The 235,880-nt window shown below is 41.8% G+C and overlaps 9 protein-coding genes and 1 long non-coding RNA gene across 15 annotated transcripts; 4 read left to right on the plus strand and 6 right to left on the minus strand.

Moving 5' to 3' along the window:
* Nucleotides 1-7,753: 7,753 nt before the first annotated feature.
* On the minus strand, nt 7,754-46,905 carry enpp2 (ectonucleotide pyrophosphatase/phosphodiesterase 2). 4 transcript variants are annotated; one of them, XM_039807282.1, is made up of 26 exons: nt 46,714-46,905; nt 45,752-45,824; nt 44,014-44,119; nt 37,044-37,199; nt 33,081-33,206; nt 31,409-31,469; nt 30,933-31,030; nt 30,660-30,739; nt 30,100-30,219; nt 29,419-29,474; nt 26,969-27,034; nt 24,721-24,793; nt 24,471-24,579; nt 24,219-24,344; nt 23,222-23,253; nt 22,894-23,021; nt 20,514-20,589; nt 19,453-19,540; nt 19,163-19,332; nt 15,435-15,570; nt 14,254-14,393; nt 12,892-13,027; nt 12,065-12,142; nt 11,742-11,874; nt 10,669-10,822; nt 7,755-9,707 (listed from the first exon to the last, which is right to left on the minus strand). In XM_039807282.1, the coding sequence occupies exons 2-26, from the start codon at nt 45,767-45,769 to the stop codon at nt 9,537-9,539; spliced, it is 2,637 nt and encodes an 878-aa protein (XP_039663216.1). In that variant the 5' UTR covers nt 45,770-45,824; nt 46,714-46,905; the 3' UTR covers nt 7,755-9,536. The 4 variants fall into 4 exon arrangements, 3 of the variants coding, with proteins under 3 accessions (XP_039663218.1, XP_039663216.1, XP_039663217.1); XM_039807284.1 differs by lacking the exon at nt 46,714-46,905 and having other exon boundaries at nt 7,754-9,707; nt 45,752-45,964; XM_039807283.1 differs by lacking the exon at nt 46,714-46,905 and having other exon boundaries at nt 9,537-9,707; nt 15,435-15,480; nt 45,752-46,247.
* A 2,944-nt stretch (nt 46,906-49,849) lies between these two features.
* On the minus strand, nt 49,850-92,353 carry taf2 (TAF2 RNA polymerase II, TATA box binding protein (TBP)-associated factor). The gene is made up of 27 exons (XM_039806243.1): nt 91,951-92,353; nt 91,697-91,751; nt 90,115-90,275; nt 89,245-89,363; nt 88,783-88,924; nt 87,905-88,136; nt 85,541-85,725; nt 83,811-83,924; nt 78,682-78,781; nt 76,061-76,146; nt 75,612-75,747; nt 75,318-75,472; nt 74,670-74,784; nt 73,811-73,920; nt 72,299-72,364; nt 69,825-69,951; nt 68,131-68,256; nt 65,545-65,685; nt 64,442-64,552; nt 63,982-64,175; nt 62,991-63,130; nt 61,922-61,991; nt 60,865-60,974; nt 52,146-52,375; nt 51,265-51,429; nt 51,048-51,150; nt 49,850-50,759 (listed from the first exon to the last, which is right to left on the minus strand). The coding sequence occupies exons 1-27, from the start codon at nt 91,998-92,000 to the stop codon at nt 50,461-50,463; spliced, it is 3,642 nt and encodes a 1,213-aa protein (XP_039662177.1). The 5' UTR covers nt 92,001-92,353; the 3' UTR covers nt 49,850-50,460.
* Nucleotides 92,354-92,553: 200 nt separating this feature from the next.
* On the plus strand, nt 92,554-96,476 carry LOC120561796. Its single transcript, XR_005639658.1, has 2 exons — nt 92,554-92,629; nt 96,295-96,476. It is a non-coding gene; the product is annotated as an uncharacterized LOC120561796 (long non-coding RNA).
* Nucleotides 96,477-101,628: 5,152 nt separating this feature from the next.
* On the plus strand, nt 101,629-143,982 carry LOC120561797 (IgGFc-binding protein-like). Its single transcript, XM_039805052.1, has 36 exons — nt 101,629-101,640; nt 104,809-104,859; nt 104,965-105,095; nt 105,660-106,318; nt 110,160-110,593; nt 111,041-111,207; nt 111,993-112,169; nt 113,639-113,864; nt 114,784-115,032; nt 115,214-115,315; nt 117,488-117,635; nt 117,877-117,997; nt 118,101-118,433; nt 119,575-119,746; nt 121,072-121,169; nt 121,662-121,792; nt 122,621-122,790; nt 123,532-123,746; nt 123,874-124,068; nt 125,918-126,106; nt 126,656-127,068; nt 127,423-127,541; nt 127,957-128,153; nt 132,810-132,948; nt 133,420-133,602; nt 134,000-134,142; nt 134,492-134,838; nt 135,151-135,374; nt 136,131-136,272; nt 137,504-137,840; nt 138,697-138,813; nt 138,935-139,042; nt 139,165-139,360; nt 139,608-139,871; nt 141,195-141,337; nt 143,417-143,982. The coding sequence occupies exons 2-36, from the start codon at nt 104,811-104,813 to the stop codon at nt 143,618-143,620; spliced, it is 7,242 nt and encodes a 2,413-aa protein (XP_039660986.1). The 5' UTR covers nt 101,629-101,640; nt 104,809-104,810; the 3' UTR covers nt 143,621-143,982.
* Nucleotides 143,983-146,818: 2,836 nt separating this feature from the next.
* On the minus strand, nt 146,819-154,315 carry LOC120561798 (dysbindin-A-like). The gene is made up of 10 exons (XM_039805053.1): nt 154,113-154,315; nt 152,036-152,089; nt 151,806-151,856; nt 151,594-151,654; nt 151,207-151,339; nt 150,465-150,597; nt 149,556-149,578; nt 148,512-148,658; nt 147,743-147,871; nt 146,819-147,363 (listed from the first exon to the last, which is right to left on the minus strand). Exons 1-10 carry the CDS (start codon nt 154,166-154,168, stop codon nt 147,104-147,106), a joined length of 1,047 nt encoding a protein of 348 aa, XP_039660987.1. The 5' UTR covers nt 154,169-154,315; the 3' UTR covers nt 146,819-147,103.
* A 1,927-nt stretch (nt 154,316-156,242) lies between these two features.
* LOC120561801 lies at nt 156,243-167,227 on the minus strand. Of its 2 annotated transcripts, none has more exons than XM_039805056.1 (8): nt 166,699-167,227; nt 165,041-165,181; nt 164,246-164,924; nt 163,925-164,063; nt 163,267-163,433; nt 161,804-161,953; nt 161,464-161,630; nt 156,243-159,742 (listed from the first exon to the last, which is right to left on the minus strand). In XM_039805056.1, exons 2-8 carry the CDS (start codon nt 165,083-165,085, stop codon nt 158,477-158,479), a joined length of 2,613 nt encoding a protein of 870 aa, XP_039660990.1. In that variant the 5' UTR covers nt 165,086-165,181; nt 166,699-167,227; the 3' UTR covers nt 156,243-158,476. The 2 variants fall into 2 exon arrangements, with proteins under 2 accessions (XP_039660990.1, XP_039660989.1); XM_039805055.1 differs by having other exon boundaries at nt 161,446-161,630; nt 166,699-167,226.
* A 989-nt stretch (nt 167,228-168,216) lies between these two features.
* Nucleotides 168,217-177,425, plus strand: LOC120561799. The gene is made up of 8 exons (XM_039805054.1): nt 168,217-168,806; nt 170,044-170,156; nt 171,610-171,713; nt 172,087-172,261; nt 172,360-172,468; nt 174,207-174,292; nt 174,535-174,605; nt 175,254-177,425. The coding sequence occupies exons 1-8, from the start codon at nt 168,336-168,338 to the stop codon at nt 176,801-176,803; spliced, it is 2,679 nt and encodes an 892-aa protein (XP_039660988.1). The 5' UTR covers nt 168,217-168,335; the 3' UTR covers nt 176,804-177,425.
* Nucleotides 177,426-179,021: 1,596 nt separating this feature from the next.
* Nucleotides 179,022-204,162, minus strand: LOC120561802 (aldehyde dehydrogenase, mitochondrial-like). The gene is made up of 13 exons (XM_039805057.1): nt 203,978-204,162; nt 201,773-201,877; nt 198,863-199,003; nt 194,840-194,919; nt 192,946-193,057; nt 190,426-190,554; nt 189,117-189,230; nt 184,066-184,168; nt 183,136-183,320; nt 182,405-182,569; nt 180,195-180,352; nt 179,877-179,991; nt 179,022-179,250 (listed from the first exon to the last, which is right to left on the minus strand). The coding sequence occupies exons 1-13, from the start codon at nt 204,092-204,094 to the stop codon at nt 179,218-179,220; spliced, it is 1,557 nt and encodes a 518-aa protein (XP_039660991.1). The 5' UTR covers nt 204,095-204,162; the 3' UTR covers nt 179,022-179,217.
* Nucleotides 204,150-219,873, plus strand: rbm42 (RNA binding motif protein 42). 2 transcript variants are annotated; one of them, XM_039805059.1, is made up of 12 exons: nt 204,150-204,217; nt 206,808-206,864; nt 207,176-207,311; nt 207,755-207,824; nt 208,833-208,895; nt 209,500-209,654; nt 210,881-211,051; nt 211,182-211,316; nt 214,495-214,612; nt 215,037-215,134; nt 217,235-217,331; nt 219,639-219,873. In XM_039805059.1, the coding sequence occupies exons 2-12, from the start codon at nt 206,809-206,811 to the stop codon at nt 219,749-219,751; spliced, it is 1,212 nt and encodes a 403-aa protein (XP_039660993.1). In that variant the 5' UTR covers nt 204,150-204,217; nt 206,808; the 3' UTR covers nt 219,752-219,873. The 2 variants fall into 2 exon arrangements, with proteins under 2 accessions (XP_039660993.1, XP_039660992.1); XM_039805058.1 differs by lacking the exon at nt 204,150-204,217 and adding an exon at nt 206,181-206,539.
* A 400-nt stretch (nt 219,874-220,273) lies between these two features.
* On the minus strand, nt 220,274-232,953 carry ppox (protoporphyrinogen oxidase). Its single transcript, XM_039805060.1, has 13 exons — nt 232,824-232,953; nt 231,863-231,949; nt 231,323-231,457; nt 228,817-228,932; nt 228,422-228,554; nt 227,685-227,829; nt 225,631-225,824; nt 223,976-224,036; nt 223,748-223,866; nt 223,236-223,353; nt 221,975-222,120; nt 221,802-221,844; nt 220,274-221,653 (listed from the first exon to the last, which is right to left on the minus strand). Exons 2-13 carry the CDS (start codon nt 231,944-231,946, stop codon nt 221,493-221,495), a joined length of 1,455 nt encoding a protein of 484 aa, XP_039660994.1. The 5' UTR covers nt 231,947-231,949; nt 232,824-232,953; the 3' UTR covers nt 220,274-221,492.
* Between the last annotated feature and the right edge of the window lie 2,927 nt (nt 232,954-235,880).

Consider the following 235,880-nt stretch of genomic DNA (forward strand, 5'->3'; position numbering starts at 1 on the left):
ATAGCGCGTCCACCATTCATTAACTTTCAGTCCGAGAATGTAAGCCAGAGGGGGGTACGTTTTGATTTTGTAAAGACCGTCGCCTTTGAAGTCAATCCGGCTTGGTCACGTTGTTGAAAGAGGCGCAGGAGGCATACATTTTTTAACCGCCGGACCAGGTATTCCAGGAGATCTTTAGGACGATTATAGCACCGCACCTTGTTAAATTTTACACTCACCAAGGGCTGAGGCTCATCGCTTCACTTCGGTTCAGTTCAAAATAGGATGAATCTGCCGGTAAATTATACCACGCATGCGAGGATATATGATTTCGCATAGGCCCACCAACCATTCGCCAGCAAGTTCAATCGGTTTTGCCAAATCGATTGTGTAACAACTGCTAGTATTACTTTTAAATATCTCCTTACTGGCGTGGAAGGCAGAGTCACATAAAAGCCCTCAGAGGCGGTGTGTTCCATGATTCTCTATTGAGTGCGCAGTGATGGACCGGTCTTTGTACACAGAGGTTTTATATACCGACCACATCAGCCAATTTAACCCAGCTGTTAAATTTTTTCGGCAAGTTTTTCCATTGCACAAAAGCCTGTTTTTCCCCTTGACAGTGCAGCGGTTTAGGATTTTTTCCACTTGAAACATTTTGTTGGCGGCCATTTTTACTTTTGGCATCTCTGCTTCATAAAATAAAATCGACAGGCTCCCCGTCCCGAGTCTACTAATTTATACGGGAGGTGGTGTACGCTCGTCACTCGTAAAGACTTCGTCCTGCAAAACTCTGCTCGTATTTTTTATCGAAAACGCCTCTCACCTTTCGACAGATCGCCACAGACTCCTTTCTTAAAAGCCATCTTTATTTTATTCCTGTGGCGAGGCGCAAAGGTGCCGTACAGATTGTGGAACACTTGATCGGTGTTCTCCGCTGTGACCTCCATAGGAGTCATTTTAATAGAGGTGTGATAACTGTTATTATAACTCTGTACCAGGTCTGGTAAGACGCTTTGTGTATCGTCTGGTGTTGTGAGCAGTAAAATATTTATACATGCGAGTTTTCAGAGTGCGGTTATAACGCTCAACAACCGACGCTTTTAAGTCACCTGCGCCTAAAATGTTTGATGTTGTGTTTCTTCATCAGAGTCTCAAATTTCTTGTTGAAAAACTCTTTTTCCAGCCCGTTTGTAGCTTTAGAGGTATTAAACTTTCTTGAAACACCGATTGAAATGCTTTTACCACTCCGAGGCAGTCTTCCTCTTCAACGCACGCACATATGCTTTTTTCGAAAATACATCTATGACGGTCAGTAAATAATTAAATCCGTCATTATGTTCTGCCAAGCGCTTGCATGTCACAGAGATCGGCTTGGAATTGATTTAAAGGCTTAGTAACAAACACTCGGGTTCTCTCTTGAAATGTACTCTGGCAGGCTTATGCAATGTATAAGCATCTTGCTCTGCTAAAAATCTCTAACTTCCTGAACACTGACATTTTCGCCAGTCTCATCCTTTTACACCCTGACGGAGTCGTTTTACACCTCCATAGCTGGCTGGATTTAGAGGATCGTAAAAAACACTTTTTCCATCACACGTTTCTGCCATCCTTTCCTCTGAGACCTCAACAGTTCTCTAAGACATCCGTATGCAAGAATGAGTCTTTATTCATTTTCTTTTCTTTTCTTTTTTTTTTTTACTTATAAAAGATTGTAGATACAACATGTCATTCAAGTTTTGTTGAAAAGAAATATTCAAGGATACACACTGGATTACATATGTTAAAAACACTGTGATATTTTTGTTGAAAAGAAAAATACAATTCTTAAAACAGATATAAAGATAAAAAAGAAATATTCAAAGATACATGCAGGTTACATATGTTTAAAAGTAAATGTCACACATTTAAAAACTTTTTGGTTTTGTTTTCCGTTCTAAATATGGTAAAATAGAACTCTTATGAGTCCTCATACCACGCAACCAAACGCAGTTGGAAGATTTTCACAGCAACCTGACCAATCAAATTGTCGTACATCTCGGTGATGGGATCAAAGATCTTCTTTGCTAGTTTCAGTTCATGTAGTAGCGTCTCTGCTACCATGCGCACTCTGAAATCTTCTGTTTCGATGGTGCGTGCACGTAACAGACGTTGAATAGCTGGAATGAAACGAGGTGTTATGAGTCTTTTCATCAAACGATAGAAGTTGTCCCCGTAAAAGTTGTCAGCCAATGCTTCCAGGCAGTCATGCTGCCTCTGGCTCGGATGGTCAATCGTGCATCCATGACACAGAGCCCGTCTGTCTTTGTGTATAATCAAGTTGAGAAGGTGAAAAACGGCTGATTTGACGGTGTCGATGAGGACAGAAGATACCCACCCATCGGTCTCATCTTCCTGGCAGTCCTCCTGTTTGTCCGGATTAGGGCTTTCAGGGCTCTCCTGAGCATCTGGAGGGCTCTCCTCCTCCTCCATCTCATCCTCCTCCTCCTCCTCCACTGAGGAAGGAGGACCTTCCTCATCTTCCGACTCCTCCTCCTCCTCCGACTCCTTCTCCGACTCTGAATCGTCCTCCAACGACTCCTCCGCCTCCACAGCCTCCTCACAGACCACTTTAGCAGGGTTTCCCTCCTCAGATTGACTGTCCGGAGGCATGTCAAATGTCTCAGACTCCCGTATAGCAGCGTAGCCAGCGTTCAGCTCCATAATCGCATAATCCAGCCTGTCTGTCTCGGGGGAGGGCGGCGGGCCTTGGAGGTCATGCCCGTCTGTCTCTGAGGAGGCGAAGAGGACCCGCGGTGTAAGTGTTTTTGTCCGGGGTGTAAGGGGTCTCTTTGTTGCTGAGTCGAACATTGTTGTAATCTTTCTTTGTTCCCCGTTGAACATCTTACCATGTTCTGTCACTGTCTGCTTCAGTCTTTATACTATTGTAAGGGGGGGTGTGGTTACGAAAATTCTGGAACGGGGGCGTAGTTTGGAAACTTCTGGAAAAGAGGTGTGGTATGGGCGTGGTTAAAAAAAAATAAAAATAAATAAATACAAAAATAAAAAATCTAAAGTTTAGAGTTTTTTTCACAACCAGTGTATTTTTCCACCCGCGGCTGCTATGGAAGAGATTGGTCAATCTATCCCTCACCTCCATCATCCTGTCAGCCCATTCCAATGCTGGTAAGGCAAGCATGGTTCTGAATAAGCTGCACTCTGTATTAAATCTTTGCGAAACAAAGAGGTCACAGGACCTCGTTGTTTCCGAATCTCTGGAGAGCAGAAGGGCCTGGAACCACCAGCGCCCCACGGCTGTGGTAACAGATGGCCATGTTGATCCACAGACGATGTTCATCTTAGACAGGTCGCTATCGCTGGGATAATTATCCATTCTAGGACGCTCCCCCTCGGGATTGTCTTCAGCGCTGCTACCGATGTTCACCGACACTTCCTCCTCCTTACATTCTATCAAAACAGTCTGAGTCTCTTTATCTTGAGAAGCGGTAGTCGGGTTCTCGGAGTTGCTCTGATCAGTGCCAAATTGTAGGATCGTCTTCATCACCCCCCAGTCGTCAAAGCTCATTTTCACCATGACTGTAGAAGGAGTCAGCATCTCCCCTTCCTTCAACTGATAAAAGCAAAGTTCACCTTCTTCATACTTGAAGACATACCCCCAGGCCCCACACATACCACTAGCTTGTAGAGGCCATTCTTCATGCAGAGATTCTGACGGGGGCATCTGGCTACGGCACAGATACACTACGCATTTCTTTGGAGCTCCGGGTGTCGTAACAGAATCTTGGAACATTGTTATTGGAGTCTCACAGATCAGCGAAGAAGCCCACCGGCTGGAGGTGCCTCCCTTGGTAATGGACTCAAATGGAGCGGTTGCTTCTTCATCAGACATCTCTCTCGCCGCGCACTCAAACTTACATTCATGCTGTGTGTAGAATGAAAAACCTATCTTTCTCTGTTTCAACCGGAAGAAACCCCTTTTTATGCTCAAAATTAGCGCGTTACACCCCTCTTCTCTCACTGGATCATTTCAAAAACATCCGGATATTTCATCTCTAACGCTCATTGGATCATTTAAATGAAACATTTTTCTACTTCCTGTGACGCCCTCATTGCATCACTTAACACATGTCATTTCCGGGACACGCCTTCCTTCTAGAAGCTTCCAGAACAGTCCAGTCACACACACCTGGAAGGCATCAATCACTTTCTGACAGGTCGTGACCTCTTGACCCCCCAGGTCAAAAGGTCATCCATCAAAATCCCACATACCAAAGTGACAGTAACCTCCTCCCTATATCTCTCAGGTCAAAGCAATCAAGAAAAACTGTAAATGTGAATATGTTCTAGTTTCTTGTTTCCTCTGTGAGAGGAAACTGAATATCTTTGAGTTGTGGACAAAACACATTTGAGGGCGTCATCTTGGGCTTTGGGAAACACTGATCCACATTTTTCACCTTTTAATGACATTTTAGACACCAAACGACTGAACCATTCACCCAGACAATAATCCACACGTTACTAACGACTATGCAGTCCAAATGTATTTATTCACAGGATGTTAACATCAATCTCGTGCAGCCATATTTTAGAGTGCAAGCGAGGGCCCAAGAAAATAAATGAACTGAAGAGGAAAAAATATATATTTACCAATAGAAAAATATTAAATAACTAAATGCAAAATTGTGAAAAAGAACAAAATAAGCCCCTACACAGCCTATGCTATACCCCTTTTAACTATGTGAGCTATATCTGTACACACTGACTCACAGAAACTTGTTTTGGTGCTTTTGAGTGGTTACAAAACAGCCAAATCGTAGAAGAACAGGAATAAAGAAATAAGCCCAATATATAACTTCATTTTTTTTTTTTTATTAAGGTGTGTGAGTGTGAGGACTTTCTTGCTGGAAGGCCACACATTGCTGGGGATTCATTCCCGGCGTCACATCTACAGAGCAGCAACACATGGCCATCATGAGGAAGAATCCCCTGTTCCTCTGCAGCATCGTCCTCCGAGTTCGGACCGTGGCGAAGCATGTGGTGCATTCATCGCTGCCACAGGCCTCATTAGGACGAGCAGGGACGGGGCCAGCGTTATTACCAGTGGTGGTTCCGTCAGCTGAGGCTGCTGGTCCGTAGTCAACGTCAGCCGAGGCCTGTGAGCTGGAGCTGGCTGCTCCGTGGTGTGAACCTTCACAGCTGTGGATTTCAACTGGGGAGTCCCGTGGTGGCAACACTGTCATGTTCACGCGGGATGACATCACATAAAGGTCTGGGTCAGTGTCTCTGGGAAAGTGCGTCATCGTGATGAAGCGGTGCCTCAGAGCTTTAGCGGGGCTGATCCTGGAGGCTGAGTCCACACGCAGCATCCGTTTGAGGAGGCTCAAAAAAGCCTGCGTGTCCTCATGCTCAGTGACTGTTTTCGGCTTCTCGTGGTCCTTTGTCATGTCACCCATACAGGTGTACTTGTTGAAACTGGTCCTGCTTTGTCGGGTCTTCTCGCCTGTTGCAAGCACGTATTCGCTTCCCGTACTCAGCCTCCATACCTGCTTTGTGGAGTCTTTGATCTTGCTAAAAAAAATCTTGGTATGGATGCCAGCATTGAGCAGGCGATCGCCGGGCTGACCCTGCATCTGCACGATGACTCTCATGACGTCATATTCACACCTGATTGGATACAGGTGCTTGCTCAGGTACAGGAAGGCCAAAACGCAGCCCAGAGACCACATGTCTACAGCCTCGTCCAACGGGAGGCCCAGGATGACCTCGAGGGCCCTGTAGCGGAGGGTCTGAGTGGTGGTGCCACACTTAACTCTGGACACTGGAGTGGAAAAACCAAAGTCAATCAGTTTGACCCTGAAGGGCTGCAGCTCGTGGTTAACCAGCATCACATTGTCCGGCTTGATGTCTGCGTGCACCAGGCCGATGCTGAAGACGTTAACGGCAGCCTAACAGTTGTTAGATTTTAGCAGGTTGGTTTCTATGGTGACAAAAAAAAGGTGAGAAATGCACTAAACTGCACAGTTAAATACATATTTGAATATTAAGTCGTCCTGCTAACGCTTCAGTCCTATTTGGGGTAATTTTAACTTCAAACCAGGGAAAAGTGATCCAGGATTTTTGGGGATTTCGATATGTGCTGAAAAGGGGTTAAGGTAAATGCAAGATCTAGAGAAGATGAGAAGTTATTCCAAGTAATGTTTTTTTTCCCCCAAATATTTTCAATTTACAAGGTTTATCTCCTCATCTCAAAACCATTCATTAACTGCAATTTCCTCATCAAGGCCCTGACACACCAACCTGATTATCGGCTGTCGGACAGTCTGGCCAGGTCGGTGACCCGAGTCTGTTCAGTGCGTTCCGTGCCGTCGTCAGTCGGAGGAGCTGTCGGCGTTCATTTGGGCCTATTTGAATCGGCCAATGGGCAGTCGGACTCGATGACCAATCTGATTGGTGGAGCGCTAACCAGGAAATGACGAGCGGGATGAGCGTGATGAACGCCTCTCAAAATCTGACGAAAATCTTTCAAACTGACCTTTGTCGATCTGAAATGAAGACAACTGCGTGGCCTATTTCTTGCTTAAAATGTTTTCAGAAACACGTTTCCGTGAACTATTTTCGTCAAATACGAAATAGTATTCCCAACGAGCCGCCATTGTGGTCTGCTTTGAAATTCGGGAGAAGCCAGACCCACGTGACGCATTCATCCAATCAGCTGCCGGTTTTCATTTGTCGGGCGACAATACAGATTAGCGCCGCCTGCTGTTATGGAGACGTATTACATCACGCGCACGCGCAGAACGCACGCTCAAGTCGGCGTCGCTTCGGTGTGTTCCGAGGCACTTTTTGGACCAACTCGGGGAGACCGATCAGTCCGTCGGGTTGGTGTGTCAGAGCCTTTAGAGGTAGCAGTCATAGCACATTATTGTCATGATTATGGTTTAGTTTCATCTTTGTGTGACTTGTTTGTCTGGGTCTGATGCATCCTCAGAATCCAATCTGAGATTATGGAAGGAAGACACAGATGACGAAATATCTTTAGAAGACTGGAGTAATAAGGCATGTATGTATAGCTGTCCACTGCTCCTAATACTTAGGATCGGTTAAATGCAGTCATTCAATTTTACGCCATTGTACTGTGTGTATGTGATGAAATAAGAATACAGTTGCGTAAGAAGTCTCAGAGACAGTTAACAGTAGCCTGAGACAGATACAGTATAAATGACTGATGTGTGTATACACAACTCCTGTTAAATTGCACAAGTTGGATGATAACATTCCTGATACTATCATATACTATAGTATCAAGTGCAATAAGCCAAGATTGAAACTGTACCACTGTATATGAATGCTTAAAAATGAAATCCTTTTGGTAGGATATTAATAATGTTTTGTGTGTGTGTGTGTGTGTGTGTTGATTGAGAGGCACCCCTTTTGTCTTTCTTTTCCAAAATGTAGGCATATTTGTAAATTATAGAGTGTACAGATATAGTGTATAGATTATAGACCTACTCTATCTGTAAAGTGTCTTGAGATAACTCGTTATGATTTGATACTATAAATAAAAAAATAAATTAAAAAAATTAAAATTAAATATTGGAAATCAAAGAAAACACACAAATACAACCGACCAGCTAAAACATTAGCACTAGCAACCTGCATGAAATATATCTACATAGACACAATAAGCATGATTTACGTTTGTTGAGTTCAACTACAAAGCTGGCAATGCTATCACAAAAAAAATCTCTTTTCTCAAAATGTCATGTCATTTAAAGCAAATAGAAATAAAAAAGGAAGTGCTAAATGAAGGGAACAGTCCAAATGTATTTTTCCTCTCATAAGGTGGAAAATCATGAATGAGATGACACAGGCTGCAGTGTGAAAACGTATACTCCATCTTATTACTCTCTGCCATTGCGAAACATAAAAATTCAAATAAAGGAAAAAAAGGTGCAAAAGTTTCTTTGTGTTCAATGTTCTACAATGAATTCACATTCAGGCTGTAGCTCCAGGGTTTGAACCTTGCTAACTGTGGTTTCCATGTGCACAATGGTCCATGGGCACAGGATAAGCAGTGGCTGTATTTACACACAGACGTATCAGATAAACACATTCACTTTAAATGAGGAGCAGCACTGCAGACAGCTAGGAACACTACTGAAGAGGATTAGGGCCAGTGTTAAAAATGAAACTCATACAGTTTTCACATTGGCCAAAAACCTCTTCCATAAAACACAGAGTAGACTATCTTCTAAGATTATTCTACTCACGTTGTACTATCTTATTATTTACCCAAACTCTTATTGATTTCACCTTCCCTCTCACCATTGCTGTGTGACGGCTTAGCGCTGAGTCACTGCTGTTTTCAGGAGTCACACAGTTGTCTCCAGAAAACATTTTTATTGTTTTATTCAGTGAAAATGGCACTTCCACCAGTGTCCATCAGGTGGCAGTACTGGATAGAGGGACCGATCTTTTTTGTGTAGTACTGCTGGCTGGCTCATGTAGACGAATATGAAGCTGCTTTGTATTGTAGCTCAGATGCTTCACTGCTGCTGAGTACCCATGGCTCCACAGTGTGCAGCCCACAGCTGGAAGATGGACTAAAAAAAACAAACAGCTGGACTAACTTAATATGCACCACACTTCATTTTAGTAAAAAACACTGATTTATTGTGATGACATAAGCATGTCATCATAAGCATAAAGCATAAATAGGTATCACAGGTGGAAAATGTTTTAGGGAATACATTAATAATTAATTATCATTGACATTATTGTTTTTGTGCACGGAACAAAAAGTCAACACCACAACACAGAAACACACACACACACACACTAAGAAAATATCTTGAATTCAACATATACACACTGTACACACACAACAACATTTCATTCAAAAAATAAAGACAATTTCTTGTTAATCACTGAACATAATGAAAACAAAGTGTAATAATGAGTCAGCTTTATGTCCCACAGACCTGTGGAACCATCCTTAATACTGAGGTGATGCAGCTTTCTGCTACATTGTGACATGAACCCAAGGAAACTTCAGAGGTCTTAGAGGGCAGATGACCATATTTACACGATGATATTTACACGTTATGACACAAAATAACTGGTATAGATTCAATTCAGCCCTTTATCTATACAGTATATATACTGTATATACCCCTTGCTTATAAAAACTGCATACTAAAGTTAGACAAACTAAGCACTGTGTCTGCCAGAATAATATTGTATGTAGGTCATGTTGTTCCTGATGTTGATGTAATTTTATTGGATTTGAGTGCCGGTCATGTCTTTATATTTTCCTACTGCTCAACAGAATACAGTGGACAGTACCACAGCTAGTAGCTCAGTGGTGTTAAAGCTGGATCTTCATGGATGAAATGAATGAGATTAAACCAAATGCTCAGTGATCATGCAGCTGCGTCCAGCAGCCGTAGCATCCAGCGAGAGTGTAACGGAGATGATCACATCTCCTCCTTGTACCACATACATCCACCACGGTTGATAAAGATCAGCAACATTACTGTGAATGGAGCCAGCGGACGTCAGATCTCGCTCTCGTACGTGTGCATGTAGGTCTTGAGCGAGAGGATTTCGGCGTAGCTCCGGCTCGTTCTGCGGTACAGGTCCAAGCCCGTCAGGATCTCCACGTCTCGGACTCGAGCTGTGTGCATCTTCATCAGGTCCTCCACCCAGCGAGACTCGTCCTCCGAGCTCTGCGGGAGCACACAAACGTTAGCGCTCGTAACCCTCGAGAGATTTGGCTTTGAAGGAACATAAGTTCACACTGTCATGAGAGTGAGGTGAGAAAATCAATACCACTCTCATGTTTGTGTGTAAAGTACAGAGCTGGAGTCAGGATGTGGTGAGCCTAGCTTAGTAAAAAGATGGAAATCATGGGGAATCAGCTAGCCTAGCTCTGTCCAAAAGGGGAAAAAACACACGGACCAAACGCTCACTCAGGAACATGTTGTGTCTGGTTTGTTTGATCTGCACACCAACAGAAATGTAAAACAACAGTTTGTAGTTTCATTAGGCATTACATGCTGGAACTACGTCTTAGCGAACAACAGTGACTACGTGTTACATTGAGTTATCGCAGTGAGGTTGCCAGGTTTGCTGTGCCTGCACAGACACATGTGCTCACTGACTGTATCTGGCAACCCAGAGCTGGAGACACTGCACAGAAGTGCAAACTGTTGTTTGTCAAGAAATAGTTCCAACACATAACTTCCCCCAAAAAACTTTTCTTTTGTGTAAAGGTTAAAAATCAAAGATGGAAATCATGTTGGTTATTTTTTTACTTTGGACAGAGCCAGGCTAGCTGTTTCCCCACTACGCTAAGCTAGGCTAACTGCATTCTGACACAGACATGGGATTGATATCAATCTTCTCATCCTATTCTAATAAGCTTTTCTCTTAGTTTTCAGTTCCATTATCATTTTTCTCCATTATCATTTACAGCTTGTATCCTGTTTACATTTAAATATGTTCAAATTAAATATTCAAATATGTGATTTTGATTTTACTATGAAATCTTTTCTGGACATTTAATCAGTTTATTTAGATTCTGTTCTGTATTCAGGTGAAAGGATAATGCAAAATTTCAATTTTTTATTTCTGAGTGGAGTATCCATAGCTGGTCTCTATGGGAGTGTTATTAAAGTTATTCCTTACGTTGCAGGTCTCGTCGTTGCTGGCTCTGTGTGGCAGGATGAAGGCAGCACTGCTCAGCGGCCCGCTACACGAGTCTGCGGCCTGAGTGAAGTCTAAGCAGCTGGTCAGGACCACGAAGTAGTGCGTGGGGACGGGTAATGTCCCACTCACATACCTGCAATAAAGGTCCAACAAAAGACTTGAGCTCTCACTTTACATATAAAGCATTATCTTTGTATGCAATGCTCAATATCTGATCATAAGAACAAAGAGAATCAATTTAAACTTGATCAGGAGGAATCATGATATGTTAATTGTTTTCTAGTCTCGCATTGCCAGAGCTTTTATTGCTCTGGTTTATTGGCATTTCTTTAAACCAATCACAATCGTCTTGGGCGGCGCTAAGCACCGGACTCGATGGTGTTTCTTCAAAATAGCCTCGGGAAGGAACTTGTTTTGGTGGAACGTGTACGTTCAAAAGTAGTTTTAGTCGTGCAACAGAAAACTCCGATTGGACAGATAGTCTAGCTAGCTGTCTGGATTTACCCTGCAGAGATCTGAGAAGCAGTTAACCATAGTCCTCATGAATCCACCGGAGGTTAGAACGGCAACACAAAGAAAGAGGAAGGGGACGGACATCTGGCCGAAATGAGGGACATGCGGCAGACTTTCCGGCAGCACCAGAGCAATCCCCTAAATGAATAGTCGTTTATAAACTAATTATTTACTAATGCTCTGTAGCTGCTTATTCATGGGTTGAGTCCTCCTCATGCATCGATATGAACCATAATGCTCATGTATGGCTGAGATCTATAGGACTGATAATTATTCTAATCTTAACACATCCAGCAACTGACACTGTAATGTGTATTACATTTTTTTTTAAACTAAAGACTGAATCCTACACGAACATTTCAACCTTTAAAAAAGTGCGTGTAGCTCTGTAACTCTTACTCTCTGTGGTAAACGCCACCTGTTTAACCACAGCCTACAACCTCCTTTAGCTTAACAACAGTAATTCTGTAAAGTGTCCTTGGGTTTCTTGAAAGGCGCTATATAAATAAAAGTTATTATTAATATATTATTAGTATTACTCTTTTATCTTCTCAGCCGAGTCGCTGACACCATCATAGTTGTAGTCAAATATGGGTCCAACGAGCACATTCACTCCGTTTCTCTCGGTGGCATATTTCTTCACCAGTGCTCTCTGGAAGTAACTCCATATTCCTGAGGGAGAGAGGTGGAGGAGAGTGGAAACAGAGAGACAGACGGAGAGGCAAAATGAGAGTGAAACAGGGAAGATGGGATGTAATGCAGTGATTGCATTGCATTCCATCAGCACTGATTTGGTAAAAGCACAAGGTTTCAACAGGACTCCAGACATCTTGAAGAAACTTCTAATCACTGGTGGACTTACTTTTGAACGCAGGATACATGGGAACGGTGTTGGTGATGAGGACGGCATCATATTTTTTGTCTATGGCTGAGGATAACTCTGTTAATAAAGAAAAGAATGAAATGTGATTAAAAACAATTCCAGGTACAGTGATGTTGTTGGATCTCAGCGATGAAGCTGCTGAGTAAAATGATATTATACCAGATAGGGATGCTAAGACTAGAAAAAACATGACACACCCAGCAGAAGTTGTGTTAGCAGTGTAGAGCCTTTGTTCAAAGCTATAACAATATAAGCCAACATATCAGCGTAGGGTTAGTTGTCAACCATTAAATTAATCCCCAACTATTCTGATAATCGATTAATCAGTTTGAGTCAAAACGTGTGTGATGTCAGCTTGTTAAATGTGAATATGTTCTAGTTTCTTCTCTCTTCTGTGACAGGAAACTGAATATCTTTTGAGTTGTGGACAAAACAAGACATCTGAGGTCGTCATCTTAGGCTTTGGGAAACACTGATCCACATTTTTCACCATTTTCTGACATTTTAGACACCAAACGACTAATCCATTCATCCAGGAAATTATCCACACATTAATCGACAAAGAAAATAATCGCTAGTTGCAGCCCTATATCAGTAACTAATTATTATTCCTACAATCAATTAACAGATCTTTTATTTTTCTTAATGATCATGTAGTTTGAAAATATAAAAAAATATCATCACATGTATTGGAGCCATACTTCCAAACAATCCACGACCCCAAATTATCAATTTAACATGAAAATGAACATGCAAAATATTGATTGGATTGTGTGACAGTGTGTGTGCTGCGGAGGTGGACTCACGTGGCGGGAACAGGAAGGCGTAGCTGATCTGTCTGTCGGATCTGTAGTTGGTACAGGACTGACTGTAGGCTGGAGGGACTCTGCTGTCAGCTCGCACACAGTTGGACAGGGCTTCAGGCAGAGGGGACACTTCCACCTACACACACACACACACACACACACACACAGAGGACACAGGTCAACTAGCCTATATCTACGACGTTTCATTTCTGGGATTGTTCAGGTGCCACCGGAAGATCTCCCAGATGTCCGTCCCCTTCCTCTGTCTTTGTGTTGGTGTTCTAAACTCCGGTGGATTTGTGAGGACTATGGTTAACTGCTCCTCAGATCTCTGCAGGGTAAATCCAGACAGCTAGCTGGACTATCTGTCCAATCTGAGTTTTCTGTTGCACAACTAAAACTAATTTTGAATGTACAAACACACAACAAATATTTCTGATTTTAAACAAAAACAGTCATGTCCTAGAAAACAGTCACTTTCATCCACTGCTATGTCTGAAAACGTCCCTGATAACCATTTCATCTTCAAACACATTGTAAAAGAAAGCAACATCATCAGATATCAACTTTTAGTAACAATTACATATAATCTAATATGAATAATGTAACAGTTAGGGGTCTAACCACAGATGTGTCCATTAAAACATGAGACCACTTGGCCAATGGCTGTTGGTTGGTCAAGACAGTGGTTTCCAAAGTGGGGTCCCTCAGGGTGTTCCAGGGGGTCCCCAGCAAAAAGAAGAATCATTTATTTTTTTCCACTATAATTTTGACAATAGTTCCATCCATAAGTAACACAATGCAAAAAAGTATGACTGTTTTTGTCATGAGGTGATACACTTAATGTAATGTAGTTAAACATCTAAAAGCAAAAAAAAGATGGGGGGGACCCTTGGAGGAAATATTATCAAAAAAAAGTGGGGTCCGTGGTCAGTTTAGGGGTCCTTCATGTGAAAATGTTTGGGAACCACTGTTTGAATATGTCAGTCACACATATCTTTATCAAATAATAGCAAATATTAAGATCTGAACATATTCCAAAATCACCAAAATATCTGTTTAGAAATCTTTAGTCTAATCTGTGTATTTATAGAAGAGAGTTGTGTGTCCTTCTGTAACTATGTCTGTGGAGCCACGTTTGAAAACCTCAGAGCCGATGTTCGGAAGGTAAAATTAGTTTTTTTATGCTGGTTCTGGATCCTAAGTTCTTCAATATGTTTGTCTTTAAATTAATAATCATACTAATGAATCAATCGGTTTCCTATTGGTGTATGAGACTGCCATGCTGTCGTCTAAATGTTTTTCAGGTTGTTTGCTGACAGTAAATATTCACAATAAGGTCCAGCAGCACATGAGGAGTACCTGTCTGCTGACGGAGTAGGATGTCCAGAGAGGCATGGAGAGAGCCTCGCTGTAGCCGCTGATGAAGTCACTGTGGTGGAGGATGGAGTATTTGGTACGGAAGAGTACAGCAGGCCGACCGTACGGCAGGTTCCTGCTGTCTGAGAGGAAGAGCACAGAGGGACACAGCGCAGGTGTGTAACACCACACGTTTACACCGAAGTGAACCAACTGCAACATGTGGAAGCTAAAATCCATGAGAATGCAAAGGATCATGATGCAGGTTTACTTGGGACATGGTGGATCATTTACTGCATTTACAATTTCTTTTCTCAATTACTGTATTTACTGTATAAGAGCATAGACTGTAAAAATAATGGACGAAGTTTCCAGGTCTGAGAAGTGAAGCCAAAGCTGAAGCTCCTTAAAGCTGCGTTCTCTCTAACTTCCAGCAGGGGGAGACTCCACTGGCTCCAAAACAGAAGTCTGGTTTTATAGAAGTCTATGAGAAAATGAGCCTACTTCTCTCTTGATTTATCTCAGTAAACATTTTCATAATGCGTTTATGGCCACAATCTCTAGTTTCAAGTCTTCTTCAATACAGCATGATGTTCATTTAGTAAATGATGGTTCCATTTATTGTAAAATAGAGGATAAAGGAGGGGATGCTTTAGGACCTGTCAATCAGGACAGATGCTTAGCGATGCTAACACCGGGGACATTAAAATAGACCTCAACTTTTTTTGGCTGTTGTCTGTGTTTTTGTCTCAAACTTTGACATCACTGTGTGTTTTCACTTCAGCAAAGTTAAGTGGAACATTTTGATCACCTAAAAAGGTCTTGTTCACTGTTCTGCCAACCAAACTAGCATTAGTGTTAGCATTAGCTGGTAACTTAAGGTAAAGTTAGCAGATTTTCTGGCGGTAGTCCACTCCACTGGATGACTTGCTTTGAAAATCTGCAACATTCCCCCTTTAGCGTTTAGCTTAGCGCAGCACTATTGCAACACTGGCTTGGCTGCGTCATCCTCCCCCGCTCCACCCTCTTGTGAAAAATCTTAACGTTCGATTTCAAACTAAGATGGCGATGCCTGTATTGCCAAAATCGAGGCTTCAAAACGTCAGGGATGCTACGTCCATTTGTTTTTTTACAGTCTATGTATAAGAGACAGGTCATTCTCAGTAACATCATGACAGACTGACCATCAATAGCTTGCCTCAGTCGCTGGTTTAGCTCCTCCACTTTGTTCTGTAAGAGACAGAGCCAGAGTGACTCCAGGTTATAGCCTCGTACAAGGGTCACTTTCAAACTTCTCTGGCCCCTACTTTTTACACGCAACTGCAAAAAGATCGGAGATTGAAACAATCTCTTGCCAGAGATCTACATGGGAATCACAAACACAGCATAGATAAGGTGAAACGCTGCAGAGAGGGGCTGGCTCCAACTCACTTTCAATCCAAGCCATTCAGGAAGAAGATCTCAGAAATACTTTGAAAATGTCTGGACGGAGAAGTCTAATGGGAAGGATAAGCCTTAATGAAATGAGCGATTGCCTTTTCGTGAGCAAATTAACGACAGATTCTGTTTAAATGACTTGGCTTGATAGTGAGTTGACACCCACTCTGCAGCAGAAAGCAAAGATGCAAAAATGTTATTGAAGTTTTTAAGGAAGCTGAATAGAAGAAACAACAAAGCAATCAGGTATTTAGATACATGTTCACAAGTCAAACATTCACAGGCACATAATAAAGTAACCATGTAGATGATTCTTTTTACAGGTCCTCTGTGTAAAATATTACCTGCACTTAAAAGCTAAACAGACATCATCTGTACTCCAAACCCCTTTCCTTGCTGTTTGGCCCTCCTGCGCGCTACAGCTACAAACATTTCGCCATGAAAAATAAACCCATTCAAATACCTTTAACACTTTATAATAACCATCATTAGTATATGGTAAATTGATAGTTAATTCATCTTGGCAAACAGTCATTTTACTGTTGACAAACAATGCAATTATAATTAATAATTTACTAATTATTAGTAGTGCTGTTAATTAACAGTTTATTGTTACACACATTATATCCCTCATATACTATATTAGGTATCAGGTAATGATTAAAAAATGTTTGTAAACCTTTAAGAAACCATTTTTAAAACATCTATAAACATTACATATATAGATGGACCAGATATTCCTAACACTTTGTCAGTGGTTACTAGTTGGTTTGTAAACTGTCTATAAACAGTGTCTGGATGGTTATTATAAAGTTGCAACAGATTACTATAATACCTTGTTAAGTACCGGTAGTTAATAAATACTTTGTAAACCATCTGTAAACATTATTTAGATAGATAGTTAACACTTTGTCAGTGGTTAGTAGTTGGTTTGTAAACCGTCTATAAACAGTGTCTGGATGGTTATTATAAAGTTGCAACAGATGGCTATAATACCTTGTTAAATAGTTAATAAATAGTAAGTGCTTGGTAAAGCAATGATACATTATTTCCCCTTCATTAAATTATATAAAAAATTATCTATATACATGTTTGTTAACAGTAAAATGACGGTTTGCCGACAGTTAAATGACAATTAACTAAAGATGAATTAACTATCAATTTACCATCTATTAATGATGGTTATTATAAAGTGTTACCGTTTCCAATACCTTCACTATATGAACCTTTGAATTAGTTTCCATGCTCATTTGACCTTTGTTCAGTTTACACCTCACAGTAGTTCAGGAATCAGCTGTAAACTCTTGTATTCAGAATCGTTTGTCCCCTAGTACCAGGGTTCTACACAATTTCCTATTCTTAGACAAACCAAATATAATGACTCTTCAGAGCAGCCAGTAATGGATTTTGAGTTACAGATCGCTTTTAGCAGCCAAAAAAGTCAACAGATCACATGAGCAATAAGATTAACCAACTGATCCTCATGGCTCATCTCAATCCAAAGATGTCTTTGGACGGAATGGAGGGATGGTGGATAGCTCCGTATAGCTCCTTCATATCTGTAATATCAAAGTATTACAAAACACCAGTTTGATAATTCCGGGACTACAGACGACCTTATAACTATATCTGGTACAATAAATGAATTGTGCTTTGTCCCTCACCAGATGTACAGTGCTGGCATGAAGCCAGCCGTTTGACTGTGATCACAGCAGTGGGAGCTGTAACATTAGGTGCTACCCTGGAGGTCATGATATACAGGAGAAGTTTGAGAACATGCTGACTGGCAGTTTTACCAACAGTTATAGTATTTTATCATTTTTAGAGAATCAACCACAACTATATCACAGAAAAACTGCCTTGCTGCATAGACTCAACAAATTCCCTTGCATCATCATTATCATAACAACAAAGTAATACTGGATCCTTTTTGGAAATTGGCTTGTTGATCACCTAAAACATACAAAAGTTACCAAATGCATCCATGTGTCACCATCAGCTGCAGTGCTCCATGCTAACACTTGATACTACACTTTGCATGGGGACGATCATCACACTGCCCTCACTAAGAGGAAACTGGCCTGACCTGCACATTAATATTGACTCAGTGTCGAATGAATCGATCAAACAAAGTGATAAGTACAGAAGTGAGGAAAGAGAGTTACACTGACGTTAATGCTGCTTGTTTTGTTCCTTATCTTAATATCTATATAAAGTAGGACGTAAACTGGAGCAGTATTTTTGTATTATTTATAATGGTCTGTTTGACTTATCTTGTTTGACTGTGATTTAGATGTTGTAAAGACTGGGGGTAGGATCTGTTGGATAAGGGCTTCTACCTATCCCTTTTCGAACGGGTCGAGTATTATGTTTTATTTTTTTTATTAACCTGTTGTCAGTTTGCCAGTTGACCACACTTCAGGGACAAGCAATCTGAAAACTACTATCTGTGTTACCAGTGATTTGCTGCAGATGCTCATGGTCCCACAGATAAGGGCTATTTCTCAGTAACATCAGGCCTGATGTTTCTCCTGGTCTTATCATCTTGTATATAAATCTTCCCAATGTCATATATTATAAATATAAGTTTAAGAATTATAGGATAATTCCAGTTTTTTACAACTTTAATGTTATTTTTGTAATGCTGCTTCCAGTTGTGATAACATTTTACCACCAAAGCATTAGCTGAGATCTACAGTAGGAACGTCTACATGCACACTAGTATTCCACTATTTTTCTGAATATGACAATATTCAAAAAAATATTCATGTAAACAGCATATTCCGTTTGGATATTCCGAATATGGCCTTTTTCTGAATGTAGCATTTTCCAGTTAAGATGCATTTTTTGGATGCAGTGCATTTAAAATCTTCTTTCAACAGTTTGAAGGGCTGTGGTAGAGATGCATGGCCAAAAGAAAAGAAGGAGAAACACAGCAACCTTCAATCATTATGAAAGACCTGGATATCAACAGGTTTTTGGATATGCCCAAACATTGCAGCGCAGCTGGTTGAAGGAATGAAAGAGGGACGCTGTGATCGCTCGGTCCAACAAGTTCGCCACCGCTGGAAAACTGGATAAAAAAAATCCTGTTTTGCACGGCTGCATGTAAACAGAAATATTAGTGAAATATTGACTTTCATTAGCCATGTAACCAGCTTAGTCGGAATATGATCTTTTTCAGAATAAGGGCAAAACCCGGAATAATAGCTAATGACAAAGTATTCCTAGAACTCAGCAGTTACTTTGGTGAATACAATATTACCATAGAATGTTCAAACTAATCAAATAAATAAAATAAACTGAATCATTAATCCGTGGCAGGTGATGAAGACCAGGATGCTTTTGGTTTTACTGCTGTTATCACTCATCTAAGTAGCCTGGTTCGACAAGCCAATCTCCTAAAAAGTAGTATTCCTGTCAGCAGTGAACAGGAAACCGGGCCCACGTCTGCCACTGACTCTTCATGACTGACCTTGTCTTCGCAGCTGCAGCCCAGGTCCTCTTTACCCCCATCAACCAGACCAGAGGCCGCTGGCCTAGAAACCTCCTCCGGCATGGTGGGCCTGTAGGGGGGGCTTCTCAGCAGGTGGTTCAGACTGCCATGGGTTCCGTTATTGGGAGCTGGTTTCAGACCCAGAAGATCTGAGAGTGGGAGAATCAGTGAGGTGGACGCACATAAACCACTAACATATTCATTAAAACACACCGTGGCTGGTCCAAGAGGAGTAGAATCAAACACATGCACACAAAAATATGCCTTACCACACATGACATTATAAAGCTCAATGTTTTCAAAGGCTGGAACTTTAGTCTTGAATTTAAATGTAGGTCCATACCCCAAGAAAATAGTCTGAAAGTAAAAGTTGAGGGCACAAGTTATAAATAGATATGTTACAATAAATAACAACAGTGTCAGATTTAGACCTAATACTTGTGTAAATATTCAGGGTCAATAATGGGAATCAGCATGGTGTTGCGCAAAGAAAAACATTACTTCCGGGTAGACAAATGGGCAGTTGATTTGTGAAACGGGCAAACTTGTTCATTTCTGTTGTCATTTTCAGCCATAACTGTAACGCTGAAAGATATATAGTTAAACACGGTGTTCTGACCTATCAGTGGTCACTGCTCTGACACACACACACACACACACACACACACACACACACACACACACACACACACACACACACACACACACACACACACACACACACACACACACACACACACACACATTGTAGCGTTGTCAGCCAAGGTGGTTTGTTTTCTTTTTCACACTTTCACAGTCCTGATGACTTCATGGTTGACTTTGTGTCCCTGAATCACTGCAGTAAGTTTCGTCACTGCTTTACATCAAACGCCTGTCAGAGTGGGGTTTTCTTTTTACACGGGTGTGGATGGGAACAGCACATCCTAAAACTTTTCAGCACTACATGTGTTAATGATGCGTTGGTAGCAGCCGACGTGGACATAGAATGTGTTGTTAAGTAAAGCATTTTCAGCACATGGTGTTCCAACCTATCAGTGGTCTCTGCTGAGCTTATTTTCTGTCCTGTGTCGTCTTTGGTAAAACAAATCTAGCGTTAGGAACAGCAACATGTCAGCGTCGGTCGAACTGACTGCTAGTGTAAGTGCTGTCAGTTTCTGTAGTCTGTGGTCCAACAGCTAAATTAGTGTTGACATATGAAAGCATTAAACATGCAGTTTCTACCCGGAAGTTATTGTAAACAAATATTGTGATTGGCTCTATAACATCACGTTACAATCTATGTTGCTGCACTGGATAATAAAAGCCTGCCACTATAGATCATCAAGAGTACCTGCATGCTGTTGATCTTATTGTCATATCCATGGTCCCCAGAGAAGCCACAGTGCCTCTTCCCTTCCGGAGCTTTCCTGGAATGAATAGTATGAATCATAGATCAGAATTTGGTTGATGCACATTGACCACATATTGAACATGAAGATTTCGCAAACAAAAGTCCAATCACAAGCTGCGATACAAGCTAAAATATTGCATATCACAGCAACCACTGTTTCTGTCATTTGCTGCAGTTCTAAAAGATGCCCATCATCTGTGTCAAACGGTGGTCAAATCAGTCAAATAGAGATAGAGAACAACTTTAAAAACAATTTGCAATCTAGAACTTCTATCATGAACAAACTTTTCAGGATTAGTGGTACCTAATGTGTTGAATCTCTTTCAGTTCCTAAGTAAAGTACGTTTTTGAATGTTTTTGTGACCAAAAGAGGAAGAAAAAGTACAAACACACTGACATACTTCCATGTGATCTCAGGGTGCATGCCACATTAAGTCACATTGCACTTAAGAAGTCATTAAAACAACAAAACTAATTACTACATTAATCTCAAGGGGTTTGGATATGCAGATGGTTTCGAAAGACCTGATGCAGTGGGTTGTCAGGTCCACAAAGGTTTTAAAGGGTTAAATCGTGGTAACAGTTGAACTGCAATATGTTGTCAGTATTCAGCTACTTTAGCCCTCAGCCCAGGACAAGCACCCCTTCACACAACCCAGGCCTCAAAAAAACAGCCACTTTTTACTAAGTGTCCATTAAAACACTGCTTCCCGTTATACACCTTTATGTGTGTGTGTGTGTGTGAGTGTGTGTGTGTGTGTGTGTGTGTGTGTGTGTGTGTGTGTGTGTGTGTGTGTGTGTGTGTGTGTGTGTGTGTGTGTGTGTGTGAAGCCACAAGCATGTTAAAAATGTAAATGGGACAGGGAAATAACTTAGTGTTTCATTTGGTGTGAATAGTGGTCAGACATTGACTGTGTGTGCTTGTGCGTGTGCGTGTGTGTGTGTGTGTGTGCGTGCGTGCATGCATGCGTGCGTGTGTTTGTGTGTGTGTATAAACGCTCTGACACTCTGCTCAAAGCTCCGGTACCAATGATTAGACCGTCTGTCTATCTGGTGAGCTGCACAGAAACCTCAAAGATCTCTTTCATTTAGCAGCTGTGTGTGTGTATGTTTGCATGTGTGTGCGTATCACACACACACACACACACACACACACACACACACACACACACACACACATACTGTATATATGTAGCGTTGTCAGCCGAGGTGGATTGTTTTCTTTTTCCCTTTCAGTCCTGATGACTTCATGGTTGACTTTGTGTGCCTGAATCACTGCAGTAAGTTTCGTCACTGCTTTACATCAAACGCCTGTCAGAGTTGATTTTAGCAAGTCATTAACGTTTTAGCAGCTGCACTTTAAAAAAAGATTTTTTTACACGAGTGTGGATCGAACAGCACATCCTAAAACTTTTCAGCACTACATGTGTTAATGATGCGTTTGTAGCAGCCCACGTGGACATAGAATGTGTTGTTAAGTAAAGCAAGATGTGCAATAAAAAGCTTCAGTGACGCGTGGGCTGAAAACGCCACATCTACACTGACTGCACAGAACATTTGAGCCCTTCCTGGTACTGTAGATACAGCAACAAATTCAAACTAAATTGGTTAGAATTTCTGGAGAACTTCTTTAAAAATTGAATTATGGGGGTAAAATCTGAAGTTACAAGGAGCACCTTATTGACATTTATTTATCCTCACTGCAGTACTGCAGTTTGTGTGTGTGATGTCTGTGTGTCCTGGTTTGGCTAAGTTATCAACCTGACGTGTGTCAGGTTGGTCGGGATGTAACATACACCGATGTGGATCGATATATTGATACAATGATCAACGATTCAATATCATCAGTGCAAAGTGAAAATATATATTTTTTTAAATATGTTAATATATTTTTTTTAATTGTGCAGATAGACAGGAAAGGGGGAGAGAGAGGGGATGACCTGCAGTAAAGGGTTGCAGGTACATATCATCCTTAAGATGCACCTTAATTTGAAATTCCCACTTTATATTTATTCTTTTTTGTTTTGTTTTTCCTTTTAAATGGCTGAAAGAATCAAATTGTCAAATCATATTTTAGTTGCTTTTTGTGAGTTGATAAATAATAAATGTAACTGAATGTGTTAAATGGGCGTTAATTATATCGTCTCATATCGATTGCAGGCTTCTGAATCGAATTGGATCTAATCGTGGCAGATATCATATACATATCAGCAAATATTGTATTGTTATCCAAAGAAGATTTTCATTCTTCAAACAAAAATCTGCAGATTCTGTTTGGGTCTGGTTATTTGTGCTTCCTGTTGTAGTGGTCCTACTGTACCTGGCAACGTGCCACTTCCTCTCCACCAGCAGGTGAATGTCTTCGATGCGTCGGTTGTTGGCGTAGTGCAGTCTCTTAGGCAGGTGCTGCTTCAAGTACGGCTTGAAGTGCTGGTCTGCCTTTTTACACTGGAACAAAGAAACAATCATTTCGATCCTGTAAGAGCCAATCAAAAATGCGGCAGACGCATCACCACTCAGAATTGCATGTTCCACCTTATTTGTGCAACAATAGTAGAACTCTCTTCTTATCAAAATGTACTAAATTCTCAATCAGTACTTTTTCACTTGTTCACACAGTATATTTTCCATTCAAGTCTGAGACTTACTGTTAGATTTGCAACAACAGCCTTGGGGTTATCTGAAAAAAAAAGAACATGGTCAGAGCAGATACAACTGTTGCAAAGCATTTACCTTCCCAACAAAGCAACATACAGTACTGAACTGTGTATTTTAACAGTTCACTCTCAGAAAAAAAACACCAACTGTGTACTACTGAGAAGGGGGTTGGTAGGACATGTAGACATCAAGAAGATAAAACGTGGCTTTGGTCGGACACAGCACTCTAACAACCATGTTTCCAGTGTGCAGTGACTACGTTTACATGCACATATTATTCCGTTTTTTGCCCTTATTCTGAAGAAGACAATATTCCGACTAAGCTGTTTCCATGGCTAATGAAGTGAAAAGGTTTTCCAGCGGTGGTGGACTTGTTGGACCGAGTGAACACAGCCTCCCTCTTTCATTCCTTCAATCAGCTTCTTGAAAAGGTTGGCACTGCTTTTGGCCATGCATCTCTAACGCAGCCCTGCAAACTGTTGGCTGTTAGCAACGCTCAGAGCTGACGTAAACAGGCAAGTGGCCGTAAACGGTCACAAACTGCAGTAAAACCCCGGATTGAGACGCAGATTCTGAATGCGCTGTATATGTCCAAAGACCCCAAAACACTTGAATAATACCGACATATCCCACGTCTTCATCGGAAAATGCTATATTCAGAAAAGTGTGTTATTCAGAATATCTAAACAGAATATGCTGTTTACATTACCTGTTTCAAATCCGGAATATTGTCATATTTGAAATAATAGTGGAATATTAGTGTGCATTTAAACGTACTCAGTGATAGCCAAGGATTTTTGTTGGTGCCTTTTAATCATAGATATATACACTTTAATGATTATGTCTGTGTCTATGTTTGATGAGGAAGGTCTAACTGACCAAAAGCTCTGAACACAATGAAGTCTACATGAGTCAGAGCACAGAAATCTTAAATAACATTAAGTGATAACATTCTCTATCATAAGCTTTTCTCTTGGCCTCTCTCACATTTCGGGTTGTTGGGGTATCTTGAGCGTATTCTGCCTAGAGACCCCGGGATGAGGATGATGTCATCAACGTTGGTCATGTAGTTACTGAGGAACTCGGTACGATCACAGTGGGCTTCCTCCATACCTGAGAGCACACAGGAGCATGTGTGATTGGCTGGTGAAACCTATAATGAAGTGAATGGAAATGCTTTTGTGCGTGCGTGCGTGCGTGCGTGCATAGGTGTGTGTGTGTGTGTGTGTGTGTGCGTACCATGATCCCCCACCAGGATGATGTTGACACAACGGTGCAGTTTCATCTGTTTAAGTCCGTCCATCAGTTGGCCAACAATTCTGTCAATCATCCTCAGAGGGTTGTTCAACTGAAACACAGAAAAGGAGTCACAACCCACACACACACACACACACACACACACACACACACACACACACACACACACACACACACACACACACACACACACACACACACACACACACACACACACACACACAGTACTCACTTCTATGCTCATGGGTCCCATTTTGTGTCCATATATGTCTGGTTGTTCAGAGTGCATGGCGTAAACGTAGGGCCTGAAACAAGATGCAAGTCACACTGCAGATGTGTTTGTTTGTGGTCCTGATAGTAATAATCAATAATAATCCCTTTTCTTTACAGTGCTTCATTTGATAGCAGCAGCAGTACTGTCACTGACTGAAGCAGTAATGGCAGCAGCAGCCACAGTATGTACAGCTGCAACTACAGTTAGTATAGTGGCAGTAGAAGTAGAAGGCCACAGTACTAGCAGTAATAACAGAGGTAGTAGTTGTAGCAGCAATGGTATCTGTGATAGTAGTAGCAGTTGTAGGATTATTATTATCAATACATTTAGAAACAGAGTGATACATATACAGATACAGAACATTCCTGGTGAATACTTCAGAAGGTTATCCAACAACACTTACAGCTGAAAAAGGACAGGTCCAAGGCACTCACAGTTCAAAAGCCTCTATCTGAAAAGCCTTAGAAGGCTGTTTGTGCCGCTACGCGTGGGTTGTTACCCAGCTCTTTTTAATGTACTAACCATTTCAATATGAAATAGCCATTCAAATAAAGGATTTTTAACTACTGCAAGAAGAGTGCCTTGGACCTGTCTTTTTTTAACTTTTGTGTTCCCTTCCAAAAAAAAACCTTCATGATTTGTCCGAACTTCTGAGCACCTCAGACCTTTTTTCTTCTAAACACTTTTCTTCTAAACGCTGATTGGCAGCTATTTCATGATCATCAACGGCTTTTCTCCACTGAACAAAAATGAGAAAGTTTTATCATCAGCGGTTATAATGGTAACAGAGGAGCATAATAAAGCTACTTTCAGACCAACAACAAAAAAAAATGCTGGTTGTGTGGTGGTGGGAGTGTCACTGAAACAGCCCATTTGTGTGACGTCTTGTTTTGTTATTTAACCCCCTAACGTAGCACAAGTAGACTTTATATTTCACAGTTACTGTTTTCCTTCAGATCGTATTTAGATCTCACATTTCCGACCACATTTGAAGGTAGCTTCATTTCAGAGATAGAGAGAAAAGACACGAGCGAGACAGATCGACTGTGCTTTGTTGTTGTTGTGGAAACATTCAGCTATTACCCAAACTCCCGGGCAGTTCAGTGCTTGTGTTTGGTGTTTTAAACCTTTTGTCGCTGCCCGATGTGAGTCGAGTGTAGATGTGAGTCGAGTGTAGATGTGAGTCGCGCATGCTCAGATTTAAACGGTTTACGGCATAATGTGTGTGAAATTTGTGAAATCCATAAAATAATAAACTTTTCTCTTTATATACAATAACAGAAGATGGAAATCATTTCAAAAACGTTTTAGCTATCTATGATTGTTTGATTGCTAACGTTAGCTCAAAACGCCATTCAAGTGACAGCCTTTGTTGCGTTTGATTGCTAACTTGTAGCCAGCAGTGAACGAACTTCGTTGTAGGTCCATTTTTACTGTATTGACATTAGCATCTTGTAGGCTACTTGTCGCAAAGTGACGCATGCGCAACTCACATCTGCACTCGACTCACATCGGGCAGTGACACCTTTCTTATGGCAGAGATAAAGGTAGTGATGTTTCCTGTTTCGTGTACGGGACTCTCACATCACCTCAAACCACACTGACAAGTCTGATCGTTTACATGACTGGCCACCGCAGTGTGACGTAGGGGTGCGTTTCTCCAAAAGTTGAGTCGGTCTCAACTTTTCCCCCTGCGGCAACCCCCACCGCAGCATAAATGCACTACCCCGATTCGAAATGAATGGGAAGACCTGCGTTTTTGCCGGACCGTCTGACGGCCGACCCGGGCAGCGTGAATGCCCACTAACAGCAGTAGCAGCAGTCAGCCGTCTGATCTCTGTCATTAGAGAGGGGAGTCATGTCATCACATGGCGAGCACAATCACATGTCCTGCAGCAGTGGTTTACAGAGTCAGTGATACGTGCTGATTAATGATTCACATTACAGATGGAAGGAATGGGATTAGCTCTCACATATTAAAACATAAGATTCAGCGGAGGAATATATTGTCATATTCAGACCAACTGAGGATAAATGCACTCATTAGCACTAATATAGTACTGGATTACATCACAGAACTCCAAACAACCAATGGGATAATGGGTGAAACTGTTCTCCCACTCTTGAAAAGCTGAAAAAACAATAGCGCAGAGAAAACAGGAAGATGGAAGACAAATGTGAGCCAGAGAAACAATGAAAGACTCACCTCTCCGCTTCAGGGAGGTGGAGCCACTGCAGCATGGTCAGTATGCGCCTCTCCAATGGGATAGCACTGCAACACACACACACACACACACACACACACACACACACACAATGAAGGGGAGGAAGAAAACCATCAAGGCTAAGACAGAAACCCAGAGTGACAGTAATAGACTCTGATTCTGGAGCCCTGCTGCCTTCATGAACCATTAAACCATTAACTCAAAAAGCCTCATGAAGTTGAGGGTTGTAGAAAAGAACCAATTTCAAGCCCCCTCGCTGTTTTAAGTGTCTGGCAGTCAAAGGCTGCCTGTGCAGTGAAGAGGCCACCAACCAAGCTGCTGGCACACAGCTGCCAACCATCAGGCCCAGGACTGAGGCCCTGAACGTGGCTTGATGTCTGAAGGCGTGGTTACACTGCTTTCCACTTTCTCCGTGTTCGATTCCTTTCTGAACTTTTGTCTATCTTCTCTCTTCTCTTTCAAAAAAAATGTCCCCTCCCTCCAATTATCTGTTTTAATACACTCTCCTTTTTTGTCTTTCTTCTGTCTTCTTTCGGTCTGAACTCAACACAGACCTTCAACCAGTCCGCCAATCATTTAGCTATAATCCCTGGTCCCCATTACCATGCCAACCCCACAATGCACACTAAATGATGTAACGTGTGTTGTAAAATAGCCTCTCTCAGCCACACAGAAATGTCAGCGCAGACCTTCACTGTCGTATGCACTCTCCTGTCTCTTTCTCCCTCACACACCTCTGGCAGTGCCAAGTGCAAGAACAGTACTGTAAACCACACTCTGGTTCTATAGAGTAGCATGTCTGCGACCCCAGCTCACAGAGGAATCCTGCACAGTGTAAACAGGCCCATTTGCACAAATTGCTGTAAAAACAGCCCTCTGCTGAGATGTGCCTCTCGCTCCATCAAAGCCTTCTCTGTGCTGATAAATGTGGGCTCCTTTGTATTCCACAGGCTAAAGGTCTGAGTAAGCAGCAGGAACATGTTCGGATAACTTCCTTTGACAACTTTCACCACCAAATATTTTTTTATTATTTACAGTCCCTAAATTATCAATTATAAGAGGATGCATCCGCAGTGGTCTTTAATGCACATTAACATCAAACTCTGGAGAGTTTATTTGTTTTAGCTTACTTTGTTTGGGCAGATGAGAACAATGTCACCTGGGCTCAGGTGGCCCTACGTCAGGTTTGGACCCGGTCTAAGTAACCTGCAGTGCACTACAATTTCTAGTTAGGGCATTATACAAACCAACAACAGGGAACATCCCATAACATATGCTTTCATAGCTATGAGGAGGACATTAGTCTGGATTAATGGAAGTAAATTTTTTAGGATGTCCCTCACCCTCCGCTCTCTGTGTGTTGCTGTTCTCAAAATCCCTTCGCTTCGGGGAATCAAAAACAAACTTTGAGCTAACGTTACACGAACATTTGGATTGTGGAACAAGGCTTCTTTTGATGATTGTGAAGATTTACAAAGAATATGTTTACAGCATTTCCTCTCTAACTGGGACGTTTTGGGACCGATTGGTGGGATTGCTGTAGACGAAGTACACACGGAGATACACTGGTAAGAGCTAATGAGGTTTAACCATGGATCAGCTAATTCAAATAGCTCACGTTAACTTCATTTAATATTTTATGTGGCGTTTTCTTTTGTGGGGAGCAAATGTTCCACCAAAACAAGTTCCTTCCAGAGAATATATAGCAGAGCCGTTGGGATTGGATTATAGAAATGCAAACAACCCAGTGTTTTTTCCTACTATCCCAGAATACATCTGTGGTGTAGCAAGACCTTACTCCACAGAGCCAATGCGAGACATTGATGTTCCCATCTGATTGGATTGAGATTACTCATGGCTGTCACGCTTCCAATATCAATAAGGTCATTGTTGGCAATGATTTCCATTTGCCTATTTGTTGTAAATCAAGAGACTATTTAAAAAAAAATCTGAAATAGAGGTCCACTGCAGTGGAATTCATTGAAGGGGTCACTAAAACATTACCCTTTATTTTTTTAGATGCATATATTTTGCTTGTGTTATATGTTTCCCTGTTTGTTTGTTTGTTTGTTTGTTTGTTTGTTTGTTTCTTGTATTGCTTGTTTTTTGAGTTATTATATCAATCTTAGTTTTTGTTTTGTTTTTTGCATTTTTGACTTTTAGGCTTCCTTCCTCTCCTGCACTAAAATTGCTTTTTATATATATATATATATATATATATATATATATATATATATATATATATTGTATGTACTTAATTGCTTCTTTTGTGCAAATAAACTAATCTAATTAATGAGGTAAAATAAGCACACATATTAAAAAGAAAAAGAAAGACATTTACATTTATTTTTATGGACATCCAAAATTGTGCACCAACACATTGCTTCAAATGGGCATATTTAGTGACTGAAAGCTGCAGATGTGGACTTACACAGGCCAGAAGAAGGTGGCAGCCTTCACTCCCTGTTTGAGTGCTGTGATCCAGATCTAGGAGAGAAACAGTACAGTTGCATTATTTTATCGGTCTGACTGATATAGTGTAGGAAGATACTATTGGAGCGTTACCCAGGACACAGACCAAGGCCATGGTATACAGTACACTACAGTAAACTAAGAAGGACATCCCACAGTGTGTTGGCGTGTGTGTTTCACAACCAACTTGTGTTACTCCACTTGATACAGAACCGTACAGTAGGTTGGTGTTGGTGGTGAAAGACACTGGTCCGGGTCTTAACCCAACAAATATGGTCCCTTCTGGCTCCGAAAAAAACTAAACAAGATGGTGACAGACAAAATGCAAACTAACACTGGTTTGTTCTTTGAAGTAAGTCCACAATAACAAAGCCCTGATGTCAACGCTTCGGTCTATGTAAGAACTATAAGTGATCCCAATCCAGCTTTCATATTAACATCTGTTTTTAATCATTGGTTTATAAAGCCTATCGGACTTGTTCGTCAGATCTGAGTCCTGCCATTCATACTGTAGTGTGCTTCAAAAGAAAAGTCTTTCCTGCCTATGTTAGCCTCTGATCTGTGGCCTGTCAGATGAATTAGAAAAACACAACGTTCAAAGCCAACACAAGTTATTTATCATCAAGAAGGCAGTACTCACTGGCTGTCCACCCCACCAGCGGTGACTGAGTTTCTCTCGGCCTCTCAGCGTGAAGGTGGCATCAAACAGCGGGTCATGCATGGAGTTGCCGATGATACCATGAGACTCTGGGTAAAGACCCTGAGAACCAATCAAACTGAGGTTATGTTTAGGCTCATTTAATAACCATACTTGGTTATCTTCTTTTTTCAGATTTTTTTCTGAATATTGTACTTTTTACTCTTCTTTTTACATTATTTCGCTCTAGATACTGTAGGCTATATGCGTATGTTACCAATACTAGATATCACAGCTACACTTGGTAAAAAGTACTAGTGAAATGACAACATGACAGCATAATAACTGTAAACATGCTAACTTATTCAGCAGTTAGCCTCAGCTGTACTTTAAGCTTAACCCTAACGTTAGTTAGCAGACCATTTTAAGATACAGCCTCAGTTGTATCTTAAAATGGTCTGTTAACACATGTAAACACTGAAGGCAAACAATGTTTTATGACATGACACAGACAACATCTGACAACCTGAATATTGATGACAACATGCTGTGCTATGCCTTACCGTAGCCAGTGAGTAGAGGTTGGGGAAGGTTTTTGACGGGTAAACAGGCCTCATGTATGGAGCATGGGATCCACATGTTCCTGGAAGGACAACAGAGCAAAGGGACGTCCTAGATTAGAGAACCCTGTGAATAACACCAAATCAGTTACCGGTCGTCTACTGAAGCCCATGGCTCCATAAATCACCCCGTACACAGTCATCCCCTTGCCGAGGAGAGAACACAGAGATCTTACAGCTAAACCAAATCTTTCTCATCGGCCCTCCAACTCTTACTCAGTTTCTCGATGTTGGGTATGACAGCGCTTCCTCTCTTCATATAAGAAGCTCGAAATCCATCCACTGACAGCATGATGAGTGGCGGGCGCAAAAACCTGCACACACCCACACACACACATTTTAACAATTTATTTAAGTCCACTGGAAAAGAATAATTTACAGGGACATAAATATTATAGATGGAGTTAAATACATATACACAATCATGGGCCATTGGCATACAACAGGTCTTTAAAATGTTAAGCATATCCCTCAGCATACCCCTCACACACGCACGCACGCACGCACGCACGCACGCACGCACGCACACACACACACACCAGAGGAAGAAAAAAAAGGCTGAATGAAATCAACCTTGGTCAGCATAGTCCAATCATCAGCAAATCATTCAGATATGTGGCATACAACAAAGGCTTTAATATGAACACTGGTCGATCCCTTTATTCTCCTTTACTGCTCAGATGTGAACGTACCCAGCAGGACATTCAGCTGTCTTGATCTCCTCACACTCATCCTGCAGCCATGAACTGTCCCCTGAAAGAACATGATCACAGGAGGGACTGAGACAACATAGCAAATATTAAAGTCCACATTGTTAACACTGTATTTTGTCTTGTAGAAAGGAAACAAAAGTCTTCAATGATATATCAGAAATGCTCTTTTAGCCTTCAGCTATTTCTTTGTTCTGTTGTCTTTGATTCTGATTTTGCTTTTCCTTGTGTGTTATGTGTTTTTTAGTTATTTGATGAGCATTGTTGGAGGTGCCTGAGGCCTGCCAACGACTACTTCTGTTATTGTCGTCATGTACATGACAAATAAAGAACTTTGAACCTTGCGCCTCCAAACCTCTGAATGTGTTTGACTGGCAGCTGAGCCAGCAGGGCACACAGACACAATCATCTGTGTCCTTACCAGGTGACTTTAAAGCTGCATATATAGGTCAGTGATCACACTTCTTTTACACCTCAACCTTATTTTAACTGGACTAACAGAAGACGCAGCTTCCTGACTTATTGCTGTGTGTGTCCGAGCAGACTGACAGAGAGGACAGCAGCGTCAGAATTCTACAATACAGTGAAATGTTTTGCTGAGATCAGCTGATTTGATCTTTTCCCTGTCTGAAGTCTTTGTTATGCATGCGCGTAATTGTAAAGCAGATTAGAAAGACCTTAAATGCATGTAAACACACTGGTATGAACAAGCATGTTAACTGTAGGACAGGCAGCATTTTGTTCATATCTGCATTTAAAAAAAAAACATTTAGCATCTAAGCTGACTGATGTTGATAACTGGGTGTACGTCTTTAAGACGCAACAGCTTACTAGATAAATAGCATCATCTGAAGTTAGCAGGGCACTTTTGTTTGATTTCAAGCTTGTTCGGCGAGGTGCAAGATAAGACGTGAAAATCTCTGATTTGAATTTGAAGCCTTACCATGCATTTCATAGAGCTCCAAAGATGAATCAATTAGTTGTCAACTATTAATCGGCAATTATTTTGATAATCGGATTGAGTCATTTTTGTTATACTTGTATACTTGTGTGATATCAGCTTGTCAAATGTGAATATGTTCTAGTTTCTTGTCTCCTCTGGGACAGTAAACTGAATATATTTGAGTTGTGGACAAAACAAGACATTTGAGGACGTCATCTTAAAAAAAATATCGATACAGCATAGTATCGCAATATTTTCCGTGGCAAACTGTATCGATACACAGACGCCAAGTATCAATCTTTTATTATATATGTGATGGACACCTTGACACTCCCATTTTGCAGCAATACAATTGAAGTGAGATGAACAAAGTGAGAAATGTATCTTTTTAGATAAAACAGATGTTGACAAAGTTTCCTTTTGGGGACATAATTGAAAAAAGTTGGAAAAAGGTAATAAATTGCAATATATCGCAGAATATTGCAATATGTTTAAAATCGCAATAATATTGTATCGTGACATACTGTAAGTATCGTGATGATATTGTATCGTGAGGCCTCTGGTGATTCCCACCCCTAGTCATCTTGGACTTTTTAAGAGACCAAACAACGGATCCATTCATCCAGAAAATAATCCACACATTAAACATTGATTGCGGCCCTAAAAATCATTGTATGTACAATAACATTTAGGACATTTAAAGTTGCAAACCTTTACACAGAGACTTGTAGTTGGTGCAACAGTCTCCTCTGGCCAGACAGTCATCAGAGCAGTGGCAGGCATGTTGTTCATTCCGAGTCTCCCCACAGCGATCCTTACTGCACTCATAGCCCCCCTCTGTACACAAGAACAGAGAGATGTCAGGGCTCCAGACTAACTTTCTTCACTAGGAGCACAGTGGCCCCCAACTGAAAATTTTAGGGGCGCAACCAGAAAATTTAGGGGCACACACCGTAAGTCAACTGTCAAATGCTAACCAAATATTCACATTTCTACTAATTTCCACTGTATTACTAATAAATACTTTGATAATAGATGCAGAAATTACAATGTGCTGTTTCAAATTCAGTGTCACTTTTGAAGATTCAACATAGAAGGCACCATTGCGGTCATGACAGTAAACAAAATATTTAATTACAATGAATTCAACTTAAAATTAAACATGCATTGTTTAGGCTACTACCCTTAGGATTGGGTACCTTTCGCATCTGAACCAATATCGGTAACGATACCTGAAATTCTGTTCCAGTACCCAACGGTACTTTTTTTCGGTACTTTCCCTTTGTAATTACAAAACAATTGTTTCAGTTGTAAAAATTATTCCAAACCTATTTATCCTATGTACTTAGAACATTATGTTATTTTATTAGAATGTGTTTCACTCTAAAGAAGGTAAACAAAAATAAAAATCCTACAACCTATTAAATTGAATAATTATTAATTTCTTACTCACTGTAACTTTTATTCTTGTATTTGTATATTATTATATTTTAGCCTGTTTTATTTTCATCATGACCGTTTTGAATTGCTCTTTAATGTTTCATGTAAAGCACTTTGAATTGCCTTGTTGCTGAAAGGTGCTGTAGAAATAAAGTTGCCTTGCCTTACAACCTCAGCCTGTCAGTCAGTCACCAGGGCATAGAAACCACTGTGCCTGTTGTTTGTCTCAGAGGAAGTGTAACGTCAATTGCACCGCGACCGCTTTCGGCTCGCCATTAATATCATATCGCAGCAAACACTGTCCTGTCTGCATGAAGTTTTTAAAAACTGTAACCATACTTTCAACCGCTTTCTCAGCATCGCCGTGACTTCAACAAAACTGCAGAGCCGACGTAGGCTTAATTTGCATCGTCTGCAGCTCTGCGTGTGTGGTGTATGCGAGTGTGTGTGTTTGTGTCAGAGCTCTGCTCTCTGTCAACTTTCAGAGAAGACAGATAAGCTTGCGCTTACGTGCTCAGGTACCGACATTTCGACATTAACGTGTAAAAAAAGGGGGCAAATTTACTGGTCGCACATGTGTGACTGGATGTAAAATTCAGTCGCACACTCTCAAATTTTGGTCGCAAAATGCGACCATTTGGTTGCAGTCTGTAGCCCTGGATGTGAATAAAAACAGTAGACTCCAAAACCTTGATATATACAGATTAGTGCTGAGAAATGAGAGCTGACATATTAATGCTCCAGTGGTTGGGCTGCATATTATACAGCTGAGCAGTTTGGGACAATCACTGACATTTGTATTCTGGCCAAAATTCTCAAGATGAGAACACCAGATGAGAGCTGTAGCTTAAAGTCCCTGGGTACAACCAACACAAGTCTATCATCATGTTCCGGCACAGGGAGGATTACAGCGGTAAGCCAAAAACCACCAGGCTGAAGGAGAGGACATAAAATCAGACCACCAACGCTGGAAGCGGCAAGGGGGAAACGACGTCAGACCGAAAGAGCAAAGGCAATACATGAAGAGTAATAAAGTAGTAAGAAAAGGCCCACAGCAAGTCACAACCATCACAACGACTTGTTACAACGGAACAATCAGGCTCAGAAATGATCAGATATCTATCTATCTATCTATCTATCTATTTATATCTATATATTAAAGTCTTGATTTAAAGGAGAAAGTATTTTTGAAAAACTTAACAATGTTTAAGACATGTCTGGAGATTTAAACTGACTAAAACAAAAAGTATCAAAGGAAGTGGGAAAAACTTACACTTCACAGCTTTACAGCCAATATATATATATATATATAACCGGTAGGTTAAGTGCCTGTCACGTAAGACATGTCACGTGAGATATCACGTGAGACACATGGAAATAAATGCCCGTCCGGTACGCTCCGACTTTCCCTTTGTCTGCTGTGGTCGCTGCCTGATGTGCTCCGTGGTTTGCTGGAGGAGATAGCAAGGTACTTTAACTGTTTGTCACTCTTATTGTGTGTTTTTGCCATGCCAGGATAGACATTGACTTCTTGTTTTTTTTCTCTGTCCATGCAGAGTGCAGAGCCGCTGCTGTTTTGCCTAGTTTGAGTTTATTTACTTAGCTTACCTGTTTTATTAATCTTAACTTTTCTGTATCTTTTTACGAGCGGGTTTTATGTTTGTATTGAGGGGAGTTCATTTCGTTTGGCTATTGTATATTAGGTTGAGTGACTTTTACTCTGGCCTGAGATTTTAGAAATTTAGTGGTTGCTCAAGTTATTTGTAGAGGTGGTCACGTATAACTGGTTCATTTTATCAGTAACATTGCATGGTTTTAATGAGATTTAATGTGATTTGGGTTGATTTTTGATATTTTGCATGTTGTGTTTATTTGTAGTTTTTGTTTCTTTGGTTATATGATCCACCCACAATAAGCATTTTGACCACTTAAACAGTTTCACTTTAATAGTCTTTATCTGAATGAAATTCCCCTTTTCTACTGTGTTTTGTATTTTTGGTTGTTTTGTTTGTGTTGTGTTGTTGTTGTTTTTTTTTAAGCTTATTGATTATAGTTATATTTTAAATTAACATTGTTTTTGGGTTTACAATAAATTATTTTAAGTTGCCCAAACCAACCTCGTCTCTGATCATTTATGTGGACTTGCCTGTGTCGTGGGAATCCCCAGATTGGTACTAACTGATATCAAATTAAATTTTAAATTCTTGGGTGAAAGTCCCAAGGTGGCGTTGTCAATTGTAGAATTGCTAAATTTTGGGCTAAGCCCTTTTCTGGGCCTGGTTACATATATATATACACACACACACTGTGAACCTATAGAACTGCAATATATTGTATAGACTCATCATATAGTTGGTATGTAAATATTAGTTTGTAAAGTAACTAGAGCTTTAAAATTTAAGAATGTTCTATCTGGATTGTAGTGGAGCATAAGTATGAGGTAGCATTAGATAAAAAATACTCAAGTAAATTTCAAGTGCCTCAAATTTGTACTAAGTACTAGACTTGAGTAAATGTACATAGTTACTTTCCACCACTAAAAGTAACTTATCAGCAGACCCAAATGGAATCAGCAGATTTTTTAACAGAATGTTTTTCTGCTTGGGTTGGAGATGCGTTAAGAGTCCGTGGAGGCCTGCTTATTAGGAATTAATGATAGAGCATATTTATAAATTAATGTTTTTTTCTTCTGCTTCCTCTTCGTCATTTAGAGAATTATTTAACATACACGTATGTGTCATGTGTAACATAACAAAACTCATTCTGAAATGTGGAATCAAATTGTAAATCAAGAGCATCCTGTCCCTTCTCACACACACACACACACACACACACACGCACACACACACACACACACACACACACACACACATCAAAGTAGCAGCTGTATTCCTGACCACCTGATGGATATCAAACGCCAGATGTCGGAGGATTTCCTCCAGCTTGATGACGATAACAATCTGAGACTATTTCACTTGGCCTCTCTGGCCCGGCCTGAGTATTTTTCCTCTGATAGCAAACACACCAGCAAAAGTCACAGCTCAACTCCTGATCTCTCTACTTTAGGAATATATCGAACTACATTAAACAATGCAAGCACTTTTTCATTACTCGCACTGCTCAAAATAGCAGAACACACAATAGAACCAAGACAAAGTCTACAAAGAACTAAGCCAGAGGGGATAAAAAGCTACGAAGAAAGGAAAAAGTGATGAAAAGAGGAGGATTGAGTACCTGTCCGGAGGCAGAGCTGATCAAAGTCCGAGCAGCAGCCGCTGTACGTCTTACACAGGTTGTCACAGCGGCAGTTGGGCGGCTCCAGCTCCAGCAGCTCAAAGCACCGGTTCCTGCAGGAGCCGGAGGTGGCCACATACTGAGGCGCAGAGCGGGCTGAAAAACAGAACAGTTCAGTTCAGTTTGCCTGTGTTTTGTGTTTTAACTTTCCTTTTCTTTGTGATTAACAATTTTTATTTTTCTAACAACATACAAAACATCCAATTTGCAACATGAACAAATCCCCTCCCCCCCTTTCATCATCACCACCCACCCAGACAAAAATGAAGAAAAGATGACACAGTAACTACAATATTCAAGATCATACAACAAAATAGTAACAAAATAGACAATAAACCATAAACCAAATAAACATATGTATAAATGACAACACTATAAGCCCATCATACACGTCTCTCTTGATTTGATAACTCATCCTAAACTCAGCAGTGGCTATGTTCAGTAGATTGTGGCGTCCGGTGAAGCTCGAGTGAAGATAATGACCTCTTCTGAAGAATCCATCATGTTTTTTTAATCCTCCGTGTCCTCCTTGGCTACTAGCAACTGCGTGGAGGGGGGTGGGGTGTCATGGAACCTTATTTTGGTTTGGCCCACAAATGTCCTGGTCATTGAACTCAACACCTTCCACAGTTCCAAACCATTAACCGAGAACTGGGAGGACATAAAACAACATTGTGTGAATGGCTGCACTGTTCAAATGTCTTTAGAGGAAATGAAACGTATTAACCTGTTCTGACCTGCTGTCATCATTAGAACATACTACTTTGTCAAAAACAACAAACATGGTTGGCAAACTAAACATGAGCAATTCAGTTTAGTTTTGTATTTCATAATAACTTCTTATAAATGTGAAAAAGGTCTGTAAGCCATGTGCCAAACTCAACAGTGACCAAACGTGAAGTGGTAATGTTGTCTCACTATGTGGACAGGTCCCCTAACACTAACACACTAACGCTCTTGTCGATTAAGGTCCCAAAGGACGGTGGCCCAGGAATGGAACCCGACCCACATTGTGAGAACCCCCTGGCTTAACTGAAGACATCCTGGAGATCTGAGAGGGAGACAGACTGAACGTGTTGCTTCATTTCTAACAACATGCTCCTTGTCCACCAACAGCCTTACTCACAGAGAAAACCAGAGGATGCCAACGGGAGTTTGTGTGTTCCTGTGTGGACATACTGTATGTACGTGTATGTGTGTGTGTTTTTTCAAGTACACGTGCATATGTACTCTCTGTGTGAAGCAACTGAGTAATACTTTCAATGCTGCTCAGCTGGCTGGCACAGCGTGTCGACTCAGAGCGCGGAGTATAAGACTCACTCCCGCTCTGTGGACTGCAGGTCAGAGGTGAGAACTGTGGATGTTTCTTTGTCTCAGCCTATTAGAGCAGTGGTTCCCAAACTTTTTAACATCAAGGACCCCTAGAAACAAATTAGACCACAGACCCCCATTTGATAAAATGTTGTCCCATGGAATTTTTGCTTTTAGATGTTTGTTTTATTTATTTTTTTAAAAGTGTATGAAAGGAATGATCAAAATAGTCATACATTCTGTCATTGTGTTACTTGTGGATGTCATTATGATGAAAACACTATACTACTATTCCATTTTGTTGCTGGGTGGGATCCACTGGAACCCCCTCAAGGGCCCCTGGGAACCACTGTACTAGAGCACATACGTGTCCTCTTGGCTCCAGAGTTTAAATTCTAACTTAAGCTCTGCTCGTGAAGCTCTTTTTTCTGAGAAGCACCCAGTGTTGAGGGGAGATTAAGAGTTACTCCAAAACAGGGATTAAAGCATTTTGTGCAAAATTGTGCACTTTAAACCCAAAGAACTAAATTAGATATCATATTTATACAGCTCAGTTGATTACATTTATTCTCAGAAACAGCGTTTTTTTCTCCTATCCCAGAGTGTATGTGTGGTGTAGAGAGACCTTAGGTCTGGCAATGCGAGGCTATGGTTTTTCCCAGCCTTGATCGAGGACCACCATCGACCCAAACTAAGAGATTTCACTCAGTGTCTCACAATTTTTAAAAACCACAGTCACCAGATTGTTGGCAATGGTCTCAGCAACTTTTAGTGTGGAACAAAAAGGCCAGGCAGGTAAAATAACAAAACAGAATTATGAGATTGAAAGCTCTGGGAATGGACCTTGATGTTTTCTTTTTTGGTAAAATGACTGTTCCTACAGTCAATAATGAGCTTTCACATCGGAGCAGACTTGTCAAAGTAGGAAAAGCACAGCTGTTATTAATTACAACATTAACATTGTTGTATGATGATACAACTGAAACTGAAGCAGCTAAATGGAATCCAGCCACCATTCTTCCATTAGTTGTCAACTATTAAATCAATCTCCAACTACTTTGATAATCGATTAATCTGTTTGAGTCGTTTTATAAGAAAATCCAGTCAAACTTGTGTGCTGTCAGCTTGTTAAATGTGAATATGTTCTAGTTTCTTGTCTCCTCTGTGACACTAAACTGAATATCTTTGAGTTGTGGACAAAACAAGACATTTGAGGACGTCATCTTGGGCTTTTTGGGAAACACTGATTCACACTTTTCACCGTTTTCTGACATTTTAGACACCAAACAACTGATCCATTCATCTAGAAAATAATCCCTACATCATTCATTTTGTTATGCACACCTGTGCTTTTTCTACTGAGACCTGTCGAAATACCTTCTGCTCAGCAGCAGGGCACTCAGTGATGCAGCTGTAGGCTGATTGATGGTTTGTATCTACAGAAATGGCAGAGACCTTTCTGGTCAGAGTAAATCCTGACTTTGCGGTCGCCACGATTGACTGAAGCCGATCGCTCAGCCTCCGGTTAGTTTGTACTTTTTACATTCTTCATGTAACAAATTTCCTGAGCTGAGTGACTCAAATGTCCTGACAGATGACGATCAGAACTGTGATATGCAGAATGACGGATTATCCACACATGCTCAGAGATGGAAGAGATTTGAGTATACTGTGTTTGGAAATATTAAGTAGAAAGAGTACAAAATTGGCCATTTTATTTTTTTATATAAAAAAATGGGTTTCAACCTGTTTACCCGATAAATGGCATAGATGAAGTCTCATGCCTAACCGATGGACTGTAATGAAACTGCAAACAGGTGAGAAAAGCCGAGATGTTTCAGTGAATAAAGCCTGGGAATCTGAAGGAGGGCTGCGCGACATCTTTCATTTCACTCTCAGGGTGCTGACAAATGTATTTCTTGTAAATTCTTCTGATGCAAAAATGTAGCAAAACATACAGCAACTAAATTCCAGAGAAGACTGCAGCCGCCGCCTGTTGCTATGACAATCTGTGGCACAGTGAAGCCAACCTCTACCTTCTCACGCCGACAGGAGAATCTGAGGCACAAAATGAGCTCCGAGCTCTCTTAATATTGACTCAAGGTAGAGCAACACAAACACACTCTCTCCTAAAAAAAAAAACACTCGGGCTGCCCAATCACAACCTCGCAGGGTCACAGTGATCCGTTGTAACACCCCCCCACACACACACACCACCACCACCACCATATGCTCTCTGCTCGCTCATTTCACATGCGCTGGCAGACACTTCATATAGAAAATAACCCAGCAAATAAACTGAGCGGGAGACATTCCTCTGGAGCTGCAGTTGCTGGTGTGGAAAATTAGTTCTCATCTAACTGCATGTTGTTCATTAGAGGAGTGATCTTGGAGACAGCCGGGTCAGGACGCGTGTCAGGACACGTGTCACTCCAGTTGACGCTGGGGTGACTGACAACACTTGAAGCTCACATAGGGGTTCAAGATTTACTCTGCTCCAAAAAAAACCCTGAAAGGTTGTGTTCTGCGTGTGTCTTGGAGCGTAGCTTCAGGCATGTCCTACCTACACTTGGCCAAGATACATTAATGCAGGTCCAAAATACACTCAGCCACTTTGGCAACTAAAGTGAAGTGTGTGACTTTTACCCGGGTTTGCATTACTGAACACAGTTTTAAGAAGCTTAATGCACCTTTGCATTGTTCTCATTAATTTGACAGCAGAAAAACACCAAATACGTATACGTGTTGTCATTCTCGAAATCCCTTCACTACGGGAAACGACAAGAAACTTCGAGCTAGCGAGGTACATGCTGAAAATGTCACGTTTTGAATAAAATGTGGACGGTGCAACAAGGAAGGCCTGCTTGGTTCTTTTAGAGAATGATTGTAAAGATTTACAAAGAATATGTTTACGACATTTCCTCTGGGACGTTTTAGGAGCGATTGGTGGGATTGCTGTGGACGAAGTACACACGGAGATACACTGGTAAGAGCCAATGAGGTTTAACCATGGATCAGCTCATTTTAAACTATAGTGCGTCGTTTCTGTCTCCCCATGAGGAATTCTAATTAATGACAACCAATCTGTCGGCGTATCCACATGATACAAGCCTTCCATGACCCAGGGATCTTCAACAGGGGGTCCGTGACCCCTACGTGGTCCTCACAGTCAATGAAGGGGGGCCTCCAAATTATTGTTAATTTTTTTTAAAAATGAAAAAATCTTAACATGAAGCCAACATATTATTAGCAAATATAAATCCCCACTGATGATAGGCTTACTGGCCTATAGGTAAGATTGCCATCCACGTTATACAGTTAATCCTAAAAATTCACTAAAATAAAAAAATTGATTTATAAAATCATGCCAACAATTATAATGCTATTTTAAAAGCTTAGAAAAGGTACTGTATGTATAAAGGCTTGAGGCCGCCCTACACTTTATTGTAGGCCCAGTTTAATATACAACTATGCAGTAGGGGGTCCCTGCTCCGTCTCTCTTTCAGTTAAGGGGTCGTTGGCTTAAATAACATTGAACACCCCTGGTTTGAAGAAATGCAAACAACCTAGAGTGTTTTTCTCCTATCCCAGAATGCATCTGTGGTGTAGCCAGACCTTACTCCCCAACGCTGGCAATGCGAGACTGAGGGGCCATCCACACGGAAACATTTCTTTGTGCAAACGCACATGTTTTGCATCGTTTGGGCCGACCGTCCAGACGAATCCTGCAAATGCACTGCCTGAAAACGCACTTTTTTAAACCTGGTAAGAGGACATTGATGTTGCCATCTGATTGGCAGAGATTACTCACGGCTGTCACACTTCTGGCAATAGGAGACTAGCAGTGTGGTGATGCAGGGCTGCAGCTAACAATTATTTTCATTATGATTAATTAGTTCATTGTTTTTTCAATTCATCTTTTTCATCATGTCAGAAAACGGTGAGAAATGTCCATCACAATTTCTAAGAGACCAATGGGGCATCTTCAAATTGTTTTTAATTTTGTCCAACAAATAGTGAAAACCCCAAATATATTCAATTTAAAAAGCAGCAAAACTTCACATTTGTCTGTGTGATAGTGAACTGAATATATATTTGGGTTTTGGACTGTTGTCATCTTGGACTCTGGGAAGCTGGAATGGACTTTCTTCACTACTATATAGACCAAATGATTAATTGATGAAGAAAACAATCTGCAGATCAATCAATAATGAAAATAATCTTTAGCTGCAGCCCTACTTTCAAGGACCCAAAGGTCCACAAGAGAATTAACAGACTTAGGAAAACATAAATAAAACATCTCTACACAAAGTTTGGCTTATTACGCTCTTATTTTTGCTGTTTTGTGAACAGTTACACCTCAACAGAGCTTGAGAAATGATAACAATGTTACAGTGTGTGAAGGAAAATCACTGTTTAGTTCAACTACCTTGCAGCTCAGACACATGCAACCTGTTACGGGGAGCACACAACTCTTTGTATAGCGTGATTTATGCTTCTGTGTAAAATCTACGGCGTGTCTATGTACGTAGGTATGTGGAGATACCAACCCTACGCCGTAGCTTGACGTGCACCTCTCGAAAAATGTAACTACACGTCGCGGCAACGGTGTGGCTTGGAAGCGGTGCATTTGCCCCGACTCATTTCATGGTTCTCCTTCTCCATAATCAACATGAAATCAAGGAGAGGATTAACTTTTCCTGCTGCAGATTTCCCACCGTGGTCAGAAAGAACAGGGGAGACACTTTTTTTCTCTCACTATGACTCTAGAGTCGCTACTCGCTCCGAAGCTAATTGCCGTCACTCTCTCACACACTGCCCATACACACATATGCCGGCCCTGCTATTCTCTTAAAGAGATCGACGCACACACCAACGCACACGTATAAAGTTCAGGCCACTTACGTAGGCTACGGTGCTCTGCATGGTGCCTCCGCAGAACTAAAAATCAAGCTTATGAAAGGGGCATGAGCGGCACACTGTATGTCACCTAACGTACATTGTTAATGTCTAGAGCAGGGGTCTTCAACGTTTTTTAAGCAAAGGACCCTTTAGCTGAAAGAGAGACGGAGCAGAGGCCCCATTCTACATATATTGTATCAAATTAAGTTTCATAATAAACTGGGCCTACAATAAGGTGTGGGCAGGCTAAAGCCATTATACATACCTTTTTAGTGCATAGAATACTAAGCTATTAAAATATTTGCTAGATAGATTATATTAATCATGTTTCATTGTAAAATATCGATGTGGCACAGTGAATCCTTAGGATGAACTGTATCTGTGGATGGCTACCTTAGTGACTACCTTACCTATAGTAATACTCTTTTTGCCGAAATGACACCAAAGCAATTCCCAGGTTCCCACTCGACTCAGTGAAATCGTACTTCTTTTTGACAGACAATCCAGGAGGTTTACTGCTCACTCTTGTCAATGGGACACTTTACTGATTCCTGTAGAGACTTTTCTCTTGCCTTCTACAGCGCTCAAGGCCAGCTACAGTGTGGGGAGGCGAGGTGTGTGGATGCCTGTCAGCTCAGGGTTAAAGCGGTTCAAAGATGTTCTTCATTTTTCCCAGTAACAAAACCAGCGTACTCACACTCTGTCCTGGTTGGAGTCCCGTCCTCTCCGGAGCGTCGGGGCCGGTCGTAGACAAATCCCCAACACACGTCAGTGGCACACAGGACCGACAGGACCCAAACAAACTGAGACAACAACACGTCGGACATTAGAATATAACTGCAGAATAGACTAAGGTCTGTTCCGAGTCGAGAATACAACAAAAAATCACAGCCACTTATTAGACACATTTAGCACGGTTCCATTATAAGGCTTGATGGTGTTTTAAGACCCCAAAGTCGACTTCAAGGCAGCGCTGCGACTGCTGACTTCAAGCCACCTTACCCTAACCCTAACCATAACCATAGCCTAATCCTAGTGCCTTTCCAGGCAGCACTGCTTGGAAGACGACGCTGTGGGCTTAAAACACCAAAACATCCATTATAAGCCATCAGGTCTGCCTCGATTTTTATAACATAGTAAGTAACAATTTGTGTATCTTGGCTGGTTTTACATTCGGTGTGATGATTGCGAAATGCTTCTAAATGTGTTAACTTTCTATCCTGTGGGGGGAGGGGGGGGGGCTCGGCCTTCACTGGCTGCTCAAAAATTAAATCTCAAATTTATATTTTCAAAAGTTTGCGAAGCATTCAATCCAAACATGGACAGAAAACACAGAGCTCTTCCATTACTGGAATTGGTCTACACAGGTCGTGCTGACTGCATGTTGTCGATGCCCTGTCAAGACTACTGCAGTGCTTAGTTCAAAGTGAATGGAGACCACCAGCATCCGCATAACAATCGCCTTTGATAGTTGGATCTACAATTGGGGCTCGGCCTTCACTGGCTGCTCAAAAATTAAATCTCAACTTTATATTTTCAAAAGTTTGTGAAGCACTCAATCCAAACACGGACAGAAAACACAGAGCTCTTCCATTACTGGAATTGGTCTACACAGGTCGTGCTGACTGCATGTTGTCGATGCCCTGTCAAGACTACTGCAGTGCTTAGTTCAAAGTGAATGGAGACCACCAGCATCCGCATAACAATCGCCTTTGATAGTTGGATCTACAATTGTTCTGCAAATGCTCAGCGGCAGGACGGAAAGAGGGAAGATGGGGGGGTGTTACAGAAAAAAAGCTAAGAGAACCAGCGGTGAAAGAAGTATTCAGATCCTTTACCTAAGTTAAAGTACTAATACCACACTCTAAAATACTCTGTTACTAGTAAAAGTCCTGCATCGAAAATGTTACTTCAGTACAAGTCTGTAAGTATCATCAGGAAAATGTAGTTAAAGTATTACAAGTATTTTTTAGAAAGTGTAAAGGATCCAACCAGTTGTGTGTTTAATGGTCTAATCATTTCAGCTGGACTTGTAGGTCGTTATATTGTTGGCCAGCTTCATTTAGAATAAAACATCAGATTTTATAAACTGCATGTGTTTTGTGTGCAGAAATCTTAATGTGTAAAGTAACTAGTAACTAAAGCTGTCAGATGAATGTAGTGGAGTAAAAAGTACAATATTTCTCTCTGAAATGTAGCGGAGTAGAAGTAGAAAGTGGCATGAAAAGAACAGACTCAAGTACAGTACAAGTACCTCAACATTTGTCCTTAAGTACAGTACTGGAGAAAATCTCTCCATACAGTTAAACATTTCATATGTGCGGAGTTGAACTCCTAAAGCGCTGGCGTAATTACGCACGGTTTTACGCACAGCGCTGTCTGTACTGTGCCGTGACCCTGCAGCTATAAGGTGTAGTCGTGCACTCTTACCGTACCGGTTTGTGAAGGAACATGTTTCTGCGCCGGGCTGAGCGTACTCCTGTGCTGTAGGTCGGACAGTGAGTGATGCTGAGGACCACCGGAGAGGAGGGCCGTTGAACAGAACAGGAGGCAGAAGGAAGGAAGGAAGGAAGGGAGGGGGGAGGTGACGGAGAGGAGCGCACCGGAGTTTTATTGGTGTTGGGTAAGAGGAGGGCTCCTATCTCAGCCGCGACTCAGATGATACAGGGAAAGCGTGGAAGAAACATGAGGAGGGTTTAATGCAGCCAGTTTACCAGCCAATACGACACCGGAGCTGGAGGTGTCCATGTGGTAGGGTAGCCTTTTATCAAAGGACTGCAGGTCAGCCCAGGATAGAGAGCCAAACATGCGAGACCAGGGTTTCCCCGTCTGTTATAGGGGGTTAGGTGCAGCACCAGAGCCGTTTTGGGCAGCAACTAAACCAAATTAATGTAATTAAAAGATTTTTATCTCATACCTAATGACTGTAGTTGGACTTCTTAAAATTGACCCGTTTTAAATTTTTGTTTTATATCAGAAAATATGGGACGTAGAAATAAGCGCTGAAAATGCATAGAAGAAAAATGTAGCAACTTAAAACGTTGGAAAAAGCAAAAACAAACGGCGTCAAATCGTCAAAAAAATAGGTTTTTTTCAAGGTTGACGGGAAGACAACACAAGGGTTTCAACAAGTTTTGTCTTTAAGCTCTTTGAGTGTTAGTTATATATTATCTGCTCTAACTTTTCCAATGTTTTATACACATATATGGTAATAATAACGGTCCACAATAATGTGAAAAAGAGACGCAAAAATGACCAAAAAGAGACACAACACGACTACAAAGAAGAGACGCAAAAAAACACAGAGAGACAAAATCCAACAAATACACAAAACGTATGGGGGAAATTGCTTTTTTATACTGAATATTTTGCTGCCGTCACTGAGACATGTCCTCACCTTTCCTTAGAATCATCATGGAATCATGCCGTTAGTTCTTCATTCATGCGAAGACACTTGTTTGCGGCGGTTAGCTAGCTAGCTAGCTACGTTGTCGTTGGTATTTAGCTTATATAATATATTGTGAATGTCGACCCAAATAATAGGCAAGTTTCTTTGGCTTTTTGCAAATTTTGGAATACTCAAAACAGCACCGCCTGGCGGCGCCATCTTGTTATTCCTGTCTGGCGCGGTCTGGCGCTGTGCTGTGCACGATGACGTCACTCTCTGTCGCGAATGTTCCATTTTCTTTTAATGTGGCGCAAAAATGTAAAAGTGACAATTTCCGACCACATTTTACAAATTTACACATGGCCAGTGTGAGTGTCACTGTTCACAGTGGCATATGCACATAGTTCAGTTTGATGGAAAGGCATAATATCACAGAAACACAGAGGCGTGGCACAAAATGCTGGGCCCAGTGGAAAGGCATTCTCTATGGGTCCCTCCACATCCACAGCTCTTCATTCTTTTCTGGGCCCTCGGAACTGACTTGAGGAAAAAAAAAAAATCTTTTAGAGGTGCGGGACGTGCGGGACGGTGTTCAAAAATGCAATAAGGATCTCAGTACACATAAAATATTAATAAAAGTTCCTCATGCAACACAATGTGAACCTCATCAAAGAGCTTGGGAATGAGAGGCAAAGACAAAATGGCCCAGGAGCAGCTGGGAGGAGTCATGCTGTTACAGGAGAGAGAAATCCGGACTGAAGCGTTAGAGAAGAAGAGTCCACCAATGAACCTGGTGAAATGAAGGTGGACATGGAGGAGCAGCGCCCTGAACAGAAGTTCCTGAAGAACGTTTTGGAAGAAGACTAACCAGCCTGTGTTGAGATGGTTGATCCAGGTCTACAGTAATGACCCAATAACAAAAATGTGGTCTTCAGAAAGAGTGTCGCCTATCTCTAATAAGCATGGGGTGTTGGAGAAGATGTAGAGGCCAAAAGTAAGAAGGCCGGTCAAGAGGAAAATTAGGTAAAAACTAGGGATAGACTGATTATCGGTCCGTTTCTTGGAAGTTTGCATATTATCTGTATCTGCGTTTTAGCTGCCTGGATAAAGTTAATTTTACCACTGAGTCTGACTTAATGTCCCACCCACAACACTATCTGACTCTTTCACTGGGTATTATATTGAACGTTTCTAATCTAATTTTCGCTGTAAATGCATATCTGTTTCAAATATGGGTTATCGGTTTCATTAACTAATAATAATAAATCGGTATCAGTATGGGCCTTGAAAAATCAGTATCGGTCGATCCCTAGTAAAAATGCTCAGTGAAAACTCAGATTGTGCCTTTCATGGTTAGTCCACATATAGGGACCATCGCGAAGAGTCAAGAAATAACCAAACTCTGAGAAAGATGTGAGCGATGACCTCTGTAAGTTGCCAGACGATGAAAGTCTGAATAAGTGCGACAGGAGCAGCGAGGAGGGCAAAAAAAAAATAAAGGAGGGAGATTTTTTTTCAATTTATTTTAAACATAATTAAATCCAGAAATGATAAACAAAATTACAATGTAGGAATTATTAGGCTCAGGTTCCTAAACTAAGCATCCTTAATTTTCCATAAAGCTTGTGAATTCTACTGTACATTTGGTAAATCTAATATTGTCTCAGATTTCAGTAGATTATTGTGTTTAAGTAAACCGGTGGACTGTATTTTAAACACCATTTTAAACCGTTTCTAATCCCAAGAAGGGAATTCACAAGCATCAGGGGGAACTCCATAACACACTGGATAAAAGGGTTCCCAGGAGCATTCACAAGCACTAGCTGGGAATAAATGCTGACAGGGACTATGGCAAGAATCTTTACATGAATGTTATTGTAAATAGACAAGGCAAGATTCATTTAAGAGGCTGTTTAAATGAGAAAACCGTTTTTTTCTTCTTTTTTTTTAACATGTGGAATCACAGTTTTGATAGTCTTCTGGTTCTCTAAATGAAGAATATTGAATTCTGCATGTTCTGTTCATTGTTTAAAACCACCTAATCAAAACTAAGAAACAGTGCCAGAGTAAACCAGCCATAAATGCCTTTGTGAAGCTGGATTCAATCTAGTTAAAACATTCATGAATACAAAAGTATCTTTCATCATCAGTGACAGTTAAAAAACAGAAAAAATATATATTTAAAAAAGAAAAACACACTAGTATTACTTGAGTTTTCAATTGTACAGTAAACATCTAACAGGAAATATCTATTTTTTTCATCTGGAAGCAAACGGGGAAATGTAATTTGCAGGATGTGAAATACAGCGGAGTCTCAGTCCAGACAGAATGGTTTAATCCACACCACCACCGCCATCATCATGTTTCCCCTCCGAAGCCACTCACTGAATGTTGGCATTGAGCTGTGGGGATGAGGCACACCAGAGTGGTGTCTTTGGTGGGGGGGGGGGGAACGTATGAGTTATTGGCCTGTTTGTGGAGAGAGGTGTACGTGGTTGCATGCCTCAGACAGATTGGAAGCAGTGTCAAAAAGTCCACAAAGTGCTGCAGGCTGTGTGGTGTGATGCCTCCGGAGGGTTTACCTTAAGGACACGGCAGCCTCACTTCAAACTTCTGCTTCCTGTGTCAAGCTAACATGGACCTGCTGAGGGATTCAGTGCTGCCAGTTATCTGAGGATTACACTTGGAACAGCATCCTTTCTTCAACACTCGAGTCTTCCTATATGATAATTAGAGCTGCGACTACCATCTGCGGATTATTGTCTGGATGAATATATCAGTCGTTTGGTCTCTTAAATGTCAGAAAACGGTGAAAAATGTGGATCAGTGTTTCCCAAAGCCCAAGATGATGTCCTCAGATGTCTTGTTTTGTCCACAACTCAAAAGATATTCAGTTTCCTGTCCCAGAGGAGAGAAGAAACTAGAACAATATTCACATTTAACAAGCTACATTACAGACATTTTTTTCATTAAAAAAATACTCAAAATGATCAATCAATTATCAAAATATTTGGAGACGGGCGCCCGGATAGCGCAGTTGGTAGAGCAGGCGCCCATATATGGAGGTTTACTCCTCGACGCAGCGGGCCGGGGTTCGACTCCGACCTGCGGCCCTTTGCTGCATGTCATTCCCCCCCCTCTCTCTCCCCTTTCATGTCTTCAGCTGTCCTGTAAAAATAAAAGGCAGAAAACGCCCCAAAAAAATAGTTGGAGACTAATCTAATAGTTGACAACTAATCAAGGAATCTTTGCAGCTCTAAGGATAATACCACTGAGTAATGAATATTTAGGGTTTCCCCCAGGGTATTACAAGCCTGGTGGCCCACCGGGCCTGAATTGCCCCCCACCAGGCCTGAGCCACAGGGGTTTTTGTTTTAAGGTATTTTTGAGACGTTTATTAAACTACAGTTACAGTGGGGCAGCTCGGTGGGAACTATTATGTAGTCATATTTTCAAATCTCCAGTTAGCTTTTAGCACTGACTTAATGTACGGCCCTATGGAATCTGTCTTATAGTGAAGCTTTTTTAAATTCTCAATTTTGCAATTTCGTCAATGATTCTGGTATCACAGAAACATTCATGCTGCCATCAGTCTGTGACTGGCCCCAGCCGGGCTCTCCTCAAAAAAAAGACACTTGCCACCGGGCTAAAACAACTTTTCTGGGGAAAACCTTGATATTTTAGTTAATCCAAACATGTTTTGCTATCCATTTATGTATCCAGTTAACTCTAACTGACCCAATAGCAGTTGGATGTTTAGTCGGACAGAGAGGGCGAGCGCAGGGACCTGCCGCTGGCCGGGCTGTTGCTGTAGGCGTGCGAGTTGTCCCTCTCTCTGTCCTTCTCCTTGTCCTTGCTTTCGTGTTTGTGCTTATGCTTGTGCTTGTGTTTGTGCTTCTTCTTCTTCTTCTTGTGCTCGTGGTGGTGGTGGTGATGGTGGTGGCCGTGTTCCCCGCCATGTTTGGAGGACAAAGAGGACGTCTCTTTGGAGAAGGCCGGCACGGGTGTGGCCGGCATGGAGAGCATGGACTGTTCCACTGACGGCGGCTCTTTACCTAACAAGACAAAGAGGACAGGTGTGTGTGTGTGTTACCAGGTGATGGCTATTTTTATTTATTTTCCAGAATGATGTAAGAAATAGTGTGCGTGCATGGGTGCCTGTGTGTGTGTGTGTGTGTGTGTGTGTGTGTGTGTGTGTGTGTGTGTGTGTGTGTGTGTGTGTGTGCGTGCATGGGTGCCTGTGTGTGCATGCCTGTGTGTGTGTGTGTGTGTGTGTGCGTGCATGGGCGCCTGTGTGTGTGTGAGTGTGCATGGGTGCATGTGTTGTGTGTGTGTGTGTATACCTGGTGTAGAGGGTCTCTCTAACAGATGGAGATGTTGGTGAATGAAAGCCTGACTATCATGAACCGTCTCCATATCAATGTCTTCCTCTTCCATTGTGTTGAACTGTAAAAAACCAGAGCTACATATTAACACCAGATAAAAATCTAACAAAAACAGAAGTTTATAAATGATTAGTCTGAATAAAAGCAGAGAGTGTAGAGGTCTGCAGTCTGTTACCCGGATCTTGAAGTGGCCTCCTCTTGCATCATCGTCCTGTTGTTGCAGCACCTGTCCTGGCTCTGGGGGGGAGCCCAGCGGGGTCTCAGCCTTCCTCTTCAGGCCCTGAGGGGGCTGGCCCACCCCACACACCCCTAATGAAATAGGATCTGGCTCCTCATCCACCTGGCACACACAAACAAACTTCAATATGGGGTAGCATGGCTTACTTAATGTAACTTTAATATGAATGTGACTTTATAAAGACATTCAAATGGTGCATATGAAAACAGAATGGATGACTTAACATGCTTCCATGTTGAGTCATTTCATGAAATCGTACGAATTGAAATGTAATCCCATCAGCTCCTTCAACTTGTGCATGATTCATCATAAAGCTGGATGTGCTGATAAAACTGATTCAATCAGATGCTTTATAACCAGAATTGTGCTCTCGACCGTGAGAACAGTGAGTCTGGGTACAACAGTGATGCAATGGGAACGAGGTACAGCCAAATTCTGTTGGCAGCACTACAGTAGCCATAATTACTGTACATAGATCCAACCTAAGATAACACAGTTTTTATGAAGTCGTTACTATCTGTGTGCCATCTGAAAGGTTTCATAAATCAAAGACATTTAAAACAGGGAAATGAAGACCACCAAGCAGCTCGCTGATGACATCATCATGAGCAAAGAAACCAATGAAAGTCAAGTTGCAGCTTGATGTAGTACGTCTTTAACTAATGTGTGTGTTGGCTGAAACGACACAATTTATGGTCAAAATACAAATACGACCGGTCAAGAAATAAGTTCAAATCCAGTTTGGTCAGTAGTTCATAAAGTGCATTTTCTATTTACACTAAACCAACTGTCCTGACAAACGAGCGCACACCACTTACAGCCGCGTAGCACATGCCCACGCCATGGATGCCGATACTTGCAGGGGTGTCTACAACGGGGCCGACCTCCAGCTCAGGCTTGATGGTGGGGTTCAGGACAGCTTTTTTCTCCTTCAGGTTGAGCACGAGGCCCAGTTCTGGCAGCGGAAGGCAGGAGGGTCGAGTCAAACCGAACAAAGTGTAGTAGAGGTTCACGGCATCACAGCGCAGCCGCCAGTCATGGGAGGTACCTGAGGAAAGAAAGGGCAAGGTGGAAGGGACGCAAAGCCAGTTAGATCAAATGTAGTCTCGCATTGCACAACCTTCCTCCACAGCGCTGTGGACGAGGGTCTGGCTAGTCCACACAGCATTCCAGGATGGGAGTAAAAGTGCTCTGGTTTATTGGCACTTCTTTAAACCAATCACTTTCAAAAGTAGTTTTAGTCGTGCAACAGAAAACTCAGATTGGACAGATAGTCTAGCTAGCTGTCTGGATTTACCCTGCAGAGATCTGAGGAGCAGTTAACCATAGTCCTCACAAATCCACCGGAGGTTAGAACGCCAACACAAAGAAAGAGGAAGGGGACGGACATCCGGCCGAAAATGAGGGACATCGGCGGAATTTCCAAAGCAATCCCGGAAATGAAACGTCGGCTAATTGTGTCACTTCGTAACGGACTAGTTATTACAGAGAAAAGGATGGAGATGAAAAGACAAAGCGTGATGAAAAAAGCCTTACTCGCAGAATAAACCATCCACCAGTACCGTGAGTTGGATGAAGAGGCAGAGAGATGGAGACAGAAAGAGTGGGAGGAGGGAAGAAACAGGAATAGCCATGCTTCCATTCAACTGTCTGGGAAAAAAAGTAACGTGAATCCGGTGCGTTTCCGTCAACTGGTTTGGAGTGAATAAACCGGGCTACAGCGTTTGGTCAGAAGTCGGTGCTTTAGGCTACGCATGGCGGAAACCAGCCAGTAAACAAAGGAGAAGAAGAAGAAGAGGTTGCTAACAGGAAACAAAACAAGAGGCCTTGGCCATCGAACCATCTACGAGAGAAACCTGGAGAGAGGTCTTCAGGAATTAGTTTTAAACTAGCTGGGCAATATGGAGAAAATCAAATACCACAATATTTTTGACCAAATACCTCCATATCGATATTGCGGCAATATTGTATGGTTGACTATTGGGGAATTCTCAAAATACTTACACAATGAGATTTGTGATAAATAATCATCAGTAATGTGGATATAAAGACTAAGTGGGTAAAGGTAAATAATAGAACAGCTAGAACAGTCTGGTAAGTTCAGAAAATCACACCACTTTACTGTAATGCAGCCTTTAAAACCAGGAAAAGACAACACCTATCAAGATATCACGATATCCAAAATAGAAGACAATATCTAGCCTCATATATCATTGTGGATATAATATTGACATATTGCCCAGCACTAGTTTGAACAGTTCTTTCATGTCAGCTAGTGTCGGCCATGTTTCATGCTGTCCAGAGACAAAGAAACGTTATGGGAGGATCATTGTCTGGAACACCCTCTGCCCATAGCTTTCCAACGTCAGACAAATGAGGGCAACTCCATGAGCACTTTCGAGTAAAGACCGTTATCCCCACTCCAACCATTATTGTATCTTGCTCCTGCTTCTCATCCCACAGTGTGTGGCCATTCGGAAAAGCTATCCTTCAGACATGGTTGTGGTACAAATTCAATTTAGTACCAGAGTGCATCCCAGCCATTAATCCTGAGCTGCCTGTTCCTCAACCACACATTTTATCGACTTAAAGTGATGGTTTGGAGTAATTTCACCCTAGGGTCCTTTGCACCACCCCAGAAGCTTTTTTCACCTGGGTCTAACACTGGGAGCGTTAGCGTAAAGTAGCGTTATCAGCTGAATAGCTTAGCGCAGAGGCTAATGGACCCACGTTTGTATCTCGTAAATGACCCCACTAATAATGCCCGAAATGATACCAAACGTCTACACTAGTACATATAGGTTATGTACTCATAAAATGATGGATTGGAAAGTTTGTAAGTACACCAGAAGTTTATGTAAATAACACTTGCCTGCTGGCTTCTGCTCTCTGCTGTTGTTGTTGCTGCTGTAAGACGAGTGCTTAGGGGCCGTCTACAAATTACAACACCGAAAAGAGATGCAACAAAAATATTTTTTTATTTAACTTTTTTTTTTAAGTAAGTGCTGTAGTATAACTAGCAGGAGACAAGTTATAATTGAGTTAAGTTTGGCGACATTACCTGATTTAATCATTAAATTAATAAATATTTTTGTTGTATCTCTTTGCGTATGTAATTTTTAATAGACGGCGCACTCGATCTAACTGCAAGTAGCAGCAGCAGCAGCAACACAGAGGCGAAGAGAGCAGGGAAGTGTTCATAAACTTCTGGTGTAGTTACAAACTTTCCAATCCATCGTTTTATGAGAGCATAACCTATTTGTACTACTGGCGACGCGTTTGGTATCATTCGGTATTAGTGGCGGGTCATTTACGAATACTACGTGTTCCATTAGCCTGCTGGGCGCTACTCAGCTGATAACGCTACTCTACGCTAACTCTCCCAATGTTCGACCCAGGTGAAAAAAGCTTCTGGGGGGGTGTCTGGCTCGAGGTCATGGTGCAAAGGACCCTAGGGTGAAATTACTCCGAACCATCACTTGAGAAACAAGAAATGTTAACTTAAGACAAGATGATCAGCTCTCAGTGACATGAGAGCTAAATACATCTTTATACGAGTCATTTGAGTAGCAGTGTTTTAAGAGTTGGAATGAATTAAACACAAACTATTGCTGAAGCTGACAATCCAAAGGCCAGGCACCTAACATGGGGGGTGGACTGTGGCTTTAGAAGAAGGATGAAATAAATGGCTCGAACTGCAGCAGAAAGTACACAGAGTTGTTCTTACGGCACTGACCTTCAGCCAGTGAAACATCATCCTGTGTGAGTGTGTGTGTTTAACACGTGGGGGGCTGTGGGTTATGGGGGGGGGAATAAAAGCACCAACACATCTCTATAACATAGTATTTAGGGTTACCACTCTGGTCACTGTGTATTTAAACTGGCAGCACAGGCCAGGCTGTCCAGCAGCAGCAGCCACCCACACCGACTGACCGACAAACAAGCTCACTGGAAACAATCAGCATCAACATTTTTGTTCATCCTTCAAGCTTGTGAGTCAACAAATTAAATAAATTGCTGCAATAAGAGCCCAGTGGTCTTCAGAAAAACGGAATAGTGAACATTTAGTTGTAGATAGGATGTGTTTGGATTGGCAGACTGAACCATAATGGCCTGGCTAGCTAGCTGAAAGACACATAGGACCCCCAGGAAGACAGAGAAATAATGAAACCTGAGGACTCAATAGAAGGCAAAACCATGTGCGTATATGGTGGAGGCACGGCCAAAAAGTAGACCTTAAACCTTTTCAGTTCATAGACTGGATAAAACAACAAGATAATAATGAAAGAAAAGCACAGGAAGCAAAAAAGTTCATATGAAATGGAAAACTTCAGGACAGCAGTAGTGTTATAATGGAAGTGGCACTGCAAAGACGACCTGTCAAGTCAATGAAATGGAAACAGTTGATGAAAGATTCAACACAATTCACTATTGATGAAAAATGTATCAAGAGAAAATGCCAGATTATCTCTGACTCCAGCCTCTCAGTGCTTTGACTTGCTTAATTGTAAAAAGAATATCTTTGTGTTTTGGACTCTTGGTCGCACAAAACAAGCTATTTAGCAGTCATCTTGGACATCAAAAACTTGTTTCAGTTTCTTCTTCTATTTCTTCTAATAAATGATTATTAAAACCATAGTTACAATACACGTGGCTATACACTGACTGGAAATTAATGTGCAGCCTTGTACACAGAAGTAAACTAGTGGAACTGGAAGTAAGGCAAGATAGTGCAGCTAGTCCCAAAAATTCCCCTCAGAAAAGAAGAACACAGGTAAGAAGAGTGAAATCTCAGTAAAATATAGAATGAAATGAACAGCTAAGCCTCAAGGTTTTCCACTTGATTAGAACAGAGAGAGCAAAGGTCTGGAAAGCAGCTGATAGAGAAACACGAGTGCTGCATACCAACTCTGTCACTGTGATTCCTTTAAAGTTCATTCAGAACTCCTTGGCAGCTTTCATGGACGATGACGTTCAAACGGTGTCAGCAAGTTGTGCAACAGCAGACAGGCAGTCTGACAGAAGTCTGTCCAGTCACACACATGTGGAAAGGGAAACTAACTGAACTCTCCCTCTGAAGGACAGAAAGCCATCTGTTATCATCTCTTGTTATGAATGGGATGAAAACAGATTAGTAAAATATCTAATTGTGATTATTTTGACTGATATTGTGATTACGATATGATTCACGATATTGAGAGAATGAATGTTTTTGTATCATTATTCTCATTTTCATTGAAAATTATTAACACTGAAAGAAATTAAAATGATTATCGTCAGTGCTCGAAGTGGGCCGGTACTTACCGGTATGCAGTACCGGCACTTCTACATTTTACTCTTAAGCGTACCTGCACTTTTTCTTGCGTACCGCTACTTCTCGCATATAGCCGTTACTCTATCACTGATTGGTAATGACCCTAACGTTACATAAACTACACTATCCAGAGGGCACTACGTGACTTACCTCAGATCTTGACGAATCATGTAAAGGCGAGCAGTCGGCCCACCCTATCAGAAGTTTGCTTCTCCACGGACGCTAGTTCAAAGAAGCTGTCTGATGCCTGTGGCCTGACCGTAACAGATTTTTCACTGCTGAAAACGTAGAAACTAAAAAGAAGTGTGTCGAGTTTATAAGTAGTTATGTTAGCCTGGCTTCAGAAAGGTACTAAAAGAACGTGTGTGCCAGAGCCAGACACGTCAACACAGGTCCAAGTCCAACCAGAAACATCAGGAGGTATGATTCATGAGCTTCAAACTAACGTTCAAGCTAACGTTAGCGTTGATGTGAGCGGAACAGCTAGCTTTAATGAGGAGTCTGCAGCTACCAACCTTAACGTTACCTTAGTCAATGACACCGATGTCAACAATAACGTGAGTAATGAAACACATGGATGGCCAGACTGTTGGTCAAGGGACCAAATGATGTATTTTTGCTCTTTTGTGTTTCCCTCTATCTACGGAACATAGAGAGCAGAAATCATATTAACTGAATAAGCAGATCCCTGAACACTGATACTAGCATGTTCTGTGAACCGCAGGGGTGGTAAACTAGTTTTGTTTTTATGTCCATTAATGAAAAAGAACCCTGCTCGACTCTTGGTCACCTCACTGACCAAAGCCCTTTCTGCCTGCATACTGAGTCAACTGGGGTGCAGGGAACTTTAAATGCTTCAGAAGTTCTTAGGAAATGTGCTTTAAATGAAGTCTATGACACAACAAAAGCCACTCTGGTTTATCTAAACATTCAGACAGCACCAGTAGGTTGTGTGTGTGTGTGTGTGTGTGTGTGTGTGTGTGTGTGTGTGTGTGTGTGTGTGTGTGTGTGTGTGTGTGTGTGTGTGTGTGTGTGTGTGTGTGTGTGTGTGATGTTATTATCATATTCTGTTAGTAGTGTGTACTGTGTTTTTGTTCCTGCATGCTGCCTACTCTTATATCCCCGGCTGTCTCAAGCTCTCTGCAGCGCTGTTGCCTTGAAAATAATGTTATTTTTAGTTTCATAAAACATCCCTGAATTCACCAATGTAGGACATTAGGCTAACGTTACTACAAAACTTCTTCTCTCTTATGTCGTCTCCTTCTGTTATTTATTAGTCTGGCATTACCAGAGCTGCAGCGCTGTCTGGAGTTGACGATGAAATGCGTGGTCATCGCAGTGGCTGTGAAACGGTTTAATTTCCTATAAGCTGTTGGGGCTTCATCAGCAGTAACGTGACGCGACTCCAATAAGTGAACAAGAAACTTAAAATAAAAAAATGATAATATAAACTAAACTTCAAACCACTGAGATTCAGTTAGAAGATTAAAAAAAAAAAATAAAATAACATACTGAGAGCTGAACGCGCAGAAACCTTTAAAAGGTCCCATGACATGGTGCTCTTTGGATGCTTTTATATAGGCCTTAGTGGTCCCCTAATACTGTATCTGAAGTCTCTTTTATATAGGCCTTAGTGGTCCCCTAATACTGTATCTGAAGTCTCTTTTATATAGACCTTAGTGGTCCCCTAATACTGTATCTGAAGTCTCTTTTATATAGGCCTTAGTGGTCCCCTAATACTGTATCTGAAGTCTCTTTTATATAGGCCTTAGTAGTCCCCTAATACTGTATCTGAAGTCTCTTTATATAGACCTTAGTGGTCCCCTAATACTGTATCTGAAGTCTCTTTTATATAGACCTTAGTAGTCCCCTAATACTGTATCTGAAGTCTCTTTATATAGACCTTAGTGGTCCCCTAATACTGTATCTGAAGTCTCTTTATATAGGCCTTAGTGGTCCCCTAATACTGTATCTGAAGTCTCTTTTATATAGGCCTTAGTGGTCCCCTAATACTGTATCTGAAGTCTCTTTTATATAGGTTATTTGTGGTCCCCTAATACTGTATCTGAAGTCTCTTTTATATAGGCCTTAGTGGTCCCCTAATACTGTATCTGAAGTCTCTTTTATATAGGCCTTAGTGGTCCCCTAATACTGTATCTGAAGTCTCTTTTATATAGACCTTAGTGGTCCCCTAATACTGTATCTGAAGTCTCTTTTATATAGGCCTTAGTGGTCCCCTAATACTGCATCTGAAGTCTCTTTTATATAGACCTTAGTGGTCCCCTAATACTGTATCTGAAGTCTCTTTTATATAGGCCTTAGTGGTCCCCTAATACTGTATCTGAAGTCTCTTTTATATAGGCCTTAGTAGTCCCCTAATACTGTATCTGAAGTCTCTTTATATAGACCTTAGTGGTCCCCTAATACTGTATCTGAAGTCTCTTTTATATAGACCTTAGTAGTCCCCTAATACTGTATCTGAAGTCTCTTTATATAGACCTTAGTGGTCCCCTAATACTGTATCTGAAGTCTCTTTATATAGGCCTTAGTGGTCCCCTAATACTGTATCTGAAGTCTCTTTTATATAGGCCTTAGTGGTCCCCTAATACTGTATCTGAAGTCTCTTTTATATAGGTTATTTGTGGTCCCCTAATACTGTATCTGAAGTCTCTTTTATATAGGCCTTAGTGGTCCCCTAATACTGTATCTGAAGTCTCTTTTATATAGGCCTTAGTGGTCCCCTAATACTGTATCTGAAGTCTCTTTTATATAGACCTTAGTGGTCCCCTAATACTGTATCTGAAGTCTCTTTTATATAGGCCTTAGTGGTCCCCTAATACTGCATCTGAAGTCTCTTTTATATAGACCTTAGTGGTCCCCTAATACTGTATCTGAAGTCTCTTTTATATAGGCCTTAGTGGTCCCCTAATACTGTATCTGAAGTCTCTTTTATATAGGTTATTTGTGGTCCCCTAATACTGTATCTGAAGTCTCTTTCCCGAAATTCAGCCTTGGTGCAGAATTACAGCCACTAGAGCCAGTCTCAAAATAAGCTTTCCTTAGGATGTGCCATTTCTGTGTCTGTAGCTATTGGGGGGGGGGGGGGCAAGGTGGAGGGTGTGGCCTTGACCAACTGCCACTTTGCTCTTTTGAAAGCCATAATGTCTCTCTCTCATGAGTGGGCCAAATTCTCTGGGCGGGCAAAGCAGAGAAAGGGGAGGTAACCTTCCTCCTTATGACCTCATAAGGAGAAGATTCCAGATCGGCCCATCTGAGCTTTCATTTTCTCAGAGGCAGAGCAGGATACCCAGGGCTCGGTTTACACCTATCACCATTTCTAGCCACTGGGGGGACCATAGGCAGGCTGGGGGAACGCATATTAACGTTAAAAAACCTCATAAAGTGAAATGTTCATGCCATGGGACATTTAACACTAGAACGGCCATGTCATTTTGACCGTTATGAAATTTAAATTGTAAAATTGTCCGGAGGAAGTTCATGCAGCAACTGGCAGAGGAGCTGAGAGTGGAGTTTATGGAGGGAAAAGGGGCAGCGGCGCACGGTCCGAACAGCGCTGAGCACCGCAGCAGACGCCAAACGGAGGCAGTGCCAGGTTAGGTTATAGCTAAATGTTCAAATAAGATACTTTTAATTGTTATTTGGCTGTTATGAGTTAAGTTGAATGAATTTCCACACCATATTTTTCGGCTGTGGCTAAGTGGTAGAGAGGTCGCCTGCCAATCGGAAGGTTGGTGGTTCGATCCCTGGCCCTGTGGTTCCATGCCGAAGTGTCCTTGGGCAAGACACTGAACCCTGAGTTGCCCCCGATGCTGCGCCATCGGAGTGTAAATGTGTGTGAATGTTTACCTGATGAGCGGCCTTGTACGGCAGCCTCGGCCACAGTGTATGAATGTGTGTGAATGGTTCCTGTACTATGTTAAAGCGCTTTGAGTAGTCGTTAGTAGTAGCGCTATATAAAAACAGCCCATTTACATTTTAAAACACGCAACCAGCCAATATCCAAATGGAAATGATGTGTGTATTTGCATATAGAGTGGGGAAGTGAGATCTGATCACAAGTGGTCACTGAGGACGCATGTGAAGACACATTCTGCTGCCAGGTGGGAACAAATGTACCAAGAGCTCGGATGGGATTTTAATACCAGGTCAGAAGGCCCCGTGTGTGTCGTGTGCGCGCATGTGTGTGTGCGTGCGTGTCTCACCTGAGTTCATTAGTTTCCAGAGCTGGTCGACCAGAGCTTCGTTACACAGAGCTGAGTCTGTTGTCTTGGTGAAAGGTGGATTCTTACTGAGCATACCCAGGATCTTATGTCTAATTGGACAACAAAAAGACAACAAGAAGACGATTAAAATTCATGCTGGCTGTTTCTAAGTTACAGATCATTTAACATAAACTATATCTACATAAAATGAGGTTAGTCAAACAGAGTACCCACACACGATCACTTATCCAGACGGTGATATACACTAAAGGGTAATGGGTATTACTAAACCGTAATCTACAGGTTTGTCTGTGTAACTGTGTCAGAAAAGTGGTTGCATATCATTGTAATGGCAGAGGCAGAAAAGCTCACATATTTTTAAGTCTATCTTAAAAACAATACTAAAATACTCATATATGTACACTGAAAGGCTTATTGGTTGTTATTGTTCATGCCAGAAAGACGTTTAACAATTTCAGACCTGTTCAATGCAAAAGGCATTCCAAAGTTTCAGCCTTTTTTAGTATGAAGTTCCCTCTTTGTGCTTGTTGCTGAGCCGCAGCAGAGTGGTACTTCGACAAAGCAGGAATTTCACTCTCACTTTGGAGGACACCAACTTGATTTGTCTAACTTGGACAGCTAAAGCCTCATATCATCTTTAGCTGAAATTAAGAAGTCACCCAAAAATGAAACAATGTCTCCGGCTTTTGTTACCCTTGGCTCTTTACTTACAGTGAAATCGCTTTAGGAAGGGATTCCTTTGTGCCCAGTATGGACAGCCAAAAACATTTTCAATGTACATTTGGTTATGCAGTTATTGTATTAAGATAGACTTGAAAAAATGAACCTATACTTTAAGGCCTCTGAAGGTGTCAAGGGACCGATTCTAAAAAGCATCCCTGATTAGAAGATAAAAATTGACACATTTTGGAAGACAAGATTTAATTTCATACAAACCATGAAAAAAACGTTGAGGCAAGGACACTGCACTTACAGTGATAATGTACACATGAGCGTGTATGTAATGAATGCATGTGTGTGCGGGCTGTTCGCTGACCTGACATAATGAGCTGGATCATTCTGGACCATGTTGAGCAGCCACTGCAGCTCCACTGAGCTTCTTTCAACTGCGGCACAAACAAAGACATCGTGAACACATCAGAGACCTGAACACATGGAGACACGTCACGGTGAAAAAACATCCTCAAGATCCTGCAGATGCTGTCAAAATAAAACACAACCGTGGCTGCTTTCAACAAACGTTCAAATATTAGGTTTACTGGCATTTGAGGATTTGGCCTTAATTAACCTCCACCTATCAGAAGAATCTGAGTATTTACACATTCTATTAATACACTGACAGATATATATATCCACCCTAACTGGCTTCAACAAACCTATAACAGCTTCGAGGACCTGTGAGCTAGGTCAATGAGCTTCATAAAAATGCTAATAATAATAATAATAATAATAATAATACCAATAACAGCTAGCATACTTGAAATTAGAGCCCGACCGATAAAGGATTTTTAAGGCCGATACCGATACAAATATTTGATGATTTAAAAATCCAACATTCCGATATATATATATATTTTTTTAAATCCAGAAATGCATAACAAAACATAAACAGATTTCCCTAACATTAGTTATTGGTAGTTCTTTATGAGTCTTCACTAAAACAATATGATAATGCAGTTTAAAAATAATATTTTGATTTATTGTCACAACAGAACAGAGGAACATCAAAATATATTAAAGTTCTGAGAAATAAAATGCATAAAAATACAAACTTAAGATATGAAACTTAAAAGTCCTTTGAACAAAAAGACAATAACAACAACAAAAAAATCAAAGAGTTACCAACAGGGAGGTTGTGGAGCGCCCTCTGGTGGACAAACTATACAACGCCAACACTCAGAACGTGGTTGAGGGGGGTTTCGTCCGTTTTTATTTGATTTTTTTTTTATATTCAATTATCAGAATCATTTGTCATTATAAATGATTCTGATGAATGAATATTTAAAAAAAAAATTTTTTGGATAGTTTGGAAAATGCCTAATATTGGCCGATAATATCGGCCCACCGATATATCGGTCGGGCTCTACTTGAGATACATGTCCTACCTCTAGTGTAGTCCACCAGAGCCTCCAGTGCAGCGACGCGCACGTCCACAAAGTGTCCGTACTCGGCGTAGGACTTGAAGAGTGACGCGTCACTGGGAATATGGCCGTTCCTCTGAAGCTGACGGATCGCACTCAGACAACTGGAGAGAGGAGGGGAACAGAGGAATCAGGGATCTTCTAGTTGTGCGTGAAATGAATGCAGAAAGATGTGTAACGGAAGGCAATACGCCACAGTTTTCTCTTCATTTTGGATAAAGTAAATATAAAATAATACATGAATGAAACCTCGTGACTCCCTCTCTTTCTTTCCCACAAACCTTACAGTTACTTTTCTTATTTAATATGCTAAACTGACAGTGGCAGATAAAGTTATGCTGCCTTCAAGTGCCTGAAAACAAATATGAGAATTACAAGCTGAGCTGAGATAATATTAACATGGGACACATACGTATGCCAGAGATCTTTTTTTTTTTTTTTGGAATCCCTAAGTAATGTTTACAGGCGGAGGGCATGGAAACTTTGTTAACTGAAGATAAATGCTATATTTCGCGTTATATTTCCATTGAAAGTTATCAGCATAAATAAATAAAAACATTTTGTGCGGTTAACATACATCTACACTCTTTCAAATATTACATATTATTTGTGGTTTATGGAAGACCAATATTATTTTTATTTTCTGACTTTTTAAGCAAAGGCTAAACAAGTCTAATTGCATACGTATTGTATCCTGTAAAAATGTGTTTCCTTATTTTTTTGTCCAATTATTGTGGCAGAATCCTAGCAAGAACACCTAAGCCTGATTTCCCAAAATAATTAGTGGCTGCTCATGGTTGGAGATAAGAGGATTCTTTACTCGGTTTACAGTAATAGAAAGGAATATAGCAACATTTGAAATTATTTTAACAGCTGAGATGAAGAGTTGCTAGGAGAAACCTAGTTTTAGGGGATCACGTGTGGAACATATAGAGGCAAAGACTACGCTCCTAACCGGACAGTGATGGTGTTTCTGAAGCTCGGCAGCAGTTTCTCCATGTTGAGAAAGCGTGTGATCTCCTCCAAAATGAGACGGACGTCAGCGTTCAAGTTGTCCACTGTGCGCACCTCGTTGCTGATGCTGATGGCGGGGGTCAGAGAGTTGGTCAGTGCTTCAATCAGATCGGCACGGTAGTAGTTATCTGAAAACTGAAGACACAGGGAGGAAGAGGAGAAGTTAAACCCCCGTTTGTGGATGCTGATCACTGGGGCCTCAGTTTTACTGTTATCATCTGTAAAATAACTTTTTAAATATGCCACAGGTTTTTAACCACTAATGTTTAAAATACCACTGAATAACTTGGAAATTAAATGTGTGTGTGTGTGTGTGTGTGTGTGTGTGTGTGTGTGTGTGTGTGTGTGTGTGTGTGTGTGTGTGTGTGTATGTGTGTGTGTGTGTGCGCGCATGTCTTTACTTTATTTTTTCTGTTGTCGTTGTACTTGATGAGGTCAAGGATGAAGTTGAGGACATCTTTTGGACAGAGGTTCTGGACATCTCTAAGTAGCGCCATGGCAACGGGCATCGTCTGACATGGACAACAAAGAGAAGACCGTAATCACTAGGGCTGTGTATTGGCAAGAATCTGGCGATATGATACAAATCACGATACATGGGTCACGATTCAATATATTGCAATATATTGCGATACTGTGTGTAAGGCGATATATTGGGATTTTTTTAAAGTATAATTTTAGAAAAACTAATATTAAAAAAAAAAAAAAGATATGATGTTCATAAAAGTCAAAGAAGTTTACTTTAGGTAAACAATTCAGTACACAGAAAATCAAACTGCCAGTTGGGGATTGTGGTTCCCAGGTTCTTAGTGAGCTAATGTTGATATGCTGAAGTAGGCCAAAGTTCAGCAATAGCTACGTTGTTAGCTTTTAGCAAAAAGTCAGGCACTGTTAGGCACTGTTAGGCACTGTTAGTGGTGTGTATCAGCATAGCCATCTAGCGGTAGGGGGTGTAAACACAACATAAATGTGAACCACATGAATATTTTTGAACGTTTATAAAAATAAAAAATAAAAAAAACGATATTGCCTTTTTGAAAATCGATACAGTATTACAAAATAAAAGATCGCGATACTCAAGTGTATCGATTTTTTCTCACACCCCTAGTAATCATGTTATGATATTGCTGCGAAAAAGACAGAGGAACCCAATTTCATAGCTCATTTTACACTGTGCTTCACTGTGCCACGTGGCCCAACTGCTGCTGGGATTAAACAAGGTCCTTAGATGTGGTTGTTTAGGAATTGTGCCCTAAACATGTTCTGACTGGGACATTTTACTGCTGAAAAATGGTTGACAAAATACTAAAACAAATACAGAAACACTGTTTAAAATATATCTATACGGTAAGGTATTGTTAGCAGCTGACGTATATATCTGTGATAAGCTAAAATCGCCTGGAATAACCGATCATTTTAGTTTTTTTGCAGTCTGTGGAGAGTGTGTTTACGGTCCTGAGAACTAGTGTGTGTTGAACTGTGTGTGCCTGTCCGTTAGACGTACCTTCTGCAGGAAGTAACTCTGGAAACTGATGAAGTTGTTGGTCTTGACGATGTTGGGGCAGCTCTTACAGCAGAACATTCGGGTGAACAGGGACTTCATAGCCGGCGGGCCCTGCCACGTGCTCACCATTGAGTTGGCTATCTGCACGGTTTACAAGCACACACACACACGAGAAGAGAAGAACGCAGCTCTACTTTAGTCAATTACTTCAGTTCACGTCTGTCTAAGCTGCCACACGCGGAGGACAGAATCCATCGGGGGTCCTCCATTTGCTGTGATCACAGTAGAAATAACGGCCAAACTAAACATTCAAGAATTCTGCAAAGCATGTGGAATGTAAAATATACACGCACTCTCAAGAGTTATGGTAGTTACATGAGAAATGCTGAATGGCACACAAATGACAAGTCAAGAATGTTGTAGCTTGTGTAACAATGTCCTTTCTGTCCGTTATAATCTCTGTGGTGAGAACTGAACTACAAGGTAAAAGGCAAATGTACACGAGCAGCACATGAGGTTTCCACAGGCATGAAGACTGGCGGCTCCAGTGGCCTTTGGGTTCTAACAGGATATTGGGGAATTTATGTTAATGTGGTAATACAGGGCTAAGGGTCACTGACACAGGATGTTGTCATTTGGCAGGGTAAATAAAGGGGGGCATGCACACCGGAATGTTTTTGTACGCGTGTATGCCCGCATTCATGAACACATCTGTATTTTTTTGTGTGTCAGAGTTGTTAACATGTGCATGACAGCCCTGGGCTGTTCCTTCTGCCTTCCAGCATTTTCTACCAATAACAAGCATGTCAATGCCATCCCGATCCCAACAAATCATAATGCAGCCAAGTCCATCCGAGGTCAGTCATATTTCACTTTGTGGGCAGTGTGGGTATGGAAGTCTGTGAGTGGGAGTCAGAATGTGTGAGTGGGAGTCAGAATGTGTGTGTGTGTGTGTGTGTGTGTGTGTGTGTGTGTGTGTGTGTGTGTGTGTGTGTGTGTGTGTGTGTGTGTGTGTGTGTGTGTGTGTGTGTGTGTGTGTGTGTGTGTGTGTAGTATATACCAAAGGCCATTACGATGGAGTCTGTTGGGGGTTCTGTGGCCAAACACAACAACTTAATGAAAGCAGTGAAGTGCTGCCATTTCAACCTCCACTCAGTTTATCATGTTGTAAAAATATTGGTTCAGGTGGAACCCGAATGGTGGAAATCCAGTGCGGTTGAAGCTGGAATAGACCAAATCCAGAGAATAGAGAGTTTCCTGGAGCCACAGAATAGGATTATTCAGGTGGGTGGCCTCGCTGGCTCAGACGTTATATGCTGTTCACATACTGTAGCCTGTTTCACAATATTGTTTGAACTGAGGTTTTTGAAAACAATTAAGATTTTCACCAAAATAAATGAGAGATGAGACAGGCAAGGAACTATGGTTAAGACATTGTCACCATCCATTAAAAAACTATCAGAGCTGAGTCAAGCTAGTTTGAGAGTCTATAAACTGAACGTTAAATTACTCCCTATCAGTGGTGGAAGAAGTATTCAGATCCGTTACTTCAGTAAAAGTACTAATACCACACTGTACAAATACTCTGTTACAAGTAAAAGTCCTGCATTGAAAATGTTACTTTAGTAAAAGTGTGTCCGGAAAATCTACTTAAAGTATTAAAAGTAAAGAACTCTCCTCCCATTGTAGAAAGTGTAAAGGATCCAACCAGTTGTGTGTTTAATGGTCTAATCATTTCAGCTGGACCTGTAGGCCGTTATGTTGTCGGCTAGTTTACTTTAGAATAAAACATCAGATTTTATAAACTCCATGTGTTTTGTGTGCAGAAATCTTAATGTGTAAAGTAACTAGTAACTAAAGCTGTAACAGATGAATGTAGTGGAGTAAAAAGTACAATATTTCTCTCTGAAATGTAGCGGAGTAGAAGTAGAAAGTGGCATGAAAAGAAAAGACTCAAGGAAAGTACAAGTACCTTTAACATTTGGACTTAAGTACAGTACTGGAGTAAATGTACTTAGTTACATTTCACCACTGCTCTGAGAAAGAGTGCATTTAAGTCCCTCCCCCACCGCAGGGGGAAGCCAAAGACTCGCTCTCCATTGACTGGAAGGTGCCTCCTCATCAACTCCCTCAGCTAGCAAACAACAACAACAATAACAACATGCCTAAAAGCTGCAGTGTGGTGAAATGCACTAACAACAGAACTATATTTTTATAAGCTGCCGAACCGAAAAACTGAGCTTTTAGACAAAAGTGGATAGAGATGTGAGGCATCAAAAGGAAGAATGGGTAAACTGACACTCAGTGTGCCTAACAGTATGTGTGTGCACTGACTTTTGACCTCACATATGTCAGTTTTAGGCTAACTGTATTCCTGTAAGTTAAGCTAAAGCATTGACAAACAATTGTCTTGTCTTGCTGTTCAGAACTATTATGGTCCAGTGTTGAAATACAACACACACACACACACACACACACACACACACACACACACACACACACACACACACACACACACACACACACACACACACACACACACACACACACACACACACACACACACACACACACACACACACACACCTTGGCCAAACAGAAGCAGGCCTGCATGCGGACTTTGTAGAAACACTGTTCTTGCTCTAGGATGTCGGTCAGAGCCAGTCTGGAGGCAGGAGTTGGGAACTTCTCCAATGCTGAGATGGCCTCCTCCTAGCAGAGAGAGATAAGGTAAATGCTCATCTGGTAAGCATCAAACTGGAAGCTTTAATGGCATTATATCCTGTTCAAATCCAGTACAGAATCCAGTTATCAAATCAAAATCCTTTCAAATCCCTTAAAATAACTATATGTCACTTTTAAATGTTTCTGAAACTGTAATGTTCCATCTGATGATTATAAATGCCCTTTAGCAGCAAATGAGACTAACAGTGAAAAGAACGCTATTTTTTTGTAGTTTTTATTAATGCCTTTGCCCGGGTTTTTTCCGCAAAGTCACAGAATGATTTACGGCAGGTAGACGGCGCTACAGCCACACATTCTGATGGGTCACAGATTTTGGCGTAACAAAAGAAAAGCCTGTGTTATTGTATCCAGGCGGGTAAAAGGTAGCAGGAGATTTCTTTATATAGGACTTTTTATTTTATTTTATTACTGGGGCAGGGCCATCACAGAACAAAAGGAAATTAAACAAAACTAAAAGCTAAAAAGGGAGAGTGACAGATGTTTTTAACAGATGGAGACAATTACGGGATTGTAAATGATTCAAAACAGACCCCGAATTGGCCTTCAGGTATGTAGTATGTCTATTTCATTCATAAAATAACTTTACAATGCGTGATGTGGTTGTCAGTACCCTACATCAAATTATGTCCCCCTTCCATTTAGCGCCCGGTTCTTTTCAGTCCCCTTCCCTTGTCCCCCTGTACTTGCGTAAAGCCTCCTTGGGTTTCATGAAAGGCGCTATATAAATCTAAGCTATTATTATTTTTATTATGTTGGTTGCTACAACAAACTCTTAATGCTTTGGCTCGTGGCACAGGGGCAGGAAATGCAACGATGCATCTGTAATGTATGCTCTTATTGTAAATGAAGGATTTTCTGTCCGAGCAAAATATTCATCGCAACTATATGACCTCCCGGTAGCATTAACTCAGTAATCTACAGTGGGAAATACAGCACCGTAAAGAAAAGACACGTGTGGTAAAAACACTACCGCTTTTGTCTTAAGCGGACGCTAAAATCAACACAAATTGAAAGTTACATATAGCCACACTTTAATACATCTTTACCTTTCAACATTTGCAACTACAGCCTAAATTACCTCCTACACACAGGTGTGTAATCAGCTTTTGTTGGCTGAGAAAGCGGAAACACTCCAGTTTATAATTAATGAGATGAGCAACTGGAAATACGGTATGAAATGTTAATTAAATGTCCCTGACTTTAACCTGTGACAGTGTCAGTCAGACAAAATGAGAAGCAACATGTTTTCAATTGCTCTTGGCTAATAAAAGAGAGTGAGGAGAGATAAAGGGATTGGTAAGCGCTGGAACTTAACAGGTCTGGGTATCCGGATCCAAAATGGAACCAGCTACCGGAACCCATCCCTACTGGAAGCGTGCAGTGATTTTGTCTTAGCTGGAGGTAAAAAAAGCTGAACAAACTGCAGGGTGATATGGCTCATGTGGAAGTATAGGATAACAAGTTATGTCACGGATTTAGAAATGTTAAAAAAAAAAAGGCCAGTGTGGAGGACTGTACTCTTGCCATTAGCCCACCTGTGCAACGACATCCCTCTCATAGCGCAGCTGATACTGCCACATGAAGTCCGCCTGCTCAAACTCCACCTTCCTCAGAATGGACATGTCTGGATCAATCCGGATCCAGAGGAGAGGAGAGTCAGCACTGCACACGTAACAGGAGGCAAACACGTTAACACAAAGTAAAGTACACCCAAATCCTGCACTGCCTCCAAGCTGTTTTCCAGAGATCTTTCTATGGGGGCCGATGGGGGCAAACACACTGCAAGTTAAGAAAACAGCAATGCGCAGCATTTAGCGAACACGCTGCAAATTCACACAACACAACCAGATACATAAACGCGCTGCAAATACAGAAACGGTGCAAAATGGAAAGCACACAAACCCCGAAAACAAATGCAACAGAAAAACGCTGCATCCAGTTTACACAACGGAAGGCGAGGTTATGTCAAAGAGGGTGGATATTTTGTTGTCCTAATCTACATATATGGGCTTACTAGTGTTAGCTAGCAAGCTCTTGTAGAAGGCAGTCCTGTTGTTCTTTTATAATACTGTAAAAGACTAGGGCCAAACGTAAAAATGAATATGCTACTACACTTTTCTTCCGGTTTCCAAAACAAACCTTTCATCTGCGCTCTCTCTGGGCCCTATTTTAATGTTCTAAGCGCACAGCGACGTTGCCTGTAGGGCGTGTAAGAATCCACTTTTGCTAGTTTAACGGCGGAAAAAAAGGGTCCGTGCGCCAGGCGCATGGTTCAAAAGGGTTGTACTTAGTGTCTTCATCAATCATAGGTGTGTTTTGGGCGTAACATGCAATAAACCAATCAGAGAGTCATCTCCCATTTCCTTTAAAAGCGAGGCGCGTTTGGACCTTGGAGCATTGTTATTATGATGGAGGATTTGCTGAGCAAGAAGGAGAGATTTTCAGGAGAAGAAACTGATCTGCTTGTGCATGCCTGTGTTTAGTGATTTCTATAAATTAAATTATTATGAAGTGAAAGGGCGCGAGCAGATCATATCATACTATTTCACATTGTAATATTTTTATTTTCAATCTTCTGCATGTGTGTGTGCTGCTGCACGTCCCTGTGTGTGTGTGTAACAGGCATAGTGTGCACGCGCTGTGCACGAGCCTAGGAGCATTTACTAATGCGCTGTTACAATAACAATGAAATGCTGCGTTATGGACTTTAGACCAGGTTTTTGTTGGTCAATGGCACGATCACTTTCCGCTGAGTCAAGATAGCAATACGCCAAGAATGCACCTGAACACACCTCCCTGTAAGACCAGCACGCCCATGGGCGCACAGATGGGCGCAGGTGCGTTTGCTATTTAAATGAAGCGGGCGCTGGACAGGAAATTGACAACTGCGTCAGTCCTAAACTAGCAAAGACACTTGCTTCAGACTCTGTGCTGCGCTGCGCCGGGTGAAAGATAGGGTCTTAATTCTCTCCGTGGGGTCAAAAATCAAGCTGTTCCACTTAGCACTCCCCCTAGAGGCCTGGACAAGTTCCGTCGTGTAAACTGGATGCAGCGTTTTTCTGTTGCATTTGTTTTCGGGGTTTAGGTACTTTTCTGTATTTGCAGCACGTTTCTGTATTTGGATGTGTATTTGCAGCGCATTTTCTTAATGCTGCGCATGTGTTGTTAAATTATGCTGCGTTCCAGGCAACCGGTAACCCGTGTTTTCACAACCTCCTACCTGTAAAAAGTGCCCTGGAACGTCCGTCAAACCCGTAACTTCCTACGCGTGAACTCGTACCAGATCATTGTACTCCCAGTTACAGTTTTTCGACGTCACACACACATAAACAACAATGTCGACCCCTGTTGATGCTGTACAGATTAACAGTGAGAAATAGAAATAAATAGACATAAATAGGCAACGTAAAGTAATTCCGCACATTGTAATCAAAACAATACACATACGATTGTGTACTACTACAGGTTATGTTTATTAAATGAAGCCCAAAATATGTCGCGGACTAGAAATCACTAGTATCAGCTAGCGCTAGCTAACGTCAACGTTAGGTAGCCGCTAGCTAGAAGGGTTTGTCATGAGTTTGCCTAGAATGCTACCAAGTCGTGAGTCGTGACTGGAAGTCGTAACTTACGGGCTAAAAATTGTGTCAGGAACACAGCATAAGTGAAGATGTTTTCTTAATTTGCTTGTGTTTTGTCTATTTGCATGGGTGTTGTTTTTTTAGTTGCAGTGTGTTTGCCCTGGGCGGCCACCGTATCTTTCATTTTTTCACACAACATTTCATCTTAACAAGGTGTGGCTGATGATGAGTCATGTGGATGTATTGGCTTAGCAGGTAGAGGCACGGTTTGTTTGAGCTAGATTAGTCAAATAACTTATGAAAACTGTATTATATAAATGTAATGCAGCTTTAACAAAAGGAAAAGACAACATTCACATAATATATTAATTCAATTTAAGGACAATAACTGGATCTTATATCAAATAGTGACAGCGAGGATGTCTTACTCCATGGCCGATAAATCCATGTCAACTTCTTCTCCATTCATCAGAGGGATCTTCTTTTTCTTGTTTCTGTGGAAAGGAACAAACAGAACAATCAACAGACAGAACAGACGAGAGGACTGGGGAGTGAAACAGCAAAGACGGAATAGAGGCCAACTAGATTAACGTATCAGGCGGCGCCACAGAGCCACCAGGAAACATCAAACAAAAAGTCTGACATTTACTCAAAGACAACGGGTGGCAGTGATACTGGAGTATGAGGAAGAAAACTACTTTTACGATACAACATTACAGCAACCACATAACTACAGCGTAAAATATACTATCACCATTGAAAAACACTTTTTTTAGGGGGAGAGTGTGACTGGTGGATCAGAGCAGACGGCTGTTGGCGATTGGAGCAGAGAAGAAATGAACAGTAAAGTTCATGCATATGACCATGCAGTTAATACAGATATTTCATAAAAAACAAGCAGGGCTATGACATAACCCTAAGTCTGCTCTGTTACAAATAATTTAGATTTAAAAAATACCCACAACAGCGGCATTACAAGATGGAAATATAGACTAGAAAAAGATATTTAAACTTTCTCTGCCCTTCCGTCCATAACACTGACTCAGTGCTGAGTTCCCAGTTTGGGCGGTCTGCCAAGCTCTTAAAAGGTCCCATGACATGGTGCTCTTTGGATGCTTTTATATAGGCCTTAGTGGTCCCCTAATACTGTATCTGAAGTCTCTTCCCCGAAATTCAGCCTTGGTGCAGAATTACAGCCACTAGAGCCAGTCCCACAATGAGCTTTCCTTAGTATGTGCCATTTGTGTGTCTGTAGCTATTGAGGAGGAGAGAGGGGGGTGGGGGGCAAGGTGGAGGGTGGGGGTGTGGCTTTGACCAACTGCCACTTTGCTCGTTTGACAGCCATGATGTCTCTCTCTCATGGGTGGGCCAAATTCTCTGGGGGGGCAAAGCAGAGAAAGGGGAGGTAACCTTGCTCCTTATGACCTCATAAGGAGAAGATTCCAAATCGGCCCATCTGAGCTTTCATTTTCTCAAAGGCAGAGCAGGATACCCAGGGCTCGGTTTACACCTATCACCATTTCTAGCCACTGGGGGACCATAGGCAGGCTGGGGGAACTCATATTAATGTTAAAAACCTCATAAAGTGAAATTTTACCTTTAATGCCGAATGTGCTCTTTAACGGTTAGATACATGTTGGGCTAATGTAGAAAAAACTACATATTGTATGTTCAAGGATGACAGATTGAGAAGCAGACATGCTGTTTACGACTGGATGTAACTGTTGATACTTTGCAGTAAAAGTGGCTCTCCTATTGACTTTCAGTGTGGCTCTCATGAAAAAAATGTTTCTTTGTTGCCCCAGGCAATATTCTCTGTATGGATTGAAATGTATTTATAGTATATCAATATATAGTGTGCATGTGTAGAGTACCCCCTACTTAAAATATTAAGTATGCAAAATACAATATTGACAGATGTGTTGTGCTGTAGTAGGTACCGTCTGCTCTTGGAATGACAGGGGATGTCATGTTTGAGGCTGTTCTCCTCGATCTGCAGCGTGTGGTTGAAGGATCCATCGAGCTCCTGCACAGTCACTTTGATTGGACCCTGCAGGTACATTTTACATATCATGATATGACAACCAAAGTAATAATAAATAATGTAAACGTAAGGGCCCTTCTAGCCCCATACAGACACGGAATCTGTAACATTAGTGTATTCATTTCTCTGTTTTAGGTCATGGCTTTTTGAAAGATTCAACATGACAGGACTGTTTCAAGAAGAACAGCAATGTTTGTGCCATATTTGGTACCTGGCATAGAAGATTAATGAGAGGAATTACATTTGTTCTTTGTTACTCTTTACTGTAAAAAAAAGAAAAGAAAAGAAAACTACTCCAGTCATTGACTAATAGCGTCAGCAATCTTGGGCATTCAGACTAGGTTTGTGGCCAGCAGTATACCTTGATTTTACATTACATTACAGGATGGCCGAAAGCCTACACAAAGGCCTCAAAGGCTAAAAACACATCTCTTCCGACTACACCTCGTATAAACATAATATATATATTATGTTTATATATACACACACACTTCTTGAAGCTGCACTTTCATATGGCTCTTTGTAGTTCTGCTTATTTAAAGCTAATGTACTTGCACTTACTACTTGTTGTCTGGAGAAGTTTGCACCTTCAGGGTTGAAAGCACTTAATTGGAAGTTGCTTTGGATAAAAGTGTCTGCTAAATGACATGTAATCTTGATTTTATTTATTTAATTCTCATTTGAACCTTCTGTTATGATAAATAAAAAAAAAAAACACAGACAACACATTCCACCCACTGTTTCTGAACGCTCACCACATATTTCTGAGTTCCAGATGAAGTGTAGTCCTGACGGATCTCCAGCTCGAGAACGTTCCTCTTCCTGTTAAAGGCAAAACTGCCAAAGAACTTCACCACAGAACTTTGGTCTCTGGGTACGAACAGTTAAAGTTAACCGAGAAAAAGTTTCGATACAGGTACCGATACCAACACCGTGACTTTGATACCAGTTCCTAAAGGATACTCTTTTCGAATACCAATTTTATAAAACAAAAAGAAATTACAACACTACGGCACAAATCTTTGTATTTACTTTTCAGCTTCTACTACATGACCTCATCTCTGTGTAACAGAGTTTTTCTTCTACGTGTCTAAACTGTAAACATACAGACATTACAGAACCAGCAAATCACAGCATTTTTTTTGGTCCGCCTGCGCATACTGACTTTGGCTCACTGTTGGCTGATGAGATTTACCCCTTTAGGTATTGAAATTGGGTATTGAATGACGAGGCATTTTTCGATACTCGATACGAAGGAGGCAGTTCGGTCGGTGCCTAAAAAGTATTGAATTTAGTACCCAGCCCTACTAAGCATTTAACCTCTATTGCTCCCAACTGTGTTAGGTCATTAATAATCACTACGTTTGTTTGCAATCAGAGATCCATTACAGATAAAAGGATACACCCATTGTTTGATGAGGGGGCCTATGTCTTTGCCCGAGACGTTGGAGATGGATTTGAGAAAGGCGTGAGTAGACAGAAGCATCTGGCTCCACATGTGACTCTGGTACTTCTGGGATGAGGCTGTGCTAGCCAGGCTCAGAAGCTTGTTGAAAACCTAGAGGACAGCAGCAGAAAACAGAGACTTTAAAAGAAGACCAAACCAGTTTTTTTATTTTTTGTTCTGGAGTTCACAAATTCTGATGTTGACGTTGAATCACAGAGGCAGAAGAGAAGAAAACATTGATGTGTCTAACCTGCAACATGAACTCCATGCTGATCCGGTTTTCTATCAGCCTCATCACCAGATGGGCCTTACACTGGAACATCTTGAAGTACTCCCAGGACAAGGTGTGGGGGTGCTTGATGGAGAAGTGAAGGTGGGGAGTTGGACTGAAGAGAGAAATGTTTTGTCAGTGTGTCATGTATATATCTAATTATATACTGTATGATCCAGGAAAACAACCCGTCACAAGGGTCCAAAATTAGCACCATCAACTAGCAAAATGCTGGTAAAATATGCAAGTTTGCTTCAGTCACCAGCCAAAAAACAGTGGTAATCTATTGAGTGGCTGGTACAATTTGAACATTCACTAGCCATTTGGCTGGTGGAAAAAAAAGTTAATTTTGGACCCTGTCTGTCGGTCACTTATACTTCAAATGTTCAAACTAAAGAACTGTAATGGAATAAAATTTAATGTGTTACTTGTCCTTCTCTTTGCCTCCGATGAAGGTTGGGTGCAACAGAACCCCTCCCATCTTTAGTTCATATTCCACAATCTTATCCAACTCCTGGGAAACAACCAGATAACATGTTAACAAACAGCTTCAGTCATTTCATTTCTGTTTTATATATACTTCTTTTTTTTGCATCTCTTGCACGTTATTTGTGGGGCAGCATATAACTATTATTTTTACTATCAATTTATCTGCAGACTACTTTTCGATTCATCATTTAGTCTACAAAATGAAGGGCCGCAACTAGCAACCTTTGTCTTTATTGATTTATCTGTTGATTATTTTCTCAAGTAATCATTTTGTCTATAAAATGTCAGAAAACAGAGAAAGATGTCTGCTAAAATTTCCAAAAGCCCAAGATGATCTATTCAAATTGTTGGTTTTATCTGACCAACAGTCAGAAACACAAAATATTCAGGTTACAATCCGATATGACAAAGAAAAGCAGCAAATCCTTACATGAGTAGCTAGAAAAATAAATAAAATGACTTATTGATTATCAAAAAGCGATTCATTGTATGTTGAACGACTAATCGATTGACTTTTGCTCTGATTGCTCTAACGAAATGCCAATAAATGACCATCAAATAACAAACAACCATCACAACTTCCCAGGCCCAACGATATATGGCAGAGAGAAGCAGGAAATCTTCTCCTTTGAGAAGCTGGAATCACAATTGCGATTTTTCTGCCAGATGTTGCGATTACGATTCGGTTTAGCTAAAGTTCAATATTCCCTGTGTAACAAATTAAACATGTCATGGAGCATCATAACATGAGACACCATCAAAACTGCTTTGTATTCTTATGCAGGGATGAGAACGTAGATATGAACTGCCAGCAATAAATGTTTTTCTTTTAATAAACATGGGACACTGAACAGTCAAACACATTTAGCACAAAGGCTAAAGTTATAATAATAAACTATTCTAATAAAAAATATCAGTACTTTCCTGTAAACTGAAATGTCTGATATGCCTCCGTTCAATAGTAGCATCTAGCACAAATTCAGCACATTTGATAAACCGCGGTCTTAACAATTAGCTAAACGCATTCTTTCAAATCGCGATTTGAAAACAATGAAATCGTTCAGCCCTAGTGCTACATCAAACAGCTGAGGCAACATATTTAGTGAGTGAAGCAATTGTTTAAACAAACATATAGGAACTACATTGACAAGATGAGCTGCATCAGGATAGACTCAGTTTAGCAGGTGATGTATTGATCGATTACACATGACAAGTTGAGAAAGTAAATGTATGTTGCATGATGCATTAAGTAAGGACTAGTCCCGCTTGCCAGACCATCCACACGCTGCGGAGCGGAGGAGGGTCTGGCTAGTCCACACAGCATTCCGGGATGGGAGAAAAACGTGCTCTGGTTTATTGGCATTTCTTTAAACCAATCATCATCATGGGCGGTGCTAAGCTCCACACAGAGCCGCTGTAAAATAGTCTTGCAACAGAAAACTCCGATTGGACAGATAGTCTAAGTAGCTGTCTGGATTTACCCTGCAGAGATCTGAGGAGCAGTCTAGAACGCTGACACAAAGAAAGCGGAAGGAAACCGATATTCACTCCTTCCAGAAAAACGCATTTTTTTGTGATTGTTGCGGGCAAAAATCCTTGATTAGGCGGCACGTTTTCTTAAAAAATGCGATGGAATATGCGGGATATTTATGCAATTTTATGCGATGAAATTGCAAAAATTGCAGGAACTTGCAAAAAATGCGGTTTGATGAAAAAGAGAAGAAAAAGTGATTCCCCCAACACCTTGCTTTTTTTAAACTTAATTTCCAAAAATAGTTTACAGATATTCAGTCATTGCAATAAGTAAACAAATAAGATACAAAAATATATACAAATAATATAAATAAAAGTAATAGTCTAAACAGAGGGAAATAAAAGATAAAAAAGAGACAGACTTTCAAAAATCGTTAATAATATAGACAGCAGGAGCACTTAAACAAAGAAATTTCAGATAATATCAGATATTAAGATAGCTTTCTTATTGGATACCAGCTTAAGAGACTCAAAGTACATGTCAAATTCAACCTGCAACACCTGCTTTTCGATGATGTTCACGTCGCGTAATTACGTCACTTCATAACGTTCCCATGGCAACAGGGGAAAATGGCTGCTCTTGTGTGAAGTAAACGCAACCTTTTTTCAACTTTCTGCTAAGATATATGTGACTTTTTTGCAACAAAAAAGCGGGGATTATGAAATCATGCAAGCACCGCATATTTTGCGCGGAAATTGGCAAATTATGCGGCGAAAGTGCGGCATATTTGAAAAAAATGCGGCCCCTGCATGAATATGCGGACTTTGGCTGATTATACATTGAATTATGCGATCGCATAATCGCGTTTTTCTGGAGGGACTGGATATTGGTGAAAATACACGCATCCAGCGGTATTTCCTGCTGCACCGGAGCAATCGTGGAAGTGGAACGTCGTGGATATAGACTAAGTAAGGACTAATAGTGAGAGAAAAGCCTCACTGCAGAAGTTGGGCTGCTGCCACGGACCAATCTCCTGGAGCATGTAGGAGTTATGACAGGATAAACAGGTGAAACAAAAAGTGTTACCTCTTTGATCCAGTGCCGGTACTCATTGACTCCAAAGGTCTTCTTTAGGTAGAGGCCGTAGATGTAGCCTGAGATTCCCTTCAACACCCACTCATCAGCCCTTCAGAAGATACAACATAACATGTCAAAATACAAATCTGTTAAAAATGTAGGGGTGAGTTAAGTTCCCTTCATGTTTTTTTGGTAAATGTACAACCTTTCAGGAATTATTCCGAATGAATGGTAGCAAATGAAGTGCAGTTCAACTCCATGAATTTGAAGTGAATTAACTTCAGAGCAGCAATTATTCAGACTTAAAGGGCCTCTTCTTAGGATTTATGGCAACCAAGAAGTGTGAAGCTACAATATATATGCATATGGCATATGAACACCTTGAAACTGAGACCCTGTTGCCCACATAGTTTGGAGCTCTTAAAAAATTGACACCCTTTTTTAATTATTTAAGGCCATACTTGCGTTTTTGTTGCGTTATTGTGAATATTACCCTTGTGGTATTCCTAGGAAAAGACTTGGCAAACACAACTCTTATAAATTTGTCAGCCTAGATTTATTAGCTCGTAAAAAAGGGACACAATACGCTGATTCAACCTTGGTGAGTTCACCGCTTGAGGCTGAACTGAATCCAGTCTGGCTTATGTAGTATAGATGATTTCATCTGTGCATCTGCTATAATCAGCAGAATAGAGTGTATGGAAGTATTTTCCTATAAAAGATTTGATCCACTCTTTGCCCTAAAACGGTCTATGGATCATATTATGATGGATAATTAAGAAGCATGGAAGCTCTGTAGCTCTGAATGTCCTTCCTTCATTTCTTTCATGATGTAAGAAACCCAAATTCAGGCTTGGAAAGCGGCAAAATGCCCTAAAACACATCATACTGGACAACAGAACCTTCACTATTGGTCAAGTCCATCTTCACATCAGCAGACATTCATCAAGAAGAAAACCTGGTTCCTCTTCTACTAGACACACAAGGTAGAGATAAACCAGTAACCCAAGGTCTTGTTTTCTAAAGTTCATAATTAACTTTACCATTTGTCAATACAGTTTCATAGATTTGGAGAAAAGAGCAGTTTTTTCTTTTTCTTGTGCCTTCTCTTTTATATCAGACAGGCTCCTGAGCATGGCCTGTTTTCAATTACAGGCCCCAGTTAACCCCCACTCTGATTAATTGCTAGCAGGCAGCGCCACACTTTCCTAAAATCAAAGAGATCTGACTTTCCCGAGGTCTTTCTTACACGACAGCAGCCAGCTCAACAACAACAACAGCAAACCGAGGCCCCACATCTGATGTGTGTTTAAAGGTCAGCCAGAGAGGAGAGGAAACAGGAAAGTAGGAAACAGGAGAGGAGAGGAGAAAACAGGAGAGGTTTGGTTTTCAAAGAAGAATCACAATCACAAAAGCTTGGCTAATCCAGTCTAGTTTTCTTCAGTTACGAAACACCTCAAGAATCCAATGTACGTTGTCCCCTTCACATCTGGAACTATTCATTCATCCAGCTGGGTACTGAATTCAATACTTTTTAGGCACCAACCGAATTGCCTCTTTTGTATCGAGTATCGAAAAATGCCTCGTCATTCAATACCCAATTTCAATACCTAAGGAGTAAATCTCATCAGCGTCAGTGAGCCAATCAGCATGCTTCTACCAAGATCTAATAATGTCTGTGATTGGCTGTCTAATGTTACACGCCGTAGAGACACGCAGGAAAAACTCTACGTTACACAGAGATGGGGCTCACATAGTCGTAGCTGAAAAACACATAAATACATTTGTGCCGTAATGTGTAATGTAATTTATTTTTCGTTGTACAAAATTTGGTATCGTAAAAAAGCATTGTTTAGGAACCGGTAGTGAAGTCACAGTATTGGTATTAGTACCAGTATCAAATATTTTTGAACAATACCCAGCCCTATTCATACATTCATTTTGTCTCCTATTGATTATTGTAATGCCCTCTATTCACGCCTCAGTCAAGCTGCTCTACGTCATCTACAACTTGTTACAAAATGCAGCGGCCACACTATTAACCAGAACAAGTGGCCGGACTCATATCACACCAATCCTTGCATCCCTTCATTGGGTTCCGGTAAAATTCAGAATATAGATCCTGTTGATTACCTTCAAAGCATCACATGACCTGTCCACCGTACTAGCAGCACTAGCACTAACACAGCACAGTGTTAAACTCTGTTAAAGAGTCTCTAAACACAAGCGGACCGCCCCCCCCCGAAACATTCCGTCAGTCTCTCACCACACTGGCCAAGCTGCCAAGCGGTAACCCAGCGAGCCATCATGTTGACGAATACAGTCACTCAGGCCAGTGCTGGCCCGACTTCTGACTCCTTAGTACGGACAAAATGGCTTAGTTCTGTTGTAAATCTCTAATCACCAGCCTTATATTTATGCTCGGAGGGCTAAATATTACCACACTTCTCAAAAAGACCACATTGTAATTGAGAGAATTGCTGAGCTCTATTGAAAGTGGTTTGTACACTATGAGAGTATGCTTCCAAACAATAACGACAGTGCTTTTCCATTTCATACAAATCTGGCCTCTGTGGTTAATTGAAGTAACGCATTTGCTTCAGAATTTACAACTGATTGTTATGGCCACACTTAAAAAGGTGGCCTGCTGTCATAGAGAGGGGTGCAAATAAGGATAACAGCACACACATTTGGACAGTCTTTTCATGACGGCACTGCACCTAGTAGTACACATGGAACGTGACCGAGTTTAAGTTTAAATACAATTACTTTAAAGGGGTGACAGAATGATTATATAGGGTATTTCACACTGTTCCTTATGGTCTCCTAATGGGGTATGTAACATTGGTTGAGCTGAAAATGGCCTGGTTGATATTTTATTGGCCCTTATGCATCCCTGTGTTTTGGCCCTATTTGTAACAAGAGCTTTTCTTCCAAGTATGGTATGGTCATGAATATTTAGATGAGCTGCGCGCTGATTGGTTGAGCGACTTGCCATACGCAGACATTAGAGACGCGCGCTGATTGGTTGAGCGAATCCCCAATACACACACATTAGAGAAGCGACAGAATCTCATATTCCAGACACTGCAATGTTTCATTACCAAATTCACTTCTGAGACTTTTTTTAAGCGAGAAATCAACTATATAAAGCTGAAATATGGGCCGTTTTACAAAAATTTATGGCTAATTGCAAATTTGGTAAGACGTGTCAGACTTTAGGAGCTCCACAGTCTGACGAGAAAGCGGCAGCCTGCTGGGCTCCATACCCAGGGCAAAGTTACCCTTTGTGGATACTGCACTACGGGGCTCCGCGGCCAGCTGCCGGCATAACTCTAATATATTTACAGTTTGAATTTCGTCACGCCACTTTTATAACATCATTCCCCAATGTCTTCTAAAGCTAACCGTTGTGTCCGATTTGATTTTAAGGCATTCTTATGAACGCGAGGCATCTTTGTAGGACGAGCAGCTGCTTGCTATATGTCCCATTCATTACAATGGAGAAATACCGCAGCTAGCTAGCTACACTTTTGCCATAACTAAATTATATTTACAGTTTGAATTTCGTCACGCCACTTATACAACATCATTCCCCAATGTCTTATAAAGCTAACCGTTGTGTCCGATTTGATTTTAAGGCATTTTTATGAACGCGAGGAGTCTTTGTAGGACGAGCAGCTGCTTGCTATATGTCCCATTCAATACAATGGAGAAATACAGCAGCTAGCTAGCTACACTTTTGCCATAACTAACAATGGGGAAATATCGCCGCTTGCTCACTTTCGCATAACAAAGTATATTTACAGTTTGAATTTCGTCACGGCATGAATATTACAGGTTCCTCAAGGTCTTACAAAGCTTAGCTAACACTCAATTGAATGTATTTTTGTGAATGTCAGAGTTAGGAGGAGGCTAGCTAGCTCTCATTGATGGACTCCATCTCACCGCGGCTCTATCAATGAGACTCGCGGACAAGAGGCGTTTATTTCCCCGATTGTTTGTTTAAATAACTCAACACACATACCCATTATAAGATTTACTGGAACCTGCGGGCAGCGGTAAAAGATTGCGGGCGTAACAAGCTCGCTGACACTGCGGTCAGGGCGGCGATGTAGCAACCCAGGCAGCACCAACACCGGCACTAAACTCCGACACACAGTCGGAGAAAATTTGCAATTAGCCATCCATTTTCGTAAAGCAGCCCATATTTGAGCTTTATATGGTTGATTTCTCGCATAAAAAAGTTTCAGAAGTGAATTTTGTAATGGAATAGCAGAGATCTGCGTGACCTAGCTAGATTCAGAAAACTACCTGATCTCAGGTCAGTTGTGTAGCCTATGTAAATGTGGGTGCGTGACCGTTCTCTTAATACACCCATGGGCTGACAAAGGTTCCGGTTTTTGGGAGGCTGACGTCAACTTCCAGCTTTGTTGAGATTCGCCCGTTTTCAGCGGCAGTTTCAAAATATGAGATTTTCATAGTAAAGGGGTGTCAATGGGATTTTGAGCTTCTATGCATGTCCTATTTACCCACCGAACTGTCGTTATTAAACTATGACAGGGTAAAATCGGTTTTGCATTCTATCACCCCTTTAAGTAAAAGTAATTGTGTAAATAATGAAATAAGACAGCGAACAGACAGTGAAGTTCAAACCGCCCATACTTTTACAATTCTGCGCACCTGGCCAGTCACTGTGTCAAGACTAAAGCTCTGGCCCTTTAGGCCAGAGCTAGTCTCATACCTAGTTCATGCATGCATGGTCAAGAGAAAAACACCTTTGTATTGCTTTTAATCCATCATGTAACAACAAGCACTCTTTTCAAGGATAATGGCTCTTCAATAAATGCCAATCACATCGATAAAGCATGTTTCAGGGATGATATGTTCTATATTTCACCAACTCAAACTCATCAACTGCTTGCCACCAATGCAATGTTTCACTGCTGAAAAGGGCTTTATGTTTTGTTTAATTATATTAAAGTTTGTTTCCTGGTGAATGCAGAAAAATGCACACACACACAGTGCATAGACATTCTCTTGATTGACACTGTGATTAGCCATTGAGAAATGAGCCTTCAATAGTCATACCTGCCTGTGTGGCTCAGACTTGACAGCCTCACTGTTTTAAATCTCACCATGACATCCTGGAAATGAAACAGCCAAAGAACTGCTGAGCCAAGGCCTGGGCCAGGCAGCGCCGTGTCAGCGGCGTCTGGTCGATGATCGTGGCGCTGTGGAGCAGGTTGGTACTGAAACACAAAGCCAACAAGTCAAGGGGAGAACGAATGAGACGAATACAGCGAATACATAGAGTATTACAACAACCTGCCTCAACGACATATTAGTGTAAATACTGCCAGTTGTCTATAGCTGGGGTTGTATTTAGGAAGTCCATATCAACGACACTTCATTTCTAGGCTTGTTCAGGTGCCGCTGGAAATTCGGCCGCATGTCCCTCATTTTCGGCCGGATGTCCATTACCTTCCTCTTCCTTTGTGTTGGCGTTCTAAACTCTGGTGGATTTTTGAGGACTATGGTTAACTGCTCCTCAGATCTCTGCAGGGTAAATCCAGACAGCTAGCTAGACTATCTGTCCAATATGAGTTTTCTGTTGAACGAATAAAACAACTTTTGAACGTACACATGTTCCACCAAAACAAGTTCCTTCCCGATGCTATTTAGCAGAGGCACCGTCATTGAGTCCGGAGGTTTAAAGTGCTCATATTATGCTTTTTGGCTTTTTCCCTTTCCATTATTGAGTTATATATCTTTTCGTGCACGTTATAAGTTTACAAAAGGGAAAAAGCCCAAAGTCCCCCCCAAAGGGACTTACCATCTCCAACAGAAAACACTGTTCACAAACTGCTCCAAACAGCTCTATTGTAGTCCAGCCTTTACTTCAGAGACAAACGCTCGTGACTTTGTAACCCACGTTATAAGGCTCGCCTAGCTGCTAGTTTGGCACGCCCTCATACTCTGCTTTGACTGGCTAGTAGTCCTTAACTAGATAACGCGCATGTGCGATGCCCAACAAAGATGGAACAGAAGTGTGATGCATCACTCTGTAGCTAAAACAGAGAGCTCAACACAAAGGGTGACCCCACAGTCACATTAGCTACAAGAGACAGAGACAAAGCGACAGGCTACCATTCAGGCCGCCACGAGCAAGGCGGGGCCAAAATAGACAAGAAGTCTATTTTATGCAAATGGTGAGCAATGCGACAAAGCGACTGCCAATCGGAGTGAAGGGGCAGCGTGACGTAAGTCAGTGGCTCGAGTCGAGGAAAATAATTCAAGATGGCGGAAAACGCTTCAGGACATCGTATTTCTGTATATATCTGATATGTTTGGCATTTTATCTCATATATTTTGTTACTTTTATCGAGAAATAAATACTTTTAAATCCAAAAACATCGTTCTTGTGACTTCTGAAGTAACTTTTAAGACGTGCTTGAAGGTAGCACCGGAGAATTTCTGTTTACGGTTGCCAAGCAACCAGGAGTAGGCTAGGCACGCCCTGTCTTTTGTAGCTAATGTGACTGTGGGGTGAAAAGAGGAGCTGCAGCAACGTTGCAGTACAACAAAAATATGGTGGTTTTTGAAAATTAAACCACATGAACCTATTCTGGTAGAACCTCTAAATACAATTATGAACCTGAAAATGAGCATAATGTGAGCACTTTAAACCAGAGCACGTTTTCCTCCAATCAAGGAATGCGGTGTGGACTAGCCAGACCTTCCTCCGCAGCACTGTGGAGGAAGGTCTGGCAATGCGAGACCAGTATGTAGGGGACACAGATCAGGCACAATCCTAACCTCACCTGAAAAGACAGAGAGTCATGCACACACTCCATCTCATGCTTACCTGAAAATACTCATGGAAGCATAGGAAGACAGCTGTACATAGGCCTCGTCCACAAACACAGTCTTGAAGCAGGAATAAGGGTAGCGGCATGTCAGAATCTCCTCGTAGAACTCAAAAATCTCATGTAGGTAGGACATGGAGTGTTTGAGCAGTGGCAGCAGCTGTGGCAGGCAGAAATGGGTCACCTGGGGACAGGACAAAGAGCAATGGTATAGCTACTTATGCAGCAGATTTCAAAATGTCAGAAAAAGAAAGTGTAGAAAAAGACCGATACAAAACTGTTCAAAGTTGTCTCTCTGGTGAGACCACAGCAGTGATAATATATCCTCTGCACCCCGCCCCACCCCCGAAATCTACGCCTATAATTCTGTCTAAATAGCAGGAATGTCCCCTTTGTGTTTCTTTACTGGATTTACTACCATGACACATATACATCCATATACTACACTACTTCACTGAAGTCATATGCAGTGCTGCTACCGTGTGTTTAGGGACATCTAGTGGTCATTAGTAGAAAACACAAGGATGGGCAAAATATTACTACATCACATCAGGCCTGCAGTAAAAAAAAAACTATTCAGTTGATGTCATCAGGTTTTTTTATGTTGAGATAAGGTTAGATAAAGAGATAATGTTCAACAGATGGCTGTAGATTGGTGTGTTGTTTAGAGATTCATTAATATTTTAGAATAGTGGAGGTTTTTTTCTTACTTTGTATGTATATATTTGTTTTTCTGTATTAATTGTTTATCTCAGGGATCTTCAACAGGGGGTCCGTGACCCCTAGGGGGTCCTCACAGTCAATGCAGGGGGGCCTCAAAATTATTGTTAATTTTTTAAAGTCTTTTTCAGAAATTAAAAAGTCTTAACATGAAGCCAATATATTATTAGCAAATATAAATCCCCACTAATGATAGGCTTACTGGCCTATAGGTAAAATAGCCATTCACGTTATACAGTTAATCCTAAAGATTCACTGTGCTGCATGGATGTTTTAAAATAAAAAAATTGATTTATAAAATCATGCCAACAATTATAATGCCATTTTAAAAGCTTAGTATTCTATGCAAAAAAGGTTCTGTATGTATAAAGGCTTTAGGCCGCCCTACACATTATTGTAGGCCCAGTTTAATATACAACTTATTTTTCTTCAATATGTAGTAGGGGGTCCCTGCTCCGTCTCTCTTTCAGTTAAGGGGTCGTTGGCTTAAAAAACGTTGAACACCCCTGGTTTATCTCATATTAATGTTTTTTTGTTTGTTTGTTTATGTATGTACCTTTCACCAAGGCAAATTCCACATAAGTGTACTTATTGTGGCAATAAAACCTTTTGTCATTCAGACTGTTGGAACAGCGGGTTGGCAGCAACTCTCTGCTCCTGTGAAGGTGACTACGTGTTGCCTTGACGAGTGTCAAGAGGTCTATAGAAGCTGTGGCACGCTGCCAGTCACTTATGAAACGCCCTTTGCCAGTTATTTACAGCACCTCAGCCACAGTGTCAGTGTAGGGGAAACTCACTTCAGGGTTGCAACGAACGATTATATTCAGAACCCATTCATGTCCTACAAAATGTCAAAAACAGTGCAAATTCCCAGAACCTAACCGCTATTAAAAGACACATGAAATTAAAAATACATTTTCCAATTTCTATTCCTGTGTCCCTTCGTTCATCATCTCTTTTTACACACTAAATGTGACAAAAAATTGTTTTTGAGTATTTTTATATGAAATATCCCTTTTAGTGTAAAATTATTTTTCGATGACTCATCTTAAACACGGATGCGGTCACATAGGTGTATCCAGTCAAATATGATTTGGGCTGACCAGCTATTTTGAGAGGTGTGTGTTTGGATATTAGTCAGCAAAAACCTTTCCATTTCTAAAGAGTGTGGTAGAGATGTAATTTGTTCATTCCTCCCTTATGCTGCTCTTCCTGACCGATGACCCAATCAAATCTCTCTCGTAACTAAACCCTGTCCACATATTTGTTTCAACCAGGACTACGGGACTTTAGCCGGCTGGCTAACACTGGCACATTTACATCAATGTGCATTGTCCTTATTAATAAATAAAATGAAATGAAATTAGAAATGCATCAAATGACAGAAGATAAAACTAAATACTCCAACTACTGTTCCACTGTGACTTTAAACACATGAGCCACAACACATATGGTATTCTGTGCTTACGGTTTAAGTAAAAGCAGATGTTTCGGAAAAGTAATCACACCATTATACCTTTTGCTAGTCTTTTAAAAAAAAAAAATCAATATAGACATCCAAATCTGTTCCTTTTCGACATCCCAAACTACAGAAATACAGAAACATCATCACTTAAACCCACCACTGGTCACTGCAAACCCACCTCATGCATGTAGGGGTCTACAAGGATTTCAAAGGGCCCCACAGCCAGGGAGATGTTGGGGGCCGCGGTGGGGATGGGGAGGACATAGTGGTAAGTCTTCTTTCTCATGTCATGGGTGTAGATAGTCTCCACCAGATCGCCACAGGACACGGCAACCATGGAAGCATCCACAGTGAACTCCAGCTTCCACGTGCACAGCTCCGAGTAGGAGTCGACGCAGGGGAACCAGAACCTGAGGAAGCAGACACTATGATGAGCTCGGAGCACGTGCACATACAGGAAATGGACAAAGTGCATGTAGCGATACACAAAATGGTTCAATCTCCAGTTTGGAGACTACTGTAAATCATGGTTAGTCAGTGGTTGTGTCTGAAATCTCCTCCTCTGCCCTAAATACTCAACATGTATACTATCCTTGAACAGGCTTTTGTGTAAATAAACAGTAGCGTGGATCTTTTCGGACGCACTAAGCTGTCATTTTCAACGTCACTTCCGGAGAGCCTTCGTGCCTCTGCTCTAGCGGCATCGCCAGATAACGCTTAAATTACAGAAAGGGGTGAATAACTAGACCAACAGTCGTTTAAATATGTAGAAATGTAAACTAGAGCGTTAATGACGTTACAGAGCTCCTCGGTTTCTATCTGTTTGTTTGGTATGAACTTTGTCGTTGCTAGCGCATTGCATTGTGGGATATTTATGCCGACGTAGTGTCCAGTATCGCATGCTGTAATATTTTACCGGAAATAGTATGCAATTCACGTACTATTGGTTTCATACTAAGGTTTCGGACATACTAAAAAAATCTCACATTCTGTTTTAGCCTACTAAATTAAAAGCGTGTTAGTGTGGAATTTCGGACGCAGCCGTTGTTTCTAGACCTGGTGGAGTTCTGGTATCCAAAGGAGAACACATGAGCTCCTCGCTCCGCCATGCTGCCTTCCACATCAGGAACAACAAAGTGGAGACCTCCCTTCGGCTGGTCCAGGGAAAACTCTATGTACACCTTCAAAACTTTTAAATCTGGAGACACAAAACACAGAAACATCAGTGTATCAGCCATGACCTTATAGTTGCATTTCTATTAATAATCCCACACTGAAAAATGTTTCACTTGTTCCAGGGGAATTTGGTAATCCACTTCATGTGCCCGTGTCAATTTAAACTATCAGGTAAGGGATTATTATTATGGAGTTGTATCTTCTTTTTTTCTTCTGGTGAAGATGATGGAATTTTAAAAGGCCAGTAGTTTATGTGGCCTAAACACACTTTGGATTCCTCCTGATCGAAAACAATTCTGCGTGCCTTTTTAATTTGCAGTGGCCTTCACGCCACCGTCTTACCATCTCCTTGTTTCCAGAGTTCAGGGGGAACTTTGATGACCAGCTCCCCGTGTCCTGCATCAGGGTCCACAGCACTCACTGCTGCGGTGTACGCACTGGAGAAATAGTTGAGGTTCCTCCTACATAGACACACAAAAAAAACATTTACACTAAATCATATTGGCACCATACAGTTTCTCTACCTGTATACCCAGCCATGGTCAAATGTTCGCCAGTAGTCCAAATGTAACAACATAAATAAAAACACTTTGTCTATTTAATAGAAAAAAATAGAAATTAGTTTCTTACCCCACATATTCTTAAAATTCAATTGAGAAACCTTTTACAGATTCAATTGCTAGATTTCCATGTTGGTAATTCAGTTAAATAAATACTCAACCAATCAGGATTATGTATAAAATGTATGCAAAAATCCTGTAAATCTAATTCGACGGCTTATAAATGTATAGTGACTCACAGAATAAATATAATTATATCCCCCAAACCTTATCTTTATGGTTACATGTATTGCCAAACCTGTTTGGAGATTTGGATGGTAAATATCCTGATGAGTAGTAAATAAATTCAATATTGCTAGTTATGAAGTATAAACATTTCAAATTAATTTGGTATGACGGTTTTATTTTGGTTTGGTGCCTTGGAGAACAGTGGTCACTGCTAAGCTGACGTTTTTCAGCCTTTCACTCAACCATACAACTAGCTACTGTTGTTGTCGGCCTACTAGCAAAGTAAGTAGACAATGTTGATTTGACAGATCTAATGCAACAGAATAGGATTTAATTTGTAGACCAACAACTAAAAGCCTATGGCAAAAAATTCCAAGCTATGTCAATTTCAGAACTGCTCATTATTATTACGCTGAATACTCACTGCTTTGACTCATGGTGGCACACCTCCAGTGTCGGGTCATTGTAAATGAATGGGGCTTCCAGTTCATTGACACGGACCCTGTATATGCGGCACTGTTTACTGTTAAGCTTGATCCTGTTCAGGTTGACCACTGTGGGGAAAATGGTCAGCTCGACATAGCCCTAAGGGATGCAACAGAGAGGAAGAAGTTGGTCAAAGGGACTACAATTGTCAACAGTAGCTAAAGTGATTTTCATTGTCTGGATTAGATTAACTGCATAAAAGGGTTTGTTCACCAAGATATGTTCCAAACACTATTATCTGTGCTGGACTTTCCGTGTCCTTGTTCTTACATTTCACATGCTGTTGGGCTGTTGCACAGTAATAACAATCAGAGCTTGTCTGTGGCAAAAACAGCACTTTTAGTGGATGTGAAAATTCACTTTTTTACATTGCAGTCCGAATCGCAGCTGTTTTCTGCAGGGCTCTCGCTCTAAATACTGGACTAATTTCAAACAATGTTGTTCCCAATAGTCACTTAGGGGGTTTTTACACTTGGTGTTTCAGACCATCCAAAAGAACTCAGACCTATTAGTCCATATTTTTTGCACATACTGTATGTTAACACTCCAAAGGGACTCAGACCCTTCTGGAACGAACCATGGTTTGCTTCAAGTCTGTGTTGCGGTTCTATTCACCTGTACATTGTGAACACAACACACTTCTGGTTTGTTTTGCCTTTTGCCCTGTAGGTATTTCAGCCCTGATGCCCCATCAGAAAGACAACGGAGTCCTCTTTCAAGTAAACTGACAATGTGAACGCAAAAATAACCGAGTCCCTTTTCTGTGGGTCCACTTTTTGATCTGAGTTTGGTCTGTTTAAAGAGCACTAAGCTAAAACTTGGGAGTAGGGCTGGGCAATATATCCATATTATATTGATGTATGAGGCTAGATATCGTCTTACATTTTAGATGTCGTAATAGCACAATATGAAACAGGCAAGTGTTGTCTTTTCCTGGTTTTAAAGGCTGCATTACAGTAAAGTGGGGTGATTTTCTGAACTTATCAGACTGCTCTAGCTGTTCTATTATTTACCTTTACCCACTTAGTCATTATATTCACACCACTGGTGATTATTTATCTAAAATCTCATTGTGTAAATATTTTTGAGAAAGCACCAATTGTCAACCCTACAAGATGCTGCAATATCAACATCGATGAATTTGGTGAAAATATCCTTATATCCAAAATATATAAATTTGATTTTCTCCATATCGCCCAGCTCTACATGGGAGAATAGGGCATTTTTCTTTAAGTCTGACACATAAGACTTCAAAATATCTGGCAAATACAAATTATGAATCATTAGACTAACAATTTAATAAACCTGAGTTCTCGTGTATGTGAATGAGTGTAATGTGTAAATAGGTGTAGGTGGCCAAAAAAGGGTTGAACACTTGTCAAGCAGTCAACTATATATAACAATGTGTGCAGCACTGGATAGGATGCACCTTGGTTTAATATTAGCCACAGCAGAATGACCGTCGTATATTATATTTGGTACTGTAACGTTATATGTACTGTAACTTCTGTAGTACTCACAATGACGGACTTCCTCTGGAAGTTGATGTTGTTGATGCACACCACCTGGTGGGTCGTAAAAAGCAGTGACAGGAGAACAATGTAAATATGTGACGAACTTAACGGTTCTCCCTCTCATTCAATAAGCAGAGCACTCTGTACTCTATGCATGTTACTAATGTTAAGCTAACGTCATATTTGCCCTACTATCGACTGCAAACCAACACATTCATTTTACGCCAACAAGGACCCAATTACACACAAAAAATACTTATAATTTAAAGGGGCGCGGGCTCTCAAATCCTTTATCTTTCTTCCTGTTCATCTTCGTGTCTTGCAGTTGTGTCTTGACTGAAGTTCCAACATGCCCGTGATGTTTCCTTCTTCCCTACAGCAGTGTTGGGCTGACTATCCTACCGTGGCTCTCTGTATTCGGTCTGTATCCCCGCAGATTGCTGTACAGTGTTTTTAATACAGCCGCAGTGGACTTATCCATAAATATAAGTCGGCCATGGCCAGCAGTCGGTGTTGTATGGAGAGAGAATAGTTCCGTATAATGATTGCTGCGGTCGCCGGGGATCAAAACATCCAAATATGTCCTCACTATCTGGCTGCTGACAGCACTGTGGTGGGAGCTCGAGTGTGTGCAGCCATTTTGTTAGTAACCTTTGACCTCCCGCGTAAAAAATAAAACAAATATGTATATATTTTTTATATATCCAGAGACAACCATCAACATGTACAGCACATATATTACAGTCAGCATGCAATTGTTTCAAAAACAAATGCGAATAAATCTAATTTTTATATTTAAAAAGAACAAAAATGCTTTGCTGCGTCATAGCGGGGCGTACACTGCCCGCCTTCCAGTGCACAAGAACCGCGAGAGCGCGCACAACGAAACGACAGTTTACAGTGATTCAGGTTTTTTACCCGTGGCTTTTACTCCACTAAGTAAGTACAAAGCTGATTTTTTTTTTATCAAATCACAGTTTGTTGCCAGGGGATACTTTGGGGAGGTAGATTGTGGAGCAGCTCAATTAATTAAACAAAATAGAAACTGTGATTTGATTAAAATATATATCAGCAGACAGCAGTTAGGCCTACACCTGGTTTGCTGAAATTATTTCATTCATTACAGTTCAAATAGTTAGCTAAAAGTAATAAATAAATGATATAAACATTAGAGATGGTCGATACCATTTTTTGCTTCCCAATACCGATTCCGATACCTGAACAAAAAATTTTTTTTTTTTTTTATGTGTACCATTTATGATATAAACTCTTTTTTTTTTTTTTTTTTTTTGTGAAACATGAACAAACAACTTTCTTTCATTATCCAGTTTGACGGTCAGTTTGACGGAAAAAGAAAAAGAAATAAACTATTTTAACGTAGATTTTCTTTAGGGCTTTATTATGTGGTATCGGATTGGTGCATAAACTCCAGTACTTCCCGATACCGATACCAGCGTTTCAGACAGTATCGGAGCCGATACCGGTATCGGTATCGGAACATCTTGTTAGGTGTGGCAGGGAGGAGTAGGGAATGGCGGACCCAAAATGCAGAGAGAGCAGGCAGGCAGGCAGGACATATGCAGTGGTGGATTTAATATAAACAAAAGGCGGCAGTACAAGGACTGGAAAACTCACAAAAAGGAACTGACGGGAAAAACATGGGCAGGAGTACACGGACGCAGGCACAGACACACGGCACAGGGAGGAAACAAAAGGACATGTCTACAAAAGCACGGAAACAAACACAACAGGCACGGGACAAAACGATCCGACACAAGACAAGGGGAACACAGAGGCTAAATACATGAGGTGATGGGTAGATCAGAAACAGGTGAGACAACAGGTGAAGCACATCAGGGCGGGGCAGGACAATCAACAAGGCGGGAAACACAAGACAGGAAGTAAATAGGACAAGACAAGACAGAAAACCAGAGACTTCAAAATAAAACAGGAAACAGAGCACAAAACAGACTACCAAAATAAGACTAGACACCAAAACCATAACACATCTCTAATAAACATTCAGCTTTACTCCGAAGTAGTACGATTGCTGACTAAACCAATCTAGATCTAGTTAGTTTAGTTGTATGAAAAAATTATGATATACACTATTGTGTAATTAATAATTTTATACATTTGGAACACATTGGGAATGAAGGGGTACGTTCATCCAACAGGGCTGTGGATGACCCAAAAAGGTTGGGGACCACTGGTTACATCATGCACTGGGTCTGTCTGTGGCCTGCAAGTGTGGAATGCATTTTATTCAATGTTAAATAAAAGAAAATATGCAATACATCTTGAAAGAAATACCATAAGCAATACATACAGTATATAAAAACATTTAAAAAAAAAAATATATATATATATATATATATATATATATATATATATATATATATATATATATATATATATATATATATAAAATAATGCGTGGATGGTACTCAGAGTGATCATGGTTCACGGCTCTCTCTCCCCCTTAGCCCTGATATGATTTGACTGGGTGGCCAAAAGATTTGGGTTTAATTCATTATGTGAATGGGTTTCATCATCTCCTGTACGCAGCAGTTGAGTTGGCACATAAGATAAGAGGTTCACAGGCCAATGGGAAAAGACTGTATGCCAATGCACCCTTGGTCAGGCACGTGCACGCATTGACATCAAAAGGGGCTTGAGCACCTGCCCTTTTTCTTCTGCGAGAGAAAGCAGGGGCGCTGGACTGGGGGGGAAAAGGGGACTGTGTACCCAAAAAGATGCTAGAATGTATAGCTGTGGATGCGGGGGAGGGGCCCATAGAAAATGCCTTTCTACAGGGCCCAGAACTTTGTGCTACGCCCCTGAGAGAAAGTGCCCTTTTTTCTGGATGCATTTTTTTTAATTTTTATTTATTTATGAATATAGCCTATCTATTCCTGTTTGCACACAGCTTCCCTGTCAAACAAATTATTGATTATAAAATCTAAATATCAGATATAGTGTGTCTCTCTCTCTCTCTCTCTCTCTCTCTCTCTCTCTCTCTCTCTCTCTCTCTCTCTCTCTCTCTCTCTCTCTCTCTCTCTCTCTCTCTCTCTCTCTCTCTCTCAGCAGTCCCTTCCAGCTCCTTCCCCAGATATTTTTTCTTGGCTTGTGTGGAGGTGAGTGGTGATGAACAAAAGACTAAGCAGACTGTGCCTCATGTTTACAGCTAATTAGCCAAAAGACAAAACAAATAGTTAACTTCTGTCTTACTAACATGAGCTATTAGCTTGTGTGATAAGTTAGCAGAGGCATCATGGCCAGAGACACTCCAGGTGAACAATTACAGTAAAATCTGTGTGTCTAATAACGTCATCACAATCTCCACATTGATGTGCAAATTAGGCGTTAACTAATTAAAATGCGCTAATATGCATACATTTGACAAGGCCCAATTAATGATTTAAGAGTAGGGTTGGGTACCGAAACCCGATTCCACTATGGTACTGGTTCCTACGCAAACGGTAGTATTCGGACCTGATTAGAACGCAAATTTCGGTTCCTCATTTCGGTTCCGACTGAAATATTTTCCCTCTGTCGCTCCGGACAGCTGCAGACTCTTTTTCCTTTCTCCCTTTTCTGCCAAGTGGCGCACGTGCCCGCTCGCGGTGTGAAGCGCGTGTCCGCGCTATTCCCCCGACATACTCTACATACTCTACTATCACAGCTGATAGACGTCTTTTTGTACACGCTCTGAAACGGACGTAAAAATATCACACTTTCTCTGTAGTCTACCGTTAGCTAGCTACCGTATATGTAGGCTACTTTTAAAATGGCATATTTTCCCTCTGGGCTCACCAAAACGGACGTAAAAGCATATTAACCATTCACTGACTACACGTGATCGCTAGTAAACATTACACTTACTCTGCTAGTCTATCGTTCAAGACAAGACCCTGTAGCCTGGTGGTGGGGGAGGCGAGACAGCCTCCCCAAATTGTCTGCCCTTTCAAACTCCTACCTGGGTGTGTACAGACCTCTTGGACACCGTCTGAGAGAGTTTTCTCCTATGCTGTAGGCCTACATGCCATAAGTCAGGAGAGGTGTAGTATCTTGCCAGAGAAGGCAAATATGGTCATTTTTCTGCAAAAGAACTGCTTAAGTTTGAAGCTGGTTGGCATACCAACTCAACAACATTTATTTTGTTGTTACTTGATAATAGTGTAGCTGTTATTTGTTAAATGATTGTAGTTGTGTGTTAGGTGACTTAGGTTTACTTATTATATATTTAAGTACTTTAAAACGTTAATATATTGTTAAATTTAAATAATTTTCAATAAAAAAAAAAACTCCATAAAAAGCCTTTCTTTTATGTCATTTTTCAGTTTTTCAAGAATCGGTTTAGGAATCGTTTAGGAATCGGAATCGTTTTAAAAGTACCGGTTCGGCATCGGAATCGTAAAAATCCAAACGGTACCCAACCCTATTTAAGAGTCTTCTCCCTTTGGCCGAAGTTCAGGTATCGGAATCAGTATCGGGCCATCTCTAGTCTTAGTATAAAAATCTATTTTGAACTGATGTTTGGCAAGGCTTTGTTTGGATATGACTGTATTTGTTGCTCTAATGGTGTTGTAATGTGTTTGTAGAGAGGAAAATGCCATTTACTTTTGCCCAGTCTGTGCAAAAGTGGCTGCGCTATGCGCCAGACCGGGCAGGAGGGACTGGACGACAAACCAATCAGACGTCAGAGGACCATGAACTGTAAATTTGCTAAAGAGGACAAATAATGAAATAAGAGGCTAATAAAATGAATTTGTTTTTCCTTAAATAGTGTGGTGTGGTCAGTATTTTAGGCTATAGGCATACAAGCTTTCAAATGTTCCATCACTTTTTAACATCCTGGCTGTAGATAAAGCAGGATATTCATTATAGGCTATTTAATTTAGGGCATTACATTTTCGTATGCCTAGCAATCATTTCCTATGGCTTAATAACAATGGAAATTCCATTGAAATCACATTGATCCTTAGTTCAGTTGAAATTTCAACATTGTTTCAATATTCCTGATAATTGAAATACCATTGACATTCTATTGATCTATGGACAGGATTTCAACGTTGTTTCAATATTAAAACAGGGCGCAAAATGATGTAGAATCAACATCAGAGTTCGATGGAATGTTGATTTAAGTTTGAATGACTGTTTGCTATCTGTGTTGTCACCTGAGACCGGGCTTTTTCACAGTGTATTCAGGGGGTAGGCAGCTAGCAGATCAAGGAGAGATGCCTACGATTTGAGACAAAAATGAAATTGCGCTGAAACCATGCAGGAACTTATAGTGCACTTTTAAATGTTAGGTTTAAATAAAAAAGATTAATTAAGAAGAAATCTACAGATGCAGCCTAATGTGTATTTTGGAAGTTGTATTTCCATTTAGAGTAAAAGAAGACATGGAAAGCAAAATAGACCAAAATCTCTAAATTGACCACAACATGAAAAAAGTGTCCTGCATTAAACAGTTACTTCATCATTTTGATTGTAGGCTCCTCATCTAATAAGAACAGTGTTTTTTTCATTATTGATGCAGTGTTTTTTCCTGTAAAGTTGCAGCAACAGCCATCTTCAGTTTAGTGTGAAGATTTGTGCTGATTGAAGTGTTATTTATTCCAATAGCACCAAAAGAATTTAAATGATTTATTGCCATTTGCAAAATAAACAAATTCTTATCGAAACAATGTCCCTCTCCTTGGTGCAGTCAATTATTCTAAATACATACTTGATACTAGTAGCATAGAAAACATGCACATTGTGGCAGTTTCCTTTACTGTTTCTGATTAACCTGGTGAATACTCAAAAGTCTCTGTGTGAACTGATTATTTAGTTGAGTATTTATTAAATCTATTGAACAATTGCGCAAGGGAAATGAAATCAGTTAAGGTAGTCAGAGTTGTGTTAATATATTTAACGTTTTGTTTAAATTTCAAATAAATAATTATTTATTAACTATTAGGCCTTATTTTTTTCCTTGAGCCCCTGCCGCCCAAAATGTCTATGCACGTCCCTGCCCTTGGTGATCAGGTTGTCGTGTCATTTGTAGGTTAGTCTGGCTAGTCCATGTGGTGGCAAATTTTATTTTAACCATTTCGTTTAATGATTGTTTTATAACGCCACAAGATTTAGTTTCTTCATGTGTAGATTCAAAAAGCCTCCAAGTGAAATAGTTGGCAACCGTGAACTTTCAGCCTAGTAGAGTTTTTATTGAGGAATTCCAGCTACTCATTTGTTTTAACTTTTAGCAGATAAAGTGAAGAAGGCCATGGAACGGTCTGAACCGTGTCTCCTTCTGCCACCTGAGATAAACTGTTGTTTAGGCTAATGTTAGGAACAGAGAGCAGAGGGGAAGGTGAGACAATGGTGTGACTGTAATGATGTCCTCTTTTCAACTATGGCCATGCTAGAAGATACATTTAGAGGGGTGGCTTAACAGAGGTTTTCACTATATGATGTGTGGATGTTTAGACTTTAGGTTAGAAGACTTTTTCAGATGTGCTGCAGTACTTGTGAAACTGTATTTCTCCATTTGCAAATGTAAATAAATACTCAAAGACCAAACTTTGGTTTAATTGTTGCTTCAAAATAGCCTTGGGGAGGAACTTGTTTTGGTGGAACATATATGTTCAAAAGTTGTTTTAGTCGTGCAACAGAAAACTCAGATTGGACAGATAGTCTAGCTAGCTGTCTGGATTTACCCTGCAGAGATCTGAGGAGCAGTTAACCATAGTCCTCACAAATCCACCGGAGTTTAGAACGGCAACACAAAGACAGAGGAAGGGGACGGACATCCAGCTGAAAATGAGGGACATCGGGCGGAACTTTCAGCGGAGGTTCATAGGCCCATACCCTGAACGATTTGATTGCTACAAACCTGAGAAAACCTTCTCAGTTGTGCCATGTTAACTTGTTGAAGCCATATCATGCTGTTTCTAATGTAGGCCTACTGGACTCCAACTCAGCAAGCAAATGTTAGTCCTGCACTCCTAGTTGATCCTGTGTCTTCAGGTCCTGATGCTGTTCCCGATGATCCTGTCTTAGGCTAAAAAAAACGTAGAGACTTTGTGTAATATCAACTGTTTATCAGCTCATGCTAACCTAGCTTATTGAGTGTACATATGTTATTGAACACAACATTGATGTTGGTAGGCTGATACTTCTCCAATTAAACAATTTTGTTATCGTTTTTATCGTCAGATAAATGTAAAATAATGGAGTTGGAAGTGAGATGCATGATAGCTGGTGGATAAATCGAATACTGGGTTGACCATGTTGGTTCAGCAAAATTATTTGGCCAACAACATCATCTAGGTAGACAGCGAAACCTGCAAGACCAGCTGCAACCATATTCATAAGGGATTGGAAAGTGGTGGGCATTTAGTTTTGAAAACTAAAACTAGTTTTATTCCAATCCCTTATGCATATGGTTGCAGCAGGTCTTGCAGGTTGCGCTGTCCACCTAGATGATGTTGTTGGCTTTAGTGATACGTGGCACGCTGAATTCAAGCTTCATTAAAGCTTCATTAAAGCTTCATGCAGTCAGTCACACACTTTTGATTTCACTGGAACTCACACCCTGTCAATGTTCCATTCATTTGCTTTTGGTAAATAAAATACTTGGATCCTTGTCAGGATCACACCTTCTTTTGGGCAGGCCTGGACTGTCACTGTACACAGCTTTGTGCAGTTATGAAAACAGAGCGGTTATCCATTCGTCCATGTGATACAGACATGATAGACTGCTCATACTAGTATACTGTATAAAGTGGATTAGTTGTCATCCTGGGGTTTGCAATACAATGTTTATATGATGACACTGTGTACATGACATTGTGTTAACCCATCGCCACCTTTAGTACATGTTAGTTTAACAGACAGTCCACTAATGCTTCAGTATGTTGTTGTGAGAGAACATTAAAGAGGGATGCAGGCGCAGCCAGAAATGGCTGTTCAGTAAAGAGATAAGAGATTTACAGAGGAAAATTATAGCATGAGTGCGGTGAAATGACATTTCTGTTGTCGTGGGAATTAGTCTTGATGGGAAATCAAGTACGGACACTTTACACAAATGCATTATATGTTCATATTATCTATCTCAGTGGTTGTGTTTTTTTTCAGACCAAGAACCACTTTAGCCTGGTCCTACCAGACTCATTTCATTTGTACAGAGAGTCTGGCCACTCTCCATTGACAAAGTGTCAACTTTGGGTACTCTGTTGAAGTTTAAAACTATTGGATCTGCCCAGAGCCACTCTGGATCTGCCATAACCAATCGCTAACGTTTGGTCGTGACGTTTGGTCGTGACGTTTGGTCGTGACGTATGTCATGCGCATGTGCAACAAGGGGGGAGACCAACAACTATCGGCTTATATTTAGCATAAGCATCGCTAGCGTTTGCCTTAGCCAACTCCTTCACCACTAACAGAGTGAACTGGAAAATCTAACTTTTCCTGAACCCCGTGAGGAGGAGGGCCATGACATCATGGCCACCAACACAACTCAGCAAAGATTGTTCTTGCTCGGCCTTTAACTTCTGTATATTTGGCAGCGTTGCCACAACGGACCAAATGGCTGCGCTCACATCTTTCTCCGCCACCATTACGGAACTACAACTGGGAGAAAACCCGCGAATATAGGCCTACCGCAAACCCAGATGTAGTACTGAAGGAAAATCAAAATTGAGCGGAAGTACGTAGGAGGGCAGAGCCAGGCTAGGACCACTTGCCCAATAAAAAAAAACTTATGTATCGCCTAAATGCCAAAATATCCCAAAAGAAAACAGGCATCCTACTTCAACAGTATATTACAAATTACAGCCAAATGAAATGACAGTTTTACAAATAGCTGACTCACTCATTATCTCTTTTGCCATCTTAATGAGAAGAATGGTGCTGCTTATGCTGAGGCATCAGGGAAGCAATGTCTGGCTCCAAACAGGAGGGTTTTAGTCTCATATCGGGGTCCACATAAATCCGGGTTTGCTGCTTGGTTTTCAGACCAACAAGTGTGGAAAATCCGACTTCACAGTTGTAAGTTGTTGGAAATGGCATCAACAGTTTAAGAGCAGAGTCTGCCAGCTAAGGATGCTCAGGTTAGATGTGGGTTAGTTAATAAAGAAGAGATTATTTTGACTTTTGTGTCTTTAAGATACACCTTCATAAACTAAATGGAAAAACAACCAATTGTCAAGCAAGGTGCACACTCAACTCAACCTTCAACGGGACCAGGACGTTCACTTTCAAAGGGTATGTGTAAAATAAGACAAAAGGGGAGGGAGGCATGGTCTGTATAAGGTGTAGAATGTGTATTTTTCAGGCATTTATCCTGGAAATGTCTTTCCGTTGATCCAGACTACCACTATTTTATGACAACCTTCATCCCAAAGCAAGCCTGGTGTGGGACGAAACGTTAAACGGTCTTCATTTTCAGCATTCTGGTGAATTTTTCTGAAACAATTTGTGCCTTTTCGGCATCAATTTATGGTGCAAATGTATTTATGTATGGAAAGGAAATTATAATAGTTTTTTGCTGTGGGTTGCACTGGCCAGTTTTGATTATTGGGGGGGGGGTTTAACCCCCCCCATCCCCCCTGTAAATTCACCAATGACTTTAACAATAGATTTCAAGAAGCGTCATCTTAGCTGGAATTAGATGAAGAAATGAGAGAGGAGAAATGGATGGATGAGAGGATGCCAGGATGAATGGATAATGTTGGTTGATGTTTATACGTCTAAGTGACATGTGCAAGCATCCACGTCAGGCCAACACCTTTTCCATGCAGTAACCACATGGCAAACAAACACACCAATATTCAATTTGCTTTTCAAGCAAGCAGAACTAAACACCAGCATGTGATAGTTTCTGTTTCTCTGCCCCTCGCTGATATAAGTCTCCCTCCATCCTGCCTCCTTCCATCCACTCTCTCCATGGTCAGCTACAGGTACAGTATGGATGCCTCTGCTGATAATTGTGCTGGTTGGGGAACTATAACAGGCTTTTACATTTTGACATTGGATCTTGGCTATTTTGATGAGAATGTTTAGATTTATGACGTGTTACATGTTTATAGTATATGAAGTAAACAATATGAAGACTGCAGGTGATGAAATGCAGTTCATCACTACCGTATATAAACTCAATACACAGGTAGTTTCTGTAAAAAATGAAATGGTTGTTTAGTTTCCTCTCAAAGCATGGACAAGATATTTAATTAGTATTGATTCGCATTTCTCCATTATTATTATTACTATACAGTGCAGGTTTTGTCAGTTATAAAATTAGTAGCAGACATGAATTTCTGAAAATCAAACTGTGAGAATGATTTAAATTGTTTTTCTTTGACTTTTTGTGATTTGTTTGAGGATTTATTTGCACTACTCTGGATCTGGCATTTATGAATTTCCCTAACCCAATGCTGGCCATAATTGTATGCATGATAAAATAATACAGATGTCATTCTAGTCCATGCAATTCCACTGCAGGGCCTTACTTTACCCATACATTCATTTACCTTTATCTTGATTTGTTTTTTTTTAAGTAAAGAATTGCTTTTTTCATGCAGCTGTAATTTGATTGATGAAAGAGTTGTTTTTTTTATAATTGCTTGCAGTGACATCTAAACCTGTATACAGAATCATGGAAACTTTCAAGCATTGTTTTTTAAAAACTATGGTCATACACAGTTCGGGCTCCTTCAGGTAGCTTTAGTGCATGTTTCTGTTCAGTTCTGTGGCGATCTGCTGATACCTTCACATTATTACTGTAAACTGTCTCCAGCCAGCCAGGGTAGTGTTACTGTCAGTACTACAAGTGCTTGTACTTCTGCTACTTCAACTAGTATTAGAGCCAATGCTAGTTAGCCATAACCATAGACATAATGCAAATGTATCTATAATTCGGATTTACAAAATGTTAATTTAGCATTCATGTAGTCTTGCATTGCCAGACAGTGCTGTGTCAGTGCTGGAGTATGAGGTAATGTCTGGCTACACCGCATATCTAATCTATTTTATATCTATCTATTTTATTTTTTGGGGGGGGCTTTTCCGCCTTTAATGGACAGGACAGCTAGGTGAGAAAGGGGAGAGCGAGGGAAGACATGCAGGAAATCTTCATAGGTCTGACTCGAACCCTGGACCTCTGCATTAAGGAATAAACCTTTGCGTATATGTACGCCTGCTCTACCCACTGAGCCAACCCGGCCACCCGCTTATCTATTCTAGTTAGTGGGGCAAAATGCTCTGGGTTTTTTTTTACCCAAAAAAAAACCCCCAACAACAATGTTAGTAGTACAGACTAATGTTCCTCTGACATATTTAAACCGGTTTTGCTCAACCAGCTGTATTAATATGGAAGATACACCAAAAGCATTTTGTAGGGTAACATTTTTATTGCAATATCACAAAGATTGAGGGTTCAATATTTCTGTAAGTGATCTGACGATTAAGCTTGATTATTTAAATGATCTTTAAACTATTTTGCCTTTCAGAATTTATACACTAAAGTTATCAACATTATCAAGCTGTAATAACATTAGTTTGATTGGATTCATGCTACAGGATTCATTTCTGAGTAGTCAAAACTCTTTACAGTAAAACTTGAGCTCCACTTAATTCAATTCAATTCAGTTTTATCTATAGTGTCAAATCATACCAGAAGTTCTCTCAGGACACTTTACAGATAGAGCAGGTCTAGACCACACTCTGTAACATCTGGTGCGACAGCGTTGAGGAAAAACCTCCTTTAACAGGCGGAAACCTCGGACAGAACCTGACTCTTGATGAGTGGCCATCGGGGAGATAGAGAGAAAGAGAGAGAGAAATATGACTTAATTGAAGGCCTTTGGATGGCTACTTACCCTATGGTCTTTTGTGTTTGACACATGTAGCACAGATGGTCGGATGATTCCTTTTCTACAGGTTCTCTCAGTGGTCCTGCAGAGAAAAAGAAAACGTAGAAGGGACCCCAGTACAACAAACTCAGTCCAAATTCTGCATTTAAAGTTACAATAATGTTCATTTTGTTAGAATTGTTTGGGGCATTGGTCATTTTTGAGTGTGGGGTTTGTGCTGCTGTTTTGTGTTATACTGAGGTGTGTTTGTGCGTGTGTGTATTTGTGTGTGTGTGTGTGTGAGTGTTTGTGTGTGTGTGTGTGTGTGTGCGCGGTGCATGTGTGTACATATTTTTGAACAAAAAAATTGTAAATCAAGAAATATTTGCATCTGCAAATCAGCATCTTTGAGGTAACATGTAATACATTTATTTACAGTACATTATAGGGGAAAATAATGTTCTTTATGCTCTACTACTTTAATCTAATATGTTTTCTCGGGTTAAGATTTTACACATTTTACACAGACAACCTAAGATGAGTTTATAACATGATGATACATTGTTCGGGACTTAAGTACCCAGCATTCCATCAACCAGCTACAACATAAAAACACACATGCAGTGTAAATTAAAACTTGCATACCTCATGTCTCCACATTTTTGTCATGTTGAAAATGAAGGGCCTCCACCCATTGTTCTGGTATCAGTGACAGTCCAGTCTGTCCCTGTCTTTCTAAACTTGTCTCTTAAGCCAAACCGAAGCCCTAATCTTGTTAAAAGCAGTACTTCTATATATGTGTTAACTGGCACGTGACATGTCACAATCTAACTTCTAATATATCAACAATCCACGCAACTAACTTTATGCACTCATAGCTAAATCTGTGAGGTTTAAGGCGTGTGTGTATGCATGTACGAGTGCATGTATGCGTGCATGTGTGCGTGCATTTGGACTAAAGAAGGTGGTAAATGATCTTGGTAAGTAATTTGACAAAATTGTAATAAATATTTTCGGTACATCAAAAAGGGTGCTCGTTAAGATACCAGCAGATAAACTAATCCAAAATGTGTGCATAAAAAGTCACCAAAATGAAGTATTTGAATCTAAATAAAATTAAATACAAAATAAGGAAAAAACTGCAAAAAGGTCCAACTAGGCTGGCTACGGGCCTGGTATTACATTAGTCAACACGTGCTTTTCCTTTGATTCATTATGTAACATTATGTTTATTGGTTCACAATTGTGTATGTCCCTCTGTCTCTCTCTCTCTTTCAGCCATGGAAATCCTTGCGGTGTGTTTGGCTGTTTGTTCTGCGCTCTTGGCAGGTATGCCTGTAGGAGGCCAGCAATATTAACACTGAGTACTAAGTCTAAGTTCTTTGTCATGCTTTGATTTACTTTGCAAAATCTTCTCCCTTCTCTCTTCTCCAGTATGCCATGGTTGCTCTACAGGAAAGGAGTTCATCACAACATTTCTTCCTAATTACGAGGGTGTTTCTGTTGATCACAGACTCCATGTGGTTCTGACTGCTCAGGGCTCTGCAGCCAATGTTAACATACAGGTGAAAATCATATTTTTAAGTAAATGAGCTGGACAATGCAACAGTGCAAAAAAAGTCCTTTAATTATCACTCATGCAGCATGCGGATGTCTGCATCTTAGCAAAATGAAAAGTACATTTCAGGCTGGAGCCCAGAAGGCACATTCACCTAAGACAAACACAGATCTTAATATTCAATTCAATTTTATTTTATTTATAGTATCACTTCATAACAAGAGTTATCTCAAGACACTTTACAGATAGAGTAGGTCTAGACCACACTATAATTTACAAAGACCCAACAATTCCAGTAATTCCCCAAGAGCAAGCATCCAGTGCGACATCAAAACTCTTTTTGATGTAAAAATATTCTTTGTAAATCTTTACAATAATTCCCAGAGAGAACCAAGCAGGCCTGCCTTGCTACAAGGTCCACATTTTCTTTAAGGCTTTATCCTGGAAATGTACATTTTGGACTCTTTTTATGCTCCCATTAGGCTCATTTTACATTTCCATGAAAGACAACATCCAGTCTGTTTTAATGTGCTCATGAATGTTTAACAAATCCAGACGTGTTGATCTGCAGGTGGATTCAGTGTCTTTCTCCAGCCGGCTGACTCTCTCTGCAGGTGAAAGCCGTTGGGTTTCTCTGCCATATGGATCCGAGCTCAAGCAGCAATTTGTTACTGCAAACTCAGCGGTTCGAATCTCATCTAGTACTGCAATCTCTGTGGTCTCTTTTAACCAACGCACCTACACAGGGGATGGCACGGCGGTTTCCCCAACAGAAGAGCTGGGCACTGACTACTTTGTGTACACGCCCACAGGAGGCGTGCCTAACATGGACACTCTACTGGCTATCGTTAATGGCAATAGCCAGAACCAGATCACCATCTTACCTGGTGCTGATGTGGCACTGAGAGGTGGGTCTAGGTGGCAGCGTGGGATGGCAGTGACCATTAACCTTGCACCCTACGCATCCTACCTCGTACGAAGTCATACAACTTTGACAGGCATGCGAATTCGATCCCAGCAGCCTGTTGCTGTCCTAGCAGGCCACCAGTGTCTGTCGTTGGGTTACGCGTGTGACCATGTGTATGAACAGCTCCCCCATGTGGCAAGCCTGGGTAAAGAATACATGGTACCCTGGACCGGCAGCTGTAAGGCTCAAAACTGGGCAGTGATTGTAGCTGCTGAAGACAACACTGAGGTGACACTGCACAAGGGCCATAACTTAGAAAAACAGTTGAGTTCAATATTATTCATTACAATATACCGTATACTGTTAAAGCTACAGCAAATGCTATCATGTTTTGTTTCTGCCAGTCTGTCTACCTATCCATCCATCTATCTATCTAACATATAAGATCACAGTGTAATGACTTTCCTCCCCAGAAAACGCCCACATAAGTCATTTGCAGCAGCAAATACGACCTATATTTTGACAACTCCCTCCACTGGCCGTAGTAGGTATTACGGGAGCAAAGCAGGATGTAAGATGACCAAGAATAAGAGCACTGTCACTACCCGATGTGAGTCGAGTGCAGATGTGAGATGTGAGTTGCGCATGCTCAGGTTTAAACGGTTTACGGAATAATGCCAAGGGATCCGGATCCGACTGCAAGCAAAAAATAATAAACTTTTCTCATTATAAACAATAACAGAAGATGGAAATCATTTCTCATTTCAAAAACGTTTTAGCTGTTTGATTGCTAACGTTAGCTCAAAACGCCATTCAAGTGACAGTCTTTGTTGTGTTTGATCGCTAACTTGTAGCCAGCAGTGAACGAACTTCGTTATGTAGGTCCATTTTTTATTGTATTGACATTACAGAAGTCTCTCGTTAGCAGGTTCTTGTCGGCTACTTCAGCCTCTAATCTAGAACTCACATCAGGGATCATGCAGTCCCCACACAATCTGTGTGAAATCTGTTCTAGCCTACCTGTGTGGGACTGGTGAGGAGGGTGAACCCTTCCATCACAAAAGACCCCCCCCACCACCCCCTTTTCTCTCCTCACATCGGGTAGGGATAGCGCCACATTTTTGTGTTGCAAAATGGCATCTATTCAGTTCAATGGAGTTGCCTGCTGGCATTGTGGATGGGTTTTTAAATCGCTTTTCTCAGCTTGAGGGAAGTTTTCCAAAATAAAAAGTACTTGGATTAAAAAATCATAATAGAATTGAGCTGCAGAGAGATTTTTCGTTGCAATACCGCGAGTTGAAAACAAAAGTAACATTAACTTTACGGAACAAATGGAGCTGTGTAATGTTCTGCATCACGTGCGTAACCCGAAGTGAAGTAACGTCTGTTTTAAACCCACCATCTTTTAATCAACTTAACTAAGTAGTGGGACTGTTTCACAATGTTAACGTGTTTCAAACCGCGATCGTTACCTTCACTAGTTTAGGTATGATGATGTATTTCCTGCCACCACTAGGGCTGCTAACTTACACACCACCCATATTGTCGTACGGTTTGAAAGGCTTGTTGTAGGTAATATAGGTTTGAATACATAGGCGGCGCTAGGCTATTTTTAGGGGTGCTGAAGCACCCCTAAAAATCATCTCAGCACCCCTGAAAATAAAGTCCTTATTGTGATAATGTGAAATCGTTTAGTGCTCAAACTAGTGGCGGTTTTTGGCACGGGCGAACCGGGCAGCCACTTAACTTAAAAAATAAATAATCCTCTGTGCCGCAAAGCGTTTTCTGTTTTTATTCACTTCACTGTGTGGGGAATTGGCAGATCAGCGCCCCCAGCAGCTGCAGGCGCCCCTGCTAGCTGAGAGAGGTCAACACCCCCACTTTCACAATGAAATGGACTAGTCCGTCCCACAGTTGCCAGCTTACGCGAAAGATAAACACACGGTGACAGGAGAAATGGGAAGTACACAGAGACGGAGCAAGACGAGTCTAAACCTTTCTTTTATGTCAATGGTCTAAACGCCAAAATGAAAAAAAGTTACCCAAGCGGCTCAAATAAAAGAAAAAGCGAAAAGACATGTTTTCGGGAGTAGCAGGACCTTCATCAGCTCCGTGCCCGTGGCCGATGATAGCGGTGCTGCTGGTATCGGCTATAGTGACATGCACAGTGAGGAGGAGACTTTAGGAGGAGAGGGACAGAGATGAGGGAGTGAGGCTACAACCTGCGGTAGGCTAAGCACAACTCCCCTTAAAACACGTAACCCCTTGATAAAAACTGAGTGGTGGACAAACTGTTGATGATAACACTACAACAATAAAAAGTTAGGCGTGCTTTACTGTATGATTGCATTAGTAGCCTATTTAAACGTTGCACATCATGCACATCATGCAAACGTTCTTAATGAGAATTGTAGCTTTTCTATCTGCATTGGCAGACAAAAAATCATAATAGACCTCTTCAAATTATAGCATAGGGCCTCTCGAATAATAATCATAAAACAAGCTACATATACAGTACAGGCCAAAGTTTGGACACACCTTCTCATTCAATGCGTTTCCTTTTTATTTTCATGACTATTTACATTGTAGATTCTCACTGAAGGCATCGAAACTATGAATGAACACATATGGAAAAAAAGTGTGAAATAACGAAAACATGTCTTATATTTTAGATTCCTCAAAGTAGCCACCCTTTGCTTTTTATTAATAAGGGAAAAACTTCCACTAATTAACCCTGACAAAGCACACCTGTGAAAAGTAAAACCATTTCAGGTGACTACCTCATGAAGCTCATTGAGAGAACACCAAGGGTTTGCAGAGTTATCAAAAAAGCAAAGGGTGGCTACTTTGAAGAATCTAAAATATAAGACATGTTTTCAGTTATTATACTTTTTTTGTTAAGTACATAATTCCATATGTATTCATTCATAGTTTTGATGAATCTACAATGTAAATAGTCATGAAAATAAAGAAACACATTGAATGAGAAGGTGTCCAAACTTTGGCCCGGTACTATATATATCGCTTGTTTTATGATTAATTAGGAGTATACAGTTTTAGTGTATTAATAAATGGCACTTTGTTGAAGTATTTATGAAGTATAATGTGTCAACTTTCACTGATTCTTGCTTACTCATTACATGGCATTAGTAGTTTTAGGAGTAGGTATACATATTCAGGGGAGGGCAAGGACGGGTACAGCTTTATCAATACAAGTTGTACAGTTTTATTCCCTATTTTGAATATGGGGGGGGGGGGCCTCTGCCCATCATTCAACACAGCCAAAGCTATGAATTCTAGCATATTTTTCAGTCCCCTTTCCCCACCCCCCCAGTCCAACGCCCCTGGGTATGTGTGCTGCAATAATCATGCTTTGTAGTTTCCATCTTTTTTCACAGCAGATGCCTTGAATCTGTTGATAGTTTGTCATAATTGGATGTCTCAATCTGTCTATTTCTTTCCCCAAAACTCACAAGAAGTCATGATTTAAGGGTTTAAAAAACAAAAAAATCTTACGGAAGCATGCCCCCGAACCCCCCTAGCTTAACTGCTATCAACTTTTCATTAGGGGCTGAGCACCCCCAAAGGTCAGATCCTAGAATCGCCCCTGTTTGAATATATACATGTTAATCTAGTTTTCTAACCGGCAAAGAGAATGCAATGCAACTGAAGATAACACAAACAACTGGGAAAAAAAATACACCTACATCACTCTTAGAAGTAGAAGAGCCTGAAGGAACCTTTACTGTGGAGGGACCTTTTGAGTTCAAAAAGGTTCCTTGAGGAACCCCTTCAAGGAAGCAAGGTTCCTTTCAAATCCTAATGGTGTAGGCCGCATTTAGGGAAAAAGATGCAGCAAATGATTAAAACACAAGCAGTCTGCTATTCAGTATTAACAGACCCTAGAATGCTGTAATTGACCAACCAGAATCAAGTATTCAACAAAGCTGTGTAATTAAAGTCATCTATGATTGATTTTGCTAAATCATTGACGAATAGTCATCATATTTGTCCATTCTTCCCTCTGAAACTTCTTTGTGCCTCTATTTTCTTTATCAAAATATTAACAATAAATGAAACTATATATTTTTTTACTCAGTTCATCTAAACTTGGACTACACTTATCTAAGTAAGTAAGTAAACATATCACACTTACACACACAGGAGACTGCCGACAGCTGGAAGCGTCACCTTGCAGACATTGATCAATAGACAGCCACTGGTTGTCAAGAGCGACAAGAAAGTAATGGTGCTGCTTCTCAGCAACAACTTACCAAATGACCCCTTTCTAATAACGCTGACGCCTTCCTGCAAGCTTGCCACTGATTGGGCGGTGGAGACGGTGAGTGGATTTGACAATGAAGTTGCCATCCTGTCAGAGAGGCAGGGGGCCGGCAGTGTGAAGGTGTGCGTGAAGGGACTGTGCCAAACACCTAAGTGGACCGACTTCCTGTCGAATAAGGGCTGGGTGTGGTCCAACGTGCCACTGGGGAAACAGCAGAGTCATGTCACAGTGCAAGGTGACGCCCGTATGGCAGTCTACGCCTACGGGGGAACACTCTACAATGCATATGGCATTGCTGGAGTTTGTTCTGGAGGTATACACACACACACACACACACGCACGCACGCACGCACGCACACACGCACGACTAAATGTACAGTACATCATACGTACACGGTGATCTTGTCTTTTGTGGGTTAGCCAGAGTACTGCTGTTGTTGTCCACAACACACACATGCATTAAAATTATGGATTCATTCAGTTACGAATCAGAAAAGGGTTTATTGCCATCGTAAGTCACACTTACGTGGAATTTGCTTTGGTGAATCGTATACATACACAAACAAACATTTAACAATAAGAAATACACAATAAATACAGAAATAGAGACATACAATATACTGTATATACAAATATATACAAAATAGCTGTTTAGCATGAGAAAAGGCAGGCTCGTGAACAGTTAATGATGATGGCACAATAAAATGTGTCTGCCATGGTGCTACATGTAATGCATGTGGTGTGTTTGTATTTCCTGTAGGTGGTGCCCCCCCTCCTACACCACCCCCGGATCCCTGTGAAAAGGTGAAATGTCGAGTGAAGGAGCGATGTGTGAAGGGAGAATGCGTTCATGTTTCTACAGCTACCTGCCGGGCAGTGGGTGACCCCCACTACATGACGTTTGATGGCCGACTCTTTGACTTCCAGGTAGGGTTGGGACAGCCCGACCAATCATCACCAGATATCCACTAGTCTCACATTGCCAGCTCTATCTCCACAGCGCGGCAAGTAAGGTCTGGCTACACCCCAGATGCATTCTGGGATAGGAGAAAGAAACGCTCTGGGGTGTTTGCATTTCTTTAAACCAATCACAATCGTCTTAGGAGGTGTGTTATTTTTTGCCTTAGTGCAGCATTATGCGAAGAGGACAATCAGAGGCAGTGTAGGGCAGGTTTTTCGCGGAATGCAATGGGAAAAAAGTCAATCAAGAGATCAGTTGGCATGTGGATTGGAACATTTCACATAACTTTCCCAAAACTATTTCCCAGAAAAGGTTGACTGAACTAGATTAAGGTGAGCATCCTTGTTATTGTGCCATCAATATCTTTGGATAACCCAAACTTGACAGCTTCAGCGTTAGACATATGCCTCTTGCAAATGCACAGACACTTGGGATGGCACCAAATGATCTTACATGTGTTTACTGTAACTCTATCGCTAATCCTAATTTTTCTCAATCAACAGTTCATTAAATGCTTCTGTGTAGGTCATCAATGGTCTCCAGAACATTCTTCACGTCTGTAAATATGAGTTGTGCTGCTCCTGAGTTTTTCCTTAACAACACACGCACACAAACACTATGGCCTTGTTCTGCTGCATTTTCAAGCAGCCGTTGTTATTTTGCCTGTGTGGTGGAAGAGCGATGTCCTATTACTATAACTCAAACTGCCTGTTTCTGGTGCTTGTTGGCCAACATTCATCTTTTCTTTCAGGGTTCCTGCACTTACATTATGACAACAGTTGCAAAGACGGCGTCTGGCCTTGTGCCTTTCAATGTGACGACTAAGAATGACCATCGAGGTAACCTTCAAGTTACATATGTGAGGACTGTAACCGTCAGTGTTCACGGGCAGACAATTATCATCGGCAGACACAATGGACAAGTAGAGGTAACAGATCTCCTAGTATACTGTAACTAGCAGTGAATGTTCAAATATAGAAACACATTTATGAGAATACGAAACTACACAAAGACCTAGAGCTGGGCAATATCGTGATATGAGACTAGATATCGTCTTAGATTTTGGATATCGTAATATTGTAATATGGCATAAGTGTTGCCTTTTCCTGGTTTTAAAGGCTGCATTACAGTAAAGTGATGTCATTTTCTGAACTTACCAGACTGTTGTAACTGTTCTGTTATTTGCCTTTACCCACTTAGTCATTATATCTACATTACTGATGATTATTCATCAAAAATCTCATTGTGTAAATATTTTGTGAAAGCACCAATAGTCAAAACTACAATATCGTTGCTGTATCGATATCGAGGTATTTGGTCAAAAATATTGTGATATTTGATTTTCTCCATATCGCCCAGCCCTACGAAGACCTCTCTCAAATCATGACATGACCTTACCCTTCACACAAATGTGACTTGTATTTGGGCCCTTCTAACACATAAGTTACTTTCTAGTTTGTTTATTTTAAATATACTTATAGTTCTATTATCACAGAGTTTATAGTTTCTCTTCCTGAGTATGTGTGTCAGCAACAGACTTTCGTTAAGGATCTTTGGCTCCAGAAGGTTCAGATAATTTAAAAGAAACAGCTCAAACCCAAAAGGAGCACAAGCAATGTTTTAATAATAATTTCTTAATGCAACGCAGCTACAGTCAGCTTAGTAGCCAAGCAGCTGGCGAAGCATGAATGAAGCCGCTGATGCCAATTAACTAATGGTTTTAAATTAACTTTTTTAATCACCAGCCCACATGGCTAGTAGAAATTTACCAGCCAATCAGATTTTCCACCAGACAAATGTTTTTTTACTAATTTCAACACATTTTAATAACTTCATTTCATCAATACCGCACGCTAGACACGTAGCCGACGGTTGTACGACACATCACAACATGGTGTTCATGGGAAATGTAGGATTAGTACTACGAGCAGTGTTGCCAGATAAAGATTACATTTCCAAGCCAAACACACACAAAACCGCCCAAATTTCTTGGCGGAAAACCGACCAACCCGGCAACATTTCTGCAGCTGGCCGATTCAAACAGATGCAGTGTTGTTTGCTGCTTTCATATCCTGCCAAATTGGCCAGTAACATTAAAATGTTACAATGTAACAATGTAACACTGTAACACATTGTAACATTACAATGTTACTGGCCAAAGATTTTTTACCAGCATTTGGCAGGTTGGAGGGTGTCAATTTAAAGCCCTGAATGCAAGCATAACTTTTTATGATTTCTAGCTCTCTTAACACAGTTCTCTTTGCTTTCCATACAACTACACACAACTTCCTCACAACCTGTTCTTGTATTGCAATGCATTTACAGTTTTTACCATTGTATATGCAGTGTTAGAGACATACAGTTTGTTTTAATGTTTTTTTCTGTTTTTACCTTCAGGTGAATGGAGAACTTCAATACATGCCTGTCACTTTGTTGGGTGGAAAGGTCTCTGTAGAGCAGAGTGGAATCTATGCTTCCCTCACCACTGACTTTGGCCTGAATGTTAAATATGACTGGAACATGAGGCTGTACATCACAGTCCCATCCTCCTACTATGAACAGCTGGGAGGCCTCTGTGGAAACTACAATGGAGACGGGAGCGATGACCTGCCCGAACCAACAGGTGGGGAAGGGGGGCATAGAGGGATAACACTGTAGCAGAAGAGATGGTCGGGCGCAACAAGCTGTCCAATGTGGCCAAAATGTAACTTCAAATATCTAATAGAGGTGGAAATTACACTTTCCCCCAGAAGTGTAGAATTGGTGTGCAGTGCCAGGTAGCATGAAGCAGGGGCGATTCCAGGATTTAAGTGGGGTGGCACAGGGGGGACATTTTATCAGAACACAGCTTAGAAAATCTGCTTAGAAATAAGGAAAATATTCCATAGGATAGAACATAATGTAATTGTGCTAAATAAAACATCACATTCAGTAGTAGTTTCAATTGTTTTTCATTTTTTTCAATACACATTTTCTATAGGCTCAGTCTGCCAGTTTAAAAAAAACAACAATTCCAGTGCTGGTTCCATGGTATCAGAATTTTAGATAGTTGTCATGGTAACATTAGTTGGTCATGTGACAAGGGCTGGGAAGATTGCAGAACAGGCAGCCAAGTGACGGAACTCTGATCCAATGGAAATCACAATTGTCAGACTGACAGCACTCATATTTTGGGGGGAGGGGGGGGGAGGCGGTGCCCCCCGTACCCCCCCCCCCGTGCCCCCCTTCTAGTCCCGCCCCTGGCATGAGGTAGTGGTGGAAGAAGTTTTGACCGCCCTCATATTCTATGTCAGTGAGACTCATGCTGCGGGCCCTGTGTAAACCGAAGCATCACTGAAAATGGTCATGGGACCCAGGAGGTAATCCCCTAGCATGTCTTTATAGTGGGAGGAACACGGAGCACCCAGAGGCAGCAGTGCTAACTACTGAGCCACCGGGCTGTCAACAGTCCTCTCAACTTAAGATATCTCATCAAGCTTTGGAAGAGAATATTAAATTGTTCATTCAGCCAGAAGTTCACATGTTGTGCTTTTGACTTCCAGGTTCCAGTCTCTCTGCTGTGCTGAAAATGATCCAGGCGTGGAAGGTGGATGACAAGTCCGACCTGTTCTGTAGTGATAACTGTGCTGGTCGCTGTCCCCAGTGTTCACCAGAGCAGCAGACACACTACCGCCAACCCAGTCTCTGTGGGAGTCTGAGCGAGTCAAACGGACCATTCTCAGCCTGCCACAAACAGATCAACCCCTCTATGTACCTGAATAACTGCGTTTATGATGTCTGTATCAATAAAGGTGAGCCAATACTGAAGTTGACAGTTTTGGGCAGAATGAACACTGAACATATTCACAGATCACATATTAATGTTCACATAAACAATATCAATGCATGTATCAAATAATTCTTTGAAGTCTTAGTATGTCAGGATCTATGCGTTGAGAGTTCCTGTGAATCATATTGTGTGTGTTTGTCCAGGTGCAAGACAAACGCTCTGTGATAACCTGAAGAGTTATCAAGATGCCTGTCTGTCAGAAGGAGTGAAAGTCAATCCTCAGTGGAGAATGGTCACCAAATGCCGTAAGTCACTAAGCAAAACATTATTGCTTTGAACACTGTCATAACTGCAAGGTGTTGCTTATTTTTTTCGTATGGTGTTCAACTGTGTCTGTTTTTTTGCAGTGTAATTGTAAAGTTTGGACTTACAACAACTGATCTTATGTCTCTTGAACCTGTGCATCACTATCCAACATTTCCCCTCTTTTGGATTAGAGGCAAATTGTCTTTAAGAATCGTAACGCCTTGCCTTCACACATATGGAGTCAATCACTAGAGGCATGAAAGGCTGCCATGCAGGGTAGAGGATGGATACCTGACCCCAGCCCGACGCCACCCGACGGGCCGGGCCGGGTTCGGACAGATATTTAGAAATGATGTTCGGGTCGGGTCAGGCTCGGTCACATCAGCGCGATAAGGCATTGAACATTTTAAAGCTTATTATATAGATAGCGCGCCGGTGTTAACATGCGCTTGTTGCCCCATGTGCACTGATGCGCTCATCTGTTGACATTTCCGAATGCCTTCCTCCAGTTGCTTAATAAAAGCGGGCTTTCCACACAAACAAACGTCATTAGTATGAGATAAAAAATGAGATTTTAACTGTAAGTAAGTAAGTAAGTAAAATGTATTTGTATAGCACATTTCACAGATAAAAATCACAAAGTGCTTCACAACGAAATGCAATTCAACACAAGAAGTCACAATACGAGCACATTGAAATACAAACAGAAAATATAACAAACAACCATAGAAAACCCATCGACTAAGCAAAAGCCTGCTTGAACAGCAGAGTCTTCAGCTGCCCCTTAAAAGATTCGACAGAATCCACACAACGTAGCGAGAGAGGCAAGTCATTCCACAGCCTAGGAGCCACTGCTTGGAATGACCGATCACCTCTAGTTTTAAAATTAGTGCGGGGAACCATTAATAGCATCTGACCTAATGATCTCAGACTACGGGTGGGGGTATGTAGCTGTATCAAATCAGAGATGTATGAAGGAACCTGACCGCGTGCCGGCTCTGGAAGGTAATGACCGAGGATTTTAAATTGAATTCTATACTAGACTGGTAACCAGTGAAGAGCTGCTAAAACAGGCGTGATGTGTGCTCTTTTGTTAATGTGCATTAAAAGCCTTGCAGCAGAGTTCTGAACAGTCTGGAGACGATAAAGCTGATTCTTACTCAGACAAGTAAAAAGACTGTTGCAGTAATCTAAGCGTGAAGAAATAAAAGCATGAATGATCATCTCTAATTCATCTTTAGTGACAAGTGGTCTTAACTTAGAGATATTTCTCAGGTGGAAGAAACAGTTCCTAACTAATAGTTTAGAGTGGTGATCCAACGACATAGCTGAGTCAAAAACCACACCTAAGCTCCTGAGACTCGGCTGGACAGACAAGCCTAAGTCCCCAATATGATGCTTTATCTCAGGGATACGACTTTCAGGGGCAATAATTAGAGTTTCTGTTTTTTCTGAGTTCAAAAGCAGAAAGTTGTCACATAACCACTGTTTGATACTAGACAAACAGCTTATTAAAGATGACAGTTTGGAGAACTCAGTTTCCTTAAAAGAACAGTAAAGTTGGATATCATCCGCATAGAGATGGTACGATATGTCTCCAAATTGACTAATTATCTGTCCTAAAGGAAAAATATACAAGAGGAACAGAATAGGTCCCAAGACAGACCCCTGAGGTACCCCACACGACAGCTCTGCAGTTTCAGACAATATCTGATTAACCTGAACACTAAAACGTCTACCAGAAAGGTAGGATGAGAACCACTGTGTCGGGCTCGGGTCGGGCTCGGACATAAATATCTTCGGGTTCGGTTACTGCTCTGTCGGACGCGTGCCGGGCTCGGACAGATAAATGCGGCCCGATCACCACTCTAATGCAGGGTTAGGAGTCAGTCTTTATCCTGCAATCTATTTCAGTTGCACCAGACAAAAAATGAGGAAAGGACATAAAATCTTTGTATCGCAACTTTTCTGCTCCAAATCTTTTAGTTTTTTTTAAAACTACAGGATGAGAACATGTGATTGAAGATTGAGCCGTTGAACACACAAGTATAATGTAAAACTAATACAAGCATATTGATATTCTTTAATATTGGATGGTGTTGTATTGGTTTCGAAACAATGAGCTAAAACATAATTATGATGATCAATGATGTCCATTGTCCCGTCCCCAGCCCTTTCTTGTCCAGCAGGTAGCCACTATGAGGCGTGTGGCTCCGCCTGCCCGGCCTCCTGCGTGGCTCCAGACAGTGAGAAGCTGTGTAAAGGCCCCTGTGTGGAGGGATGCAGCTGCAATCCAGGAATGGTGCTGAGTGGAGACAGGTAACATATAGCTATGTGGGAACGCCGACTGACATAGACTCTCCCTAACCCACACACCCTGATATCAACAATAGAAACCACTGCATCACAAATATACCTAAAATATTTGTGGACAACAACAGCAGCACTCTGGCTAACCCGCAAAAGACAAGAACACTGTGTACGTTTGATGTACTGTACATTCAATCGTGTGTGTGTGTGTGTGTGTGTGTGTGTGTGTGTGTGTGTGTGTGTGTTTCAGATGTGTTCCTCAGTCTAGCTGTGGATGTACGTATCAGGGCAGATATTACCCAGCAGACACCACTTTCTGGGGCGATAACACCTGCACCACCAGGTGTAAATGCCTTAATGGGAAAGCCAAGGTTGGTTGGTGTGTGTGTGTGTGTGTGTGTGTGTGTGTGTGTGTGTGTGTGTGTGTGTGTGTTTGCGTGATCTGATATTCTGTTCTGTTCCCTTCTTGCGTAGTGCACATCGGTGACCTGTAAGAAGAACGAGCTCTGTGCCTTGAAGGGGGGCGTTAGGGACTGCTACCCAACATCCTATGCAACATGCCAGGGTAGTGGAGACCCCCACTACCAAAGCTTTGACCAGTGGCGGTTTGATTTCCAGGGCACTTGTACCTATGTCCTGTCTCAACTCACCAAGGGAAAAGACCAGGACCTGGAACCGTTCCAAGTGCTGGTCCAAAATGAGAACAGAGGGAGTAACAAGGCTGTGGCCTACACCAAGTCCGTCTCTCTTACTGTATTCGGTAACATCACTGTCAGCATGAGTCGTGCCAGCGAGGGGAAAATACTGGTAAGATTAGTCTGTCCTCTAGAGTATTTACCCCCAGTCCTGCTCACCAAGGCTCCATGTTTCACTCTGTAGTTAGTTACAGCACACCAATGCTGCAGGGACAGCCCGTTGTCAAAGACAAGTCTTAGTATAGCTTGTATACAGTTTGAGTGATCAGTACTTTGTGGAATGACCATAAAAAATAATGGACATAGCATCCGTGACGTCACTCATCGGTTCGTGAACTGTCGTTTTGAAGCCTTCGAGTTTGGCCATACAGGCGTCGCCATCTTGGGTTTTTGAAACAGGATGTGATGATTTTTGACATGTGGGTGGAGCTGGGGAGGATGACGCGGCCAAGCCAGTGTTGTTTATGGTGGCAATGACCCTGCGCTAAGCTAAACGCTAAAGGGGGAACGTTGCCGACTTGCAACCCATCTGAAGCGAGTTATCCAGCGGAGTTTTACCTGCGGGTACTGCCGCTCCTCCATTCTTCTGCGTGTACGGCAGTCCAAAAAAATCTGCAAACTTTCCCTTAAGTTACCAGCTAACGCTAGCGGTATATAGCTAGCGTGGTTGGCAGAACAAGACATTTTTAGGCGACAAAAATGTTCCAGTTAACTTTGCCGAAGTGAAAACACATACAGAGTCAAAGTTTGAGATGAAAACACGGACAACAGTCAAAAACTAGGTCTATTTTAATGTCCACAGTGTTAGCATGGTTAGCATTGCTAAGCCTCTTTCCTAAAGCATCCCCTGCTTTATCCTCTATTTTAAAATAAATGGGACCATCATTTACTAAATGAACATCATGCTGTATTGAAGAAGACTTGAAACTAGAGATTGAGACCATAAACTCATTATGAAAATGTTTACTGAGGTAATAAATCAAGAGCGAAGTAGGCTCATTTTCTCATAGACTTCTATAGAAACAGACTTCTGTTTTGGAGCCAGTGGAGTCGCCCCCTGCTGGAAGTAAGAGAGAACGCAGCTTTAAGGAGCTTCAGCTTTGGCTTCACTTTGCAGGCCCAAAAGCTTTGTCCATTATTGTTACATTCTATAGTAATGACTGAATGTGATGTTACAGGGGGATGGTGTGATATATCTGCCTTCTGCAGCTGCTATACTGATTCTGTACCACCCCCCCCCCCCCACCCCCCAGGTAAACAGCCAATTAGTGAACCTGCCTTACTCCACGGAAGATGGAAAGCTTTCCTTGTTCCGGAGTGGCTTCTTTGGCATTGTGACGACATCTTTTGGTTTGACGCTCACTTTCAACTGGAATGGCTACATCAGCTTGACGCTGCCCAGTTCATTCTCTGCTGCTACAGCTGGTAAGGCCGCCTACAACAATAATAGTGCTGCAACAATTATGGCGCTTTTCCATTACATGGTACCTACTCGCCTCGCCTCGACTCTACTCGCCTTTTTTGGTTTTCCATTACGAAAAAAAGTACCTGGTACCTGCTAACAGGTACTTTTTTTAGTACCTCCTCAGTCGAGGTTCCAAGCGAGCTGAGGCGAGCCGAGAAGGTGACGTGAAACCCTGCAGGCTACAGATTGGTCGGAAAGAATCGTCACTGCATTGCTAGCGACAGACGGCATTTTAAAATAGTTTAGCCAGCAGTGTTTTTTTGTTGCCGGAGGCTCCACGCAGAGCTTTCTCCATAGCATACAAGTGGCCTGATGTTTATACTTGTGCGCTGGTGCGTGTCGAGTCGCCGTGTGTGTGTGTGTGTGTGTGTAGCTGGTGAGCGAGGGAGAAGTGAGAGAGTGCCGGCGATTAGCTCCGCAGCGAGTAGCGACCCTAGAGTCATATGTATGTTTTTTCTGACCACGGTGGGAAATCTGGAGCAGTAAAAGTTAGCTATCTTGTTGATTTAATGTTGTTTACGGAGAAGGAGAACCAGGAAATGAGTCGGGGGGGAAATGCAACGCTACCAAGCCACGCCCACGGCAGTCGCTATGACGACCAGCCACGCTGAGGCGGTACTAAAATCTGCAATGGAAAAGGGATGCACAGTGCGCCGAGTCGAGGCGAGTCGAGCAGGTACCATGTAATGGAAAAACGCCATTAGTCTACTAATCAAGTAGTCGATCGATGGAAAATAATTGCCAACTATTTTGATAATCGACTAATCGCAGAAAATGCTGTTTTCTGCCTCTCAAATATGGAGATTTGCTGCTCTTTTCTGTTTGATATATTAATCTGAATTACTTTGGGTTTGGGACAAAACAAGACCTCAGACATCCACTAAGACATCCCTTGGACTTTGAGAAACTAGGATGGACATTTTTCACTATTTTCTGACATTGTAAAGACCAGACGATTAATCGAGAAATTGATAACGAAATGAATGGTTAGTTGCAGCCTAACTCAACAATGTGTAAGAATTCAACATATGACAGCAAAATAAATAAATAAAGCAAGCGAACATGCACGGTAATGTCATTGCTGTCTAACTGAGTTTTCCAAAAAAGTAATTGCACTACTCCTTTAACAGTGGGCTTATGTTTTACACAAGATTCAGAGCATCACAAACTCGCCATCTGTCCATGATTCAATTTATTTTCATTCTTCCAAATAGTTGCAGGAATGCAACTGAAGAGTTTATCTTACATGTGACTGCTGTGCTTGTTGCTTGTTTCTCTTTATCAGGCTTGTGTGGAAACTACAATGGCAAACCTGGTGATGACTTAATGAAAGCGGATGGCACCCAGGCTAAAAACATTAATGAGTTTGGACACAGCTGGAAGGTGTGTATCAGTTGAGACTGGGGGTGTTTTTGGGTCTACCAAGAAGGACCCATGAGTATCTTACACAAACCCTAAAAACACACAAGTGAAAACACCATTAAGTCGAATAATAGAAGCACAAAGCAGATGTGTACAGCTGTACGTATTAAGTCTATTGCAGAACCCCACTCTAGATGACGCCATCTGGATGCTCTAATTGTTCTTTCTGTCTACAGTGGCCACAAAGAGATTAATTTATTCAATATTCATTTGGTAGTGATGGGGGAATCGACATGAGCTGATCAGCTGATGCTAATATAGGCAATACCTTTTAAAGATAGACTTTTTTAGTACCAAATTCCCTCTTGTGTGCATCAACACATTGTGTTTGCTCTCCAAGCTGCAGGATGAGTACAGCGACACGAAGAGGGAACTAGAAAGGCTGTAGCTTTAAAATATACTACATACTCTGCATATGTTGACAGTTTTGCTTTTGAATGTCATTGATCGCAGGCAGGAGGCGGAGCTGGCTGCACGAGTGACTGTCCTGGTGGTAAATGTCCTGAGTGTGAGCCTGCACTGCTACTGCGTTACCAACAGCAGCGCTACTGTGGCATCATCGCTGACAAGCTTGGACCCTTTAGGTACGTCCTCCTGGGCCACGTTCAGCCCCTACAGAAATTTTTTTTTTAAACTGAAACTGGGGTGCATTGAACACACTGTTGTGTGCGCAAGCGTAGTTTCGCTTTGCCAGACCTTCCTCCACAGCGCTGCGGAGGAGGGTCTGGCTAGTCCACACAGCATTCCGGGATGGCGGAAAAATGTGCTCTGGTTTATTGGCATTTCTTTAAAACAATCACAATCGTCTTTGGCGGTGCTAAACGCCGGACAGAGCCCCAGTGCGGCTGCAAAATAGCCTCGGGAAGGAACTTGTTTTGGTGGAACGTGTACGTTCAAAAGTAGTTTTAATGCAATAGAAAACTCAGATTGGACAAAAAGTCAGTCAGTCAGTTTTTGTTTCTGTTCATCAAAAGTTACATAGTCTGACTTGAGGGGAAAGCGTGTCTTCAGCCTGTATGTATGTCTAATACTAAAGAACCGAGGAAGGATCACTGTTAATGAGCATCTACCGTATCTCATCTTTCTCTATTAAAAGGAAAATTGGCTGCAGATATTTAATGAAATATATATATTGTTCTACCAGAGAGATTAATCAGATCAGGCGCTTAATATTCACCATTACAGCCAGAGGATGTCTATCATTTCAATAACACTTCATTAATGTACCTCCTCCTGGGTTAGGAAAGAAATATGTATTTATGCTTAGTAAGAAATAATGAACAATGAACCAACAACTAGATGTGGTGAGATTTATAAATGATCAATCCCAGTGAGGGTTGTTAAACATGTACAGTTGATGTGTCTGAGACCCACACTTTTCTCACTTAACCTCATCTTTTCTGTCCATACAGACAGTGTCACAGTAAACTGGACCACACCCCCTTCCTCACAAACTGCGTTTTTGATTTGTGCATGTACCAAGGCCACGCCTCGGCCCTGTGCAACAGCCTATCGGCTTTCAGCACTTCTTGTCAACAGGCCGGAGCTACAGTGCACAGTTGGAGAACTCAACAGTTTTGTCGTAAGACACGCATGCATGCACGCACGCACGCACTTTTTTCAAAACACACACAATTCTCTACCTAAGACACAAAAATCTAACAGGAAGTGACTTGCTTTCCTTTTCCAAACACAACCAATCAAATTGCTACACATATTAGCACACACACTCCTCACATGTGCAGACACTAAATGCTTAACTGAACACTAACCAACCACTGCTTTAGTATAGTCCAATAAATAGGTCAAAGGTCAGATTACCTGTTTTGGACAATGGATGCCAACAATAGACAATGAGCAAGGGGAGTAGGAGGGAGAGGCAGGGGATGACAACAAGGACAGGTTAAAGGAGGACGACTTGGAAGAAGAGGAGGAGGACGAAGGCAAAGAAGAGAAGGAAGGAGAGCCATTGTATGGAAAATGTAGATATAAGCTTATGAAAGACAAAAGAGCTTTAGATTTAGAACAACAGTGTGTACATGGTATATCCAAAAATGTACTATTATGGAAGAAGTGTTTGCCATTTGATGCAAATGTTTCACTTTGAGAGGTGTTTATGGGCATTTTGAATGCAGTGTTTCATTTTGAAAGAGATTTGAGGCATTTTGCGTTTTGGGTGTGCAGTTTTGGGAATTGTGTTTACCGATGTAAGCAGTTGTAACAAACTGAAATGTTTGGACCATGAAAGACTTTTTGTCAGGAACATAATCACTCTGTACTGTATTGTATTTTGATTGACTTCCCATGTGTGTCCCTGTGCCAGCTCCATCATGTGTTGCCAACAGTCACTATGATCAGTGTGCCCCCCCCTGCCAGCCCACCTGCAGTGGTCTGGCCCCCCCTGAGGGCTGCGACAAGAGCGCGCCCTGCAAAGAAGGCTGTGTGTGTGACGATGGATTCATGCTGAGTGATGACAAGTGTGTCCCTCTGGCAGAGTGTGGCTGTCGGTACGAAGGACAGTATTATCAAACTGGACAGGTGGGCTACGACAGCAGCAATGATATCAAACTCCACCTTTACTACAACTAATACCTCTGCTAAAACAACTTCTTTAATAATATTGCTACTTCTTATGCCACTTCCATTACTACTCCTCTTTCCTCAGGTGTTCTATCCAGGACAGTCATGTAACAATCGCTGTGTATGTTCAGAAGGTGGAGTAGTACAGTGTGATCCTAAATTCCGCTGCTCAGCCAATGAGATATGTGTTGTGAAAGGAGGTTCCGCCTCCTGTTCCCCTAGCAGTAAAGCTTCCTGCTCTGTGAGTGGAGTCCGAACAGTCCGGTCATTTGATGGACAGGTAAAGGCTTTTTTTTTTTTTTTTCTGAATAAAGCATGAGTAAGCATATTATGCAGAACTACATCTCTAAATCAATAGATGATGCATTACATATTGTAATTATCTATTTAAATAATGACATTGTGGATTTGTGGACATTTTAACTCAAAGGTGCAGTAGGTAAGACTTATAAAACTAACTTTCTGTCATATTTGCTGAAAATGACCCTATGTTTGAGTAGAAATACATGAAGCAGGTAATACAAATAAAAAAATATGGCTCCTCTGATACCACTTACAGCCACCTACAGTGTGATTTGCAAAAATCCACCGCTGCCTGTTCAGATGCACCAATCAGGGGCGGGGGGTTGTCTAACTGTGTGTCAATCACTGCTCATGCACACGCATTCGTTCTCCCTTGTGGGGGGAGGGGCTTAGGAGACCATTTGGGGCTTTAGCAGAAAGGGGGGAGGGACTGAGAAGTTGTCGATGTTCACATTTTTTGGCTAAGTCCTGGATCTTCGCAATCCTACCTACAGCACCTTTAAGGAAATGTTTATTGCCAGTCCATGTTGTTTTCTCCATCGTTACAGTTTGTCAGAAATGTAATGAAGATCCTTTTCATCTATATGCAACGTTTTAAATGTTCTCACTGAGAAGTGCTGAAATATTTCCAAACAAAACTGTGATGAATCATATTTTACAAGAAAAGCATACCACTTCCCATTAAAACACATTCGGATTGTTTGGGTAACACTTCACAATAAGGTACACGAAATGGTGAGTAGTCACCAGGAAACAAATGAGGACCTATAATCCAGTGTTACAGAGCAGATAATGATATGTTATTGAAGAGTTGATTGAGAAACCATTGAGGAACGAATCAGGAACGACTTGATAATTGACAAATCATTAATACGTGATTCCCTAATAATTCCCAATTGAGGACTATTTAAGAGATAATGATCAGTTACTAGACAACTAGTCTATATCCACGACGTTCCACTTCCAGGATTGTTCAGGTGCCGCTGGAAATTCCGTCGAATGTCCCTCATTTATATATCCGTCCCCTTCCTCTGTCTTTGTGTTGGCGTCCTAACCTCCGGTGGATTTCTGAGGACTATGGTTAACTGCTCCTCAGATCTCTGCAGGGTAAATCCAGACAGCTAGCTAGACTATCTGTCCAATCTGAGTTTTCTGTTGCACCACTAAAACTACTTTTGAACGTACACATGTTCCACCAAAACAAGTTCCTTCCCGAGGCTATTTTGCAGAGGCACCGTGGCTCCGTCCGGCGCTTAGCACCGCCCAATAATTACTTAAACATGAGTTACTTTTTTTGTGTCCCCTCTAAGTAAAGTGATACATATTACTGAGTACTTACTATGTAATTATCAAGTTGTTCCTGGTTTGTTTCTCACACTTTTTCCAATTAACAAATCATTAACTAATCATTAGCTATTCTATGAAATGTGATTAGGAGTTACTCATTCACTAATGGTTCACTAGCAGTTAGTTCCTCATGTGTTCCCTGGTAACTACTCAAGATTTAGTGTACCTTATTGTAGTTTCAGCTTGTTGTTTAACTGTTTGACCCACAACTTTACTGTTCTGGTTCACTCTCAGCGCTCTCCTGGTGGTGTTTTTGCAGCCACAGCAGGGCATGCAGCTGCTTTTACAGAAAAAGACGGAAAAAGCCTCTGTACTCTACCTGCTCAGCAGCAAACAGCAGGCAGACAACCGCTAGAGACTAGCTGGTGAACATAGGGGGACGTTTAGTCATTAATTAAGTTTTTTTTGCCTTTAAGACAATCCGAGTGGCAGTCTGACATAATATTAAATATTTTCTTACCTCTCCACCTTTCCTCCAGGCATATCCTCTGTGGGGAAACTGTCTGTTCTTGTTGGCAGCAGTGGAGGGGAAGGAAGGAGGGAAGGCAGCCTTCTCTGTCTATGTACAACAGAAGACCAATAAGGATGGCTCCGTCTCCCGCAGTGTGGAGCTCCAGATTTACAACATAGAGATCACTATGGAGACCGGGGTTGTATGGGAAGTCAAGGTATGACTGAGAGTTTGCATTGGCCAGGTGTTAGGTTTATTCCCACAGAGGATGATCATTGTTTGCAAAAGAACATAAGTAAAACCACTGTCCAGATGTGTCTATTCTGAACACTCAATCTCATCTGGAAATGTTGTGAACATACTGTACTGTGACCTCAAACAACATTTCAGTCTTTTAAATGTTAAAGGGCCCATATTATACTCATTTTCAGTTTATACTTGTATTTTGGGGTTTCTACTAGAACATGTTTACATCCTTTAAAGTAAAAAAAACAAACATTATTTTTCTCATACTGTCTGTCTGAATATACCTGTATTCACCCTCTGTCTGAAATGCTCCATTTTAGCACCTGTCTCTTTAAGACCCCCTCTCCTAAAAAAGCCCAGTCTGCTCTGATTGGTCAGCATCTGTGCTCTGTTAATATTTCTATCGTCCAATATTTATCTCAATCCGCTCTCCAGTCAATATAATACATCCATGAGTGGGACAGAGCTAATACGGTACCAGCACATCTGATCAAATACTTTGTACTCCTCTATGTCTCAGGTTAATAATGTCAGAGTCTCCCTTCCTGTGTCACTGGCTGATGGAAAAGTGCGAGTGAATCAAAATGGCATCCACATCATCATTGAGACTGACTTTGACCTGAAGATGACCTATGACAGTGTGGCGGGCGTGCTCTTACAAATCCCATCAACCTATCGCAGCTCACCACGCGGTCTCTGTGGCAACTATAACGGCGACCTGTCTGATGACCCGACATCAGCTGCAGTTTGGCTGGTAAAGAAAGAAAACGTTGTATGTGAGGCGAGCTGTGGTGCCACTTCCTGCCCGGAGCCAGAGCAACAGAAGGTCCCGGAAGCCAAAAAGGACTGTGACATCATCAAAGCCCAGCAGGGCCCATTTGCAGGTTGCCACTCAACAGTGCCCCCAACTCCCGACTACGAGGCTTGTGTCAGGCAAGGATCTTTACCTCTAATGTCCAAGGGATGCATTATATACATATTTCATATATCAAATGGAGTCCGGTGGGTTTGGTGTTGATGATTTCGGGGCTGTTTCATGTTAAACAACAAGGATCTTACTCTTTAACAAAAAGGTCTATCTCTGAAGGGATCCTTTCCATAATGTTGTCAGACACTTAGAATAATAATCTGAGCCTGTCTGAGTGGCAAAAACAGCACTTTTAGTGTACGCACATTAAAGGTGCACATTTGCCCTACATTACAACGAATTTACATTGTCACTTAGACACCAATGCATGGGAAAAAAGTAATAAGATGAAAGTTATTATTATTATTTATTTTTTTTAGGGAGATGTCCACAGGCAAAGGAAGCGTGGACACCCTTTGTCGTCACATCCAGAATTATGTTACCGCCTGTCAACTAGCCGGCACAACGATAAGCAAATGGAGGAACGACACCTTCTGTCGTAAGTCTGATCTGATTCGCTGATGCTCACTGGAGCGGAGTGGTTGTTTGGATGGGTTCATTCTCTCATACCATTAACTGTGGTAGTCCTGAGTTCAACACAAAATAATTGTTGTTGTTGTTGTTGTTATGCTTATCATATTAATTGCATTTATCCAATCTACTAATGCCACATGAATGATTAAATGTGCCAAATTAAGACCAGCAACTTAAAAAAATCTAAATCAGAAAAGCTGCTACCAAATTTGTCAACTGAAATCCTCACCAACCTGCTGAGTTTTGATACTCTGACGTCGTCATACTCAGCTTCTAGTCAGAATATGAACTTCCCGACCTCAAATGTCGTGTGCGGGGGCTAAGTTCAGCTGGCATCCAGGCTAGACTACTGACCCTCCGGGCCTTGTTTGTCCCTGCAGCTGCGCGATGTCCCGCAGGAAGCCACTATGAGCTGTGCTCCTCCGCCTGCTCCTCCACCTGCTCCTCCCTGCAGAGGTCCGATCCCTGCCCACTGTGCCAGGAGGGCTGCCAGTGTGACGGCAGCCTCATGGCTGACGGAGGCCGCTGCGTCCCGGTGGAGCAATGTGGCTGCGTGGTCGGGGGGAAATATTACAAGGTAACTTTCTTCATCGTTATCCACATCAGCTTCGTCATCAGAATGCTTGTTCGGTACAGGATGATAGTTTACTAATATTGATTGAAATGTATCTTGAAACATGTAAAAGAAAACAGAAAGGGTCATACAGAACATATTATTACACAAAATAGAAAGCATATTGAGATACATCAAAGACAATGGATGGATGGATCACTTTGACATGTCTAAAAAACGGAGTGTTAGTTAGTTAGTTAGTTAGTTAGTTCGTTCACCACAATGGAAACTAAGAAAGAATAAATACCAATCTAAATAGTAAATAGACAAAACAGAAACAAACACAGAAACATACAAATCTCTAGTCCGTTGTTACTCCTGACCAACAGGACTGTAATTGACCAACGTAGGAGTGGGCAAAATATTTGAGTTATTAAGTTTAATATTTCAAATTAAATATTCTATATGGGATGAAGAGTCAATGAGAGGCTATCCTTGAATTGCAGTGGCTCTCCAGTATAACTCTGTTTGGTTTTAATGTTTGAATGAAGACAGTAACAACAATAATAACTAATATTAAACAAGCTAATATCATATCAGAAACCAGGGGCATTACTATAATGTCATGTGTTAATGGAAATTAAGTGGCAAAGTTTAAGATCTTCTATGTCAGGGGTGTCAAACTCATTTTCCCAGAGGGCCACACTGGAAAAAGAGAATCACACCAAGGGCCAGACATGTAGAGTTTACTGACGTGCTTTTGGTACTGCATGTCATTTTTTTAACATTTTGGTAGCTTTTTTCCTCATTTTCGTTGTTTTTGTTCCGACTTTTTTGTGGATTTCTCAGACATTTGTCACCTTTTTGTATTTTTTTTTTTACATGAAGCCCTACAAAAGAGTTCTTTAGCCATCATAGAATTTAGCAAATCAAGCAAAAAAATGTTTGAGTCTCAGAGTTGGAAAATCTGCCAAATTCTGCTTTGAATGTCAGGTAATTGCAGTTTAAAAAACACTTTCCTGTGTTTTTGGTTTGGCGCACAACTAGGCGGGCCAAAATTATTGTGAACCCAAATTGATATATGGGCCGGATCTAAATCTGCAAGGGGACGGATTTGGCCCACGGGCCTTGAGTTTGACACGTGGGTTCTATGTTAATCCGAGGTCTAAGGGCATTTGTACATTTCTTTTAAATTCACCTTTTAGGGTATTTGCATATAACTGGACCCCCGTGTGTTTCAGATCAAAATGTTCAGAATAAACTCAGCTTTCTGCAAAGTGAGGCCTACATTTGTTCCAGAGCAATGTGTAAAGAGATAATTTGGCCCTAAAGCTGAAAAGCTTTTTGAAATTTCTCAAATCTCTTGAGAAAACATACCTACACTCAATTGTTTTGGTGCATGAAATGGGTTTACAAAAGTCTTGGGTAGTAGTAGCCTAATAGATTGATAAAATAGTAAGTAAATGCCTAAAATAAAATTTTGTAATCGCTTTTAGAGTAGGACTTGCTGTTGCGTCTTTTGTCCTCAGAGGGTTAAGCATAACAGTGGCCATTGATTCTATGTGTGTTCTAATTCAGGTGTCTTCAATGTATTTTGAGCCAAAGACCCCTTAACGATGAGAGAGACCGGGCAGGGACCCCCTACTACATATATTGTATAAAAATTAAGTTAAAAAATTATACAGAACCTAAAGTGTAGGCAGCCTAAAGCCTAAATACATATATTTTTATTGCATTTTTAAGCTATACAAATAATTGTTGGCATGATTTTAAAAATCATGTTTTAATGTTAAACATACACTGGCACAGTGAATCCTTAGGATGAACTGGATCTGTGGATGGCTACCTTAGTGACTACCTTGCCAGACCCTCCTCCAAAGCGCGCTGAAGGAGGGTCTGGCTAGTCTACAACGTGCTCTGGTTTATTGGCAGTTCTTTAAACCAATCACAATCGTCTTGGGGATGTGCTAAGTACCGGAGAAAAGCCGCGGTGGCGCTAAAAAATAGCCATGAGAAGGAACGTGTCTATGTTTAAAAGTAGTTTTAGTCGTGCAACAGAAAACTCAGATTGGACAGATAGTCTAGCTAGCTGTCTGGATTTACCCTGCAGAGATCTGAGGAGCAGTTAACCATAGTCCTCAGAAATCCACCGGAGGTTAGAACGCCAACACAAAAGAAGCCCAAGTAAACGGATATTCGGCCTGAATGAGTGAAATCCGGCGGATTTTTCGGCGGCAACGGAGCAATCCCGGAAGTGGAACGTCAATGATATAGACTAGTGACTACCTTACCTATAGGCCAGTAAGCATGAATGCAGAGGTGGAAAAAGTACTAAAATATTGTACTCAAGTAAAAGTACAAATACTTTGATTAAACATTACTCAAGTACAAGTAAAAATACCTATCTGAAAAAATACTCAAGTAAAAGTAATAAGTAACTCATTTAAAATATACTTTAAGTAAAAGTTACATAGTTAAAAAAAAATTTGAAACTGTAAAACGGAGGGGGGGGGGGGGCGATCTCTCCCATGTAGAGAAAATAGGACAAGGGGTCATAAATCCAAAACTATTTTTGTTTTTAATTAAAGACAAATCTATACAAGGGTATAAACATCTATACAAATGTATACACATGTAATAACAACATAACCCATGTCACACGTTATTTAAGACCCTTAGAAAGATATAATGTGCAATTTTAGTTCGGACCATCCCATAAAATGTTTTCAAACAATCAATTGAAAGTAAAAGTACCATACATTGTTAGTTCTGAGGGCCATCCTTCTTTTCTTCACAAACAAACAGCAGTTATAATGCAAATCAAGGCCAAATCACGTGTTTTTCGCCATAAATGGGTTAGACCCACAGACTGTTAATTACAGTATCTCACAAAAGTTAGTACACCCCTCACATTTGAGTAAATATGTCATTATATCTTTTAATGGGACAACACTGAAGAAATTACACATTGCTGCAATGTCAAGTATTAAGTGTACAGCTTGTATAACAGTGTAAATGTGCTGTCCCCTCAAAATAACTCAACACACAGCCATTAATGTCTAAACTGCTGGCAACTAAAGTCACTACACCCCTATGTTAAATTCCCATAGAGGCAGGAAGATGTTTATTATAAAGGCCAGTTATTTCATGGATCCAGGATACTATGCATCCTGATAAAGTTCCCTTGGCCTTTGGAATAAAAATTTTGAGGGGACTGCACATTTACACTGTTATACAAGCTGTAAACTTAATACTTTACATTGTAGCAAAGTGTCATTTCTTCATTGTTGTCGCATTAAAAGATATAATGAAATAGTTACTAAAATGTGAGGGGTGTACTCACTTTTGTGAGATACTGTATATTAACATAAACAGACCCTAATGTTACAGCCCAGACTAGCAGCTAGCTTCTACACACCTAAGTAGCCCGTATGAGCTAATTAGATGTATGTGAATAAATTCAGCCAGTCTCCTACATACCTTGTCCTGGCAGGAGTAGGCAATTCATTTTCCCAAGGGGCCACATGAGAAACAGGGACTGAGCAGAATTAAGTTTAGCCTATAGGCTAAACTTAATTCAATTTAACTCAATATTAATTTTATGTCAGGCAACAAGTTCTCAAACGTCTCTTTTTACCTCTGGGAAGATTAGCGCAGCAAAGTCCACCAAACACTCTTTAATTACCTCCCCTTCAGAAAATGGCTTACTGTTTTGGCGACTTTGTAGTTTGTCACAAAGCTGGTCCTGACTGCTGCATCCCTGGATCATTGTTGCTTTTGCAGCATAATTATCTAGCCAAGCTTCAGATGTCGGTGCGCACTCTGCTTCAGTCAAGTCATTTTTTAGGGATAACAGCTGATTTACGTCCATGCTAACGTCTCCCTCTCAGTTCCAGTCATAGGTTCCAGATCCGACAGATAGACAGTATATACAGAAGTTCTTTGGTATATACACATAGTATATAGATCCATGGGTCCGACGGTGCAGTTCTTCTTCTACTTCTTTTTAATTGCGACTTCCAACCAGAGAAGAAGAAGCTGCATACGTTCGCGCAAAATAAAGAATGCTGCTGCATTCAGGGTGCATTACAGTCGGTATGGTGTAGTCATTCAGGGCTCGATGTTTTTTCTTCCTTTCGTTTTTTTTTTTTTTTACTCAGTAACGGATGGGATTTATAATGTAGCGAAATACAATCCTTCACTCAAAATGTAATCAAGTACATTTTAAAATACCGATTTTAAAAACTACTTAAAAAATACAAAATACACAAAAAAACTACTCAATACAGTAACGTGAGTAAATGTATTTCGTTAATTTCCACCTCTGCATGAATGTAATTTCTTTTCACAAAGAGGCTGACTTCTATTTGCTAATAATATGTTGGATTCATGTTAAGACATTTTATTTTTTGAAAAAACTTGTAACAATAATTTGATGCAAGTAATGCAGTTTTTAGCCTCGTCTTTTTTCGTCAACAATAATGCATGATAATTTAGTCTTAGTCAACCTTTTTTGGACATTGGCGCAGTCTCGTCATCGTCTCGTCTTAGTCATGGAAAAAAAGGTCGTTGACGAACATATTTAGTCTCGTCTCGTCTGACGAAATTAACACTAATGCAGTAACTCTGAGGACCCCCTGCTGAAGATCTCTGTTCTAATGCATGCATGACTCTTTTCAGTCGGCTACGGCAGTGATGCGGAGCGACTGTACAGAGCGCTGCGTCTGCCAGTCTGGACAGTTCAGCTGCAACTCCACCAGCTGCCAGAAGGGCGAGGAATGTCGCAACCGCAATGGAACCGTTGGCTGCTACTCCACAGGTCAAACACTGGCTGGGAATCCATCCGTTTTTAACTATTAAATTAATCGGCAACTATTTTTATTATTGATTAATTGGTTTAAGTAATTTATTATGAAATAATCAGTAATTTATTATGAAATAATAAATTACTGATTGCAGCTTGTTAAATGTGAATATGTTGTAGCTTCGTCACTAACTATTTTTATTATTGATTAATTGGTTTAAGTAATTTATTATGAAATAATCAGTAATTTGCAATCAGTAATTTATTATTTCATAAGCTGCAATCAGTAATTTATTATTTCATAATAAATTACTGATTGCAGCTTGTTAAATGTGAATATGTTGTAGTTTCGCCACTCCTCTGTGACAGTAAACTGAATATCTTTGAATTGTGGACAAAACTTGACATTTAGCAGAGTTTGGCTGTTTATTGTCACGTGTATGTTCAATATTTCTGTGTGTGTTTGTGTGTGTGTGTGTGTTCCAGACCCCTGTGCTGAGGTCCATTGCAGGGTAAAGGAGCACTGTAAGGTGTCAGAAGGCCGAGGAGTGTGTGTTCCTGATTCCAAGGCCACATGCTGGGCTACTGGTGACCCCCACTACAGAACGTTTGACGGCTGGGACTACTCATTCCAGGGAACCTGCACCTACGTCCTCGTCAACACCACAGGTTTGCGCCTACCTAACAGAGAGAGATACATTGGTTTACACAGCAAGTTATATCAATTTTCCACAGAACTCACCAGAGTGACGTGGACACTGTTTCTGGAAAGAAATGATGCTGCATGCATGCACATTTAAACGTTTACACTTTTGTTAATCAGTAAGCTACTTACAAATGTGTTGATTTTTGGTGATTGGTCTAAGAAACCCTGATGTTATAAGTGAAGTTGCAGTGGTCATTATTCGGTATAGATTTATATAATGTGTTCACTGGGAATGGGAATTACACTTTGCAATCAAACCTGAGCTGCAGGATATACAAACCGCACACAGTTTGTTCACTAAAGCCTGCAGGACACATACACACATGCAGTTGTTGAAAGGTTCTATCCTGCCTTCCTCAGGGCTTGATCCGTTCCTGCCGAAGGTAACTGTGACCAGCAAGAATGAGCTCCGTGGGAACGATGTAGGCTCCTTTGTGCGTTCCCTCACTGTGGAGATGTTGGGCCACCGTATATTCATCCCAACTGACAGAGGCGTCGTATTGGTGGGTCTTACTCCAGAACATAGACTGCTGTCACCCACAAAAAAGAACTTTGGATACGGTTGGAATATTCTGCCAGTCTTGGGACACTTAAAAATAAATGGCAATAAAAATGTATTGTAACTAACGATAGATAACTACTTTGGTTTTCTTCACATTTGTTTTCACATTTCCTTCTCAATTTAATTTAAAGGGGCTTTACAGTATTGGCATGGAAGTTTCAATAACAATGTTGCCAAAGCATCAAAATACAATTTGCCCAAATATTTAGACAGAACTCAATAAACAGTAATCTGAACATTTAAGATTGATTTATGTTCTGGATATATCCTCTCTCTCCCTCTGTCTCTAGGTGGACGGGATTAAGACCAAGCTACCTGTCCTTCTTGAAGCAGGCAGCATCTCCATAACACAAGCGGGAATTAAATGCATAATCCAAAGTGATTTTGGCGTTATGGTCACTTTTGATTGGTCCACACAAATCATGGTGTCCATCAGCAGCAGTTACTATGGTAATGTCGTTGGGCTCTGTGGCAACTACAACGGCATCAAGGAGGACGAGCTGGCAACCGCCGGAGGCAGCACAGCTGTGAATGTGACCCAGTGGGCGGGGCTGTGGAGCATCGAGGACTACGACCCATTCTGCTACCATTACTGCGACGGCAAGTGTCCTCAGTGCTCCGACAAGGACCGCATAAGGTAAAGTTGGCTTTTGAAGCGACTGAAATAACCAGATTATTTTTCTATAGATGTCCCTGTTAGGTTTATCCGATTTAAAAACTTGCACGATGGACGATTGTATAATAAACTTAGAATATATGGCAAAAATGTATCTGCTACTTTCACTTAAGGGGAGACACGACAGGTAAAAACAATTTACATTTTTTTGGTTTTGGACAATTTAGTTTAGAAGTGGGAATTATGTCTAAAATATACATATATGTATATATACGTAAATATGTATTTTCATTTGAGAAAGCTGATTTTTTTTTCTCCCCTGCTCGTCCTCAGGTACACCGGTCCAGAGTACTGTGGGATTCTGAGCGATCCAAACGGACCTTTCTCTGGCTGTCATGGTAGAGTGCCGGTACAAAAGCCTGTTTCCTACTGTCTTTATGATGTCTGCACTAATGAAGGACGGAAAGAAGTGCTGTGTGAGGCCCTGAGCAACTACCTGGCAAAGTGCCAGGATGCTGGAGCATCAGTGTTGCCATGGAGACAACTGGTCAACTGCTGTAAGTTACAGATAGTACATTTATATGGAACTCAACAGTGGTTCTGAAAGCGAGTTCCAATTCCTTTTCTCCATAAAGGATTTTTATTATCAGCCATCCAAGATAGACTGACCACGAGCTAAAAGATTGTAAAATGAAGGTTTATGTTTCTGTAGAAGCCACAAGTCCGTATAAAATCAACCTTGTTTTAAAAAACACTTTTTATCCACAATGTCATGGAAAAGACACATTGCTGTTATGCTTAGCATTGTCAGCTATTATAAAAGAACACAGGTAACAAGAAACAAGAGATTTATAAATAACTCCAAATACACTCACTGATAGTCATTAAGTCATTTCCTGTATATCATAGTTTAATTTACAAGAAATATAGACACTTTATGATCAATTTCTATGAAGTCTGTCTTATTTTTACGCTTGTCCAGTGGATCTCTGCAGTGCACATACACCCCTCACACGCTGCCCTCTGCCCGGTGACCCCAGTTTCATAGATTTTAATGAAAGCGTAGTGTTGGAGCATCCGCTCCATATACGGTACAATAGCCGGCCCATAAGTTTTAACTTGTGCATACAATAAACTTATTAAAAGGAAATTAACAATAAACAATAGAGCTAAGTACTGCAACTGCCAAGAACATTAATATAGAATAGAAATATTACAATAAAACATGTATTAAAGACACTTTAACATACCATCTCCCCTTCTCTCTCTCTGTCCGTCTCCTAATCTCCTCCTGGCTCTGGTTGTGCGTCCAGCTGTTGTATGTCCCGCCAACAGCCAGTACAAGGTGTGCGGCTCCGCCTGTCCACCCACCTGTGGACCCCAGCCAGAGGTGTGTCCTAAGGTCTGTGTGGAGGGCTGTTTCTGTGACCCGGGATATGTGCTCAGTGGAAAAGAGTGAGTACATTGTTTCTACCCAGTCATTAAAGGTGATTTTAGGGCGCCCGGGTAGCTCAGTTGGTAGAGTGTGCTGCCCACAGAGGAGCACCTTCTCTAAGAGGCTCCAACAGCTTTGATGTCCCACGGACCGCTACAAGAAATCATTCCTACCACAGGCAGTCAAACTTATCACTGAGTGTCAGATAATACTCATACACATCACAATACTTTTTTTTTATTCCCAACTTGTATATACGAACATTCTCCACTTTGTATTTTTTATCTTCATTTTTTAAATGTTTTCTTATATTCTATCCTATTTATTATTTCATGTATATTCTGTATGTGTGCCGTGTGTCTGATATTTTCCTACTGTAGCACTGACATATAAATACAATTTATACAATAAAATTATATCTATATATCTATCTATCTATCTCATGTAGGTTTATTCCTCTAAATGTGTATATACAGGGTGTGAATCTGACCTACTGCAATTTCCTGCATGTCTTCCCCACTCTCTCCGCTTTCATATCAAAGCTGTCCCAGTGTTAAAAGGCGGAAATGCCCCCCCAAAGAATTATCTTTAAAAAGTTATTTTATTCATATTAAAAATGTCTTCCTTATAGATCTCCTTCCTGCACTCACCTAAACATAATTTTGTCCTAGTTTTCTTGGCAACTCATTTATAGTCTCGCATGTCCAGCTCTATCTCCACAGCGCTGTAGAGTAAGGTCTGGCTACACCACAGATGCATTCCGGGATAGGAGAAAAAAACGGTCGAAGTTGTTTGCATTTCTTTAAACCAACCAATGACAATCGGGGCGCCTGGGTAGCTTACCTGGTTGAGCGTGCACCCCCCATGTACAAAGGCTTAGTCCTTACGGCAGCCTTACCTTTCCTGTCTTTAGCCATCCTGTCTGATGAGGCCTAAAATGCCAAAAAACACAGCGACGGGGGCTCTGCTAAATAGTCTCAGGAAGGAACCTCCCAAAACGTCCTGAGAGGTTCTGCCTGAGGTTTCTGCCTGTTAAAAGAAAGGGTTCTCTCCAAATGCATGGAGGAATTGTTGGGTCTCTGTAAATGATAGTGTGGTCCAGACCTACTCTACCTGTAAAGTGTCCTGAGATAACCCCTGTTGGGATAAATAAAACTGAATTGAGTTGAAGTTAAGGAGCTGCAGGGACATGAAACATCTTAAGGTTAACAGCTGACTTTTTATTTGGCAATCTTTGTTGGTTTTTGTCAGGTGTGTTATTAAGGAGAAGGGCTGTGGCTGTAACCACAACGGCCGCTACTACCTGCCTGGCGACGTGTTCTGGGCAGACTCGCTGTGTAACGAGAAGTGTGCGTGTGATGCAGCGACACAGAAGGTGCAGTGTAAGCGCACCGCCTGTCGAACCGGAGAGAAGTGCAGCGTTGTGGACGGAGTCCAGGGCTGTTACCCAGTCGGCTTTAAGTCTTGCACTGCGCAAGGAGATCCACACTTTCAGTCCTTCGATGGACGCAAGTTTGACTTCCAGGGCAACTGTGTCTACAAGCTGGCCAGTGTGTGTGGCGATACGACGGGTCTGACGCACTTTGAGGTGAGGGAGGGGAGAACATGCATGTTCTTGGTGGGGGAGGGGGGGGGGAATTGTTGGGTCTCTGTAAATTATAGAGTGTGGTCTAGACCTAGTCTATCTGTAAAGTGTCCTGACATAACTTGTTAGGATTTGACACTATAAATAATAATTGGATTGAACAACACTAAACATGCCCAGTAACAGCAAGCTTAGATTTCAGAGTCCATTCAAATCAACCAAGAAATATGAGATTTATTCGGTCACTGACACACATAGGTTCGGTTTTATGACCAAGACGTATTAAATGTAAAATGTATGAGTTCAGTTCAGTTCGGTTTAGACAGCTTTATTGTGCCTCAAGGGGGAAATTTGATCAAAACAATTAATATCCCAATAAACAAAGCATAAACCATCGCAGCAGCACACAACCAACAAATGGATTAAGAGCAATGTCAAATTAAATTCTGAAAAACAAGGAGTGATTTCTAAAAGTGTCAATCATTATAAAGGCCTAAGTGACGCAAATAGAAACGGTGTGCGCAAGAGTTGTGCAACTTAGTAGCTTTAATTGCACAAGGAACAAAAGAAAACGCTTAAATGACATGTTGCTGATAATACTTTTGTACTTTTAAGTGAAATTTGACACGCCTTGCTTTTACTTGCAATGGAGTATTCTTACATGGTGTAATTTCTGCATTAAGTAAAAGGCTTGAATATTTGTTCTCTTTTATTGCTGTCACACCTGCTCAAGCTCACATCCCTGACCCCAACTGGAAGACAGTCCTGTATCTATGTCAAAAGAACGAGTAACTAGTCTTATTAATTCTAATAAAATGTCTCTCTTTCCCTCCTCTGCTCCTGTTGTGCGGAATTGCAGGTGAACCTGGAGAATAACAACCGTGGCAACAAAAGAGTGTCATACGCCAAAGTGGTGACTGTTAAAGTCTACGGCAACACGTACACACTCTCAGCGGACTACCCAGGCAGAGTACTGGTGAGACACGACATCAATTCCAACGATTGGGTCCCGAAAACAAACGCTGATTATCGATCCACAGCATGGGAAGCAGAAGTGCAAAACCAACCCATAACAGTGTGGGTTTTTTTCTCTGCAGGTGGACGGGCTTGAAAACTCCCTTCCATTCTCCAATTCATCCAATCAAACACCGGTCCAGGTTTATCGTCAGCACAGAATGGCTGTCATTGACACAAAATTTCTAAAGGTACGCGCGCGCACACACACTTTTATTACAGCACATCTGTTGGTCCAGTGTCGGTTTCAGTACTACCATTTCTCAGCCTGAACTGTTATCTAACTTCTCTCTTACTTCCCTCGTTGTTTAAGGTCTCCTTTGACTTTGCGAGTGCAGTGAGGGTGGAGGTGGCCACCAGTTACCACAGTGTAGCCTGCGGCCTTTGTGGAAACATGAATAATGACCCTGCTGATGACCTGATGTTGCCCAATGGGAAGCTGGCTTCCAACGCCAATGAGTTTGGAGTGAGCCAATGGCTGGCGGATGTGAAGGGCTGCTCCCATGAGTGTAAGCAGCCCGAGCAGTATTCTTCATCTTCACTACTGCGCTGTGCATCTTTAGTCCCTTTCAGACATGCATATCATATGATGGAAAACTATTTGGATTCAGTATAAGGTTAAAAGAACATTAAGATAAAGATAAAACCCTCTAAATCACAATTATTTGATCTTTTTTATTCATTTATTATTATTATTTTAATTGTCTATAATTGACTAATATTGTCTTTATAACGTACGATGCCTTTATGCTGCAGGTAAAGACTGTGCTCTGCCGCTCCCCCCTGACTTTAAACCACCCAGCTACACATCCGTCTGTGATGTCATAACGGCGAAGGACGGCCCCCTGGCCGACTGCGTGGGCCGAGTAGATTCCCGGCAGTACCGGAACGACTGTATCTATGACATGGTGCTTAACGAGGGCAAAGGGGAAGCAGCCTGTGACATCATCAGTGCTTATGTGGAAGAGTGTCAGAGAAAAGGAGGCTGTGTGAAGTCATGGAGGACCAGGCGCCTCTGCTGTAAGTACTCTGGGACGTTACAGATCACATGACGCCTGCCAATGGACGTTAGAGCATTACAAGCATGGGTCAATACTAAAGCCACTTGTCCAAAACGCTTCACACTGTCTGCATTACCAACATGCATCTTGGCCAAACAGTTAACCTCACTCAAACCACTTCATACATGTCACAAAATCAGCTCGGTGGGCCAAAACACTCGCAACACCTCAGAAAGCAAGCATCATCACTCAGAACACACTGACCTAAATACACTGGGAGCGTTACATAAATGAGGAACTTTTACCCTTGAAGTTTGAATGATATAAAATAATAAGATTAAAATAAGAATAACACCTTTCTACTTTGACTTCAGTAAAGTGTATGGAACAAGAATGAATCAGACATTTGCTTCAATATCCTTCATTTGTTCTATATTGAATGTGATATCATGACTTTGCGTAAACATACACGCCCACTTTCCTAAAGCCAAGTGGCGTGTTATCTGTACGCATTTTGAGCGCCGTATACAGCGGACGGGTTGGGTTTAGGAAAAGAACAACCGGTTGGGTTTAGGAAAAGAACAACAGGGTTGGGTTTAGGAAAAGAAGAACGGGGTTGGGTTTAGGAAAAGAAGAACCGGTTGGGTTTAGGAAAAGAAGAACCGGTTGGGTTTAGGAAAAGAAGAAAGCGACTGTTGAGTTTAGGAAATGTGACACGTGGGTTGGGTTTAGAAAAGAAGAACTGGTTGGCTTTAGGAAAAGAAGAACTGGTTGGGTTTAGGAAAAGAAGAACGTGGGTTGGGTTTAGGAAAAGAAGAACGTGGGTTGGGTTTAGGAAAAGAAGAAAGCGACTGTTGAGTTTAGGAAATGTGACACGTGGGTTGGGTTTAGAAAAGAAGAACTGGTTGGGTTTAGAAAAAGAAGAATCGGTTGGGTTTAGGAAAAGAAGAACTGGTTGGGTTTAGGAAAAGAAGAAAGCGACGGTTGAGTTTAGGAAACGTGACACGCGGGACACGATCGCCGGTCTCCTGGGTGAAAGTCCTGTGTTGTTTGACCCATCCACCACCCCGACCAACCTCCCTACACGGATTTTCTTTCATACTATTCGCTATGGCGTAAATTCACACGCAATCGCAAGGTAATGTAAGTCAATGGATGCCAAACGGCGTTGATAAACACGCTAAAAAGCGAGTATGCGTCTTGATAACACACCAAAAATGGCATACGAATTGGCATGTCATACATACGCCACTTCATGCGATCAGTCTGCTATATCTGACCATTTTGCGACGTCGGCAGGGAAATCTACGTAATTGTGTGTGTGTCTCTCTCTCTCTCTTAGGGATGCAGTGTGCAGCCAACAGTTTGTACAGTGTCACAGCTCCTGGCTGTCCAATCAGCTGCACCTCTCCGTCTCCCCCCGCTGAGTGTGCGATCCCCCCCAGCGAGGGCTGTGTGTGTAATCCTGGTTACCTCCTGAGTCAGGTAATCCTCCCCACTCTTTAATAACATGTGACTTTGTTGTTCTTCTTACTCTCTCTCTTCTCATTTAGATCAGAGTCAAAAGACCTGAGTGGGACATCTTTTCTTCTAATTTTGCAATACCCATACTGTTTCTATGGATGCCATTTTAATAACAGTTACATAAAGACATCCTGAAATAAATGAATAATCAATAAATATAAAATGTATATATAGTTATATATAGTTAATTAAATAGGTTGTCGGTTGAAAAAGGACGTTTTTAAATTACAACTTATTTCAGAGGTCTTTATTTCATAAGTCCACATTGATTTATATCAGGGGACTTAAATAAATGTGGCATCATGAAATAAATGTCCCCTGAAATAAATAAAAAAATTAAAAAAAATAAAAACTACTTCATTTTTGTATTTAACTACATTGACTCATTTATATACTGTATATACATTTATTTATATATGTATTGCCTTGTTTATTTATTTCAGGATGTATTTCATATGCATCTTTATTTATATATATAATATTGAAAATGGTATTGTAGATGTTTCTGAACATGTTCACATTTGGAATTATCATGTATTGTAATTAGTACCGTTTTTCTGCGTGTGCATCTTACTTAGAGAGACTGTAGTTAGGGTTTTAGAAACGCTGAGGTCATGAGTGCACATTGCGACATCATCCTGACTGATCGAAAAAAATGTTCCAGCATCTTAAAAATTCCAGATCTTGTATATTTAAAACCTTAAATACTTTTTCAAGTTGTGAACTATGGCCTTCCTGTCTGCATTCTTCTTATTCTTCTTTTTAATTAAGACAAGGCAATTATAATTGAAGACAGTTCTCTATCTTTGAAACAGGTAAAGTGAGGACTAAAGTAAAATATAGATGTGTTTCAGTTTTGGGGGTTAAAGGACAATTCCGGCGTTCTCTGGGAAATGTTTTCATGCTAATCGATTGTGACCAGTTTTAGCGCAAACCGCTAATTAGCTTATAACGCTAGTTGTCGGGGAAGAGGGTAAAGTAAAAAGAAATCTCTATTTCTACACCACTAACAAGGCTCAAAATAGCACCACACTTCCACGGTAGCATAATGAGGGTCCCTACATGTAAACCGAAGCATTGAGAACTTTGTAAGTGTACAGACAGTTTATTAAAAAGATAGTTTATAAAGACAGCACCGTTCACGTATACAGGCAGGCGCCATCTTGGGGAAAACAGTCACGACCAGTCAAACGACGAACGCCGTGTAAACAGTAACTGGTAACATATCCCAGAGTACGGTCGACTCAGTACCCATGTGTTATTAACCCCTAGGTTCATTTCGCGCCGGATTTGTCCTTTAAAATCAGGGGTCTTTTTTAACGTTTTTTAAACCAAGGACCCCCTAACTGAAAAAGAGACGGAGCAGGGACCCCCTACTACATATATTGTATAAAAAGTTGAATATTAAACTGGGCCTACAATAAATTGGAGGGAGCGGCCTTTATACATACCATTTTTAGTGCATAGAATACTAAGCTATTAAAATAATAATCTTAATCATCTTTAAATGTTAAACATACATGTGGCACAGTTAATCCTTAAGGATGAACTGGATCTGTGGATGGCTAACTTAGTGACTACCTTACCTATAGGCCAGTAAGCCTATCATCAGTGGGGATTTATATTTGCTAATAATATGTTGGATTCATGTTAAGACATTTTAATTAATTAATTTAATTAATAAAAAACGTTCAAAAATTAACTATAATTTGGTGGCCTCCCTGCAGTGACTCTGAGGAGCACCTAGGGGTCCCAGACCCCCTGTTGAAGACCTCTGCTTTGAATTATGAAATTAACTTGATGAGTTGAAAATGTGTAGTTGTCTGAGTTTTAAAAATAAGCTAAAAAATTCAAAAATAATTAAAAGGTAATGAAGTAATTTTAATAAAATGTAAAATGACCAGGGTTGTACTCAAGTATTTTGTTTCATTTAGTTTTTTCCTTTTTCGGTTAGCTATGGTGGCAAATTGCGGGAATGAATGGTTTCTTTCATATATGTTAACCAAAATGAAATAATTATTCATCATCTGTACCTCGTAGGCTGGCTGTGTGCCCCTGGCTGAGTGCGGCTGCCAACTCGACGGCCGGTACATCGTGTCTGGTCAGACGTTCTACGCCGACTCGGGCTGCCAGCGCCTCTGTGTGTGTAACGGAGGGATGGTGTCCTGTGAGAACAAACCCTGCCAAAGTAAGCAGCGCTGTGGAGTGCAGAATGGAGTGAGGGGTTGCTACGCCGACCTCTGACATCATCACAACACAGAATAGAAGAGGGACTTCTTCTCTTAATTTAATCTATTTTAGGTAGAATATATCCAGCAATGCTGCGTTTACAATTATAGTTATAGATTATTCTGCAGTGAATGCGTCTACTTGATTCACAATTAAAGATATAAACAATTGTCAAAAATATGATCTTCGTCCTCAGAATACTGTGCATTACGGTTACTACTTCACCGTAGAATCACTTGATAAAGACTCTGTGACAGTGTGCAGTGTTTGTAAGCCCCTTCTTTCTTCCTTCCTCATGAATATGCAATAACATGTACGATTCATTTCAGTCTTCACTCATTTCTAAAAGATCATTAAAACATATTTCAGCAACATCACCATTGTCGGGTTTGTTATTGACGTACACGTCTTCTACTCTGTTTGAAAAATGGAATTGATACCCTGAAATACTGATCACTGATTCCAGGCTATGATGACGAAACCTGCAGTGCATCTTGAGTATTACATGTTACTTGGTATTTTATACTACATTTCAGAGGGAAATGTACTTTTTGCTCCATGATACACTCTTGAACAAAATCTTAAGACCGGGGGAAACATTGCAAGTTTTTCGCATTTCGTGCTAGTGGATCATAACCGGGTTGTAAGTACTGCTTCAAAATTCCAAAAGAAGAAACCGGAGCAAGAGACAAAAAATAGAGAGTAGGCAATTTATTGAAAACTGCATTTAAACTTAAACCGGCTGATCAAAAGTTTAAGACCTTAGGCATAAAAAGGTAAAATCTGCACAAAAATATGGCTTTCGTGTCATTGTTCTTCAGGCAGTCACACTGTCATGATCTCCTGATGGCAAAGGCAAAAAGGCTTTCTCTCTTTGAACGTGGCAGGATTGTTGAGCTGCACAAGCAAGGCCTCTCGCAACGCGCCATCGCTGCCAAGGTTGGACACAGTAAGACAGTCATTTTACATTTCTTAAAAGATCCTGAGAGTTATGGGACAAAAAAGTGGTAGACCCAAAGAAATTTCACCTGCACTGAGCCGCAGGATCCGACGGGTTGTCCGTGAAGACACAGGTCGATCCTCGACCCAAATTAAGGCCCTTACTGGTGCTGACTGTCGCCCAATAACCATAAGACGTCATCTGCGAGAGAAGGACTTCAAGAACAAAAAACGTCTTCAAAGGCCACGTCTCCTCCCACGCCACAAACTTGCCCGTTTGGAATTTGCAAGGGAGCACCAAACATGGGACATTGAATGGTGGAATAAAGTTTTATTCTGTGACGAGAAAAGATTTAACCGGGACGGTCCTGATGGCTTTCAACGTTACTGGCATAAGAAGGAGATCCCATCGGAGATGTTTTCTAGGCGGTACAGTGGAGGAGGCTCCATCATGATTTGGGGTGCTTTTTCCTTCAATGTGAAAAAGGCATCGCACTCGACTGAGGGCCCCCGTCTATGATCTATGATCCACTAGCACGAAATGCGGAAAACTTGCACTGTTTCCCCCGGTCTTAAGAGTATATTTGGCATAATAATTGTATCTATTTTAGCCAAGAGTATGTGTTTATGCCACATCACTCAGCTGCAACATTAAAGGTTAGTGCATCCAAACTACAAAAAACATCATTTTCTCACACTATAGGGTCAAAAGTATGTGGACAACATCTGTATTTGATCACTGGACATGTTGGTACACTAACTGCTAATTCTGTTGAAAATATCAATGTCTGCTGCAGCAGACTTGTGAGACTATAGAGCCAGGACCATGGAAAACTGCCACACCAAAAGCTCACAGTAGCATAAATTGTACAATAAATGGACGGGGACACACACACACACACACACACACACACACACACACACACACACACACACACACACACACACACACACACACACACACACACACACACACACACACACACACACACACACACACACACACACACACACACACACACACACACACAAACACACACACGGTTTTCAAAAGCGTTCAATATAGCAGACTGATATTTTTTTATTGAATGGGTAAAGAGACAAAAACAGACTTGTTTATCTTTTTGTTGGACAAAAACGTTGGTAGTAATTATTAATCTAATAAAAACAGAATACAGAAATGGTAAAGAATGCATCTGGTGTAGCCAACAAATGAAAGCTACCAATGCGTATGTCAACCCTTGCCCTGTCTGTGGTACGTTGGAACGGTGAATTCTACTGTTCACCTGGAAATCGTCACAATGGACGATAAAATAACTATCACCATGATAACTTTTAAGAATTGTAAAATCCAGTCTCGTAGTATTATGACAGCTGTGCTGTGCAGTGTGTCGGTCTATCACCAGATCTATCCCGCAAACCGGAATTTCATCCTCTCAGTAATCCTGGTTTGGCTACTCCACAGATGCATTCTGGGATAGGAGAAAATCCCTCCTGGCTTGTTTGCATTTCTTTAAACCAATCCCAATGGCCTTGGGCGGCGCTAACCTCCGGACGCAGTGACGGTGGCTCTGCTGGATTGTCTCTGGAAGGAACTTGTTTTGGTTAAACATCCCCCCCTCCCCCCCGAAAAAGAAAACGCCACATACAATATTAAATTAAGTCTTTGCTTTTCACTAATAATATAGAATATCAGAACTATTGACAGTCCGTCTGTTGCTCCAGATTTCTTATCTTTCTTATCTGGATCTGAAGTAGGACAGTACAGCTCGTTTTTTTTGTTTAGGCTGACAGTAGCAGAGCGGATTTATGGCTCAACTTCACCTACTTTCAAAACGCCTGGAGAAGGGAAAAGGTCTGAAGAGGATAAACTCCAGCAACACTTATGAGACGAGCGCGTTTCTCAGGGGAGGTCTGACCACTAAAGTACCAGTACCAGTACTAGTACAACAACACTGCCCTGCTGCTGATGCTGGGCAGAGGCACCAGCTCTTCCTACAGTAGTATAGCTGCACTGGCTGGTTTTTAGTGAGCACAGAGAGACCTACAAGGAACAATAAATCTATATCTTGAGGACTTTAACAGTCAGCAACTAAACAAGGTCACTAAGTAAGTCTTACGTACAGAATTTCTTAGATAAATTTGCCCGAAGCTAAAAAGGTTGGAAGTTACTGTAGCGTGTGAATGCAGTGGTGTTATACAGCCAGATTAAACTGTCATATCCTCAGATAGACTAAGATGTTTTATACCAAAGGATACAAGCCAAGCACTTAATCTATTTAGCTTTGATTTGTCTCGCTTTTTTAATCAATTTCATTTAGGTGAATGGACAATGTCCAAGTTTGCATTACTGACTGAGTGTCCCTACCAATGAAAATTCAGCATTTGTGTAAAAGACATGTTTTGGTGTCAGCGTGCTGACCTCAGCCTTCAGAGGAAAGCAGCACTGAAATGCCGACTCGTGTTGGCAGGAGATGGCAGCTGTGCGACGGCTGTGCAGAGGGGTGCGTCTCAGTGTTTACCCAGCATTCACGGAGTTTCAGGGGCCTGGTTGCTAAGTTACCCAGAGGGCAGGTCCCCTGCAGGGTCACTGTCATCAGAGCCCGTCACGGTGCCAACTTCCTGCAGGCCGACCAGTATCACATCTGGCTGAACGTCCTCTTCGTCCGACTGCACCAGAGGCTCGTCGCTCTCCTCGCCGGCCGCTTCGTCTTCGGGCTGCCACGCTGCGTCCTGGTTGGACAGTGGGTTGTGTGTGGGAGGGGCCGGGATTGTTTGGCTTGTGTAAGATTCAGAGGAGCAGGACTCGAGATCTGGACCTGTTAAGAGAAGACGGCTATTACTTCACGGAGTAACTAAAGCTAGACTCTCCATGGACTAGTGTCCGCTGCATCTGAGTTTTGGTTGGTGCATTCACACGGGAGATAGATCAGCCACAGGCCCATTCATTTCTTTATAAACCATGTACCAGCTGGTTTCAGTGTACTAACTGATCCTCCCACATGTTGCTCCATGTCCACCAGGCACACATTACATCTTCAGAAGCCCTGCGGTGGCCATGGCTGTGTCATTCAGTCAGAAAATGAGTGCCGCAGCTTTAAAAGCGTTGACGACGGACCATATCTTGCTTTGTACAACATACAATATGTGCATGTCTTGCATTGTCCTCAGGTTGTAGAGTAACGGCGTCGGGGTTACCTGAGGTCAGCGATGACCCTGTACTGATGTCATCAGCAGTGGAGTTGAGGAAGTCGTCCAACGCCTCCAGGTCTGAAATGTTACTGACTGTCATCTGATCCAGAACACCCTCATCAGCTGCTTTTGGCTCTGCAACACACAATTTTATTGGTAAATAGTTATATAATAGAGCCCGGCCGATATGTCGGCGGGCCGATATTAGGAATTTTCCAAATTATCGGTATCTGCATTTATAATGGCCAATAAATTAATATTTAAAAAATCAAATAAAAATGGACGAGACACTCTTCAACCATGTTATAAGTGTTGGCGTTGTATAGTTTGTCCACCAGAGGGCGCTCTACAGCCTCCCTGTTGGCAACACACTTTGATTTCTTTTGTTGTTATTGTGTTTTCGTTCAAAGGAATTTACTTAGTTAGTTTCATATCTTAAGTTTGTATTTTTATACATTTTATTCATCAGAACTTTAATATATTTTGATTTTCCTCTATTCTGTTGTGACAATAAAATTTTATTTTTAAACTGCATTATCATATTATTTTAGTGAAGCCTCATAAATAACTAATGTTAGGGAAATCTGTTTATGTTTTGTTATGCGTTTCTGGATTTTCTTTTTTAAATATATATTGGCCAACATATCGGAATATCGGGTTATTAAATCACCAAATATTTGTATCGATATCGGCCTTAAACATCCTTTATTGGTCGGGCTCTATTATATAATAATGTATTATATAAAGTGATATGCTGTAAGTGAGAGTGCCTTGCCTCTGTGCTGCAGGTATCCGGTGGACAGGTACTGCTCCATGTCTTGGTTAAAGGCTTCTTCGTAGACTTTCTGTCGTTCTCTCAGTTTCTGCTGCGTGGCCTGCTCCAGCTCGGCCACCTTCTGAGCATGCTCAGAATTCAGCTCCACTACAAACAGAAGACACGTCATTTTGAAAAGAATCTCTTTAGTGTTTCACATCATTCCATTAACAGCAGCATTAGTCAGCGGTCTGCATTTTACTTTGCGTCGTTTAGAACTTTAAAAGGGCACCAATATTCAACATTCAATGTTCCAGTCACCTGGAGCCAAACTTGTCACGGGCATAGAACATGAAAATTACACCGACACGCCAGTCAATCAGTCTACCTAATTCTATTGATAATAACTACAGGGGGAAAGGGTTTTCACATGTTCAATGTTCCCAAATGCAGACTGATCTCAATAAGTGGCGTATGTATGACATGACAATTTGTATGCCATTTTTGGCATGTTATCAAGACGCATAATCGCTTTTTAGCGTGTTTATCAACGCCGTTTGGCCTCCGTTGACTTACATTACCTTGCGATTGTGTGTCAATTTACACCAAGTTCTCCTGAGAAAAGAACGGTAGCAAGTAGTATGAAAGCCCGAAAATCTGCATAGCAAAAACAACACAGGACCGGGGATCGTGTCCCGCGTGTCACGTTTCCTAAACCCAACCATCACTTTCTTCTTTTCCTGAACCAAACCGTCCCGTTCTTCTTTAACTAAACATAATAATGGTCCAAAATGTCAATTTTTTTTATTGAAAAACATCACATTTTCTTGAGGAGAAACATGTCATGTGTTCTTTTGTCTAATGTTACATTTTTTCTATACATCCATTCATTGTGACACATACGGAACAATAGAGACATTACAAAAGAGGCAAACACTCGACAGCACTGTAATACAGTAGTAATGTAGTCGTGTGTGTGTGTGTGTGTGTGTGTGTGTGTGTGTGTGTGTGTGTGTGTGTGTGTGTGTGTGTGTGTGTGTGTGTGTGTGTGTGTGTGTGTCTCACCTTCCAGCGCCTCCAACTCCCTCCTGTTAAAAGACAAACAGCAGACAAGTCAGCATTATGTTCTTCCATTGCTCTTTGGTTTGTTTTAGGGGGCTTTCACACCTACTTCCTTCGGTCCGGACTTTCAGACTTTTCAGTTTGATCCGAACAAAAATGACAGGTGTGAAGCCTCCCCTGCACCAGACCAAACAAAACAGACGAAAAGCGGTATCAAGCTGAGTGTGAAAGCATTTTTTGGATTGTTCGGACTTTCGGACCAAATACAGGAAGCTCTGGCAGGCTATCTTCGTGTTATAAGAGAAAAGTGTAACTCCATTAAGGAACAGCTCAGTGCTTAGTGTGTACATGAGAGAGAGAGATGGTGTCAGCGCTCAGAGCAGACAGCTGTCGGCTATCAGAGCAGAGAATAACTCAGCAGTTTACTTGTTAAGTGGTAGCAGTGTTTCCTCTATCTTGATTTTGTAGTAGCGGCCCGCCATGGCAAAATTTCTGCCGCCACAGTATCAGAAAAAGGGCAGAAGCGCAATGTAGTCGCGGTTGCCTTTTAAATTATGCTGCCGACATAATGCTCATTGCAATTTAACAACAAGTAGAACTGTTCAGAGGTTATTATTATTTTGTCACGTATAACTCTTTTAGTGCACTTGCATAACTGCAGTTCTAGCGTTGAGATCATATATCGCAATCAGCTCTCTCGCGCCCACGCAGTTCAAAGTACGTATTACAGCTACGGTAGCCTTCGCACTTTTTTTCTGATGACGCCGGTCTCTTGCTCTTTTCAATCTCCTTTTTCTTTTTCTGGGCGAAGGCTATTTGATGTTTTGTCTTTTCTTCTCGTTAAAAAAACAATAAAAACTACGGATTACAAAAAAATAGTCATTGAAAAAAGCAGAAAATTCTGCCTTCTACCTCTTCTTTTTCTTGTAGACTTCCAGTTGGTTGATGTGATGCTGTTTGGATGTCTGCTGCTCACACTGACAGCACAGTGTCTCCAGGTAGACCAGCCTGCTCTCCATCTCCTCAAAGTCGCCTTCCAAATGAGCTAGACAGACAGACAGACAGACAGACAGACAGACAGACAGACAGACAGACAGACAGACAGACAGACAGACAGACAGACAGACAGACAAATGAAAAAACTACACAGGTAGCACATGCGTATGGTGAGTTCCATTAGTACTTGGAAGTCGAAATTTCTGAGTTCCAAGTATGAAATTTTGAATGAAGCTCGCCCCCCTGAAGTCGGATTTCCGACATGGAGTCAGAGAACCTTACAGTACCCCGAGCAAAGGCGACCTAAAGATTCAAAATGGCTGCTCCGTGCATCCGTGTGAAAGCTGTAATAATATACAGTTTAACAGCACTTGTCTCTTTTGTGTCTCATTAAACCACAATACTGTCCAACTTCTATCTGTGGACATGTTGCTACAGTGTTTGTATGCACAAAATACAGTGCAATGCGCTGTTATCAACTGGTATTGCTAACAATGGCTAAACTGGCTAGCGCAAACATTGCGATTTGTTGTACTGGAACGCAATCTACTCGGCTGTGACCATAGATAGGTTTTATATCTATGTTTTATATCTAGGGCGCCATGTGTTGGTGTCGCTGGTGGCTGGCTTTATGAAGCCGACTCCATACAGTACCTACCTATGTTAGCAGTGATGGCATCCAGTTCACTGATGAAAGCCGGCACACTCTGCAGCTGTTCCTGCAGCTGTGTCAGAGCTGCTCTTCTTCTCTCCCAGTGTGCTGAGAGCATCACTATGTCCCCATCTACTGTCTAACACACACACACACACACACACACACACACACACACACACACACACACACACACACACACACACACAAGTCTGCTGAAAGATACCAACATTTTCTAGTGCTTTCATAAATTCAGGGCTGCCAGAGTCAGGACTGACTCTACCATGTTGTGTCAGTTTGTGCTTTTTGCACAATAGCATCGCCATGTTGGGGGAAATCAAATCGTGAATCGTGAATCATTACTGGTTTGAAAAGACGTGATGTTGCTCCTACCTCGGCAGCCTGAGCACAGTCTTTAGTTTTTCTATGGAGCACAAACCAGCTCTCCTCATACCTAAAGAAACACATTGTAGAGACACAAACACACTTGATATCACTGTGTGTGTGTGTGTGTGTGTGTGTGTGTGTGTGTGTGTGTGTGTGTGTGTGTGTGTGTGTGTGTGTGTGTGTGTGTGTGTGTGTGCGTGCGTGTGTGTGTGTGTAACCTGCTGAGGATGTCCAGTCCAGCACTGAAATGAGGAGGGCTTTCTTCAAACCTGAACAACACACAGAAGAATTACACAATGTTAAATAATGTGAGCATTCACACACCTCAGGAGGAATCACATCGTTCATTGCAACCATAGACTGTAAAAATAATGGACGAAGCTTCCAGACACAGACAGACACACACACACACACACACAGTCACACACACAGTCACACACACACACACCTGGATCTCCTACTGATTTTGGTGTCTCTTGATTTGTCTCCAAGAGTCTTGAAGCTGGAAGAAGAGAGAAATAAAGAAAAGTTCAAAAAAAAGATTCACGTAGAACAATAATAATAATAATTTATACTTTTTAATAATCCCCAGAGGGGAAATTACAAGTTTACACTCTGTTTGTTAGAACACAAAGGCCTGAAATACACACACATGCTCAGGTCCTTCACGTGCACAAATGGAGAGATGTCAGAGTGAGGGGGGTTGGGACTGCTGGTTAAAGGTCCCTTGGCATGAAAATTTCACTTTATGAGGTTTTTAACATTAATTAACCCCCGGCCTGCATATGGTGCCCCAGTGGCTAGAAATGGCGATAGGTGTAAACCGAGCCCTGGGTATCCTGCTCTGCCTCTGAGAAAATGAAAGCTCAGATGGGCCGATCTGGAATCTTCTCCTTATGAGGTCACAAGGAGCAAGGTTACCTCCCCTTTCACTGCTTTGCCCGCCCAGAGAATTTGGCCCAACCACGAGAGAGAGAGAGAGAGACATCATGGCTTGCAAACAAGCAAAGTGGCAGTTGGTCAAGGCCACACCCCCACCCTCCACCTTGCCCCCCCCCCCCTCTCTCCTCAATAGCATTTAAAGCTACAGACACAGAAATGGCACATCCTAAGGAAAGCTCATTGTGGGACTGGCTCTAGTGGCTGTAATTCTGCACCGAGGCTGAATTTCAGGAAAGAGACTTCAGATACAGTATTAGAGGACCACTAAGGTCTATATAAAAGAGACTTCAGATACAGTATTAGGGGACCACTAAGGTCTATATAAAAGAGACTTCAGATACAGTATTAGGGGACCACTAAGGCCTATATAAAAGAGACTTCAGATACAGTATTAGGGGACCACTAAGGTCTATTTAAAAACATCCAAAAAAGCACCATGTCATGGGACCTTTAAATATATAAATGACGCAGAGCAGCTTTTCAAAGGACCCTTTGTGTGAGCTCTCATTCAGTAGACTGTAGAAAGACGGCTTTTAGAAATCACATTGTGGAAATTGGGACATTTATAATTCCATAGTTGAGTTTGTTTCTAATTTCCATTATTGATTCTTTAATTGTAGAACCGATGTGGACATCACATCATGTATTTATCACTGTCATCAGAGCAGTGGTGGAATGTAACTAAGTACATTTACTCCAGTACTGTACTTCAGTCCAAATGTTGAGGTACATGTACTTTACTTGAGTCTTTTCTTTTCATGCCACTTTCTACTTCCACTCCACTACATTCATCTGTTACAGCTTTAGTTACTAGTTACTTTACACATTAAGATACCCTGCACACAAAACACATGGAGTTGATAAAATCTGATGTTTTATTCTAAATTAAACTGGCCAACAACATAAGGGCCTACAGGTAGCAGAAATGATTAGACCATTAAACACACAACTGTTTGGATCCTTTACACTTTCTAAAATGGGAGGAGAGTTCTTTACCTTTAATACTTTAACTACATTTCCTTGATGATACTTGCAGACTTTCACTTTCAATGCAAGACTTTCACAAGGACAGAGTATTTTTTTACAGTGTGGTATTAGTACTTTTACTGAAAGAAAGGCTGAATCCTTCTTTCACCTGAGTGGTACTTCATGTATTCACTCTGAGGTTAGAAAAATAAAGCTCACATGATGGTCAGCTGAAAGCAATTGATCCAGGAACAGCTCGGACCGAGCTAACGTTAGTTAGGACGATAACAAATCGAAACCCAGCGTAGTTACGTTGAAAATGACATCCACAAGTATTGTAGCTAACTAACTAACGTTAACGTTACTGTTTAAAATCGATGTGTGCGCCATAAAATAGCGTTACAGATTCCTAAAAAAGCAGAATGAGGAGCTGTAGTTAGCTTTAGCGTTAGCCACTTTAGCTGCTAATCTCTTCAAGTGTTCCATCATTAAGTGTACATGTTATGCTATATGACAAGGGCTAGCATTCACGTTTATTATTATATGTGAGGTGGGAGGTTTCCACAGCTAGCTAACGTGAAAAAAGAGGTGAACGATATGTCAGAAAGCAGACCGACCCCGTTGTGAAATCCTGCTGGACCATGTGAAGTCGTTCTCTGAAGTTTTCAAACATAATTCCTCTTTGTCATTTGATTTTTCTTTAACTAGAACTGGTTGTCAACCTCGACTGTACTCTCGGGGCAGCTAGCTGTAACGTTAACCCTACTCAGAGAGCCGTGGACGCTGTTTGCCTTTCACTGCAATCACGTGAGCCGCAGCTGGGTTTTGTTGCGCGAATATTCAAGTAATTAAGGTACCGGTGATCATGTGATGTCAACAAAAACCTCCTCATGCGTAAAACTTCCTGGATTTTATTTTAACGTTATGAATCTGTTATTTTATTGTTTGTATTATTTCGTGTGCTTTTATTTATTTATTTATAAGAGTTACACTTGATGTGTATGTGCTATTGATGTTTACCTGATTCTTTGTATAATACCTTTGTCAATAAAAAAACGATGAAAAAAAACTTCTGTACAGAAAAAATTGCATGTCATTAATCTCATGCTTTTATGAGTGAAAAAAAAATCCATTTACACGCCAGCAAATTTGCAAATCAGAAACCAAACTTTACTGTCTTTATATCCTAGTTTAAATCTTACCTGTACACCATAAAGCTGTACAAACCAAAGCCTTATGTTATGATTTTGATACACAGTAACTACTGTAATTGATTTATTTGTGTTAATCTTTGTTATGTTATGTGGCGTCTGCACTGTATGTTACTAAAGTTTGATGGTGATACTTTTGTAAGTTTCTTTGTGTAAAAAATAAATTAAAAACTTCCTTAAAATTCCTACGACTTAATTTTAAAATATTGCATATAAAGATGTAAATGCACCCAGCAGATAAATATGCAAAGAGATTTTATTGCAAATTTTCAATCAAATGATTCACATTTAAATACAGACTTTTTACAGTTATCCTATCTTAGATGTCGCTGCACAAATATTTGACTTTTCATGTGTTCCATGTTATCATATTCCCTTGGGGCTGAAAGAGTTGGCTCATCTTACCAAAAAGTCATGAACACACAATGACAAAGAGATATAACAAAACAACTGACTGACAACGCCATAACAATTTAAAGTTGCATTAAATGGCATGAACTCATGGAAATAGAGGGGAAACGGGAGACTAGAGATGTTCTGTTGTGTTGAACCTGAGCCAGACCGTACAACAAAGATAGAAATCATATCACATCCATACAGGGATAGTAGTAGCTATTAATACATAATAACATATATGACACACTGGTATCAGATCAGTATTCGGTATCGGCCGATACGCAAGTTCAGGTATCGAAAACAGGAAGCAAAAAATGGTATCGGACCATCTCTACTTTGTCCACATGTCTGTATCTGTAAGACGCACAAATGTATTGCACATTCTTGTACTCAAATATTTTATAGACAGCTAAATGAGTAGTGGGAGATGCTCAATAACACTTTTTTTTTTTTTTTAAATGAACTTGAAACCACTGACTTTGTGTCCCAGATGAAAGCCAGCTGTTACACACTGCATATCCATTCAATGACTTCCCATTGAAGGCCATTTAGCCAACACAGGCACCACATTACTAAAGGTGAATGGCTGAAGCGCGATATTATGTGTAGCTCCAACCACACAAGCTGCAAGGATCCTTAATGAAAACATCCCTTGTCACCATGTGTTAGTCGGAATTAGAGTGAGTTGTTAAATAAACTGGCAGTGTGTGAATCCTGTATCAGGAAGCCAGATTGTCCAATTTATGTGTGCGACGGGGATGCTTTCATGGCATAATAACTGTAGTAAGCAACTGTTGTAAGGAGTGCAGTTTTCTGCAGCATACACCAACATCCATTCATAATGTCAGTATATGATTTAATAAAATTCCACAGCTCAAACAGGTCATAATATAAAATCGATTCGAACCTTAATGCATAAATTGTGCTGGCCATAAATAAACACCTGCCACCTGGGATTTTGACTGATTAAAATATATCATATGGACAAAGTATAATGAGCGCATTTACAAACGTACTTTTCAATTACTCCTTTAAAGCCCCTATGTGTAGAAATGTTATGTGATTATGGCAACTTAAAAAATAGTCACAGTGGGTTTACTGTGAGCAAATATGCAATAGTAATGAATGTATTGACAGCCATAATGTTTTATCACATTTATTAAACCTCCGTAAAATCATCTCATGAGCAAGCGAATAGCACCTGATAGAAACCTGATGTAATCCGAAAACCTTCTGACATTTCCATGAGATCCAGCGTGGGGTCTTATACAGTCATTTATCACACAGTATGATGGCCGTGTTAACAGTGAACAGTATTTATTGAGGCGTTTCTTTATATGTCTGTTGTTCACCCGCCTCACACGCACATCCTTCTATTTCTACAAATGTATCCATCCTCACAGATCCTCACTGAACTAAACATGTCAAGTCAATACACGGCCACCTCCACACCCTTTTACACGCCTAGTGAAGCATGGACAAAAACTTGTTAACGGTATGTACAGTACGGGCATAAAAAGCTTCAGTGGAAGGGGAAAATAAAAGAAATAAGTCATTAAAAAAACAGTTTTGTTCTTGTATATGTCGCATTAAATATACTTGAAAACAATTGTCCATTGAACAGACCAGAATATTGGGGGGCTGGGGGGGGTCCTTCTGATGTTCCACAGGCTGGTGAACACAGTTTAGTTGGTTTTACGCAGACGACGTAACGGAGGCCAGAGTCAACGTGGATCCAATGGTTTCCATTGTGCCACTGCCTTCCTAAAAGGAGAGATTCACCTTTTCTTTAAGTCTGTCCTAAAACCATACTCACGTGCCCATATGTACACTGAAACTTGTTTTGCTTGCTGTAATCATTCACCCCATTCATACTGGCCATTAAGAGAACCTTCCCTAATGCAAACTCAATGCAAGTAAGGTGGACACAGTTTATATGAGGCTTCAGCTGTCTGAATTAGACAAATCAAGTGGGTATCTTTCATATTTACAGCCTATTGTGAACGAAATTCCCTCTTGTTTGGCTCCCTGTACAGTGTTTCCTTGCTAATCTGTGGACAGTAACAGAAATATAGAATTTCATACTACAAACGCCAACTTTGAAAGATGCCCACTTTATTTGACTAAGACTGCTGAGCCCTCAGATTAGCTTCAGATAAACATCAGGAGGAACGATTACAGCAGTAAAAAACCTGCTTCGCTGTTCATATCGGCACTATTGTTTCAAGTCATAACGTATTTGAAAAACATATGAACCTGTCCTTTTTATAAATGAGAAACCTTTAGGACTTTTAGGTTATCTATGTAGACGATCCTGGACAGATTATTTCGGTTTGAATGAAATGGCAGGACTGTATTGTGACCTGACTGCCAAAGACCTGCCAAAAAGCCCCAGAGCAGTGGTATGTAGCCGTATGCATGACAGCTTTCACACATAGAGCCCCTTTCACACATGCACTGCAAACCTAGACTTATCTAGTCAGTGCCGATGTTCTGTGTGCTGCCTTTCATGCAGATGAATGGCGGCAGTAACCGGAGGTCCCTGTTTAAACGGCAGCATAAAAATAAAAGAAAGAAAATAAACTCCTCTGGATGATTTCGCGTCAGCCAGTAGAAAATCAGCGACTTTTCCTCCTTAGCGTTTAGCCGTGTCATCGTCCCAAGCTCCGCCTTCTGGTCACTTCTGGTCACTTCTGGTATCATCAAACTCAAGGCTTCAAATTCCACAAACCAATGGGTGACAGTCAGACAGATTCAAGAAAAGGCAAGAGACTCTGTTGTTTATGACCAAATTATGAACCGGCTCTGTGACCACGGTGTAATCTGCATCACGTCCTGCTTCCTGTGTGCTCTAGCCAGGCGCCACCCCTCGCCTAAACCAAACTGAGGATTTCCAGGAAGTGAAAACTCTCCGGTTGTGCGTAACATGTGTGAAAGGGAAACTCGTATGTTAAAACAGGCTTAATTAAGCTACTGAAAACTATACAGACCGACTCAAATTAAACTATGTGCTTTAATAAAACCAGTGCCTTTTCCATGTGAATATTGTATATGATACCAAGCTGCAATTTCAGATTCAGCAGGGAAGCATCTGAAAACAGTGGCCGTTCACTATACAGTCCAGTATACAGCGTGTCTTATGCTGTCTTCCAATTATTTATTTGACCTTTAGAATTAAAATGTTCCCACAATCATTGACACATGTAGAGAACAGTACACAGTCACTACGTCACTATCCAACCAGCCAATAACCATCATCATGCGACACGTATGATCAACAGTATCCAATGTTGTTCTGAATACTTTACTAATTGTCTTCAACATCAATTCTCAATATAGCAAACAGTGGATCTGTCAACGTTTCCAGACGTAGCTCAGGTTTGTCGGCGCTTCTGAAGGGTTCTAGGGCTGGTCCTGGTCTTAATGGCTGAGGTAGTACACTTGGTCTGGGTAAGGCTCTTTGTAGAGCCCCTGGAAGTGCTAGAGTAGCTACTGACAGGTGTGCAGTCCTTTGTCGAGTCCTCTGTGGTCCCCTTGGAAGTGTCCTTTGCAGCACCTTTGGAATTATGGACAGAGTACCTGCTGGCTGGTGAAGTACACTTGGTAATGTCCTTACTAGTAGCTTTGTTAGTACCCTTAGCAGTGTGCTTGGCAGAATAGCTTGCTGGTGGGTCAGTGTGTATGTGTTTGGATGTCACTGAGTTGATAGCAGCTTTAGTTGCAGTAGTCCTAGCAGCAGCAGCTCTGGCAACAGTCCTAGATTCAGTAGTCCTGGTTATTAGCATAGGGACTGTGGATGAAGCGGGCTGATTTCTCTGCAGCCTTTTGTCTCTCACATGTCTGCATATGACCTCAGTTACAGGGCTCAGGTCATAGTCGGTGATGATGTTGGTGAACTTGACCCCTTCCTGAGAGGGCTCCAGAGCAGAGACGCTGCTCAAACTTAACTTTCCAACACTGCCCTTGTGCTGTAGGTCTTCACTAATACAACTGTCCCTCTCCAGTCTCATCTCTCCAACGTGGTCACAGCTGCCTTCTTGTCTAAGTTCTTCATCATGGCTGCCAGCGAGATCACCAATATGACTCACGTCCTCCACTCTAACCTCTTCGTTACAGTTGGCCTCCCTCTGTGGGATCTCACCAATATGGCAGTCACTCTCCGGTGGGACATCGCCATCATTGTATTGCACTGTCCTGCACTTCTTCGATGAGTTGCTGTCCTTCGGAGGGGTAGGGCTGGTGTCTGGTGGGAGGCCTCTCTTTCTCCTGGACAACCTCAGGACACCAGGGCTCTCCCTTAGCGACCTGATGACTGTGCCATTAGTCAATGCTATTTGGGCGGGAGTCCTGCTTGAATGTCTTCCTGAGTTCTGGACACTACCGAAGGTTTTGGGTTTGCTATAGTACTTTGAGACGGTTGGGTGGTGGAGAGGAAGGTGCTGATTGCGAGGCAGCTGGTGTTTGCTATGCCGGGATAGGTGTTGGTTGTTGCTTTCCTGGGGTCTTGGTTTACAGGTATTGCTCGGCCTTGTGCAGGGCCTGGGGGAGCGTCTGCTGCCTGCCCCGGGGCCAGGCTTTAAGGTAGGAACTGACCGGACACAGGAAGTTCTTTGTTCGGAGAGTCCAGTTACCATTGCAACCTGCAAAGGAAAGAGATCATCATAAGATCCTGGGAATAATTAAATTAGAAGAAAAACAGTTATGAGCATGATCCTGTAAACAGATGGATTTCTGTTCTTTACCAGCACAGTGACACAGCAGCATATTTAGCTTCTGTAATGTACGTCAGTAAAAAGGAATAACTTGACAGATTTGATTTGATCGCCAACCCTTATTTTCCACCGCGACCCCGGCGAGCAATCGGGGCCAATCAAGTCAACGCTTCCTATTCCACCACACACGTCACGAAGTGGCTCTCGGCTCCGCTCTGCTAAAGATACGCGGCAGGTCTATTTCCACGCGAGCCACGGGGCTTTCGGAAAGGAAGTGAAACGGCGATAGCATCCAGTCAATTTACCAAAACCCACCCCCCAATACTGTTTATGTCTGCCCTGAGCTGGAGGTATGCTTCTTAAAAAGGTCCCATGGCATGAAAATGTCACTTTATGAGGTTTTTTAACATTAATATGAGTTCCCCCAGCCTGCCTATGGTCCCCCCAGTGGCTAGAAATGGCGATAGGTGTAAACCGAGCCCTGGGTATCCTGCTCTGCCTTTGAGAAAATGAAAGCTCAGATGGGCCGATCTGGAATCTTCCCTTTATGACGTCATTAAGCGAAAGGTTACCTCCCCTTTCTCTGCTTTGCCCGCCCAGAGAATTTGGCCCACCCATGAGAGAGAGAGAGACATCATGGCTTTCAAATGAACAAAGTGGCAGTTGGTCAAGGCCACACCTCCCCCTCCACCTTGCCCCCCCCTCATTAGCTACAGACACAGAAATGGCACATCCTAAGGAAAGCTCATTGTGGGACTGGCTCTAGTGGCTGTAATTCTGCACCAAGGCTGAATTTCGGGAAAGAGACTTCAGATACAGTATTAGGGGACCACTAAGGCCTATATAAAAGAGACTTCAGATACAGTATTAGGAGACCACTAAGGTCTATATAAAAGAGACTTCAGATACAGTATTAGGGGACCACTAAGGCCTATATAAAAGAGACTTCAGATACAGTATTAGGGGACCACTAAGGTCTATTCAAAGAGACTTCAGATACAGTATTAGGAGACCACTAAGGTCTATATAAAAGAGACTTCAGATACAGTATTAGGGGACCACTAAGGCCTATATAAAAGAGACTTCAGATACAGTATTAGGGGACCACTAAGGTCTATATAAAAGAGACTTCAGATACAGTATTAGGGGACCACTAAGGTCTATATAAAAGAGACTTCAGATACAGTATTAGGGGACCACTAAGGCCTATATAAAAGAGACTTCAGATACAGTATTAGGAGACCACTAAGGTCTATATAAAAGAGACTTCAGATACAGTATTAGGGGACCACTAAGGCCTATATAAAAGAGACTTCAGATACAGTATTAGGGGATATAAAAGCATCCAAAGAGCACCATGTCATGGGACCTTTAAGAGGAGCTCGTAGGATGGTTAAAGGTGCAACAAAGTATTCACTTCTGAGATAATTATCATGAAAAAGGCTGAATTTTGCTTTTAATGTTGATGCTCTAAAATCTTAATTAGTGATCAACAAGATAAAGAGAATAACCCTTTTTGCACCGCAACCAACTGAACTGCATGAGTATCAGTGTCAGATTCAATCTTCGTGCTACTGATGATACAACCAGACACATTCAGACAGAGAAGCATGTAGAAAGGATGATCAGACCTGGTTAGTCCTGCTGACCTGTAGGGAGAGCTGGCGAGGTCTCAGAAGGTGTCTCTCAGCTCCCTCTCCCCTCATCCTCCTCTGCTGTTCCTCCTCTCTCCTCTCTCTCTCCCTCCTCCTCTGTTCCCGGGCCGTCAGAGGGCAGAAGGAGCCTCCGGGCCTCGCTCTCAGAGAGTCTCGCTGCACTGTAGGACAGCAGGACAGACACAGAGGCATTATATAAAAGGATTTTGTTGGATGAATTAAACTACCTTTTAATCCAAAGTTGCCTCAATCATCAGAGTGTTAAAGAGACTGATGAGACTGTATACTGTAAGTGAATACATGCAGATCCACAGAGAGGTGAGGGGAGGAGTACCTGCTGTTCTCCTGAATATGCTCATGTTCTTCCCCTCAGCTGCAGTCCTGTGATTGGTGGAAAGACAGGAAGTAAGATGCCGAGCACCAGCTGGCCCCTTGGCTCGTCCACTCGCTACGAAGGCCATGTTGCTAGGCAGCGCTGCTGAACCTGAAGTGAAAGGGGAAATGCCTTCATTGATTCTGGAGGAGGTGCAGTAGGATCACTAGTGTGGGTCTGCGCCCGCCCGCTGGATTACATTACATCACATTACATTACAGGTCATTTAGCTGACCCTTTTATCCAAAGCGACTTACAATTGCTATAAATGTCAGAGGACGCACAACTCTGGAGCAACTAGGGGTTAAGTGTCTTGCTCAGGGACACGTTGGTTGACGTTGATGCAGTGGGAATTGAACCCAGGTCTCCCACACCAAAGGAATGTGTCATATCCACTGCGCCATCACCACCCCGAATCCGCTGTGCCTGTCTGGCCGAGCCCTCCGTCCCCCCCAACTCGCTAACAGCTAAATGTTGCGCACACGGTCTTCCCAACTTGGCGTCTTTGAGGCAGGACGTGTTTTGCAGAGGGCGTGTCTTGTACAGGCTTTTTGCAACTTACTGCTCAGACTAATCTCAGACTAATGTTTTGCAGAGGGCGTGTCTTGTACAGGCGTGTTTTGCAGAGGGCGTGTCTTGTACGGGCGTGTTTTGCGGCGGCCGTGTCTTGTACGGGGCGTGTTTTGCGGCGGCCGTGGCTTGTACGGGGCGTGTTTTGCGGCGGCCGTGGCTTGTACGGGCGTATTTGCGCGGCCGTGGGTTTGTAGGGCGGCGGTTTTTGCGGGGCCGTGGGCTTGTAACGGGCGTGTTCGCGGCGTGTCTTGTGAGGGCGTGTTTCGCGGCGGTCTTCTGTACGGGCATGTCGCGGCGCGTGTCTTGTACTGGCCGTGGTTCTGCGGCGCCGCGGGCTTTGTATCGGGGCGTGTTTTGCGGTGGCCTGTCTTGAATGGGCGGTTTTTCTGGGCGCCGTGTCTTGTACGGGCGTGTCTTTTGCCGCCCGGGTGGTCCTGTAGGGCGTGTTCTGCGGCGTCCGGGTTTGTGGGCGTTTTGGCGTCGCGGTTCTTGGCACGGGCGTGGTTCTTACCGCGTGGCTTGTAATGGGCGTGTTTTTGGCGGGCGCGTGTTTTGTAATGGGGCCTTGTTTTTGGCGGGGTCTGTGGGAGGCTGTAGCCGCTTCTTCAGAAGCTCATTGCGTTTGTTTTTTGCTAATGCGATAGTACTTACCTTCCTTCTCTTGAATAATAGAGATATTAGATGGGTTTAAACACACCGGTGCATTGGTCTTTCTTCAGCATTAATTGAGTTGAATAGTTGTCGTATTCTCAGTTATACGATGATATGGAGCGGAGCTCTCCGATCAGACCACTACCGTACACAGACTGTACCTATGTGGTGAATGGGCTGCGTGTGTGCTTGTAGCTCACCTCTCAGACAGAGAAAAGACAAGAAGTCCTCAGTCTTGGGTCTGCACCTGGTCAGACAGGTGACCACAGCCAGGCTGTGGTTACTCCGGGCTGCGTTCATCAACACTCCAGGTCCTGGAGAGCTGGGGGGGGACTGGGCGAACTTCCTCTGCGCTCGCAGCCTTGGTCTGCACACACATGCACAACCACATTCACACACTGTCAGTTGCCAGTTTATCTGGTAAAATAAATATAGTCTAATACAACAATCATGCAATACATCCAAGTGTCCCTATATATATGTATAAATACACCCTATATATACACTACATATATACTGTATATACACCGTACCATATATATATATATATATATATATATATATATATTTTAGAATACAGACCCCATTCTGTTGTTGGACAAATTTAGTCAATATGTGTCAGGTCGGGTATGTGGATTGTGCAGTCTCGTCGCGGTTGCAGCCATGCCGCAGTAAATAATAATAATCAGTAAATAATAATAATCTAAGTATCTTCATTAATCGATGATCACAAAAACACAGCACCCCAGATAAAATACCAAGTTTTTTCGGGAGTCCCTTGGCCTTTTCTCCGACTGTTTGAAGGTGAGTCACGCACACAGGCACGAACATGCAAACACACACAGTAGAGCAGCTGACCTCTTGCTGGCGGGGTCGTCCTTGTGGCGATGGATGCTATTAGGGCGCCGCTGCTGAGGACGCGTCTGTAAGGACCAGCTCCAGCTGGGACCAGCAGACAGCAGGGACTGACGCCGGCTGATGCCATTAACCCGGGGGCCTAAGAGCACAGGCAGGACTTTAGTTTCTTACATGAAGCATTTTCACGTCTCAGAGACATGACCTGAATTTACAATGTCACAGACAATCAAAGCAGCGGGAGCAGAAACTCTAAAGGGCGGACTAGAATCAGAGTGAGCTGTAACTCAGACAGAAGAGGAGAGAGGTGTGGACGGTACTGACCGCTGAGGCTTGTGGGAGCGTGTGAGCGCAGTGTCCTGGCCGGGACAGGGGGGCTCAGCGGTGTGTTCTCAGGAGTGCAGGTGGTCTTCGCTGAGTGTTTGTGCCGAGGAGCTTGTGTGTGTTTTGCAGTTTCCGTGTATTTCGTGTCGAGCATCGACTGTGTGTTCTGTGTTTTATGTGAGCGTAGCGTCCTGGTTGATCCAGAACTCTTTTGTAGCGTGCGAGTATTTTCTTGGAGGTGGGTTTGCTGTACAGCGTGTGTAATTTTCCCTGCACACGTTGCTGATTGTGTTTGCATGTTCTGTAGTGTGTGAGTGCATTTACTTTTTGGTGTGTGCGAGTCCTGAGACGAGTTCATTTTTTGCCCTTTGTTGGCGTGCTCTTGAGGGCGTAGGTGTTTTGAAATGTGCATGTTCTGTGCACCGTGTGCGTTGTTCTGTGCGTTTGGTGCTCTGTGTGCGACTCTGCGCTGCGGCGTGCGCACGCGCTGTCTCGTGCGCGTGTTTTTCTGGGTCTGTGTTGTTCGCTGAGCGTGTAAGAGTGTTTTTTTCACCGTGCGTTTGTGTGCGCGCGTGTGTATGTGTGAGGCACGGTGTGTGTCTCGGAATTCCCTGAGGGAGAGGAAGAGAACTTTGCGGACCAGACGTTCTTCACACCAAGGCATCCCGTCACTGATGTCCTGCGCACGCACACACACACACAGACGTTTGTTGGTGTGAAAAAAAATGTGTGTGGTACATCTTAAAAAATCCAGATCATTAATGAGGACAGAGTGGAAAAAAAAGTTTTGCTTACATATTTTTTTTTTATGATATTCCGTTTGGGTCTGTCTGTACTCATCTTGCCAAGCAGACGCTAATGGGCACATGAAGTACAGACGCCTCTTTCACTTTGTTTTCTCTACAGGTGTGGAAATGTAAACTCCACCGCTCCGTCCTGGGAAAGAGGAGTCAGGATATAATAGAAAAATACAGATGTTAGTTTGACTTGACACCAACAGTTTAGAAATATGAACATACAATCAGTACAAATACAATTCTAGAGTCAAGAAACAACATGGATGTTAGGCTTTATCCTGAAAATGTAGTTGTGGTCCAGACTATCTGAGCGATGATGCTTCCTACTGCCACAGCCTAACTGGCTTTGTATAAGACATTTGATTTTTGGATTTTTTTTTAAAAACAGCATTGCGTTTAAAACGGACAACACGGCACCATGTAAAGACAGAGCAAAGCACCATACAATCTGGGTGTGGGTGTGGAGTCTCATTCTTGACACGGAAAATAAAAACGATTTCGGGGACGGCAGAACAATGACTGCATCTTAGTTTTCACACGTGTATGATATGTCAGGGTTTATCCCCAACAAGGTGTCCCGAGAAGGGACGCCTCATTGGGCATTAACCCGCTTATACCTCGGTCACTTGCCAAGAACTTGTTTTTTGAGTCAAGTAGAACTTTATTTGTTGTTTTTTTAGTACCACGAGCGTGGTATAATCTATGATAATAACATACTGCTTCGACTAAACCTGCCATTGGCTGCAGTGGATCTTTTATTCTGTGTTACATAGCCTTGGGAGAGGGCGCTGCTTTAGAGCTTTTTGCTGGTTATTGTACAAAAAGTGTGTACCATCTACTACTGCAACATGCATCAGTCAGGACATGTAGCATGAAGATATTACAGCAAACCACAGGTGTAATTTACAGGGGGGGGGGGTTACAACCCCCACTTCTTTCAACGTTTTTGTCAGCGTTGCTGTCTTCATGGATGCTTTTTGTCTTAATGAAATGTCACATTTGGTCCTTTTTTGGTTTCAGCTGTGAGTGAGATGGTGTCGCTCTGCAGAGTTCACCTGCCACCCTATGAATGTGGAAGGAAGTAAAATTGTATTCTTTTCTGTGATTTTAAATTCTGATGATAAAAAAAATATATATATATAGGTGTAGGCTACTGTTGAAAGTGCCACAATGTGCATGGTGTCACTGTCAAAGGTTGATGGGAAAATCAGGTGATGACAGGCCTGCTTCCACACGGCTCTCTTTCTACTGACACAGCAATGATCCTTTCTCTCTCTTCCACGGTGTGGCTGGAGAATCCTGGCAATGGCAACACAATTTTACTCACATGCACAGCTGATCAGCGTGTTGGGAATTTGATTTAATTCCAACTCAGGAAAGATAGCAACGATGCGTCTCCCTCATTTCAACATCTGCCTTTAAACACACAGTGCATCCGATCACAGCTGGATCTGGGACACCTGCCTCCAACCAGCTTTTTACATGGACGGATCTCTGTCAGTACAGTTCAGTACCAGGGTGTACGGGCTGCGATAGGGAGTGTGGATGGCATTCGGTGTGCAACCCTGACCAGCCTGTAAGGGCGCCTAACATCTATATTCTGGTTATATTAGTCCTTAAACAGAGCAAAATATCAAACAATAATCCATCACCCACCTCCAGCAGGATTACCGGCCTACATCACGAGCACACCGAAAACCGAAGCGGATGGCACACGGAGCCAATCACACTTTATAGCGAACAACGGATCACATGAAATCTCCCAGCGGCTCGAGCGTGCCGTTCTTCCCCTCGCAGAGCCGTCAGGCCCGATGTGCCGATGGGACTCGGCCCCTTCACGGCTGTGGAGCGCAGGAAGGCAGCACCACTGCGGCTTCCGAACCAAGGCCAGCCCTGCTTAGGTTTCTGTGCGCCTGTATTGTCGTAACTACGGTCGGTTCAGACTGCGGGTTATTTCCTGTTGACCCGGAAGTCGGTCGAGGTCCACCATTCACGAGGCTCTGATTCTGGCCGTGTATTAAATACCACCAGATACGGTTTAGAACAGTATAGAGGATCTTTGATACCAAACGCCAAATGTCATCCCAATCCCTCGATCCCCGGCTTCACCCAGAAACCATTGCGCTCTCTCCGCCGTTTGCAATGCACGGTCACTTCAGCCGACTCAAAGGCCGACTCCATGATTCTAGTGCGCGTCTATTCTAGTTATTAAGGCATCTGTCTTTAATTATCTACAATCAAACTGCTCTAGCATCTAATTTTAATGACACATGATTATTGTTTTAATATACTGTAAATAGTAGTACAATTGGGATGTATGCAAACTTGTGTATTTACTTGTATATAATTTCATTTTATTATTTTTTTGTAGTGTGTGTGTGTGTGTGTGTGTGTGTGTGTGTGTGTGTGTGTGTGGGGGGGGTTTGGTCAGTCGGTGTTGGAGTAGTTAGACTTGGAGTGTTGTGTATATGTGTTTTGTATTTTGTGCATAATTGTCCAATTAAAAATTGCTTGGTGCAATAACTTATCATCTACATGTGCAAAATGCGTTATTTGTTCACTGCCGCTACTTACATTCACACCCTACTTATTCATGTCCGTAGTGGATTTATACACTGAAATAGAATTTGTACAATCCATTTGAAACAATCTTTTGAACCTGATCGTAACCTATTCTCACTTGACTTCTACTTAAGGTTTTTATTTATTTCTTACTGTAGCTATTTTACTTATGTTACTTTATACACTTATTGAGTTGATCTTTCTTACTTTTCTTTTATCCTGAATTTGATTGTGAGCCACTGCAACTAAACAATTTCATTGAGGTGATCAATAAAGTATTCAGATTTTGAAATGAGATTATTCATCCCTTCTAAAAAAAAATATTGATCAAATAAGATTGGACCTTTTTCACAGCAGACATTTTGACTTGTCATAGTAGGAAAATCATAGCTGAAATTGATAACCTTAACATAGCTCAGTTCCATTAGCCTAAGTGTCCCAGTAAGCTATTTCAGTGAGGCAGCATGCACAATACCAGGACCTCTCCTAAGTGGAATGCAACCATCATTAATGGTTTTGAATACACCTGTGCTTTTCCTACTATGACATGTCAACATGTCTGCCGTGAAAAGGGTCTATAGGCCTACATATTCTAACAGCTGTGTGTGGCGCTGGCTGTGCCAATTAGCAGGCAGTAGCAGGTGTGATAATGAGGTCCAGGCCAGGCCGGGCCAGACTATGCCAGGCTCTCCACTAGTCACAGCCTTCCTGCTCTCTGTTTCCCCCTCAACATGTCGGTGTTCGCGTTGCTTCTTTGGGCATTGTTACTTGGAACGCTGGGAGGTCCGGGTCAGCGCGCGGCATGGTCGGAGGGAGTAAATCCCGGCCAGACGAACCAGGAGGGATCTGGTGTTTCCCCGCGCGCTTCGTTCTACCGCCTGCCCATGTCCCTGCATGCACCTGGGCCACTGGTAGCACTCGACCTGCTCCGGCCGGTTCCCCACAAGAGACCGTTTCCCGCCGGACTGACTGCGCTACTGTTACCGACCCCGAGACCACAACAGAGCGTCCAGGAGACGGGTGCACGCGCTGTGGAAGTCTGGTGCAATCACGACCAGGTGTCTGTGCGCGTGGACCGTTTCCAGCTGCGCGCGTGGAACGCCCCGTCCCTGTTCCGACTGGGCTCGTGCGTAGCCAGCAGCGCCAGCCCCCGCTTCCTGTTCTTCCGCTTCAGACTGACGGAATGCGGCGGACAGTCCAAGGTAGGGACACATGGGTATCATTTCACAGCTAGCCCTGCTCCTAGAGCCACACTTTAGCCTACCGAGTGCAAGTGAGATCATAGGCGTGGGGGGGGGTGTGCGTGGAAATGCCCACTCCCCCAATATTTATAAGAGGTAGATTTTTCTCGCCTTAAAAGATATGAAAGACAACAGACTTCCCAAAAGAGGTAAAAATGAAACATGTAGCTAGGCCTACGGAAAACAAGAACTGTGTATTTGCAACATTTTGGGGGGGGGGTTAAAGAACACAACGAGAGCGAGAAAAATAAAGATGTGATTTCATGTCTTTATAGATTTGGACTTCTGGCTTTAACAATGTCTCATAACAGATTTCTTGTTGAGATGTAGCCTACATGATTCCTAAAAAGAAACATCCCGAACAAGATAACATGTGTGATGTTTTCACTATGCAGAAAGTTTGGAACAACACAGGAGAATAACAAGTTCCTTTTAGCCTACATAAATAAAGACCTTTGCAACATAAATTGTTGCATACATATTCACCAGAATGCAGAAAATGAAGTGTTAGAAATTATTTTTTTAGATAATTTTTTTTGTTGTTAAAAATTTAAAAAACAATATAAAAATTGAACAAACCCCCCACCCCCTCTGCGGCCTCGAGGAAAAAAAAACAAAAGTGTTGAGCTATCATTTTCTTGGTTGCTAGCCAAACTTTCTTTTGTCTCACAAGCAGGTGCAATATAGAGTCGACATTAAGTAACCTAACAATCTGGTCAGTAGGAATTCGACATCCTATCACATCAGATATTATGGATGTTTTATTCCAGAACTCATGCACCTGTTGACACTCCCAGACCATGTGCAGGAAAGTTCCAGTTTGTTCAGGTTGACAGAACATGCAATAGGGAGTGGGAATGACTTGTATCTCTTCTGAGGAGTCCAGTATGTCCTATGACATATGGATTTGTTAGAAATCTTTGAGATTAGATCTTTAGGTTAAACTAAATTGTAGGCTAATGAACAGAATTATCCTTTTTGAAGTTGATGGAATAGCATACATAGAGACGTGTACAGACATGTAAAAATGATATGACTGCGAAGTGATTATGTGAGTATGTATGAGGCTGTTGTTACTTTTCAGGCAGTAAAAATCCAGATGTAAAGATGGCGAAATCTAGATCGACTCAAATGGCTTTACATTTAGTTGGATTGGGACATGATTTCCTATTGAATCTGTCAAACTCTTATCTCTCAGGTTGTTGGTGGTCAGCTGGTGTATGCTTATTCTCTGTGGTACACTCCTCCTCCGCAAGGCTACGTCATCCGAGTCCTACCAATGAACCTTCCCATCCAGTGCCATTACGACAGGTAAGGTCAGGGCTTTCAGCAGCGTTCAGATCAGTGTGTCTTCTCTGTGACCCAGAATGACAAACACGAGATGAGGAGGCGTCTGCAGGTCTTTTATTGGAGCATTTCCCTGCTCGTAGTCACAATCCACTCACGCGGTCGGGTCTTGTAATAATCCATTTTTTTAAAATAAAAAAAGTCTGAGTGAAAGCAACAGCAGGCAGAAAAGAGAATAGAATAACATGTCTTTGAGCCTTGTGGCTGTTAATTAAAACGGCAGTAGAAGTATTCAGATCCTTTTTATTTAAGTAAAAGTACTAATACCACACTGTAAAAATACTGTTAGAGTAAAAGTCTTGCATTGAAATATTACTTAAGTAAAAGTAGGCTATCATCAGGAAAATGTACTTAAAGGTTATCTAACGTGTTTTCAACCTGGACCCTATTTTTCTATGTTCTTGTGTGTAAGTGACTCATAGGAAAAACAATCTTTGAAATAAGTGAACGCTGTAACCGGCAGCCACATACTGGGCTGCAGTGTAACCCTATGGGGCAAATGTTCAGCATCAGTTAATGTCCACTAATGGGGCTGTTTTTACAATTGACAGGCTCAGATTATTATTCTTAGTGTCTGTCAACATTATGGAAAGGAGATGGAGCTTTTTAAAAGCTCTTTAAGAGCATTCTGTTTAACCAGAAATGGCTCTGAGGTCGCTAGTGCTAAACCCACCAGACTCGCAATACTTTTAGCGTGTATAGAGCCAACATATTTTCACATGTAAATCGGTAAGCTGTGTTTATTTCAACCAACACTAAATTTGTAATGGTTGGAAATGTGGAAAGATGACCCAAAATGGCTTTTCATAGTTTTATTATGTTTCTGTCGACTTTGAATGAAGTCTATTTTACCATGATATTTACATGGGTTTAGCGAACGCAATGTTGCAGATGTTTTGATGTTTAAAAAAAGGATCTTACTCTTTAACAGAAAGGTAGACCTCCTTTAGAAATCCTTTCCATAATGTTGTCACACACTTAGAATATTAATCTGAGCCTGTCGGCAGCAAAAACAGAACTTTTAGCGGACAAGCTGGACAATTGCCCCATTAACTTACATTGTAGCTTGTTTCGTCGCTGCAGACTGAAGCGATCTTACTTATGATAATATAATAGTACGGCTCTGTTTGATTTGTTTAGTCCATTCCATAAGGTCACCCAACTAACTGAAATACACATGATCTTAAATATGAATAAACCTCTTAGAAGATGTCTAGGATATACTTGGAACCTCTGTGTTACACTGTGTGTCTGACATGTAGAAAGGTACAGAATTACCATCAGATCCTAGATTAATAATAATAATAACAATAATTATTATTATTATTATTATTATTATTATTATTATTATTATTATAAAGAACAAAATGTCTTATGTCAGCCTCTGGAGTGATGTGGCTCTCATTCTCTCTGTCAGGTTTCATTACTCTTACCAAGTTGGCTTCAGACCTCAGGTCCAGCACACAACCTTGATAAAGAGCATCAGGAGTAAACGCAGCTACAGCCTCACTGTCTGCAATGGTAACGCACCTACACCATCTAAATCAGGCTTCGCTATCACTGCAAGATGACACGTTTCCTGTAAACATCTGTAATGATCTGCTTAAACCTGTCATCACGTCTTGTTAAAGCCAAATCTAATATCTGACGTTCATTACAAAGTGCAGCTTTAATGTGAACAGTTGGCTTCAAGTGTTAAAGTCTACGCTGAATAGTTTTTACCACTCTGATTTTAATCGAATTTCAAAAACTTAATATATATTTTACTGTAACTTCAGATCTATAAATTGCAAGTTTGATCATGTACAATAAAGCACAGAAGCAAATGCAACTTAAGACAGGGGGTGTCTGTCTGTCTGTCTGTCTGTCTGTCTGTCTGTCTCTCTCTCTCTAGCCCAGGGGGAGCCCATCCCTCCAGGCCACTGGTTCTTTTTAGGGGAGCCAGTGTATTTTGTGGCCCAGACAGGAGTGCTGCTTGCTGGGGAGAGGCTTTATGCAGATGCATGCTATGCCACGAGCTCCAAAGACCCAAGCAGCATGCCCAAAGTGGACATCATTACTAACTATGGGTGTGTCTCCAGCCAGAACACGCAGTCACCCAATGAGTTTACAGTAATTGGTTTGTCACTTTGCATGTCTTGAGTGATGTTTGTGCTTTTGATTGCAGCTGCATGGCCGACAGCAATAGGGAGGGCAGCAGCTCCCGGTTCCTGTCGGGAGGGGGCAGTGTGCTGAAGTTCTCTGTGGATGCCTTTCTGTTCAGAGCAGTCTCACAAGTAAGACCATTTCTTTATTTGATATCCTACAAAAACTTTAAACTCGCTGCAAGCCCTGAAGTCTTTTGACCTATTCTGGCTGAGCAGGCCTCAGCAGTAGGTCTGTCTGTGAGTGAGTAAGACAATTTAGTTTTAGGAAAGATGGACAAAGGGAGGATCCAATGACAGTTGTGGTTAGTGGACTGAATAGCTACTGTTTCTACAGCGGGTCAAAGCATGTTGTACCTGCTCATGCTGATATTAATTGCTGCTTATGTGCACTGAAAGCTGTACTTTACTGTACACCTGATGTTTATTTAGAGCTTCCTGATGAAAAATGGTTCAATTGTTGCAGCAGAAATCTACTGCTCATTGGACTTCCTTGTTGACGCTGCTGAATGTTGAATATTTGGCAAATGAGTTCCAGCCTTAAGAGCTTCTTGCACAGCTATGGAGTCTCTTTCTATCTTACAATGCACAGCCTCATGCAAAGTACATTACATTACATGTCATTTAGCTGATGCTTTTATCCAAAGCGACTTCCAATTAAGTGCTTTCAACCCTAAAGGTGCAAACTTCTCCAGACAACAAGTAGTAAGTGCAAGTACATTAGGTGTGTGTGTGCGTGTGTGTGCGCACACTCACTCACTCAAAGGATTATTAGGAACACTATCATATATTTTCTTATTTATTTTATCCAAGGTGCAGTTGAAAGAGATGTTTTAGCCTTAGCCATCCTGATGTCAATAGGGAGCTCATTCCACCATTTAGGAGCCAGGACAGCGAACAGTCGGCATTTCGGTTGAGTGATTAGTTGTCCCTCGCTGTGAGGGGGACAGCAAGCAGGTTGGCTGATGCAGAGCGGAGTGGGCGGATTGGGGTATAGGGTTTGACCGGGTCCTGGATGTAAGCTGGTGCTGATCCGTTCGTGGCCCTGTATGCAAGTACTAGTCTTGATGCGGGCAGCAATTTGTAACCAGTGAAGAGAGCGGAGGAGCAGTGTAGTGTGAGAGAACCTGGGGAGGTTGAAAGTACGGTTGCCTGGAAGCAAATGCCACACAGTGCACATATACAGCTGTTCTGACCACAAGCTATCGGTCTCAGCTGTCTGGTCAACAAAACCTGGCAGGGCCAGTTTCCCAAAAGCATATCTCAAGACATTGACACACCCCAAAGTTTTCTTACCTTTCTGTCTGAACCTTCTCTCACGTCAAAGAGTGTATAAAGGTTGCAGAGTTTTCAGTCATTCAACTGATAATTTAACACTGATTCAGTCATTTTTACACATACAGTACATTTCAGCAACTTTCTACAACAATAGTTTAGGCACCTACCAAAAGGCGTAACTTTGGGTTCAACAAAGGGGATCTCCACTTTTGAGCATAATTGAAATTTTGAACACAACACTTTATTTTCTGGATTCTGGTGAATTTTTCTGCAACACTGTACTTTTACTGCATCAATTTATGGTGTCAATGTCTTTATTTATGTAAAGTAAATTATAATAGGTTTTTGGGGGGGTTGCACTGGCCAGTTTTGATTATTGGGGGGGTGTAACCCCTCTCATCCCCCCTGTAAATTACGCCTATGCCCCTACCTCGACCTTAAAGAGAGATTGAAGAGGTGCTGCCCAGTGTGTTTACAATATGCTGGACATAACGGTGGAGTCCAAATCCACACGTGACGTACTCTACACCTAGCAGGTTCTCTAATCACTGGCGAGTGTATAACATCTTTCCACCTGTCTGTCTGCGTGTAGGTGCTGTACCTCCACTGTTCAATGTCAGTCGGGTTCAGCGCGTCCCCCAGCTCAAAGTCCTGCAGCTACAACGAGACTGCTGGCAGGTCGGCAACCCATGTTATTAACAGATCCTTCTACATAAGTGGTTGAATGAGAAACGACAATTGGATGATAAAACAATAAAAAGAATAACCATATGAAAACAAATCTGGTGTATCTGTACAACCACGGGTGGCAGTACTTTTGGGAAGGTGGTGTGATGATTTAATCGACAAATCCCTTGTGTGCCTTGAATGAAGTCAAGTGTTTGTACTGATGGACTGCTTTGTTGTTTTGGCGTGTGTAGGTGGGAGGAGCTGGAGGCCACAGCCTCAGTATGCGCCTGCTGTGATTCCATCTGCACGGACATGCAGGACTGTAAGTTCTGACTGAACAAATGACTTTTTTTTTAATTTATTTTTTTTAAAAGACTACGTTTTCTATTGATTGGCTGGTAAAATGAACATTCACTAGGGCAGAGATCTTCAACAGGGGGTCGGGAACCTTAGGCGGTCCTCAGAGTCAATGCAGGGGGGCCTTCAAATTGTTCTTTTCAAAAATTAAAGTCTTGCATGCAACTTAATTTCTACAATACAGTATATGTAGTAGGAGGTCCCTGCTCTGTCTCTCATTCAGTAAAGGGGTCCTTGGCTTAAAAAACGTTGAAGACCCCTGCACTAGGCATTTGGCTGGTGGACATAAAGTTTGAACCCTGCATACAGCTGCTCCGGGTAATGTTAAGAGAGGTTCAGGGCTGCATGTGTGAGAGGGGCTAAATTAACACACCACGTGGTAACTGAAGATAAGTAAATGCATCAGGGTAATAATATACACATTATACTCAAAACATGCTTAATCTATGATAGTATTGTATCACCATACAGGTAATTCTGTAATACATAATCTTGTGCAGTTAGCGCCAATCCAGCTGTCCATTTAAATAAAGATGGAAAATAGCATTATTGTCTAAAACCTGCACCATCTCTGGCATAACATGTTCTAACGCTTGTCCTTTTGATTACTCAGCTATCGGGAACACAGTGAGCAGTCCAGGCTGGCTCATTGGACAAAGGGCTGAAGAGAAACCAAGGATGAAGGTGATGTCTTTTCAAGCAGAGGAGGAAAGACAAAGGCTGGATCATGAAGAGAAGAGGGGTGAAAGACTGGATGAGCACCTTAAGAAAGTCCGCACTTTTCCACAGGAGACACAGACTGGCCATGAGGAGGAGAATAAAGAAGCCATTGCTGAGAAGACTGCTGTGAAGACCGAATGGAGGCACAGTGCTGCAGCCGGCCAGCAGGGAAAGAGAGGACAGGATGAAGGCAAGACGGAAGATGTGCCTACGGAAGAGGCAGACAGCAGGCTGGAAGAGTTAGCAACAGATGACCTAATAATGCCGGATAATGTTGGAGCTCCACCTGGTGCCAGTACACTTGGTTCTCTGGATTCAAAAGAGTTAGCAACATATGACATGGTTATGGAAGAGGCAGACCGCAGGCTGGAAGAGTTGGCAACAGATGACTTGGTTATCTCTGACCAGACTGGACCAGAGGAGGCCAGGGAGGAGCTACTCTCTGGGAGCCATTTGTCCAGTGACTACAGCAGCACTAATGCTTTAGGAGATTCTTATAGTCCCACCACTATCACTGCAAGAGAGTTTTCAAGTTTTGGTATAGGTAATGATAATGCAAGTAATCGTGGTCCTACTGAACAGGTTTCCACAATTGTGATTCCAATCATTAAACTATGCCCTAACGGTGATCCAAAGAGTTGCAGTGCCCCTATTAATAGTACAGGACACGGTGTCATTTTTTCGCCTATCAGTGCAGAGAGCTTTCCCCCGAATAATGTTGGAGCTCCACCTAGTGCCAGTACACTTGGTTCTCTGGATTCAAAAGTCAATGTGAGTCCATTTGGCAGTAGGCCTGAGATATTAGTGGGGACACATTCGGCCACCAAGGACCTTGAAATGGACCCCCCAGGTTTTTCTGATGTCAGCAAGTCAGGAAAGAGCAGGCTGGAGTCTGATGAGTCAGACCCTCTATTGTGGTCAGAGTCGGACCCTCAGCTGTGGTCAGAACAAGTCAAGTCTGGAAGAAGTCAGAAGTCAGTGGACACAAAGTCTGACGGGATGCAAGCGCACACAAACGGTACAGGAGCTCTTGGAGATGATTCTATGCTTCACAGTCCACAGCTCAGAGGGTTAGACTCAGACCAGTCTGGGTTCAGGGACCCGATCTTTGGAGACGGGTCACTTGGCGAGTCAGATTTTGATTCTGGAATTGAAAAAGGTGAAGCTCGTCACTTGGGTCAATTTACTGGAGCAGTGAAGACAAAGAGGCAGGATGAAGTACAAGAATTTTCAAAAACCATTACAAGACCACACAGGGTCAGTTCTGGTTCGGTTAGTTCAGAGGGAATGCTTCAAGACAGCCCCAGTTCCTCAGATGTGGTGACCGTTATCACGAGCCGGCATGGTTCGGAGAGCAGCCAGGCGTCTGACTGGGACTGGGCCTGGTTGGTGCCAGGATGGGGCAAGGAGTGGAGACGGAAGGAGATGGATGACTTCTATTAAGATAAGACTGATAGACTTGTTCTTGGAGGTGTTGACGTTTGGTGTTGGAGGAACAGATGGAAACACTCCCATGCAGTCTAATCCAATTAAACAGCCCACCGAATAATCTTATCTTTTAATAAAGATTATCAAATTCAGTTTTTGTTGACTGGTCCACTGCTGTATACATAGACAAAATATTGGAAACACGTTTCACTATGATGCATCTAGCATAACGTCACCACAAACCAACAGTTGGTTCATGTCTGAATGGGACTGAACCAAACCATGCTGAGCTGTTGTATGATGGTGAGCTATTCCAACATGGATGAGGGAGAGAATCCACACACAGAGCATCAGCAGGAGCAAGTCAATCTCACCAGGCTTTCATCACAACTGATTGAAACCTTACAACCATTTATTTCAAAGGTTCTAGGTTTGTGGAACATTGCTGGAAACCTCCAGGACCATCAACAGTCGAGTGGAACATTGGAACTCCCGAACTGCTCCTATGGAAAGTGGAGGACTTGAAACCAGGCTGGACTTTCAGGCAAATTTATGTCCGAACTGGAGCAGAGCGTGGTGTTCAGCTGGCTGTATCCATGTAGTAGGTTTGAATAATAAACTTCTCCGACCAAGCCCATGCCTACCTGTGCCTTGTTTTCATTCACATATCTGTTGTGTGTACACCCACCTCTTTAGCCCTGCTCACAACAGTTACTGTAGATAATGGATGGTTGGACCTTCAGTTTGTGTGGATGAGGATCTGTACTATTATTGCACGTCAAATTTCTCCCCACTCACATTTGCAAAACTGCTACAGCTTTGTGAGGCTGCATGAAGTCCTGCTACAGCTTCTTAAAGCCTTGCGGTTGTTTGCCTTCTAACTAGGGGTGTGACCCTTCACTAGTCTCACGATTCGATTATCCTGTCAACGATTTAAATCTATTAGATATCACGATGCATCTCCTCATTGTTATATATTGCTACACAGAGTTTTCATCAACTAATTCGAGCGGTCATATCGATCGATATGTGTGAACTCCTTTTTATTGTATCTGCCCTTTATGAAAAAGACACTTCCTGAATGTAGCGGAGTCTCAATACAGCAGACTAAAGGCAAAAACAAAAGCAGTGACCGCTAAATCAACAAGTAACCTCAGTAGGCAATAATACATTATGGTCTGTCACTGCATCGATGTAGAATCATCCAGGTCCGTATCCCGATGCAGTGATACATTTCAACACCCCTGCAAACATGCTGTCTTCACTTGCAGACTACTGTTACAGGAGTACAGAGGACTGATAAGAGCCGTTGTCACATGCAGCAAAGTGTCCCGGGTTGGTTTTGAACCTGGGCTGCTGGCAAGGACAAAGCCTGCATGGGGCGGTGAGCTATAGCCGCCCCGACGATACAAGTTCTAAAACATGCACACTTCACACACACTAAAGATCTAACCAATCACCGCAGCTTCACCAGCTCAGTCTCCGACTGTCTCCCCTTCTGTTCCCGAGTTACGGCATTGAATAACAGCTGGAAAAGTGTTTTTTAAAAGAACATGTCACAGTGAAGTTGACCTTTGGGATATAAAATGTCATCACTTCATTTTATCCTATTAGACAATTGTGTGAGCAGTCCTAATTTGTGTAGGAGTTCTGGAGTTATGGCTCATTACAGGCATACATGTATGCCGATCCATGGAGCTAGCCTTGGCTAATGTGGCTATAATGTTAGCCACCATAACCAATCACACAAATCCCTAACAGAGATTTGGAGGCAACAACTTTAAAGCAAACTAATGGTGTGTTCATGCCACCTGGGAATTTCAGTGAACGCCCCCGTGATTACGTTGTTTTTCCCGACTGGCAGCGTTCACATGGTCGGGATTCGTGTTCTTCTGTTATATTGGCGTTTGGCATAACAACTTGTTGCATGACTGCCACCAACGGTTGGCCGTAGCCGAGAGCATCAGGTGGGTGAAAACATGGAGGCCACAATAACAAAAGATTTGCTGCTGTTTTCTTATGCGAGCATACAAACCGCACATGGACAGGTGTTTTTGTTTTATCTGCAGGACAACCAACGGGAAAGGACACGGCTATGGTGTTTTTTATAAATAAGCCTATTTATGAATAATTTCAAACATGTTATGTCTGTTTCTTGGCAGAGGCATTTGTCCACAATAAATGCAATGCAAACTAACATTTCCTGTAAATAACACAAAGACGACGGAGAAAGCTAAGTGCCTCAAATGCCTTTATTATGAAAATGTATAAACGTCAGTGATCAAAAACAGATTGTGTCTTCATAGTTTGATCACATTGATTCAGGCGGAAAAATGAAGATATGTCGAGTGTGGACAGTGGGTGCATTTTCACAGCTGAAAGGGGTCCAAAGTGCTGAAATGAAGGTCTGACAGAGAGCCGTCGGACGTCTAAGAATTCTTCTGTGGCACCTTGATGGTCACCTGATAACACACACAAAAAGAACGTTTGCTCTCAGGATATCAAACATTACACACAATGCTAATAATTCATTCAAAAAGTACCAAAGCTATATAAGAAAAAATAAATAAAAACAGGCAGGCAATCAGATTTTCAAGGCAAGGCTGCACAGATGGAACAACGGGGAGGAAAATCAACCGCTCATCATCCTGTGTTTACAAGTGAAGCACTACTAACAGCAATAATAACAGACGACAAACACGTTGCTGTGTTCAGGGACTTTTTCTGTACCAGTACTATGCAGGGGATTCATAAAAAAAAACTAAAAAAAAAGACCCTATTTTGTGTGCCTAGGTATCTAGTATCATTTTCTTTATTCTTTATTATAGAAGTTTAAAATTCTGGTATGGTGACAACCTTATTATCATTTATTCAGATAAACCCAGACTGGACAGTGTTATTTTAAACATACTTCAGTTCAAAAATAACGATTGTGAGCCGTGTTCGCCGATTGGATTATGCACACATTGCTGATTTAGCAAGTTATAATTGGCTTTGAGCTTCATGATCCATATACTGGAGGTTCAGATTCAGAGCAATTCATCTGAGGAGCCTAAAATAATTCTCGTCGTATATTTTTAGTACTTACCGTTTTGACTTCTGTGTAGTTGTCCAGGCCGTACTCTCCGAGCTCTCTGCCGTTACCGGAGGCCTTGTAACCTCCAAACGGAGCCTGGGCCCCAAACACATCGTAACAGTTAATCCTGCAGGGGGAGAGGGACAGACCGAGAGAGACAGACAGACAGACAGACAGACAGACAGACAGACAGAGACACACAGACAGAGAGAGAGACACACACACACACACACACACACACACACACAGAGAGAGACAGACACACACACACACGTTAGCCTTGGATGTCTGCAGCTCCGAGACTCATGTTTGCGGTAATAACAGCCCTACCAGACTGTGCCGGCGCGGAGTGCGTTGGACACATAGTGGGCCTTGTCGATGTCTTTAGTAAACACGGCGGCTGCCAGTCCGTATTTAGAATCGTTGGCTCTCGTCACCACCTCCTCCAGCGTTTTGAACTTCAAGATCTGCATCACTGGGCCAAAGATCTGCAAGAGAAAACACGACCGAAAAAGAAAACCGAAAATCAATGATAATAACACAGGACACACAAGCAAAGCAAGTGTAATAAACACGTTCTCTCTCACATCCAAGTATTATATTTCATCTATCATTAGCGTGAGGGAACACAATATGTTCCTCGTTATTTAGACTTTTTTTTAAATAATAGAAGGAATATAGCCTAATATTTGAGAGGAGATGATGCCCCGTAATATATAATAATATGCTCATATAGTTGTGGTGCGTTTCCCAAGACCAGATTACAGAATGCTAATTTGGTGTATAATTATGCCTGAGAAATGAGTCCATTAGATGACTGTGCCTCTTTAAAGTAGCCCCCTATATTACATTATGCCTTTTTTAAAAAACAGAAAAAAAATATAGAAAAAAAAAAAATTCAATTCACTTAGTTGTATGTATCGTGATTTTTTTGCGGCGATTTTTAAAATTGATTCTTTTCCCGCAGAACCTCCATGTTGTGTTCTTCTTTACAAAGAGATAAATGTCAGACTGACTGACTGACTTGTGTTGTCATTCTTCTTAGAAAACTAGTTTTTAGAAATGTCTCATGATATATTGTCTCTAGAAGTGTTTTATTCAACTTTTTTTGATAAAGAGGGAAAAGAAAATCTGCAATACTCAATACTATCGAATCACAATACTTCTAGAATGGCAATGAATGAAAATCACAACACAAATCCAATCAGCACTCATGTATCGGGACAGAATCGAATCGGGACAAAAGCATTTAGTCCCAGCCCTCACAGAAAATATATACTCTTCCACAAAAAGAGAGAGAGGCAGCAAATGGAAGCGCTCAGAAACTTAGAGAACGGGTGACCGTTTTTGTAGAGTTGTAGAGTGAAAACGGACTGTGCACAGAGGTCCTCCAGGCATAGCACCAGTCAGCATTCGTCTCTCTGAAGATGCATTTCGTTTACATTGCAACAAACAGGAGAGGGGTCAGATCCTGCCTTTTACCACACTGGAACTTAACGTAAGTAAAGTATGGACAGCAACTAAAGCTGCACCGATTACAACTTTCTAGGCCGATTCAGATTTCCATTGAGTTAGGCCAGCTGATACAGATTTCAGCCGATTCCATTTTCTAACCACTTTACAGCACACACAAATATTTATTTTTTCTATCTGTTCTTTAATAGAATATTTTGCACAGAACATAGACATGTTTTTGAACAGATAATGGATCACTATAAAATAGAACTATATTAATGACTCCTGGTGTGGGAAATTCACACCCATCTAAAAAGGTCAATGTTAGAACCATTTCCTTCTTTTCACATCCAACAAAAAAAAAAAAAAAAATCTGATTTTGGTTTTTGGTGTCGTCCCTCCACGCCCTACTTTCTCCTTGCAGGTGTTGCATGTTGCAAACTTGTTATCTTCTGCACGCTGAAGAATTTCCAAACAGCTGACATGTTGCAGGTTAACTCACGAGGTTCCCTACGTGTGCGAGAATAGCGCGGACACGCCTTTCACACCACGAGCGGGTACGTGCGACACACGGTGAAAAAGTTGAGAGAAAGGAGAAAAAGAGACTGTTTGTGTGTGCGTGCGTCCTTGAGAACTGTAACTTGTAATATTGTCAGTTAATTGTAGCATTGACGGTATGAAATCGGCACGTCAGACTGACCTGCCGGTCGCCGGTCATGGCCGAGCACGTGAAAACCGGCCAATTCCGGTCACTGGCCGGTCTATCGGTGCATCTCTAACAGCAACCGACGGGAACAAATAAAGAACTTTAATTTCATGGATTACATTTAGAACCACAGCCATTTTTTTTCAGGAGTATTAGGTGAAGGCTGTAAATTACATAAATTAAGCATCTAATGGGATGCCACACATCAGCGGGCTCACAGCAGCGGCTCAGTGCCCTCATGTTCCATTTGATTATGGCCACTACTATTGACTGCCCTTCCATTATATGATTTGAATTTAGTTACAACTGAGTTATTGCATTCATAAAAAGGAAATACATATAACAATGTGTTAGTTTAAGTGTTCCGTAGGATGGTTACCTCCTCCCTGGCGATGGTCATGTTGTCCTGGACGTCTCCGAACACCGTCGGCTGGATGAAGTAGCCTCTGTCGGCAGCCACTCCTCCCCCACACATCAGCTTGGCTCCCTCTCTCTTCCCACTGCTGATGTAGCCCAGGATCTTGTTGAACTGCTCCTGATCTACCTGGCAGGCCGTCACAGAGCCAACAGCACCGAGAGAGAGGGGGAGAGAGAGTCCTTACACTTCAGATGCACCCATTTGTGTTTAAAAACTGCACTGATCATGTGTCTTTTTTTTATTAACACTGCATGAAATGGGTATTTGAGAGGGTAGAACTCTTGTGTTCCTTGCAGGTAGGTGTATGAGTGTTCATACATACATTTTATTCCTGATAATCCTGGCCATTATACAGGCATAAAATAACCTTAAATTTGACTTTTGCATTTATTTGGAGGGGGTCTGAGAGTGCTAATTTGCAGCACTGTGGCCTCACAGCAAGAAGGTTAGTGGTTCGAACCCTGGTCCGCACGGGCCTTTCTGTGTGGAGTTTGCATGTTCTCCCCACAGACCTGATGTGTGGTGAGCGTCTGGCGTTGTAAGGCTGCCGTGCATCACAAAGGTGGGTGCTACACATTGGGGGTGGAAGAGAGTAGTCCCCCCCCCCGATTGACGGAGCAGTTTGAGTATCTATGATAAAGCTCTATATAAATGTATTATTTATAATTGAGGGTTTTGTGTGTGTGTGTTACCTGAGGTCCCTGCTCGGTCTTTAGGTCAAAGGGGTTTCCCACCACGCGATTCCGAGCTCGCTCGGCGCTCCGCTCCAAAAACTCATCGTAGATGTCGGCTTGGACAAACGTTCGGGAGCCGGCGCAGCAACACTGGCCTTGGTTGAAAAACAGAGCAAAGTGGGACTGCTCCACTGCATCTTCCACTGCATGGGGAAAAGATAAAGACACCATTAAAGTATTCTTAAAAATAAACATTAAAATGCTCCTCCTCTGCTGGCTCAGTTGGTAGAGCAGGTGCACATATACATAGGAGGTTTATGCCTTGACGCAGAGGTCCAGGGTTCAAGTCCGACCTGTGAAGATTTCCTGCATGTCTTCCCCCTCTCTCTCCCCCCCCTTTCTCACCTAGCTGTCCTGTCCATTAAAGGCGGAAAAGCCCCCCCCCAAAAAAATCTTTAAAATGCTCCTCCTTTAGATTAATCAGCAGCTAATAGGCAGTGAAAATCTTGTTTCATTTCTCACTTTTCTGTAGTGATGTAGCGGTGTACTCCAGGCTGTTAGGTCTGTTGACAGGTGCAACAGAGCACACCCAACAATAGTGTTGGGACATAGCCATGCCCTTTACATGAAATTACATTAACATGTCTGGCTGCATGGATTCTGATGGAACAATGACTCATCACTGCCATTTAGACAAGGTCAATTTCAGAATCTGTAATATATATATAGATCAGAAAATATCCCTGCATATTGGATACAACTGACGTCCAGATTTGAGGGGCCTGTCCGTTTGTTCTGATCTGATTGTTACACTTTGTGTGAGCCGTGCAGCCACTTATCTCTACAGTAGACAGTTTGACAAACTGCCATCAGCAGCGTTTGAGTTGCCCCCACAGGGCACCAGCTGTGTTAGAACATGACTGCTGCACTCGTATCTGTGAGACGTACTGTCGGCGTCGGACAGGATGATGTTGGGACTCTTTCCTCCCAGCTCCAGAGTGACTTTCTTTAGGTTGCTGTTGCCTGAAGCCTGCTGGATGAGATGACCCACCTGATGGACACAGACAGGGAAGAAGAGAGATGGGGACACATTAGCTTCAAATACAAAAGTTAGAAAAACTACTACAGCTTACAAAAAAATGACAGTCAGTGGCTGACTGTTAGATTGAGAGACATTTGTTAACAGATGTAGTCCAGAAAGTCCTTGTACTGGTCATTGTTTTGTACATATGAGAGACACTAAAAGCACATGCTGCAGGATACGAATTGTCTGGATGTTATCGTCGGATTTTTTTCAATGTTCAATTTGACAGACTGAAATCTGCTCTTTTTTTAAATTTCCACAAGCCTGTTAAATGTTAGAAAAGGTGGCATAGTTTAATATCGATGAGGTGTGAAGGTGGCAGGCTTTGACCTTCACTGGGGGAGGAGGTGGGGGGTTAGTGCTCACTGCCCCACCCCATTATGTGCATGCGTACTAACCCCCACCCCCTCCCCCCAACCATCTTGTCGGTGATTGGCTGGAACGTGGTTTGTTGTATTTTGGTGCACAGCCTGCGCCTCTAGTGTTTGACGTTTATGACCCCTGGGTTGTCTCCCGAGACCGGGCTTTTTTCGCAGTGTATTCAGGGGGCAGGCAGAGAGATGCCTGCAATTTAAAACAAAAATTAAATCATGCTGAAACCATGCACTCGTAGTGCACCTTTAAATTTTTTTTTTATCTGGACCTTATTTTTCCATGCATCTTCCCATAATGTTGTCAGACACTAAAAATAATAATCTGAGCCTGTCAGCGGTAAAAACGGTACTTTTAGTGGACGCTAACTGACGCTGAACATTTGTCCCGTAGGGTTACATTGCAGCTCGGTTCACGGCTGCCAGTTACAGCGTTCTCGCTCAACGCTGGACCAATTTCAAAGAGTTTTGTTTACTTTCGTCACTTAGACAGCAATGCATGGGGAAATATGGTCCAGGTTGAAAAATAGCAAAATTCCCCTTGAAATGTTGATGATCATGATATAAACCACCTACAAATTTGATCTACTCTTCTGAGCTTTAGTTCAATCCCACCTTCCAGAGAAATGCATTAGAGTTGTTTTATTGATCAGCATGTTTAGTGGAGGTCTTGATTGGGAGGTACTGTAAAAAATTATTACATTTAGGAAGCACACTCATCTTAATAGCAATAGTCTTGCTGCAGTTTTTTTGACTAATCGTAACTTGTTAACAGCATCTTGGCTATGGCAGGAATTAAGAGCGTTACAATAGTCAGGAAACAAAGGCATTTCCAACTGCTGGAAGGACAACATTTGACGTATTTTTGCAATATTTCTCAAGTGCAAGTACCATGAATAATTGTCTTTTTGTCAAATTTTATCAAATTTCAGCTAGTAGTCAAAAGTGACTGCAAGGTTTTTGGCAAAAGATTTTCTATTAATATAATCAGTTTTACTGTGAGCAGCAGCGCTGAGTACGTGGGTTGCGCCCATGAAAAATTTGACAATTTATTCATTTCACAAACCGGAGCCTCAGTAGCGTGTGGAAGAACCATACACAGCCACAACAGCCTGGCACCTCCTCCTCATGCTGGTCACACACTGCTGTGGGATAGCATCCCATTCTTCAACCAGCAGTCCTGACCTCAACCCCATTGAACACTTGTGGGATCAGCTTGGGCGTGGTGTTCGTGCCAGAGTGACCAACACAACCACGTTGGCTGACTTGCGACAAATGCTGGTGATAATATGTCATTGCATGCATCACCTCAGGTCTGACAGGGCTGATATGTACTCCAGGAAAATTCACATCAGACAGCTGCAGCACCAATTTAGCTGGGTCAGAGTGAGTCTCCCTATCTTGTTATCAAGGTGCAACTTGATATGAGCCCATCGGTGATGACAGCTGCTGTATACAGCAATCTATTCCACTGCAAAAATGATCTAACAAATCCAAAATCTTATAAAATGTGATGTTTAATTATTATTAATTATATTTAGTATCTTAAAGTGCTCACATTCTGCTCATTTCCAGGTCCATAATTGTATTTAGAGGTTGTACCAGAATAGGTTTATGTGGTTTAATTTTCAGAAAACACCATATTTTTTGTTGTACTGCACATTGCTGCCGCTCCCCTTTTCACCCTGTGTGTTGAGCTCTCTGTTTTAGCTACAGAGTGAGGCATCTCACTTCTGTTCCATCTTTGTTGGGAGTCGCACATGCGCAGTAAGGACTACTAGCCAGTCAGAAGCAGAGTATGAGGGCGTGCCACGCTAGCAGCTAGGCGAGCATTATAACGTGTGTTACAAAGTGACCCACGTTGGTCTCTGAAGTAAAGGCTGGACTACAATAGAGCTGTTTGGAGCAGTTTGAGAACAGTGTTTTCTCTGGAAGATGGTAAGTCCCTTTGGGGTGGACTTTGGGCTTTTTCACTTTGGAAACCTATAATGAGCACAAAAATATATACAACACAATAAAGGAAATGGAAAAAGCATAATATGAGCACTTTAAGAGTTCCTATTCTTGATAAATCCCCTTTGATCGGGGATAACTGTCTTTTTGCTCCCACATGGTCATAAATATACATCCTGGCTTTCGAATTAGTTTTGTTATGTAGACAGCATGTTATTTATACATAAAATATATTAAAACAGAATTGCCAGATACTGTCCAAATTAATTGCACGCAGGCTGGAAAACCTGTTGCCCCAGATTATTAATCCCGATCAGTCCGGCTTTGTGAAGGCGCGCTATGCATCTGACAATATCCGGAGACTATTAAATATAATTGACCACTCGGCCCTACACAATAGAACAGCCCTACTACTTTCGCTAGACGCAGAAAAAGCGTTTGATAGGGTCGAGTGGTCATATTTGTTTGCTGTTCTGGAGAAATTTAATCTTGGTGAAAAATGTATTGGGTGGGTCAGAACTATGTATAGCAACCCACAAGCCCAAATATGTATAAATGGTACCCTCACTGAAAAATTTGATTTGTTTAGAGGCTGTCGGCAGGGGTGCCCTTTATCTCCATTTTTATTTAACTTGGCTATTGAACCACTCGCAGAAGCCATACGGGCTAATGAAGAGATTGCTGGTATCAATATCGGGAAAACACAGAACAAAATTTCACTATATGCTGATGATATAATCCTATACTTAACCAGCCCTGAGCTATCAATCCCAGCAGTATTAGACCTTATTTCTAAATTTGGAACAATATCGGGCTATAAAGTCCATTTGACGAAATCCAATGCATTATTAATTAACTCGTCAGTTTCTAATAGACTCAGAGCAATCTCTCCGTTCACCTGGGCCCAGAACAGCTTTAAGTATCTTGGGGTAAATGTGGCTCTAAAACTAAAGGATCTTTACTTCATAAACTACATTCCATTGCTTAAAAAGATTAAGGAGGAATTAGAACATTGGAAAATGCTCCCCATCTCATTTCTCGGACGAATACATGTAATTAAAATGAATGTTCTGCCCCGTTTTAACTATTTATTTCAGTCACTGCCCTGTTACTTGGATAAAACATTCTTTAAATCTATAAACAAAATGTTAACCTCTTTCATCTGGAAAAATTCCTTACCAAGAATAGCTTTTAAAACTTTAACAAAATCTAGAGAGAAAGGGGGACTGGCATTACCAGACTTACAGATGTACTATTGGGCTGCCCAAACAAAGGGCCTGATTAGCTGGGTGCAAAAGCGTAATAATGCACACTGGATAGACATAGAAGAAGAACTTTGTAATCCTATTTCTACAACTTTGCTGCCATTCATTAACAACATAAATGCACTACATCAGATAACCAAAACATATGTAGTCTACAACACTCCTCGGGCTTGGCAAGATATAAATAAGTTCTGTGGGAATTTTGGCAAAATCTCCAGGCTTTCCCCTGAATCCTTAAACCCAGATCTGCCACCATCTATTGGCAGATCTTTGTTCACAAAGTGGAGAGGAAATGGTATACATCAATTCCAACAATTGTTTGCCGGGGATACACTCAAGTCCTTTTCTGTTCTAATGTCAGAATATGAAATTCCGAAACAGGACTTTTATAGATACTTACAAATTCGCCATCTAATAAACACCCTAAATGGGGAAAAACGGCTGTCTTTGGGGCTGACGAATCTAGAGGAGATTTTGGTAAAATCAACATCATTAAAAGGAAAAATCTCTGTAATTTATAGTGCTCTGTTGGACTATTACAGCTCTTCCTTGACCTCTCTTAGGAACATATGGCAGAAGGATATGGGACGTGCTTTTGACGAAGATCAGTGGGATACAATATGTCAGAATGTTTTTTCCCCACTGTCCTGTAATAAAATAACTGAACAAAATTATAAATTCATGCACAGGGTGTACCTTACTCCGCTCCGCTTAAGTAAAATGTTTCCTAACTCATCCCCCAGATGTCATCGTTGTAAAACATGTACAGGGTCAATTATGCATGTTTTTTGGGAATGCAGGAAATTAAAACATTTCTGGAAGGCGGTACATGATCTAACTGTTAAAATTGTGAAAACCCCGCTGGACATTACACCAACACGGTACCTCTTTGGTACGGAATTGGACAAGACCCTGGACACCACATGCAGGAAGAGGATAATCATAATGTCTTACATAGCAAAGAAATGCATCTTGCTCAATTGGAATCAACAAAGACCCCCATCATTTAATCTGTTTAAAAAAATCCTAAATGAAACTTTGAGACTGGAACAACGCACATACGCCCTAAAAAACAAGGGGGATGCCTTCCGCAGGATATGGGAACCGCTTATGGACCTCTGACACTACCATGTCATAACAGAGTTTGACATGTTTACATAACATTCACAAAGGATGAACTGTGATCTGTGACCATGGACTGACCTGATCTAATTGTCTGTATAATTTTTTTTTTTTTTTTTTTTTATTTATTTTTTTCTCTTCTGTCTGTTATGTTAAAATTCAATAAAAAGATAATGGAAAAAAAAAAAAAAAGAATTGCCCCACCTCTGTGGATCCAGTGAAGGCCAACTTGTCAACATCCATGTGGCTAGCAATGGCACCGCCAGCTGATGGTCCCATGCCTGGCAAGATATTCACAACACCTTCAGGAAAACCCACCTGGAAACACAAGTCAACACAAGCTTGAGGAAAAACAAGTAACGTCTGTGTGAGCTCTTTCTGTGTTCTTTAGATTTTCTTATATCTGGACCAATCTTCTCTCTTCTTCTCTGCAAAACTGCTCAACTCTGAAGTTGCACAGGCAATTAAAAGACTAGATAAAATAGATTAAAGAACCTTTATGCTGAACTTGTGAAGCTTCATTGCTTCCATCAGGTCTTTTTTGCTCTGGAAGAAATCGTATCTTTGCTGAGCCCATTAGCAGGTGTTTGGATTTGGTAATAACACATTGCTCTAGACTACACAACATCATGTTTTACAGTGTGGGGTCGACTGTATCACTGAAGAGTCACCAGTGGTACACTGTAAAAATACTGTTACAAAAAGTCCTGCATTGAAAATGTAAGTCAAAGTATGAAAGTATCATCAGGAAAATGTACTTAAAGTACTAAAATTAAAGTACTCAATGCAGAAAAATCCTCACATTTTAGAAACTGGAAATGATCCCAACAATTCTGTCCATCAACTAAGTGTTTGATCTTCTATTAAAACTAGTAGGCCATTATATTGTCGGCTAGTTTTATTTATAATTAAACATCAGATTTTATAAACTACATGTGTTTTGTGTGCAGAAATCTTAACGTGTAAAGTAACTAGCAACTAAAGCTGTAACAGATGAATGTAGTGGAGTAAAAAGTACAATATTTCTCTCTGAAATGCAGCGGAGTAGAAGTAGAAAGTGGCATGAAGAGAAAAGACTCAAGTAAACGTACGTCAACATTTGGACTTAAGGACAGTACTTGAGTAAATGTACTTAGTTACATTCCGACCACGTAACTTTCTGACCACTTTTAACCACATTCTTTATGCCCATAATACCGAGGCTAACCGTTGCAGTTCATCTCCTGAAAAAGCAAAGACGGATTGCATAATTCTATAACTTTTCCCATCAGACATTTCTAATGTTGTGGACACACGGCAGACTAGTGCAAGCTTCAACACAAGCCTACCAAAACTAGAGGTTGAACAAGGAAAGAATGTGTTGCTTTGATCCAACTGATTTTACCCACTCAACGGTTACGCGTAAATAATACATTGTTGAAAAAGAAAAAAGGTCTTAATGTTCCTGTGTATTGCACTGATGGTAGTTAAAGTCACAATAACTGGAGAGAAAAAAAGGAAACAAACAAAGTACCTCTTTAATCAGGCTGGCTACGTAGAGTGCTGTGAGCGGCGTCTGCTCTGCGACTTTCATCACCACAGTGTTACCGGTCGCCAGGGCCGGGCCAAGTTTCCACGCCTGCATCAGCAGAGGGAAGTTCCACTGCAAAGGGGGGGGGGAGAAAGGTTTGTTCACATCAATCACACTTCACTTCTACTGAGTAACTTCTGACACTTAACCCCATAATACTAAAGCTGAGGTTTCAATGCATCTCCTGATAAGCAAAGGGAGTGACAGTATGCCTTTCCTGTTTTGCTGAAGTCTGGATTAGGGCTGCGCAATTAATCAAAACTTGAATCGCAATTACGATTTTGGCTCCTAATGATCACAAAAACAATCATTTTTTTTGCACATTATGTTTTGCAAGTAAACTCTTATTTTGTCTTGTATTCTGAATGAAAAAAAAATTAAAAACAGTCAAACAGGAAAAGTATGGAAGATTTCACAGTTCAAGGTGTTTTCACAGTTAATTTGTTTAACTGTTTCACTGTTCTTTAAGTTCCACAAATGCAACATCTTTCCAAAGTGAGTGTTAAATAATCGTGACGTCAATATTGACCAAAAGAACTGTGATTATGATTTTTTTTTAGTCTGGATCAACTGAAGTATGTTGCCAGGATAAGCCGGACATCCGGCGTTCACGACAAGAACAACCACTGAGCTAGCAAGCTAAAACGGCAAGTTCTCTACCGTATCGAGACTGACTATCTCTCCACAGAGATACATATTCTGTATGTACTGGGGGACTGACCCACTGAGGGCAGTTGAGGTGGATATCACTTTAAGACGGACCACTATGTGGCCCATGCTTGGGCATAAAAGGCCCAGGGGTGCATGGGTTCACCGATTTACACTGATTGGAACGGTATCCGAGCAGCCTTGCCCTGGAGAAATAGTCTCTTCACTCAGAGAACCAAGGTTACACTGTAACCAAACGTTTTGAAGAAGCGATAAGACGGTGCAACAAGGCAGGCCTGCTTGGTTCTTTCAGGGAACAACTGTAAAGATTTACAAAGAATATGTTTAGGGCATTTTCTCTCTAACTGGGACAATTGGTGGGATTGCTGTGCTGGTCAAACACATGTGAGCTAACGTTCCTGGGAGATTATTTCGTAATGTGAATGCCATATTTCTACGTTTTTCCTCGCAATCATAACAATAATGCGATCAATTATTTGCTTTTCAGAGTTGTAAAACCCTGTCTGAGTATAACAAACCGTTTAAGCATCTGATAAGCCTTTAACAACACACTAATCTGCTGCCCCGCCTTCAACAACGCAGCCCCCCCTGCGCTGGTTTAACGCTGAATCCTGGGACCGTCAAAGTAGACCGTAAGTTGAAAGAACCAAAAGGTTCTGATAGCAATGGCTGGCTTTGATTCTTTAGTGGAAGAGAGAGGAGACAGCATGCAGAAGGACAAAACATCAGTCAAACCTAAAGGCTTCAAATGGGTTTCCCACAACACACACACACACACACACACACACACACACACACACACACACACACACACACACACACACACACACACACACACACACACACACACACACACACACACACACACACACACACACACACACACACACACACACACACACACACACACACACGTCTGAGCTCTGTGTGCACTCCTGTTCTATCAGTTGAATAACACAGAATGTGGGTAATCATGAATCAATCCAACTCCAGGGTGTTTACAGCTAGGGCAGAGGTGTGTGGAACACGGGATTTACCTAACAAGCGTATATGCGTACATGGGTTCAAGGACAGTGAGGCACTAGGGAGGGTTAAGTTTAAAAAGCCTCTCTTATATTTCTTGGCTCAAATCATTAAAACAAGGCAACGAAGCTTAGTTTGGATTTTTCCTTTCACTGAAATGAATTGTCTTGATTTAAAGACCGTAATGGTGATTGACATACTACAATGTTTAGAAAACCAACTGAGCAGCCAGTTTTCATCCTCCTTGGTTAATAAATAACGTGCCCTTTGGTCCGTTTCAGAGACCTAAACGCATCTGTGATTCAGAAGAAGATTTTGAAAGAAATGCTCAAGACATGAGCCGAAGATTTAAGAAAAGGGGCTATAAACATTAAACTATATCCATAGCTTACAATAAAGCAAAACGCGTTGCCTTGTTTTAATGGATTTAGCCAAGAAATATAATAAGGGCTTTTTAAACAGTGCCTCAGTGTCTTTGAACCCTTGTACACTTGGATCTAAGCCTAAGAGCACCAGAGAGACACACACTTTCCACACACACCGAGCAGCACTCCATTGCATTGTGACTAAGCTTATATACACAGATTTGATATGCATCTAAACCTGGCTACAGCTTTGCGATGGATCGATTAAGGGGTGTTAAGAGCTTCTCTGTCTGCCTCCAGCTCGTCAGTCAGTCAATATGCATTTCCACTCCCTTCTTTCATATTTATTCTCATTTATGTTTATTTTGATCTTTCTCTCCCTGCCCCCTGCTTCCCCTCCCCTCACCGGGATGATCTGTCCACAGACTCCGATGGGTTCATGTCGGGTGTAGCAGAAATAGTCTCCATCGATGGGGATGGTCTTTCCCTCCCATTTGTCAGCCCAGCCTGCGTAGTACCTAAACACAGCAGGTTGGGACATGGGGTTACAACAAGGCAGAAGCTCATTCCCTCCACCAAGGAGGTCATGTTTTTTTATTTAGTTTGTCTGTCTGTCAGCAGGATTACAGAAAAACTTCTGGCCTGATTTTCATGAACTTTGGTGGAAGGGTGCAGCGTTGGCCGAGGAGGAGCACATTACGTTTTGGAGCCGATCAGAATCACAGGGCGGATACACTAATTATTTTTTCACTTCCATTAACATTGCGAGACTGCATTAAACCGTACACTACAGTGTATTTTGATAATTTTATATTTCATTTGAGTCATTTCCTGACTATGTGGACTAACCAGAATGTTATATAATAACATGTTATGTATATATCTTTTTTAAAGGTTGTTGCTAAAACAGGAATATGACGTATGACTTTAGTAGAATCTGCAGGTCATATGTCATCCTCCATTAGTTAAGGTGTAGTTAGCTGGCTTAACTTATTGCACACGAAGAAGATCTTTGTGCAGCAACAAGAGAAACGTTTTGAAATACATTGTGTCAAGAATAGAATGTCTTCAACGCCTGGGAATGGCCTCGCTCTCTCCTCTTGTCTGGCATGTGTAAGATAAGACAGTTGCAGAAGGAGCAAATTGCTCCTGATAAACATTTGGGACAGAATGCACCCAGTATAATATCTAATAGTGACAATCTTGAGGCCAGGAGAGGAGGAGAGAACAGGAGTGATTCCAGGACTTGCCACTATGCATAAATTGTATTCTGCTTGAAATATCGTTTACTAAAGCTTTGTTAAATTTAACTGAGCAAATACTGAGTATTATTTTCTGGTCTACCAGTCATTGAACACAGAGGTAGCTTGAGAAGTGACCAAGTGGAGTCAGAGAACGCTGGCCTTTTGAGCCGGAGCAGAATCGGTCATATTCATTCCTTCAGTACCCAACCCTAAGCACCGCGCGGCGTCGGTGCTGGGAGCTGAGGCGAGAGCCGACGATGCTGAGGTCTATCTTTCCTGCGGTGCAGCAGTGCGGCTGCTCGGTGCAGCAGCAGCCAGACGACTTAAAGACAGAGTCTGTGTTGGGCTAATCCTGGTCTCATTTGTGGTCTGATAAACAGTAAAGTCTGCAAATTCAGTGCCATTTCTTGGTTTGTTCTATGTGCTCTAACGTCACCTGCAATCAGGTTGCCAATATGGCTCCGATACTGCCTAAAACGCTGGTATCGGTATCGGGAAGTACTGGAGTTTATGCACCGATCCGATACCACGGAATAAAGCCCTAAAGGAAATCGACGTTAAAGTAGTTTATTTATGTTCTTTTTCCGTTATAACTGACTGTCATTAAAAGAAAAGAAATAAATAAAGAAAAGAAAGTTCTCTGGCATTCATTGTTTGCGTTTGTTCCATGTTTCACAAAGATTTTAACCTGAGCCAGACAGACAACAAAGATAGAAATAATATCCCATCCATACAGGGATAGTAGTATACAGCTGTTAAAAACCTAATAAAATATATGACACACTGGTATCGGATCGGTACTCGGTATCGGCCGATACGCAAGTTCAGCTATCAGAATCGGTAACGGGAAGCAAAAAATGGTATCGGACCATCTCTATTATGGATTACACCCAACTGTCATCCACTCCCCCTATTCTCCGTTTGAGAGAAACACCTGGGCTTCAGTGAGAGGTAACAAGGCGGGGTTATTTGAAACCTTTCTACCTCCCTGTGGCCCAAAGGCAAACGATAAAGCTTTAAAATGCCTTTGAAAACCTGTGTGGTGTATGTTGTTACCTGAAACATTTCACCACGTTGGGCAGATCCACCATGTAGGAAATAGCGTACGGCTTCCCATTGTCAAGGGTCTCCAGTTCCTGAGCAAACAACACAAGGTCAATTTGACATGCTTCCGACAACAGTGAACCAATTACAGCTGTGCAATAGTATGTGATATGATGTGTTCCAAATATCATAGAATGCTGTTAATAAAAAGCAGCAGCAGAAGAGTCAATGTTCAGGGTTTCTGCAGGTTTCACCAAGTCAAATTTAAGACCGTTCAAGACTATTATGAATGAAATTTAAGACCTATATAACAATAAAAAAAAACGTTAGCAGTTGGCTTTAACCAAGCCCTAAATTCAGTTTTTTCAAGCCAAGTATCGCTAAACTTGCACTTCCCCATAGCTAAAGAATATAATAGTCTGTGGAACAATCCTGAAAGAGACTCGTGCCAATAACAAGAAAGCTGACTGGCTGCAATATAAGTTGCATGTTGGTAGTTGTAATGCAGCGAATTATATTTGGAGTAGGGAAATAAACAACTACGTATACCCAGATAGCTCAGTTGGTAGAGTGGGCGCCCATACATATCGAGGTTTACTCCTCGACGCAGCGGGCCCGGGTACGACCCTTTGCTGCATGTCATTCCCCCCTCTCTCTCCCCTTTCATGTCTTCAGCTGTCCTGTCAAATACAGGTCTAAAAATGCCCCCAAAAATTAATCTTTAAAAAATAATCAACTACAACACCAGGGAATCAAAAAGGAGGGACCATGGATGTAGGAAATTAAGAAATTAAGACCCGATGAAAATGATTTAAGACCAGCGCCTGGGTATCTCACCTGGTAGCGCGCGCGCCCATATACAGGGGCTCAGTCCTCGATGCAGCGGCCGCGGGCCCTTTGCTGCATGTCATTCCCCAAGTCTACGCTATCCTGTCAGAAATAAAGGCCTAAAAATGCCAAAACATTATCTTTAAAAAAAAAAAAGTTATTTAAGACCTCCAACACAATAAAGCGAATTTAAGACTTTATAAGGCCTGAAATTTAGATTTTAAAATTTTAGACTCTACAGAAACCCTGAATGTTGAGGAAGTGATGTGTATTTATCAAGGGGGTAAGCGAGCCTCCGCAAAGCCTACCTCCTATGGCGCCATTTTGATGCTAACAAGCCATCACCCGCCGTTAGCATTCCATTGACTGCCATTCATTCTGACGTCATAGCGAATAACTTTACATCTGAAGCGTTTAAAGACTATTTGTCCATTGTTTATTTCTAAAGAAACACGACAATGTATAAAAGGCTCCATTACCTTGTATCTCACGTTATGGCTCCGTAGCAGACGTTTTTGTAAAAATAGGCTAACGATTGGGTCATCACCACTCGACTTTCTGTCGCACAGTAGAGGAATTACCGTATAGTACAGGAGAAGCTCGCAGGTAGTTTTGACTTACATTAGCTGTTTAAGTTTAATTACTAATGTTAACTAGCATTTTAGTTAGCAATTATTAGCCTGTGCCTATGTTATCTCCTTACATATACCTACGCTTTCTGTCTGCAAGATTGGGAGTGATTGAGATTTCTCTCGGCACAGCTACCAGAAGACTTACAACTTTCAGACAGGTTGCTCACGTCACATCTACGTCGTCAAGCTCAGTTTGAGGCTGCGCAGTAACGCTCAGCCATCACCGGAAAAGTTCTTCCAATATCCTTCGCTGGTCTCCGTGGGAAGTCTACCGCGTCGCTTTGTCCATTAATTTTACCGATTATGGTATTTATTGAGAATAAATACAACACTTGTGGTATAAAAAAAAAAAACTATAGTTTCAGCTTGCTGCCTTCATCGGGGTCACAAGCCGAAAGAAATGCAAGTGTTCTGTATATTGTATAGTGTTGCTGGAGTTTTGATCTCTTCAGACTTCTTTCCCCTCTTCATGCACCTTGGAAGTGAGTTGGTGAGTTGTGCCAGAAACCCAGAGTCTAGTTTACAGAAAGCTCGGTGTTCATTCAATCATTTCTACGTATGTGTGCATTCTCATTCAATTCAAGCACAGAATATATATATATATATATATATATATATATATATATATATATATATATATATATATATATATATATATATATATATATATATATATATATATATATATATATATATATATATATATATATATATATACATGTTGCCTTGAAAGTATTCGCCCCCCTTGAACTTTTCGACCTTTTGCCACATTTCAGGCCTCAAACATCAAGATATAAAACTGTAATTTTTTGTGAAGAATCAACAACAAATGGGACACAATCATGAAGTGGAACGAAATTTATTTGGATATTTCAAACCTTTTAAACAAATAAAAACTGAAATATTGGGCGTGCAAAATTATTCAGCCCCCCCCTTAAGTTAATACTTTGTAGCGCCACCTTTTGCTGCGATTACAGCTGTAAGTCGCTTGGGGTATGTCTCTATCAGTTTTGCACATCGAGAGACTGACATTTTTGCCCATTCCTCCTTACAAAACAGCTCGAGCTCAGTGAGGTTGGATGGAGAGCGTTTGTGAACAGCAGTTTTCAGTTCTTTCCACAGATTCTCGATTGGATTCAGGTCTGGACTTTGACTTGGCCATTCTAACACCTGGATATGTTTATTTGTGAACCATTCCATTGTAGATTTTGCTTTATGTTCTGGATCATTGTCTTGTTGGAAGACAAATCTCCGTCCCAGTCTCAGGTCTTTTGCAGACTCCATCAGGTTTTCTTCCAGAATGGTCCTGTATTTGGCTCCATCCATCTTCCCATCAATTTTAACCATCTTCCCTGTCCCTGCTGAAGAAAAGCAGGCCCAAACCATGATGCTGCCACCACCATGTTTGACAGTGGGGATGGTGTGTTCAGGGTGATGAGCTGTGTTGCTTTTACGCCAAACATAACGTTTTGCATTGTTGCCAAAAAGTTCGATTTTGGTTTCATCTGACCACAGCACCTTCTTCCACATGTTTGGTGTGTCTCCCCGGTGGCTTGTGGCAAACTTTAAACGACACTTTTTATGGATATCTTTAAGAAATGGCTTTCTTCTTGCCACTCTTCCATAAAGTGGAGATTTGTGCAGTATACGACTGATTGTTGTCCTATGGACAGAGTCTCCCACCTCAGCTGTAGATCTCTGCAGTTCATCCAGAGTGATCATGGGCCTCTTGGCTGCATCTCTGATCAGTCTACTCCTTGTATGAGCTGAAAGTTTAGAGGGACGGCCGGGTCTTCGTAGATTTGCAGTGGTCTGATACTCCTTCCATTTCAATATTATCGCTTGCACAGTGCTCCTTGGGATGTTTAAAGCTTGGGAAATCTTTTTGTATCAAAATCCGGCTTTAAACTTCTCCACAACAGTATCTCGGACCTGCCTGGTGTGTTCCTTGTTCTTCATGATGCTCTCTGCGCTTTACACGGACCTCTGAGACTATCACAGAGCAGGTGCATTTATACGGAGACTTGATTACACACAGCTGGATTCTATTTATCATCATTAGTCATTTAGGTCAACCTTGGATCATTCAGAGATCCTCACTGAACTTCTGGAGAGAGTTTGCTGCTCTGAAAGTAAAGGGGCTGAATAATTTTGCACGTCCAATTTTTCAGTTTTTTATTTGTTAAAAAAGTTTGAAATATCCAATAAATTTCGTTCGACTTCATGATTGTGTCCCACTTGTTGTTGATTCTTCACAAAAAATTACAGTTTTATATCTTTATGTTTGAAGCCTGAAATGTGGCAAAAGGTCGAAAAGTTCAAGGGGGCCGAATACTTTCGCAAGGCACTGTATATATCCATCTCTTTGTTTTTGATAAAAGATTGTTTCGATTCTTCATCCAACTTTTCTTTCTGATTTGTTCTCTAAAAGGATGTGCCAAAAAGCAAGACATTTTTAAAAAGAGATGCCCAAGAGAAAGACAAATTAATACAGTAGAAATCTAACTACTGGATAGTCAGTGTGGCTTCTGTCTGGATTTACGTTTTAATGTTTTGACATTTAAGAATGACTCACAGCGAGGTAGGCAGAGTCCCTCTCAATGGCATCGGCCAATCGGTTGAGTAGCAGGCCGCGATGAGAGGCGTCCATCCGTCGCCACGGTGACCCCAACCTAAAGGCATCCCGCGCCGCTTTCACCGCCTTGTCTACATCTGCCTGGAACATAACAGCATGACATGATTCACCTGGTCAGCTGGTGCTTTTAAAAGAAATCCTCCTGAGTCATGAAATAATGGAGGTTAAGGAAAAGGATTCCAACAAAACATTCAATTATATCAAGTATAATACACTTCTCCTCTGTTGATTCCAGCAGTGGAATGTTACTAAGTACATTTACTCAAGTACTGTACTTTCTACTTCTACTCCGCTACATTTCAGAGAGAAATATTGTACTTTTTACTCCACTACATTCATCTGTTACAGCTTTAGTTACTAGTTACTTTACACAAAATACATGTAGTTTATAAAATCTGATGTTTTATTCTAAAGTAAACTAGCCAACAATATAACGGCCTACAATTCCAGCTGAAATGATTAGACCATTAAACACACAACTGGTTGGATCCTTTACACTTTCTACAATGGGACGAGAGTTCTTAACCTTTAATACTTTAACTACATATTCCTGATGGTACTTACACACTTTTACTTAAGGAACATTTTCAATGCAGGACTTTTACTAGTACCAGTATTCTTAGTGTTATATTATTACTTTTACTTAAGTAAAAAAAGATCTGGATACTTCTTCCAGCACTGGTTGATTCATATATCACAGTCCCTCCAGAAAAACGCGATTATGCAATCGCATTTTTTGCACTTTACTGCAATTTCATCGCATAAAATTGCATAAACATCCCGCATATTCCATTGCATTTTTTAAGAAAACGTGCCGCATAATCAAGGATTTTTGCCCGCAACAATCATAAAAAACTCCGCATTTTTCTGGAAGGACTGATATCAATAACCGCACCACTTTGTAGGTCTGAAGCTGCAAATGGAAGTAGCATTTTCAGTGCAAGTTTGAAACATTTATGTTAATCAGGGCTCTCAAGTGTCACGCATTGAGCGTGACAGTCACTCATTTCGGTCTTTTGTCACGCACTCCCGCCACACATTGTATTTCTCACGCGGAAAAACTTTTTAAAATAAATTGAATATGCCGCAGCGCCCAAAATTTCTCTGGCCGCGCCGCTCTCACTATGGAACCGGCAGGAATCAAGCGCGTCTCCCCTGGAGTTCTTAGTCGAGCCTGCCACTTATCAGCCAATCAAAAAAAAGAAAGGGGCTACACAATAGCCAATCAGAAAATAGCACTATTGTATCTGGGTAAGATTTAATGCAACAGCCAATGGGGAAAAAAAAGCATATAGCAGCATACAGACACTTCCCTAAACGTTCGCTCATTCAGAGACTAGAGACCCAAACGGGGCTCTGTGTCTGTCAGACGGTCTGAGATCTACCGTATCAGCAGAGCAATCACGTTAATGCACAGCAGATTATTTTGAAATATATTGACTATTATAACTTTATTTTTCTCAAAATATCACGACTCCTCCAAAACTCAGATAAAACATATGTTTTGAATGTGCACAACGTTTTGAACATGAGCAGAAATCTTGCTCAAACAATTTCTGTTTATCAATTCATTAAAATGAATTGATGTATCATTGACGTGAATAATTGTCATATGCACATTTAAGGAGGTTAAATCCTCAACAAAAGATGCAAAAGAAAAGGGAAGAGTAAATGATGCTAGGCTACATGTGTGCTGACTCAGATTTAATTAGGAAAGCTGATCTACAGGAGAATAAATAGATGAAAGCAATACAGAATGCCTGAGAGCCTAACTGCCATATATTCCATTATGTTTTTATATTTGGATAATAATCTATGTTTACCATTACATAAAGATTTCCAGCATGAATTGATTCAGAAAAAGGTATAAATAGGAGCATAAAAATTCACCAGAATGCAGGAAATGAAGAGTTTAATGCTCAAAATTTTCTGGGGGAGGACCCCCATACCCCCCCTTATCATAAGTCACCATGCCATGTGGAAATTGAATAAATACTTTGTATTTGGTTGAATTGTCATTGCCATGTGTCAAATCTTTTCTTTTGTAAATCTGAGCAATTATTAATAATAACAACAAAAACACTAATAATAATAATATTAATGAAACACCCCTACTCCTGCGACTCGTCCAACCCGCCACCAATCGATGAGCTTTTTTTTTGTTGGGGGGGGTCACTCTTGCCTGTCTTCAAAACTTGAGAGCCCTGGTTAATGTTCATGCTGCGAGATAAGAAATGTTTTTCTGGCATGACAGAGCAGCAACATTTCCCCCCGCGGAGCTCATCCAACAAGCCAGGCCATGCCTCTGAACATGTAGAACAGAAGCAGACATTAGCTTTCTAGCTAACTGCCGCGGTCTAATAGCGCGTTCCATTGACCACAATTGATTTAGTGAGACACAAATAAGACAGAAGTACTAATAACTGTATGTTACTACGGCTTTCTCAACTGTTGATGCATGGAGCAGCCATGTTGGATTTTGAGCTTGGAACTCGGTGGTTGTCCGAGTTCCGAGCTCGGAAATCCGAGGTCAGGGGGCGTGTTTCCGACTTTGACCTCGGAAAATCTGACTTCCGAGTACAAATGGCACGCTATATCCGATACACAACTGTGTGTCACTAGCAATAAGTGTGCAAGTTGTTGTTCCAATCCACATGCCAGTTTGTAGTTGTAGTTAGTACTCTTTCACAGTATTGTATTGCCTCCATTATACATTTTTTTTCACTTGTGGCTTTTTCATTCTCTTATTTTCTTTTATTTAAGTGGGACCAACCCAGATCAATTTCAGTTTAATGGTAAATTCCAGCTGGAACATGATGGATGAATGAAAGTATCGGAGAGTGTGTTTACCCCATCAGCCTCGGCAACCTGACTGATGATTTCCCCAGTGGCGGGGTTGATGGTCGGGAAGGTTTTCCCGCTCGCTGCATCCTGCCACTGGTTGTTGATGAACAGCTGAAATGGTCAAATGGATCATTACAACATTTCCCTCACTGCTGAAGAAAGGTTTTAGTTAGAGGTTTTGCAAAACTTCAGAATCTCTCTTTTTTTTTTTTTATTAACATTTTCATACAATTCGTAACAAATGAACATATCACCCCCTTCGTCATCTCCACCCACCCAGACTAAATTCAAGAAAAGATGACACAGCAACCACAACAACAATATAGACAGTAAACCAAATAAACATATGTATAAATGACAACACCATAAGTTCACCATAGACATCTCTCCCCAGCACAAAGCTTCTTAGGAGCCCTCCAGAAAGTTCAGCTACTTTCCCCATTTTCTAATATAGAAATCCAATCTGGTAAACAGTTTATATGACATCTTTTCAAACGCCGCCACCCTAGCCATCTCACAAGCCCACTCCTGGATAGACGGCAGCCCTTCATTCTTCCATCCTCTTAAAATAATCTGTCTGGCTATCATTAAACTAGTCTGGACCCAGCTTCTTATGTTCTCATCCATCCTGCCTAGGATTGACCCATCCCCCAGAACAAATCATCTCGGGCTGAATGGAACCTGGCTCCCTGCAATCTGGCATAGGTTATCATGTATCCCGCTTTTGAAATTTCATTCAAAACTAAATAAGAATTGACAGTTTATGTGACATGCAAATCTCCCACCTGTCCTGTGGATCAATAAAGTCAGACCTTCTTCCATCATTGTATAACCTTGTGTTGTCAGAGAGCTTACCCTGGGTCAGGGTTACTGATGTGTGTCGAACAAATCACTGCCACTGTATGTGATACTGACAGTAAGAGCTGAGTAATTACAGTGACCTAAAAACAAATCTGACTAAATATGCTGCAAATAAGAAACAAATGGCCTTAAAAGGGTCAGTTCACCCAAATAAAAACATTTTCTCACATTCCTTTAGTGCTTTGGTTTGTGTCACCAGCCCAATAAAAGGGAGGAGAACTGTAGCTCACAACACTGAAAATGAACTTTAGAGATGACCTTTGGAGATTAGGAAACAGAAACAAAGTTCGTATTCTCGAGTGCACTGTGTCACAACATGTGAGAAGCTGTTTCTTTTGTGTAAGTTTTAGTTGCTGCCGTTGTTAATCAAAGGCCACACGGAGGACTTTGCTCTTGTAGTGCAAGAGGAGAACTGAAACTTGCACAAAAAAAACGCTCATCACGTGTTGTAGAATACACACAGCACACCTGTAGTTTGGGCCAGGAGTGTTTTAGTATGGGTAATCGGATTTGAGCAACTGTAAATGTTGAATATGCAAAATGCTGCATTTTATTTGCATTGAAATGTGTTGAGATGTTAAGAGAGGAACTCAAATGGGTGTTCCTGAGTCCATTCTTTCAGTACAAGGTGCACTAGTTTCAATGTTTGATTTTAAAGTAATCCTAAAGCATTAAAATTAGATTACATTTTTTCAACCCAATGGAAAGTTGCCATGTAATTTGTCTTCAGTAGCGGACTACCTTTCACAGAAATACTACCCAAGGATGTTTATGTTTTTTTTTTGAACATTAAACCACGTAAACCTATTCTGGTACAACCTACAATTATGAACCTGAAAATGAGCATTAAGTTTATTTATGTTAAGTCATCATTATGTAAGGTTGTAATTCTCATTGAATGGAAATGACTGCCTCATTTATATGTTTTTTTTAAGTACCATGACGAATTGTTCAAAAGATTTTGTATCACATATTTGTGAAAATAAAGTTGAGAGAAAAAAAAAAAAAAAAACTTTCCAGGAGGATTTCACAATGGGAGCTTATCTGGATTCCTTGCAGCAGCAGCTCCTGACAGTATCAGGAAGTAGGTAGTTGCTGAGAAAAGAAGAGTGTGTGTCTGGTCCAGGAAGCTCAGCTCGTGTCCTGCTGCACCACGAAGCAAACATCGGAACAGTACTTCAACTAATCGGCCTAATCGGTGACAATGAACCAATCAACCCCTCCTCACTTCCACTGTGTTAACGGTTCCCATGCTGCTCTGCATTAACACGCACTTGTTGCGCAGTTGGCCAATGTCCAAAGTCACGTCTAAAAGTGCTTGCATATCAATTTGTCTGCCAGTGCCTGTACCTTGTCAAAGTGGACCTCGGGCTGGCCGCTTGGTGCAGGGATAGCGGCCGCAGAGTAGTGACACACCGGCGGCCGGCTCAGTCGGGGAAGGGCATGAGAAATGACGGCGCGGAGCATGGTGCTTCTTCCTGCTGCGGTGCAGAGCCGACACAAACAAGCGGCCAGTGGGCCCCGGAGGCCGGATCAGGCAGAGCTGGCGCTCCGGCCCCGCCCACACCAGTGACGTCAGCGATAGGCTGTGTAAGAATATTTTATTTATACAGTCTATATGCGTTAAACAGATCGGTCCAACCAGGGTCACGTGGACTAGTATGTTAATTATAAATCAATTGTGAAAGAAAATAATTATTAATCCATTTAACTGAATGAGGCAGCTCTGCTCTAATATACACTAAGTCATGTTTTGAAATCTCCAGTTAGCTTTTAGCACTGACTTAGTGTAGGGCCCTGTGTAATCTATGTTTAGCTTATTTGAATCCTAAAAAAAATGAATAATTTATATTGATCCATTTAACTGAATGAGGCAGTTCTGTACTAATATGAATACATGAATGACCCTCATTCTCTAGGCTGCTATACTTGATTATGTTTACGCTGGGGTTCATTGTATGCAGGAAAAATAACTACACGCGATATGAGCAACAAACTTCCAGCAAAACAGAAGTTCAGAGCATTATTAGACAGAGATTAAAGGAACAGGGGGCAAAAGCAATGGGAGGAAGAGAGCAAAGTCTGATAGTTTTACATACATACAAAGGAAAGCAGAGGAGAGAAGAGAGAATCATATCAAGACTTAGATTGTGTCACACTGGACTCATCATCAGCACAGTGTTCAGATTCAGATCAGGTCAGCACAACACAATTCAATTAAATTCAATTCAATTTTATTTATAGTATCAAATCATAACAACAGTTATCTCGAGACAATTTACAGATAGAGTAGGTCTAGACCACACTCTATAAATTCCAAAGCCCCAACAATTACAGTAATTCCCTCAAGAGCAAGCATTAGTAGTGGCTATTGCGACAGTGGCGAGGAAAAACTCCCTTTTAGGAAGAAACCTCGGCAGACCCAGACTCTTGGTAGGCGGTGTCTGACGGGGCCGGTTGGGGGTGTGATGAACAGTGGCAAATAATAGTCACATTAAATATAATGGAACAGTGACTTCGAAGGTCATCGTGGAAGTTCATGTCATAGCAGGGCACATCATGTCATACTGAGTAGTGCAGTCTCCTATACCGGATCCTGACTACTCTGTGCGTATAAACATCACAGCAGGGCGTTGCGGGATGTAACGTGGGGCTGCAGAGCATGGGTGGATGGGGCGGACGCAGCAGGACGCGGCTGGGCATTGCAGAGAATCGCAGACCATAGCTCTGCGAAGAAGAAACATAAGGACTCTGGGGAGTAAACTCCCCAGAGCTAGGTTAGTAACAAGCATTTCTGGGACAGGATGCATACAAAAGGAAACAAGTGAAAACAGAGATGAGAGAGCAGCTCAGTGTGTCATAGGAAGGAAGGAACTTCCCCGGCAGTCTAGAATTATAATAGCAACTAAGAGAGGCAGGTTAAAGAGAGGTGCCTGTTCGGGCTAGAACTCTCCCCAACCGGATCGGGCTGTAGGCCTACTGGCCTGCCTCCCTCTACTCTCACTATATTATTGATTATATGACAAATAAATCTGATGACTACGAAGAGGAGCAGATGGGCCAGTTAGGCGGACGCTGCAACTCCTCACTCCCTAACTATAAGCTTTTATCAAAGAGGAGGGTTTTCAGTTTACTCTTAAATGTGGTGACGGTGTCTGCCCCTCGAACCCAAATTGGGAGCTGGTTCCACAGGAGCGGAGCCTGATAGCTGAAGGCGGATGTTATACTGAGGGCAGAGCAGCTTGTACTTTACTGTCACAAATATGAGAAGGGACAAGCCTTTAAATGTGATTCAAAACCTCCCAGAGATAAAAGTGTGATCTCAAAGCTATTCTGCAAAAGAACCCAAGAAATCGAGTAATCAAGTAGGCCTACTATTTTAATATCTTAGACACATTAATATGATTAAGAATATATGAGTTCAGTTATTATTTGTAATTATTATTATTAGGCCTGTGTTAAGCTGTTTTGAATATTGTACACATGAGATAGTGTGATCCACACTCCACACCAGCAGTTGGCGGTAATGCACCAAATCGCTGTTTGCCAACCGCCAATAAACCTCAAGAAGAAGCACCCGCCAGTTAGCATAACGTTACAGCTCGTACAGCAGCTAGCTAGAGCATTATTGTTTCCTATTAAAACATGTTTATCCATAGAAAGTAACTGGGTTAACTAGCAGTAACATAGAAATCATTACGATAATTCAGCAGCAATTAGCGTCGTTAGCATTAGTGGTTAGTTAGCTGGATGATACAGTAGAGCTAGCTAGGTTCTTGGCTAGCTTAGTTAGCTTCTGATGTGCTAGCTAACGCCACTTAGCTTAGTCGAAAAGCCCAGCGTGTTAGCTAAGTCAACTTAGTCAACAAGCGGTAACTTTTCATATCGAAAGCGTTAACGTCGTAGATTAAGGTAAGGTGCAGTATTTGGTAACGTTAGACAAAGAAAAGTGATTTACGGTGCTAACAAACGTAGCTAACTTTTTCTAAATCATTTAAGGAAGCTATCATGTAACGTTCGCGTTCTATTTTTTTGTGCTAAAAATGAACAACAATTGGGGCATTTTGCGGTGAAGATGTTTTCTCCCATGTGTCCAAGTATTCAGTGGTTCCATTGTTGTTATGTAGCTAGGTGATGGAGACGGAGTTTGTCTGACCTCTTATCAATGTTTGTGTCTCAGCATGGCGCTCAAGTCCGGACAGGAGCGGCTCAAAGAGATGGAGGCTGAGATGGCTCTGTGAGTATAACAACTGTTGGAAAGGATCACTTAAAAACTACGTTTTTAACTTATCCCAAGTAAGGGTTGGTGTGCATCAGCTGGGCCTTTAGATTTAATAAAAGTACTCCACCTGACAGAGAATTCACTATACACTTCCATTCTGTGTTCAACTCCTCAGGGAATTAATGCTCAGCTTTTCTTCTCTTTGTTTGTATTGGTTCTCTGTTATTGTCTAGGCTTGGTTAAAGCAGCTCACAAGGGAATCAACTGTTAAATCAAACAGTTAATGTTCTTACCTCCAGTCTGTCTCTATTCCTCTCCGGCTGTAGTTTTGAGCAGGAGGTTCTTGGCGGTCCAGTACCAGCATCAGGTGGCCCGGCTGTTCTGGAGGCAGGACCTGTAGCTCTTTCTGTCCCGGTGGTTCCAGCAGCGCGAGCCATTATAGGCACCAACACCTACAGACAGGTTGGTACTGTTCTAGTATCTGGATATTCAGGTGCTGCTCATTGTCAATGTAAATGGTCTGTATTTATATAGCGCTTTTCTAGTCTTAACGACTACTCAAAGTGCTTTCACATTGTACGGAACCATTCACGCGCTGTGGCCCAAGGCTGGCATACAACATCAGATAAACATTCACACACGTTTACACAATGGTGCAGCATCGGAAGCAATTCGGGGTTCAGAGTCTTGCCCAAGGACACTTCGACATGGCTTAGACTTTTTGACATGGGACAGCAGGGCCAGGGAGTGAACCACCGACACATGCTTCTCTAAAATAGAGATAGTGATGGAGGAGACCTCTTGACATTATTTTTTCTATACTTTGTGTACACCCTGTCTTCACCTTGTCTTCACCCGCTCTTCTGTCTCCCTGGCTTTGTGCTGTCTTTCTTCCTCTCTCCCAGGTCCAGCAGACATTAGAAGCCAGAGCTGCTAGTTTTGTTGGTCCTCCACCACCCGTCTTCGCAGGACCAGGTGAACATAAACTTTCACACGCATACTCTAACACAGTAATATAGTAATATACTATGAAGAAAGAACTCCGTTCATCGTTGTCCATAGTGTTTGAAAATCAGGGGTGTACTGATACACAACACTAGAGCTGCGTCTTTATGTCCGAAACCTTAGTATGAAACCAGTAGTACGCAAATCGCATACTATTTCCGGTAAATATTACAGTATGCAATACTGGACACTACGTGGGCATAAATATCCCACAATGCAATGCGGTAGTAAGATGTTCATACCAAACAAACAGATAGAAACCGAGGAGCTCTGTTAATGTCAATAACTCTGTAGTTTACTTTTCTACATATTTAAACGACTGTTGGTCTAGTTATTCACCTCTTTCAGTAATTTAAGTGTTATCTGGCGATGCCGCTAGAGTGGCGGTCGGCAGGGGTTACCATGGTTGCGCGTCTTCAATGCCACAGAGGCTCTCAGGAAGTGACGTTGAAAATTACAGCTTAGTGAATCTGAAAAGATCCATGCTACTGTTTATTTACACAAAAGCCTGTTGAAGGATAGTATACATGTTGAGTATGTAGGGCAGAGGAGGAGATTTCAGACACAACCTAGGTTTAATACACTCACAATATTATCAACAGAGCTGGGATGGGAACAAACGTCTTGTGCAAAAGTTTTTCATAATAGACAGTATGTGTTTTTTTTGTTGTTGTTTTTACTATCTACTCAATAGCTGACTATCTTATATCTATTGTACTAGTATTTCTTATATATTACATTTGTATATTTCTAATAGTTGTGCAGAATACTCTTGTACTCATTAATCAGTTTTTGTGTTGAAAAGATTGAAGTCCATGTGTTTTTTCAAAGAAGAAACAAAACGAAGATCAATTTTATATTGCTAAGTCTCAGAGGCGGGACAGATTAATAATATATGTGTAGACCAGCCAACATTTAGAGTTGTGCTGTCATGCTGTGCCTCATTTACACTCACTGTGTGATTTGTGTCTGTCCCAGTCCCTCCAATACGTCCTCCCATGCTGAGACCAGCCTTTGTCCCCCATATCCTGCAGAGACCCGGTAAGGTTACCACCAGAGCAGTATTTCAGAAGAACATGTTAGAACGGATTTTAAGTCACAGGGCTGCACAATATGAGGAAAATATGTGAAAGTGTAACCAGTTCTGCATTTCTGCTGCTTTCAATATTCTGCTAAGATACAACAAACTGACTAATGTAAGGAAAATCATTTCCAACATTCTTTTATTGAATAAATTGAACATTGAATATAAAATGCAGCGCTAAAAAAAAGAATGACCGTTACATTTTAAAGTGCAGTTTTCTCCTGAAAGTTTCTTTCAACTAACACAAAAAAATGTGTGTGTCTTTGGTAATATGTCCCAGCCTTTCGCGGTGTGTGTTTATTGCGTCGCCGGTTGATATTGCAATGACAAAAAAAGGGATATATTGTGCAGCCTTAATTGGTCATCAATAAATCTGTCTCCCATCTAAATAATATTGTGATGTAAACTGGCTCCTCACTTTGTGTTTGTGATGTGACTGATGATTCAGAAATGATCTTTGCTTTCATGTGGCGTCCCTGCTTGATTCTCTGCCTTCATTCACAAAAAATGGCGCTCATATGCACATGTATGTATGTTAATACCCTAACGCTGTGTTGACAGTTGGTCAGAGGATGCCCATGATGCGCGGCCCTCCAATAGCGCCTCCTCTGCCCAGGCCTCCTCCCCCTCCTCCTATGATGCTCCCTCCCTCCCTGCAGGCCCAGGCACCCCAGGGTGCTCCTCAGCCCATCCAGCACATGTCTGCTGCACCTCAGGTCAGAGCTCAAAGAAGCAAACACATCCACCCAGGTAGACCTGCAGAGAGTAATCCAGTAGATGTCAAAAAATTAAATTAATCTCCCAACAGAATCTCTGTGACAGGAAACTGAATATCTTTTGAGTTGTGGACAAAACAAGACATTTGAGGACGTCATCTTGGGCTTTTTGGGAAACACTGATCCACATTTTAGAGCCCAAACAACTAATCCATTCATCCAGAAAATAATCAACAGATTAATCGACTATGAAATGATCTTAGGCTGCAGCCCTACACCCAGGGGTGTTGAACCACCGTACCTGGGAGATCTTTCACCACATCAGCCTGTGTGCTTTATATAGTCAGCTAGGGCTGTGCAATTAACACAAATTTTCATCGTGATTTCGAGTTTGGCTCCTAATGATCACAAAAACAACATAATCGAGATAAACTGTTATTTTGCATGTTACGTTTTGCAAGTAAACTCTTATATTGCCTTGTGTTCTGAATGACAAGCGCACTTCTGCCCCTCCCCTCTTGTTTGTGGTGTCTGGCGCGCGGGCATAGACTGTAGTGCGCGAGGGAAGATGGCGGAGGGAGAAAAGCTGCGTTTGGCAAGGAAAAAGGGGAGATCAAATTCCTTTGTCTGTGAAAAGTTCTGATTTGAGGAATCCGGCATGGAACACAAACGCATAATCTGCAAGATGTGCTACATGGTGATGTCTGCACTGCTTGGTAACACCACACATCTGTTAAACCACCTGAAACGTAAGCACAGGGTGACGTATGACCAATTAATGTTAACAACGAAGAAACGGAAGAGAAGAAAAGAGAAGACGACAACAACATTGTCTGCAATGCAGTCTTTTGTTAAAGTACACTTTATAGTGTAACTTATCTGTCGAGTTTGGAAAAGCACAAAAAGTAACAGACGCCACTGCATATTTTTTTATCCAAAGATGTGCACTATTAGCATTGCCATCTTGCCAATATGCAACATCTTTCCAAAACTCAATGAGTAGTCATTTGAAACAATCTTGATTTAAATATTGACCCAAACTAATCGTGATTATTATTATTTTCTTTAATAGAGCAGCCCTATAACCAGCCACTGTTCTTATACATACCAATAATACTGGGGTAAACTGAATCTCTCTTTGTCTCCACTACATTGCTAATTCTTTTCCACGTGAGTCATCCTATCGCCTACCTAGTGTCTTAACCTTCTTGTTAACCTTCTCTCAGGTCCGGGACATGGTCTCCATGGTGTCGTCTCCGCCCACAAGACAGGGTCCCCCGCCTCCCGTCAAACCGACACCGTCGATCATCCAGGCAGCGCCGACCGTGTACTCTGCTCCTCCTGCCCCTGCCGGACATAAAAGGATAGATTTTAGAGCTCAGAGACAAGCCAGAATGGTACTTGCATTTCGATCGATATCTTACTAAATAATGTCCAGGTGCTCTGCTACAAGCATAACCAGAGCTTGTGATGTGCCCGTCTGTCTCTCCACGTGATCTCACGCGTTATACGTCACTCTGCTCTCAGGAGGAACTGGCAGCGCGGGTTGCCGAGCAGCAGGCGGCGGTGATGGCGGCAGGTCTGCTGGACAAGAAGGAGAGCGAAGACAGCAGCGCCGTCATTGGACCCAGCATGCCTGAGCCCGAGCCCCCCCACACTGAGGTACGTTTAACAGCAGCACGCTGCTTTCTGCTGGGAACTCATCATTTTTCACTTCGATCGATCAATCGATCGATCGATAGATACTCACTCACTCACTCACTCACTCACTCACTCACTCACTCACTCACTCACTCAGTTACTTATTGATCCCCAAGGGGAAATTCAAGGTCCCAGTAGCTTAAGACAACATTCACATACATCACAGACAGGATGATAAAAAAGCAAATCCACATGAATAGCATGGACAATAAAAGACAAAATACTAAATAAAAAAAAAAGAAATCCACATGAACTATAGTATCCACATGTACTAAGGGATGTATAAGCATGAGACGCTTGCAGTGACAGGGCAGGGACTGACCCTGGGATTCAGTATGAGAATGTGTGTCATGGTGGTAGTGCAAATATGTCCAATAGTGCAAGGATAAAGTCTAGAGACCAGCATTAAATATGGACAATACAGTGCCTTGCGAAAGTATTCGGCCCCCTTGAACGTTTCGACCTTTTGCCACATTTCAGGCCTCAAACATAAAGATATAAAACTGTAATTTTTTGTGAAGAATCAACAACAAGTGGGTCCCAATTATGAAGTGGAACGAAATTCATTGGCTATTTCAAACTTTTTTAACAAATAAAAAACTGAAAAAGTGGGCGTGCAAAATTATTCAGCCCCTTTACTTTCAGTGCAGCAAACTCTCTCCAGAAGTTCAGTGAGGATCTCTGAATGATCCAATGTTGACCTAAATGACTAATGATGATAAATAGAATCCAGCTGTGTGTAATCAAGTCTTCCGTATAAATGCATCTGTTCTGTGATAGTCTCAGAGGTCCGTGTAAAGCGCAGAGAGCATCATGAAGAACAAGGAACACACCAGGCAGGTCCGAGATACTGTTGTGGAGAAGTTTAAAGCCGTTTGGATACAAAAGATTTCCCAAGTTTTAAACATCCCAAGGAGCACTGTGCAAGCGATAATATTGAAATGGAAGGGGGTGTCAGACCACTGCAAATCTCTACGAAGCCCGGCCGTCCCTCTAAACTTTCAGCTCATACAATGAGAAGACTGATCAGAGATGCAGCCAAGAGGCCCATGATCACTCTGGATGAACTGCAGAGATCTACAGCTGAGGTGGGAGACTCTGTCCATAGGACAACAATCAGTCGTATACTGCACAAACCTGGCCTTTATGGAAGAGTGGCAAGAAGAAAGCCATTTCTTAAAGATATCCATTAAAAGTGTCGTTTAAAGTTTGCCAAAAGCCACATGGGAGACACACCAAACGTGGAAGAAGGTGCTGTGGTCAGATGAAACCAAAATCGAACTTGTTGGCAACAATGCAAAACGTTATGTTTGGCGTAAAAGCAACACAGCTCATCACCCTGAACACACCATCCCCACTGTCAAACATGGTGGTGGCAGCATCATGGTTTGGGCCTGCTTTTCTTCAGCAGGGACAGGGAAGATGGTTAAAATTGATGGGAAGATGGATGGAGCCAAATACAGGACCATTCTGGAAGAAAACCTGATGGAGTCTGCAAAAGACCTGAGACTGGGACGGAGATTAGTCTTCCAACAAGACAATGATCCAAAACATAAAGCAAAATCTACAATGGAATGGTTCACAAATAAACATATCCAGGTGTTAGAATGGCCAAGTCAAAGTCCAGACCTGAATCCAATCGAGAATCTGTGGAAAGAACTGAAAACTGCTGTTCACAAACGCTCTCCATCCAACCTCACTGAGCTCGAGCTGTTTTGCAAGGAGGAATGGGCAAAAATGTCAGTCTCTCGATGTGCAAAACTGATAGAGACATACCCCAAGCGACTTACAGCTGTAATCGGCACAAAGGTGGCGCTACAAAGTATTAACTTAAGGGGGCTGAATAATTTTGCACGCCCAATATTTCAGTTTTTTATTTGTTTAAAAGGTTGAAATATCAAAGAAATTTCGTTCCACTTCATGATTGTGTCCCACTTGTTGATTCTTCACAAAAAATTACAGTTTTATATCTTTATGTTTGAGGCCTGAAATGTGGCAAAAGGTCGAAAAGTTCAAGGGGGCCGAATACTTTCGCAAGGCACTGTATAAGAGAATAATGTAGACCTAGTAATATAAAAACTATAGCAGTGCAAGGATGAAGTTTAAAAAAAGACAGCCTTAAATATGGGCAATTTAAACATTAAATATTGGCATTATAAGCATTAAATATGGACATTATAAGGGAATAAAGTAGACTGTGTTGATTTTGTAGTGGCAGCCCACCATGGCAAAATTTCTGCCACCACAGTATCACAAATAGGGCTGTACAAAAAATGTAGTTGCGGTTGACACAAACGTTACAGCCACAAGGACCTGACTGAGTCATTGTTAAGTGATTACATTACTAATGATTTTTAGTGCACTTACAAATTAGCTGAAAATTTAAAGGAATCGCACAAGAATGCGTATTAACACATCTGAACATTAGAAGCCCTGCGGCTTCAAACACTGTGTGGCTAAAGACAAGGACAATTCCGGCACCAAATTAACCTAGGGGTTAAAAATGAGTTTGACCGTTCTCTGGGATCTGTTCTCATGCTAATCGAATGCGTCTCTAGCTTTAAACCGGTGGTTTGCGGCTAACGCTAGCTTTCGGGGCAGATGGTAAATTGCTATTTAATACCACTAACAAGGCTCAAAATAGCACCACACTTCCACGGTAGCATAATGAGGGTCCCTACATGTAAACTGAAGCATTGAGAACTTTGTAAGTGTACAGACAGTTTATTAAAAAGATAGTTTAGAAAGACAGCACCGTTAATGTTTACATGCGGGCGCCATCTTGGAAAACGGTCACGACCAGTCGGATCACGAACGCTGTGTTTGAGCTATGTATATGTAACGTAGCTCAAACACGGCGTTCGTGATCCGTTGAAAAAAAAAGCGTCGGCAAAAGTGAAAAACTTCAGTAAAGTGACAAACCGTTAAAAAAGCAGAAAATAAAGCAGGTGGGACAATATTTATGATGAACCTAAATTGATAGGCGGACCGGATCAAAATCTGCGAGTGGTCGGATTTGGCCCGCAGGCCTTGAGTTTGACATGTGATGTAAAGTGTCACATCATCTCTCCTTTCTGTAGTGTCTTCACAGCATTTTCCTAATTCCCAAATTTTTGTGTGTGTGCTTTTCTCTCTCCAGCCTGTGGAAAGTGCTACAGAGGACAAAAAGCGATCAAAGTCGGAGAAGGTGAGGAAGTGTATCCGCACTGCAGCAGGGACCAGCTGGGAGGACGCCAGCCTGTTGGAGTGGGATTCAGGTACACACTGTTAAAACCGCCATTAAGACCCCTGATGAACATCACGTAACTTCAGTAGCAAAGGTAACATTAAAACACTGCTCCTGCTGAAGAATGCGTGTAGAGGAGGATTATGCTGAAGTAGATCGTAAGGGGCTAGTTTTCTGTCCCTGCAGTGTTTTACACGGTTTCCAAGGTTTTATGTGTGGTCGATTATGATTGATAGCAGTTCTTTTACTACACACATGTTGGGTTTTCACTTGGTTCAGCTCCTGCTGTGTCCTTCATAGTATCATCGCCAGACAATTCGGCGCTGAATGTTCACTAAATTGGGAAACGGAACAAAAAAACGTTAGTTGGGTGTCCCTGGTGATGTGAATGCTTCTGTTATTGAATACCTGCTGCAGGGTGAAGCTGAAGCTCCTGTTTTCTCTCCTTGTTGCAGATGATTTCCGTATATTCTGCGGTGACCTTGGTAACGAGGTGAATGATGACATCCTGGCCAGAGCCTTCAGCAGATACCCGTCTTTCCTCAAAGCAAAGGTTGGTAAGCTTGTTTACTTCCTGTACTCCCTTTAAGAAACAACCTTGGTCGTTGTAGTTTGTGTCTTCATTCCTAACAAGTTCCTAGAACATTTTCCTCACTAGAAGTCACATGACGTTGTAAATAACAACGTATAGCAGTGGTGGCCTAAAGGTTAAAGAGCAGCACTTGTCCCTCCCTCATTACCACCACTGAGGTGCCCTTGAGCAAGGCCCTTAACCCCAACCGCTCCAGTGGAGCTGCTCAGTGGCCAGCAGATCAGACTGTGGTTGTACTGGGCAGCTTCCAGGTATCAGTGTGGAACTGCGTGAATGTGACAGGTCGTCGTTGCAAATGAGAAATTGTTCTCAATCGACTTACCTGGATAAATGTAAGCACAACTGGGCAGGTCAAAATGTATTGTGAACCTAAACTGATATGCGATAAATATTTGTGAATGGCCCAATTCGGCCCACGGGCCTCGAGTTATACATCGACAGTGGTACATGTGCCTTAGACCTTCTGTATCTGATCATTTGTGGCCAATAGTTGATAGTTATTCAGGTGAATTCCATTACAGTACATCAATAAAAAAGTGAGTAATGCTGTACAGTAATGCTCAGCTTCCACCATTCACATCCTCCTGGATCTTTATCATATAGTCTTTGTATCATTTTCTCCTCCTGGATGTGTGTTTACCAGGGGTCGGGGAAGATAATCGAAAATCGGATGTATCTTAATTGTTTTTGCGACGATATTTAAAATCGGTTCTTTTCATTATTATTATTATTATTATTATTATTATTATTTTAACCTATGATCAACCTAAATTCTTGTTAGAAAACTATCAGTTTTTAGAAATGTCTCATAATATATTGTCTCTAGTAGAAGTAGAAGTGTATTATTTTATTTATTATTTATTCAAGTGTCTTTGCTAATTCAAGACCGTCCAGCACCCACGCCCATGGGCGTGCTGGTCTTACAGGGAGGTGTGTTCAGGTGCATTCTGGGCGTATTACTATCTTGAGGCAGCGGGAAGTGATCGCGCCATTGACCAACAAAAACCTGGTCTGAAGTCAATAATTTCATTGTTATTTTAACATTAGTAAAATGCGCCTAGGCTCGTGCACAGCGCGCACACACTATGCTTGTTACACACACATGCAGAAGATTAAAAGTAAAAAAATATTACGGTGCAAATCCGCCATCATAACAGCAATGCGCCTGGCTTTTAAAGGGAATGGGAGATGACTCTCTGATTGGTTTATTGCATGTTACGCCCAAAACACACCTATGATTGATGAAGACACTAAGTACAACCCTTTTGAACCATGCGCCCGGCGCACTGACCCTTTTTTCTGCAGATGCGCCAGGCGCTTCACGCGCGCTTATATCTTTAAAATAGGGTCCTATTATGATTTTTATGAAGTTGCTCTGCTCTGTCCGTCCAGCAGGGGGCTCCTCTGCTCTCCACAAAGATTATAACCTGTTTTCCTAGTTAAAGTGTGTGTTTGGGGAGTGTTTCCTGGTCTGAACTGGTTGTAAAGCCCCAGAGGCAGATCTGTGATATTGGGCTGTATAAATAAAACTGACTCGACTGTTTGGATAATGCTTACCTTGGGGGTGTGCACCTAAGACCGGTTCAACACCGTTTATCATAGAAACTGACATGAACATCGATTCAGCTGTTAACACTTTTAATAAAAAAACAAGATATCGGCATGGAATATCCCCAGTTGGTTACTGACGTTAAGATAGTTATTTGTTCTGTTTCTGTTTAAATATGCAAATGAGGTGTTATCTAATGCTAACTTTTGGTGAATTTAGGAGAAATCTACAGACACATATAGTGAAGTTAAATAAATGTTTTCTTTCCACTAGTCTGAAAGAAGACATGTTATGGAATCAAAATAACTCAAAACCTTCCAAATTTAAAAGAAATTTAAAATCTGAACACAAGGTCTGCTTTATAGCTTTTTTTTTTTTTTCTGAGCTTTCAGCCCCATCTCGCTGTCTTCCTCAGCAAGTGGACTTTGCTCACTGACTAGAGGGGGTGGATGCCTTGCGTCTTGTCTCCCTGGTTTAACAGCTGTGGTTACGAATGGATTTGTTGTCCTCAGGTGGTGAGAGACAAACGCACGGGGAAGACCAAAGGCTACGGCTTCGTCAGCTTTAAAGATCCCAACGACTACGTCCGAGCCATGAGGGAGATGAACGGTCAGTCCCAACCTTTTTCAGCACTTTCCTCCCTTTTACACTCGGATGTAGACCTACAGAGAGGAAGCCCCGCCCCTTCCTGTGTCCACCATGAGACCTTATTTCAGAAAATATATGGAGAGAGCCAAATAACGATCTGATCCCATTTGAATTGAGCCATGAATTACACACGTTTGTCAATTCAAAAGATAATTTGGCAAGTGAAGAAGAACTTTGGAAGTGTCACACTGAAAATGGGCCGTTAGAAAGACTACTCCCGCCAGCGTGGGATGGATGACGTCTCTCTGAAGCTACGTTGTCTGTGTGTTTGGTACCGGGATGAAACATTACTCGCACCGTCTTTCTCTTCCCGGCTGATAAAACTGTGGTAAGATAACGGTACATGTGTTGGGGAACAGAGCTAATGGTGCGTTCTTTTTGTCCACCGAAGTCTATCTACGAGTCGTTTTCCGGAGTTACGAACCGGAAGTTGCCAAAAGAACGCCCCCGAGGTCGTATATATACGACTCGTCAAGTCGTCTGAACTCAGAGGAGCTCACTTTCAAAGATGGCTACGTCGTGCATCACACGTAGTAAACATTGTGGTTTTCTACAATTTTAAGCACTTTTTGTCATTGTTGTAACCAAATGAAGAAGTCGTACACATAGCACTGTATACTGCTACCTATTAGGCATGTCGCTACATTAGGAGTTAAATACCGCCTGATTAGTTATTTTGTAGCTTGTGCAGCTGAAATTGGCTAGAGACGCTCGGAGGCTATATGACAACAACGGCTTTAAGCCGAGTCTTGAGCAGAAAGCAGAGCAGTAGCCTAACGTTAACGTTAATCAAAACGTAATTTTCATGTATCAAACTGTGAAATATATTTGTGTAATATGTCAATAACTGGGTGAATAGAATCCTAAATGTTACTAAAAATGTTACAAAAATCCATCTTTTCTCCGACTCGTAGTATTGTGTGACAAAAAGAACGCAACAACCCGCGGTTATTCGTTTTCCGACACGGATGTAACGTCACGCTCGAGCTACTAGTCGCGATTACAAGACAAAAAGAACGCACCATAAGTCCAGTGTTTCCCACACATGGATTGTGTGGCGGTATGTAAACGCTTCATTCAGCAGCATTTCCTTTCCCTACTCTCCTCTGTTACTTGTGTCTCGCTCACATTCTCACACACACACACACACACACACACACACACACACACACACACACACACACACACACACACACACACACACACACACACACACACACACACACACACACACACACAGAGCTCCTCCCACCGTGTTTGGTGTTTTTAGCGACATTGGAGGCTTAAAACCCCATCGAGCCCACCGTGCACTCAGCGTCTGTCTCCATCAAGGAGAGAAGACGGCTGGCGAAATTCACAAGTTCACGAAAGGTTGGAATCTATCTCGTGAACACCTTTACACAATCTCACAATCACCGACCCGACTCTTAAGCAAACAAGCGATTGCGCCTGCTTTAGAAAGTTAACTAGTCGCAAGTTTGCGGTAAAATGCTGTTGGGTTGTCGAGGTCAAAACACTATATAGCAGCTGGTAATCATCATTTCCAGACCTTCCTCCACCGCGCTTCAGAGGAAGGTCTGGCTAGTCCACACAGCATTCCTGGAGGTGAGAAGAACGTGCTCTGGTTTATTGACATTTCTTTAAACCAATCACAATCGTCTTGGGCGGCGCTAAAAGTGGTTATAGCCGTGTAACAGAAAACTCCGATTGGACAGATAGTCTAGCTAGCTGTCTGGATTTACTCTGCAGAGATCTGAGGACCAGTTACCCATAGTCCTCAGAAACCCACCAGCGGTTAGAACGCCAACACAAAGAAAGAGGAAGGTATCGGACCTCTGGCCTAAATGAGTGAAATCCGGCGGAATTTTCGGTGGCGCCTGAACAATCCCCTATATGAACCCCCGTTGATATAGACTCGAGCTGAGCTAGCGAATATTGTGCGAGATGTAGTTCACTGAGCGGTTTCACACAAAACTAACAACCAACTGACTCGTTCTTCACTTCATTAATTATCTTTTAAAATGACAAACTAATTCATGGCTCAATTCAAACGGGATCTTCACGTGATTTGTCTCTCTCCGTTCACTACCGGACACATTTTTTTCCCCCGAAATGAGGTCCCATGGTGGTCCAGCGGAAAGGGGAGGGACTTCACCTCTCTATTGACTTGGTGATTGATAGCCCCGGATTCATTCCTATTTCTGACTTTAAAACTGGCGAATAAGCGCTGCCTCTGTGTGTCTGCCTCTCACTCTGTGTTTTATCCAGGGAAGTACGTCGGCAGTCGTCCCATCAAACTGAGGAAGAGCATGTGGAAGGACCGCAACATGGAAGTGGTCCGCAAGAAGCAGAAAGAGAAGAAGAAACTGGGCCTCAGATAGTAAGAGACTGGGTTGTGCTCCCCAGGGGACAGAAAACAACTTTGTGAGAGAGCACGACTCTTATTTTGGGTAGGTCCAATCGGGAGATGTACTGAGATTGTATAGGTGTTGACTTTTTTTTTTTTTTTCTCTCTTCTTTTTCTTCTTTAAATAAAACCATAATTTCTTAGTTGTCGTTCAGATCACTGTTAATTTTACCAGAATACACTTTTTCTTCACATTGGTAACAGATTCAAATGGATTCTTATTGAAAGTGGGCCACTGGATTTATGTTAGTTGTTCCCAGCCTAGGATTTAGAAAAGTAACGCACACTGAGGGCTGCTGATCACTGGAAGTAGACTTGAAAGCAAGAAAATAAACGTGTTGCACACTCTGCCTCCATATGCATTTCTCTATGTATTCTGACGACGTTAAACATCGTCAGAATAAATGGAGGCAGAGTGTTCAGTTGTCCCTATCTGGTTATTCTCATTGTGGACGTGGGAGGTGAAAGTATTTCCCAAGTAAATAAGGCAAAAGTCTGACAAGCGGGCTTTATCTTTACTTTCATTTATAGGACTCCAAACGTGCCTCAGAGAGCTTTCCATACATTATGTACAACATACTGCACTGCTGAATGCAATAACAGAATATAAAAATGAGTTGCCAATAAATGCAGGTCATATTAGTCCCTTATTCCCCACTGAAAAACGGTAATAAAAAGGAAAACAGCATGTTAAGGCATTACATACAGAGTCTCATCAGTCAGGTGGACTGAGACACAAGATAATGTGTGAATGTTCAGACACTGCGTCTATCAACACCGCATACTATTAACACACTAGAATATTACAATTTTATTAAATATTGCAGCTGTGTAGCCCGCTGAACGACTGCACTTTTTACACACAAGCTCAGACAGTGAGGAGTGTGTGAGGTCTGCTGTGTTCTGTCACACTGAGGTACGTTTACATGCACACTAATATTCCACTATTATTCTGAATATGACAAGGTCATGTAAACAGCATATTCCCTTTGGATATTCAGAATAAGGCCTTTTTAACAACTATAGCATTTTCTGATTAAAACGTGGGATAATCTGGTATTGTTCTGGTTTTAGAGGCATTCTTTGGACATGTATACGTATACAGCACATTCACAATATGTGTCTCAATCTGGGTTTTTACTGCAGTTGACGGCTTATGGTCAGCTCTGTGTGTTGCTATGCTTACTGTACACAAACCAACCAGCCAACAGTTTGCAGGGCTGCAGACCCGATAAGGAGAAACACAGCTACTTTTAAACATTATCAAAGACTCTGATATCAACAGGTTTTGGGATATGAGCCAACCTTTTTCTAGAAGCCGGCTGAAGGAATGAAAGAGGGAGGCTGAGTTCACACGCTCCATCAAGTCCTCCACCGCTGGAAAACTTTAAAAATCCTGTTTTGCACGACTACATGTAAACGGGAATATTAGTGGAGTATTCACTTTCATTAGCCATGGAAACAGCTTAGTCAGAATATCTTTTTCGTAATAAGGGTAAAAACAGGAATATTACGTGCATGTAAACGTAGTCCCTGATAAGACATGAGTGTTTTATGCAAATACAGGTTGGAATCTCAACAGCACACAACATGGGATGCCTTCAAGACACCGACAGAGAAAATGCTTTACCTGTGGGACACGGATTTTCTTTCTTAAAAAAACTAAACTTTGTATTCTATCAAAGACCCGCGTGCCTGCAGAGCACTTGGCTATGTCATGTCCCAGTGTTGACGCGCTCCAAAACTCCAGTTCCCAACAGCTGCTCCACAGCTGTTCGTCCATTAAAGATGACATCGTTGACTGACACGCCGTCGTAGGAGGAGCCGATCAGAGACAGCGAGAGATTATTCTCCCTTATGAAGCTACGCATGGACTCTAGAAAAGGCAGACAGACGCACCTTTTAGATGATGTTCCACTACAACTTGTGACTGATCTTTTTTTTTTAGGCGTGATGTTTCACACCAGGGCCCCGGATCAGAGCACCCCGCTACCGTACGAATCAATCCTAATGTTGAAACTCACCTACTCTCCGGAAGTGTCCTGGGTAATACTGAGGTATACAGTCCTGACGAGGGAACAACATCACACATTAGGGTTTTAGAAATAACTGATGTATGCTATCTGGTTTTAGATTAACAAACCGGTTAAATAGTAACAACAGAGAACGCGAGGTGCATTCCATACTATATTCCTACCCTCTGTAGAGTGACCCGGCTCCAGCTGGGTGCTGTGGGGACTCCCAGGTGGCTGTGCACGGCCTCAGTGGCTCTCGCTAAAAGACGCTCCTCTGTTACTGTGTCCGGGACCCAAAAAACCGCCCAAAAAAACCCCCCCCCCAAAAAAAAAAAAAAAAAAGGACAAGCCCGCGCCCCTCGTGGAACCCCACAGGCCCCCCCATAATCACCAACAAAAGAGGGGGCGGGCCCGCTAGCGCGGCGCTACTGATCGGTGCTCTGCACTGCGGAGCTTTACAAGCAGAAAAACAAGGCTTTAACCCTTATGTTGTCCTTCGGGTCCCATTGACCCGAAGGACAACACAAGGATTATGTGCTTCCGTTTACTTTGTTGAGAATTGCTCTCTAAAACCGGTTTCTTTTAAAGTAAGTAAGTAAAGTTTATTTCTAGAACACATTTAAACACAGTTTAAGCTGACCAAAATGCTGTACAAACAAGAACTAAGGTGCTGTATTAACCCTTGTTTAGAGAGCAATTCTCAACAAAGTAAATGGAAGTACATAATCCTTGTGTTGTCCTTCGGGTCACTGGGACCCGAAGGACAACACAAGGGTTAAAAAAAGGGATAGTTCAGATTTTTTTGTCCTTAGCTTCTGTCCTCCTGCGGCTGTCGTTAGATCTAAAACATGCAGCCTTGTCCGTCTCCATTTCTCGTAGTGTGCACGTATCTAAAGAACAATACATATGAGCATGTGTTTTTTTTTTTTAAGGAGTGAGTGTAGTTTATAATGTGGTGGACAGTCCCCTTTATTTAACTCTCCAGTGAAAGGAGCAGCTTTAGCCTCTACGGCTAATTTCCAGCTGTAGTCCGCAGCCAGTTGTCAATAGGCTTCCTAAATACTATTTAAAATTTAAATAAAATAAATGACATGACATTTATAATTAGAGCAGGCCTAAGCAAAAGAGAATAAGACATGTAGCACACAATTGGAGCAAACATAATGCCAGCACGGACGATGGCCAAGGCATCCAAGCAGCTCATGCAATAAAGACAATAAAAAGGAGACAAGGGGAAAGAGAATAGTCACGGAAGACACACTGACAGCCCATACAGGACATAACATGGAGGCAGGCGTCAGAGATGGAGCGGCAGCAACAATGACTACACACAGCACATCTGACTGATGCATGTTCTAGTTGTCAAACAGCCGTGTTTGAAGGTGCGTTGTAAAAGGTGGAACATGTACGTATGTCTTTGATAGTGGTGGGCGGTGAATTCCTGTACCGTCAGCCTGGTAGTCCGTCCGTTAGTTCTGTCGTGCTGAGGGAAGGGAACCGAGTCGTAGACCACCCCGAGTAGAGCCTGATCCTCTGATGACGGCAGCAGGTGTCCGAAGCCCTGTCGGCACACAGACGCGGACCGGTCAACAACGAGGACGCTGAAATGACTCGGGACATCATGCTTCTGCAGGAGACAATGGGCTTCCCCCGGGCTTCTCTAAGCCACGTGGTGATGAGCATGAGAACTAGGGCTGCACGATTAATCGCAATTTTATCAAAATCGCAATATGGACTAGTGCAATACCCAAATCGCAGGCGGGGCGCAATATTTGTTAAAGGCAAAATATACACTATAAATCATTTTATTTTTATTTTGTATTATTATTTCATAATGAGAATAATGATACAAAAATCATCATTCCCTCCAATATCATAAGTCACATTGCAATTTCAGTCAATATAATAGCAACTAGATATTGTCTTCATACAGTGTGTGTGACTGTAGTTCTCACCGACACAGGCAGGATGGAGCCCTCATACTCCAGATTCACCACAGCGACCGTTACCGTGGAGATGTCCTGCAGTAGCTGGATGAGAGGTTGACAGGAGGGGGGCAGGACTGAGGCCAGGGCTGGGGGGGGATGTGTGTGGGGGGGGGGTAAAATACTGAGATTACATTTTGAATTGTATAGTTTCTAGCAATAACACAAAGCATTTAGAGTCACGTTCTGTTAACGTACCTTTAGCAGGCAGTGCAGAGATGATGTGGTCAGCTGATACGACTCCATCCTCCAACCTGATCTACACACACACAATAATGAACAGTCCAGCATGTTTTTGTTTTCCAGCCTGGAAGCTCAAGTTTAGTGTGTTAGCATGCTAACATTAGCATTAAAACAGTCAATGTCCCTCTATGTTTGAACTTCATACTACTCAAAGAAATCCGGTTGACTCTGGCAGAAGAGTCCAAATCCTCATTTGACCATGTTGGGCTTAAAGTTTAGGAATCCAGAATGCATGTCTTGTAGAACTTGAAAGGTTACAGTCTAGTTATTAGGATAGATGATTTCCATTAAAAACACCATGAGCTTGGACCAGGATACATGATAACAGGGAGCCAGGTTCCATTCAGCCTGAGAGGATTTGTTCTGGGAGATGGGTCAGTCCTAGGAGCTGGGTCCAGACTAGGGCTGTGTATTGGCAAGAATCTGGCGATACGATGCGTATCACGATACATGGGTCACGATTCAATATATTGCGATACTGTGCGTAAGGCGATATATTGGGATTTTTTTTTAAGTATAATTTTAGAAAAACTAATATTTAAAAAAAAGACAAAGAAGTTTACTTTAGATAAACAATTCAGTACACAGAAAATCAAACTGCCAGTTGGGGATTGTGGTTCCCAGGTTCTTAGTGAGCTAATGTTGATATGCTGAAGTAGGCCAAAGTTCAGCCATAGCTACGTTGTTAGCTTCTAGCAAAAAGTCAGGCCCTGTTAGGCACTGTTAGGCAAGGACACTAGTGGTGTGTCTCAGCGTAGCCATCTAGCGGTAGGGGGTTTAAACACAATATAAACGTGAACCACTGTCTTACATTTTTGTAACGTTTAAAAAAAATAAAATAAAAATCGATATTGCCTTTTTGAAAATCAATACAGTATTGAAAAATAAAATATCGCGATACTCAAGGCTTGTGAGATGGCTAGGGTGGCGGCGTTTGAAAAGATGTCTGCCAGATTAGAAGTCTATAGTAGAAAATGGGGAAAGTAGCTGAACTTTCTGGAGGGCTCCTAAGAAGCTTTGTGCTGGGGAGAGATGTGTTTGATGGGCTAATGGTGTTATCATTTATACATATGTTTATTTGGTTTATTGTCTATATTGTTATTATTTTGTTGTATGCTCTTGAAAATTGTAGTGGCTGTGTCATCTTTTCTTCATTTTTGTCTGGGTGGTGATGACGAATCATTAGTTTATATCAGTGTGCGGTTCTAAGAGCATCAGGTTGGTACTGGGGTCAATTTAAATTCCAATACGTAGTCAGGTTGCCTTTTTGTCCCTTTCATATTACGCATAGTGTTTCATATCAAGTAAGCCAAGAAAATGTTAACAAAAAAATAGACTTCAGAACAGTTTCTCCCCAAAGATGTGAGCCTGCTACATATAAAATGTCTCACACACCAGAATTCATGATGAATAATGGCTCTTGGACTTTTTGAACCTTACTGCCATTCATTAAGGACTTTTTAGTAGATTTTTCAACTGTGCATTACAGACAACCTACAGAATTATAGGTTGTGCATGTTGTTTAAAAAATAACAAAAAAATTGTTAATCACAAAAAAAAAAACACATCTAAAATGAGCTCAAAATGTCAGAGTCCCTGTCCCCACTGACCGTCCAGCCGGAGGCTGACGGGCTGATCTGCTGAACGGCCGCCTCCCTGTGGAGCTCCACTCTGCCGCTCTGCTGCAGGTACTCAGCGATGCATTCTGGGAGAGACTCCACTCCTCTGCTCAGCGACCACTGGGACCACGATTCTGTAACGGACCTCTGAGCCAGAGGGCCGGGGGGGACGGCAGGAGAAGGGCCTGCAGGGGTTCAGACATAAGACGCACACAGATTACTGGAGGACGGCCCTAGTCATCTCTCGTTACTAAAATGATGACTCAGCCCTGAGGCTACCTGCACATACAAACAGAGTCTGGCAGGATTCACTCAGCATTTTACAACTCAAGCTGTCATTTTACAGAAATAAAAGAGGACAGAATCTATTCAGGTGCAAAGGCTCAAATAACTATTAAAAAGGTGCTCTAAGTGATATTTTTTTAGGCTACATTTTTTTGTCACATACAGTGAACATCTCCTCACTATCCGCGAGCTGCCTGTCCCCTGAACACACTGTAAAAAAAACATGGTCTCTGTAGACAGCCCAGGCTCCAGAAAACAGCAAGAAAAACGAGCTGCGCCAACCTGCACCACCAAACATAAACAGTGTTCCAGCCATGGGGGTGGGGGTTAATGTTTGCTGAGTGAAGCCGGGTGGGGGGGAACGGTCTCTTGGACCTGCTGCTGTAGCAGCTGGGATGGTGGACTGCAGCGGTTACATAACCGCCATGTCTTTGTTTCACCGCAGTTAATTGCCAACATTAGCTAAGGTCCTAAGAGGTATGACTGTTGATGGTAACGGTCAGTTTTATCTTCATTTGAGAAACTGTTTTATGATGATAATAATAGAGGCGTGGTCTACTTCATTAGGCTGTGTACCTGTGTTATTACATTATCTGGGTCACATGACATGCCATGTAACCAAAAGATGGATTCTGGAATTTTTTCAAAACTTTTAATTTGATTGCAAAAAGTAATACATAAATATCTTTCTGGGGCGGCCTCTAGCTCACCCAGTAAGAGCGTGCGCCCCATGTAGGCTGAGGCCTTTGCAGTGGCTCGGGTTCAAATCCGACCTCATCCCCCATCTCTCTCCCACTTTCATGTCTATCCACTGTCACTGTAATAAAAGGGAAAAACCCCCCCCCCCAAAAAAAAAATAAAATAAAAAATATATATACACAGTACAGGCCAAAAGTTTGGACACACCTTCTCATTTAATGTGTTTCTTTATTTTCATGACGATTTACATTGTAGATTCTCACTGAAGGCATCAAAACTATGAATGAACACATATGGAATTATGTACTTAACAAAAAAGTGTGAAATAACTGAAAACATGTCTTATATTTTAGATTCCTCAAAGTAGCCACCCTTTGCTTTTTTTGATAACGCTGCAAACCCTTGGTGTTCTCTCAATGAGCTTCATGAGGTAGTCACCTGAAATGGTTTTCACTTCACAGGTGTGCTTTGTCAGGGTTAATTAGTGGAAGTTTTTCCCTTATTAATAAAAAAGCAAACGATGGCTACTTTGAAGAATCTAAAATATCAGACATGTTTTCAGTTATTTCACACTTTTTTGTTAAGTACATAATTCCATATGTGTTCATTCATAGTTTTGATGCCTTCAGTGAGAATCTACAATGTAAATAGTCATGAAAATAAAAAGGAAACGCATTGAATGAGAAGGTGTGTCCAAACTTTTGGCCTGTACTGTATATATCTTTCAACTGGACTGAAAGAGACAATGATATTGTTAATCCAAATATTCCGGAGACAATTAAAATCGTACAGTAATATTTGAATTGTTCCAGCTCTAGCCGCTGTCGCACCAAAAGCTTGCTCCTGGGGGAATCGTTGGGTCTCTGTAAATGATAGTGTGGTCTAGACCTGCTGATCTGTAAAGTGTCCCGAGATAACCTCTGTTAGGCTATGACACTATCTATAAAATTGAATTGTGGACGCCAGGCTCCAGTGTCTTCTGTGTCATGCTCCTGTATGTACCGTCACAAAACTCAAAGAAAAAAAAGGAAAGTTCAAAAGGACGACGGTCAGTAAAGTACCTGAGCCCAGCAGCATGCCCAGCGTCAGGGAGCCCCGCCGCCGCTCGGCGTTGTACAAGACCGGAAAACAAGAACGCACGCTCAGCTTCCTGCAGTCCCCCGCAAACACGCCACGGCACAAACTGTCCACAGCTATGTCTGCCAGCTGGACGCACACACACACACACACACGCACACGCACACACACACACACACACAGGAAGACATGGAATATTCATCGGCACATTAAAACACACTTCTGGCCAATCGGATGGAACCGTCGTTAAAGGAGAAGTTCACATTTCTTTCAAGTCTATCTTCAAATATGTACATGACATTTGTGCAGCGAGTGATGACGGAGGAGGAGACGCACTCGGCGATAAAAAAAAAAATCATTTACAGAAGACAAAACGTCTTCATCGGTGATCGCCTGTCCAGGGGCAGCCCCCCCCCCCCTCACTCTGACATCTCTCCATTAGTGCATGTAGAGGTACTGAGCATGTGTGTGGAAGTCAGGCCTGTGTGTATAATAATAATAATAATAATAACAGAGTGAAAACACTGTCATTTCCTTTGCAGGATTAATAAAGTACAAATTATTATTATAATTAAAACACGGCAGAAAGCACAGTATTGTAAAGACCAATTCATGCCTCTGCGTTAAATAATTTAACTGCAGATCCAGACTGTGATTGGTCCGCTCGGCCGTCGACTACAGCTGGGTGATGCAGAAAAAAGCAGAGACTTCGACCGCTCACCTCCTTCCCCAGTCGCCTGGAAACAAACGAATGGACGGACTCGTCCTCCTCCGCGCCTTTCTTCACTAGCATCTCCATGGCAACACTCAGCAGCAGGGGGCGAGAGAAGGGGGGTACAGTCCGCAAAAGTCCACTGGCAGGAGGACGGGGGAGACGGACAGGCAGCAAGACAAAGAAAAAAAAAGGAACAAAATGTTACCGGACAAATGGTCATCACATTCATTTCACGCCCTGCAGGACATATTATTATTATTATTATTATTATTATTATCATTATCAGGGACCGCCGTACAATCTAATGATATTAGGGCTGCAACTAACAATTATTTTCATTATCCATTCACAGAGACACAGTGTCTTTATTTACTGATAATAACTTCTCTAACGGAGCTCACCTGAGTCCTGAGGGCATCCTGTGGAGCCGACTGTTCATGTACACGTATCGGTTCTGGGACGCCACATGACTGGAGGGGACCGGCAGGATGTCCCCGCCAAGACCCAGGTCATCCACCTACACACACACACACACACACACACACACACACACACACACACACACACACACACACAGAGACAAACACACACACACACACACACACACACACAGAGACAAAACACACACACACACACACACACACACACACACAGAGAGACAAACACACACACGCACAGACAGATACAAACGGACAGACACACACACACAGACACACACACACAGACACGCACACACAGACACGCACACACAGACACGCACACACAGACACGCACACACACAGACACAAAAACAGATACAGACAGACATGCACACAAACACACAGACAGATACAGACAGACACACAGACACACAAACACACACACACAATAGACATGGGGGGGGAGGGGGTTATTTCCAAATCACATGAGGTCAATGTATAGTCCTGTGAGAATAGGAAGAGCACATTTTTGAGAAACTATTCCATAGCAACAGCGTCATCTCCCCAGGGCTCAATTCTTGGCCCCATTCTGTTTTCTTTATACATGTTGCCTTCAGGGGCTATTACAGGAAAGCATAACCTGTCATTTCATTGTTACGCAGATGATTTGCAAATCTATTTGCCTATGAAAGCTAATGACAGTGTTTGTGACTAAATTCCCTGCTTAGTTGTATCGCTGATATTAAGTTGTGGCTTTCAGAAAACCTTCTTAAATTGAATGAAGATAAAACGGAGTGTATTATTTTCAGTGCTTCAGGCACGCAAGATGGTCCAGCTTTGAATCTGGGAGCTCTGGCATCCTACACTAGGTCAGCTGTCAAAAACTTGGGGGTTACTTTTGATTGCAGCATGAAATTTGACAAGCAGATCAGTAATGTTGTTAGAATGAGCTTTTTCCAGCTTCGTCTCCTGGCTAAAGTTAAGCCTTTCCTGAACAGGCATGATCTAGAAAAGGCGATCCATGCTCTCATCAGTTCAAGATTGGATTCCTGTAAAGCTCTTTATGTCGGTCTGAATCAAACCTCCATCTCACATCTTCAACTTGTACAAAATGCTGCTGCTCGCTTTTTAACAAATACATCTAGACGTGCACATACTACTCCCGTTCTCTACACGCTACATTGGATCCCTGTGCGTTTTAGAATAGACTTTAAGATTTTGTTGTTTGCTTTTAAGGCCTTAAATGGTCTGGCCCCGGAGTATTTGTCTGAAATTTTAACTTTGCGGGAGCACAACCGGTCATTGCGTTCTTCAAATCAGCGAGTTTTAGAAGTGCCTAGGTCAAGGTATAAACGTTGGGGTGATCAGGCTTTTGCAGTTGCTGCCCCGAGACTCTGGAACAAGTTACCCCCTGATATTCGCACGATCACAGATGGAGCTCTTTTTAGGTCCAAACTCAAAACGTATCTGTTTCGTCTGGCCTTTATTACGTAGCAGTGGTGTGACAATTTCATGCTTTTGTTTCTGTGTAACCTTTTCTGATTTTACTGTTTTCTTTCTATTGTATGACATGTGCTTCTGATGTTAAGCACTTTGGATACCTGCTGGTTTTTGTAAAGTGCTATATAAATACATTTTGATTGATTGATTGATTGATTGATTGATTGCCATCTGTACTAATAAACAGAAAAGTCACAATAACATGACATAACATGACATAACATGGACATAATCAGGAACTTCACCTGTACTCGGGATTGGATGTTGTGCATGCAGATATATGCAAGTCACCAAGAGGCAGCTTGAGATATGAACGATATGATACGATACGAGATATGATGTAAGTAAGTAGTCTGGATCAATGGAAGTACATTTCTACGATAAAGCCGGACATCCAGCGCGCCAGCCTTTATCCCTCTCCTTCCTCTCTCTCTGTGTGTGCCGCCGTTCTCAAAACTCCCTTCGCTACAGGAAACGCCAACAAACTTCGAGCTAACGCTGCACGCTGAAAATGTCCCGTTTTGAAGAAAGTCTGGACGGTGCAACAGGGCAGGCCTGCTTGGTTCTTTCGGGAAATGATTGTAAAGATTTACAAAGAATATGTTTAGGGCATTTCCTCTCTAACTGGGAGGTTTTGGGAGCGATTGGTGGGATTGCTGTGGACCAAGTACACACAGAGATACACTGGTAAGAGCCAATGAGGTTTAACCATGGATCAGCTCATTTAAATAGCTCACGTTACTGTATTGCTGTATTGTGTCAATTATTCCTTCCAGAGACTATTTAACAGAGCCACCGTAGCTGCATCCGGAGCTTAGCGCCCAAGACCATTGGGATTGGTTCAAAGAAATGCAAACCAAGCCAGAATGTTTCTCTCCTATCCCAGAATGCATCTGAGGCGTAGCCAGGCCTTACTCCACAGCGCTGTGGAGACAGAGCTGGACATGCGAGACTGGTAAAGTGATTCCTCAGTGATTTTTGAACGCACCATATTGAGAGTGTTGTGTCCCACCGCCCCAGCGGGTCGGATCCCCCTGGGTCCATGTTCAAACACGGCCCCGTCGGACCTCCTGGTGGACCACAGCCAGCCTCCGAAGCGACTGCTGGACTCCAAAACAAGGACCTGGAGACAAAGAGACAAACTCTGCAGCACCACGTCTGGAACGGAAACGTACAAAGAAAGACAGAAAGGAGCACCGTGGCGCCCTCCGCTCATGTTATTTTGTTGTCGCGTTTGATCCATTTTCAATCCTCTTCACCTGTTGTATATTAAATGCGTTAGAGACATAGACATTACGTGTTCATCGAAAAACACCGCACTTCCAAACGCTAGCTGCTAAACTGCTGACCATTTTCAAACGCAGGCTGTATACGGTTTCATCTTTCTCATGTATTTACCTAGAGCTTCAGCCATACATTCATCTGTGTTAACGTTACATTATCATGGGGTGTGTGTGTGTGTTGTGTGTGTGTGTGTGTGTGTGTGTGTGTGTGTGTGTGTGTGTGTGTGTGCGCATGCGTGTATTACCTTGGTAACCTGGGGGCTCTTGCAGAGGTAGTAAGATGCTGCCAGGCCCCCGATCCCCCCTCCAAGGACTGCAACTGTTGTCATTGGCTGATTTAAACGCCACCAACATGAGACAAGAGGACAAGAGGACAGCAGAGCTGAGTGTGTGTCTGAGTGATGGGACAGGGTGGGTCTGCTACATGAGGCCTGCTGATAGTGATAAGGACAACTATACTGTCTTTGCAATGGGTTTGTCTTTCAAGCTTGACAGTTAGCGAACAGTATGAAGTCCTCCAAAAAAAAAATAACACAAGGCATATTTCCTATTTGTTAAAAGGACAAATAGTGTCCGAGGCAACAGCGCAGAAAGAGAAGAAAAATGCTGCTACAGAAACAGAAAGTGATGCCAGAGTTTAAATGAAATGAATGATGAGAAGGAGAGCAGAGCCGCCCTAACTCAGAGGGTTTCAGGGCAGGATGGTGAACACACAGTGACCATTGTCATAGACAGACAGACAGACAGACAGACAGGCAGACAGGCAGACAGGCGGGCTGGCAGACAGGCAGGAAGGCAGACAGACAGACAGACAGACAGGCAGACAGAGAGACAGACAGACAGACAGAGAGAGAGAGACAGACGGAAAGACAGGCCGACAGTCAGGCAGGCAGACAAAGAGAGAGAGAGAGAGAGAGAGAGAGACAGACAGACAGACAGACAGGCAGGCAGGCAGGTGGACAGTCAGGCAGGCAGAAAGACAGGCAGACAGATAGACAGACAGACAAAGAGAGACAGACAGACAGACACACACACATACATACATACAGACAGACAGACAGACAGACATGGGGACATGATGTAACTGACTTTGCAGTCTCGTCTTCTCTCACTGACACACACACACACACACACACACACACACACACACACACACACAGACTCACTTCATCGTGCGGAGCTCCATGAGAATAATAGTAGGCTTACCTTTATTTGTGACGCAGTAGTTCAGTCCACAGGTTCATATACAGTATATACACACACACAATTCTTCTTCTTCTGTTTCTGTTCCGACCATACAAACACTTCCGAGCTGACTCCTTCACAATAAAAGCATCACCTCCACGGTTCCTCTTCTTGACGTCTAATGGCATGCGGCGGAGCAACACCGCCCCCAGCTGGCGGGGAGGGAGTGTGACTCGCTAGCATACATCCAGACCATAAGAACAAGAAATAAGAAACATATCATATCCTCCAAATCAACTTCTAGAGCTTTAAAAATACCGAAACAAAATAAAGAACCTGTGTCTCCTGTGAGTGAAACATGATCTCAATCACAACTTCCTCTTCTACATCTTTTTCTTCCATTGCTTTTTCCATCTTTTCCAACCATGGTGTGTTTACAGGGACATCAGAAGTCCTCCTGAGACATGTGTTGGAGTTTGGGAGACACCCCGAGGATGAGCCATGGTACTGCAGCAGCACGGATCGGAGCGGTATCTCTGCCAACAAGCCACACTAGGAATCTGTCTGTGTGTGTTGGATAAGACGGTCAGTTAGGCTGTCCGCTGACAACATGGGGTGTGTCTCTCTTCTGTCTCCCCCACAGTTCAGCTGGCACTCCTCCACGCCAGCAGCTAGCTCTGCACACAATCTCACCCAATGTATTAATGCTAAATTGTTAGAAAGGTGTTATGCTTGCTATAGTCTTTGTCAGGGGCGTCGGACTGGGGGAGGGAGTACCCAGGGCCCTCATGTGAGGAGGGCCCAAAAAGATGTTAGAATGTATAGCTGTGGATGCGGGGAGGGGCCCATAGAAAATGCCTTTCTACAGGGCCCAGACTTGTGTTCTACACCCCTGGCCTTTATACTTCATTTTAGTGTTTAAACTATTTGCATAAGAAAGTGTGCATCCATTTGTGTTTCTCATGTGATAATCATGATTGCCACTGACCTTGTGGAAAGCACAGAAAACCCCTGAGGGCAGGGCACGCCGAGGAGACGTCAAGCCTGACCAGAGATGAGAAAGTTTCTCTTTGTGTGATAAATGACTCCCTTTTCCCTATAAAAAGCTACCGTTAAGGACTACCGACAGTCACTTTCTGTACTTACGCTGAAGTGCTGTAAACCGACTCTACTTGCTGCAAGTAAACAAACTTTCAAGAGAACTCCAGAACTCTTTGATCAATAATTATCTTAACAAAAATAGTTATAGGCCTATCAGCTTGAGTTTATCAATGGTCTTTTGTGCGTTACAGTAGACGATTACTGTGTGTTGAAGAATGATTATGACGAGATGGAAAACGGTGATATCCGTGGAGAAATATAGTTATTGTGGCAGCAAAAAGTGATATTAAATCAGGTGTCAAAGTGTCCCTGAGCAAGACACCGAACCCAGAGTTGCTCCCCAGATGATAAATTACGAATCCCGATTGGTCGATTGGTTGGGGTTAGGCATTTGACCTCGAGTGGTTAAGGTTAGGATAGCCGATTGGTCAGGGGATAGGAGGACCTCAACCAATCAGGTTACGTTACCTTACATAAGCATGGACGCCTGGCAAATAGTAGCTATTGAAGAGCACGTCTTGGCGTGGCCATAGTGGGAAAAGAAATATCTGTATGCTGTATGTCCAGTTATCCACTGCTCCTACTACTTAGGATGGGTTAAATGCAGTCATTACATTTCACTACATCGTACTGTCAATTGTATGTGACGGATAAGGATAAAGTTTCTTTTAAGTTTCGTAAAACATACCAGGGGGGCTGTGGGAGATGTCGTCCCCAATATTTTGGAGAGGTAGATTTGTGCCCTTCATAAAAATATAATTGGTTTTTGGAGATGAAGTCCACGTAGTCATTTTTGTTCCGATTTTTTTTTGTAAATTTTTGACCTTTTTCCAATGTTTTTGTCGCTTTTTTTCGACATTTTCTAAGTTTCTTTCAACGTTTTCAGAAGTTTACTAACTGCAACTTTGTATGAGAGCATTTTATATATACAGACCTAACAGAAAATGGTCTGTATTTTAACTGTAGGTACACACGGAATTTCCCGTTTTTTTAATTACGGGAAGTCCGGGCAGAACTTTTATCTGTTATTTTACGGATTTATTTCTCAGAGTGCAGGAAATGAAGTGTTTGACACTGAAACTTTTCTGTGTTGGAAACTAAACCTATGCCCTTGGACTGGTGTGTGTGTGTGTGTGTGTGTAGTCATTTAGTTTTTTTGCTGTAGGAGGGACCAGGGGACCTTTACATGCATGTTCAGGGGCCCATCGCCTCAGGGATCCAGCCATGGCTTACACTAAATAAACGTGGGGACTCATCATTACCTTTTTTGCAATTTCACCATTTTCAGTAGTAGTATTCGTACTTGTTTTCTTAAGAGAAGTAACGCCAGACAGGGTTTTCTCTGACCAAAATATTACATTTATAACTATTTACAGGGAGCCAATAAACAGTGAGTGTGTTATTATCTGGGTTCTATATGTTAACTCCTCTTTCCATCACAACGCTGCCTGGTGTTAGTCTGAACTAAGAGTGACCTTTCACACTCTATTGCTCTTTATTACTGAGTAAACGTGTCGCTGTCAGGATCCTGTAGGAATGAGGACTTGGTTCTCTTCCCAGCGGTCGGATGTCAACAGGCTGTTGATCTGAAATAACCAGGATTTTTTAAAACAATAATCAACGACCAGATAGTAAATGAATGGACTACGGTTTTAAAGCTCAGTTCACCGTGAGAGGTTATTTCTTCCTTGACACAGCTCAGTTTCATTTAATTCTTTTCCAAACTCTTGTTTTAGCCCTTGTGTGGTCCTTCGGGTCCTGGTGACCCGAAGGACCACTTAATACAGCACCTTAGTGCTTGTTTGTACAGCATTTTGGTCAGCTTAAACTGTGTTTAAATGTGCTCTAGAAACAAACTTTACTCACTTACTTTACAAGAAACAGGGTTTAGAGCAATTTTCAACAAAATAAACGGAAGTACATAACCCTTGTGTGGTCCTTCGGGTCCCGGTGACCCGGTGGATCAGATTAGTAGGA

Source organism: Perca fluviatilis, chromosome 7 (assembly GCF_010015445.1).
Source record: "Perca fluviatilis chromosome 7, GENO_Pfluv_1.0, whole genome shotgun sequence".
NCBI classification, from domain to species: Eukaryota; Metazoa; Chordata; class Actinopteri; order Perciformes; family Percidae; genus Perca; species Perca fluviatilis.

Coding starts and splice junctions, on each gene's coding strand:
- LOC120561802 (XM_039805057.1), bottom strand. CDS start 204,094: ATGCTCCGCGCCGTCATTTCTCATGCCCTTCCCCGACTGAGCCGGCCG. Junction 193,058..194,839: donor AACGTGGTGAAATGTTTCAG/GTAACAACATAC, acceptor TGCTGTGTTTAG/GTACTACGCAGGCTGGGCTG. Junction 182,570..183,135: donor AGACCGAGCAGGGACCTCAG/GTAACACACACA, acceptor ACGGCCTGCCAG/GTAGATCAGGAGCAGTTCAA.
- LOC120561797 (XM_039805052.1), top strand. CDS start 104,811: ATGGAAATCCTTGCGGTGTGTTTGGCTGTTTGTTCTGCGCTCTTGGCA. Junction 134,143..134,491: donor CTGACAGAGGCGTCGTATTG/GTGGGTCTTACT, acceptor CTCTGTCTCTAG/GTGGACGGGATTAAGACCAA. Junction 139,872..141,194: donor GAGGACCAGGCGCCTCTGCT/GTAAGTACTCTG, acceptor TCTCTCTCTTAG/GGATGCAGTGTGCAGCCAAC.
- taf2 (XM_039806243.1), bottom strand. CDS start 92,000: ATGAACAGGAAGAAAGATAAAGGATTTGAGAGCCCGCGCCCCTTTAAA. Junction 78,782..83,810: donor TTCATTTCCAGGATGTCATG/GTGAGATTTAAA, acceptor TATCTTCTGAAG/GGCTGATGAGTGGGTGTTGA. Junction 75,473..75,611: donor GCATGGAGTTCATGTTGCAG/GTTAGACACATC, acceptor GCTGTCCTCTAG/GTTTTCAACAAGCTTCTGAG.
- LOC120561799 (XM_039805054.1), top strand. CDS start 168,336: ATGTCGGTGTTCGCGTTGCTTCTTTGGGCATTGTTACTTGGAACGCTG. Junction 172,262..172,359: donor GACATCATTACTAACTATGG/GTGTGTCTCCAG, acceptor TTTTGATTGCAG/CTGCATGGCCGACAGCAATA. Junction 174,293..174,534: donor TACAACGAGACTGCTGGCAG/GTCGGCAACCCA, acceptor TGGCGTGTGTAG/GTGGGAGGAGCTGGAGGCCA.
- ppox (XM_039805060.1), bottom strand. CDS start 231,946: ATGACAACAGTTGCAGTCCTTGGAGGGGGGATCGGGGGCCTGGCAGCA. Junction 228,933..231,322: donor GACACAACACTCTCAATATG/GTGCGTTCAAAA, acceptor GTGTGTGTGTAG/GTGGATGACCTGGGTCTTGG. Junction 223,867..223,975: donor CTCTGCACTGCCTGCTAAAG/GTACGTTAACAG, acceptor ATCCCCCCCCAG/CCCTGGCCTCAGTCCTGCCC.
- LOC120561801 (XM_039805055.1), bottom strand. CDS start 165,085: ATGAGTACAGACAGACCCAAACGGAATATCATAAAAAAAAAATAT. Junction 164,064..164,245: donor CGCTCCCACAAGCCTCAGCG/GTCAGTACCGTC, acceptor CTGTGCTCTTAG/GCCCCCGGGTTAATGGCATC. Junction 161,631..161,803: donor CATATTCAGGAGAACAGCAG/GTACTCCTCCCC, acceptor GCTGTCCTACAG/TGCAGCGAGACTCTCTGAGA.
- enpp2 (XM_039807284.1), bottom strand. Junction 37,200..44,013: donor GACTCCAACCAGGACAGAGT/GTGAGTACGCTG, acceptor TCTGTTTTTCAG/CCCGCTCTGCGCCTCAGTAT. Junction 10,823..11,741: donor TCGGCTGAGAAGATAAAAGA/GTAATACTAATA, acceptor CCTTTATTGCAG/GTATGTGAGTGGGACATTAC.
- rbm42 (XM_039805059.1), top strand. CDS start 206,809: ATGGCGCTCAAGTCCGGACAGGAGCGGCTCAAAGAGATGGAGGCTGAG. Junction 207,825..208,832: donor ACCCGTCTTCGCAGGACCAG/GTGAACATAAAC, acceptor TGTCTGTCCCAG/TCCCTCCAATACGTCCTCCC. Junction 209,655..210,880: donor ACATGTCTGCTGCACCTCAG/GTCAGAGCTCAA, acceptor ACCTTCTCTCAG/GTCCGGGACATGGTCTCCAT.
- LOC120561798 (XM_039805053.1), bottom strand. CDS start 154,168: ATGTTTGAAAACTTCAGAGAACGACTTCACATGGTCCAGCAGGATTTC. Junction 151,655..151,805: donor GGACTGGACATCCTCAGCAG/GTTACACACACA, acceptor GTGTTTCTTTAG/GTATGAGGAGAGCTGGTTTG. Junction 148,659..149,555: donor GGAGTTGGAGGCGCTGGAAG/GTGAGACACACA, acceptor TTCTGTTTGTAG/TGGAGCTGAATTCTGAGCAT.